The 288,358-nt window shown below is 39.2% G+C and overlaps 5 protein-coding genes, 1 long non-coding RNA gene, 1 other non-coding gene and 1 pseudogene across 15 annotated transcripts; 5 read left to right on the top strand and 3 right to left on the bottom strand.

Moving 5' to 3' along the window:
• Positions 1 to 2,624: 2,624 nt before the first annotated feature.
• LOC101281749 (cell division control protein 42 homolog) lies at positions 2,625 to 5,737 on the top strand (annotated as a pseudogene).
• A 7,407-nt stretch (positions 5,738 to 13,144) lies between these two features.
• On the top strand, positions 13,145 to 18,204 carry LOC101282408 (kelch repeat and BTB domain-containing protein 6). Its single transcript, XM_004274549.4, has one exon. It carries the CDS (start codon positions 13,637 to 13,639, stop codon positions 15,725 to 15,727), a length of 2,091 nt encoding a protein of 696 aa, XP_004274597.1. The 5' UTR covers positions 13,145 to 13,636; the 3' UTR covers positions 15,728 to 18,204.
• A 30,775-nt stretch (positions 18,205 to 48,979) lies between these two features.
• WBP4 (WW domain binding protein 4) lies at positions 48,980 to 82,510 on the bottom strand. 2 transcript variants are annotated; one of them, XM_033436704.2, is made up of 11 exons: positions 82,376 to 82,510; positions 81,314 to 81,386; positions 78,849 to 78,911; positions 78,636 to 78,759; positions 74,542 to 74,709; positions 73,422 to 73,468; positions 72,871 to 72,946; positions 70,710 to 70,915; positions 66,924 to 67,087; positions 51,673 to 51,869; positions 48,980 to 51,312 (listed from the first exon to the last, which is right to left on the bottom strand). In XM_033436704.2, coding segments are annotated over exons 1-11 (1,215 nt in total). In that variant the 5' UTR covers positions 82,378 to 82,510; the 3' UTR covers positions 48,980 to 51,217. The 2 variants fall into 2 exon arrangements, with proteins under 2 accessions (XP_033292595.1, XP_004274596.1); XM_004274548.4 differs by having other exon boundaries at positions 48,980 to 51,869.
• Positions 82,511 to 83,048: 538 nt separating this feature from the next.
• ELF1 (E74 like ETS transcription factor 1) lies at positions 83,049 to 188,105 on the top strand. 6 transcript variants are annotated; one of them, XM_033436700.2, is made up of 10 exons: positions 111,311 to 111,388; positions 117,290 to 117,405; positions 133,845 to 134,143; positions 155,574 to 155,754; positions 168,499 to 168,606; positions 170,137 to 170,304; positions 176,001 to 176,084; positions 177,034 to 177,226; positions 178,182 to 178,625; positions 186,094 to 188,105. In XM_033436700.2, exons 3-10 carry the CDS (start codon positions 134,072 to 134,074, stop codon positions 186,686 to 186,688), a joined length of 1,845 nt encoding a protein of 614 aa, XP_033292591.2. In that variant the 5' UTR covers positions 111,311 to 111,388; positions 117,290 to 117,405; positions 133,845 to 134,071; the 3' UTR covers positions 186,689 to 188,105. The 6 variants fall into 6 exon arrangements, with proteins under 6 accessions (XP_033292592.2, XP_004274595.2, XP_004274594.2 ...); XM_033436701.2 differs by lacking the exons at positions 111,311 to 111,388; positions 117,290 to 117,405 and adding an exon at positions 83,049 to 83,188; XM_004274547.4 differs by lacking the exon at positions 117,290 to 117,405 and having other exon boundaries at positions 111,235 to 111,388; positions 170,209 to 170,304.
• Positions 83,219 to 83,290, top strand: TRNAE-UUC (transfer RNA glutamic acid (anticodon UUC)). Its single transcript has one exon. It is a non-coding gene; the product is annotated as a tRNA-Glu (tRNA).
• LOC125961918 (uncharacterized) lies at positions 186,977 to 197,697 on the bottom strand. The gene is made up of 2 exons (XR_007473029.1): positions 196,809 to 197,697; positions 186,977 to 191,301 (listed from the first exon to the last, which is right to left on the bottom strand). It is a non-coding gene; the product is annotated as an uncharacterized LOC125961918 (long non-coding RNA).
• Positions 197,698 to 197,798: 101 nt separating this feature from the next.
• SUGT1 (SGT1 homolog, MIS12 kinetochore complex assembly cochaperone) lies at positions 197,799 to 240,615 on the top strand. Its single transcript, XM_033436699.2, has 13 exons — positions 197,799 to 197,965; positions 198,059 to 198,116; positions 204,544 to 204,634; positions 205,307 to 205,376; positions 206,063 to 206,133; positions 207,227 to 207,280; positions 207,662 to 207,678; positions 209,022 to 209,056; positions 210,695 to 210,791; positions 211,588 to 211,695; positions 227,254 to 227,344; positions 231,267 to 231,448; positions 240,495 to 240,615. Exons 1-13 carry the CDS (start codon positions 197,928 to 197,930, stop codon positions 240,594 to 240,596), a joined length of 1,014 nt encoding a protein of 337 aa, XP_033292590.2. The 5' UTR covers positions 197,799 to 197,927; the 3' UTR covers positions 240,597 to 240,615.
• Positions 240,616 to 255,428: 14,813 nt separating this feature from the next.
• On the bottom strand, positions 255,429 to 283,971 carry CNMD (chondromodulin). 3 transcript variants are annotated; one of them, XM_004274543.4, is made up of 7 exons: positions 283,773 to 283,971; positions 283,213 to 283,353; positions 277,503 to 277,643; positions 269,826 to 269,939; positions 264,338 to 264,491; positions 260,070 to 260,239; positions 255,429 to 255,968 (listed from the first exon to the last, which is right to left on the bottom strand). In XM_004274543.4, the coding sequence occupies exons 1-7, from the start codon at positions 283,842 to 283,844 to the stop codon at positions 255,753 to 255,755; spliced, it is 1,008 nt and encodes a 335-aa protein (XP_004274591.1). In that variant the 5' UTR covers positions 283,845 to 283,971; the 3' UTR covers positions 255,429 to 255,752. The 3 variants fall into 3 exon arrangements, with proteins under 3 accessions (XP_004274591.1, XP_012390201.1, XP_049556997.1); XM_012534747.3 differs by having other exon boundaries at positions 255,429 to 255,965; positions 283,773 to 283,953; XM_049701040.1 differs by lacking the exon at positions 283,213 to 283,353 and having other exon boundaries at positions 283,773 to 283,914.
• Between the last annotated feature and the right edge of the window lie 4,387 nt (positions 283,972 to 288,358).

Raw genomic sequence — 288,358 nt, 5'->3', positions numbered from 1 at the left:
GTTCAACATCACTAATCATCAGGGAAATGCAAATCAAAATCACAATTAGCTATCACCTCACACTTGTTGGAATGTCATTAAGAAAATGAGAGATAACAAGTGTTGAGGACGATGTGGAGAAAAAGAGAACCCTTGAGCACTGTTGTTTGGAATTTAAATTGGTAGGGCTAATATGTAAAATTGTATGGAGGTTCCTCTAAAAGTTAAAAATAGAGCTACCATGTGATCCAGAAATCCCACTTCTGGGTACAGATCCAAAGGAAATCAAGTCAGTATTTTGAAGAGGTACCTGCACTCCTATGTTCACGGCAGCATTAGTCACAATAGCTAAGAAGCAGAAATAACCTAAATGTCCATCGATGGATGAAAAGATAAAATAAATGTGGCATATAGAGAGAGAATGAAATATTAGCCACAAAAAGAAGGAAATCCTGCCATCTGCAACAACATGGATGAACCTGGAGGACATTCTGCTAAGTGAAATAAGCCAGACACAGAAAGACAAATACTGTGTGATCTCACTTACATATGGGATGTAAAAATCTCAAACTCATAAAACCAGAGAGTAGTATAATGGTGGTTGCCAGTGGCTGAGGGTGGAGAAAATAGGGAGGGATTGGTGAAATGGTACAAAATTTCAGTCGTAAGATGAATAAGCTCTGGGGATCTAATGTACAGCATGGTGACTGTGGTTAATAATAATGTACTGTATACTTGAAATCTGCTAAGAATAGATCTTAAGTGTCCTCACCATAAAAAATGTATAAAGGTAACTATGTGAAGTGTTAGATGTATTAACTCACTTGATTGTGGTAATCATTACACAAAATATATTAAATCATCATGTTATACACCTTAAAAATCATGTTGTATGACCTTAGCATATATATAATTTTTATTTGTCAATCATACCTCAACAAAGGTGGAGGTGGGGGAGAAGTGTGTTGTTTAATCTTCAAGCATTTTGAGATTTTCCAGTTATTTTTCTGTTATTGATTTCTAGTAATTCCACTGTGGTGTGAGAGCATATTTTATATGATTTCTTTTTTTTTTTTTTCCCGTCACGCTTCGCGTCTTGCAGGATCTTAGTTCCCTGACCAGGGATGGAACGCGGACCCCCAGCAGTGGTGTCTGACGTTAAGTTGGAGAAATTCTAGGTCATTATTGTTTCACTTTTTTAAAAATTTCTTTCTCTCTCCTTTCCTTCTAGTATTCCCCCTGTGTGTATGTGACACCTTTTGTAGTTGTCCCACAGTCCTTGGAGATTCTGTTCCAGTTTTTTTTTTTCCTAGTCTTTGTTCTCTTTGCTTTTTATTTTTATTTATTTATTTATTAATAGATTTATTTATTTTTATTTACTTATTTTTGGCTGCGTTGGGTCTTTGTTGCTGCTTGCGGGCTTTCTCTAGTTGTGGCGAGCGGGGGCTACTCTTCGTCGTGGTGCGCGGGCTTCTCATTGCGCTGGCTTCTCTTGTTGTGGAGCATGTGCTCTAGGCACGTGGGCTCCAGTAGTTGTGGAATGCAGGCTCAGTAGTTGTGGCTTGAGGGCTCTAGAGCACAGGCTCAGTAGTTGTAGCGCACGGGCTTAGTTGCTCCACGGCATGTGGGATCTTCCCAGACCAAGGATCGAACCCCTGTCCCCTGCATTGGCAGGCGGATTCTTAACCACTGCACCACCACGGAAGTCCCTCTTTGCTTTTTAGTTTTTGGTTTTGCTTGATATATCTTCAAGCTCAGTGATTCTTTCCTCAGCTGTGTCCAGTCTACTAACAAGCCCATAAAGGCCTTCTGCATTTCTCTTATGGTGTTTTTGACCTCTATCATTTCTTAACTTTTCTATGCTTCATTAAGGTTTTTTTCTTGAGGTTTTATCTTGTTCTTTTGTTTGGAACACATTCCTCTGTTTCTTCATTTTGCTTGACGCTCTGTGTTGGTTTCTACGCACTGGATGAAACAGTTACCTCTCCCAGTCTTGCAGCGTTGGCCTTGTGTAGGAGATGAGCTTTATTGTTCTAGCTGTCCTAGCTCTTCATTGTCTCAAACCTTTGTGAGCCAAGCAGTTTATTTTACCTTTAACAGCTCCCCGTCACTGAGGCTGTACCAAGGCCAGTCACTGCCAAAGGAGAGGAGTCAGGCTGATTAGAAGCCAGACCCTCAGGCAGCAGCTCTTACAGAATGCAAACATACACAGTCCCTTGTCGGCAAGCATAAGCTACCAGAGCCAGGGAACCTGGAGGCGTCCTCGGGGTAGCAGTCACAAAAATCAGGGCTCCAGACAGTGCATTAGTTCCTTTCTAGGAGATACCTGTGAGCTGTGGTGAGGCAGAGGGACAGGATAAGATGGCGTCCCCTGGCTTTCATTCCTTGAGCCCCTCCATAGCCTCTAGATGTATGCCAGTTGTAAAGCCTGCTCCTAGGCCAAAGCTCCAGGACAAACGTAGGCCTCTTTCACAGAAAGCCCGGGGGTGTGTTTCAGTCAGCTGTTTGGGCAGTGCCCTGGCGTGGTAGCCTGCCAAGAACTGTCTATGGGATTGTTACAGTCCTGCGCACGTGCAGGAGTGCAAGCCGCCCGGCCACCAGAGCCAAGGAATCAAGCTGCCAAAACCAGGGCACCAGATGTAAACATGGGCACCAGATACGTAGAAGAGCTCCTCTCCGAGAGATGCTGGCACACTGGAGCAGGGCAGAGGTAAAGTATGAAGATAGCATGTCCTCGAGGTCTCAGGGAAGGTCTAAGGTCAGCCTTAGATGTGTCATTAATCAGAAGCCTGCCCCTCAGGCTGTGGCTATAATGATAAGGCGATAGGCTTCTCCGACTTGCTGTGGGAAAGACAGACCTCCTGGGTCTGTTGCCTCCTGCCGTGCCCCAGGGGTGGTAGGAGTTTATAAACTCTTTCTCCTTGGTTCCAGTTGTAGGACTCCTGGAGCATAAACACCACTGGCCAGCAGAACCAGGTGATATAGAGGTGTCTCCTGGCAGCAGCCACAAAAGTCAGGGCACCTGACAAGGGTATAAGCTCTTTATGGGAAGATACCAGTGAGCTGGAGCAAGACAGAGGGAGAAAGCAAAGATTGCATCCATGGGCCTCCATTCCCTGAGAGCACCTCCATAGGCCCACATAAGTGAGCCAAAGCAGAAGCCTGTCCCTTAGGGCAAAGATCCTGATGAAGGAAACAGGGGGACTTCCCTGCTGGAGCAGTAGTTAAGAATCTGCCTGCCAAGGCAGGGCACACAGGTTTGATCCCTGATCCGGGAAGATCTCACATGCCGCAGAGCAACTAAGCCTGTGTGCCACAACTGCTGAGCCTGCGCTCTAGAGGCCGCGAACCACAACTACTGAGCCTGCGTGCCACAATTACAGAAGCCCACGCACCTAGAGCCCATGCTCCGCAACAAGAGAAGCCACCACAGTGAGAAACCCGTGCACCGCAACAAAGAGTAGACCCCGTTTGCCACAACTGGAGAAAGCCCGCATGAAGCAATGAAGACCCAACGCAGCCAAAAATAAATAAATAAATAAATAAATACAAGTAAGGAAACAGGCCTCTTTCTCAGAAAACCTGGGGAAGCGTTTCAACCTGCTATCTGTGCAGCGCCCTGGGGTGATACCCCGCCAAGAACTGTCTCCCTGTGGGACCCAGGAGCGCAAGCCCCTCTGGCTTCCAGAGCCAGGTTATCAAGGGGCATCCCTTGGGTGGCAGCTGCAGACACCAGGTCACCAGACGTACAAACTGGGGCACTGGACATATATAGAAGTTCTTCCCCTTTGGGAGATGTTGGTGCTCTGGAGAGCAGCAGAGAGGGTGGTGATACACCCACTGGCTGGAGCAAGGTGGGGCGGGGGGGGGGGTGGGTAGTGCAAAGATGGTACCCACCAAAAAGAGAAAAAAGGGGAAAAAAAGCAAAAAAAGAAAGGAAGGAAAGAAGGAAGGAGGGGAGAAAGAGAAAGAAAGAAAAGAAAGAAAAAAAAGTTAAAAAAAAGAAGGAGAGCCAGAATATTGCACCCGCCAGCCTCCATCTCCAGAGAGTTTCCCAGCAGGCCCCTACCCCTCAGACCAACACTGTCAAAAGTAGCAAGTGAGTCCTTTTTCACAGAAAGCCTGGGCACTTTTCAAAGGGTTGCTTCTTTGCTGGGCCCTGGTACCCATGGGTCTGCGCACCAGCCCTCAGTTTGCTACAGCCCATGAGTCTCCCGTGTGCAGGCTCTGCTGGTCTTCTAAGCCAGATATTTGGGGGCTTGTCTCTTGGGTGTAGGTCTTAAAGGTTGGGGTGCCCAATATGGGGTATAGACCCTTCACTCCTCAGTGAGACAATTCGGGTTTTGAGTTCCCTTCTGTTGCAGATCCCTGCACTGGGGGTGGAGGATTTATGGTGAGATTCTGCCTCAGCCTTTCCCACCTGCTTCCATGTGGCTTCCCTCTCGTTTACCAGGTGTGAAGGGCTGCTCTGCCAGTTTTTAGCTTTCTTTCAGAGGAAACTGTTCCACATAAATTCGGTGTGTCCATGGGAGGAGGTGAGTTCAGGATTTTCCTATGTCACCATCTTGAACCGGAACCTCTATCATTTCTTTTTGGTTTTTTTCTTAGGATTTCCATCTCTCTGCTTACATTGCCCATCAGTTCCTGCATCCTGTCTATTTCATCCTTAGAACCCTTAGCATATTATTTATAGTTGTTTTCAATTCCTGGTCTGATAATTCCAACATTCCTGCCATGTCTGGTTCTGATGCTTGCTCTGTCTCTTCAAATTGTGGTTTTGTGGGCAGTGGAGCTGAGGTCAGCATCAAATTTGAAATATTTAAAGTGGATACAGAACTGTTTCAGCAACGCAGACAATTAAGTGTGTTGTCGGCGATGGTGCTGTTGGTAAAACATGTCTCCTGATATCCTACACAACAAACAAATTTCCATCTGAGTATGTACCAACTGTTTTTTTAAATTTTTTTTGCCACACCACACATAGTATGCAGGGATCTTAGTTCCCCAGCCAGGGATAGAACCCGTGGCCCCTGCAGTGGAAGCATGGAGTCTTAACTACTGGACCACCAGGGAAGTCCCTGTATGGACTGTTTTTGACAACTGTGCAGTCACAGTTATGATTGGTGGAGAGCCATATACTCTTGGACTTTTTTTGTGTGTGTGTGTGGTACGCGGGCCCCTCACCGCCGTGGCCTCTCCCGTTGCGGAGCGCGGGCTCAGCGGCCATGGCTCACGGGCCCAGCCGCTCCGCGGCACGTGGGATCCTCCCGAACCAGGGCACAAACCCGTGTCCCCTGCATCGGCAGGCGGACTCCCAACCACAGCCCCACCAGGGAAGCCCTACTCTTGGACTTTTTGATACTGCAGGGCAAGAGGATTATGACAGATAACCTCTGAGTTATCCACAAACAGATGTATTTCTAGTCTGTTTTTCAGTGGTCTCTCCATCCTCATTCAAAATGTGAAAGAAAAGGGGGTGCCTGAGATAACTTACCACTGTCCAAAGACTCCTTTCAGGCTTATTGGGACCCAGATTGATCTCAGAGATGACCACTCCACTATTGAGAAACTTGCCAAGAATAAACGGAATCCTGTCACTTCAGAGGCTGCTGAAAAACTGGCCAGTGGCCTGAAGGCTGTCAAATATGTGGAGTGTTCTGCACTCATACAGGAAGGCCTAAAGAGTGTATTTAACAAAGCAATATGGGCTGCCCTAGAGCCTCCAGAACTGAGGAGCTGCAGGTGTGTGCTGCTATGACCGTCTCTCCAGAGGCCTTTCTGCACAGTTGGTGTCGGCATCATACTAAAAGCAATGTTTAAATCAAACAATCTTAAAAATTAAGATTCGTTTTTGCAATAATGACAAATGCCCTGCACCTACCCACATTCACTCCCGTGAGATAAGGCCCATAGGTATGGCCCCCTTCCTCCTCTCAATACTAGTTAATTTTGAGTGATTGTGCATTGTCAGAAAAATGATCAGTACTAGTTTTTGTCTTGTCATTTCAAAAAAAATTTTTTGTTGTTGTTGTTTTTTTGTTTAAAAGCAAGGCATGCTTGTGATGACTCTGTAACAGACTAATTTGGGTTGTTGAAACAGTTCCCGGTTTCCACTCTGGAGAGCAATCTGGGATATCTAGCTTTTTAAATTTTCCTTTTTTGGGGGGTGGGGCAGGGAGGTGTGTGTGGGATTTGTTTTTATTTAGTCATGTTTTTTTTAATTCATTAACCATTGGACAGCCCTTAAGGGGAGGAGGACGGATTGATTTCACATTCTACTTCCTAGATCTAGTTTAGAAAACATGTTCCCCACCTGGTGCTCTCAGGAAGGAGTATAGTAAACGCCTCATTTAACAATATACTCCTTTTTGGGAATTCCCTGGCGGCCCAGTGTTTAGGACTCGGTGCTTTCACCGCCGTAGGCCTGGGTTCGATCCCTGGTCGGTGGAACTAAGATCCCGCAAGCCGCGCAGTCGGGCTAAAAAAGAAAAACTTTACATATATATATATATATATATATATATATATATATATATATATATACTCTTTTTGAAAGTTGCCTTTTCTCTTCACCCTTGAATAGGTCCAGTATTTGACGAAACTCATGAAAAGTGGTTGGAATCTGTCTTGCCCCTCCTCTGTTCTAGGATGCACTATATATGTGACCCTGACTCTCAAGGAAATTGGTTTGCCATTTGCCATTGATTTTTTTTAAGTTAATTTCTACCTTTTTTCACTGACAAATGAAGAAAAGTACTGCACCTTCTGAAATACACAAAATGGATTGAGTATGCAATTAAAAAACATTTTTTTCCCTATCAAAAAAAATTGTGGTTTTGCCTTTTAATTTTTTGTTGATATTGGGACCTGATGTGCTGGGTAAAGGGAACTGCAGCAAATAGGCCTGTAGTAATGCAGCCATGAGGAGTGGGGAGGGGAAGCCCTATTGTTCATGATTAGGTTTCAGCCTTTTAGGGAGCCTGTGCCTCTGAACTGTGAGCTTTAAGTGTGTTTTTTACTGTTTTCCTTCCCCTTAGGTGGGATAGAGTGGGCTGGAGTTGGGTATTTCCCTTCTCCCACCTGGAAGGCTATAGTTAAGTGGAGCTGGGTATTTCCCTTGTCGGGCTCTTATAAGACCCCAGCAGATTAGGCTCTGATTAACTAGTTTCTCCTGAGGGCAGGCCTGGTGCGAGAGTGCGTTGGGGTATTTAAAAACAGGTTGCTTCATTTCCCCTCTCCCTTCGGAAGCACGAGGGGATTTTTCTCCCATGTTTACCGTGAAAACTCTCAAGCTCCCAGAGTCGGAGGCCCCCCTTTGAATGGGTCCTCTGGAGCTTTTAACTTCAGAGTTGTCTGCCCTGAGCCTCTAGCAATTTGTCAGTTGTGTTTGGAGTCTTCCTACCTCAGCCCTGGTTCCTGCCCCTGCGTCTGCCCTCCCGGTAAGCCAGTACTCCCTGTTGTTGCGTCTCCAGTCTTGGGAACAGCCGTGTGCCCTGTGTCCTCCCCTCTCTTATGGATCCAAGAAGAGTTGTTGATTTTTCAACTCCATTCAGCTTTTTAATTGTTGTTAGGATAGAGTGGTGACTTCCACGCTCCTTACGTGAGAAACCGAAATTGTTTTGCTTCTTTTTTTTTTTTTTTTTTTTTGCGGATGGCATCTTTTTCTTTTTTGAAGTGGTCACCAGTTCTGAGTGCTCTACCAGGGACCAGAAGGGAGGGTTTGGGGGAACATCCTTCTCTCTTTTTTTAGTTGGAGGAAGTCAGCTGCCCTCCTCCCAGCCGCGCACGCGAACGGCAGCCGGGGCCCATGCAGGAATAATGCTGCTGCCTGCTCCGGGGGTGCCTGTTTTGCATTTTTTAATCGTGACACATAAAGTACATGTTGTACCCCTTGTAGTTTTGTGGCGGTATTGGTGGCTAGGACACAGTGTAAGATCCCTTCCACTGGGATTCAAGGTTGGTCTTTTGGTGGTATCTTTTCCAGAAGAGGGAATTTCCAATTTGAAGGTCATGTAGGGTGTGTGGTGGGAAAGGAAACCTGACCTGTTGATGATAAATATGAGTGTATTTAATAAAACTTTAACAATATTTAAGGATAGATATTATTTTTAAAAAATTTTATTGGAGTATAGTTGATTTATAATGTTGTGCTAGTTTCAGGTGTATAGCAAAGTGATTCAGTTATACGTGTGCATATATTCGTTCTTTTTCAGATACTTTTCCCACATAGGTTATTACAGAATATTGAGTAGAGTTCCCTGTGCTGTACAGTAGGTCCTTGTTAGTTATCTGTTTTATATATAGTAGTGTGTATGTTAGTCCCAAGCTCCTAATTTATCCCTCCCCCCACCTTTCCCCTTTGGTAATCATAAGTTTGTTTTTGAAATCTGTGAGTCTGTTTCTGTTTTGTAAATAAGTTCATTTATATCATTTAAAAAAACTAGAATCCACATATGAGTGATATCATATGATATTTGTCTTTCTCTGTCTGACTTACTTCACTGAGTATGATAATCTCCAGGTCCATGCATGTTGCTGCAAATGGCATTATTTCATCTTTTTTTATGGCTAATATTCCATTGTATAGATGTACCATATCTTCTTTAACCATTCCTCTGTTGATGGACATTTAGGTTGCTTCCATGTCTTGGCTATTGAAAATAGTGCTGCAGTGAACATTGGGGTCATGTATCTTTTCGAATTATGGTTTTCTCTGGATATTTGCCCAGGAGTGGGATTGCTGGATCATATGGTAATTCTATTTTTAGTTTTTCAAGGAACCTCCATACTGTTCTCCACAGTGGTTGTACCAATTTACATTCCCACCAGCAGTGCAAGAGGGTTCCCTTTTCTCCACACCCTTTCCAGCATTCATTGTTTGTAGACTTTTTGATGATGGCCGTTCGGACCAGTGTGACGTGATACAAGGATAGATATTAGATCAAATTAGGGTCACGTAAGGTCCAGAAGAGGTGAGAAATCTTCATTGGCCTGCCAGTATTATTTCATAATACATAATTATGCATAAGGGAATAATCAGTGTTGACTGGAGGGGGAGGATCTGAGGATCTCCAGGACCAAGTACAAGATTTGGGGCAGGTTGGGTGCCTCAGACAGTTTGGCTAGTTTGAATTTAAGAGCACTGTTGGCCTGCTTTATTTTTCCAGAGTATTGAGGGTGGCTAAGACAGTGAAATTTTTGTAGCAGTGCTGAATATCCTCAATAACCTTACTGTTGAAGTGGGTTCCTCTGTCACTAGAGAGGAACAAAGGGACCCCCACGTAGGGAAAATTCTTTCTGGTACCAGCTTAGCTACAGTTGTGGCAGTAGCCTGTTTGCAGGAAAAAAAGCTTCTAACCATCCCGCAAACAAGGATATACATGTCCTTCTTTTTTTGTGTATAAAGAGGGAAAAGGGTAACGAGTAATTGAGGGGTCTAAAGGTGGAAGAAGAGGATAGAGTTTTTCAGGTTTTGAAACACAGACATGGAAGGAGTCCCAGTTCGAGGGATCAGCGCTGTTTCCTTGGTCGTGGCATAGAGAGGCGAGGCGATTGTGAAAAAGCTAGGGATCCGGCTCGGCAATAGGCACCTAATCCCAGAAACCCTCAGGGTTGTCTTGGTCTCAGGCAAGGGGTCTTTTTTTTTTTTAATTTTTATTGGACTATAGCTGTTTTACAATGTTGTGTTAGTTTCTGCTGTGCAGCAAAGTGAATCAATTATACGTATACATATATCCACTCTTTTTTAGAATTCCTTCCCATTAAGGTCACTACAGAGCTATTAAACAATAGCTAGCAACAAAACCAAACCAAGAGGGCTTCCCTGGTGGCGCAGTGGTTGAGAGTGCGCCTGCCGATGCAGGGGACACGGGTTCGTGCCCGGGTCCGGGAGGATCCCACATGCCGCGGAGCGGCTGGGCCCGTGAGCCATGGCGGCTGAGCCTGCGCGTCCGGAGCCTGTGCTCCGCAACAGGAGAGGCCACAACAGTGAGAGGCCCGCGTACCGCAAAAAAAAACCAAAAAACAAAAAACACCAAAACCAAACCAAACCGAGAGATGGCCCCCAAAACCAAAATCAAATCCTTACCGTGCTACCACAGACAGTTTTCTGCAGCACATGGATCAGGGGCTGGACTCCAGCCTGAGATCCCTAAATCGCCCTTCAGGGAAGCGGCACAGGGGCTCAAAAAGCCTCAGAACCTGGGTGGAGAAGATGGGGGCCTAGAGGTGGGCTTCTAATTCCATTCCAGTAATGTAACCAAACTGTCAAAGACAAAAACCAAACAAGTAAGGAAACTGAGTTTATTCAGAATATTGCCATCGTGGAGAACAGTTCAAACTCACCCTAAGGCAGGGTGAGTTTGCCTTAGACTGTTATAGGGAGGGTTTGGACAAGTTATAGGTAGAGTAGTTTACAGTTAGAATTGCTTTTGTAACTAGGGGAAGTCTTGGTCGGCTGACTAGGAAATGTGTATTTTGGTGTCTAGCTAGTTTGGGCGCACTTCTTTTTTTTTTTTTTTTTTTTTTGCCTCACAGCGCATCTTGTGGGATCGTAGTTCCCTGGCCAGGGATCAAACCTGGGCTAGCAGTGAGAGCACCGGGTCCTAACCACTGGACCGCCAGGGAATTTCCATGGGTGCACTTCTAATCTCAGTTAATCATTCATGAGACAAAGGACTTGGAGTTAGAGACCCTGTGTCTGGCCTTGTTGGCAGGTTCAGGCAAAAATGGAAACGTCTGTGTTTAACCTTCTCACAGGTAAATAAGGGGCTCCTCTGTGAGCCCTATGGTAGTCATGAGAAAGAGTAGACAATGACTCTCATCTAAGTCACGCGGGAGAAGGTGGTTTGCCGCAGTTACCTATTTCCAATCACAAAAGGATAGGATCATCTCCAGGGAGAAAAAAAAAAAAAAGGTTGAAGAGATTTCTTAATCATCACTGTTTGTCCTGTGGCACAGGGATTAGGTAAAGTTCAATGCTGTCAGTTTCAAGGTTAATTTTTTTCCATTATGATCCAGTTGTTTTGGTAGATTTGTTGAAAAGATTTGTTGCTGCCAATGCTTTGTTTCTAAAATGAAAACTTCAGTCCTCAGTTGCATTAGCCACATTTCAAGTGTTTAAGAGCCACATGTGGCTAATGGCTACCATAATGGATAACCCAGACGTAGAACGTTTTCGTCATCACAGAAAATGAATGTTACTGAACAATACTGCTGTAGGCCTTACAGCACAGTGTCTAATAAATGTTTTGAATTTTGTGAAAAGCAGTCGAAAGCAAATTACACTGTTAGAGGCACATATGAAAAAGTTAAAACTCAATGACTGAGCACTATTTATTTTGAGGATTTTATAGTGAAACAATGTTGATAAATACAAATATAAAAACACTTTTGTAAAGCGTACATTAGACCAGACTAATTCAAGGGATGTTTGGGTATGTATGATGCTGAACTCTTAGGATCCCACACAGTACAGGGTCTCTTTGTTAAATATTTTTATTTAAAATTCTCCTTAATAACTAGAATTCCAGAATCTTCAGTTAATTTGGGGATGGTAGTGAAAGGAGCTATACTGGATTAGAAGAGAATTAATTATTTAATTAATGAAAATACTTCAGCACTACTTCTGGAACATGAAATATAGACTTTGTGAGACCACAAATTCTTGATTTAATGAATGAATGAATTAATTAATTATTTAAGAATTAAGAATTAATTATTTAATTAATGAAATATACTTCAGCACTACTTCTGGAACATGAAATATAGACTTTGTGAGACCACAAATTCTTGATTTGCGTATTTGAGAAAATTCATACATACTGCTGAGACCACAGTTGAACAGCCCTGCAGATATTGCTAGATGTTTAAAATATGATCAGATCCTTCAGAATTTTCTCCCAGAGAGGCAAGTTTAAAGGCTGTACAGTGTAAAATCCAAAATACTGACAATACCAAATGCTAGGGAGGGTGTGGAACAATAGGAACGCTCATTAATTGCTGGTGGGAATGCAAAACAGTACAGGCCACCACTTTGGGAAACATTTTGGCACTTCCTTACAAAGTTAAACATAGTATTACCATGTGATCCAGCAGTCACAGTCCTTGGCGTATACCAAAATGAGTTGAAAACTTATGTCCATGCAGTAACCAACACGAGTGTTTATAGCAGCTTTATTCATAATTGCAAAAATTCAAAGCAAACAAAATGTCATTTTGCAGGGAAATGGATAAGTAAACTGGTATACGTACACAATGGAATATTACTCAATGATAAAAAGAAATGACTATCAAGCCGTGAAAAGACATGGGAATCTTAACTGAATATTACCAAGTGAAAGAAGATATATTCCAACTGCAAGACACTCTGGAAAAGATAAAACTAGACAATAAAAAGATCAATGTTTCCCAGGGGCTGGGGGGCAAGGAAGAGGAGGCATAAGTAGATTGAACAGAGGATTTTTAGGACCGTGAAACGATTCTGTATATTACTGTAATGATGATAGGTACATGACATACATTTTTCAAAACCCATAGACCTGTACAACACAAAGAGTAAACCCTAACATTAAACTACACGCTTTAATTAATGATATATCAGTGTTAAGTTCATCACTTGTAACAACGGCACACACTAATGCAATATGTTGTAAACAGCGGAAACTGAGAAGGGGTGGAATATGTGGGAGCTTCCTGTAGCTTTCTGTTGGATTTTCCAGTAAACCTAAAACTGATCTTAAAATCTATTTATTAAAAAAACAAAACCCCCCAAACTTAAAGGTATCTCTGCAGAAACCTGCAGGGTTTTTCCCATTTTCCTACAGGCTCATGATTTCAAATGAGAGGTTGCTACATCTTTCATAAACGTTAGAAGAAAAGCTAAAACTTATTGAACCTTTATATTATGAGTACTACGTATGTTATTCTACTAATCAACAAATATTTATTCAGAGCAAGTATATCCAGCCTACGTTTAGAGGTATATCACCTACGCAATTTAGTTCAATCGTCACACGCTATGAAATACTATTGCTATTAACATTTTCAAAAACAAGAACTCTGAGAAGTCAAACAACTGATAAACACTAGAACGGGTATCTAAACTGAATTCCACACCCAAAGTTCGAAACCATCACACCGAATAGAAGAGAATTAGCGATTTCTAACTCCGTCATCCGAAACAATGAACAGCCGACAATCTCGCGATGTTGTTGCGGCTACTACTACTCCCAACATGCAAAGCGGCTACCGTGCCGCAGCCCGTGCCGCAGCTGGTGCCGCAGCCTATGCCGCAGAGTCCGGAGGGCCCCGTCGTGCCTCGAGGCGCGAAAGGTAACCTGGGAGCCGTAGTTCTCCTGGACGCCTACTGGTGTTGCCAGCGCGGCGGTGGCGGATCGCTCGGTTCCAGCCAGTAGGTCCTGTGAGGGCGAGCTGAGGCGGAGAAAGGGCGTGGAACTGGAAACGGGTGAGTCGGACGCGGTCTACGCGGTCGAGGGAGGCGGCACCGCGGCTTAGGGTTGACTTAAATAAATGGACCCGTGCTGCAGTCTCTCCGGAGACACCGCGGTCTTAGCGTCAGCGAGCAGAGGGTGAGGAGGCGCCAGAGCCCGGTCCTTGCACCCGTACTCGTCCTCAGTTCTCCGCCAGCATCTCCACCATGCAGTCCCGGGAAGAAGCTTCGCGCTCTCGCCGCCTTGCCAGTCCCCGCGGCGGGAAGCGGCCCAAAAGGGTTCACAAACCCACGGTTTCAGCTTTTTTCACGGGCCCGGAGGAGCTGAAGGACACGGCCCATTCCGCAGCCCTGCTGGCCCAGCTCAAGTCCTTCTACGACGCGCGGCTGCTCTGTGATGTGACCATCGAGGTGGTCACGCCTGGCAGCGGGCCTGGCACGGGCCGCCTCTTTCCCTGCAACCGTAACGTGCTGGCTGCCGCGTGTCCCTACTTCAAGAGCATGTTCACCGGCGGCATGTACGAAAGTCACCAGACGAACGTGACCATGCACGATGTGGATGCCGAGTCCTTCGAGGTGCTGGTCGATTACTGCTACACCGGTCGTGTGTCTCTGAGTGAATCCAACGTGGAGCGCCTGTACGCCGCCTCCGACATGCTGCAGCTCGAGTATGTGCGTGAAGCCTGTGCCTCCTTCCTAGCCCGCCGTCTTGACCTGGCCAACTGCACGGCCATCTTCAAGTTCGCCGACGCCTTTGGCCATCGCAAGCTGCGATCACAGGCTCAGTCGTTTATAGCCCACAACTTCAAGCAGCTCAGCCAGATGAGCTCGATTCGGGAGGAGTCTCTGGCAGATCTGACCCTGGCCCAACTTCTGACTGTCCTGCGCCTGGACAGCCTAAACATCGAGCATGAGCAGACCGTGTGCCACGTGGCAGTGCAGTGGTTGGAGGCGGCTCCCAAGGAGCGGGGTCCCAGCGCTGCAGAAGTCTTCAAGTGTGTCCGCTGGACACACTTCACCGATGAAGATCGGAATTACCTGGAGGGGCTGTTGACCAACACCATGGTGAAGAAGTACTGTCTGGACCTTGTTGAAGGGGCCCGGCAGATGCGATATGGTGACACGTTGTGCAAGTCTCTGGTGCCAAAGCCAGAGAGCAGCAGCGGTGGCAGCAGCAGCAGCGGCGGCGGCGGCGTTAGCAGTGTCGTTAGCGGCGCTGGTGGCGGCGGCGGCAGCTGCAGCAGCAGCTCTGTTGTATCGGTGGCAGAAAATCCACCCCAGAGGCTGGGTGTGTATGCCAAGAAGATGGTGATCTTCTTTGGACATCCCAGAGATCCCTTTCTGTGCTGTGACCCATACTCGGGGGACATTTACAAAGTGCCATCACCTTTGACCTGCCTTGCTCACACTAGGACTGTGACCACCTTAGCTGTCTGTGTCTCTCCAGACCATGACATCTATCTGGCCGCCCAGCCCAGGAAAGACCTCTGGGTGTATAAACCAGCCCAGAATAGTTGGCAGCAACTTGCTGACCGCCTGCTCTGCCGTGAGGGCATGGATGTGGCATACCTCAATGGCTACATTTACATTTTGGGTGGGCGAGACCCTATTACCGGCATTAAACTGAAGGAGGTGGAGTGCTACAGTGTCCAGAGGAACCAGTGGGCACTGGTGGCTCCCCTGCCCCATTCTTTTATTTCCTTCGATCTGATGGTAATTCAAAACTATCTTTACGCTCTCAATAGTAAGCGCATGTTCTGCTTTGATCCCAGCCACAATATGTGGCTGAAGTGTGTTTCTCTGAAGCGCAATGATTTTCAGGAAGCCTGTGTCTTCAATGATGAGATCTATTGCATCTGCGACATCCCTGTCATGAAGGTCTACAATCCAGTCAGAGGAGAGTGGAGGCAGATTAATAACATTCCCTTGGTGTCAGAGACTAACAACTACCGGATTATCAATCATGGCCAAAAACTGTTGCTGATCACCTCACGCACCCCGCAGTGGAAAAAGAACCGGGTGACCGTGTATGAATATGATATTAGGGGTGACCAGTGGATTAATATAGGTACCACATTAGGCCTGTTCCAGTTTGATTCTAACTTTTTTTGCCTCTCAGCTCGCGTTTATCCTTCCTGCCTTGAACCTGGTCAGAGTTTTCTCACTGAGGAGGAAGAAGTGCCCAGTGAATCTAGCACTGAGTGGGATTTAGGTGGATTCAGTGAGCTGGACTCTGAGTCAGGAAGTTCAAGTTCTTTATCTGATGATGATTTGTGGGTTCAGGTAGCCCCTCAGTGAAATGCGCAGGGTCAGCAGAGTGTGTTATAGATGAGCTGAAACTCTAAGGTGTTTTTACTGCTTTGGAAGGTATCTTAAAGAGACCCTTTCGTTTTGCTGGAAAAAAAAAAGAAAAGTTGATTAATTTCAGGTTTGGTTTAGAAAGGGTATTGTTTGAAATACTAACGTAATTTAATGTTACAGAATTTAAACATTAAAAGAAATCAACCTATTTAATAATTTACTGTTCTAAAAGTCCAGTGTTGATTGTTTAGTATGTTTATGTTTGATGACAATATAAGTTAGTTGTAATCAATAGTCTTCTATTATTAAATCTTACATTCTGTCTTGTGCCACAAATACTTCAACTTGAATTTTAATTTCTACAATAGAAAAACTGATTGGTTAGGAATTATTAGAGAGGGTTGGAAAGCATATATTTTCCTTCAGAACAGTGTAGTAGATTTCCAAAACTTTAAACTAGGGGGTTTTTACAAAATGTGTTCTAACACATACAGTCTGCTAAGTTTTAGTTCAGTTTTCTCCTCTTTTGTGAAAAAAAAATACATACGTTTAATGTGACTGAATGGTGATTTCATTTGTGATAATATATAGAATGGTCATACGCTCACTGAAAGTAAAAACAAAAAAACAGGATTCTACTTTTTGAAAAGAAATTTCAGTTTTAAATCTGTAATATAACGTGTATTTGCAAATAGTGACCAATTTCCATCTAAAAAAATTCCATTCTAGTAGTGTCACCAATCATCTAAAAACCTTTTTTAAAAAAAACAAAAACCCAGTAACTTGCTTTTTAGGTTCATATTTTAAATCTATACTTGATACATGCTTCACTGAATCAGAGGAATAATCCTTTTTTCACTGGACATGATTGTGAAAATTTTTATCCACTGTCCTAAAAAGTTTATGTGATTCTTAAAATATTTTGGCTGTACAGTTTTGGTGTTTATCTTAGAAGATTTGTCAACAAGATGTGATTATTCTTTACTGTTTTGTGAGTAATATTGGTTTTGAAAGTATGTATTAGTTAAGAACAGTATTTTATTGAAATCAGTAGCTATTGTGTCTGTCAACTATAAGATCAAGTGCCAGCAAAGAATTTTCAAACTCTAAGTTGTGTATAGAACTGTTTTGTGTAGCATTGAAAAATTCTGTCAGTTTTGTAAGTCGCTAAATGTTATTATCAGCTTAAAGGTATTTTTCTATTAAAAGTTTACAGTTCAATAACATAAGTGGATGATAGCATTTGGGGCCAGTAGTGAAAGTATATTTCGTCTAAAATATTTCTCTATGCAGTGGTGTACAAGGCTATTTTATTATGGTATTTGTATCTGTTCTGTGTTTCTCTATGAACCATGCTCCAGTCTTTGTTTCTGTCAGCATATGTAAGGGAAAGAAAGTCCAGAAATAGAGAATAAATCACACAAGACTTACATTGTTAAATACATGAAAACATAAGTGCTTACCTCTTGAGGGTTTATTAGATATAGTTGTTATTGATACATATACATGATAAGTGACCAGATGTTTATGGTGTATACCTTTTTCTACACACAATCAGAATGATCTCCCTGAATCTTCATTCAGTGACATGATAATTCCTCTTCTGTGTTTATTCTCTAGTGACAGCGTGCTAACATTTCTTACACCCGGGCAGAGTACAGAGGAATGTGCTCTTTCTGGTAGGGAACTGGATTTTTTATTGAAATACCATAGGATGAAAACAGAGAGGAAGACGTAAAAGGTTGTTTTTTTTTTTAAAGATATTTCTTAGCCATTTTGATGGGCTGTTTGAAGATTCTACACGACATTCCTGTTCAACATTTTTAGTGAAATAAGATGCTTGCTTATCCTACCAGTATGTGTTCCTTCAGAAGGACAGACATGCTTTTAGTTGCCCGAGGCTCAATTTTGTTCCATTTGACATCAGGGTTGTTTTCGGCAGTGTCCTTAACACAAAGCTGTTTCTCAATAGGGTTATTTTTTTGGCCAACTTTTTCTTCACCAGGAACTTCTTGTTGATAGCTTTTTCCTTTGTCGGGTTGAAATAGAACAGTGATGATCTCAACCAGACTATCCTTCTGCAGAATTAAGGTGTGCAACTGATTGATAAAAGACAGATTCTCCAATTGTCATTTTCAACCTTTAAGTTAAAGCCTAAGCGAAATAGTAGTAATACCTTGGTTTACAAAGAGATTTTCTTGGGAAGAATTTGGTTTCGTGCTATATTTGTGAATTAGAGAATAGTTGTTAATCATTATTTTACGGATAAGTGATTTGTATGTGATTAGTTACAAATAAAACATACTAGAATCTAGACTTTCTGATTTTTTAATTCATTGTTTCTGTTAAATGTATAAAACCCTTGCTTGTACAGTGAATGACAACTAGCAGTGTTGAAATCCCTTCTTGACTGGAAAGTACCCTTGTCTCTGTTTTCCAATTAATCACATCTTTTAATAAATATGTTTGTAGGACTGCTATTTGTAAGATTTAGAATGATGTTAATTATCTTTCGTATCTGTCCCTGTAGTCTGAAAAGTTCAAAGGACCCCAGTTTTTAAAAATTCTTTTAAGTTCAAACCATAAGTGGTGTTAGGATTTCCAAAAGGGTAAAGTAGAAATATTTGTACCTGATCTTGTTGAGAATCTGGGGAACACTTTTGATCTACTCCCAAGAAAAAGGCCGGTGTCATAACATCCCTGAAATTATAAAAGTATGACTACTTCTGAAGCTCATCAGACTCAAGATAAGAGCACTTGTGACAGTCTCTCCTCCCCATACCTGCGTAAAACCTTTAACTCTTTCATCATTCTAACTAACTTTAAAGGAACATTTGTTAGAGCAAATATGATAAAGCAGGGAAGTATGAGGAAGCAACCTTACTTACAGAAAATGTGACTATCAGTAGAAACCTAAAAGAATCAGTGTCATTTTTAGAACCAACTAGAGGGTTCAATGTATACAAACCAATTGTTTTTTTTAATAATAATAAAAAGCAAAAGACACTGTTCACCGAAGTTGCCAAACCTCAGAGTACCATGGAGGCATAGGTTTGTGCAGAATAGGGGGAAGGGCCCCCCTCCTTTACTCTGCGCCCTTTGTCATTCTTATCTGTTTCATCAGACTTCCATTCCTCACATCTTTAACCTTGAGGACTCAACATGGTCCAAGGCACAGGGAGAGTAGGAAACAGATACTGTTGTATAACATTCCATCCATATCTGAGACATTTTGTCCTAAAACAGCCTAGTCTGTGGGGAGTCACCTGTCTGTATTGGAGTCACCATTTTTCATTCTCACCTCTAAAGCTAAAATTGCTGCTCAGACCCACTATGTCAATCAGGAATATTCTTTTGGGCAAACTATTCATTAATTGTAGGAAAACTAGTTTAAAAGGACTATGTAAATGTCAGGCAAAGTATTTCTTCCAAAACAGATATGTTTGTGCCTTGAAGAAAAAGAAGAGCCAGGACTCTCAGATAAATTAATATCACCTTAATTTAGATCATCTTAAGAAAATAGAATAGAATTTTGTTTTCGCATACTGTAACTGAAAAATTCAGCCGTGGCGCTCACTTCAGGTACAGCCTGATCCAGGGTCTCAGCGTCCTCAGGGCTTTCTTTGTACAGAGAAGATATGGGGCAATGTGTTCCCTCATTTTGTGCGTTGATTAGAATATAGGGGCGGTTGTATGTAATGGAGACCTGTAATTGTGTAAGTAAGTTTCTCATATGAAATTTCTCATGTGAAAGTCCAATCTGTTGTGTTATCCCTCATCTAGAAAGTTGACTGGCACCCAGGCTTTTCTGTTTTCTTGTTCTGCTACCCTTGGGGTGTTGTCCCGACCCACATGGTCCAAGCTGGTTCACCCTTGTGTCCACATTCCAGCCATTAAAAGGGGAGGAAGGGGGAGGGGAGGACACGACCCTTCCCTGTGAGGGAAGTCGTGAGCATTGCTTCAGTTGCGTGACACTGGCCAGATCTTAACTACATGGACATACCTAGCAGCAAGAGTGCCTAGGAGAGGTAGTCTTTGTTCTGGGTCAACATGTATCTAGTTAAACTTCAAGGGTTCCTTCTTACAGAATGAGGGAAAAGGCTATTAGGTTAAACAGCAGTCTCTATCACACCATCTGTCAGGCCAGGTTTTGTCACATGGTGGCCAGAGTGATAACACCATCCCAGCAGTTACTGCAGTCAAGGCAAGATGGCTAGGCCTCCGTCCTACCCCAGAAACACTCAGAGAGCTCCCTGGGCTCCTGCTGCCGCTCTGTACAGAAGAGACAAGGACACTTCATCTTGTTTTGATTAAATAAAGCCTTCTAGGCTCAGTGTGTACTAGTACCCTACATCATGAGCCAGTCTTATATTGGCATTATATCGTAGAATGTTCCAGCTTCCTAAAAGGAAGGAAAAGAGTACTGAAAAATGGCTCTGTGTAATCAATGGCAGTATTAATTATCTTAAACAGCAAACGTTGCTTCTAATTAAAATGTGAGATATCAATTATAGAGTAATGATGAAAACTGGACATTTCTTAGAGCAAAATAGGCTATTCAGCAGCATTGTAACATTTTCTGTGCCTGGATCATCTTTGCAGTGCTGTGTGAATATAAGCTACTCCTCTCCTCCTCTGTTGAAGCCCAGACCAATTAACCACAATAGTCTATTCAAAACTTAGTTTCTTGCTGAATTCTTTTTTTTTTTTTGAATTCTTATACTGACTTCAGGTTAATCATAGTTCGTGCAATATACACGTATAGTGTCACTTTTTGTGTTTGTGAAAACTTCAAAACAGCTGCCAGAGAACATTTTGAGTAATTGCTTCTGTCAAGTATATAACTTTTATCATCATAATTTTCATTACAGATAGCCATACAGATAGTCCGCCCGCAAGTGAAGAGTAAGTAATACTTGTGTTAGTAGTTGTATTTCTATTAGTACATGAATGAAGAATATGATTCCATTCTCTGTTTCATTTCTTGTCTAAAGACAAGATTTTTGATACATGCTGTGACTGGGTTCTTCTCCATATTCTGTACTAGATACTGCTTGTTTAGTATCCCACTCCCATTACTTTCCTGTACGGCCTCCTCACATGCTGGCATTATTCCATGTATTGATCTGTTTACTCTTTATGATATGTCTCCTGAACTAAACTGTGCACTCTTCACGGAGGAACCACGTCTGTCTTTTCCACAGCTCCTAACAGAGTGCCGGGCACATCATCCGTATTCCATAAATGTTTGTTGAACAAAGAAAGAAATGTATTTCGTGCTTGTTTGCATTTATATGAGAAACACTTGCATTCAGAGCTCTCATCTTTTTGTCAATTTTCCAGCTATGAGGGAGAGCTATTATTAAACTCTTTTGTCTGGTTGTCATAGCAACCCACTGGCCTCCAGAGCTACAGGTTATTTCTGATGGGCATATTCTCCTAGACAACCAAACACGCAGTGTTTTCAATTATGGAGTAATGATGCTATTATAAATCACATTTCTGACACTATATATTTCTCTATCTTTTATAAAGATGGCAGAGAATTAGAACAGAGACGAATCTGTTCAAATCAACAAAGGCTAGGGGAAATTAAGCAGTATGACTCACATCTCTCCTCTCAACCCTTTCATATTTCCTCCAAGTTCTCCACCTTTCCATAAGCACCTGTGAATTCACTTGGGTGTTCTGACCAAGTTGTTAAGGAAGTTTTGAAAGTTAATTGCTACAAGACAAACTCTAAAAAAGCTCTGTTACAGCTTAAATAGTTTCTTTTTCTCCTCCTTGTTTCTTCCTTCCTCTGTCCCTCCCTCCCTCCGTCCCTCCCTCCCTGATCTTAGTTCCCCACCAGGGATCGAACCTGTTTCCCCCTGCAGTGGAAGCACGAAGTTCTAACCACCGGACCACCAGGGAATTCCCAGTCCTTGCCTGTTTCTTAAATTTCATGTTAAGTTAGCAAATGATAATAGCCTTGCAAAAATTGAGATTTGCTCGGAAGAGTTTCAAATGAGGTCTTTTCCAACCTCATTCTTCCTTCCATTCATATTTTAGTGGCAAGAATTGAGAAGAGTTTTATTAAACTGGGTTAGTCAAAATAGAAAACTCATTATCAGTTCAATAAAACAGGGTTTTTCTGGCCCATTCAACAAGGCGTGATTGTAGTTTTTAAAACGCAGAGTCTTCTTTTTTTTTTTGGCTGCGTGGCTTGTGGGATCTTAGTTCCCTGACCAGAGAAGGAACCCAGGCCCTCAGCAGTGGAGAGCGCAGAGTCCTAAACACTGGACTGCCAGGGAATTCCCAGCAGAGTCTATTTTCTAATGATGGATACCTTAATGGGATTTTACATGTATGTTATGCTGTATTTTCTTTTCTGTAGGTTTTGGTCACATGCAGTATGGAGAGTCAGTTACCACCTAGTTCCAAGTAGATCCTATGAAAAATACTTCACTACACCCTTTCTCTGTGCAGTTCTAATGCTTTTGTCGTACATACAGTTGTGATACCCATCAGGAAACTGTCCCATAACTTTATTTAAAAGAAGTGATACTGCATTTAGCTTACCTACTGGGCTTTGACATTATAAAAGCAGTAACACTTTAGTACATGCAACGATCTTCAACAAATAATATACAATGGGGATACTGTCAGGAAGACAAAGAGAAAGATAAGGGGGGATGGCATCGTCTGTAATGTCAAGATTGCAGATTTGGGTACCTGAACACCTGGGGTATTTTGATTAACATATATATATATTTTTAATATCTTTATTGGAGTATAATTGCTTTACAATGATGTGTTAGTTTCTGCTTTATAACAAAGTGAATCAGTCTGATTAACATATTTTTAAGAACTTCATTTTAGTCTTCTAGAAATCTCCATGCACTGTTACTCTTTTAAATAAGCTCTGAATCCTACACATTAGCTGAGATGTCAAAACTTTGAGACAGCTAAACCTAGATATCTGCCTATTGTAAAAATTGAAAATGGCCCAGTGGAAGGGAAGGATTCTCCAGGGCAGGATGGAAGGGAAGGGTTCTCCAGGGCAGGATCAGACGTCCAGCCACACAGATCTTGCAACAATTCTTGACAAAATCACCAATTCCCAAGTCTAGTTCTCTCCTTTAGAAGTTAGGGTATTCAGTAATTACTGCACCTTGATTTGGTTGGATTTGGGTACTGAGTCAGATTAACCAAACTATCAAACAAATATACAAAATCCGTAATATTGATACATTAACTTACAAAAAGAAAATAGAGCTTTTGCATTCAGAAGGGAGCCCCCAGTGCCCAATTTTTCCCTCGGGAGTGAAGAGTTTGGACCGTGTATCAAGTGCCACAAATTCGAAGGGTGCCACCCAAGGGCCTGCATCCCAAATCACATAGCTTGGGGAGCCTTGGGGAACCAACCAGCCAACCTTGTCATTTGCAAGTCCTCCAGGACCACATTAAAAAAAGGAGTGATGTCAAATGGGTACTCAAGTACTTCCATGGGCTCAGCACAGAGGGGACAGGCAAAAACACCCCTCCTCTAGTTTCTCCCTGAAAGGAGCTTTACTGCATACTTTCCCAGCTACTGCCTGAAGGTCCAGCTTCTAATCAGCTTGTGTATGGATGTTGACTGGGATTCTCCCAGGAGACTGAAGGAGCCCTGGGCAGTCCCCCTGCTTGCTGTCTAAAGCTCGCTCCAACAATACAAACAAGTCTCCAGCTTCTCTCTGGAAGGAGCTTGTCCACACATCCAGCACCGCAACTTACCTGGCTGCCACCTGAAGGACTGGCTGCCAAGCCACCTTGCTCTGGAAGCCAACAGGGCCCAGCTTCCACAACGACCCTGGAGCCCCATTAAACCAAGGGGCAGTTTGATACAGAAATGTCAGCAGGCTCAACACACAGGGAACAGACAAAAATGCAAGGCTCTCAGTTTCTCCCTGGAAGGTATTTGCATAATTTTCCAGCTTCTGCCCAAGGTTTGGGCTTCGAATTAGCCCATACCTGAGAGCTGACAAGGCGTATAATTAGTCATCATGTGAGGGTCTGAACGGGCATGTGCATTCTCCTTCCTGTGCCTTCTCTCCGCCTAGCTCACCCCAGCCATAAAGCCAAGTCTCCGGATACGCTGTGAAAAGAGTTTGTCAACATATCTAGCACTCCACCTTCTATGGCTACAAGCTGAGGGACTGGTCCTAAATCTCCTAGCTCTGGATGATGATGGGGCTCAGCAGTTATGAGTCCCCTGAGACCACAGAGAACAAAGAGGCATTTGTATATGGGTGCACAAGTGTTCCCAGCAGTGATTCCCTCTGGCTCAGCACAGAGTGAATAGGCTCAAATACCCAGCTCCTGGTTTCCCTTTGATAGGGGCTGGACTGTAGAGCTAACATCCTGCCTTTCCCAGTTGCTGCCTGAAGGTCAGGCTTCCAATTAGCCTGCACTGGGGACCTGAAGGGACAAGCAATTAGTAGTCGTTTGGGAGCCTGAACGTGTGCGTGGGCACTTCCCATGCCTTTGGAACAATAATGGGTCTTGGCACACCCGAATCTGCTAGAAGCCACCAAGAATAAGGACTGTGATTTGGATAAGCACAGAAGTTTGAGAAACGGGACTTCCCTGGTGGCACAGTGGTTTAGAATCCTCCTGCCAATGCAGGGGACACAGGTTCGAGCCCTGGCCCGGGAAGATCCCACATGCCGCGGAGCAACTAAGCCCCTGCGCCACAACTACTGAACCTGTGCGTCCTAGAGCCCGTGCTCCGCAACAAGAGAAGCCACCACAATGAGAAGCCCATGCACCACAACGAAGACCCAAAGCAGCCAAAAATAAATAAATTAAAAAAAAAAAGTTTGAGAGGCAATCAGGAGCTCAAGCCATGCCGAATGGCAAGATTCATCTCTAACACAAGGCTACTCTTTCTAAACTGGGAGAGGGGGAATTCCCTAGCAGTCCAGTGGTTAGGACTCCGTGCTTCCACTGCTCGGGGTCCGGGTTCAATCCCTGGTCAGGGAACTAAGATCCCACAGGCTGAGCGACCAAAAAAAAACCAACCAAACAAACAAACAAAAAAAACAAAACTGGGAGAGGTGGCTGTTTTATCTGATGCACAGAAACCAACACAGAGAGTCAAAGAAAATTAAGAAACAGAGGAATATTTTCCAAACAAAAGAACCAGATACAACCCCAGAAAAAAGACCTTAATGAAATGAAGATAATGACTTACCTGATAAAGTGCTCAAAGTAATGGTAATAAAAATGCTTACAAGGTCAGGAGAACAATGCATGAACAAAGTGAGAATTTCAGCAAAGAGAAAACGTAAGATACTGTCTTATACTTAAAAATATTTTGATAACTATATTTTAATGTATGTAATCCTATGTATTTTAATAGTTTTATTGAGATATAATTCACATACTGTATAATTCTCCTACTTATAACATAATTTAATAGTTTTTGTATATTAAAAGTTGTACAACCATCATTACAATTAAAATTTTTTTTCCATCACTTTCAAAAGAAACCCTGTATTCATTAGCAGTCGTTTCCCATTTTCCCTCAACTTCACCCCCTTCTCCAAGACCTAGGCAACCAATAATCTACCTTCTGTCTCTATGAACATTTCATACCAATGAAATCATATCGTACAAAATGTGGTCTTTCGTGTCTGGCTTCTTTTACTTAGCATAGTGGTTTCAAGGTTCACCCATGCTGTGGCGTGTGTCAGTACTTCATTCCTTTTTATGGCCTGATGATATGCCATTATATATGCCATTCTTTGGACGTACCATATTTTACTATACGCTCTCAATAGATGGACATTAGGGCTTTTTCCACTTTTTGACTATTATGAATCATGCTGCTGTGAACATTCACCTACAAGTTTTTGTGTGGACATATACTTTCAGTTCTCTTGGGCGTATATGTTTACCTTTTTGAGGAAGCGCCAGACTTTTCCAAAGCTGCTGCCTCATGTTGCAATCCTTTCAGCAATGTAAGAAGGTTCCAATTTCTCCACGTTAACAATTGTTATTTTTCTGCCTTTTTTATTATAGCCATCCTAGTAGGTATGAAGTACATTCTCATTGTGGTTTTGATGTGCATTCGCCTGGTATCAAACGGCTGATGATGTTGAGCATTTTTCCATGTGCTTCTTGACCAAATGTATATCCTGTTTAGAGAAATGTCTTCTCAGACGTATTGCTCATTTTTCAATTGGGTTGTCTTTTTATTGAGTTGTAAGAGTTCTTAGTATATTATGGATACTACTGCCTTATCAGATATATGATTTGCACATATTTTATTGCATTCTATGTGTTATAGGCTGACTTCTGTTCTCCTCACAATTCATGTGTTGCAGCCCTAATCCCCCAGTACCTCATTTTGTGTCTGTATTTGAGGATAGGGCCTTTATGGAGGTAATTAAGTTAAAATGAGACCCACACCCAGGATGGACCCTAATCCAATCTGACTGGTGTCCTTATAAAAAGAGTTGATTAGGACACATACAAAAACACCAGGGATACGTGTGCACGGAGGAGAGTCCATGTGAGGATACATTACAATGGTGGCCATCTGCAAGCCAAGGGGAGAGGCCTCAGGAGAAACCAAACTTGCTGGCACTTGGACCTCTAGCCTCCAGAATTGTGAGAAAATACATTTCTGTTGTCTAGGCCATCCTTGCTGTGGTATTTTGTTATGGCAGCCTTCCAAACTAATATAGATTTTGATACTGGAACTGAGGTGCTGCTGTTTTAAATGCTTAAAAATGTAGAAGTGGCTTTGGAACTGGGTAATGGGTAGAGGCTGGAAGAATTTTGAGTGCATGTTAGAAAAAGCCTAGGTTGCCTCGAGGAAACTATTGGTAGAAATATGGCTGTTAAAGTTGCTTCTGGTGAGACTAATGCCGAAAACTCAGTCTCTGTACACCGGTGCCGAATTGACTCTTGGAGACAGAGTTTTGGGTGAAGTAGAAAAGAAGAGCTTTATTGCTTTGCCAGACAAAGGAGGACACAGCAGGCTTCTGCCCTTGAAAACTGTGTGTCCCCACCCAGGAAGATTTGGTGAGGAGTTTAATTTTTTAATTTATTTATTTTTAATTTTTGGCTGCGTTGTGTCTTTGTTGCTGTGTGCGGGCTTTTCTCTAGTTGCAGTGAGCGGGGACTACTCTTTGTTGCGGTGCACAGGCTTCTCACTGTGGTGGCTTCTCTTTGTTGCGGAGCACGGGCTCTAGGCACGCGGGCTTTAGTAGTTGTGGCTCGCAGGTTCAGTAATTGTGGCACGCGGGCTTTAGAGCGCAGGCTCAGTAGTTGTGGCGCACGGGTTTAGTCACTCCACGGCATGTGGGATCTTCCCAGACCAGGGATTGAACCCATGTCCCCTGCATTGGCAGGCGGATTCTTAACCACTGCGCCACCAGGGAAGTCCTGGTGAGGAGTTTTATAGAAATGATTCAAGGGTGGGGTTGATAAAACTAGGGTGTGTGCAGGGCCTGCACTCCAGTAATCTGGTCTCAGGTAATCTTTTTTTGTTTGTTTGTTTTTGCGGCACAGGCTCCGGAAGCGCAGGCTCAGCGGCCATGGCTCACAGGCCTAGCCGCTCCACAGCATGTGGGATCCTCCCGGACCGGGGCACGAACCCGTGTCCCCTGCATTGGCGGGTGGACTCTCAACCACTGCGCCACCAGGGAAGCCCTCAGTTAATCTTTTGATGAGCTTCTCTGGTTGCTTTAATCTGGCCTCAGGTGGTCTTCTCTGGAATGAAGAATGCTGACATCTTCCATTTGTTGGGGGTTTTAGTTCTATAAAGGGCTTAAAGATATTGTTATGTGTGTCCCTTGAGGTGGGAACCAGGACCCTGCCCCGAGGCTGCACTCTTGTTTCTTGACTGCTCCTTCCTTGTCTTTGCATCCCCTCCCTTCCCTGATTAGCAACTGTTTGAATCTGCCTTTTGGGACTCAGGGAAAGTCATGGAGGCTGGAGTCTGTTCCCTACAAACAAGAAACGGGGGACATGGAAAGGCTTCGCCAGTAGCCCCACAGGGTGCTGCTTGGTTTCAAGACCTCAGATGGAAATAAGGAACGTGTTATTGGGCATTGGAGGAAAGCTGATCTTTGTTATAAAGTGGCAAAGAACTTAGCTGAATCGTGTTCTAGTATTTTGTGGAAGGTAGAACTTTGAGTGATGAACTTGGATGTTCAGCTGAGGAGATTTCTAAGCAAAGGATTCAAGGTGTGACTTAGGTTTTCCTTGTTGCTTGTAGTAAAATGTGAGAGGAGAGAAACTGAAGAAGGAAATGTTAAGCAAAAAGAAACCAGAAAGTGAAGATTTGGAAAGTTCTCAGCCTATCCTTATTGCAAAAAATTGAGAAAGCATGTTCCAGAGAGAACATCAAGGGTATAGCAGAACAATCACTTGATAAAGAGATTATGGCTGTGAGTCCTGGATCTAATCAGCCATTTCAGCAGAGGCCAGGAAAGGGACAAAACGGAGGAAGGCTATTGAACTTCTGGGATTCAACAGAGGGGATGACAGAGCTGTTCTCTGTGAACATGCCTTATCTTTCAAGAAAAGGGAAGAATGACCCTGAGGGTGATTCTGAGACTGGGAGGGCTGCCACTCCCACAGGGTCCCTGAGTTTCAGCAGGACAGGCTGCCCAGGGCCTCAGGGCTGGAGCTGCTCCTGGGAGCCTGGGCAGGGGGAGTTGGGGGTAGGGCCACTACTTCAGTGGGCCTAAGGTCAGAGTATCAAGCCAGAGAATATTATTCTTGAGCTTTAAAATCAGGGAATTTTTCCTGCTAAGTTTTGGGCTTGCTTGGGACCCATGACCCCTTTCTTCTTTCCAATTTCTTCCTCTTGGACTAGGAATGTCCATTGTATGCCTGTCCCACCATTGTATTTTGGAAGCAGACAATTTCCTTTTCAGGTTCACAGCTTAAGAGGGATTTTTGCCTCAGAATGAATCAAACCTCAAGTCTCTCCCACACTTGATTTATTTATTAATATTTATTTATTTATTTATTTTTGGCTGCGTTAGGTCTTTGTTGCTGTGCGCGGGCTTTCTGTAGTTGCGGCGAGCGGGGGCTACTCTTCGTCGCGGTGTGCGGGCTTCTCATTGAGGTGGCTTCTCTTGTTGCGGAGCATGGGCTCTGGACGCGAGGGCTTCAGTAGTTGTGGTACTCAGGCTCAGTAGTTGCAGCGCACGGGCTTAGTTGCTCTGTGGCATGTGGGATCTTCCCGGAACAGGGCTCGAACCCACATCCCCTGCATTGGCAGGCAGATTCTTAACCCCTGCGCCACCAGGGAAGTCCTCCACACTTGATTTAGATTATACTTAGTTGAAACTTGGGACTTCACGCAGATGCCAGAATGGGTTAAGACTTTTGAGCTGTTGGGATGGGGATGAGTGTCTTTTGCATGTGGGACATACATGAATTTGGGGGTCCAGATGGTGAACTGTTATGGACTGAATAGTGTCCCTCTAAAATGTATATTTGAAAGCTTAATCCCCAGTACCTCAGAATGTGACTGTATTTGGAAATAGGGCCTTGAAAGAGGAAATTCAGTTAAAAAGATTGGATTAGGCCCTCCTAATCCAATCCGACTGGTGTCTTTATAATATAAGGAGATCAGGACACGCAAAGAAGCAGCAGGGATGCACATGCACAAGGAAAGACCAGGTGAGGATACAGAGAGAAGGCAGCCATCTGCAAGCCAAGGAGACAGGCCCCAGAGAAGACCAAACCTGCTGGCACCTCGATCCCAAACTGTGAGAAAGTTAATTTCTGGTTTTGAGGCCATCCTGGCTGGGGTGTTTTGTTATGGCAGCCCCAGAAAACTAGTACCTCATGGGTTATCTTTTCACTTTCTTCTTCTTCTTTTTCTTTTTTTCTTTTTTGGCCTCACAGTGTAGCATGCAGGATCCTAGTTCCCCGACCAGGGATCAAACCCACACCCTGCATTGGGAGTGCGGAGTCTTAACCACTGGACTGCCAGGGAAGTACCTCTCTTGATAGTGTCCCTTGAAGCACAAAAGGTTTTAATTTTTCTGAAGCTCAATCAATCTATTTTTTCTTTCTTGTGCTTTTGGCATTATGTCTAAGAAGGGAAAGCCCTATCCTTAGGTCATAAAGATTTATTCCTACATTTTCTTCTCCAAAAGTTTTATAGCTTTACATTTAGGTTTCTGATCCTTTTTTTTTTTTTTTTTTTTTGTGTGTGTGTGTGTGTGTGGTACGTGCGCCTCTCACTGTTGTGGCCTCTCCCGTTGCGGAGCACAGGCTCCGGACGCACAGGCCCAGCGGCCATGGCTCACGGGCCCAGCCGCTCCACGGCATGTGGGATCTTCCCGGACCGGGGCACGAACCCGTGTCCCCTGCATTGGCAGGCAGACTCTCAACCACTGTGCCACCAGGGAAGCCCTCTGATCCATTTTTAAAAATTTTATTTTATTGAAGTATAGGTGATTTACAATGTTGTGTTAATTTCTGCTGTACAGCAAAGTGATTGTTATAAATATATATATACATTCTTTTTCATATTCTTTCCCATTATGGTTTATCACAGGATACTGAATATAGTTCCCTGTGCTATGTAGTAGGACTTTGTTGTTTATCCATTCTATATATAATCGTTTGCATTTGCTAATCCCCAACTCCCAAGCCCTCCCTGCCCCTTCCCCCTCCCCCTTGGCAACAAGTCTGTTCTCTATGTCTGCGAGTCTGTTTCTGTTTCATAGATAAGTTCATTTGTGTCATATTTTAGATTCCACATGTAAATAATATATGGTATTTGTCTTTCTCTTTCTGACCTACTTCACTTAGTATGATAACCTCTAGGTCCATCCATGTAGCTGCAAATGGCATTATTTCATTCTTTTTTATGGCTGAGTAGTATTTCAGTGTTTGTGTGTGTGTATTCCACTGTGTGTGTATATTATATATATATATATATAAAATATTCCATTGTGTGTGTGTGTATATATACATACATACGTACCACATCTTCTTTATCCATTCCACTGTTGATGGACATTTAGGTTGTTTCCCTGTCTTGGCTATTGTGAATAGTGCTGCTCTGAAGATAGGGGCGCGTGTATCTTTTTGAATTACAGTTTTGTCTCAGCATATGCCCAGGAGTGGGGTTGCTGTATATGCTCCGTTTTGAATTAATTTTTGTGTATGGTATTATGAAGGGGTCTACTTCATTCTTTTTACATGGGGAGATTGAATGATTCCAGGACCACTTGTTGAAAAGACTATTCTTTCCCCCATTGAATGGGTTTGGCACCCTTGTTAAAATTCAAATGACCATAAAAGTAAAGGTTTATTTCTGGAGTCTCAATTCTGTTTCAGTAATTTATGTGTCTCCCTTTTACCAGCACCACACTTAGTCCTGATTTCTGTAGCTTTGTGGTAAGTTTGGAAATCAGGAAGTGAGTCCTCTAACTTTGTTCTTCTATTTCAAGTCTGTTTTGGCTATTTGTAATTCCTTGCATTTCCATATGCATTTTAGGATCAGCTAAGGATTTTGATAATGATTGTGTTGCATCTGGATCAATTTGTTGAATATTTCTATCTTAACACCATTAAGTTTTCCAATTCGTGAACATGGGCTATCCTTCACTTATTTAGATATTCTTCAGTTTCTTTCAGCAAAGATCTGTAGTTTTCAGAGTACATATTTTGCACTTATTTTCCTGAACTTATTCCTAAGTATTTTATTCTTTTTGATGTGGTTATGAATGGAATTATGTTAATTTCTTTTTTTTAGTGTAATCCTATGTATTTTATTTTTGGCATTTATTTATTTATTTATTTAGGCCATGCCACATGGCTTGCAGGGGTCTTAATTCCCCAGCGAGGGATTGAACCCGTGCCTCCTGCAGTGGAAACATGGAGTCCTAACCATTGGACCGCCAGGGAATTCCCTTTATTTCAGGCATTTAAACAGTTCTTCTGAGATGGGATCTATAGAGTTCACCAGACTATCAAATATGTTCAAAGGAAAAAAAAATAAAATAAAAAGCCCTACTCTGCGTTGTAGCCAATGATCTTTATAAAACACAAATCTGACCATGTCTCTTCACTGATTAAAACTTGTAACTGACTGCCCGTGGCCTCAGACGAAAGTCCAGTTTGCTTACCATAGCTTGTAAGTTCCTGTATGCATTGTCACTGCTTGCCTGCCTTTCTGGCCTGTCTCTGTACCTCTGCCTCATCCTCATACTTTGTGCTCTGATCTTAGTAAACTACTCTTAGATCCTTGAAAACACCCTTCTTCTTCTCCCTCGCCAAGACCTTTGCATGTGCTCGCCCCTCATCCTGTAACCCTTTTTTCTGCACCTCATGGCCTCACCAGTGCCGACTCACTCTTCAGTTCTCAGGTTAGACATACTTACTCCAGGAAGCCTTCCTTGACCCTGACATCTGGGCTGGGGCTTCTCCAATGAGCTCTCCCGGTCTCTAGTGCTTCCACTGACCATCTGTGTGTGTTAGTACTTGCCTGTCTGCTTATCTGTACCCTTACCGGATTGTAATCTTAATAAGAGCAGACATTCTGTCTTTTCCCTCTGTTTTCTCCTATACTCTGCTGGCAGGAACAGAACTTGTTCTGGAAAGTCATTTCTAACTCTGATGTGTTTTATTATCCTCAAGTTTTTGTAATTTCCTCATTTCTATATATAATACCAAGGTTTCCCCACATTCCAGTCTAAAAACATTGGGACTGTCTGTGATGTTTGTCTTTATTACTAAGTTACAGTTAGTGATCAAATGAAGTTGAATTTTTGTCTGTATTTTATCTCACATTATTGTTTGGTTCTATATTTCAACACTCAAAATGATAGATTTAGAAATTACCCTAAAAATCAACCAACCAGTTTTGCTTGTTTCAGTTCCACAGCATTCCTGGTAGATGATCATTCAGATTCTGCTTGAATACCACCAGTGAAAGAGAGTTCATTATTTTGAAGAAGGTTCTTTTTTTTTTTTTTTTTTTTTTGGCTGCACTGCACGGCTGTGGGATCTAAGTTCCCCCGACCAGGGATTGAACCTGTGCCCCCTGCAGTGGAAGCCTGGAGTCCTAACCACTGGACTGCCAGGGAATTCCCACAGAGTTCATTATTTCACTCTTCTAAATTTGTTTCTCCTTGCTTGGATTAAGAAAAGAAAAGGGGAGAAAACCCACAAGATTTTCTAAGTTGAAGAAGAAGATGGAGTCTAGGATTTGGGATACCACTAGACATACCACCAATCCACCTACCTTTTTATTATTTGTTTTACATGAGAAATACTGTCATGTCATCTGCTAAAAATTGTGCAGATATTAGCCACACCATCTACTGGAAAAATCAGGTCAGCAGAGATTTCATGAAATGACTGCATCTGATAATGCTTTTCAATTTCAAGACCTCCTGTGTCATTATTTTAAACAACCCAGTGATTATAAGCCATAATGTAAATAAGTACATCATAATACTTGTAGGCCACACGTGATAATTCAGCATTATGGTTAAATCCCCTGTGGAGCACAAGAGCCCATAGCAAAGTAAAATATTGTACTTCGCATTGAAACAAGTATTGTTGTATCAAAACAAATTAGAAAACTTGAGAGTATTGTATAATAATTTTAAATATATTTTTTTCATGCTATACTTGAGGAAAGATGGATTCAATTTCAGGAGAATGAAGAGGTCTTGTGGGGATTTTCTAGTTTTAGAAATAGACTATACATGAACTCTCTTCAGTACTCTGTAATGACCCACATGGGAATAGAATCTAAACAACAGTGGATATATGTATATGTGTAACTGACTCACTTTGCTGTACAGCAGAAACTAACACAACATTGTAAATCAGCTCTACTCCAATAAAAAAAATAAAATAAAAAAATAAAAAAGAAATAGATTATATAGATCCTTTTTGGAGTGACAAGTTATAATACAACTTATTTTGGGGGCAAAATTAGAATTCTTTTTATGTATATTAAGGAGCTCTTCAAAGACAATAAAATTTAACCTCTCAAAGCAAAATGTTCATACATTTTTTAGTCTATTCTTGATTGCTCACTTGCTCGCTGGATTTGAAGAACATTTTCCTTTTGACTCACAAATGTGTTTCGATGCTTAACCAAGGTCTTTGCTTCACCCTCATCTAATAAGGGGAACACTCAAGATTTTATAGATTTAGACTGACATGTTCCTTTCATGTTCCTTTCATGTTCCAGGTTGGATTATTTTCATTTTGGTACACTTCCTTCCAGTCTTTTATTGAAAGTGTTTTCTTACATAGACTTTATATATCATACTATAGATTTTATATGATTTTGCCATACTTTCTTATTTCACAAAAAGTTCTCCCAACATAATTGTACATGTGCGCAAATTAATATGGTAAAGAGGCTATATATATACAAGGATGCTTATTACCGTATTATTTATAATAGCAACATATTTAAAACGCCATTAATGTTCATCAGCAAATATTTGGATCCTAAACATATAAACAAAAATTCAGTAAACAAACATTTATACTACAGAATTATATGCAGCCATTAAAAAGAATGAGGTGGATCTGTGCGTTTTGATGTGGAAAGTTGTTGCCATTGAATTTGTTGTTATCTGGACTGTGTGACTTCTGAAACCCCTTCCTGTTTGGACAGCCTGAGACCGTTTCAAGTCTCCTAGGGACAGGGCTTTTCTACAAAAGCAAAAAAGTTTGCAGGTAGGTACTTTCCCAGACTCCTGGCAGAGAGCTTGTGGGCAAAATTTATGAGCGTGTATGTTCTTTTCTAGGACTTTGAATCTCAAGAAGTGACACAAAGAAACAGCGTATTTAGAATTCTTTCTGGTCATGGCAGCAGTAGTGGAAAGAACATCTATGTGCTGGGGCAGGAGAGTAACAGCATATAAATAAGACCCTTTAATGTGGCTTTTTACTTTCAAAATTTGTATTACACATTTGTGACAACATGGATGGACATTGAGGGGATTATGCTAAGTGAATATGTGAGAGAGAGAAAGACAAATACTACTTATATGTGGAATCTAAAACCAAAACAAATGAACAAACCAAACCAAACTCATAAATACAGAGAACAGATGGGTGGTGACCAGAGGGGAAGGGTGTTGTGAGGAAGAGTGAAATGGGTGAAGGGGGTCACTTGTATGGTGACAGATGGTAACTAGACTTATTGTGGTGATCGTGTATACAAATGTCAAATGTGTTATGTTGTACACATGAAACCAGTATGTTATATACCAATTTTACCTCAATTTTTAAAAAAAGAAAGAAAAAAATCAGTAAAAAAGAAAAAAAAGATATTATATACAGTTGGTTCAGAATTCAAAGAGTACAAAGGAAAGGTCCCCCCTCTTTTCTCCCATCCTTCTTATCCCTGTCCCGTAAACACCTGGTTTTATTTTCCAATGTTCTTAATTTTGTGTGTGTATCCTTCCAGAAATATTTTATGGACATACACAACAGTATGTGAATCTTTCTCTTCCCCCAACCTTTTTTTTTTTTTTTTTTTTTTACTAAAATGGCGTCATACTATATAAGCTACTTCTGATCTTGAAGCGTATTCTGTATCCTAAGTCAGGAACCTGTTCATTTTTGTTTTATAGCTACAGAGTAGACACTACATACATACATACAAAGGTATTATAATTCAGTCAGTTTGTATTGGTGGATACTTGGGTGATGTACAATCTTTTGCTCTTACAAACAATGCTGTTGTGAATACCCTTGTACTTGTGATCTTTCATGCCTCTGCCAAAATATCTGTAGGATAAATTTCTCAAAGGATATGTACATTTGGAATTTTGATGAGGTATTACAAAATCCCCCCCCCCTCAGAAAGTTTACGCCAATTTATGCTTCCACCAGCAATGTGTAATGGTGCCGTTTCCCCGAAATGTTTTATTAGACTTACTGATTTTGCTCTGACTTGATTTTGACTTTAGTTCTAGCTGCCTGAGAAATCTTGGTTTTCCTGCACATTTTCTGAGCTGGTTCTTTGCCTTTCCAACAAATTCCTTTTTCTTTCTTTCTTTCTTTTTTTTTTAAATTAACCAGAGGAAGTTTCTGTTGTTTGCAACCAAGAATCTAGACTGGTATGATGTCTATGATACATTGTTCAGAGCAAAATCAAGTTGAGGAATAACACGCTTACGGTGATTCCCATTTTTTTTTTTTTTTTTGGCCGCTCTGACTGGCTAGCGGGATCTTAGTTCTCCGACCAGGGATGGAACCTGGGCCCACTGCAGTGGAAGTGTGGAGTCCTAACCACTGGACTGCCAGGGAATTCCCTGGTGATTCTCATTTTTTTTTTTTTTTCTTTTTTTGCGGTTTGCGGGCCTCTCACTGCCGTGGCCTCCCCCGTTGCGGAGCACAGGCTCCGGACGCGCAGGCTCAGCGGCCATGGCTCACGGGCCCAGCCGCTCCGCGGCATGTGGGATCTTCCCAGACCGGGTCACGAACCCATGTCCCCTGCATTGGCAGGCGGACTCTCAACCACTGCGCCACCAGGGAAGCCCTCTCATTTTTATAAAAACAAAAATCAAAACAAAATCACATGCATGTAGGTGTCCAAAAGAAATATCTGGAAGGATACATTCTAGACAGTGGCTGGTTACCTCTGGATGCAGGAGTTGTCAGAGGAGGTTAGGGAAACACCTTAACTTTCTCCCTCATACACTTGATTATTATTGGAATTTTTTACTATGAGCATATATTACATTTACCTAGAGCCCACACTCCTCAACAAGAGAAGCCACCGCAATGAGAAACCCGTGCACTGCAATGAAGAGCAGGCCCTGCCCGCCGCAAACAGAGCAAGCCCGCGCGCAGCAATGAAGACCCAACAGAGCCAAAAGCAAACAAATTTATTTTAAAAAGACATATTTCTAAAAAAATATATCGTATTTGTACTATTCTGTACTTGCTTTTTTCACTGCTCATTATGCTTTTGAGACATATCCGTAATAGTCCATGCAACTCTGAATCATACATCCCAACTGCTACTATTTCTTTTTTTTCTTTTTTTTTTTTTTTTTTTGCGGTACGCGGGCCTCTCACTGTTGTGGCCTCTCCCGTTGCGGAGCACAGGCTCCGGACGCGCAGGCTCAGCGGCCACGGCTCACGGGCCCAGCCGCTCCGCGGCATGTGGAATCTTCCCGGACCGGGGCATGAGCCCACGTCCCCTGCATCGGCAGGCGGACTCTCAACCACTGCGCCACCAGGGAAGCCCTACTATTTCTATCTTTAAAAAAGAAGAACTTTCATTGACTTTGCCAGCCACTTACTTCCCTGTTTTTTTGCTCTCTTCACCCTTTTGGCAATAAAATTACCTGAAAGTGTTGTCTACACTCGCTGACTCTAAGTTTTCTCTCAAACTTTCTAAACCCACTGCATTCAGGCCCCCTCGATTCCACTAGCAAAAGACCTGGGTGTGACAGCTAAAAATCCTTCTTCTCTAGAGTGGCTGTATTGCTTCATGAACGGCCAACGAGAAGCCTTACGTCTCAGCTCCTGGCAGTGGCTTCCGTGGTGGCCCCACGGCTTTAGAGAACCTTCTTCAGCTTCTCTGGATCTTTAGGCTCTGGGGCCAAGCACCCTCGCAGACCGGCTCAGCTCAAGAGGTGATGGTAGTTCTGTTGCCTCTGCCGCTGTGTGATAGTCTTTGGAACACGGCACACGTGAAGATGCTGAATCTAGAAGTCCTTTCTGACAGCATGGGATGATTGAGTAGGCAGGCTGTTTCTTCCAAGCTGTTCTGGTCTTGCTAGGTCACTTGGAAGAACTTCCAGGGACACCAGATCAATGCTGCTTTTGCTTGCCACCTGTGTTTTTCATTGTCCCTGAAGCCATCAGAAGTCTCCTTCAGTCCCTCTGCTGCCACCAAACTTCACTCTGTATGACAGACTCTAGGTCCATCCACGCCTCTACAAATGACCCAGTTTTGTTCCTTTTTATGGCTGAGTAATATTCCACTGTACATATGTACCACATCTTCTTTATCCATTTGTCTGTCGATGGGCATTTATGTTGCTTCCATGACCTGGCTATTGTAAACAGGGCTGCAATGAAGATTGGGGTGCATGTGTCTCTTTGAATTATGGTTTTCTCTGGGTATATGCCCAGTAGTGGGATTGCTGGGTCATATGGTAATTCTATTTTTAGTTTTTTAAGGAACCTCCATACTGTTCTCTACAGTGGCTGTATCAGTTTACATTCCCACCAACAGTGCAAGAGGGTTCCCTTTTCTCCACACCCTCTCCAGCATTTGTTGTTTGTAGATTTTCTGATAATGCCCATTCTAACTGGTGTGAGGTGATACCTCACTGTAGTTCTGATCTACATTTCTCTAATAATTAGTGATGCTGAGCAGCTTTCATGTGCCTCTTGGCCTTCTGCATGTCCTCCCTGGAAAAATGTCTATTTAGGTCTTCTGCCCATTTTCTGATTGGGTTGTCTGTTTTATTAATATTGAGCTGCATGAGCTGTCTATATATTCTGGAGATTAATCCTTTGTCCAGTGATTCGTTTGCAAATATTTTCTCCCATTCTGAGGGTTGTCCTTTCGTCTTGTTTATAGTTTCCTTTGATGTGCAAAAGCTTCTGTTTCATTAGGTCCCATTTGTTCTTATGTCCATTACCCTAGGAGGTGGGTCAAAAAAGATCTTGGTGTGATTTATGTCGAAGAGTGTTCTTCCTATGTTTTCCTCCAAGAGTTCCAAAGTGTCCGGTCTTACATTTAGGTCTCCAATCAACCCTGAGTTTATTTTTGTGTATGGTGTTAGAGAGTGTTCCAATTTCATTCTTCTACATGTAGCTGTAGAGTTTTCCCAGCACCACTCACTGAAGAGACTGTCCTTTCTCCATTGTATATCCCCACCTCCCCTGTCATAGACCAGTTGACCATAGGTGCATGGGTTTATCTCTGTGCTTTCTATCCTGTTCCATTGATCTATGTTTCTGTTTTTATGCCAGTGCCATATTGTCTTGATTACTGTAGCTTTGTAGTATAGTCTGAAGTCAGGGCGTCTCATTGCTCCAGCTCCATGTTTTTCCATCAAGACTGCTTTGGCTATTCAGGGTCTTTTGTGTCTCCATACACATTTTAAGATTTTTTGTTCTAGTTCTATAAAAAATTCCATTGGTAATTTGATAGGGATTGCATTGAATCCATAGATTGCTTTGGGTAGTATAGTCATACTCACAATATTGATTCTTCCAATCCAAGAACATGGTATAGCTCTCCATCTGTTTATGTCATCTTTGATTTCTTTCATCAGTGTCTTATAGTTTTCTGAGTACAGGTCGTTTACCTTCTTAGGTAGGTTTATTCCTAGGTATTTTATTCTTTTTGTTGCAGTGGTGAATGGGATTGTTGCCTTAATTTCTCTTTCTGATCTTTCATTGTTAGTGTACAGCAATGCAAGAGATTTCTGTGTATTAATTTTGTATCCTACAACTTAACCAAATTCATTGATTAGGTCTAGTAGTTTTCTGGTGTCATCTTTAGGATTCTCTATGTATAGTATCATGTCATCTGCAAACAGTGACAGTTTTATTTCTTCTTTTCCTATTTGTATTCCTTTTATTTCTTTTTTTTCTCTGGCTGCTGTGTTTAGAACTTCCAAAACTATGTTGAATAGTAGTGGCGAGAGTGGACATCCTTGTCTTCTTCCTGATCTTAGAGGAAATGCTTTCAGTTTTTCACCATTGAGAATGATGTTTGCTGTGTGTTTGTCATATATGGCCTTTATTATGTTGAGGTAGGTTCACTCTATGCCTACTTTCTGGAGAGTTTTTTTTAATCATAAATGGGTGTTGAATTTTGTGAAAAGCTTTTTCTGCATCAGTTGAAATGATCATATGGTTTTTATTTTTAGTTTGTTAATATGGTGTATCACATTGATTGATTTACGTATATTGAAGAATCCTTGCATCCCTGGGATGAATCTCACTTGATCATGGTGTATGATCCTTTTAATGTGTTGTTGGATTCTGTTTGCTAGTATTTTGTTGAGGATTTTTGCATCTATATTCATCAGTGATATTGGTCTGTAATTTTCCTTTTTTGTAGAATCTTTGGTTTTGGTATCAGGGTGATGGTGGCCTCATAGAATGAGTTTGGGAGTGTTCTTTCCTCTGCAACTTTTTGGAAGAGTTTGAGAAGGATGGCTGTTAATTCTTCTCTAAATGTTTGATAGAATTCACCTGTGAAGCCATCTGGTCCTGGACTTTTGTTTGTTGGAAGATTTTTAAAAAAATTTTTTTAAACATCTTTATTGGAGTATAATTGCTTTACAATGGTGTGTTAGTTTCTGCTTCACAAGAAAATGAATCAGTTATATATATACATATGTTCCCATATCTCTTCCCGCTTGCGTCTCCCTCTCTCCCACCCTCCCTATCCCACCCCTCCAGGCGGTCACAAAGCACCGAGCTGATCTCCCTGTGCTATGCGGCTGCTTCCCACTAGCTATCTGCCTTACGTTTGGTAGTGTATATATGTCCATGCCTCTCTCTCGCTTTGTCACAGCTTAACATTCCCCCTCCCCGTATCCTCAAGTCCATTCTGTAGTAGGTCTGTGTTGGAAGATTTTTAATCACAGTTTCAATTTCATTACTTGTGATTGGTCTGTTTATATTTTCTGTTTCTTCCTGGTTCAGTCTTGGAAGGTTATACCTTTCTAAGAATTTGTCCATTTCTTCCAGGTTGTCCGTTTTATTGGCATAGAGTTGCTTGTAGTAGTCTCTTAGGATGCTTTGTATTTCTGCGGTGTCCATTGTAACTTCTCCTTTTTCGTTTCTAATTTTATTGATTTGAGTCCTCTCCCTCTTTTTCTTGATGAGTCTGGCTAAAGGTTTCTCAATTTTATTTTTCGTCTCAAAGACCATCTTTTAGTTTTATTTATCTTTGCTATTGTTTTCTTTGTTTCTATTTCGTTTATTTCTGCTCTGATTTTTATGATTTCTTTCCTTATACTAACTACGGGTTTTGTTTGTTCTTCTTTCTCTGGTTCCTTTAGGTGTAAAGTTAGATTGTTAATTTGAGATTTTTCTTGTTTCTTGAGGTAGGATAGTATTGCTATAAACTTCCCTCTTAGAACTGCTTTTGCTGCCTCCCATAGGTTTTGGTTGGTCGTGTTTTCGTTGTAATTTGTCTCTAGGTATTTTTTGATTTCCTCTTCGATTTCTTCAGTGATGTCTTGGTTAGTTAGTAACGTATTGTTTAGCCTCCATGTGTTTGTGGTTTTTACGTTTTTTTCCCTGTAATTGATTTCTAATCTCATAGTGTGGTGGTGGGAAAAGATGGTTGATATGATTTCAATTTTCTTAAATTTACCGAGGCTTGGTTTGTGACCCAGGATGTGATCTATCCTGGAGAATTTTCCATGTGCACTTGAGAAGAAAGTGTGATCTGCTGTTCTCGAATGGACTGTCCTATAAATATCAATTAAATCTATCTGGTCTATGGTGTCGTTTAAAGCTTGTGTTTCCTTATTAATTTTCTGTCTGGATGATCTGTCTAATGGTGTAAGTGAGGTGTTAAAAGTCCCCCACTATTATTGTGTTACTGTCAATTTCCTCTTTTATAGCTGTTAGCATTTGCCTTATGTATTGAACTGCTCCTATGTTGGGTGCATATATGTGCATAATTGTTACATCTTCTTCTTGGATTGATCCCTTCATCATTATATAGTGCCTTTCTTAGCTCTTGTAACATTCTTTATTTTAAAGTCTATTTTATCTGAAATGAGTATTGCTACTCCAGCTTTCTTTTGATTTCCATTTGAATGGAATATCTTTTTCCATCCCCTCACTTTCAGTCTGTATGTGTCCCTAGGTCTGAAGTGGGTCTCTTGTAGACAACATATATGTGGGTCTTGTTTGTGTATCCATTCAGCAAGTCTGTGTCTTTTGGCTGGAGGATTTAATCCATTTACATTTAAGGTAATATCGATATGTATGTTCCTGTTACCATTTTCTTAATTATTTTGGGTTTGTTTTTGTAGGTCCTTTTCTTCTCTTGTGTTTCCCACTTCGAGAAGTTCCTTTAGCGTCTGTTGTATAGCTGGTTTGGTGGTGCTGAATTCTCTTAGCTTTTCCTTGTCTGTAAAGCTTTTGATTTCTCTGTTGAATCTGAATGAGATCCTTGCTTGGTAGAGTAATCTTGGTTGTAGGTTTTTGCCTTTCATCACTTTAAATATATCGTGCCATTCCCTTCTGGCTTGTAGAGTTTCTGCTGAGAAATCAGCTGTTAACCTCGTGGGAGCTCCCTTGTACGTTGTCGTTTTTCCCTTGTTGCTTTTAATAATTTTTCTTGGTCTTTAATTCTTGTCAGTTTGATTCCTATGTGTCTTGGCATGTTTCTCCTTGGATTTATCCTGCCTGGGACTCTCTGTGCTTCATCGACTTGGGTGCTATTTCCTTTTCCACGTTAGGGAAGTTTTCAACTATAATGTCTTCAAATATTTTCTAGGGTCCTTTCTCTCTTCTCCTTGACCCCTATAATGCGAACGTTGTTTCGTTTAATGTTGTCCCAGAGATCTCTTAGTGTGTCTTCATTTCTTTTCATTCTTTTTTCTTTATTCTGTTCCATGGCAGTGAATTCCACCATTCTGTCTTCCAGGTCACTTATCTGTTCTTCTGCCTCAGTTATTCTGCTATTGATTCCTTCTAGTGTATTTTTCATTTCAGTTATTGTATTGTTCATCTCTGTTTGTTCTTTAGTTCTTCTAGGTCTGTGTTAAACATTTCTTGCATCTTCTCGATCTTTGCCACCATTCTTTTTCCGAGGTCCTGGATCATCTTCACTATCTTTATTCTGAATTCTTTTTCTGGAAGGTTTCCTATCTCCACTTCATTTAGTTGTTTTTCTGGGGTTTTATTTTGTTCCTTCATCTGGTACATAGTCCTCTGCCTTTTCATGTTGTCTATCTTTCTGTGAATGTGGTTTTCATTCCACAGGCTGCAGGATTATAGTTCTTCCTGCTTCTGCTGTCTGTCCTCTGGTGGATGAGGCTGTCTAAGAGGCTTGTGCAAGCTTCCTGATGTGAGGGACTGATGGTGGGTAGAACTGGGCATTGCTCTGGTGGGCAGAGCTCAGTAAAACTTTAAACCACTTGTGTGCTGATGGGTGGAGCTGGGTTCCCTCCCTGTTGGATGTTTGGCCTGAGGCAACCCAGCACTGGAGCCTACCGGGCTCTTTAGTGGGGCTAATGGCGGACTCTGGGAGGGCTCACACCTAGGAGTACTTCCCAGAACTTCTGCTGCCAGTGTCCTTGTCCCAACGGTGAGCCACAGCCACCCCCTGCCTCTGCCGGAGATGCTGCAGTAGTAGCAGGTAGGTCTGGTTCATTCTCCTATGGGTCACTGCTCCTTCCCCCTGGGTCCTGGTGTGCACACTACTTTGTGTGTGCCCTCCAAGAGTGGAGTCTCTGTTTCCCCCAGTCCTGTTGAAGTTCTGCAATCAAATCCCAGTAGCCTTCAAAGTCTGATTCTCTGGGAATTCTTCCTCCTGTTGCCGGACCCCCAGGTTGGGAAGCCTGATGTGGGACTCAGAACCTTCACTCCAGTGGGTGGACTTCTGTGGTATAATTGTTTTCCAGTTTGTGAGTCGCCCACCTAGTGATTATGGGATTTAATTTTATTGTGATTGCACCCCTCCTACCATCTCACTGTGGCTTCTCCTTTGTCTTTGGATGTGGGATATCTTTTTTGGTGAGTTCCAGTGTCGTCCTGTTGATGATTGTTCCGTAGTTAGTTGTGATTCCGGTGCTCTCGGAAGAGGGAGTGAGTGCATGTCCTTCTACTCTGCCATCTGGAACAAATCTTGAAGTTTTAAATAAAAAAATTAGGACCTTAAAAACTCTGTCCCAAATGTCTCAAATCTACAGTGTTGTATTAATTTGCTAGGGCTGCCATAACTAAATACCATACACCGAGTGGCTTTGATAGCAGGAATTTATTTCCTAGCAGCTCTGGAGGCTAGAATTCTGAGATCAAGGTGCCAGCAGAGTTGGTTTCTCCTGAGGCACCTCTCAGCTTGCAGATGGCCGCCTTCTTGGTATGTCCTGGCATGGTCTTTTCTGTGTGGGTGTGCATACCTGGTGTCTCTCTCTGTATATCCTAATGTCTTCTTTTTACAAGAACAATAATCATATTGGATTATGGCCCATGCTAATTGCCTCATTTTAACTTAATTAACTTAAAGGTTCTATTTCCAAATTCAGTCATATTCTGAGGTACTGGGGAGTTAAGGCTTCAACATATTACTTTGGAAAAACACGATTCTATTCATAACAAGTGCCATTTAAAATTGGTAGAGCCATAGCTTTAACATGTAAAGAGCTTATAGTCATCACTCCAGCCCTCACAAGAAGAAATAAGTTGAACAAACTTAAAAATCAAGAACTTTTCTTAGATCAGTCAGAGGACTGAGGTCACAGGACAATCCACCATTCCCCCAAATTGGAGAGACAGATAAATACAGAGAACAAAAGTCAGCTTACCTGAAGTAGAGGCACTGGACCCAGGACTGATAGAAATATTCAAAAGGTAATTGACGAATTGCTGGAGGCTGAGTGTGGACTAGTTTAGAGTTAACTCCTGGGAGCCCAGTCTTTAATTTTACTCTCCGGGAGCATTGTCTGTTCTCCTAGTGAAGACCTGAGAAGAGTTCCCTCTTGTTTGGTCTGGGAAAATTAATCCTTTTGAAATATGCCCAGGGGAAGAAGCATTTTGAAATATCCCCAAGAGCATCATTTTTCATATTAAGGCCTGCTATCAGGGGAAACCGCTTTACCAGAGCCATAGCTAATGTGAGCAGGGAAGAAGGGAAATATCCAACTCCAGGACCCTCCAGTCTTCCTGTATCACCTACGTGGGGGAGAGGGGAAGCTGAGAAGCATTTGTGAAGGTCGCAACCCAGGGAAACAGGCTCACCAAAAGACTGAGACTTAATCATCAGATTATAGACTGCTTCCCTTGCGCTAAACTTTACCACCACATTGATACGGTTCCAGTATCGTAACAAAGGATTTCAGCTGAAAGAACTGCAAAGGCTCAGATCCTATTCAAGAAGGAATTTCTAGAGGAATTATCTGAACAGGAATTTAAAATAACTATGATTGATGTGCTAATGGCTCTAATGGAGAAAGTGGGCAACATGTGGGAACAGGGAGATGGAAATTCAAAGATTCCAAAGGAAATGCTAGAAATAAAAAGCACTGTAAAAATGAAGAATGCCTTTGATGAGCTCTTCAGTAGTCTGGGCATGGTCAAGTTAGCAGCCAGCTTGAAGGTATGTCCATAGAAACCTCCCAAAGTGAAATGCAAAGAAATAAAATGAAAACAAACAAAAAACAACCACAGCCACAACACTGGAACAGAATATCTGAGAACTGTACACACCAAGAGTAAATGCTAATGTAAGCTATGGACTTAGGGTGATTATGATGTGTCAGTATAGGTTCATCAGTTGTAAACAGTGTACCACTTGGGTGAAGGATATTGATATTGGTGGAGGCTGTGCATGTGTGCAGACAAGGGGTATATAGGAACTCTCTGTACCTTCCTTTCAATTTTGCTGTGAACTTAAAACTGTTCTAAAAATTCCCTTTTACCTAAGAAAATTGAGCCATAGAGAGATTAAATAACTTGCCTAAGTCTTAACCAAGGTCTATTAGGTACAGAATAGGAATCGGCAATGAGTCAGTCTGGCACTAGAACTTTTGTCTTCAACCAGTGCACTTTTCTTCCTTTTTTGAATCTTTCTGCTTCTTTTACCTAACAATGTATCTTGCAGATCAATCCAAAAAGCGCAGGGAGGGCCTTTGCAATTTAACCAGTTTTTTTTGTTTGTTTGTTTTTTTATTGGCTGCGCTGCGTGGCATGTGGGATCTTAGTTCCCCAACCAGGGATTGAACCTGTGCCCCCCGGCAGTGGAAGTGTGGAGTCTTAACCACTGGACCACCAGGGAAGTCCCTAACCAGTTTTTTATATATATATATATATATATATATATAAAAAAATATATGTATATATGTATATATGTATATATAAAAGGTGTCATTTACATCCCTGCAGTCCTTGTGAATATTAAGTGCCTCAAAGCACTGGTTTTAAACTTGCTGTTATGGGAACGGCTATAAGGTGGCAGGATTTCTTCATACCCAACTCTAGTCACTTGGGCAACCAGAGCCTTAGAGGAAGTCGTGTTCCTGGGTTGAAATTAGAGTGGAATATGCCAGAACAAACACCCAAAACCTTGGGTCTCGTTACTACTTTTTTTTTTTAATTTAATTTTTATCAGAATAAAGTTGATTTACAATGTTGTGTTTTTTCTAGGTGTACAGCATCTTGTTCAGTTACACATATACATATATCTATTCATCTTCGGATTCTCTTCCCATATAGGTTATTAGAGAGTGTTGAGTAGAGTTCCTTGTGCTATACAGTAGGTCCTTGTTATCTATTTTATATGTATTAGAGTGTATATGTTAATCCCAACCTCCTAATTTATCCCTTCCCCCCAACTTTCCCCTTTGGTAACCATGAATTTGTTTTCTGAGTCTGTGAGTCTGTTTCTCTTTTGTAAATTAGTTCATTGATATCAATTTTCAGATTCCATCTATAAGTGATATCATATGATGTTTGTCTTTCTCTGACTTACTTCACTTAGTATGATCATCTCCAGGTCCATCCATGTACCTGCAAATGGCATTACTTCATTCTCTTTTATTGCTGAGTAATATTCCATTGTATATGTAATGTGTATATATATATATATATATATATATATATATATATACACACACACACACACACACACACACATCTTCTTTATCCGTTCCTCTGTTGATGGACATTTAGGTTGTTTCCCTGTCTTGGCTATTGTGAATAGTGCTGCTATAAACACAGGGGTACATGCATCTTATTTTTTCTGGTTATATGCCCAGGAGTGGGATTGCTGGATCGTATGGAAATTCTATTTTTAGTTTTTTGAGGAACCTCCATACTGTTCTCCACAGTGGCTGCACCAATTTACATTCCTGCCAACAGTGGGTTCCCTTTTCTCCACACCCTCTTCAGCATTTGTTATTTTTAATGATGGCCGTTCTGACTTGGTGTGAGGTGAGATACCTCATTGTAGTTTTGATTTGCATTACTCTAATAATAAGTGATGTTGAGCATCTTTTCATGTGTCTGTTGACCATCTGTATGTCTTCTTTGGAGAAATGTCTATTTAGGTCTTCTGCCCATTTTTTGATTGGGATGTTTGGGTTTTTTTTGTTGTTGTTATTAAGTTGTATGAGCTGTTTGTATATTTTGGAAATTAAGCCCTTGTCGGTTGCATCATTCGCAAATATTTTCTCCCAGTCCATAGGTTGCCTTTTCATCTTATTTATGGTTTCCTTTGCTGTGCAAAAGCTTATGTTTGATGAGGTCCCATTTGGGTTTTTTTTGCTTTTATTTCTCTTGCCTTGGGAGACTGACCTAAGAAAACCCTGGTACGACTTATATCAGAAAATGTTTTGCCTGTGTTCTCTTCTAGGAGGTTTATGGTGTCATGCTTTATATTTAAGTCTTTAAGCCATTTTATTTTTGTGGATGGTGTGAGGGTGTGTTCTAACTTCATTGATTACATGCAGTTGTCAGGCTTTCTCAACACCAGTTGCTGAAGAGACTCTTTTCCCTATTGTATATTATTGCCTCCTTTGTCAAAGATTAATTGACTGAAGGTGTGTGGGTTTATTTCTGGCCTCTGTTCTGTTCCATTGGTCCACGTCTGTTTTTGTGCCGATACTACACTGTTTTGATTACTGTAGCTTCGTAGTAATTGTACAATTACCGTGGTATTGTCTGAAGTCTGGAAGGGTTATGCCTCCTGCTTTGTTTTTTTCCCTCAGGATTGCTTTGGCAATTCTGGGTCTGTTATGGTTCCATATAAATTTTAGGATTATTTGTTCTAGTTCTGTAAAAAACATCATGGGTAATTTGATAGGGATAAGATTAAATCTGTAGATTGCTTTGGGTAGTATGTCCATTTTAACAATATTAATTCTTCCCATTCAAGATCATGGGATATTTTTCCATTTCTTAAATCACCTTCAATTTCTTTTATTAATGTTTTATAGTTCTCAGCTTGTAAGTCTTTCACCTCCTTGGTCAGGTTTATTCCTAAGTATTTTCCTTTTTTTGGATGTGATTTTAAAAGGGATTTTTTTTTACTTTCCCTTTCTGAATTTCACTGTTAGTATAAAGAAATGCAACCGATTTAACAGTTTTATATTGATAGACCCTAAGGTTTTTTCAAATTGCTTATTTAGAAATAAGATTAGCCTTATGCCTGTCATTTCTAACATGTGTGAGAATACCTATAATAAATTTCTGGAAGCGGAATTACCCAGTTAATAGATACGTGCTTTTAAATTTTGGTATTTTGTTTTGTTTTGTTTGTTATTTTGCGGTACGTGGGCCTCTCACTGTTGTGGCCTCTCCCGTTGTGGAGCACAGGCTCCGGACGCGCAGGCTCATTGGCCATGGCTCACGGGCCCAGCCGCTCCGCGGCCTGTGGGATCTTCCCGGACCGGGGCACGAACCCACGTCCCCTGCATCGGCAGGCGGACCCTCAACCACTGTGCCACCAGGGAAGCCCAAATTTTGGTATTTTGAAAACTTTCTCTATTAGAAGTTGTATCCATGTGTACTGTTCTACAAATGTGCATGTTGGATATGGAATGGTAAAAGTAGGTGTGGCCACAAGAGACGAGAATGAGGCTTGGGAGGAGGAAGTTTATTATACTCACAGATCTCAGAGAGGAGGTGATCATGTGCCACTCAGGGCTACAGGGGAAACACCAGATTTGGCAGAAGATGGGGAGCAAGGGGAAAGTCTAGGCCAATGTCTTCAACAGAGTTTGTTTGGAAGAGGCGACGTAGGGCAGAGTAAAGTTTAGGATTGGCTCGTTTGAACAATTCAAGTGGTCTCTGGGCTATAGAAGTGGCCTCTAGTTGCCTGGTATCTGGCCCTGGGATGATTTTAGAGCAGAGGGAATATTTTATTGGTGTGTGAGAATTAGATAAGGAGGTGGTTGGGGCCACAGACTTGGAATTGGCTGGTTTGTATGTGAAAGATGTGCTCCTGGTCAAGCCCTTTGTTCTAAGAAGGGCTAACCTTGGGAGAAGCAGTCTCTCAGCCTGCAAACTTTTTGAGATGTAAAAACATAATAAAATACAGAAAAATTTAAAAGATTAATGCATATACTTTAATAGTGTACAAGATCACCTATTTTCTCACAACTTCACCAACATTAACAAATTGATGTTTGGTAATCTGGTGAAAAATGACATCCAGTTGTAGTTTTGAGTCATCTGTATTTCTTTTTTTTGCTCTTTTTCTTCTATTTTCTCATTCATTCACTAAAAAATATTAACTGCTTACAGTATGCCATGTACTTACGATGTGGGCGCCCTCAGAAAGCTTACATTTTAAGAAACGAATAGGGCCCATTAGAGAGAAAACTACACAACTTTAGAGAGACCTAAGAAAACTGACTAACTGAAAGGACAATGTTGATAGATGAGAAGAATCAATGTGAAAAACAATTATGCCATTATTACCAACTCAGTAGGTGTGGTATGGGATCACAGAGTTTTGGGGGGAAGGCAGAGGTGGCAACTTGAAATAATGAATAGATATGAACATTTTTAAACCGAAAGGTACTATGAGGGTATCTGCTTCACCAGATGTTAAAACATACTATGAAAACACGATAATGAAACCAGTGTGGTGCTGGTACAATAACAGACAACCAGAAACAAACTCTACTTTATGTATGATGTGTGAGCAAGTACCATACTATTTTAATTATTACAGTTTTTCAATACTTAAAAATCTGGTTGTTTCCCCCAGTACAGTTTTCAGAAGTTATAAAAATTGCATTAAAAAACAAAAACTGCTTTTGACTGTTTGGATTATGCTTCTTTGAATACGATTTCATCCAGAAACCAGACCTCATACATCCAGGTGTCATAAGGGTTATCCACATATACCCACAATATTAACATGCTTAGCAAAAAAAAAAACACAAAACAAAACAAAACAAAACCCCACAGTGGCCATGGGGGAGGGGTCAGAGATTACTGGGACTTTTTTTTAAACACTTATTTCTCTATTGTTTAGAATTTTTATATATAATAAAAATACATTGACTTTATAATCTCCTAACCATACAAAAATATAGGCAAAACAATATAATAGAAAGGTGTAATGGTAGACATGATATCAAATATTTAACTTCTGCAAAAACCCAGTAATTGAAGCTGGTATATTCTCTACTTATTCTTTCAAAGCAAATAGAAAAGTATTATTTTTCATGATTTGATTTACTAAAATTTTTGTGTTTGTCAAGTCTTTTCTGAGCAATCCTTAAAACCAGTTTCAGTTTAAGGTGAACTGCCTTTAAACTTCTGAGAATACTGTCTTGTTACAAAGGTAAAGGAGATAATTTAAAGAATGCATCAAAGAGAAACACTTCACATAATGAGGTGTGGTTTTAAAAATGTCCTCAGATTGTTTATTTTGTATGAGCTAAATATGTGGGTAAAATATAGCAGTACTCCATTTATATCTTATTATCTTTTCCAGTTGAGGAGAGTCAAGCACCGAAGTGCACTGCTTATTAGCTAGATGACAAATGGGCTTGGAGAATGTAAAATACTTCTCTGTGACACTATACATTCGTGAAATAGCCAAGTGAGTATACTGAACAAATATAAAGACAAGTCTCCAAATACGATCTGTCTCACCAATGCTAAGTTGACACTGATCAGTATTAGAAGAAAAAAAATATATTTAATTTACTTTCATAAAGTTTTTAATAAGCTATAATTTTCTTACATGTACACTAGTAACCTTAAAAAGACAAATACTACCAAATGTTAACTACTGTACAATTTATAAAAAATATAATTTTAAGAATTTGGAATAATAAAGGGAAGGTACCTACTTCAAATGGATTAAATAAGAAAATGCCACTTTTTAAGAAATTTCACCAGGAAATGGAAAATTTCCAATTTGTCTAAAGGAACACTAAAACCTTTTACTGAAGTCAGAGACCTTGCTGTTTTTGTTCAAGACTTCATCTACACAGTTTCAAATAAACCCTAAAAAATATTATCCAGTACATATAAGGCCGCTACACAGAGTACATGATGGGAAAAAAGGACTCCGTCAGAATGAGAAGTCGTGAAGAACAGAGATATGTCTTGCTCACCTTTACATCTCCAGTTCCTAGCACAGTGCCTGGCTCAAGGCGAAAATGCTTAAGCAATGGTTGTTGCTTTGCATTGAACCAGGCAGATACACCCTTCTACCTTTGGTTCGATTTTCATTCCATATTAAGCACGACCTAAGCTTCAGTCCTGGTTCTTGGCCCTTGATGTTAAACTGAATAAAGCAAGCCAATATGCATACACTTTCTACATCAGTTCTTCTGACAGGATCCTCAGGACTGACTCATCATGGGCTGTGAATCTTCTCTTATGTGGTCTAATTCTTATTTCTTGGATAATATCTGCATGCAAAAGTAATGCATTTTCAGTGCAGTACAAGTATGTTCATATGAGTAAGAATGGAATAAAGGCCTTTCTTTTCCATGTTTTAAATAACAGATACATAGCATCTTATGACATAATTAGCAATTTTTAGACACTGAACATAATACACTGTATTACAATGCAATGTGGTAGGCTTCCATTTTAGGAACAAAAATCAATTTCACATGAAAAAAGATTTATTTTACATTTAGAATAAGTCTAAATTTTTAGCATTTAAGTACTGTAAAATAAACAGAGAGGAGCTTTTAAGATGTATTGTCTCCATTCTGTCCAAAAAGCCCGTACAAAAAGCTTTTTTTACAGTTATTGATCATCACCTCGTTGCCTTAAATTTCTAGATTTTCCATTTTCAATTCTTCTCTTTTTGAAGACTGGGGCCACTCCATCTGCCACGACTCCAAGAGAAGTCACTGTTTTTTCTTTAAAAACCACTTTGGGTTCCCCACCAACATCAGCCTCTGAAGTTGATACATATTCATTTTCAGTGCTTGGAAGTTCCAAATCTACCTTCTCACTGGAAAAGAAAGTAAAAATAGAACCATTATTTGACAGAGTAAGATAAACTTTCACCTAATGTGTGAGCCCACCAAAGCCTCAAGGTCTTCTTTCTAATGATAATAACAGAAGTTAGAAGCTGGTCGTTTGGGAGTAGGAAACTATTTTAAAACACTGATTTTATAATATTATTTAAGATACTGAGCACCTGTTTATGTGGACACATGAGGAAAAGTCCCATCTATTCTTTTGTTCCTGTTGGGTGTATCACTGACGGAAATGCTTGTACTTATGATTAGCAGTATAAGTTACACAGGTGGATAAATGAGAAGTATCTTTGGAAACGGATTTTGCTGTGGACTGACAAGGACTCTGAAGGCTTACACAGCACAAGACGAAAACCATGGAATCCCAATGTTCTGGTGTAGCGGACTCCGTGAGACTGTTTGCCTAGCATCTCTTTTCTAGGACTAGCCCTTCAACTATCCACTTGGTTAGTATGAATAATCAGACGACTAGTACAGAGCTCAGTACCTAATTAATATGAACCTATCATAGTACCCTACCGTCTACATAGTCAACTGGTTTGTGAAAGAGTAAGTAAGTCACACCATACCCATCAGTCCCGCCCATGAGCTTTTTGAACATGGACCAGAAAGACCATTATGTTTAATACTCTAGTGGCTAAGAATGTAAAACCTGTTGGGAACCATATATCCTATTTAGAGAAAGGAGTTCTGCAGAGATAGAGAGTAAGGCTGGCATACAAAGAAAAGTAGGATGGGAGATGGAGAATCCTGCCAGTGTTTCAGGCCTGGTTCCAATAATTCGTGAGGCCCAATTCCTACCCCTCCTACAACTTGTAGGTAGAACCTTTCTGGGAATCTTTGAACTAATAACCTCTTTTTTCAATTTAAGGTAACTCAAGTTTCTATCACTTGAAACCAAAAGATTACCTGGTCAGCATGAAAGGAAGAGTGATGACAATAGAGAAAAGGGAATAAAAAGTAAAGGTATGATTTAAATGTTAGAAGTCCCAGATATTATATTTCCCAGTTGAGAAACCCCATCTAAGAAGAGTGAAGATTATACAGATCTACACTCCTCAATCTCAGAAGAACCCAGGTAATGTAGTCATTCATCTTGATTCTTGGAAATAAAGGGAGAAAAACCTTTCCTGGAGGCCAGGAGAAGTGTGAAAGGTTATGGTAGATCTACAGTAGTAGTTAACTCTAATAACAGCAGCTATATAGTGAATGTCTACTATAAACCAGACAATGCACTAGGCACCTGGAATAGAAATATTCTCTTTTTATTTGGGGTCTTCTAGTTAGTGTCTTTTTTAGCACTAGAACACCTTTTAACTTTTTTTCCCTTTTGGGAACCACCTCTTCTCCCTTCTGAGTTTTGAGCTTAATTTAGTTCAGGTCCAGTCAGAATTCACAGTGGTTAGCTCAGGAATAGGAACTGGGTATGTGATGATCAGGATCACTTTTGGAAGTCGCAAAGCAGCACCTCTTTTTTGCTGGGATCTCTAACTGTAAGTATGATATAAGCCTAAAGCTTTGCTATCAAGTGGGGAGAGCCTGTGAGAAAGGCAGTCAAGTCAGAGGAAAGCAGAGACAAAAGTCAGAGACATTCACAGTGATTTCTCATCAACTACGGCTCTTGACAACTGCAGTTTAGAGATAACATGATTTTTAGGTGTTTGCTTAGAATTTAATATATGCTATTCAGTTCAATTATCTTAAAAGTACATGATAACAAATTTGCTTCCCTCTCACACAGACCATGTAGAAAGGTCTGTGGCGGTAGAATTGAGAGATCTTTTTATGTTCCAACCTATATATACATGGGTTAAAAAACAGGTTTAAAAGAGGTCTCTAAGCATTGTAATAATTTTTAAAAATGTAACAATAGTTAGGAATTTGCTAGGATTGCAAAAAACAAAATAAAGAACATAAGTACAAAGGATATAAGAACAAGGAAAATTTCAAATCAGTAATGGATAGTTCAAAACTAGAAAAACCAAAACCAAAAACTATTCTATATAATATAAAACTTGAGGAAGAAGCTATCTAGTAGATCATGATGTTATATAACATTTCCTCAAAATCTGATGAGGGGATGCAAGAAATAGGAATTCTCACTGGAACAGGTCCTAAATTTGATTTGTTTTGAATAGAGACGCCTTCCAAACTTTATTGTATTAAAAATATATGTTAAATGCCATTTTTGTTTGCTTTTCCTACTTCCCTATCTTCCCTTAGATTGCCAACAATGGTGCTTTCCAAGAAGGCCAGCAGCCCCTAAAGTTGATGGGGTATTCATTCTTGGCTTTGTATTTTTATGTTTTTACAGGAGTGGAAACTGAGGCTTAGAGAGAAGTTAAATAACTTGGTCAACTCAACTGTTACGGTAGTAATATTACTTGGATTAAAACCCAGGCCTGTGTTGATCTAAAACCTATATTCTTCCCCCTAGACCACTCTGCTTCTGGGTGAAACTAAGAAATTCCATTAGCCAAGCAGAGAAAGATTTTGAGTAATGAAGAACAGTAGGGTTTGGTCGCTGGACAAATGAATCTCTGTCCAACAAAATCTATGAGAGACTCATTTAATTTCACAATCTTGGTGTTTTGTGTTGTATTTTGATAAAGTGATCAAGTCATAGTATTACTTCTTAAGTGGGATTACGGGAGAGAGAAAATAGAAAAAGAGTCCATTTTTGAAATCATGGTCCTAGGGAATTCCTAAGTGGAAGCTAACAGAAGTGGCAGTGAAGTAGGATATACACCTGTGTGACATAATCAGAGGAAAAGAAGTTTGTATTTGAAAGAAAAGAGTCTGCAAATAAAATATCTTACAGAGAATACACCTTCTTTTCAAATAACTTTAGAACAGTTACAAAAAATAATTACACAAACACTTCCTCAAAACCACGGTCATTTCCAAATTCAAAATGTAAAAATTGTAAAGGTTATAATACCTGAACACAATGTAATAAATGTGGGAAAAAAACCCCAAAACTTCCACCTATGTAGAGATTTAAAAATAAGTCCTTTTGGAAAACCACCAAGTCAAAAAAGAGTAAGCAAAAACACAATATTAAATTGTTCCAAAAACAATGAAATCAAGGAATCATCACCCAAAGTTTATGTGATATATGGACAGAATTATATTCAGAGACAATACAGCTTTGATTATTTTCATTAAGAAATAAGAACAGACCCCTTCCTTACCTCCTGTCAATAGTCTTAAGTGTTCATCTGAAGAAAGAACAAACACAAAGAAACTTAAGAAAAGTCAGGGGAAGAAAATTACAAAAGTAGAAATGAAGAAACAGAAAATCCATTAATAAATGGATATGTAATAAAATACACAGTTAAAAGTAAGAGCTGATTCATTAAGGAAAAACAAATTTAAAAAGCCTTTAGTGGAGACCCCAGTCTTCATTCCCACAAAATGATCAACAATTAGATAGCTACCCACGAAGAAAAACAGCTCTAGGAGAGCTCTGGAGTCCATTTAAGAAATTTAAGCAACACAGTGGAACAAAATACAATGAGAATAATTGCAAAAAAAGATAAGAAAGACAACTTCACTTTGCCTGCATCATCCCATCCCCCGAGCTGACACCGCTCAGAGACAAGAGGAAACCTCCCAGTTGGAAACAGTTCCCCTCAACATGAAAAGAAGAGTGGGTGGGTGACCAGCTGATGCAGCCTTTTGGGCCACTGCAGGAAAGTCCTGCTTAGGTTTCACTCCACCCACAATGGCGAAGGTGAGACCTATAGAGACTGCTAGGAACAAGGAAAAAAATCAGGGACGACCAAGAACAGCCATGCAGTGGGAGTGATTGCAGTTCACAGTGATCTGCTCTGCAGGCAAACAAAGCAGCTTTTGCCACTGAAGAAAGAACCAACGGACATCACAGCTGCTTCAGATGCCCTGCAGATTTCACCAGGTATTGTGCTGCACAGCTATTAGCTTTCACTTATGTCAGCTGCCTCAGTCCCTTTGCCCTTGCCACTGCCAGAGCCCAGGAACCACACTGCAGTCAGCTCAGGCCTCTGTGCAAGATGGCAGCCTAGACTCCCATGGCTGACCCCACTGCCATTTGCATGCTTGGGGCTAGCCCCACCAACTCTGCACTTGCATGGTGCTGCCCTGACACCCATCACCAGCCTCTACTGCAGTGCTTACCCTCACGGGAAGATTGTGCAGCCATGGGAAAGCACCCCGACAGCCAGGGTCCCTGAAGCTGTCAGTGAACGTGTAGTTGACTCTGGCCCTTTGCTGCCTGCCTGGCCCCTACTACTGTGTGTCTGCAACTGGCCCTGACCACTACATACACAGGCATCTATAGCTGGCCCCGCAGCCGAGTGCATTTCACCACCAGAGCCGGCCACCACCACTGCCTGTCCTGGTCTCTAGCTGCTGGACCTGGAAGTGCTGCTGAGGACCCCAACAGCCCTTGCAGCCACTGTGGAACCCTTGCAGTGTTTGCCAAGAACCACGCAGTTGTTGGATTCTAGTGACCTGAGCTAAAGTGATGACAACCCCCCAGCCCCACTGCTGCCACATGCCCCCTTGGTGGCCGGTACCACCAGACCTGCTCCAGTGTGCCCCACCTGCAGGTGGAAGTTTTCCCATAGTGACATTAGTCTATAAAGTCTACAAGAGGTTATTCCTTTTTCAAATGTGTAGACACCTACACGAGGCTGCTAGGTTCACCAAGAATCAGGGAAAAATGCCTCTACCAAAGGAATACAGTAAACTTCCAGTATCTAGCCCAAAGAAATTGAGACCAGGAACCATCCAACAAAGAATTCAAAAAAACTGTTCTACAGATGCACTGAGAACTATAAGAGAATACAGGCAAACAATTTAATGATATCAGGAAAACAACAGAAGAACAAAATGAGAAATTCAAGAGAGATAAAAAAACATAAAAAAGAACCAAACAAATCTTGGAGCTGAATAGTACAATGACTGAACTGTAGCATTCAATAGAGAGCTTCAACAGCAGACTCGACCAAGCAGAAGAATCAGTGAGTTTGAAGACAGATCATTTGAAATTCTGTAGTCAGAGGAGAAAAAAAAGAGTGAAAAGGATGAAGAAACCCTATGGGACTTTTGGGACACAATCAAGAGAACTAATGTATGCATCCTTGGAGTCTCAGAAGACGAAGAGATGGAAAAAGGGGCAGAAAGATTATTTAAAGAAATAATGGCTGAGGGAATTCCCTGGTGCATCAGTGGTTAGGACTCTGCTTTCACTACTGAGGGCGCAGGTTCAATACCTGATCGGGGAACTAAGATCCTGCAAGCCACATGGTGTGGCCAAAAAAGAAAAAAAGACAATGGATGAAAACTTGAAAAATGTGGGGAGAGATTTATGGGTCCAAGTTGAAGTTAGTAGGTCACCTCAAAATTTCAATCCAAAAAGATCTTTTCCAAGACACATTTTACTAAACCTGTCTAAAATCAAAGAATTTTAAAAGCAGCAAGAAAAAAGAATTTCTCTCATACAAGGGAATTTCATAAGGCTAACAGCAGATATTTCAGTGGAGACCAGGATGATATATTCAAAGTGCTGAAAGAAAGAAAAAAAAAAAAGCTAACCAAAAATACTTTACCAAACTAAACTGTCCTTCAGAAATGAAGGTGAGATAAAGACTTTCCCCCCAAAAATAAAAAAACCCGCTGAGGGTATTCATCATCACTAAAAGTGCCTTATGAGAAATGCTGAAAGGTTGCTAATTACCAACATGAAAACACACAAAACAATGGTAAAGGTAAGCACAGAGTCAGATACAAACCAGTTTAATAATATAATATGGTGTCCTGTTAACTACTTAACTCTAGTATAAAGGTTAGAAGACAAAGGTATTAAAAATAGCTATAGCTAAAACAATTTGTTAATGTATACACAATATATAAAGATGTAAATTGTGACATCAAAATAATACTGTAAATCAACTATGCTTCAATAAAACATTAATGGGGGGCAAGTGAAAAGGTACTTTTTGTATTCAACCAAAGTTGTTATTAGCATAAAACAGACTGTCATATATATATGATCTTTCATATAAGCAGCATGGTAATTACAAAGCAAAAACCTAAAATAGACTCACAAAAGATAAAGAGAAGGAAATAAAAGCACACCACTATGGAAACTCATCAATTCAAAAAGGAGAGAGAAAAAAAGGAAAAAGGGAACTACAAAACTGCCCCAAACCAATAAGATGACATTAGTTAAGTCCTTACGTATATTAATCTAAATGTAAACAGATTTAATTCTCCAATCAAAAGGTACAGAGTGGTGGATGGATAAAAACACAAGAACCAACTATATGCTGCCTACTAGAGACTCACTTCAGATTTAAAGACACACATAAGCTCAAAGTTAAGGAATGGAAAAGGATATTCCATGCAAACAGAAACCAAAAGAGGGCAGGGGTAACTATATTTATATCAGACAAAATAAACTTTAAGCCTAAAATGGTAACAAGAGACAAAGAAAGTCATTATATAATGATAAGGGGGTCAATTCATCAAGAAGATGTAACAACCTTAAATATATATGTGCCCAACACTGGAATATATTAAGCAAAAACTAACAGGTATGAAGGGAGAAATAGACAACAACACAGTAACAGCAGAAGCCTTAAATAAACCACTTTCAACAATGGATAGATCATCCAGAGAGAAAATCAACAAGGAAACATCGGACTTGAACAATACTTTAAACCAAATGGACCTTACAGACATATAGAGAACATTCCGTCCAACAGCAGCAGAATACACATTCTTTTCAAGCACACACAGAACATTCTCCAGGTCAGATCACCTAATAGGTCACAAAATAAATCTTGGCAAATTTAAGAAGACTGAAATCATACCAGGTATTTTTTCTGACCCAAATGGTAAAAAACCAGAAATCAATAACAGGAAGAAAGATGGAAAATTCACAAATATATGGAAGTTAACACACTCCTGAACAGTTAATGGGACAAAAAAGAAATCAAAGGAACTCAAAAAATATCTTCAAACAAATGAAAATGGAAACACAATATACCAAATCCTATAGGATGCTGCAAAAGCAATTCGAAGAGGAAAGTTTATACTTGATAAATGCCTAATTAAGAAAGAGATAGATCTAAAAAAAACAACCTAACTTTACACCTCGAGGAACTAGAAAAAGAACAAACTAAGCCCAAAGTAGCAGAAGGAGGGAAATAACAAAGATCAGAGCAGAAATAAATGAAATAGAGACCAGAAGAATAGGAAAGATAAGAAACCTAAAAGCTGGTTTATTGAAAAGAAAAACAAATTTGACAAACTTTTACCTAGACTAAGAAAAAAAGAGAAGACTCAAAATCAGAAAAGAAAGAGGAGACATTAAACTGATACCACAGAAATAAAAAGGATTGAAAGAGACTACTGTGAAGAATTATACACCAACAAATTGGATAACCTAGAAGAAATGGATACATTCCTAGAAACATACAACCTACCAAATGAATTGTGATAAACAGAAAATCTGAACAGATCAGTGACAAGGAAGGATACTGAACCAATACTTAAAAACCTCCCAACACAAAAAAGGCCAGGACCAGATGGTTTCATTGGAGAATTCTATAAAACATTTAAAGAATAATTAACGTCAATCCTCCTCAAACTCTTCCAAAAAACAGAAGAGAATATTCCCAAACTCATTACAGGAGGCTGGCATTACCCTGATACCCAAGCCAGATAAGGACACTACAAGGAGAGAAAACTATAGACCAATATCCTCGATAAATATAGATGCAAAAATTCTCAACAAAATATTAGCAAACTGAATTGAACAGCACATTAAAAGGATCATACACCATGATCAAGTGAGATTTATCCCTGAGATGTAAGGACAGATGGTTCAACATTTGCAAATCAATTGATATTGATTGAAGAAAGATAAAAATCTTATGATCATCTCAACAGATGCAGAAAACACATTTGACAAAATACAACATCATTTCATGATAAAAATACTCAACCACTTGGGAATAGAAGGAACATAACATCACAAAGACCATATATGACAAACCTACAGCCAATATCATACTCAATGGTGAAAGACTGAAAGCTTTCTCTCTGTGATCGCAAACAGGACAAGGCTGCCCATTCTTGCCACTCCTATTCAACATAGTACTAGAAGTCCTAGCCAGATCAATCAGGCAAGAAAAAATAAAGGCATCCAAACTGGAAAAGAAGTAAAATTATCTCTCTTTGTAGATAAGATGATCTTATATATAGAAAACCCTAAAGACTCCCCATGCCCCCCTCCCCCTCCAGCAAACTGTTGGAACTACTCAATAAATTCAGTAAATTTGCAGGATACAAAATCAAAATACAGGAAATTCCCTGGAAGTCCAGTGGTTAAGACTCTGCGCTTCCACTGCAGGTGGCGCGGGTTCGATCCCAGATCAGGGAATTAAGATCCTGCAAGCTGCACAGAGTGGCCAAAAACAAAACCAAAATCAAAATACAGAAAGCAGTTGCATTTGCATACACTAGCAACGAAACATTTGAAAAAGAAAAAAGAAAACAATCCCATTCACAATGCATCATAAATGATAAAACACTTAGTGATAAATTTAACTGAGGTGGTGAAAGGTCTGTATACTGATAACTACAAGACACTGAAGGAAATTGAAGACACAGACAAATAAAGATATCCTGTGTTTATGGATCAGATCAATTAATATTGTTGTAATGTCCATACTACTCAAAGCCATCTGTAGATTCAATGCAATCCTGATCAAAATTCCAATGGTATTTTTCACAGAAATAGAAAAACAATCCTATAATTTTTATAGGAACCACAAAAGACCCCAAACAGTCAAAGCAATCCTGAGAAAGAAGACCAAAGCTGGAGGCATCACACTTCCTGATTTCAAACTATACTACAAATCTTTAGTAATCAAAACAGTATGATACTCTCATAAAAACAGAAACATAGACCAATGGAAAAGAATTGAGAGCCCAGAAATAAACGCTCACATGTAGGGTCAACTAACATTTGACAAAGGAGCCAAGACTATTCAATAGGGAATATATATTCTCTTCAATGACTGGTGTTGGAAAAATTGGGTAACCACATGCAGAAGAATGACATTGGACCCCTATATCACATCACTCACAGAAATTAACCCAAAGTTTATTAAACACTTAAACATAAAAAATGAAACTGTAAAACTGCCAGAAGAAAACATTTAAAAAAAGCTCTACCTGACACTCGTCTTGGCAATGATTTTTTGGATATGACACCAAAAGCATGGTCAACAAAAACAAAAATCAACAAGTGGGACTACATCAAACTAAAAGCTCTGGGCAGCAGAAGAAATAATCAACAAAATGAAAAGGAAACGTACAGAATGGAAGAAAATATTTGCAAATCATATATTTGCTAAAGGGTTAACATTCAAAATATATGAAAAACTCATAACCCAATTACAAAATAACCCCAAAGAATCCAATTAAAAAATGGGCAGAGAAAATGAATAGACATTTTCTGAAGAAGACATACAAATGGCCAAAAGGTACATGAAAAGATGCTTGACATCACTAATTGACAGAGAAATGTGAATGAAAACTGCAATATCACCTCATACCTGTTAGAATGGCTAGTATTAAAAAGACAAGAGATAACAAGTGTTGGTAAGGATGTGGAGAAAAAGAGATACCTTCAGCACTGTTGGTAGAAATGTAAATTGGTACAGACACTATGGAAAACAGTATGGAGGTTCCTGATATTAAAAACAGGACTACCATATGATCCAAGATTCCCACCTCTGCATATACATCCAAAGGATACACAAACAGGATCTTGTAGAGATACCTGCACCCCCATGTTCACTACAGCATTATTCACAGTAGCCAAGATATGGATAAAGAAGATGTGGTAGATACATACAGTGGAATATTATTTAGCTATGAGAAAGAAGGAAATCTACCATCTGTGACAACATGGAGGGACCTTGACAGCACTGTGCTAAGTGAAATAAGACAGAGAAAGACAAATACTATATGATACCATTTATATGTGAAATTGAAGAAATCCAAACTTACAGAAACGAGTTACAGAAGTGGTTACCAGGTCTGAAGAATGGGGGAAATGGGGAGATTGAGCAAAAGGTACAAATTTCCAGTTGTAAGACTATTTGGGGGAATCTAATTTATAGGATGGTGATTATAGTAATCATACTGTGTTACATACCTCAAAACTGCTAAGAGACTAGATCTTAAATGTCCTCACCACAAAAAAACCAACCAACCAACCAAACAGAAACATGGTAATTAAGTGTGACATGGAGGTGTTAGCTAACACTATTGTGGTAGTCATTTTGCAACATGTCAATCAAATCAACACACTGCACACTTTACTTATTTATTTATTTTGGCTGCACCATGCGGCTTGTGGGATTTTAGTTCCCCAACCAGGGATTGGACCCAGGCCCTCGGCAATGAGGGTGTGGAGTCCTAACCACTGGACCACCAGGGAATTCCTATGCACACTTTAAACTTACACATGTTATATGTAAATCATAGTATCTTAACACAGCTGGAAAAAAATTCTTTAACAAATATCATCCCAAAAGAATAAAAAAGTTTACAATGTGAAAGGATTTAAAAATTGAAAAATTTCAACATACAGGAAGTTTAATGTATTACCATATGTTTTAAATTTTAAGCCCTTGATGAAACACAAGATTTTAGGGGAAAATATGAATTACAGAAACTGACTAGCTGAAGCTATTTCCTACCCCTGCCCCCCCTAACACCAGCTGCAGCATGTAACAGTGACTGAGTGCTTAGGTGTTCTAGGTATCAAGTATGAACACAGTGATAAATGTGTTAACTTGTTTTTTTCTAATTTATTCCTCACAATAAATTAGAAATTAGGCAGGAACTATTATTATCCCATTTTACAGATGAAGAAATTGAGGCTCATGTAGATTAGGCAACTTGCCTAATGTCACATAGATAGTATCCAAGAGACTAAAAAAGCTATCAAAACTTACCTCCCCCTAGAACTCCAGGACCAGAAGATTTTACTAGTGATTTTTTTAAAAAACTTTCTAATCCCAGGGAAACTATTAACCATTTTAGAACATTAAAGAAATGGAAAGCTACCTAATCCATTTTATTTAGCATAAGTCAAATACAAAAATCTCATAAAATTATCATACATTTAACAAACAAAAACAAAACTAAACCATAGACCACCATTTCCCAATCAGTTTTCCACATCAGCGCTATGGCTACTGAAATTCACCAAAATATATTTCTGATAATAATCCTTGAACAATCCAGAAATAAAGCACACTTCCTTAACATAATAAAGATTATCTATCTTAAGCCAATAGTCAATATAATCCTCAATATAAATTTTAGAGACATTTCTATTGATATCAGCAACAAAACAGATGTGTAGAAATGCCCACTCCCCTTATTATTATATAACATTGGGCTTAAAAATGTAACTAAAATAAATACGACATGAAATAAATAGGAAGTAGTATCAACAGAAAAAAATAAAAAATATTTGCAGACAAGTTTCTACATGGAAAACCCAAGACTCAAAAGAGTAAGTCTTAAAAATAATAAAATAATCAGCAACATAATTGGACACATAGGCTTTTTCACACCACAATTACTGGTTTACAAAATAATGGAAAAAATGGACTAAATCTGCAATTAAAAATAGCAAAATATATAAAAGCTTATTCAGGCACTTAATAAACATGTACTAAGCACCTATTATGTGCCAGTCACTGTTTTTAGTCCTGGGGTTACAGAAATGAATCAAGTAGACTAAGTGGCTACTTAGCTTACATTCAAGAAATGCAAGCATGAGACTTACACTACAAAATGACTTGAGTAAAAAGAGGCATGTACAACATTTTTTGATGAAACTATGAAATATTGAAAACATCAATTTTTGCCAAATTCAACAAGTATAATTTATTTGTAATATTTATATAAATATTGTTGAACACTTGCAAATGATTTAATTAACATGGAAAAAATGGGAAGAGACTACTTAAGAAAATTTGGAAAAAAAAAATACAGGGATACACCACCAGATATCAGAACATACCATATAAAAGGATATAGTTAAATCATAATAATTAAGGCTTTATGGTACTGTCACAAAGATAGATGGACCAATGGAACAGAATAGGTAGCCAGAAACAAACTGATAAATTTAAGAATTAAACACAAGATTAAAACAAAATGCCACTTTAAAATGGGGAAGAATGGTACTGGCAAAATCGGTTTGCCAGGTAAGATAAAAAATTATTTTACAATCTCATCTTGGGACTTCCCTGGTGGTCCAGTGGTTGAGAATCCGTCTTACAATGCACGGGACACCGGTTCGACCCCTAATCAGGGAACTAAGGTCCCACATGTTGAGGTGCAACTAAGCCCACTTGCCGCAACTGCTGAGCCTGTGTGCCACGACTACTGAGCCCACGTGCCACAACTAGGGAAAAGCCCACGCACTGCAATGAAGAGCCCGCGAGCCACAACTGAGACCCGATGCAGCCAAAGAATAAATAAATATTTTTAAAAAATCTCATCTCATACAATGTATCAAAATTATTAAAGATGGATTAAATAACTACATAAAAGATGGATTAAATAATTACATAAAAATGTGGGCTTCCCTGGTGACACAGTGGTTAAGAATCTGCCTGCCAATGCAAGGGACACGGGTCCGATCCCTGGTCAGGGAAGATCCCACATGCCGCGGAGCGGCTAGGCCCATGAGCCATGGCCACTGAGCCTGTGCATCCGGAGCCTGTGCTCCGCAACAGGAGAGGCCACAACAGTGAGAGGCCTGCATACCGCAAAAAAATTAAAAATAAATAAATAAATTTTAAAAATCTCATCTCATACAATGTATCAAAATTATTAAAGATGGATTAAATAACTACATAAAAGATGGATTAAATAATTACATAAAAATGTGGGCTTCCCTGGTGACACAGTGGTTAAGAATCCGCCTGCCAATGCAGGGGACACGGGTTCGATCCCTGGTCAGGGAAGATCCCACATGCTGTGGATGGAGCAACTAAGCCTCTGCGCCACAACTACTGAGCCTGTGCTCTAGAGCCTACAAGCCACAACTACTGAGCCCGAGCGCCACAACTACTGAAGCCTGTGTGCCTAGAGCCTGTGCTCCGCAGCAAGAGAAGCCACAGCAATGAGAAGCCTGTGTGCAGCAACGAAGACCCGACACAGCCAAAAATAAATAAATAAATTAAAAAAAAAATAATAATTACATTAAAAAGAAGTAAGATCACACAAACCAGGAGGAGATACAAGTATAAACTTGACTTTTGGATGAAAAAGGGTAGTATCAATAAAACAGATCACAAAGGAAAAGAAATCAGACTAAACATTAGAAAGTTCTACACATCTAAAACCATTATAAGCACAATTAAAAGTCAAACTACAAATGTGGAAAATCCACCATAACTACTACTAATAAATGGTTAGTGTCTGTACTACATAAGGATCTTATGCAAGTAAGGAAAGACTAATACTTCAATAGAAAAATATGCAAAGACTATGAACAGACAATTCACAGAAGAGTAAATACAAAACACTGATAAATACAGGTATATGAAAAAAATGTTTCAACCTCACCAGTAAATCTACTTAGGAAGTCAGACACAATCCATCACATATTAAATTGGCTGCTGTTAAGAATAATGGCTTTACAGTAAACTTATCACATGGAAAACAAAATACTCAAATTTTAAGAAATCTCAACTTTGAAGTACAGGAGATATTGGTATAGGAAGGCCATCCTCCTATTGTAAGTCACTTAGGAAATCACTTAGGGGCTGAAGTAATCAATGCAGTCTATTATTTCTGCAACTTCAACATATACAGTCAATATACTTACGGTCCCTGGCACTATGTAGCATTAAATACACATTTCCTAATATTTCATTAAGTAAAATAAGAGCTGAATATTTAATAAAAACATTTTAATAGTTCAAAGCTATATTATGGTACAATATCACTAATGAATCAATTCTTATTAGAACAGTATATAAAGCTGTCCAAAACTTGTATTACTCCGTCTTCTGAAAAAACATGACCTTTTCATTAAAGTACAGTTTTTTGGTTTGTTTTTTTTTGGCTGCCCGCACGGTACGCGGGATCTTAGTTCCTCGACCAGGGATCAAACCCAGGCCCCCAGCAGTGGAAGCAGAGTCCTAACCACTGAACCGCCAAGGAAGTCCCCTAAAGTACAGTTTTAACAATGAATAATTTCACTTTAGAAGTATGCATGGAACAGTTATATTACATTACCATTTCAAAGCATTAATGTTTGGAGAAAAACTGCTTAATTCATATAAATACTTTTTTCCCACCTGAAGATATTTTTTAAGCATTTAAGAAACACCAATGTGTGAAGGTGGGGGTGACATTTTCCTTTCATTGTGTAAATGATCCTAAGACAATAGCTGATATGAAAACATATCAGCTATTGATATGTATGTAAATGTAAACCAGGTATCATCTTTACCATGATCTTGTTTAGTTGATAAAACTGCCATTTTTTGAATAAAAACTTAAAAACTTAGGTAAGTGTCACAAGCCATTTTCAATACAGTAACAAAACAAGAGCTTTTTTCTTGCCTTTAGATAGATCCCATGAAGCATGTACTGAATATGCAGGTATTTGTTTCTCTGATAGAATAACGATGGTTGAGTGTGAGAATGCACATGTGTGTATGGTATGTTAGTGTGGGAGTGTGTGGTCAATAGAAAGGTCATGTCTTAGTAAGAATTAAAACAATCATTAGTTTACTTTAAAAAAATAAACCTTAGCTTACATTTTAAAATATTTAATTAGAAAAAACAAAACCATTCTAGAAGTAAAGGAAATGAGCTACACTTTTAATGAGCACCTTATTCCTGAAATTAGGTACTGCAATTTATGGAAGTAATGGGACGTAAAATACCTGTAATAACAGTGGCATTAAGTTTCAGGTACTTACTGGGACTCAACCTCTTGTTTAATTTCTTGCCATTCTCCATATGGGTTTGATTTTTTATGAGCTTTGGGTTTTTCTTCACTTGGACCTGATGAATTCTTCCCTTGGGTATTTTTTTCTTTCTGTGTTTCTGGTTCAGTTCCTTTATCACTATTTTTATTTTTTTCCTGAAATGTCAAAGTTAAGAAATAACAAACTTCAAGCAAAACTGCCAGGACCAAAAATTTCTTTAACGTAGTCTTGGTATTGATTTATAAATAATACATTAACTCAGCAGTTCAAATTTGCATGTAATACAACAAACGTACATAAAAGAACTCCTTTAATGCTTGATTAGGTTTTTCATTAAGTCTAAAATGCTAACACATCATGGCCAAGGCTGTTTTTTAAAATAATATAACACGATCCTATTAATGTTCTACCCCCCCTCAGAGACATACACTGGCCTTTTTATCCTCTCTTCTCCACTTTACTGCTTCTCTCCTTACTTACATGTCCAACAGTGACCTCCCTTTATACTGTGCCCCTTTTGAATTTAATGCCATGTCGCTGGACCCTTCTATACCCATTATCTATTTAAAGAACTCCCTCAACAAATTAGTGTTAACTGAAATCCATCTTCGTGTTGAGGACACTGCCAAAACCTCACTGGCCTGTACAACTGGTAATGATGTGAAATTGGAAAAAGACACACCCCTGAGGTAGAAATAGCTCCCAAGGAGCCCCTGGAGAGGGCTGGTGCTTTTATCATCTGGGATAACAAAGCCCCGTGGCCCGGTTTAGCATGTGGACCATGCATTAGATTTCAGCCTCTTCGTAAACTTGCACAACCATGGGTGGCAGTCCTGGAACACTGTTTCGTTTGCAATTCTTTGAATGGATGTTAACTCATTCCCTTATGCTGCTGATATCACAGAAGTAGGAGACAGCATCAGCTTTCTCTTAGCCAACCTGACTGCTTCCAGGCCATGACATTTTTAAAGTGAGGTCATGCAATACATGCCTCCCCCTCTGAGGCTCACACCACCTTCTATATAGTTCTCTTCCATTCTTCCTCTCATGATCTAATGACCTCTGGCCACTACTCCATATATATATTTTTTAATGTTCACACTTAATTGTATGTATGTTTTTTCCTTTATTTATTTACTTTTTGGCCATGTGGCATGTGGGATTTTAGTTCCCTAACCAGGGACTGAACCCACGCCCCTGCATTGGAAGCGCAGAGTCTTAACCACTGGACCGCCAGGGAAGTCCCCATTTCTCCATATCAAGTGATGACTCTGGCAACTCTGTATGTTCTCTCTGTTCAAATTCTTGTCCTCCACACTGTAAAGCAACTATACTCTAATAAAAACGAAACAAAACAAAAAACCAAAACTCTTGTCATCCCAGAGCTTAAAAATTCCCTACCCTCAGTTTTGTGACCCACAAAACCAATGACTTTGGCCTTCACTATATTTCAGCCGCCTAATAAGATATTCTCCTCATATGTAGTACCTGGTGCATAGGTAGTATTCAAATATTACATCCTCACACTTATGTTCCTTTTAATTTGAATGAGGTCATCACTCAAAAATGCCCCACTTACGAAATCATAAACTCCAAAAGCCCACCCTCTGACCACAATGTTATTCTTTTGGCTTTCTGGCTCGCCTTACTTCTACAATACCTCCTATCCAACATCATTACCATCTCTACTACCTTAATTTCCTGTGTTCTGAGTTTGTTAGTCTCATCTAGACTTTACATTCTTCGTTATCAGGCCCCAGCCCACAGAGAATCACGTTATAAACATTCTTTTGCTAGCACCCTTAAAATATCTTTGTCCCTATGCCTGTCTATTGCGTACGACCTAAAAATCTCCAACACAAATCTATCCAACCATTAGTTTGTCAAGTGTTACCAAAAAAAATCACACAACCATACAAACTGATGAGATTTCAGAATTTATGACATCCAATTTCAGCAGAGACTTTAACACTGCTTAGTAATGTGTCTCCAGTTATTTCTTCTCCTGGTCCCCTTAGTGATTATTCAAAATACATATTCAGCTCCACAGGGCTGAATTAATAATTTTATATTCATATCATGGAATACTATCCATCCATTATTTTAGTACATGAAGACTTAACGATGTCTTTGTGACAGATTAAATTGGAAAGTGATAATAAAACCTTATTATAGTATGACTCCATACCTTGTTTAAAGCAATGTACAAGTCTGAATAGAAAATTATAGACCAAAAACATCAAGGTATTATACTGATTTCTCTGGGAAACGGCAGGATTATAGTTTGTCCTTTTTTGTTTATCTGTGTTTTGTAATATTTTGTTTGCTTGAAGTTAAATATCTGTCCCACGTTGGATGCTGGGTTACCTGAATTTCACTATAAACATTGTAAGATATCTACTACACAAGAGCTTTCCTGCTGCTCTTCTATAAACTGGATACATTCCTCACCCTAAGTTCCACCAAGATTTATGGGGTAGGTTGAGAAGTTGCAGGCAATGACAAGACCCTAGGTAAGGCTGGAAGTGCCCTCTCTCCAGCATCCTGGATATTCCTTCACCTCTCAGGCCAGTACTCAACCATGGATCAATGCTATGTATCTTGTCTGCTTTGGCACCCAGGCTCCTTAGTGTTCCTGGAAAGGTCACAAAAGCAGGAGGACTAGCTATACTAGCTATACTATACTAGCTATACTATTAACATTACTAAAATGTCTGTTCTACTTTCCCACCATGGTTGGGTACTTAGCACCACCACCTGTCAATCCTCTTACTTACTTCATTTCTTCTCCCACCCTGGCTCAGTGATTATTTTAGTCTGTTAATGTTGTCAAGCTCCCCAAAGCTTCTCACTCTCAGCAAGCAATCTTGATTTCTTTATACATGAGTAAATTGAGGCTAAAAGGCAGGACTCTTCTTTCCTGGCAGCAAATCATCCATAGTCATACCTTACAGAAAATGAAAACCTTACCTTCTTACAGAAAATGAGTTTATTCCTTGTTCAAGACCAACCTATCCACTTACCCTTGTTGGTATTCCGTTTCTACCTCCTTTGGAGTCCCTCTTAAGGAAAACATCACCACCACAAATCTCTCACAATTAAAAGTCAGTATGTAGCCACCATCTTATCATCTAATTTCTACTTTTCATTACATATCCAAACCACATATACACTGTGAACCACTTTTCATCCTCCTGTAATCTGAGTTTTCCCACCTAAAACTCTGGTATAACTGCTAGAAGGATATCAAGGACTTCCTTACTGCAAAATTCAATGGACATTTTTCCTTTTCTAGACCTAGTTAATCCCTGATGTTCTCTACTCCTTTGGCTTCTGGGATACTGAATTCTTCTGCTTCTCAGCATACCTTCCTAATCATTCTTTCCTCATTCTGCCTTGTGGGCTCCTCTTTCTCTCCTGTACTTAAATGTTTAATATTCCCCAAGGTCATTTTCCTAGGTTACTTCACCCACTCTGAGACTTAAATTACTACCAGTATGTTGATGATACTCAAATTAACATTTCTAGCCTAGACATTCATACTTGCGTGTTCAGACAGCTCTCTGAATGTTACAGAGGCATTTCAAACTTAGGAGGTCTAAAAATGAATTTACTATATTGTTATCAAATAGATATCAATAAATGATACAACCATTTATCCGGGTGCCAAAATGCATCTCTTGGTTTTATTTCTATCTTCTACCAGAAAGCTGAAGAAAGTCTGTAGATCTTTTCATAAATTAACAAACTGTTGTAAAGAGTAAATCGAGAACTTACCTTAAACTTTATTTTTAGCTTTTGCGTTTCTGTAGAGACCTCTCCTTTTTTTCCTCCCTTTTCTGCTTCTTGTTCCCCATCAGAATCATTATGTGAATCTGATGATTTGGACTCTTCTAGGGTGCCAAGTGACTTTTCATTGACTTTACTAGAAAGCAGATCGCCAGAGTGTGGAATGAAATCATCAGGTTTTTCCCATCTGGATTCTATTCAACACATTTTAATAGTCATGTTATTTAGTTACCAATTCTGTTTAGAAGAATATTCCCAATATAATGTTTCCTGTCACTTACAGTATATTAAGTGACAACACTGCATCTGTTTCACACCATCACTTGATCAAGAAGATAATAAATAAGAGATCCCAAAGGTCTTGCTATTATCTTTCAGAAATTAAATTCAAGCAATCTGGATTCACTAGATGTATAAACTACAGCCCCAATGGAAAGAGACCTAAGAACTGGTAATACTTTCTGAGGACTCAAAATTTAACCAACACCAGTTTCAGAAAACATCGTAATGGGCACACATGAGATTTCCTGAAATTTATTTATCACAAAATTTCCCTGGGATCTTCATAAAGTGGAATAATATGGCGAAGATCTGAATGAATATAATTTGTCATTTTATAATAAGGGGAAAAAAAAAACTCAGTTGAACTCTACTGCCACCCAGTGGTTTGTTGGGCTTTTAGTAAAATGATAGCAGTTCTAATTATCTGCAGTTACTCTCTATTTATAGTTTAATAAAAGGGACAGGGATTCTAAAATTTATTGTTCAACTGGGAAAGTTTTAAGAGTAAAGGGGGCTCTATTAATAATCACATTGATCCAGATATAAACTGAAATTGTTGAGGGAAAATCAGTATGTATAGTCCCTCATTAATTACAGGGTTCTTTCCAGCACTAATGAAAAAAATTACTTTTTCCTTGTCTTTATTTCACACAAGTAATAAAAGAACTTACCAGAAATAATTGGTTAAGCATCTAATATGTACCAGGCACTGTTTGGGGAACTTTAGAGACACATGACCATCATGAACTCACAGCGTACAGGATCAGCTCTACTTAAGAGCAAATATAGGCTCAGTGACTTACCCACAATCATAGAGCTGGTAAGGGAAGCTGTGCGTTGAGCTCACTCAGATCTAACTCTATAGTTATATGTTATTTTATCTTTATAAGGATTCAGTACATCAAGTTTACTGAGGTAGAAGCATTGTCATCATTGGGCAAGCTGGGTATCTACTTGGAGGTCAAAAGGGCCTTTTCCTCCTAAAAGACTTAATGCTATGTAGCAGTCTTTGGATAGCAGGAATTAAAAAACAAACAAACAGGGCTTCCCTCGTGGCGCAGTGGTTGAGAGTCCGCCTGCCGATGTAGGGGACACGGGTTCGTGCCCTGGTCCAGGAAGATCCCACATGCCACGGAGCGGCTGGGCCCATGAGTCATGGCCGCTGAGCCTGTGCGTCCGGAGCCTGTGCTCCGCAACGGGAGAGGCCACAACAGTGAGAGGCCCCACGTACCGCAAAAAAAAAAAAAACAACAAACAAACAAAGCTCAAAGTTACACCAATACTATAGCTATTTTGGTATATTTAATTGCAGAAGAAACCAACTATAATTACTGGCAAGACTAGTTTTATGAAATTAGATAAAATCTTAATTTGAAAAACAGATAATAATTAGGTAACAATAATTCTGCATGTTTTATAAATATTTATATAACTGAAAATTATTAAATTAGTAAAAGTGAAAATTAGACAGTCTTATTAGCCACTGCTAAAATAGCTTCAGTTCTGCTTTTTAAAATAGGAGAAGGCAAGTTGAATGAGGTGATCTTCCAAGGTAATGATTATAGTTCTAAAATAATCCTGATAAAAACCAATGATGGTAGAGAAAGTAAAAATGATTTTCAAAGTAAAAAAATTTGTGAATGCAGTATCACCTGAGAAGAACAACACATGGCTCAGTATATTACAGAAATCTTTTTGCTTTTCCATTGTATTAATGTTTCTAAATTATAAAAAATACATACTTGCTACAGAAATATGTTTATCACTATACTAAAATTCTCAAGTTCAGACAATTCCTCAGCAGGCTAATAAGCAGTGTGAGGTACAATTTTAGACAGCTTAAGAGATAAACAAAGGTAATACTTACCCCCTGTTTCTGTATTATAATAATAGGTATAGCCATTTTCACTTAAACCTTCTACCCAAACGGTCTTCACTGCCGTCTAATGGGAGGAAAAAAACCAGCATAAACTGAAGATGTGGTTATATACTAGATAACTAAGGCAGACTCGGCCAGCCTTTCCTTTCCTCTTGACACCTGGCAATTAGGGGTGGTGGTACTGATCATGGCCAGGAAGCTTGATTTGTGTTAATCATGAGCCACCTTTCAGGGAGGGAGGGAATGCCTTGCCTCTGAAAGCCAGGAACAGTTCTTTGCAGACTGACAGGGACATGTAAATGGCAACTGACTGCAAACCAACTAATAATATTTGCCCTGCGTGGACTTTTAGGGTAGACATCACTTTTCCACCACCATGCACCCTTTTAACAAAAGGATTATAGAAAGAAAGAAACAAAGGGGGTTGGGGGGACAGGGAGGCTTATCTGGAAGTAAATTTGCTTAATCAACCCTACAAAAATCCCAGAAGCCAATCACTTAAAAGAATTTTAAAAAGACTATTAATGTGCTTCAGTTACCTTTTTTAAGTTTCCTTGAAATCCTTCAGGTTTCTCCCACTGAGATGCTTAAAACAAAATATACTGCATTTGTAAAATCTTCCCAAAAAAATTTAATTTGGCAAAAAATTATAAGATATTCAACATGAATGAAACACTACGTGTCTACAGTTTAAAACATAATTGAAAAATAAAAAGAAACAACATACATCCCAGTAGTACTGTGAAGAATACATGTGAATGCTATGTAACCAAGAAGGAAGGCCAGAATGAAGGATAAGAAGTTACTGGTACTTCACAAGAATTATTAGAGCTAGGTAGGGCTTCTCTTAAAGATTTCTTGGAATTCAGGCTTGATAAATTTTGACATCTTGGGGCAGGGGAGAGTGAGAGATGGAATGAATGACTCCAAAGAGGAATAAGATGAAGAATGCAGGAATTAAAAACAAATATTGCTGAGAGCAAGAGTATATAAAGTAGGATGGTGAACAAAGGCAGCAAGGAATAGGCACCAGAAGGGAGAAAAAATGTAATTAATAAATAATTTCTATGAAAATTTGAGAAAGACTTATAATCCCCAGCATACAATTATTTATGGTTCACTGCTGAACAACACGCACTTCACTTATGGCTCAGTGCAAACTCTCAGAGATTGTTACTATTTCTATGTCGTCAAAAACTGACTATGATTCTAGAGATCTTAATAATTCCCATAATACTGGTAGCCCAAAGTTTTCTTCGTGATTAACTCTCTAATCTCATTTCCTACCTTCCTGACCATTCTTACCTTTTCTTCTACCCATTCCTTTAATATATGTACCACCCACCCTTTCTACTTCTTGTTCTCTTCTTTCTCCTTGTGATCTCATACACTCCTAAAAGTTAAAATATTTACAAAGCTTTATTGAGAAAATATAAAGCTATAATTTATTTGTAAGGAACCCACTATTAAGTCTTTAATTATGACCTTGAGTCACTATGAGAAGGGTACCTTTTTAAAGGGCACATAATTTTTTTACCAGTGGCAAAAACGTAAAGTTAGTCTTTCATTGTTTAAACGTTCCAATATTAACTAAAAGTCCTAACACAAAACAAACTGTCAGTTATCATTCTCTACTATTTTTATGCCTAAATGACTTACCTCCTGTGATAAGATCATAATAGTAATGGTAACCCTCAGAGGTTACGCCTTCTACCCATCTGCCCTTTGAAGGGTCTTTTTTCTTTTTCTTCTTTTCTTTCTGCTGATTTGATGCAGAGGTGGGTGGCATAGTGCTGGTTACTGGTGACACGCTTGGATCTGAAATTTCTGAAGAAAGATGAGAGAAGGGTGAAGTAGCTGATGTAAATTTTTTTTCCTGTTATAAAACACTAATAATTTTATTCCAATTAAAAGCCTGACAAGATTCTTTTGGGAACTTGACACGTTATTACAAAGCCTATTTAGAAAGCTAAATATGCAAGAATATAAGAATATCCTGGAGAATTGTAAAAAAGAAGTGATGAAGGGAATCTAGTCCTACTAGATATTAAAACATTCTGAAACTCTGATTAAAAAACCAATAGTATAAAACTGATCCAGGAGTAGACAAACATATGACTGAAACACAATAGTACAGAAACAGTTCCAACTGCATATTTCTAGTATTTCTTATTAGAGAAAAAAAAATAATTTAACAAACGATGTTGGACTGACTGGTTAATTATTTGGAAAAAAGTAAATTTATTGTCCACTCCCTGCTCCTCCCATGTTTTTACATCAATATAAATTTCAGATCAAAGATATTTACAAAAAAACCAAAAAGTAAAATAATGTTAAATTTGAATGCATAGAAATTCAAATATTTGGTATGGCAAAAATAAAAACAACAAGAAAAACATAAGACAGACAAATGATAAATCTTTACAACAAATATGACAGAGGATTAATGTTCCTAACAAAGATCCTTTACAAATCTAACATTCTAACACAAAAATGGCCAAAAAGTACAAAGGTACTTTAACACTTAACTTCACTAATATCCAAAGAAATGCAAATACATACAATTTTTTTTGCATTAGATCAATAATACTGAAAAGAATGACCAATCCACAGTTAGTCAGTATGATCTATTGGATATTTACATGGGTATAAAAAATGGGTAGTTTTTATGGCTTTGCTTTTTTCCAAAGGAATAATTATTCCCAACATTAGTTAATAAAATAATTTTATTTCTAGAAAAAGTATAAATCAGCCCAACATTTGTGGAGACAGCTTGATTTCATTAGTCAATATACAAAATATATTTACACTTTAAATCTGCAATCTCACTGCTAGAAATTGAGCCTACAGAGATAAATGTGAAAACATGCCTACATAAGGGTGCTCACCGAAACATTCTTCCTAACAGTAAAAAACTCCAAGGAACCTAAATGTTAATCAGGAAGAGACTAGTTACATAAATTATGGCATTTTAATGGCATCCTATTATGGCATTTTATACCCTTTATTGAACACTTGTTACAAGTGGTCACAGTAATGAGCAATTCATACCATTATGTTACTTAATTTTAGTAAAAATCGAAAGTCGTATCACTAGCAAGAGGCTATTCTGGTTGACCCCAAAGCTTGTGTTTCTAAACACTCTGTAGCCACTAAAAATAATGTGTATCTTTAATTATTTAAAATAAAAGACGTATTTGACATATCATTTAGGGAATAAATAAAACCACCCCCAAACAGACCACAGCATAAAATGTACAGTATAACTTTATTAAAAAAATTCTAAAGATGTCTGGAGAAATCTTAAAAGCAGCTAGTTTTAAAAACTCTTTTCTTTGCCTATACTGTTTCACTTTTAAAGGAATACATATTCTATTTAGAAAACAAGGCTATTAAAAACATTTGATAGGAAAAACCCAATTAAATATAAAACACTAAGATTTATTTGCTCATAGGGCAGCATAATAGAATCTCCCGATCTACCTAATTGATGAGATGAATTTTCAACTACGTCTTTAATTCTGCAGGAATGCCTACAATCCTTTTACCCCTTAAAATGAACATAAAGCTTTAACCTTGTAGAAATACTACTACCCCCGCTTTTTAACTAATAATGTCAAGGATATTTTAAAAGTCTGGTCATGGACTTCCCCGGTGGTGCAGTGGTTAAGAATCCGCCTGCCAATGCAGGGGAGAGGGGTTTGATCCCTTGTCTGGGAAGATCCCACATGCCATGGAGCAACTAAGCCTGTGTGCCACAGCTACTGAGCCTACGCTCTCCAGCCCATGAGCCACAACTACTAAGCCCACATGCCACAACTACTGAAGCCCGTGAGCTCTAGGGCCCACGTGTCACAACTACTGAGCCTGCGTGCTGCAACTACTGAAGCCCATGCTCCGCAACAAGAGAAGCCACCACAATAAGAAGTCCTTGCATTGTAACGAAGAGTAGCCCCCACTCGCCACAACCAGAGAAAGCCTGTGTGCAGCAACGAAGACCCAACGCATCCAAAAAAAAAAAGTCTGGGCACAACTGTTCTTATGTGATGAGGGCAACGCCAATTAACTGTTACTCTGCTTAAAAAGTTAATCAAAAGCAGTTTTTGTTAGAAAGTAAAGAATACCGTTCCATGTTGACTACTGCAACCATTATGCAAGATCAACAACTGAGATCTGGTTTCAGGATGATGGATTTGTCATGGAAGAAATGCTTTATAGAAAATTACCAATTTAAAGTCTAAATTCAGTGACAAGATAGATATACTCCACTTAAATAATGCCTTTTATCTGGAAATGAGTTATCCTCACACCCTCAAATTATCTACCTTCTTGCTGGCGGGCATGTGGTAAAATGGGAGCCTTCATACACTGCTGGTGAGAATGTAAACTGGTTCAACCACAGAGGAAAACAGTATGGAGGTTCTTCAGAAAATTAAAAAATAGGTCTACTATACCATCCACTAATTCACATCTGGGTATATACCCAAAGGAAATGAGACTGGATTATGAAGAGATATATACTTATTGCAGCGTTATCACAGCTAGGTTATTCATAGCTAAGATAGGAAACGGCCTAAATGCCCATCAACAGATAAGTGGATAAAAAAAGATGTGGCGCGCACACACACACACACACACACACACACACACACACACACACACACTTCAGCCATGAGAAGGGAGGATACCGTGCCATTTGCGACAACATGGATGAACCCTGAGCACATTATGCTAAGTGAAATAAGCCAGATACGGAAAGACAAATACTGTATGGTATCACCTATATGTGGAATCTAAAAAAGTCAAACTTGTAAAAGAGCAAAATAGGGGATGGGGGAGTGGAGGGATAAGACTGATGTTGTTTAAGGGTACAAACTTGCAATGAATAGTAAGTAAGCCAGAAGTCTAATGAACAATATAATGAACATAGACAATGATATCATACTATAATTATGTAGTATGATAAATATTGCTATAATGGCAATCCCATTACAATAAATGTATCAAAGTAACACGCCATGTTACATACATATCCAATATATTCAATAAAAAAATTAAAAAGTAAAAAAAAAAACTACCTTCTAGTAGTAAAGTCACTTGATTTGTCCACACAAGGTTAATTCACTATAATTCAATTATATAAATAAACATGATTCATAGTTTTGACCATATAGATAAAGTGAACGGGGGTTATAATGCAACGCCAATTTTTTTTTTTTTTTTTTGCGGTACGCGGGCCTCTCACTGTTGTGGCCTCTCCCGTTGCGGAGCACAGGCTCCAGACGCGCAGGCTCAGCGGCCATGGCTCACAGGCCCAGCCGCTCCATGGCATGTGGGATCCTCCCGGACCAGGGCACGAACCCGCGTCCCCTGCATCGGCAGGCGGACTCTCAACCGCTGCGCCACCAGGGAAGCGCCAACGCCAATTTTTTAAATGAATAGATCCATTTAGCCAAATAATTAGAATACATAAAAATTCAAGTGTCTCGGAAATGAACCGCTGACGTACGATAGAGCGAGGACTAGGAAACCCCAAGAGTAACACAGTTGTTGTGAATGGAGGTACTGAAAGATGAAGATTTAAAAGCAAAACAAAAGTGCACAAGCAAAAGTCCCACAGTCTCAATAGGGCTGTGATGTACAGGCAAAGCACTAAGAGTATACCGAGTGTACAACCTCTCTATGGAAACAATAAGAGCTCACTGAGCATGACCTCTGATGTTACTTTTAAAACATGCTGGCTCCTTTTTTACCTGACTCTAAGCCAAGCCTTTTCAAATCCTCTTGGTATGCTTTCAGGGCAGCTGCCTCCATTGCAGCAAACTCCTTTGATGCCTTTTCTTCTTCCTTTGCCTTATCCAGGCTTTTCTGTTTAATCTGAGCAAGACACATACAAAAGTGAAAGCTAGATAAAGGGCTGATATTTACATAGAGAAATTGGCAAAGAAAGAAACAAACTAGATTACCTCACTGATCCTCCTTGCCACATTTTCCTTATGATTCTTTCCTCTTTCATGAAATTCAATGCTCTTGAAGATTAAAAAAAAAAAGAAGATACAAAGGAAAACTACACATAATGTTCACAGCAAAGTAACAGTAAATATATGGAACATAACAAAATTGAATTACAATTGGCAGAAAAGATAAAAATAATTCTAATGCAAATTGGTCCTTTTTATCAAATGATGCTAAGGAACTAAACCACATTATTTATTATTATGCCCTCTGACTACGTTTCCTTTGGTGCTTAAAATAAACTATGATGACCATATTAATAGAGAAATAGACAAGGTACCCCTGATGACTAATCTAGTGAATATGATTGTAAAGAGGACTCAAACAAGACATGAAGCCAAAGGAGGAGTGGAAAAAAAAATCTTAACTTCAAGAAACACCTCTCAACATAAAATGTCAAAACCGGCGAATCTCTAGAATTTGTACTGCTCTACTTGCCACATTAGGTAAAAGACAGAGAATAAGCAATGATTCTTAGAACCTTATTCTTCCAAATTGCGAGAAAAGTAGATGTTAAAAAACTCCTCCTAAATTGTAAACAAATACTATTACTATGTGGTAATGGTACAAAATGTAAAACTTCTATGCAGGGCAACTTGGCACTATCTGTCAAAATTAGGCTGCTGTAACAGAGAACAAAGAAACTCCTTATATACTGATGATGAAAGAGCTCCAGCATATGGTGTCCAGTTTAAAAAAAAACAACTGTGATGCACGGCAGTGTAAACAGCATGCTACCTTCTATGCGTGCCGGAATCAGAACCTGTATCTATGCCTATAGAAACAATGGAAAATTTAAAAAGTGGTAACCTATAAGGAACGATGGTAAATGGATGGATGGGGACAGAGTTGGTGAGTGAATGCTATTACCTATTTAACAGCCAGAATGCTCCCTAAATTACAAATGTGTTGTTGTATGCAGTAAGAAATTTCTGGTAACTTTTCAAAATACGTTTTGTCAGTCAATTCTTATCTAACACATTTCCTGATTATTCTAAAGTACTGCTGTGAATTCCTCTTTAAAGTGTGACTTCATAAAGCAAATATTCATCCTCTATTTTTCATATGTTCGTTTCCTAAAGTTGGTTATATTACACAAAGAATATTTAAGGCCTGTTCAAAAACAAATTAATTTTGTTTCTAAAGGTTAAATCAATGTATATTAGCAATTCAAGAAGATGAAGAAAGACTATCCTAGAAGGAATTATTTACTCTAGATTGGTGGTCCCCAAACTTTTTGGCACCAGGGACTGTGGAAGACATTTTTTCCCTGGGGTGGGGGGTGGGGGGTGTTGGTTCAGGCGGTAATGTGAGTGATGGGGAGCGGCTGTAAATACATATGAAGCTTCACTTGCTCGCCCACCACTCACCTCCTGCTGTGCAGCCCGGTTCCTAACAGGCCGTGGACCAGTACCACTAGAGGCCTGGGGGTGGGGGACCCCTGCTCTAGATCACTCAAAAACACTGAATTGCTTGGATACTTCCAGGGAAGAGACTATCAGTGATTTGTGTAGCTTTTAAAATTTGTGGCATTTTTTTTTTTTTTTAGGATGGCTAAGTCAAACAAAATAGTCAAGAACTTTAGCAACTATTCAAAAAGACAAAAAAAAAAGGCAAGACAAAACTGAACAGAAAAAATCCTTAAACTCTTTGCAGATAATAGTAATAAATGTCTATCAAAGAAACATAACACTGTTGAAGATGGGGCTACTGTTCTTCTGTGCATCCCACTCTACCAAATAATAAGGATATGAATATACATTTAAAAGATACCCTACCGTTTATGTACTATGTACATAGAGTATGACACGCATGAGATGGGGAAAAAACCAAAAATCAATGGTGCTTTTTGTTTCATGTCTTAAAAGCTGAATTTGGACCAAGACATACAGTAATAATGTGCTTAAAGGTTCCTATTTTCATATTCCATGACAAAGGTAACAATGTTCTTTCAAATTTAAGCATTTAGAGATATAAAGCTCTGCATCAAACATATTTAACTATCTCTAAAACAAAACATACAAGAAAAAGTACAATGTCGCTTCTTTCTACATATTAAGGGCTTTCTGCTTTTACTTTTCTTTGTATACGACAACATTACAAACAGCACCATCATAACGTAGGTGTTTCATAAACATTAATGCGATGACCCACGCAATGTCCAGTTCCTTAATGTGACTGAAGGGCCACAGAGAAATAATTTGGCTTAGTACATAATCAAATTTGGGCTGATGAAAAAGAAGGCGGCTCACAGCTTTCCTACAAGGAATGAAAAGACAACAAAAATTGTTCGATGTTTTGAAAAATCAAGAGCAATGTATATGAAACTGTTTTGTAAGCTCTGAGTTTAGATCAAAAAGGAACATTTCACATGAATACAATATTATGAGAATCTTTAATAGAGAAATTATCATACAGGCCTATTGTCCGCTATCCAGCACTTGCAGTAATCACAGAATTTCTTTGGTTGGGACTTCCAGTAGTCTGCCCTGGAAAAGGAAAAACAAGTTTAAGTTTATTTACAATTTAAAAAGGTAAATTTTTGCATGATTTACAACTTCTTAAAAAGGCCAAAATATAAGCCTCTGCTACTGAATCTTGACTTGTTACACACAGCACCCTGCTTTATTATTTAGCTGAATGAAATCAGTCAACTGAAATTCTGTTGCCAGTAGAGTGGAAAGTCTGCAACGGATTTAAAACGCCCTTAAACAAAATAGCTTTTTAAAAAATGCCTCATTTGTTACTGTCATCAATGTGAAGAAATAAGGAACATCTTGGAGAAGATTATCTATTCTTTCCATTCCTTTCTGGCATTTTTGGAGATTACTGTTAATTGAAACGTGAAGAAACTCATAAAGTTCACTTTAAATCAAGTTATTTTTACCCAAAGAACAAAACATAAGACACCTCTGGTGGGAGGCCGTGGTTCCTCTGAGACTATCAGTTAATACAGTTTGTTCTTGAGCCTCATGGCAAAAGAGAATTAGAAAAGCCAAAGGATCCCTCGGCCGGCAAGACCAAAAAATAAAAAATAAATTCATAGGCTAACCAAGGCTGGCCGCTTCTAGTAGGCGGAGGAGGCAGCGGTGGCCGCAGCCCAACCCTACAATTTCACAATACCCCACGGTTCAAGCGCTACAGAAACCAGAAGGATGCTCTCGGCCCCCAACCGTGTAGGTGGCGGGAGCGCTCCGTCGCTTTGCGGCGGCCGTCCAACCTCCAGGGGCCGCCAGCCTCCCTCCCAGAGCCCGTGCTCCAGGCCACCAGGGCGCTCTGCGGGGTAGCATCCCCACCCCGCCCAGAAAACAGGCCCCGCCTGTCCGCTGCAGACCCCGAGCGAGTTAAAGGAGCGTCCGTCACGCCCCCCGGCCGAGGGCGGGGGGAGAGGGGTGGTGGCGGAGCTAGAGACCCGGAGGGGGAAAGGGCCACCCGGAGAAACAAGACCTCGTTGTTTAGAGCCTGAGACCCGACTCACATGACAGGACCAGCCGCTCCGCGGGTCGCTCCGGGCCCGGCTGAGGCTCGCGTTCCCCACGCGGGACGAGTCGGAGCCCAGCTCACCGCGAGGCCCACCGCAGCCTCCGAGCCCGGACACCTCCCTTCTTCCCCCGGACCAGTGTTCCACGGTTCCCAACTACGGGTGCCCAGACGACTCAATCCGCGTTCGAAATTTCCTCTCCTTCCCCTCCCCCTCCAGGGGCGGTACTCCCGGCTCCGGAGAGGTGGGGTTGCTATAAACGGGTTGAGGTCACGGAGAAGGGGCGAAAGCGCGACGGGACCTGAGCTGAGAGACGGGAAGCTCAAGCCTCATGTCCCCGCGTCATCCCGCCTTCTCTTTTTTTCCCTGAGATCCAGAACCTCCACCCTTTTTCTAGGCTCGCTGGCTCGTGGCCGAGGAGCTCGCGCGCCGCCTCCGCCCCGAACGCAAACAGCTGTTCCCAGAGACGTCGCCGCCCTCAACTTTGCCAACTAGTCCGCACGCACTTTGACCAGCAGAGCAGCCCGGACCTGTAGGCTGGGGGCCGTTGGCGGAGTTAAAAAAAAAAGAGGTGAAACAGCTGGTTTCGGAGCCGAGAGTCGCTTGGCTCGGCCTTGCCTCAGAACTTTCCTGAGGCGGCGGAGCGACCCAGCCCCGCCCCCCGGACGCCCGCGCGCTCGGGTCGGGCGCGTTCCCTGGCTCGCGAGCGCGTGGGCAGCGGCGGTAGCGACTCGGGTGGCGCAGAGGCGGCGGCGGCTGGAGTGGCGGTGGGCGGTGGAGCTGGGGAGCGGCGGCGTTTGCGCTTGTCAGGTGAGTCACCGCAGCTTTCTCAGCAGCACTTCCCATATGGTCTAGCGGTTAGGATTCCTGGTTTTCACCCAGGCGGCCCGGGTTCGACTCCCGGTATGGGAACGGTGTATCTCTTTTTAGAAGTGGACAGGGGGGACTAACTCATTTTTATTTCCAGTGGCTCTGGCTCTTTTTTCCTGCCCCCTACCCCAGGTGATTTCGTGGAAAACGCGCGTTCGAGTAGTTGTTAGTGACGCCGTGAACTGGGCTGCGGCTTTGGGAGATACGAGTGCCGCGCCGGGCGGGCTGGAGGAGCGAGTGTACTCAGGGTTCCTCTCCTCCTGCCGGAGGCTGGCGGGGCTGAGCTGCCGGGAAGGAGTTTCACTTTCCCCGGGGCCGCCCTCCCGCCCCTCCGGCCCCCGGCCGTCCCTTTCCAAGCGCTCGGGAGGTGATGATTAACTCTGGCTTCTCCTTATCTGTCCCCAGTGCCCCCCTCGGGCCCACACCCTCCTCCTCGGCCGGCCCCTTCTGACGGTCCCAAGCGAAGCGGGTCGTGTTGCCCCCTGCCCTCGGCGCCCGGGAGCCCGCGCCCGGCTTGGAGCCCCGTTGTCTCGGCCGGGTGTTGACTAGAAACACCCCCGACACAAAGCAGCCCCCTGGCGTGGGGGGGGGGGCGCGGGGAGGCGCCGAGGGCTGTCCGGAGATCCTCGGTGCCCGCGGGTGCGCTCTCCTGACCGCGCAGCTGCCCGCGGCAGCCGGATTGGCCGCGTGTCCACCCCGGGCTCCCGCGGCGCCCGAGCCCCGCCCCGAGGCCGGCCTGCGAGGTCATCCCAACTTGACATCGGGGGCGCCGGCCGTAGTTCTCAGAAAGTACCCCAGACTCCGGAGCCACAGACTTGAGTGTTTCTGCTCGGGAAGGCCTCTGGGGAAGGGCGTCCGTCCCGTTCTCCGCCCACGTCCCCCCCCCCCCAAAAAAAAACACACACACACGCTGTGGAGAAGAAAAATACCACTAGGATGAGATGTCTTTAAAGAAGAAATGTGACTTTCCAAAAGGGTCTAACGTTTTGAGCGCCGCGGATAGAAAATCCTGGGGTGGAGGTGGGGCTTGGAAGAGAGAAAATTGGCCGGAGACTGGGGAGGGGATGTTATAACAAAGTTTCACTGTATTTTTAAATATAGAAGCCCTGTGTTTATTACAAAGAAGGGGCAGCTGTGTCAGCAGCATGTGAGCTGTAAATGAAACAAAAGCGTTATCTTAAATGCAAGCTGAAATTAGAAAATGGGGTGAGCTCTGATGTTTAGTCTATTCGGCCTCCGGGAACAAATGAAGAAGGAAAAAGTGGCTCTTGTGGACGAGTCTCTGGTCAGTGCCATTACGCAGAGCAGAAGGATTAGTTGTTAGTATGTGCCTTCCCAAACTGTGTTTGGTAGTTTTAACTGCACAGTGAATTTTGAAATAATCTGTTAATGTGGACAGTATGATTAAGGATGAATTACTTTCACATTGTAAATAAACTTCCACAACTAAAAATGTTTTAGATCATCTTCATTAGTTCAAATATTTGAACGTTTTCTCTACACCAAGCATCATCAGATAGTCTTGGAAGTTAACTGATGTTCAGGTTCTTCATGTTAGGAGGTTTTGGAGAGAATCCTGAATGGAGTCATATTTTGGCCCTTTTGATTAGCTGTATGACCTCGTGGTAGATCTTTCACCTTCTCTGTGCTCTGGGTTTAGAGCCATAAATTCTTGATGATACATACCACTCACAAACTTGAGAGTTAAAAGAATTGTTGAGCAATTCTTGTGTCGGTAATAAGAGTGGAAAAGTTTCATTTAAATAGAGGATTGTGTCATTGTTCAGAAACCATTTACTAAAGAATTAGGCCTGAGCGTGGAAGGAAGGAAAGATCCTTCTGCCTTAATTGCCTCCAGAAGAGCTTCAATCTTGACCTCGTATTTTGTGACGACTTGGTATCAAATTGTGCTAAAATGGATGTGATTTTCAACTGAGCACCCGGTATAATTGCAAATAGCTTTATATATATTTGAGGGTATGCTGAGAGGAGTAGTTTGGTGACAATATATCTGTCCGAGACATAGACTTATATATTGTTGTGTACCAGGCACAGTTGGCTAGGGCAGCATCTGAGTTGCAGAATTCCTTCAAGAGCACATAGGTGAGAAGTCACTTCTACTCAGGGAAGAGGACTAGAGACCAGACAAGGAAGGGAGAGTGTTTGCCCTGGACCTTGAAGAACAGGTTGGATTTCTCCTGGTGGGGAATGTGTATCAGAAAGCGGAGGTTGGGGCAACAAGTGTGAGGCTGGCTAGTAGCCTAGCTGGGTAGGAGCACACAGTGCCTGGAGGGAGAGCCATGGGGGTCAAGTTGGGATGGTAAAAAGGGAATTTTAACTGGATAAATTTTGACTAGGTAACAAGTTGTTTTATGGCATTTATGTCACTAGACTTTTTAAAACATTTTGCGTCTCTTTGAAGAAACTAAATATAGCATAATATGTGAAAAATTCTTTTTTTTATGAGTCAAACAATATAGAAACATGTAGAATATTTTGTGCCCATGGGTTTTATGTTTAGCAATTAGATATTAATTTTTAACCAATGGAGTGGAGAAAATTAACATTTAAAAGAATGAAATCTAGGTTTAGATTATGAGAATGATCTGCAACTATATTCTTACTGGAAATAGTCTAAGACAGAGCTGCTAGTTACTGTCGGTGAAGCATACACCTTAAATTGGTCAGGACTAGGTGATAACTTTGTAAGGTTTCATTCATACGCTTGTGCCTTGCTTCCAAAACACCATTGGTAGTCATGTTTTACATGTTCTCTCTTGAGCCACAAAATAAAGTGATACTAAATGAGTGGTGTGGATTACCCAAATAGTCTCTTTACTATTTGTTACTATTAGGTGCAGCTAGAAGATGTACGACAGTTCAGTAAACGTTTGCATAGATGAACACCTGTACGTAAAGAAATATAAGGGTTGGGAAAATGACGATGGCATTTTAAAATCCAAAGACTTTACCCTGGTCTCTGAGCCTAACATTGTCTAGCCTCTACTTGGGTCCTCAATGCCACCTCCTCCCTCCTCTCCCTTTTCATTGTACTTTAGCTGCACTGGCTTCTTGCTTTTTGTTCCTTGAATGTGCCATACTTGTTCTTTTCTCAGTCTTATGTCTTGCTGTTTCCACTGCCTGCAGTATTCCCCCTCCAGCTCTGCACATCTCACTCCTGTCAGCGTTACCTTATCAGAGAGGCCTTTCTGTTTACCCTCACTAGAGACTCCCTTTTCTGGTTACTGTCTGGTTACTTTATGCTGCTTTATTTTCTTCTTTTGCGTATCTGAAATAAACATGTTTGTTCCTGTTTATTTCTTGTCTTATTCTACTAGAATATAAGTTCCATGAGAGTAAGGATACTGTGTAGTGAGATCACTCTTGTTCTGTAAGAGTCAAACAGTAATGAAGAAGTTGGTACCGTCATAGGTTGCTGGGGGAAATGTAAAATGGTGCAGCCACTTTGGGAAACTGTTTGGCAGTTCTCTCAAAATGTTAAACATAGAGTTGCCATGTGACCCAGCAGTTCCACTCCTAGGTGTATACCCAAGACAGATTAAAACATGTCCATGCAAGAACTTGTACACAATTGTTTATAGCAGCATTCATAAGCAGAAAGTGACAGATAACCCTAATGTCTGTCAACTAAGGAATGAATGAATAGAATGCAGTGTACCCATACAATCAAATATTTTTTGGCAATAAAAAGGGATGAAGTAGTGATATATACCACAGCATGGATCAATCTCAAGAACATTATGCTAAACAAAAGAAGCCAGGTCCAAAAGACCACATTTTGTATGAGTCCATTTATATGAAATGCCCAGAATAGACAAATCTGTAGAGAAAGAGGATGGATTATGGTTGCCTAGGATTGGCCGGGGTAGGGGAGGATGACACGGGGGATGGGAAGTGATTGCTAATGTAGGTCCAAGGTTTCTTTTTAGGGTGATTACAGTGTCCTAAAATTACATTATGATGATTGTTGCACAACTCTGTAAATATACTAAAAAACATTGAGTTCTACTCTTTGTGTGGGTGAACTTCATGGTATGTAAATTATATCTCAGCAAAACTGTTAAAAAAAGATTGAGGCAATCAAAAATATAGAATATTTTGTCTACATTTTACGTTTATCATTTGGATATTAAATATTTAAAAATAATAATGGAATGATTTAACACTGCAACTCTAGCTCCTAGATAGTCCAGGAATGTAGCAAGAGCTCAGTAAATAACAGACAAAGGAGGTTGAAGTATACAGATAATTACGATACAGTGCATAGTGTGATAAATGCTTAGAGGAGACTAAGCCAAGGGTTACAGGGGTTTGAAGGTCTCTAAAATGTCACATCTGGGTTTGTGTGAAGAGAATGGGGAAAGGCCTCTAGGAGGCAGCATTTGAGATTGGCTTGGAAGGCTGCTTATGCTTTGCGGGTGGAGATGATTGAGCGGGAGACAAGGCTATAAGAAGGAAGCAGGCAGGAACAGAGGTCCCTAAACAGTTGCTAGCACATTTTGTAGTATAGTGTAAGAGTGCAAGAATAGGCTACGGTCTGTAGCAGACAATGTCAGTGCTGGCAGATCTCCTCTGATGTCTTTTTATCATCCCTCCCAACCCCTAGTGTGCTTCTGATGGCTCATACTTGGGAAGAGTTGTATCCCTTGCTGGCAGAGAGCTGGAAGTACCTGGGGGTTTATCCCCCTTCCCCTAATAGCTCTCAACCCGAGACTGTCCTGTCAGGAGAATATCTTTGGAGCAGGGACTTTGACTTTTCCCCCCGTTCTGTATCATCAGCACTTGGGGCAGTGCTTGGCACTTGTTGAGCATTCAGAAAATATTTGAATGAATGAATGAATGAATGAAAACCAGGAAGTTGCAAGGTATATTCAAAGTGAAGTTTATTTCCTAAATCCCCTTGACTCTTGCAGAGCACTTAGGAGATATTGGAAGGTTCTGCTTGTGAAGGTCCTTGAATTTTGGAGTAAGGAGTTTACTTAGCTAAAAGAAGGAATTTCTGGTAATATGATACGTGTTTTAATGAAATTAATTTGGCAGTAGTGTGCAGGATGAACTGGGGGATGGAAGGGTTGTGTCTGTGGTGTCCACACTGATCAAGGTTGGGGGGTCTTCTGCAGTACAGTAATAATCTAACAACTCTCCTTGCCTCTAGTGTCTCCCTAAATAGGGTGGTGGCAAAAGAATATAAAGGATTAAATGGAAGAGGTGCATTGAAGGAAAAATTTAAGATGTCAGGAGTATAAATACTCCTCAAAGAAATAGGGAAGTTAGGAAGCATAGATTTTTTTTGGAAAGGACAGACAATTTTTGCGATTGTTGGCCAGACAGTAAATTATTATTGCCCACCAGTGTGTGTGTGTGTGTGTGTGTGTGTGTGTGTCTTTTTGATCACTGAAATTGTACCTTGAATTCAGAGACAAAATTAAGACTGTGAGACTGCCACCCTGTGGACAATATAACTTAGAACTGAAATCCTCAAAAATTATAATAAAATTTGATCCATTTGAAATTAACTATTATAGAACTGATTATGGTTCTTCCATATTGGTATATGTGGTTATGCTCATTAAATAGAAAGTTGAAATTAGTTTTTTTTCTGAACTTTTTCTGGGGCTTTTAAATAAACGGAATTTAAATGAAATCAGTAGCTTTAAAATGTTGCAAAAAAATTCAGAAATGCCTTTTAGATGGCATACTTCTTTCTCTAGAAATTTCATATCAAAGAGTGTGGTTTTTAAAACATGGTGGCATGTATACCTGTTGTAAGGAGGTACTTTTTTCTTGTATATTTTATCCTATTTTATACATATGTCCTTGAGAGTTATATTTCTTGAAAAATATGTGAGGACTTCCCTGGTGGCACAGTGGTTAATAATCGCCAGCCAATGCAGGAGACATGGGTTCGATCCCTGGTCCTGGAAGATCCCACGTGCTGTGGAGCAACTAAGCCCGTGTACCACAACTACTGAGCCTGTGCTCTAGAGCCCGCGAACCACAACTGCTGAGCCCGCATGGCGCAACTACTGAAGCCCACGGCCCTAGAGCCTGCGCTCCGCAACAAGAGAAGCCACCACAATGAGAAGCCCATGCACCGCAACAAAGAGTAGCTCCCACTCACCGTAACTAGAGAAAGCCCGCGCGCAGCAACGAAGATGCAACGCAGCCAAAAAAAATAATATAAACACTTGTTTTGAAGAAAATAAATATTTAAAAAAGAGAAAAATATGTGAAAGTGTACCCCATCATTTTTTTCCTCTTAAGTGAAAGTGGCTTTCCCTTCCCATTTTTATAGAGTAGGATTCTATTGTTAGAAATTCGCCATGCTTTGAAGAATTGCCTTCATTGTATTTTTGTAAATAACTTGGCTTTTATTACAGGTTATTTATTTAGAAGGGCAGTCTGCTCACAAATTAAACTGGTAAACTAGCTTGAATCAAAATGAAATTGTGGGTGTGAAAAAATTGTTTGCTCTCTGCAACTCAGGAAATGGTTTTGTCTAGAACTCTGCAGACTAAAACTTTCCCAGCAGATGAGCTGCTTACAGCCTAATGTTGTAAATGGCTTACACGCTTGTTTTCCCTGAGGAGTCTGGAGGGGTGGGGTCGCCATTTAGCGCTGGAAGTTTGTGTTAGCGGTAAAGCAGAAGTGGGCTGAAGCCCCATTCTGAGATCACAGTCATGCATCCTTTCTGAATGTGATATCCAGGATGAGGAAGAGAACGAATGGCGCATCTACTGAACCCCTACCCCCTTCATTTTAGGGACCTTATGTTTTGGTCACGGAGAGATTTTCAAATGTAATGTTAATGGTTTAAAATATTCAAATATTTCTGAGTTATTTTTCTCAAAAGTGTAGCATGACAAACATGATAATAGACTTTCAATATTAGGTTTTGTTTAACCTTTTCAAAGTAAATAGATGAGATTGTGACTTTTCTGAACTATTTTTTCCTACATTTATATCTTATATTCCACAGTTGATGTATATGGTGTGATTTGAAGTAGACTATTAATGGTGAAAATGCAAATGCTTATCTAGGTCTGCAAGGTACATTGCCATATAAAAAACAGTATTATTTAGGTACTGTTTAAGGAAAGTAACTTTCAAAATACTTCATGGTCTATTTGCTCCTTTCCTAAGTATTGGGACAAAGAGCCAGTAAAATTAGAGGTATATTTCTGTTTTCTAACCTTCTTTAATGGTTTAATTATCATATCATTTTTAAAACTATGGAATTGAACTTATATAAAGACATTTTTAGCTTAATATTTAGCCTGCACTTAAACTTTGTTATCACGTGGTATCTGCCTTTTTAATGCTAGAATGGTGATTCTTTTAGGATTAATGGTAGTTAGTGTTCCCTTTTACTTTCCAAGCATGGGTTCGTTTTCATAACTAAGTATAAAACATTTTGTTCTTTGAAAAATAATTCCAGCATAGATGACTTGAATTTTGATAACAATAACAACTGTCTCATGAGTTTTGTGTGTCTGTTGGGTGTGTGTTTACAAATCTTAATAGGTCTTTTATTTTAGAATGCAGACTATTCACTATTAAATAAATGCCTTTGATTTGAACCTTTTTTTTTTTTTTTGCTTTATTTTAGATGTCTAGGGAGGTACTTAGCCTAGTGACTTCTAGATCCAGAGGGTCTTCTAGATAGTCTTAAATATTGTAGTTTAATCTTTTAATTTAAAGTTTCTTTTGGGTTCAAAATCCCAAGATCAGGATACATTTCTGATTTAGGATGTGTTGATATATTGCTTTGTGTGAAGCTTTTTATCTGTTTCCAGATTTAATTAAACACTTAATTCAAGTTTTCAAGGTTGTAATGGGATTTGTTTTGCCCCATCTGTGCTTATCACTGATACCTTCCTATGCCAAGGGACCCAGTGACCCTATTACCTGGGAAAGATGGGGCCCTGCCACTGAGTCATCCCCTGAGTAGGGCAGGCACTGACCCAGTCACAGAGCTGAAGTGGAAAGGAAGAGTATGATGGGAAGGGTCTGTCCCAGAAAACAGGTGGCAGGTAGGGGGAGGGGAAGCATCCTGATGGAAGGCCGAACATAGGCTTAAGGAATTCAAAACTTCTTGCAGGCAGTTGGCATCAGGAAATTTCAGATATGAGAGGGAATGCCTTTGCATTATTTATTCTCCCTGTTTTTTTTGCCCTTTCACATGAACCACAATTGTTTTTTAATTAACTGATTTATTTTTTTGGCTGCATTAGGTCTTCGTTGCTGTGCGTGGGCTTTCTCTAGTTGCGGTGAGCGGGGGCTACTCTTTGTTGCGGTGCACGGGCTTCTCATTGCAGTGGCTTCTCTTGTTGCGGAGTGCGGGCTCTAGACATGCAGGCTTCAGTAGTTGCAGCACGCGAGCTCAGTAGTTGTGGCTCACGGGCTCTAGAGCGCAGGCTCAGTAGTTGTGGCGCACAGGCTTAGTTGCTCCACGGCATGTGGGATCTTCCCGGACGAGGGATCGAACCCATGTCCCCTGCATTGACAGGTGGATTCTTAACCACTGCACCACCAGGGAAGTCCCCTGAACCACAATTTTATTGTCCCTTAAATCCTGCTTTGAAAGACTGTTTCTTCTTTTCTATTTTCAATACCTTCTAGAATTGTCTTTTGCTAGTTCATGGAACATATTTTAAGAGGGCTTTTTACAAGTTTGTAGGAAAAAGAAAGCACATAAAGTTTATATAAAAGTAAATCTGCCACCTCACACTCATTAGGATAGCTACTATCAAAAAAACCCAAAAAACCAAATAACAAGAGTTGGTGAGGATTTGAGGAAATTAGAGCCCTTGTGTTCTGTTCATAGGAATGTAAAATGGTACAACCACTACGGAAAACAGTTTGGTGGTTCTTCAGAAAATTAGAAATAGAATTACCAAATGATCCAGCAATTCTGTTTCTAGCTATATACCCCAAAGAATTAAAAGCAGTCTCAAAGAGATGCTGTACTCCCATGTTCTTAGTAGCATTATTTACAGTAGCGAAAAGGTGGAAGTAACCTAAGTGTCCATAAGTGGATAAATGGATGAACAAAATGTGGCATACACTTACATGGGAATGTTTTTCAGCCTTAAAGAGGAGGGAAATTCCGACACGTGCTACAACATGAATGAACTTGGAGAACATTATGCTAAGTGAAATAAACCAGTCACAAAAAGACAAATACTGCCATGATTCCCCTTACATGTGGTAACTAGAATAGTCAGAATCATAGAGACAGCAGTAGAATGTTGATTGCCAGGGGCTGGGGAGAGGAGGAATAGGGAGTCATTTAATGGATACAGAGTTTCAGTTTTGCAAGATAAAATGAATTATGGAGATTGGTTGCAAAACAATATGAATGTACTTGTTACTACTAAACTGTACACTTCAATGGTTAATTTTACCATAATTTTTTAAAAAGGAAAATTTGTATTTGGATATGCAAATTGTAAGAGAGTAAAAAGCATCTGTAAGGAGATTGAAGTTACTTGATTTGGTCAATATTTAGATGCTTGGGATGTAACAACGAAAAAATCAGACAAGATCCTCATGAAGCCTACCTCTTAGTGGGAAAGATAGACATTGATTGAACAAGTAAAAAGTGTGTTTGAGTGTTACATGCAGAACAGGGAGACAACTAACGAGTAGGTGGAAAGGCGGCTGCAGTGAAAAGGCTTCCCTAAGGAAATGACATTGAAGTGGGATTTGAAGGATGGGTAAGCACTGGCTAGGAGAAAGAGAGGGATGGAAAGTGATGGGAGGCTGAGGGAGTAGCATTATGGAAATGCTCCAGAGCAGGAAAGAAAGGGTATTATGCTTTGGAAAATGGAAGAAGGTGCTGAGGGCTTAATGTGACATGTGATGGGAGATGAGGATGGCAAGTATCAGACCATATAAGGCATTGTAGGTCATGTTAAGGATTTTGAGTTTTACCTTAAACAGAGTGGTTAGACATTGCTGTGTTTCAAGCCAGGGAGTATGGAGGTGAAATGGAGTGGAAGTAAGAAAAAAAAATGTGTCTTTTTATACAGTGTACCCTTTAAATGTAAATTACCTCCTTAATCTGGTGCTTGAATGTCAGAAGGAAAAGTGTTTCAGTTATGTTTATTCAGATGATATATTGGTTGCCAGTGTGGCCTGTTAATGTGGTAAGATGTACTTAAAGGGTGAATTTAAGGGAATTGTCATGGGTAATTGAGTAGAGGCGATTTTTACGTTTATATTCTGACTTGTTAGTTGAAACCGTAGAAATGGATGAGTTTGCCAAAGGGAGAGTCTGGAGTGAAAAGAGGCTTTTCAACGGAACCTTTAGGACATCCAGTGTTCAGTCATGAGATAGAGGAAGTGGGGCAGAGAAAGCTGAGGAAGAGTAGTGCAGCATTGGGGGAAAACCAGGAATGAGACTTACGAGTCTAACAAAACAAGCTCTGAAAGTGTTAATTGGGTTTAGCCCAGTGTGGTCATTGACCTTAGTTAGAAGAGATTTAGTGACATAGTACAGGCAGGATTAGATTTGATAGACGAGAATGAGTCAAAGAATGTGTGGGAAATGAAGAAATGGAGTATAGACAAATCTTTGAGGAAGGTTGGCTGTGAAGGGAGTGAGAAAGGATGGTAGAAGGGATTGAGGTGTATGTGACAGTTGGGGTGTCAAATAACGGAAGCTTTTTTTTTTTAAAGAAAAGCTTGAATTAAAATAAAAATCTTCTTTAGATCTGTGAAGTATTTGAAAAATGTATTACACACGTTGCTGATTCCCTAAATAGGATCTACTGAATACAGATGTGAACCCATTGACTTAATCTAGATATGGTATTGTGGGACTGTGTACACACAGGTGCAATCAGACCTGCCTGGTGAGGTACAAAGGTCTGTTTGTCACTATACTAATTTCTGGTCATCTGGGCAGTAAATATTGCAGAATCCTGGGTTCACTTAAGACCAACTAATTTGAGTCTTTGGTGTAGGACTCAGAAGTGTGTGTGTGTGTGTGTGTGTGTGTGTGTCTTTAGATGATTCTTATGCATCTGTTTTGTGGACTGTCTTTGGAGAATCATCCCAAGAATGTTTTACTTTGAAGTCTTCTGAATCCTTTTTTTTTAAAAAAAAACATTTATTTATTTGTTTGTTTATTTTGACTGCACCGGGTCTTAGTTGAGGCATGCAGGATCTTAGTTGCGGCATGCCTGTGGGATCTAGCTCCCTGACCAGGGATCGAACCGGGTCCCCTGCATTGGGAAGGCGAAGTCTTACCCACTGGACCACCAGGGAAGTCCCTGAATGCTTTTTAATAGCTCTATCATGAGGATTAAATGAGGTATGTATGTCAAGCACTTAGCAAGGAAAGATTTTCATAACTTTGTCTGCCTGTATGATTGGAGTAGTGGTAGTGTTTTTGTTTTTTAGCATGAACCTAGCTTGATCTTTTTTCCTGACTGTAAGGGTAATACACATGTCCCCCCCGCACCCCCCCCCCCACCGTAAGTCCTTCTTTAGCCACTTTTCATACTTCTTCCCTCCTCCCTGCTCTCTAAGGGCCATGGTGCTTCCTCCTATTGCCTTGCCTTTGTTCACTCCTACAACTTCCTCTGCTGATAGTACTCTGCCCCAGCCTTTTACATGACTGCCACCTTATCATTCAGGTCTCAAAGCAGCTGTCATGTTTTCTGAGAGGCCTTCCCTTATCTAAAGTAAGTTTTCTTGGTCACCCTTTGTCACTTTGTTGATTTCCTTCATATGTGGGCAGGGACTATGTTCGAATTGTTTACTTGAGTCCTCAGGTAAACTGACTATATCCTGAGTCTACAGAAGAGTGCCAGGCACATAGAAGCTACTTAAATACCAAATATCACAGACGAATAATACAAATCGTAAAAATTTTACTAACCGGCACAAGTACTGTTAGCTTTCAGTTGATCATTACTTCAGATACTGAAATGTGGACCATATATGTATAAATGTCAATTGTGCAGTGATACATACTGTTTTCTGACTTGCATATTTCATGTAAATATATTGTGGAGATTTTTTTTTGGTACTCTGTTTTATATAGATAATCATTCTTAACAGCTGAATAATATGGTACGCTCCATATAATGAGATATGGTTTCTGTAACACCTAATTTATTTAACAGTTTGTTTTCAATTTTTTACTGTTTTGAACGATGGTACTGAATTTCTCTCTGTATCTTTGTATATGTTATTTGTTTTGTTAGAATAAATTACTGAGACTGAAAAGGTACATAAAGACCTTTTGGGGACTTCCCTGGTAGTCCAGTAGTTAAGAATCCACCTTCCAGTGCATGGGATGAAGGTTTGAGCCTTGGTCATGGAACTAAGATCCCACATGCCGCAGGGCAACTAAGCCCTCACGCCATAGCTAGTGAGCCTGAGTGCTGCAACTACAAACCCCGTGCTCTCTGGAGCCTGTGTGCCACAACTAGAGAGAAGCCCGAGTGCTGCATTGAAGAGCCCACGCACCGTAACAAAAGATCCCGCGTGCCGCAACTAAGACTGGACACAGCCAATAAATAAATAAATCTTTAAAAAATATAAATTAAATGGATTAAAAAAAAGACCTTTTGGTTGTGAAATTGCCTCTGGAATGCTATTCTTATACTCTCAAAAATAGAGTATGAGACCATTTATTTCCCCATACCCTCTCTAATCATTTTACTTTTTGCTAATAGGTGAAAAATGGTATTGTTTCTCTGCTCTGAGGTTGTGAGAATGAACATCTCTTGTATTTGGCCACATTTTGTGAAGTGCCTCTTCATGCCCAATGCCCATTTTTCTAATAAGAGTGTTTTTTTTTTTCCCCCCCAGGAAAAATCATTTAATATTCATTTGCCAAGCACAGGGTATATTCAGTTTGTGGGTTAACACTTAAAAAATACAGACAAAAGGCAGAAAATATTGATTTTAAAAGAAGAAAAGGGGGAGGACATTTAAAAATCCATTTAAAATTAAAACTTTTCACAGAATCTCTAAAGTGGATCTAATAAATCCTGTGTCTCAGTATAAGAAACAGGCTTAATAAGAGTGTTTGATTCAATTAATAATAGTGTTTTCTTTCCTCCACATTTTATTATGAAAGTTTTTAAACATGCAGCAAAGCTGAAGTTTTATAATGAACACTCATACACCCACTATCTAGATTTTATCATTAACGTTTTATAATATTTGCTTTACCATACTTTTATCCTTCTATCTAAAGTAAATTGCAGGGACATCCCTGGTGGTCCAGTGGGTAAGACTCTGTGCTCCCAGTGCAGGGGGCCTGGGTTCGATACCTGGTCGGGGAACTAGATCCTGTATGCATGCTGCAACTGAGAGTCTGCAGGCTGCAACTAAGGCCAGGCGCAACCAAAATTAATTAATTAATTAAAAAAAAAAAGTAAATTGCAGGCATTAGCACATTTCCATCTAAATACTTTAGCATGCTTATCACTAACTATAGTTTCAATATCTGTTTACTTTTTTCCTTTTGAGGTACAATTTTTGTAAAATTAAATCCATGAATCTTTTTAGTTTAAACATTTTACTTCAATTTAAAACAATTGGATGTTCATTGGTCAACCTTTGAAGAGGACAAGGCTGTTTTCTTTGAGAATGAGCTCACTGTTGCATTTCCATATTGTATTGCCTTTCTTATATATTGCCTTTCTTATGTATTGCCTTTCTTATTGGCTAAGATTTCTAGTTGGTTTTTTAAATGGAGCAAGAACTTTAGTTTTTGTAAAGCATTTGTTGAGTTTCAACAAATGTTTTTGCCTGGGTAAGCCAAACCTAAGACTAGGTTTTGTTTCTTTTTTCTTTTTTTTTTTTTTTTCAAATTTGTCATATGTTCCCCCTAGTTTATCCTTTGCCTTACCTTTGGTTATGGTGCTTTTAGATTTTTATGTAGTCAAATGTCATTCTTTTCCATATCTTTTTTTTTTTGCTGTTTGTGTCATACATGGAAAGACATTTCTTACCAAATAGTATATAAATGCTTATATTTTCTGCTGGTCCTTTTTTTTTTTTTTTTTACATTTAAATCTAATTGGAATAATGTGATATAGGTTTTGTTTTTTTTTAATGATTAGCAGTGGTTTGAAATTGTTAGTTAGCTAATACTGTCTAATGAGCCCTCTTCCATTCTGTGGGGGTTTTTTTTCCCCAGACAAAATAGGATTTAATGTTTTTGTTGATGCTGTTTTTATTATAACCTAAGTTTGTATAGTATCAGATTTCTTTCTTTGGTAGTATCAGATCTCTTTTTTAAAAAAATTATTAAAGTATAGTTGATTTACAGTGTTGTGTTAACTTCTGCTCTACAGTGAAGTGACTCAGTGATACACATACATTCTTTTTTATAGTATTTTCCATTATGGTTTATCCCAGGATATTGAATATAGTTCCCTATGCTATCCAGTAGGACCTTGTTACTTATCCATTCTATAATAATAGTTTGCATTTTTTTTTAAAAGAATTCCTCACTTTTCTTATTTTCTTTCAGATGAACTTTAGCAGAGTCTTGAAGGATGGGGTGAAAGGATGGTGGGGAAGCAACAGCAAGAGCCAAGGCAGAGAGATCAGTAAATCCTGGGGACTTGTTTCTCTAATTTGTAATTGTCTGAATTCTTAATCTGTGTAACAGATGACACATGCTTATTTTAGTATCCTTAAATTTGGGAGATGTCTCTAGGGTGGTTCAAACTAAATTCTAAAGTTCAAAATGTTTATGAGGTTTTAAAAGTTTGGGATGTTATAGAAAGGGCATAGGATTCTAGGGTGAGAATGATTTTAAATCCCTGCTTTAAATGAGCAGGTCATAATTTTTGAGCAACTATATGCATCACCTATGCTGTTATTTTTCATGATTCTGTGGGTGGACTGGCTGCTTCTTCAGAGCTGACTCAGCTAGGGCTGGATGCATAATGTAGGGTGGTTTCACTTACATGGCTGGGACCTCTCTGTGTGGCTCTCATACTCTGTGGTGGCAGAAGGGATCCTAGCAGCATGAGAGGGTAAGCCTCTGTGTGCCTCAGCTTTTCAAGCCTCTGCTTGTGTTTTATTTATTATTAATCCATTGGCCAAAGGAAATCACTTGCCCAATTCTTCATTTAAGGGATGGAGAAGTAGACTCCGCCTCTTAATGGGAGAAGAGGCAAAGTCAGTCATGTTTCACATAGGGAATTTGAAACAAATTAGTAGCTATTACTGCAGCAATTTAGCACAGGAGGTAAAGGCCTTAGCTACCGGGATATCTAACATAAAAGGCAGTGAGAACAGGCTGTGCAAGACCTGGGGGGAGGAATGCTTGATGTGTTCATGGGATAGCAGGGAGATATCAGTGTGACTAGAAGAGGGGGAGCAAGCGGGAAGTAGGAAGAGATACAATCACAGAGGCTGGGGCAGGGTACGATCTTGCAGTCCTGAACAGTTACGAAGACTTTGTGTGTGTGTGAAAAGAGGCACTACGGGAGGGTTTTGAAGCTGGAGAGTGATATGATCTGACATATCTTTTTAAATGGATTACTTCTGATTGCTGCTTTGAGAGTAGACTGTAGAGAGAGAAGCAGCAATCAGAAGTAATCCATTTAAAAACATAGGTCAGGCTGCTTGGACTGCCTCAGTGATTGATGCAGGTAAGAGATATCAGTAACAATGAAGTTGAGTGTTAGGGTTTTATATATATTTTGAACATTGAACCAACAGGATTTCCTGACAGATTGGATGTAGGTATATGACAGTCAAGAAAGCCAAGGTTTCTGGTCTGAGCAGCTAGAAGTATTGAATAGCCACCAAGATGACTGGAGAAAACTGTGGGTGGTAGGGTACTTTTTGAAGGGAACATCAGGAATTCAGGTTTGGATATGTTAAGTTTGCCAATCAGACATTGGAATGGAGTTGTCAAGTTTGATAGAGGAGTCTGTGGTACAGGAGCAAGACCTAGAGATAGAAAGTTGAGAACATTAAAATACTTAGAGCATCATATATGTCCAAGAAGTATTTCATAAAATAAATAAATCTAAATTACTTAAAAAATTTCAAGTTTTATCTGTATAAGTGGTATGGTTTCAAGTATGGGAGAAGAGCAGCAGAGCAGTTTGGCTGTAGCTAAAATGTGTCCTTTGTGATGAGAGTAAATTATGAGTTCAAAAAGTCATTAATTGGGCTTCACTGGTGGCGCAGTGGTTGAGAGTCCACCTGCTGATGCAGGGGACACGGGTCCCTGTCCAGGAAGATCCCACATGCCATGGAGCGGCTGGCCCGTGAGCCATGGCCGCTGAGCCTGCGCGTCCGGAGCCTGTGCTCCGCAACGGGAGAGGCCACAACAGTGAGAGGCCCGCGTACCACAAAAAAAAAAAGTCATTAATTGTCTGAATGGTGTTGTGAAACATGAATAAATAAAGCCTGTAGTCTAAATATTTTATTTGAATATTCCTCTTTACTGAAACGTTTACCAACTTGTTTCTAATTTGAGAAGTTTATTGACAGGATGCCATATAAGTAAAAGCCTGAAAAGGACAGAAGACGAAAGTTGAAAGAAAGGGCCACTGATTAGGATAATCAGTCCTAATCTATTGGGGAGTCTCCTTCTTTGTTCTGTCTCTAATTTTATTTGTAGACTTAACATAATGCGATGTTCAGGTGTAAGCACTGGGACTAATCCAGAAGCTGTTCTCCTTTAACAAATGCAGAGCTTTGCTGCTGTGGGCTTGACCATTAAACAGGGCTGCCAGACCCAGCCTAACCAACCTATTCATCGGAATTGGACTGTTCAGGAAAGTGAGAAAGGGGCCTCGCTTTTTGTGTAATTTAGACTTTCAGAAATGACCTGGGAATGGCATGGACCGTGTGGAAGAGAAAAAAGCAGATTTATGATTGAGACAGTATTTAGTTGAACCTCCAAATGTTTTCATTCAGCAAATATTTATTAAACACTGTTGTGGGTCAGGAATGCTATCCGGCTGAAATAAATGACCAATGAGACATGTAAATAAATGATGAAAAAACAAAAAAGAGTGTCTTCACCAGATATTCCAGCAGAGTAAGCAAGAGGAATTATAAAGGAAATCAGTTCACCTTTAGGTCCCCGAAAGCTAGAGTGCTTTGCATATTTTAGCAGTGTATATATGTATGTATGAATGGATAAACAATGTGATTCGTTTATCTATTAGATCACTTACAAAATACTGTGGGAGCACAAAGGAGGAAGTGACCAGTTCTTCCCTCTAATGGTGAAAGAGAGATTCCCCAGGTGGGGAAGGCCAGCAAATGTGGAGTGAGAAAGCGTGACATGCTCTCAATAAGTTCAGCAAAGCTGGATTATAGGGTGAATGTTGGGAGGTGGCATGGTCACAGGTGAGGCTGTAACATGGTAGACCAAAGTCAAGATGCAAAAATGTATTGGAATTTACTCTGTGGGTGCTGGTAGGCCATTGAAGTTTTTTGGTTTTTTTTAATAAGAATATTAGGAGGTAGAATTTATGAGAAATTCCTTTAGGAGGACTTCATTCTTTTTTTTTTTGGCCGTGCTACATGGCTTATGGGATCTTAGTTACCCTGACCAGGGATTGAAGCTGGGGCCCCAGCAGTAAGAGCACTGAGTCTTAACCACTGGACCACCAGGGAATTCCCGGAAAGACTTCACTCTTGAATTGGAAAATCAAATGTTGATAGAATTTTTAAAGTTATAAACATATACACTGAAAGTGAGCACAGTTAATAAGTCATATAATTTATGGTAGAATCTGTTTTATCCCTTTCAGATAATATATATGATCTTAGTGCAGGTAAGACCTACACTAGGTAATCAAACTACACCAGGGTGATCAAAATATGCAGGATGGCATTGGTTTGTTCTTGAAAGAGAAAGAAATGTATTTTTGCTTTATGAAATTATTGCGAACCTTTTTCTTAAAGATTCTGGCATTTAACTTACTTTGAAATGATTTTAGGCTCATGGAAGAATTGCATTAATAGTACAGAGAGTTCCTGTATATTTTTCATTCATCTTCCACTCATGTTAACATCTTATATAGTCACAGTACAATGATGAAAACTAAGAAATTAACATTGGTGTAATACCATTAGTTAAACTGTAGTAGGATTTTTTTTTTTTTTTCGCGGTACGCGGGCCTCTCACTGTTGTGGCCTCCCCCGTTGCGGAGCACAGGCTCCGGACGCGCAGGCTCAGCGGCCATGGCTCACGGGCCCAGCTGCTCTGCGGCATGTGGGATCTTCCCGGACCGGGGCACGAACCCGTGTCCCCTGCATCAACAGGCACACTCTCAACCACTGCGCCACCAGGGAAGCCCTGTAGTAGGATTTTTATAGTTTTTCCACTAATGCCCTTTTTCTGTTCCAAGATCCACCAAGGATACACAAATTGCACTTAGTTGTCATATATCCATTCAAATCTGTGGTGGTTCCTTGTCCTTTTTGACCTTGACACTTGGAAGAGTACTGGTCAGGTATTGTGTAGAATGTGCCTCAATTTGATTTTGTCTGATATTTTCTAATGATTATGGACTGGAGTAATGAGTTTTTGGGCTACTGGACTTAAAAACAATTTTTGTTTTATTTTTTAACTTAATCATAAAGTAGAATTGATTCCCTTATTTGCTGTACAATTCTATGAACTTTAATACAAGTTTAAATTTGTGTAGCCACCAGCAAAATCAGGATATAGAACAATTCCATCACCTTCATGCTCTGTCCCTATAGTCAGTCCCACCGTCCCCCCAATCCATCCCCTACAACCACTGATCTGTTCATCATTACGGTTTTGTCTCTTTGAGAATGTCATGTAAATGGAATCGTATAGTATGTAACCTTTTGACGCTGGCTGCTTCTTTCACTCAACGTAATGCTTTTAAGAGTCATCCAAGTTGTATTTATCAATAGTTAATTTCATTTTATTGCTGAGTATGGATGTAGTATTAGTATGTTTGTTTATTCCCCCTTTTTGGATAGGTACTTCAGAACACATTATGTGTCCTGGCACTATAATAAGCAATTTAAGTCAATTTTTTGTGGATTTTCAGGGCTAGTTGCTAACGTTAGTTTCTTCATTTCTCTGTTTTTACCAGCAATGTAATTAAGAGAAATTGAAGTTCTTGTTTCTTTAACATATCCTAAAATTCCCCTACTTTTCTGTTTATATTTGGTTCTTTTTATTAAAGAGCAAAAGTAATAGCAAGGTGAATTTTTTTCATGTTGCTTGGTTTTAATCTTCGGGGCTGAGCCTTCTGTGATTCAGGCCTACAGCAAAAACTCAAGCCAAGTAAGTCATCGGTCCACAAGGAATGATGAATTTATATTGAGTGCATTTATTTATAAGAAAGCCATAATACTTAGCTTTTTTATTAGTCTCCTTGTAAGTAGGGCCTTTAATTTGTTTTATAGATAAATAAGAAATATCAAATAAAAATAGACATAGTCTAAATCAGGGTAGTGTAAAATAAGAGGCTTGACCTCTATCATATTGTCTTAAATTTTACTAATGGCAAAAGGTAGTTGTCTTTTGTTTTTAAGAGCATGGAGTTTTGGTGTATTTTAAGATGAACTTTTTGGGACTTGTGTTAAAAGTCTATTTGCTTAAATATCCTACTGCCATAAGATAAAAAAATGTTTCTAGAATATTAGTATAGGTTTTCTTTTTCTTAAAACCTTTTATTAGTAAAGTGTAATAAGTGTAATTGAATTTTTGGAGGACTTTATAAAGTTTCCAGGTTGTTCTGAATATCTGGTAATTTTACATACTACTTTCAATAAATTATATAAAAATTTGAGGAGGAGACTTCTCTTTTAAATGTAGCCTTAATGTGATTTTTGTTTTCAGTTCCTCAAACACTATTCAGAGGCCTCAGAGAGGCTATGGAGTAATAAAATGTCAGAACTAAAATGGATTTTCAGAATTACCAGATCTCTAGACTCTCTCAATATTTTACAAAAAAATGAAACTGAAATCCCATAGTGGTGTGAAGTAACTTGTTCACAGTCACAGTTGGTTGTAGAAGCTGCGTGATACAGTTCCTCCCCTCAAGTGGGTAACTGGTTTATGAATGTAGACACAGAGTTGTACAAAATTAACTGCAATACAAAATGGAATGTTCTGGGCAATAAGAAAGGCACTGCTTTTCTTAAACAACAGTCTCTCCATCACCCCAAAAATCTTTTCTTAACCCCTTCACAACAAAATCACTTTCTGTCTTTAGTTTCTCACCCCTCATTCTCCCCTAAACTCTATCTGATCAGATGTTTTGCTTGTTTCTTTTTCACCTTTACCACACCATGAAAATTCTTCTTTCAAAATCAGCAGTGATGTCCATGCTGCTAAATCAACTGTCGTTTTCCTCTCAGACCTCATCTCATTTGATCTGTTGTCAGCATTTGGCACAGTTGCTCATTCCTTCCTCCTGGAAGTACTTCTACTTAAATTTCAGGTTAATGCCACATTTGCCTTATTTTCCTGCTGCATTTCTGGGTACTCCTTTTCAGCCTTCTTTGCTAGTTCTACCTCATCTCCCCTACCTCTAAATAGTAGAGTGTCCCCAAGCTTCTGTCATTGTTACCTTTTGTATCTGTAGCTTTAATATCAAATAGATGTTAATGACTCCCAAATTATATATACCTAGCCCAGACCTCTACCCTGGGCTTCAAGACTGTGTATTCAGCTCCAGGACAATACCATTTTGACATCTTTACTTGGATAGCTAATGAGCATCTCAAACTTAGTGTGTTCAGTAACTCCTGATCTCCCCCTACCCCAAACCATCACCATCTATGTTCACCTTAATGTGTTCAGTAACTCCCGATATCCCCTTACCCCAAATCTATCACGGTTTTGGCATCTGCCGTCTTCCAGTGGCCAGAAACTGAGTTTTGAAGCCTTATTTCCCCCACAACCCACTTGTTGTCCATTCAGAAATCTCGTTGGATATTCCTTAAAAACATACCCATAATTTACTCATATCTTCTTCTTCTGCCTCCTTTGTCTAAGCCATTATCATCTTTTCTGAGTTATTGCATAAGCTTCTCCTTTCTTCCATCCCTGGCCCACTGCAGGTTTTTTTGCAACACAGCAGTCAAATCTTATGACTCAGCTACTCCAAACTCCCCTGCTAAAGTCTCTAAACAGTGAGGCTCTCCCTTAGTTTCTAGTGCTCTTCCTCCTTCTGTTACTCTCTTCCTTATTTTCTCTACATGAACCACACTGGCCTCCTTGCTTTCCTTGAACATATCAGGCAAGCTCCCTGTTAGAGTCTTTGCATGGGCTTTTTTCTGCCTGAAATGTTCTTCCTTAGATGTGTCTTCATGGCTAGAGGTCTTTACTCAAAAGTGACCTGGCAAAAGGAAGTCTTCCCTAGCTAGTTTGTGTAAATTGTCATATTCTTCTCATTGCTGTTTTATTTTTTCTTATTCGTCCTTATCACTAACATACTACACATTTTATTGTGTCTTTTATTTATAATCAACATACTATATATTTAGTTCATAACATTTCTCTCTTCCTGGCTAGAATGTAAGCATCATGTGAGTAGGGGTCGTTTATCAACAATGTGTCGTCTTCTTCACTGCTGTATAACAAGGGCCTAGAGAAGTACCTGGCACATGGTAGGTGCTCATTGAATATTTGCTAAATGAATGAGTGCCTAAGAGTACCTCAGATCTGTTACTAACTTGACATTGGTCAAGTCACCTCTCTGTAGACCTCCTTTTCCTATTGTTAAATGAGACTAGATTGTATCAGTGTTTTAGGTTTTCTTAAAACACTGAAGACTTAAATGAATGTAGTATCAAGTTTCCTTGAAGGTTTTTATAAGAATTCAGTTACTTAACAGAAAAGTTTAAAAACCACTGGACTGAATAGAGGATCTCTAAGTTTCCTTTCAGCCTTGTGGTCAGTTCTTGTAATAATAGTTATAAGTGGGGCAACAGAGGGAAGCCTTCATGTAGAGAAGGCATTTGAACTGAGATTATGAAGGATGGATGAGTAGGCAGAGATAAGGGAAAGGGTAGGAAATAAGGTAAGTGCTTTCCAAGCCCAGAGAAGGCAAACAAATAGGAATGGAGCAATCCAGGTTTCAGTAAGGCTGGAGAGAGAGAGAGAGAGAGAGAGAGAGAGAGAGAGAGTGTGTGTGTGTGTGTGTGTGTGTGTGTGTGTGTGTGTGTGTGTGTGTGTGTGTGTAGGGGTGGGGAGGGAGGGAGGGAGAGAGAGAAAAACAGACCCGAGATAGACAGTGGGGAAGAGGTGGAGAGTGGGGAAGATAGGACTGGAAACAGGTAAAGTGAGGTCGGATTGTGAAAACTTTGAACACCATGATAAGTAGTCCAGCTTTTTGCCTCTAGGGAATCAAAGTTTGTTTTTCAGCCATGAGTGATCATCACATCACTCACAGAGTTGTTCTTTAGGAAGATTCTCTGAGAGTGGTGAAACATGAATTGAAAGTACGCAGTTGGTGGTAGAGAAAGGGACAGTTAAGATGTTGTTGAGATATTATTTTTCTCTGATATGTTGCTTTTACCTGAAGAATAGCAAAGGAGGAGCTGAAGTTTCACTCTCATCTCAATATAAAAACAGAAGATTTCCTCTCTACAACATTTGGAGGTTGCTGAATCGTAAGGTGACAAGAGTCTTTCTGAGCAGCTGCTGTGTGAAGAGCACTAACTACATTAGGTTCTAGGGCTCTGTAGCAGCAGAGCAGTGGTTCTCATAAGCCTGGGCTCTATCCACACCACTGAATCTGTTTCTAGGAGTAGGCATGTATCTTCAGAAGTTTCTTTCGGTAATTCGGAGGTGCATCCCTGGTTACAATCCACTGAAGTAAAAAATATATTGTCTTCAATATTGAATTTTAAATTGCAAGAGATAATTTCATGGTGATATAAAACTTGAGATTGCACTTAGCATATTACCTGGTAGCATTATAAAGAATATAATTGTACAGTCAAGTCTTGGTTATTTTTGACAAGAAAGGAAAGTCTAACACCCAAAATTACACATACAATAGAATCTTGTAACATAGTTACATGAATTCAGCTGTATCAAATCATGGGTCAAATCAAACAACCTAAGTGTCCATTGATGTATGAAGGGATAAAGTAGATGTGTATATATGTATACACACACATACATACAATGGGGTACTACTCAGCCATAAAAAAGAATGGAATCTTGCCGTTCATGACAACACGGATGGACCTTGAGGGTATTACGCTGAGTGAAATTAGTCAGACAGACAAATACCATATGATTTCACTTATATGTGGAATCTAAAAAACAAAACAAATGAACAAACAACACCAAACCAAACTCATAGATACAGAGAACAAATTGGTGGTTGCCAGAGGGGAAGGGGGTTAGAGGGTAAATTAAATGAGTGAAGGAGGTCTAGTTATAAAATAATTAAGTCATGATGATGTGATGTACAGCATGATAACTATAATCACTAACACTGTATTGCCTTTTTAAAAGTTGCTCAGAGAGTCTTAAAAGTTCTCATCACAAGGAAAAAATTCTATGGTGACAGATGGTAACTAGACTTACTGTGATCATTATGCAGTGTGTACAATATTGAATCATTACATTGTACACCTGAAACTAATATAAAGTTTTATGTCAATTATAACTTCAGTTTGAAAAAAAATCATGGGTGAAATCATGTCTGTTAAAAGTATTTTCAGTGTACAGGTAAAATCCTGATATGCTAAAATTTCCCTTCAATGAACTGTTTGAGAAAAGTTATTCATTCATGTCTGAGTTTCTGCTATGTGTTGGACCCTGTCTTAGTGGTAGGAATACAGTAATGAACAAAGCCAGGCAAAGCTGTGGCCCCTTTTGCCTTTGGTTTGCCTCTGAAAACACACAGACACTTGACCAGGAGGACGTTCTTATGGATGAGTCTTATAATCTGAAGGGGGAAGGGGAAGGGGGTCTTGGTTTAACAAATCTAGTGATAGATAATAGAGAATTACAATTAAGCTCACATTTGGAAATGCTGCACGTTGCTCAGAACCTGGGATTACGCTTTGGAGGTTTTAACATCAACAAAATTAATGCTGTCCTGCTGAAAGATTTATAACACTGAATCTTGGTCTTTAAATTTTTATTTTTATATTTAAATAGTAGGGAAGAGTGATTTTGGTCATTTATCATTTTAATGGTTTGATCTTTTCTTCTTCCATCTCTGGATGGAAACATGTTAGCTGCAGATCCAGAAAGATTCAAACCATGCCTTTTTCTTAGCCCAGGGTTCCTAGATATGAAACTTAGACTGTTCTGTATTTTCACGTACTAGAAGTTCTCAAATTTGAGTTCAAGGAGAAGAGGTAAAAATAAAAGGGAAGAAGAGAGTGCTTGCTTACACAGTAAATTCTTTTCATAAGTTCTATTTTTAAACAAAGAAATGAACAGTGTCTTAACTTCAGTTGGCATTTAATAAATTCATTCAGTTGACATCTTTCTCAGCTAATAGTTCAAATATAAATGTTGGCAATTCCCCCAGGTGTGACAGCTCTATATTAAGATATATACTGACTTTGATATATATCTAATTTTAGAAATAAACATACCCACAGTATATACAGGTGCATTATATTTCCATCACAAGTCTAAGATGCCACATTTTATTTACAAATTTAGAGACCTAAAGTTTGTCATCCTGAAGTATTTGATACTGGTTGCTTCTGCTATGAAGCATAATAATAACAGCTAATGTTTATGAAGTGTTTATTAAGCGCCTAGTACTGTATTGTACATGAACTGGATTTCTTTTTCAAGTCACATTTGTTGAGGTATAGTTTATATACAGCACAATTTGCCCTATTTAGTTATACAGTTTTGCAATTTTTGACATGTACAGGTATTATAACCAATACCACAGTCACCATACAGGATATTTCCATCACCCCAAACAGTTCCCTTGTTCTCCTTTGTAGTCAACCCGTTCCCCTCATTCCCATCCCCTGACAACCACTGATATAATTTCTGTCTTTTTTGTTTTGCCTTTTCTAGAATGTCATATAAATGGAATCATACAGTACGTATTTTGAGTTTGGCTTATTTCATTTAGCCTTATGCTTTTAGATTCATCCATGTGGTATCATCTGTCAGAAGTGTAGAAGTTAATACCTTTTTATTGCTGATAGTATTCCATCGTATGGATATACCACAGCGCGTTCATCTGTTCACCAGTTGGTGGACATTTGCGTTTCCAGTATTTGGTGATAATGAATGAAACTGCTATAAATATTTATGTAGTTTTTTTTTTAATAGACACATATTTTCATTTCTCTTAGGTAAATATCTAGGAGTAGGACAGCTGGATTGTAGGATAAGTGTATGTTTAACTTTATAAAGAATTGCTAAACTGCTTTCCGAATAGGCATTCCCACCAACAGTGTGTGAGAGTTGTAGTTGTTCCATATCCTCACCAGCCCTTGGTATTGTTAGTGTTGTTGTTGTTGTTTTTAATCTACTGTAATGGTGTGTAGTGGTATTCTGACTTTAATTTGCTTTTCTCTAGTGAGTAATGATGCTGAGATCTTTTCTCTGCTTATTTACCATCTGTATCTCTTCTTCGGTGAAGTATCTGTTCAAATAGTTTGACCATTTAAAAAATTGGCTTGTTTTCTTATTTTTGAGTTGTGAAAGTTCTTTCTATATTCCAAATAGTAGTATATGAACTGACTTTAATTCTCACAATAATTCTTTGAGTTGGAGGTGGATACTGTTAGAAGTAATTTCCCAGGATTACACAGCTAATTGGTAGCAGAGCTAGGATTTGAACTCAACCTGTGCTGAACTGTTTGCCAGGGTTTTTTTTTTTGTTGGTTTGTCTTTTTTTTGGGTGGAGATTGATTTTTGGGAGCTGTGAATAGAACCAGGATCCAATTCCTGTAGGTGGTAGGATAACGCTTATAGAGACACCCCTGAGCAAAGGGGCAATATATTACAGTAGCAGCTCTGGATTGCCTCTTTGGGAACAACTCAGATGTTTGTTTCTGTTGAAGAGGGGTGATTATTTTTACTTTACATCTTTTACTTCACTTCTACATACCGGTGGCCAAAAGTACTTTTAAATTACAGTCTGAATATCTGCCATTATCAAGTAATAAGGTACTTGATACAAAAGGATTTTCTCAATAGCAGAAGCAAACCCTTTTATATATCTATACTTCATAAAAAATTTCACACATTTGATGTTAGTCATTTGTTTTTTAAAAACCTTTATCATAATAATGCTGACTTCTAGGCACTTACTATTTGGTGATATCCTCAGGGAATATGTAGAACTTACTGACCTTTCAGAGTGGCTTTGGACCCCAGTACTTCTAAAGTTATAGTCATAGTCTTAGATGTTTTTTAAAAATCTTTCATTATCCACTCTGTCACTTGTTGGTTCGACATCATCCTTTCACTAGTCCCTCTTTCACTACTTATAACTTCTAATTCTGATTAGGTAAAAGATAATCAGATCGTTAGCCTTATTTGTGGATATTATCTAAGATAAATTTTAACTCTGGGAAACGACTTGGGGAATTTTCCAGTGAAAATTTCCTGTGACTGCTCAGAGGATCTTTTTCCTTGGTGTTTGGGTTCCAAGTAGTCATTCTGGATAAATGAGCTCTAAAGCAAGTTAAATATAACATTTGTCAGTAGAAAATGTGATGTATTTTTCTTTTTAGCATAATTTTTATTAATAATTTGTTAAATCGTGGAGATTATTTTAGTAAAAATATTAGTCAAGCAGTGTTCAGTGGCATGGATAAACAGGCACTTAATGGACAGAAAGTTAGTTTACAATCATTATGTTTTGTAGCAGTTTGTAAAGTTCCTGTCAGTGACAGCTTGTCCTCTCAGCTGTGCCTCTAGTAAGGCAGAATAATTACTTCCAAGTAATTAACTAAAGGAAGAAAACCTTGCTAAATCTTATTTACTTTTTGTAAAAGATAGGATGAAGCCTAGCTAGTGAGTTGCGCTTCTTCATTTCAAGTACTTTTGGAAGTACTTAATGCTTTTAAGCCATTCTGATCAATTTAAGCTCTTAGAGTAAATTAATAAATACTCACCCAGAGGACAGGGTAAGTAGCTGTAATAATTACCGTTTCCACTGCTTGGGCACATTGTCAGATGTACGATGACTTGGAGAGCAAACTGCACTGGCCATATGTTTTGTTGACACCCTGGGGCTCACCAGAGCTGTAACAGGGTGCTTTGCGCACGGTTGGCTTCTATGTGTGGACAGTTTTGTTTGGAAGGTAAAGAAAACTGTGGCTATCACTTGGCAGTAGTAGAGTTATGAACAGTGATTGCATTGATAATTTGTTTCAAATAGAGTTTTGTGAAGCTTGCAATTCTATTTAAAATCATTTTGCTATATTGAACTTTAGTTCCTTTCTAATCCCAAGTTTGCTTTTTTATTCTGAAAACCAGATTAGTAATTCACACTTACTTTTCCATTGAACTTTGAATTTTCTAGTGGATTTTATCTGTTTAGCGAATGTATAAATCTGCATGTGGTATTACAGTGTGCTAGCTTTTCCAGATTACATAGCAATATACCCCTTTTATATAAGAGTTAATGAGTTGCCAGGTTAGACTCAGCAGGCCATTGTTACATTAAAAGCCAGAAAGTTTGCTGTCTCTCTTCCATTCCCTTCCCTACTTTTTTTTCTTTCATAGTTTTATTTAGTTGCTATATGAAAATAACTTCTAAAAATTGAGATTTTTATTTTTTAAAACAACATAGAGGTTTTTCATTGTGCTTCCTTACAGGTTCTATCTCATTGTTAATTTTAAATTATGGTAATTAATCTGAGCTGAGTAATGGTTTAATCAAGGTAGACCTTGCTCCTTGGCTGTGCCTCTCTCCTTTTTCTACCCCTCTCCCCGTTTTCACCTGTGGATTCGCATGTCTGACCTAGCAGAGTAATTGGGTCCACGGCAACATGGGCGTGCCTCCCTTAGAAACACTCAGTCTCACATATGACTCATAAGCTGAAGCACAGACACCACTTCCCCAATCTACAGGAGCCATTTTAACAGCACAAAACTTGCCGGATTGCTTTTTACTTTCAAGCCCAAAGGACAGTATCTAAAGAGAACGAGAATATTTGAAGGTAACTTGTTAAGATCTTGCGTGTTTGCTTCTGGCTGTTTCCTGAGCCTGATAAACGGAGGGTGGTTCTTACCTGTAGAAGGACAGGGCTGAATGTGTTCTTTAACTCTCTGGAAAAAATGTGTGTAGTCAGTCACATGCCTGATTGAACTTCACTACTAGGGGGAAACAAAGCTTTCAAGTTCTGGAAAGTTTTAGATCTTCTTGGTAAAGCATTTTTTATATTTTGTGTGATTTTTTTCCCCCCATATGACTTGAGAATAAAGGAGATTTTTCTTACTTTCTTTTTCATACTACAAAGCAAACTAGGTCAAATTCCAATTTTTAAAAATGTAATTGTATTTGTGAGGGTACCCTGTAATTTACAATTAAGTAAACTATATTATTCACCTGTGATTTGGGTGTTAAGAAAGAAGTTCAAGAGCGAAGATTTTGTTTTGGCGTTTTAGTTAAGGGGAACTTTGGGACACCTCAGTCATAGGTGTTGCTCATGGACTGTAATGCCCTTTGTAATATCCTTTTTTCTTTAAAGTTAATGAAATTATACTAAACACTTAATTTTGAAAACTATATAAGTTTGAGTAAAATGAATGGTCATTTAGATAACAAGTTGAAGTGATTATTAAATAAAGAGGAAGAAAGGCTAGAATGATTCATTTACTATTAGAAAAAAGTAATAAAGTTTTATAATTCACACTGGAAACTTATTCTGTGTAACAGCCTTAGAAGCATAGCTAGTTTCTGAGGAAACGTAGTATTTTGATTTGTGTAAAAAGAAAAAGTAAAGAGTATTAACCTTCTGTCTATACAACTATTCTTAAAATTTGCTTGTTTGGAGTAAAAAAAAAAATACCTAGAAAAGGTTGCTTAGTTTTTTCCTGAAATATTTCTCATTATTGAAATTAGGAGATTCTGGTGTGCCTTGAAGTTCTAGGTGCTCTGAGAAGCTGGATGCAGCAGTATATTGCTTACGAAAGTTATTTGTGAAACTAAAATTTGAATGAAAGTAAAATTTGAATATGCAGTGATTCCAAATACAGTTTTTAGAAATAAAATTTGCCAAGTCATTTATTATTGAATGTAATGATATTTAGCTAGTTCTTTGGGAATTCGCTGCTAATAAATTTCTGACTGCTTGAAGGCCTGTCAGATGAAAGTGAAGATTTCTAGGCCGTCAATTACTATTTCTTACTCTTTGAAAGGATTGTTCATATTATCAGATCTCAGTTTATGGTCTTATAAGACAGGCACAAGCAGACATTTTACCAGTTCAGCTCTGAGCCATTTGCTGTCATCTTTGTTTGCGTATTGCTGGTTTAGTCAGCTGTTGAGTAAGCAGAGGTTGTATTTACTTCTAGTGTGCTCTGTGTGAAAAATCTAATGAAACTTTTTTGCCTTTCTTTCTCTCTTTTTTTCCTCCCTTCCTTCCTCCCTCCCTCCCTTCCTTTTCTTTCTTTCTTTTATTTTTTTTTGAGTTTTTAAAGGCCAGCGACCCACAGAGAAAAATCAAGGGGCACACAAAGAAGCAAATAATTAAGATTTTATTTATTAAAGAGAAGTAGAAGAATTTAGTTTCTTAAAATGAAGACATTGGTGCAATTCAAATAAAAATAAATACCAGTCATATATTTCAGTTTCTTATTATGTGGAGAAGACTGAGGTGGGGCTTCAGGGAGAAGGGAGGAAAAAAAAAGCATAGAAGCAAAGGAAGGCCAGTACGACTTATTAGGCAGTCCCCTTCCCATCCCACCCCTTTCCTTTTATAAGGTTGAATATGAGTTTAAAGTGAGTCATCAGAATTAAACTTAGAATTACCAATTTGAAGAACTTAGCGTTAAAAAAGACTGAAGATCATCCAACTGCCTCACTTTTATAGTTGAAGAAACAGTGGCTCAAAGAGGTCTTGTGACTTGCTCAGGGTTATGTAGTGCTTGATGGCAGGCCTTCCAGCCTGGAGCTGCTCCTGCTAGCCCACACCAACAAGTGATGCTTTGTTTGAAATGGTCTGTATTTCCTCAAGAGTAAATAAAGCCTTAATTAAGTTGCTTGGTGATCATTTTGGTGATAAGGTATGACCAAATGAATTAACTAATGATTTTGAAAATGTGTTCAAACTAAGTTTCCTTTTTCCTCAGAGAGAGGATGAGCCATTTGTTTAATTTCTACAACAGCTTTTTTTCACTACTATTAGAATTTTTTCATAGTTGAAGCATTGTGACATTGCATGTTTAAGATGGGCCTCAGGGAGATGGAAATACAAGGACTTGGGAATTTACATTGAACTTCCAGATAGAAAGACAGGTTTATTTCCACTTTAATTTTACCTCATATTGTTTTGGGAGGGCATATACTGTTTAGTATGATACCTTGTTCTATTAAAGTGTGTGTGTTAAACTTTGCATATGTTTACAAAAATCTAGAGGTCTCTAAACTCTAACGTAAGTACAATCTTGACTTTAACCTTCCCGTAATTAATAATCTCATTCCATTTGTTGTACCCTACTCCTCTTCTTTGAAAGTTTACTTTACATACCGGGCACTTGAGTCTTAGAATCTGGGGAATACAAAATCTTTGTCTATTCACTTTTTGATGTGTTTTTATTATGGTGGTTGAAATTTACTTCAGATCTGCCTTTCTTTAGATTTTTTTAAATGCTTTGCATATGACTGTTGAATCTTTTAAATTTCCAAGTCCCCTAACCTAATTCAGCGTCAGATCCTCCACAGTGTGGCCATCATTGTTCTAAGCAACGAACAGGGCACAGAAGGCTAGAAAACCTGGGCTCTCGTCTCACAAACTTAGATTCTTACTGGGAAAACGTAGGTGAAATAAGTAAAGAATGGAACCAAACCACTGAGTTGTTAAATTTCGGTTCAGACTGTTTGCCTAGAGGTGAAAGGTGACTGAGACTTAAAATAGGCAGAAAAGTCTATGAGTCTTTAGGAATTATGAGTATTGAAGAATGAATAGCATTTGTGTAGGTTAAGGAGAGTGTCTTCAATAAGAATAAGAATATAAGCTCTTAGAGAGCAGAGATGTTTTATTCTATTTCTTCACCTTTTTCAACCTTTGACAGAGTATCAAGCACAAGTGTATAGGCCGGTGTTACTTGCTGCATTAAACCCTTGGCTGCTCAGTTGGGCAGGTCCTGTTAAAGTTAGTGGTAGCAAATCTTTAAAGGGCATGTGGCCTTCAACTTAATCTCTGATGCCTGCACATTGCAACCAAAGAAGTAATTAACACCTGCCTGGTAGTATACTACCTTTAAAGTAGTAATTTTTGACCTTTGGTGTAACAGAGAATCACCTGGCTTCAACTTAGAGATTTTGGTTCCTTAGGCCCTGGGGTTTGACTTATCCATCTGCAATTTTAATAAGTACTCTAGATGACTGTGATGCACAGGCTGCCACACTTTCTTGGAGAGTTTGCAGGCTTAAGAGCTGTGAAGAGTGATTAATCAGTTACTTAACATTTTAATATCTGAATTTTTAAGGAACAGTGGTATTTTGAAGCCCACGGCCTGTAGTAAGTAAGAAAAGTCACTAGAACTTATTTAGCCTCGTCTCCCTACCCTAGTTATCCCTTTGTCTGTTCCAGTTTTTTGCTGTGGTATATTTTTCAACTTTGTGGCTCTCCCTGTTTCCTTTTCTCTAATTCTACATTTTCTCCTCCGGCTCCCCATTCACTACCGGCTTGACCACAATATATAATTAAACTAATTATTTTTGTTTTTCAGGTATAATTAGCCTCTTCTTTATCTCTCAGCGAGCCATCACACTCTCTCCAATGTTAGTTTTTTTTTTTAGTTCCCTTTGGTGCTTCATGGTATCTCTCCATTCTGTTTTCCTTGGGTTAGAGCCAAAACAGCCCCTTCCTGATTTAGGGTAGCATTATAGTCTTTGAAAACCCTTCTCTCCTGGGAAATACACTATTAGTGTTTGTAATTGTTTGAGTCTGGCAGGGAGTAACTTTTTTTTACCGTTTGAGTTTCTTTGGACATTTAACTGCATAGTTGATTGCATATTTGTAGGCTTTGCATTACATTACGTCTCATCTAATGGGATATAGGTGTTCACAGACTCTCATAGAAATGGGAAGAAGAGTCCCATCAGTTGAATGGTCTGAATATAATTTTGCTACCATCAGTTGGCCAGAATATTTTGCTCCTTTGCTTAGGAGCTGCCTCATAGAAATGGTAGGAATTAAATTAGTAATATCATTGAGTCAACCTAGATGATTAGGGCAGTTTTCAACTGTCTGAGCAATCTTTCTCCCATTAGTAGAAGAGGAACTCCTAAAGAGCAAGTTATTTGTCACCTCTATCTTTGTGTCTTGTCAGACGATCTGTATACTAGAGTAAAAGTGGCTATTGAGCTATACTACAAATGTGTAGGCACCCCACCCTTTTTGAAAAAAATAACTCCTGGGCTGTTTGCTTTGTTGGTAGAGGTAAACTTCTCTTTTCACTTTCATTCTCTTACCCCTGTAGGAATTCAGAGCTCTTCTTTCATTTGTCTTTTAATGCTGAGTAGCAGGATATCAGCTCTTTTTTATCTCCATATTTTGTAGCTTGAGATTGGTTGCCAGCATCAAAACAAACCAAAAAAAAAAGCACAACAGTAAACAATATGAATGCCTTCTGGAGTTTTAATGAAGATTGATTTAATAATTTTTATATTAAAAAGCTATCAAAATGATGCACATTGTTAAAAATCTAATAAAAAGCCTTTAGTGAAAAGCAGCCTCTCTACCCCTTCCCACTCTCAGTCCTGCTGCCTAAAGGCAACCACTTATACAAGTTTTTGGTTTTTTGATTTTTCAAACTTGAATTTTCTTGAATCTATCCTTTTCCAGTCTTCTACCCCATGGAATAGAAGTTCTTCAAGGTAGCAGGAACCAGTGTGACTTCACATGATATAAAGTCACGTAAAGTTCATTTTCTATGTGATAGATGCTCAGTAATACAGTGGTCATTGTATTTGTGCAGAGTTGTATGGTACAGTTTTACAAATCTAAATTAAAGAAAATTGGTTATTTTCTGTGTTTTAGAAAACAGTCCTGTAAACAGTGAAACTAGAAAATTTTACAATTAAAACTATAAAAATGAGGTGTTGATTTAATAACTGTTAGTTTATATGCATCTTATTTTTTATACCAAAATACTAAATGGAAGCTGAGTATTGTAATGGAGCAATTCATTATCCTTTTTTCTTTAAACCTGAAATGTGCATGTGGGGGAATGTATAAAACATATACAGTTTAAATGTAATTACATAGTGTTTACCCATGTCACAACAGAAATAGAGCCTGTTTATTAAGATAGAAATCCCCCAGCGGGACTTTCCTGGTGGTCCAGTGGCTAAGACTCCCTGCTCCCAACGCAGCTGGCCCAGGTTTGATCCCTGGTCGGGGAACTAGATCCCTCAGGCCTCAACTAAAGATCCCACATGCGGCAATGAAGATCCCAAGTGCCACAACTAAGACCCAGCACAGCCAAATAAATAAACAAATATTTAAAAAGAAATCCCCCACTCTGCCCATGTCTGTTTCTCCTTAAAAATAACTATTATCCTGATTTTTGTGATAAGCTTTTCTTTATAGTTTTACCCCTTCGAACTTTATTTAAATGGATCACACCATATATATTCTATAGTGACTTGCTTCTTTCATTTAACTGTATTAGCTTTATCTTACTTAATTTTAATTGCAGAGTAGTATTACATTGTCTGTATCGGAATGTATTTATTCCTTCTTGTTGATGGCAGTAGATTATTTCCAGTTTGGGAACACTCTTGCACATAATTCTTGGAGCATACATGCAAGCATATGTGAAGAGTTTACAAAGAGTATGGAGAGAATGAATATTTAAGATACTTCAGAGTTTTTCATTATCTTTCCTAGGAACAGATGCCTGCTATTGATGCCTTCCTACCCATTCAGCATCTTACTATGGTGTTTTGCCCTGGGGACTAAAATCTTCCAGGACCCTAAACAAATGGGCAGTTGATGCCTTTAGAGTAAGTTGCAAACATTAGTATATTTGACCACTAAACACTAAGCAGTTTAGCATGCCTGTCATTTATTAACTAGAGTTTAATTAGTTCAAACATAATTTTGAATAAAAAACAAATTTTGATAAAACATTATAATCCCTATTATATACATAAAAACAATATTATTATTGATATGTATGAAGTAAAGGTATAAAAATATAGACAGTTGGGGCAACATCAATTTTAGAATAGTCGGAGGAGATTGGTGAGGGATATACAGAAGGCTCTAACTATATTTGACTTTTTTATTCTTAAGAATCTGAAACAAATTATGGAAGAGTGTTAATGTAATGTGAAGCTGGGTGATGGGTATGTCAATGTATTCTTTCTTTGGTTGAACTATTTCACAGTAAATTGTGCTGTATAAGGGGTAGTTTATTTTTGCCCCACATTTACATATAACTGAGAAATAATGTTTAATTTGTTGAGGAGTAGAAGTTGATTTTTTAAAAAAGTGAATAAACTCTACATCAGTTAAAAAAAAATCACCATTTCAGTGAAGGAGATTAGGTAGATTCAGAATTAAGTTATAATAGGACCGTGTATCTGTCCCACATAAGTAACAAGATGGCTCTGGGCATACTTCTTTTTTTAATAAATTTATTTTATTTATTTTTATTTTTGGCTGCGTTGGCTCTTCATTGCTGCGCGCGGGCTTTTTCTAGTTATGGCGAGCGGGGGCTACTCTTCTCTGCGCAGACTTCTCATTGCGGTGGCTTGTCTCGTGGTGGAGCACGGGCTCTAGGCGCGCAGGCTCAGTAGTTGTGGCGCACAGGCTTAGTTGCTCCGCCGCATGTGGGATCTTCCCGGACCAGGGCTCAAGCCCATGTCCCCTGAATTGGCAGGCAGATTCTTAACCACTGTGCCACCAGGGAAGTCCTCTAGGCATACTTCTGATGAGTAAATGATAATTTCCAGTTGAGATCCATTGGAGCTATAGTTTGCTAGAAATAATTTAGTCTTTAGAATCATCACACATTCAAATATTTTTCAAAAACACATTTTAGAACAAAGATTCATAAAACATAATTGATATAGTATTAACTGACACTGATAAACTTTTAAGTAGCTAATACCCCAAATCAGACTTTTACATCTAACCAGATTTATTACCATAATTAGTGTTTCATCTTGCTTCCTGATATGGGTGTCATCTTGTTTCCTTAAAATTCTTACTATAATGATAGTAATTCTTGCATCTTTAGTGACTTTTTTTGTTATAAACTTGATATGGAATCTTTATATAAGATTTCCAAAATTTAATAATGTAAATGTGGGAGTTGTTATAAAAAGGGAAACATAGATCTTAATCCAGTGTTTTGCTTTTGCAGTCATCTCTTGGCTCTCTTTTTTGAGCTCTTTTTCACAGTGTCCATATAAGTAGTGGCAGGGACAAAGAGGAACAAATGAAAGTAGAAGTCATAGGATTTTATAGTTGGAAGGGTTCTTAAAAGTCATGCAATTCAGGGGGCTCCTGGATTTGTTATTATTATGTTCCTTTTCATCCTATATAATTCATTGATTTCATTCAACAATTATTTATTGTCTGTTAGGGAGAATTCTTGATGCTGGGGAGTACAGCAGACAGAGATTTTCTTATGGCAATTTAGAACATATCCATGCTGATGGAACCAATGCCGTATTTTGTGTTTTTGGCCGCACTGTGTGGCATGTGGAATCTTGGTTTCCGGATCAGGGATTGAACCCGTGGCCCCTGCGTTTGACGTGCAGAGTCTTAACCACTGGACTGCCAGGGAAGCCCCCAGTGCTGTGTTGGTGGCGGTGTGTAGCCTGTACCTTTTAGGCAAGATAGAAAAGGTTAGACCCCCAAGCTTCTTGTTAAGATCTCTACACATGGCATTCCTAAGGTGGGCTATAGCCTTTGTTCTGCAGAAGGTCAGAGCACTTTGTGAGAGGCATCACTGAAGATGGGCTGCTTTTTGCATCTTAGATATTTCTGTTTGTTATAATTGAAGCCTAATAATCATGATTTATCTTTCTTTGGTAATAATATTTTTCTAAGCACTGAGTCCTAGCGAATGTTTAAAATTCCTTTCCAGGTAATCTTTGTGTTTATTTAGAATTTTATGTCTTAAAGAAGCTTGTTAAAGTATGCTGGAAGAATATATACAGTATTATACTATTTATATAAGGTTAAATATATACCACACAAAGCACACGTATATTAAAGCGTAAAGAAAAAGAATGTGAAGATTTTAGATTTAAATTAGAATAATCTGAATTAACGTTATATGTGTTTTAGTTTGAGAGACAGTTCATATTTAGAAACAGAAATTTGTGTTATTTGTTTATTCAGAACGTTTTATGGCCTGAACTGTTAAGCTGGGTGTTATATATTTGATCCTTTCGTCTTTGGATCAGAGACAAATATGTGGGCTGTTATAGGATCATTTATAACCTGTTAGTCTTCTGAATAAACTGAAAGGAAGGTGTACTGCTTGTCTGCACTTGGAAGAATAGAACAGCTGCTCACCATTGTTCGCATATTTGATTGTTGAGAAGTGGTAGACGCCAGGTTCTCTGCAGATGTCCTGAGACTTTTCTGACCATTTTCGGGTGGTTCGACCCAAGCATCAGAGCCAGAGGCTGTGGGAAGGGAGCTAATGTGTAAGGAAATGGACAATTCCCTTAGGGTTCAGGGAGCATTTATTCCCTAGATACTGGGGACAGTTGAGGGTAATACATTTACAAGTAAGAGCAGAAATATACTAAAGATATGCTAGGAAGGCACTAGTAGCTCTTAACACTGTTGAAAAGAATGAACTAGATATTTTCATTGAAAAATACTGAATAAAAATGAAATTGTTTTCCAAGATACTCATTTAAGAAATGTTACTTGCTTTAGGAACATGGTGCCATGTTTAAAGCTGATTATTACATGTATATTAAATTCTCTTTAGGAAAGAAAGACCATAAAATGAGCTTACTTGCCGTAAAATATTGAGTCATTGTGGGCATTGACCTAGAGACAAATAGCACTATAGCCTGGTGAAATTGTAGTTGTGGTAACTTATAGCTTAGGTAAGAATTGACCAATGGAGAAGATGGCTGTATTGTGCCCAAGTTTTTATGGAATATGATGCATATGAGTGATGAATTGAGGTGATTCTTAGGAATTATTAGTTGGGGTGGCAGCTAGGCATGATGAAAAGTGAGCATCTCTGTTTTAGTTGTAATTAATTGCAAGCTTGCTTAAAATGACTTAAAACAGTAATAAGTATTCACCTATTGGGAATGGAGTTCTATTTGCTTTGCGTATAGTTGGAGAACATATGTGAATAGATAATGTGAGCCATGTTTTGGATATACTGAGAAGAGAGCAAGGGAGTGGAGGTAGTTTGATTGGGGGGGAACACAAATTGTAATCAGGGAGAAGTGCTCACAAGAAGCCATGGTAAAAATGACCAGAGATCAAAGAGGCAAGGTGTCTGTCCTGCTGTTTTGAGTCAGTTGTTCAAAGTGGTTTTTTGTTTTTTGTTTTGTTTTTGGTGGTAGTTATCTTTTTTGAGAGGTAAAGGCAGGGTGGGGAGAGCGTCTTCTGTCTAGGTGGTCACATGTTATTTACCTAACCAGTTGGGTAAAATAGTTTGGGGGCTGTCCTGTTGTTCAGAGACTTGATTTTTTTACTCACTCATTGTGGTTTTCAAGTCTTAATTTGTAAGGTACTTACTCCTAAGAATACTTCTTAAGAAATCTATTAATAACGAGTCTTCATGTTTGTAATGAACTTAGATCCCAACCTCAGAATACCTTTTTAATTGTTCTGTTTTCATAAACACTCTTTACCAATTCTATCTTATACTTCTGACACCAAGCTTTGATACCTTTTCACATAAACTATTGGACTATTTATAAAACAAGACATAAAGATGTAGCAGAGAAGGCAGGAAATACTTGACGTTTGTATGCCATATCTTGTTCTCTGCTTCCTGTCAGTTAAACCACGATGAGAGGAACAGAGACACAGATGTACAATTGCTGCTCTAATTTCCCATTCGGGAGACCAGTTAGGTATAAAGCTTGTTTCATTAAACTTTTGTCACTTGTTGATTCTAGGCATGTTGTAGTCTTGTTTTGTGTTATATGGGTTGTATGGATCACAATTAGATGTTTGATATAGAAAATATAAAATGTGTTTACTTTTGTGAAATTTTTATAGGTCATAAAAGACTGGCATTCAAATTTGTATCTATGGTATACATGCAATATGAAATGATAAGCTAGTATGTTGGTCTCAAAATTTTGACAAGCATTAATTTATATTTGTATTTTGGTTTATCAGTATTTTTTAAAACTTTTAGAGCACTTTATGGTTTACAAAGGAAAATCTTACTAGGTACAACTTTAAGATGATGAAAGGAAGGCCACAGAGGTTGACCTATCCAAGAAAATAAAGTTAGTAAATGGCAGGACTAGGATTTGGATGCAGGTCTTCTGATGCTAAATCTTGTGTCCTTTTAGGAAAAGGTTTGTTTTCATTAAATTACTATTTTACCTATTATTCAGTGATTTAACCTTTTAGGTTTTCCTTAGCTTCTTCTATCTGCAATGTCCCCCCAGCAAATAATTACTGAATATTATGGGAGAATAAGCTTTGTAGCCACTTCTGCTACATCTTTTGTCTTAGCTGATAGACTGATTGCCCGTAGTGTCATAGTGTTTCTTTCCTGTCCTTCTCCCTTACCCACTGGTGTCTGGCAGATAGGTCCCTAATGAGCATTTGTGAAATAAATAAAAGAGTGTAGATAGTACTGATATGATTTCTGAAGGCCACCTAGTATATAGGAAAAGATAATACAGAGGGAATTTTCTCTTCTTCCTTGAAGTGTTTATATTTGTGAAGGGAATGCTTTAAAAAAATTCCAACAAACTTTTTTGGTGGTTGTTAAATTTCAATTAACTCAAAGTCAAATTAAAAATTAAAGTGAAATAGAGGCCCTGAGGTTTGCCTGGAAGAAGTCAGCCATTGGATTTAGCTGTATCTATTTTCACCTCAAATTTTCCCTTCGCCTCTCCTTATGTGCCTACAGATGGTCTGAAAGGTAAGAAATTCTCCCACAACTCTTACTGTCCACTTCGAGTGGGAGAGGTTACATTTTCTGTGTCTAGTTGCCAGGGATCGAGAGGTACCTGGAAGTTAGACATGGGAGGAGAGGGGCAGAGTTTCTTCTGTTCATGGGTTGTAAGATAACTGTATTGCGTGATAGTCTCACATTTTTAAAGGAGAATATTTTGAGGGGGAACATCAAGATCACCAGATTAGAAGCCCTTCAAAGGCAGAAGTTTTGGTCTGTTTTGTTCTGTGCTGTATTCCTGCCACCTAGAATAGAGTCTAACATGTTGTAGGTACTCAGTGGAGTGTATGAATAGATGAATGAGCAGGAGCTGAAGTCAGACGTGCTCAAACTCTCTCTGAGCATCTTGAGTATTCCTTTGACAAATAGTTACCATGGGCCGTCTGTGTAAGCTGTGGGAGTATGGTGGTGACCATGACAAAGTCGTTTTGCCCTTATTTGGTTGGCTTTGTCAATGCATGGTTATTACTGATATGAAGATTAAATGACAGATATAGCAACATACTGTAGCATAAGGCCTGGCACATGTAAATAGTAGCTAGCTATTATTTTCTTCTTATTTATTTCTAATTTGTTATCATCTCTTTCTTAAATTCCTTGAGGATAAGTATCATGGTTTTTTCGTATCTGTGCAAAAACATCAGTGGTTGTAGAGATGTTTAAGAATTACGTAAAGTAGTATATATGTCTTGCTTTACAAATTGTAAAAGCACTTATTAGACACTAAGATATTACCAACAAGTGATCACGTAAATGGACCTTATTGTGCTGTTGTACAATTTCTGGATGTGTCTTCATGCTAAAGTATTTTTAAAAATCTAATAAGTGCCTGTTATATCTACTAAAGCAACTTTGAATTCTTGAACTTCCAAAGAGTAAGGCAAAGCCATAAAGCAGAAAATACTTCTAACAAAGAGCAAGTTTAATGCAGCTAGACATTCTTACAGGAGTATCTCTCTTTTAAACATCACCCTGGAAGGAAGTAGATTCCTTGAAAGTTGGTGATAGAAGTCTCTATTAAGTGACTAAGAAACTTTCATCTGTCATGGGTATCATATCCTTCTTCACTAACTGAATCAGCATCATCTTTTCAAAATACTTAATACTAAATGGCAATATACAATCATCCATAGATGCAGTGAGTTCATAGATTTCAAAGTTTCACTGGTATCCAAATGGATGTAGGACAATTTTGATGTTCAATTGAATAACTTGTAAGAAAGGTTATATCGTAATAAGTCATATCTTTTTGAAAATTTTATTTTCCTATTTCTCCCTTCTTCCAGTCCTTAGGCAGAGAACAAAAAGTTGAAGTAAACTAGTGATTTTTGTTTGTTTTGAATAACTTCCCCACACCCTGGGTAGTTTAAAAATCATTGTTGAGAATCTCTATTACAAGTAATTAATGAAGAATTTAAGGAGGACAGTATACACATCAGTGGCTAGAAGTTATCAGTGTAGCAGTCTAGCTATGGAATGTTTGTTTAAACTGTCCTCATCATTTTTAGATGGTAGTTACCAGATCCCACTTGCACTGGGCTTTGTAATCTTGGGACCACACTCTGTTGTTGCAACCGGATATGAAAACCTCCAGGAACTTTGTACTTCTTCTTTCCAAATCAAGCCTAAATTCCACTGCCTGACTTTCAAGACCCTCCATAATTGGTTTTGCTTTGCTTATTTAACCACATTTTCTACTATTTCCCATTGTCAACTCTTAGCTCTGGTCAGGCTGTTAACTATCTCCAAACTTACTTTGGTAGGTTTTGATTCTCTTTATTCTTCTGTGTCTCAGCCTTCTCTCTGTCTCTGTCTCTGTCTCTGTCTCTCTCTCTCTCTCTCTCACACACACACACACACACACATGCATGCACATATGTACACATGTATGCACATATAAGCAAACATGCACATACACACACTTTCCCTTTCCCTGTGGTCTCTCCACATCCTATGTCACTTTAAGGTTGAGTTTAAGTCCTTTATTGTCTAAAGTGTTCCCTTGATCCATTTGACCGTCCCCTTTTCTGAAATGCTACAGTATTGATCAGCTTTATTAGCATTTAATTAAATGCTAACTTTTGGTGTTCAGTTGTTTTCTCTCTTGGTCTTGTTTCCTGAACTAGATTGTGAGCTTCACAGGAACAAGCCCATGCAGTATCTCTTTGTCTTTCCCACAGTGCTGAGCTAAGGGGAAGTTCACTAAATATTCACCAATTTTTTTTTTTACCACCAAGTCAATCAGTAGACCATGGTTTCTTCTGAAAATGGATGTTGTGGAAGGCCTAAAAATTGAACTGTTCTGTATTATAAATCTTTTTTTTTTTTTTTTGCCACACCATGCGGCCTGTGGGATCTTAGTTCCCCGACCAGGGATCAAACCCGTGCCCTCGGCAGTGAAAGCGTGGAGTCCTAACCACTGGACTGCCAGGGAATTCCCTGTATTATAAATCTTTATATTACTTGTGAATGATATTTAAAGTTTGCTTCAACTTAAGATATGTACAATAGGAAGATACGAAGTTACATGTGTAATTTATACTAAGCCCATGCCCCTCCACTTTCTCATCTCTCATCTTGTGGTTTTACTGCTTCTAGTTTTTTTGGTGTCATTGAGTTTAGCATCTTAGGTGAGAGCCAGGTACTTAACGAGGATGATTGTAGGAAGAATCCCATTTTAAGGATCTTGACATGGAGCGTCAGAATCTTTTGATTATATCCAAACTTATTTAAACTAGATTTCTATTATCTAGAGAAGAAAAGGGGTATGCTATGAAATTGGGGATATTCTCGCACATAGTGAGCAGGAAGTTTTGTGCACAAGGATCTTTGAGTCCATCAAACTTGTTGGTGACTTGGGAAAAGGTGAAAATGCTTTGCATCTCTAGAGTTTATATCCTTAAGTCTGGTCCCACTGTGACTTGGAAGAGGCCGCTAAAATGCCACAGGTATAAAAGGTTATGATCACCCAAGAAGATGTGGAGAGATCTGGATTGAGCCTATCATTCAGCACAGATGAAGCCTGGGAAAGGGTAGTACGTACAGGGTGCTGGGGGGAATTGGGGCAGGGCCGACTTGGGCTTCTTTAATTCGGGGGTGGGGTCAGGGGGCCATGAGAGACTATAAAATGCGGAAATGCTGGTATACCTATTTTTGAGATGGGAGTGAAGAGAAGTAAAAAAATTGTGACAGAGGTGTCCTTTTTAAACTTGGTCCGTGAACATTCCCAGTCAGTCTTCTGGTGCAGGTGATCAGATACCCCGTTTTTACAAATCTGACTGGCTGCATTTTTCTCATACCTTTTGGGACATCATGAAGAGCCACTTCAGCCCTGTTAATGAATTTGAAGTTTTTCTTATAGGCAGTGGAAGCCACTGCTTAGTTTTTTTTAATTAATTAATTAATTAATTATTTTTGGCAGCGTTGTGTCTTTGTTGCTGCACGCGGGCTTTCTCTAGTTGTGGTACATGGGGGCTACTCTTCGTTGCAGTGCGTGGGCTTCTTATTGTGGTGGCTTCTCTTGTTGCGGAGCATGGGCTCTAGGCGCGCGGGCTTCAGTAGTTGTGGCACGTGGGCTCAGTAGTTGTGGCTTGCGGGCTCTAGAGCACAGGCTCCATAGTTGTGGCACACGGCTTAGTTGCTCCGCAGCATGTGGGATCTTCCCGGACCAGGGCTTGAGCCCGTGTCCCCTGCATTAGCAGGCGGATTCTTAACCACTGCGTCACCAGGGAAGTCCCTTTTTTTTTTTTTTAAATTGAAGTATACTTGATTTACAGTGTTGCGTTGATTAGTTTCAAGTAGAGAAGTAAGTTGATCATATTTTCATTTTTGGTTAATTACTCCTATTGCAGGGTGAAGAACCACAAGGGGAGCTAGAGTAAAGGTAGTAATGACCCATCAATTGAACACAGAGCTCCTATCACCTAAAAATACAATCTGTGGCCGTTAAGCTTTTCATGTAACCTTTGATTTTGTTTTCACCTGATGGTGTGTCTCTTCCTAAGAGTGAAACTTCTCATGACAGAGTAACAGTCTCTTCTAGAAGAGTATTGTGCAGTGTGGGAGTTAGAGATGGCAGGAGCTGTGTCCTGTAGCAAAATCTCCTGTGGGACTTCACAGCAACATCCCTGGCTTTTCCCCTTCACTTTGGGCCAGAAGGAAACACTGTTATTGATGGGAATCTGCCATATTCTCAGGTGAGGGAACCATTGGACTAGAGCGTATCTTTTCTCTGATGATAATATTAAACAGGGGAATAAACAACCACAGAAATGAAACAGTTTTCTTGTGAGCTGATTCTTGTTTGTTACAGAAAGAAAAATGTTAACTGCCTGATCAGGTCTTGCTGATAAGCACATTTCAGCATATTTGTGTTCCCGAGCTAGATGTGTTTTGTCGGAGTTTAGATTTTGCTTGCTGGAGGAAAGAAAGTTCCTTCAGTCAGTTTATTTGCATAATAAAAACACCAATAAATGACATTTTTGACAATTATCACTTTCAGCCACTTGGGGAAAGTAAATTTTTTTTTTTCATGACCAAGGTTAAAAGACTATCTGATTACTGTTGGGTATTTCTTTTTGGTTTTAAATTCTCTTGTTTTCAGAACATGCTCAGAAAAAGGGTTAATCTTGAGACCACAGGTAAGAACAGGTCTAGGTATGTGATATGGTTTTGCAAGGTGCTACAAATGCTGCCTGAGTGTAATGTGACACCAGGTAGGCCCAAGTGGCCAATGATGGGAAGTGGAGAACAATGTGAAAGAACCGGCCTTTCAGGTCTGGGGAGTGAGTAATTGCAGCCTGTCCTCTGAGTACTGGAACTGTTCTGGGGTGTCAGCAAAAAGGCCAAGCATAGAGAAGTCAGCCTGTTCCCTTGATCATATTGACTTTGTGGGGTTTTTGTTGTTGTTGTTTCACTTTAACATGGTTGAAGCTAAGGTGAGCTTATTCAGGTTTCCAAGGCCTGCTTTGGCTTTGCATATATCACCAGAATACAAAAAACATCAATTTGTGTTTCATTCACATGGAAATAAAAATATACTTTTGAAAAAGATCTAAGTACTTCACTTCCCCTGCCCTCCCCCTCAGTTTCAATGAAAGATGCCTAAAGCAGCGGAGCTACTTAAAAGATACAGATGGTTATATATATGGTACTTATATGATTCCAAGAACATATTTTTAAACTTTTTCTACATTTTCTTGAATTCCTTGAATATTTGAAATGAGTTAAAGGTGGTAGTATAGAAACATTTTCTTTTTGAATTAAGAGAACCCTGAAAGCAGTAGGGAATGATTTGCTCCTCTGTGACATTTACTTGTATTTTTTCCTCTTCTATTTTGTGTATAGAGTACATGATTTAGAGAGTGCTATGCAGTGAGATTTATTTTACAATTAGTGTCTTTTTTTGTTTGTTTGTTTCCTTATTCAGTAGAAACTGAGGGTCTACCCTTGTTGGGGGAGGTTAAAGTCTGGTTACTTAACTGTAACTACATTTTGATGTGTTTATTATGTTTTTTTCTTATCTACAAGTTTTTAGTGCGATAGCAATAGTGTATTCAAAGAACTAGCAAGAAAAATGTCAATAAAATTTATTTTAAAGTATTTTAATGAGTTATTGTGGTAGCTTTATAAAAAGGCTTACTGATGTTTCCTTTTCACTTTTTTAGGCTGAGTGAAAGGTAAAGCAAGATAGTGTGATATGATAGAACTTGGAAACGAACAACAATAGTAAAATTTTAAGATTTAAAGCAATAATAGAAAAATCTAGAAACTCCTCTTTTTCAGTTATTCCACATAAAAATGTGGAAAATGATTTACCAGGTAGCAAATGTGTGTAAGGGATTTCTTATTTGTCCAGATATTCTACTAATGAAAAATACTAATGAAGTTCTATTAATGTAGAGAATTGGGCTGGGAATTGGGGAAAAATAGAGAATTGTTGCTTTCTTTGTCATTAACTGTCTGTGTGACCTTGGACAAGTCAGACTGGGCTAGGCCCAAATTCTCTAACTGTTCAACAAATGCATTGTCCTAGGTAATCCTTACATCTTTTTTAGTTCTAAAAGTGTATAATTCCACACTTTTCAGATTGAGAATGGGCAGACCCTTGGAAGATTGTATAGAATTTATCTTGTTACCACTGATTTATTATTTTCATTTCTGCTGGGAGCTAATATAAAGCATTCTACCATACTAGAAAACAACTGGAAAGGCCTAACTATGGTCTGTTACGGAAGAATTCCATTCATTACAGTTTATGGATTTATTGCTTGCTTCTCATTTCTAACTTGAATAGCTTCTCTTCTCTCACGTTTCGTGCTCTATTTTCTTTAGTTTTTATTGTATTTCTTCTAGTTTCATGGTTTTTCCAATATACTTCCTGTTCTTACGATGGGTGTATCTGTATGCTGAAAAGGGTGGTTTATCAGGTTACCACTTCATATAAAAATACTTTCCGTTCAGGTACTTGGCATCTGGGGTTGCTACCTAGTTCCAGTTCTTTAGATGCTCCCCACCTTAGAAATACACAAACACACACACACATACACACACACACAGTCTGAATACTTTATTAGAGATAGTCATTCAAATTAAAGGTAGTCATTCAACCACCCAATTGCTCTAAGTTGGTGTATTTTACCTTCTTTGGGCCAGAACTGTCTAATCTAAAAACTTGTTCCTCTTTTATTTGATTGGTTCCCTTTGTCAGTTTTCATATTGAGCGTAATGAGTTGGTAGCCTAATAACTTCCAAAGGTTGGCAGTGATTATTTAAAAGTATCATTATGAATTAATGGGTTTATAGACCCTTGTGTTTAAAGCCCTTTTGAAGGGAACTTAAATTTGCACTCAATTAGGGATTAGAAGGCAAGTGTGAAAAGTATTAAAAACTGATTTTGACTATCATATGTTTATAATACCTGAAATCTTTTATAATAAGTTATATAACAATTAACCATTGAGTTGGTTGTAGTAGCCAGTAATGTGGCTAAGGGTTTTGTATTTACAATCAGTAAATTCATTTTGTTTGGATTAGGGACATAATGGAACTCTGTGTTAAGGGAGCCTTGCCAGACAGGGTGTGGTCCTAACCTTGAAGCAACTGGATTTATCAAACAGGTGCCAAATTTTTAGGCACTGGAGTAGAATTATACTTTTGTTGATAATGGGGCTATAGTGTTCTTTGTTGGAGTCTAGCAAATAGCTGTGGTAAAGGAGACTCCTAGGGAGTATGGAAATGAGACTTAAGGAATAATTTGTTATCTGGCAAGCATGTGTTATATATCTCTTGCACTGTACATAGATTATAATGAAGCTAATGTTTATTGAGTAAAATTTATATGCCAAGCATTCTGCACATACATTCGCATCTCATCTTCACAGAAACTCTAGATGTTGGTGTTGTTAGGCCCATTTTACAGAATGAGAAAACTGTGGCTTATACCTATTTTGCAGAAAGAAGAGATTGACACTAAGTAAGTAACTTGTCCAAAGTCACAGTGCAGAAGATTCAAACCCAAGTGGTCTGATTCCAGAGCCTGTGCTCCTAACCATTTTGCTTGAGCTACTACTTTACCTTAAATTTGAAGCTTAGTTTGGCAATAAGCGGTGAGGACCTCATTGATGAGACATTCCTTTGGCATGTCTCCTTGAAGAATAAGAATACGGTCCTTACCGAGTTGAAAGATATGACAGCCAGCTTGGGGAGTTTTTATTATTTGGTGGATTCCCAACTGGATGACTGCACAAAACTGTGAAGTAAGTTAACTGTCTGTGTCTTTGTGTTGAATTAATAGTTTTCACTTTTTACTTGTTATTTTATAAAGACTAAGTGACACTTTGAAAATGAAATATGTTTGGGAACTATTAATACAGCAAAGTGTTCCTGAATATAATACATATAGCTAATGGTTAGTAATTCAACCAATTTTTAAATTTCCTGAAGACCTTATAATTTTGTTAGAGTAGAAAAAAGGCCTCTACTTTACGCTGAGTACCCATGTTTTTTCCACACTAGAGCAGATTTGAGGAGTAAAATGATAAGTTTAGTTTTGGACATGTTGTAGACACGTTGACTGTGAGGAGCACTGACACGGACTTATCCAGTAGACAGTTTAGTGAGTGGATTTGGACATCGGGAGCTGAACTAGAGAAGGAAGTTTGTTTTTTCTAATTTGATATATGTATTTACTTAGAAACCTGTGTTCTAGGGAATTCCCTAGCATGGCAGTTCAGTGGTTAAGACTCCGTGCTTCCACTGCAGGGGACACGATTTCCATCCCTGGCCGGGGAACTAAGATCCCGCAAGCTGCACGGTGCGGCCTAAATAAATAAATAATAAGAAAAAAACCTTAAAAAGAAAAAGAAACCTGTGTTCTGAACTATTACAGCATAAAGGATTTGGGTAGATTTAGAGGCTGTGTATTGTAGTCATGGACAGAGTCCTGATTGAGGAGATGAAGATTCTAGTTATAATTCTGTTAATGCTTTCAGATTGTGAGACCCTGGACACAGAACTCAGTTTACTCATGAAAAATTGAATCATTGATCTAGGTGTCCAGTCTCATCTCTTGCTGAAAAAATTTTAATACACTGAGGCTGTGTTACTTAAGTACCTCTAATATGTATGGGTGGTACCTCTGGATCAGGAATTAGAAAAATTCTTCCCAAGAACCACCTTGGTGCCGTAGGCTGTATAACTACTCAGAGAAGAGGAAGAGCAGTGGAATAGAGTGAAAGAAGACAGAGGGTCAGAGGACTAATGAAGCCAATAAAATAATGGAGGAGCTTTCCTTTACTTACACATTTTCAGTTTATGAACTTCTATATAGAAATGAACAGAGTGAAGGTATCTCTTCCTATCCTAACAAAGGCTTAGTGATCATGGGCTGTCATTTCAGTTTCGGTTGATTACTGTTGGTTCCTAGTGTGTACTGTAAGATGTAGGTATGTTGATTGCTTGTCCTTATTTTTGAGACTAAAAAAAAACATTTATTAAAGAACAGTAGCACTGTGGAAGTGCTAGTAAGAAAAGGTTTGTGACTGCAATGGAAAAGAAAGTGAAACTTTACACAGATGTGTTCACACTGGTCATTGGGACAGTGTCACCTTTGTATTTATGAATAAATGGATTTTGGAATAGTCTTTTGGAATCTAACCTTTTACAGAGAAATTTTCCTATCAGGAAACATCCCTTGATTCTGGTTATACTTTCTTACTGTGGTTCTTTAAGTTTAGAATAATGATTTCCGTCTTATCAAAAGTACTACAGTAATTCTTTCAAAGAACATACATAGAGCGTAAATATCTGTGATAGATTTTCAAAACAATATCTGTCAATATTATCCTTTTTATTATTAGTATTATATTATTATCATTAATATAATCCTTTTTATTATTATTACCAAACCGCAGAGGTTTGGTAGGTACAGAAGAAACTTTAGACAATGGTTATTTACCCAGAGAAATTTTGCTGTAATTATTTTGGTGCCTGGTACATAGCTTTGCAAATAATAGATACTGAAACATGTACTCAGTTGAATTAGGGGGACATAATTTTCAAGTGTGAGACAGTGTACAGTTAGTGCTAATTTGGTGGTAGGGGCAATAAGTACTGTATTTTTGAAGGCCCATGTATGTCAAGGCATAGAGGTTGGGAGGCTCTGTGAAAGAAATGGGACTTGAGCATTGAAAGATAGAGAAGATGGGAATGGGTACTGAGAAGTGGGAGGGGAATTCCAGGAATGGGGAATAGTAGAAGTTGAAAATGGAGGTAAGAATGAATGTAGTTTGTGTGGAGGACCTAAGAAGGAAAGCCTAGTACAGAAGAATTGGGTGAGAGTTTAAAGGAAAATATTGTATGTATGTTTTATGTTTCTATGTCTGTCTGATGAATTTTGGTCAAAGTACTTTCCCCCGCACCAGACATGGTACAGTACTCAAAAACTACCTAAATAGTAGTGCTAAAAATACTTTCCCAGTGTTGGAGTTGAAGTCTTTATTAAAAGAGATGGAGTGGGTGTGGGAAACTGCTGGGTTAGAATTTAGTGAGTAGAAATATTGAATTGAATTGAATTCTTAACTTTTTTTTTTGATTTCCTGTTAGGGAAACCACAGTCATCCATGATGACCCCTTAGAGTCTGCAATATATACGAAATTGGCTTTACTGAAATTAGGAAAATGAGTATGTGATTTAGCTAGCACATACTGGCTGGATTTAAGTTTTCAGGGAAACTGATTTCACGAGATCAGCTTCATTCCTGAACTTGTCTCTTTAAAATTAAAATTGTAAATGCTGTTTCAAAGAACTAGATGTTATTTAATGTGCTTATTTTTATGTCTTTGTCTTTTCATGTCATATTTATGGCCATAACCGTATGAAGCAATATTTAATAAAATTGTGATAAACTTTTAATTTCCCTTTACTTTTGTTAGTAGTGGTAACTTTAAAAAAATATATTGTTAAATATGCAAACATCTTTGGCAGGCACTCTTTAAAGTTTTTCTCCCTCTGCTGCGAAATTGTTTTCACTCTTAAGTTGCGTTTCTGTTTTTCTATTGTAAAGTGCACTTCTTTGCATGTTCTAATTTGCCATGACGTGGTCAAGTGCTGTTTCCTTCCTGTTGCTTGCAAGCCTGTGCTAGAGATAAGGATACATTTCAGTGCATTAAAAAAGAAGCCACCGAAGACAGGCTTAAGCATGGTAAAGCATTCTACTTATCAGAAACCTTTTTAAAGAACAGAAAGAGTGAGCTTTATTTCTGCTTATTTTTAAAAGCTTTTAAAATAGTACTATTAAACTTTAAATGTATTAGACAGATTTTAAATCCTTATATATATTAGGCCTAACAAGGATACTGTCTGAATGTTTCTATTAAGGCAAAAATATATGTTATGAAATTACTCATGGAGTAGGAATTCCTATGTGTGTGGTTTGCTAGGTTAGTAGAAAGAAGGAAATTGTTTATATATGCTTTATTGCAATTACAAAAACCTAGTTATGGCTGGGTAGATTTTTTTTTTTTTTTAATAAATAGTACTTTGTAGTTTAATGGGGGTTCGGGTGGGGGGAGAATGGCTTCAATTTTCAGTATTGAGAGGTGATCTTATCTTAGCAGGAATGAAATCTTAAAAGAAAATATATGTCTAGTTTTTTTTTAAAAAAACAACAACCCTGTATTCACTAGTCATGTTGGTTTTGTTTAAAAACATTAACAAAAAAATGCTCTGGAGACATTGCTGTCTGTATTAACTGTTATATTCAAAATAGTATGATTGCTTTCTCATAACTAACTTATGTTTTTCAGGTCAAGAAGTTCTAGAGAAGAAGAATTTCAGAAAAATTGCCTCAATTTAAGTAAAATCCCAGTGAACCAAGAAAATTTGAAGCACCTTCCTTAAAGAAAACCTGGTATACAGTAACTTCACAGACTTAGCTTGGGTTATTTACACAAATTGGTCACTGGACTCTGCTGCCTGGTACTTGAACCTGTTTGGAATTTTTCTCATGTGGATCTAAGGGGAATGCTTTATTATGGCTGCTGTTGTCCAACAGAACGACCTAGTATTTGAATTTGCTAGTAACGTCATGGAGGATGAACAACAGGTATGAATGAGACTTAGAGAAAATCGGATTTTAATAAATTTATTATTTTACTTTTTCTATTTGTCTCAAAATTATTTCCTTTAAAAGACAGTAGGAGAAACTTTATTAATGTAAAAATTTAGATATTAAAAATGTGGAGGTAATGTGATTTTATGTGTTAAGTACTAGTTAATTCATTAAGAAAGAATCTTATCCTTAGCTTTGATGTGGTAACAAGGATATAATACTTTTGGGGTTAGCTTGTTTTTCTGTAAAATGAGACTTAACAGGAAATACCTTAAGTAATTATTTCAGAGTACTTTGAAAAGTTCTAGATGACATACTGACAAGACATGTAAATTTTTCTTAGGACTGGTGATTGTAATAGTTGCTTGCAATTACACAGTTTTAATATATGTGGTTAATTAAGATGTATAATCCTGGACTATTCCTTCAAGGGGATGGAAAGATGTTAGCAGTCTCATTATCAGACATCATTTCAGTCCAAAGCATGTGACTCTGAGGAAGTTATTTAACTTCTCTAGATCCTGATTTCATCATCTGCTGAATGAAGGGATTGAACTGAAGAATTTCTAAATTGGCTTTCTTTTATTGAATTTATACAAGATGTGTAAATTACTATTTCTAGAGTGTAAGAAAGATCCAAGAGATAATGAGAAAAGGACTGACTTAATTCTGGTCTCCTCCCTCCCCACTAGAGGTTCTTGGGACTTGATAATTTACTTCATTTTGAACAGGTTATTTGGGAATGTAAGACGTGATGTGAGAGAAATCATGTGTTAGAAAGATCCATTGTACTGGGAAAAATATTTTGAGGGCTAGTAGACTTAAAATAATGTCTAATAAAGTTGATTTGAATATTGAAGTAAGCCTAATCCTAAATATCTAACTTTAATAGGCCAATTATAATGTATCATGCTTTTATTCTAGGTGATTCTTACTTTTGGCAGGGTATTGTAATTTCTTAGTTCTTTGTATTGTACTGTTGAGTGAAGAGACAGAATAAAACATTTATAAATAAACCTACAAACGGTGAGAATTTCGATTAAGGTGCTGTAAAATCAAGGTGCGCTTTGGCTAGGGAGGAAAAAAGTGTGAGGGAGAAGATTGCATCCCAATTAAAAATAGTTTATGGATTTAATCTAGGGACAATAGAAAAGACATTTTAGAAGGAGAAAGTGTTTTGAATTTGTTTTAAAACAGTATGTTTCTGTATACGTTAAGGTTTGAAAACTGTGTGTTTACTGTGCAGCCCTCGAAGATGAAAGATGTGGTGAGGTTTGTTCTTGGGATGTGGCCACAGGGGACAGAGCTCTAAGCCGCTCACTGGTATATGCTTCCAGTGCACTGGCTTTGACACTCTTTAACCATAAGAAATACGTTTTACATCATGGTGCAGCATTCATACATGTATCTATATAGGCTTAGAATAAGTTTTCCAAGACAGTACCTACCCTTACCATCTGTGATGTACTTAGTTTAACTTGGAGAGGTTATTAATGACTTTGGATAGGGAGATGCATTAACATCACAATGCACGTATATATTTTTTCTTATTTATTTATCTATCTATTTATTTATTTATAAAAAGTTATTTATCTTTTATCTAACAAAATGAATATGTATTAGTTTTTTCAGATATTATTATAAGGACTTAACAAATGTGAAACATAGGGCAAATACTATCATCCCTATTTTACAATGAGGAAATTGAGAGAATAGATAGGTTGCGTGACTTACCCGAAGTCATACATACAGTTGGTAAATATTGGAGCTACAGCTTGAACCCAAGCAGTTTGACTCTCACTAATGATGTTGAATACTCTTGCCATGATGTATGCTGATTGTACTATATTATAATCAGTTGGCCAGGTTTAGGGTTTTTCCATCTGTGGCCATGAGCACAGCAAACTTAACTTGATGCTTGCAGGGGTAGATCCAGTAGTGTCAGATTTATTAGCATCTTATCTATTAAGTAGATGTAGCTCTACTTTGTTGTTTTTTGTTTCCTTAAATTTGTTTTTGGTATAAAAGTCATAGCATGCCAATTATAAAACAAGTCATCTAATAGAAAAAGAAAGTAAATCGTGAGAGTCTCTTTTCACTTACTGTCCCTAATCCTGTTCTCCCCAGAAGATACCAGTATTGACTATTTGATGTGTAATTTTTTGGACCAAGGCCTAAACAAAAGAACAATATACATACGTACCAACCTATATACACAGGTTGTTTTTAAGATACAAATGAAAGAATGTAATATCTTTTTTGTGACTTATTTTCACTTAATGTATTATAAATATTTGTGTGTTTGTATGCCGGCTCTGCATCATTTATTTTTCTACATGGTGGATGGATTATAATTTATTTTACCAGTATTTGATCATGGGCAATTGGCTATTCCCACTAGTTTGCTAATATATTATAAATGAATATCCTTGTTTGGGAGGCAATAGACCTATAATGGTTAAGAGCTCAGATATTGGAGTCAGAGCACCTGGATTTGAATCTTTGCTCCACTACTTATTATCTCTGTGACCTTGGGCAAGTTACTTAACCTCCCTGTGTCTTAGTTTCCTTACCTGCAAAACAGGGATCATAATAACAGACTTGATATTGTAGTTAGGGTTGTGACAATTAAATGTGTTGATGTATATAAAGTTCTTAGAACTGTGCCTGGCACATAGTAATATTTACTGAGCACTGTCATTTTATAACTTCACGTGCACGCGCATGAAGTTTGTAGTGTATCTTTGTACACTTGTATGACTATTTCTGTAGTAAATTTTTAAAAGTAGAATTACTGAGTTTACTAAAAGTATATTCAAAAAACTGTATCAGTTTCTACTACCACTAACAGTATATTTCTCAAACCGTCACTAACAGAAATCCTTTTTTTGTTCAGTCTTTTGGGTGAAAAAAATTACATTAAAAAAAATTACATTTTACCATTTAATTTGCATTTTCTTGACTACTAGTATTGAGGTTGTGGGATTGTTCCATTAGCTTTATTTATTGTTGATTTGAATTTTCTTTGAATTAATAATATCCTTTTGCCTGGTAGTTCTTTATATATTATAAATTTACATCAGTGTCATTGTCTTCTAATTCACTGTACAGTTAATGGTTAACTCTCTTTTTATGACATGTGATGCAGATATTTTGTCCCAATCTGGTACTGTCTTTTAACAATATGATATCTTGTGCCCTATAGAAATTTTAAATATTTATGTCATAAAATTTACCAGTTTTTTTGGTGATTTTCGTTTAGGAAAGCTTTTCTTACCCCTAAAACTATTAAATATTCTCCTATATTTTCTTCTAGTATATTTTATAGGTTTAACTCCTTAGTCCATATGAAATCTACTTTTTTTTAAATAAAATTAATTTATTTTATTTATTTTTGGTTGTGTTGGGTCTTCGTTGCTGTGCGTGGGCTTTCTCTAGTTGTGGCGAGCGGGGGCTCCTCTTGGTTGTGGTGTGTGGGCTTCTCACTGTGGTGGCTTTTCTTGTTGCAGAGCACAGGCTCTAGGCTAGTGGGCTTCAGTAGTTGTGGCTCACGGGCTCTAGAGCGCGGGCTCTAGAGCGCAGGCTCAGTAATTGTAGAGTATGGGCTTAGTTGCTCCGCGGCATGTAGGATCTTCCCGGACCAGGGCTCGAACCTGTGTCCCCTGCATTGGCAGGTGGATTCTTAACCACTGCACCACCAGGGAAGCCCTGAAATCTACTTTTGTAGGATGTGAGGTATAGGGATCTGATGACTCTCCTCTCCCACAAATGGGGATATTGGCCCTTCACCATTTATTGAGTGTTTTATGATTTCCACATTTAGGCTGCTGCCTCTGTTGTATACTAAATAACCATATGTATAGACTTTAGTTTTGAACTTGCCCTAGTGTATTTTATTCCATTTACCTGTTTTGTATTGTGCCAATCTCACATTGCTTTCATTAGTATCACTTCATAGATTTGATATCTGATAAAGATATTCTTCCCCCCTCCAAAATTGGGATAGAGTTTTGAATGAATTTTAGAACTGACTTGTTAAGTTACATAACTCTGTTGGGATTTTGACTTTTCAAAGTTAAGAAGTATTTGTATCTTTAAAATAATTTGTTCTGTTTTATGATCCTATATTGGTTTAATTGGTTGGTCTTTATAAAATCACTGTTTGAAGGTATCAGATTAGAATGTATTTCCTGTTTTTAGTTATGGTCTGTGGTTATTAATGTAGTTGTCTAAAGAAACTGACACCATTAATGTGTGGTTTCCACCACCTTGATCATTTTCCCTTATATCAATTCGTACTCTTTTCAGAATTGCTTGGAAGAACTTTAGGCAGGAATGAGGAAAGGGGTGTTGGAAAAGAAATATCAATATTGTTATTTCTGACAAGCCATTTAGAAGTCTGTTCTTGCTATCCATTCCAAACTGGGCCTATTTGTAGGTGAGAGCGAGGTACTTCTGTGGGAGAGCAACACTGTCGGTATTGAATTACAGTATACTTTTTTTTGAAAGTGCCTTGGTTTGACCTTATTGAACAGGTATGTTTGTCTGGTGAATGTATGAGATAAAAAGAAAGCTGAAGGTTGTGGACCTAAGTATCTAAAGAGAAGGAAACTTGACTATATGCTCAAATATTCCAGAAGTTAATTGAGTGAAAAACAGCTGTTAGTTTACTGCTTTTTATAATTTTGGTATATCATTACACTATATGTTTTTTCAGTTGTTGGTTCTAAAAGTAGAACTTAGCAAATCATAGTTATTTGTGCTTAACGGACTTAGCTCACTAGGGAGAACCTTGGTGACATGCTAGGGAAAGTAAAAAAAATATTTTTATAGAATCCCGTCCCAATGTAAGGAGGTGGTCTTATGACTTTCGTTCTTAGGGTGTAAATTGGCTCACTCTGCTGATTCCTAGAAGCTAAAGTGTAAACTGCTGTCTTTTCACCAAGCTGCCCGTTAATTCTCATTCAGTGTTTGGCAATCACTACCCAGTGTAACAGAGGTCAGCACAGAGTGCTGTGGATACAGAGAAAGGAGCCTTTGACGGCACTGCAACTTTGGGAAAGCTTCACCATGGAAATTACATTTGAACTGGACCTTGAAGGAAGATCCAGTTTATCTGACAGATGAAGAAGAGGAAGTGTTTCAGAACAGTGGACTGTACCAGAAGTTTTGATGTATTTCTCCTGACTGTATAATCAAACTAAACACCTTAACTTACGGTTAGAAGCTTTTCATAGTGTGACTGTTTCATGCTCTTTTCTTTCTTGTACTACATTAGTTTTGCCAGCCTACTGTATGATTTTCCCAAATGCTTTTCTGCTTCCCCACTGTTTGATCTTCCACATTCATACCTGTTACCTGTTTAAGTTCTAATCATCTTTCAAGATTTTAGGACAAAACCTACTTATTCCAGGAACTTATCCTAAAATCATCCCTTCAGGAATTAACAACTTTATCCTGTTATTCCTACATGACTTAATGTCATTATATACATTTGCCCGTTAAATTTTTATATATACATTATTAATTTCCCAGATAAATGCTGAACTACTTGAAGAAAGGGTTGCCTCCCCCCCTTAATATTCCCCATGCCTTTAACATAATTTATCATATATTTATTGGTTGAATCCTCTTAAAGTTTCTTCTTCCTTCTCTTAATCTTGCTGGTAAAATGGTGTGGGATCTATATCTGTTCAGTTATGGCCCTTACTACATCAGAAGGCCTTTCTTTTGGTTTGTTTGTTTTGCTTTTGTTTTGTTAACATCTTTATTGGAGTATAATTGCTTTACAAAGGTGTGTTAGTTTCTGCTTTATAACAAAGTGAAACAGCTATACATATACATATATCCCCATATCTCTTCCCTCTTTCGTCTCCCTCCCTCCCACCCTCCCTATCCCACCCCTCCAGGTGGTCACAAAGCACTGAGCTGATCTCCTGTGCTATGCGGCTGCTTCTCACTAGCTATCGATTTTACTTTTGGTAGTGTGTATATGTACATGCCACTCTCTCACTTTGTCCCAGTTTACCCTTCCCCCTCCCCGTGTCCTCAAGTCCATTCTCTAGTAGGTCTGCGTCTTTATTCCTGTCTTGCCCCTAGGTTCTTCATGACCACTTTTTTTTTTTTTCCCCATATAGGTCCATCCACCTCACTAAAAATAACTCAGTTTGTTCCCTTTTATGGCTGAGTAGTATTCCATTGTATATATGTGCCACATCTTCTTTATCCATTCATCTGTCGACAGACACTTAGGTTGCTTCCATGTCCTGGCTGTTGTAAATAGAGCTGCAGTGAACATTGTGGTACATGACTCTTTTTGAATTATGGTTTTCTCAGGGTATATGCCCAGTAGTGGGATTGCTGGGTCATATGGTAGTTCTATTTTTAGTTTTTTAAGGAACCTCCATACTGTTCTCCATAGTGGCTGTATCAATTTACATTCCCACCAACAGTGTAAGAGGGTTCCCTTTTCTCCACACGCTCTCCAGCATTTATTGTTTGTAGATTTTTTGATGATGCCCATTCTGACTGGTGTGAGGTGATACCACATTGTAGTTTTGATTTGCATTTCTCTAACGATTAATGACGTTGAGCATTCTTTCATGTGTTTGTTGGCAATCTGTATACCTTCTTTGATGAAATGTCTATTTAGGTCTTCTGCCCATTTTTGGATTGGGTTGTTTGGTTTTTTTGATATTGAGCTGCATGAGCTGCTTGTAAATTTTGGAGATTAATCCTTTGTCAGTTGCTTCATTTGCCAATATTTTCTCCCATTCCATCAGAAGGCCTTTGAATGAGAGGTGATATCCTGCCCCACAACTCTCTTGACTACAGTACTTTTTTTTTCTGGGACCTGTGTGTCCACATTCTCACTTAGTGCATGGGCAGTATGGCATGTCACCGCAATTCCAAGGCCAGAAACAAATATTCATGGAGTTTTTTTCTTGAAAATGTATTTAGAACTATTGTGTTAAATGTGTTTAGTGAAAACTACCTCAAATAACTTAAGATTTGTTATTGAAATTATCAGTAAGTAAATATCCATTTAGAGTTTTCATGTTTCTTGGGAGACTCGTTCAAGTTGTAGAGAGGAAGTTTTTGACATGGTTGTATCTTGAGAACGAGGTTGTATTTTGTAGACTGAGAAAATATAGATCACATCAACCTACCATTTTTTAGCTGAAATGGTAAAATTCTGTTAGGCCAGGGAGTTAGTGTACCTTAGAGTAGAAGGAATGTGTTGACAGTATTCTGTGTGTAACAGCACCAGTGTTGTGGAGACAGGAAGTTGGAATGATGCTACTAACCTGTGCGTGGACATGGTAGAGCCTCTGTTATTTACATACAGTTCCAGATTATATTGACCAGTCTATCTGTTCCTGTTGTCCTCATTCTTAATCTTGCCAGGTCAGATTTATCAGACCCATTAAAAGTTTGACCATCTGTGAAACTAACATACAGAGATTGCTTGTTTCTTTTCTGTACATTTGGAAAAGCCTTCATGAAAGGAGTTATGCTATAGAGCCCCCATTACAAGCCTTATTATCTTTGGGAAAAGTCTGACTTTGCATAAGGCCTAAGGCCCTCTTCAGGTTATATGAAGGGCCAACCCTGCCTGTGGCCTAGAGTTTGGCCTGGCTTATCTCCCTGCCGACTACCGGCAGCAAGGAAGCTGATGGTTGTTAAGGAAGAAGAGTTGGTGAGGGGAGCAGGAACTTACTATCACTCTCTTTTGCAGAGTCGTCCTCTAAGTGTCCCCCAGCCATCACACAGAGGCTCCATGACAACGTCTTAAAAATGAATATGAATGAGATCATTGCATAGGGTAGGACATGGACTGGTCTGGCACCAGAAACATTCAGTGCTGAATTTTAGTAACTGACGTTTACTTAGCATTTTGTTCTGCGTACTTTGTGCTTTACAGGGATTGTCCTAGTTAATTCTTACAACAACCTGATGAAATAGGTATTCTAATTCTCAATTTACAGAAGAGTAAAGTGAGGTTCCGAGAAGGGGAGCAACTTGCCTGTAAATGCTAAAGCTGGGAATTGCAACCAGCTTGTGCCTTAAACAACTATATTTGGATAATTCCAGCCACTAATACGTGTAAGTGGTAAAAAAGTAGTTTGAAATGTGGAAGAATTATTATACTTGCATTTGTTATGTTAGCAAAAAGAAAATGTTATTCATTGTAGTTAATTTGTTAGTGTAGTTACAGGTTGACAGTCTTCGTGCCTGATAAACCTGTGTATTTCTTTTTTAAAACAACAGTTTGTTTTGTTTTGTTTTTGCTTCTTATTTTTTATTTGTTTTGGCCGCACTGCACTCGGAATCTTAGTTCCCCGACCAGGGATTGAACCTGGGCTCTCAGCAGTGAAAACACCAAGTCCTAACCACAGGACCGCCAGGGAATTTCCTAAATAACAGTTTTATTGAGATATAATTTATATGCCATATAATTCACCTATTTAAAATGTGTAATTCATTACACATCTAGTATATAAATGGCATCCATCACCATAATCAGCTTTCAAACATCTTAATTATCCCAAAAAGAAACCTCTACTCGTTAGCGGTCGTGCCCTGTTCTTTCCCCCACTCCTAGCCATTAGCAACCACTAATCTACTTTTTGCCTCTATGGATTTGCCTATTCTGGACATTCCTTACAAGTGGCATACAATATGTTATCTCCTATGACTGACTTCTTTCACTTAGTAGAGGGTTTTCAGGGTTGTAGCATGAACAAGTACCTCCTTTTTGTTATTGAATAATGTTCCATTGTATGGATAATACCACATTGTATTTATCCACTCTGTATACCTTTCTGGAGAAGCTATTTTTTCAGTGAGGTTTGTGTTGGTCAGTTTTTTTTGAGGATAGACTTAGCAGTCTCTGTTCTCCCAGATAGTACTCCATCTCCTAGAGCACCCTTGCTAAGTAAGGAAATTAGTACCTCTTTGATGTATCTCAGTTTAGCTATGTAATCTTGACATTTTTTTGCCCTCATTCTGTTTCACTTAACACATAACACGTAAAGGATAAGCCACTATATATACAGGTGGTGTTACTGTGTTACTGGCCTTTCCTGTTTTAAAAGCCATGGTCACCTTCAGTACTATTTAGAGAATACTGATGACGATAATGTCCTTTGATTTAGTGAAATAAAAAGAAAACTGATAAATTAAAAGAAAAAAACTGTTAATGGTTTGTTAAAGTGTGAATTTAACAAAGTGATACCCTTAATAATGTTCATAAATCTAATATGCCTAATATTAAATAAGTTAAGACTACAGGCAGAATTTTTTTTTAACACAGTTATAACCAAAATTCTCAATATTAGGCAATTCTTTTCTTGGAAAGAAGAATTGTAATGACTTGGTGATACGTTTGTGAGCTTATCTGTTTCATGTGTTCCCACCTCTTGTCAATTAAGAGTCTTTGTGATGTAGCATCAAGTGTATCAGCTTGGGGATGAGGCTCCATAGCTTACTAGCTGTATGATTTCAGACAAGATTTTAAATTTCACTGAGCTTTGATTTCCTCCACCAAAAGTGAAAGTTACTTCCCAAGGTTATGAGCAGTCAATGTTTATGTAAAACATTTAGCAAGAGCATAGGGCAAAGGAAGTAGTCAATAAATGTGGCAGTTGCTGTATTAATGACCTGAGGTAAATCACGAAAAGGCGTTAAGGTTTGTAGTGTTGCACTGTGTACTCTGCATCACTCAGTTGTTTTGGATAAGTGAGGTAATGAAGGCAATTTTTATGACTTGGATACCAGATAGACAAATACATTCACGCTTTTTTTTCCTTAAAGTTTTCCTATTTTTTCTTTGATACTTGAGAATGACTGACTTGTTTCTAGAATAAGCCAAAACTTTTCATTCAGGATTTTAAAAATCTGGGAGATTCATTCTGTAGGGGAGCACTCTCCTTTAACATTGTAGCATGTTAAGTTTATTTTGATGTAGTTTGATCTAGAGTTCAATTTTTTACAGTGACTCTAATTTCTGTCATTGTCTGTGATCATCTAGTGTGACTTTTGATTCTGGAAAAGGCTTTGTTGTAGCTAAACTGCCTATATTCACGAATGCCCTGGCTCATTTTATTCTACGAGTTGTGCATATATAAGATTCTTGTCAAAGTTCATCTTTTAGAAGTAGGAATTACCTCTTTAATTATGATTTTACTTAAATTCTTTGAGTTATACAGAATCTGCATGTTTAAAACATTTATCAGTCTGGTACTGACTGTTGTGATGTTGCCTAGTTAGTTTGCAAGTAAACATTTGAACCTGGTTAAAATTTACTACACCTCCTAAAATTTACCTTTTTTTTTTAACCTCGTAATTGATTCTGTTCATACTTAGCTAGCCACACACACACACACACACACACACACACGCACACAGATACACACACACACACACACACACACACACACCCCAATATATTAAGCTTTTAAAGTGGGCACTCTAGTAAAAAAAACTAAGATTGTTTTCAGTGATTATTTTACTTTTTTGAGATGCATGGCCAAGTTGTAATTTATCCTGACTGAAAAAAGAAAACTCTGGGCAAAGACTAAAGAAGGCCAATTGTCATGAAAGACCTAAAATGAGATTAGACTTAGCTAAATCAACTCCACAGGGGTTTACAGTGGAATTTCAGACATTATCTTGGGGAAGTCTGGAGAAAAGACCATTTTACTTAGACCTTTCTGTTTTTCATGGTGCTGTGCAAGAGAAAAGGCTTCTTCAGAAACACTCATCTCTACTGGAGTCAACAGAAATAAAACAAAAATTTTCAGCTGTAGCTCTAACACAGTGTACATTAAGAAAAAACAAAAACAAACAAACAAAAAATATATATATATATTTTTAAACCCACACTTTAGCTGAGATGAAACTTTTATTATGACTATAATTTATCTGTAGGATCCTGTACTTGTGGACTCTGGAGTCAGATTGCCTGGGTTCAGATTTCAGCTCTGCCTCTGGCTGACCAGTGGCAACAAAACAACAGCACAGTGTTGTGGGTTAACTGGCATAAGCCATGTGAAGTGCTTAACATAGTAACTGCTTTCATCATCACCACCACCACCATCGCCACCACATTAAGAATATCGTTTTATTTTTACTTTATTTTATTGTTTAGTGAGGAGCTCTCAAAAATAGAGACTGGAGGATACAACATTGTAATGAGTTCCTTTTTAATCAGATTAAGGAAGGACTTTGACTATGTTAATTACCAGGAATTTGAATCATTTTTCCCTTATACCAAGCCCCTGGCTGTAACATAATATTTATCTACATCATGGTATAAAAGGTACGTAACCCATGAAAACGTAGGATATTGGAGAACTGAGGGGACTGACAGAAGCATGTATTAAAATTTTGTGCCTTGATGCTGCTTTGGATGTTTACCTGTGTGCCAAGAAAACATTACCTGCTGTATTGTTGAGTAAAGTGTAAAAATAACACTGCCTAACATTTTGTAGAGCCGTTTATAGTTTACAGAGTCTTCTCCACGTACTCTTTGATTCTCACAAATCAACCTGCAATACAGTATTCTTTCTATTTCCTGTAGTAAACTATTATCTTGAATTTATTACTGGATAACAGAAGCACTATATTAGAATCCTGTAATAGATTCCTAGGGCAGGGTTACAAAGGTACCCAGAGTATTGTTCAAAATAACCTGGCTTATTTACTAAAGGTATCTAGATTCCTATTCTTTTTAAAAAAAAAAAATTATTTATTTATTTTTGGCTGCGTTGGGTCTTTGTTTCTGCGAGGGGGCTTTCTCTAGTTTGCGGCGAGAGGGGGCTACTCTTTGTTGCGGTGCACGGGCTTCTCATTGTGGTGGCTTCTCTTGTGGAGCATGAGCTCTAGGGGTGCGGGCTTCAGTAGTTGTGGCGCACGGGATTAGTTGCTCCGCGGCATGTGGGATCTTCCCGGACCAGGGCTCGAACCCATGTCCCCTGCATTGGCAGGCAGGTTCTTAACCGCTGCGCCAGCAGGGAAGTCCCATCCTATTTTAATAACATTCTTTTAGAATATCAGTTAGTAGATGGTTTGTCTTATTATCTGTTTATTTCCTCATTAATTTTTTTGACAGAACTTGATTTGTTTATATTTCTATTAAGAGATGATGCAGAACTGTGTAGGGATTTTATATACTGCTTTAGCTAGTGCATTGAAGTATTTTTAAGTTTTCGGAATGTTAGTAATCAATGTTTGGTGTTCTGTTTAAAATGAAAATGTACTAGTAACAACAACAACAAAACCTGGGGAAATTGCCAGGGAACAGTCTCCATAAGCATAAAACTGGTAGGCCCAAAGACTTCCGTGGGTGAGTTATCTTAAACTTTAGTGAATCATTTAAACAGTTTCAGTTCAGAGAGAGAAGTTCCCTAATTCATTTTTACAGAGCCAATATAACACTGATGCCAAAAACTGGCACAGTATATGCATACACACATGAACAATAGGCTAATTTCAAGATGGATATTTTAACTATATGAGGTAATATTTATTGTCTCTTAGCTTTACCAAGTCCTGTAGGTGATCTGCATTCTCTCGATCCTCATAATAAACCCTGGTACAGTGTGGCAACTGTTTTCCCCATTTTATGAATAAGGGAAGTCTTTGTAAAGAGGAATCTCGAGAGGTTTGAATGAAGGAATGAGTATTGCCCAGAAACACAACTGTAAAGTGGCAGCGCCTGCATTGGAGTTGAGTCTTTGACTTGAGAAAGTCCAAAATCTTAACCATTATGCTAGGAGAGATATAAGAGATAAAAGGAACTTTGAATGAAAGAGAGAATCTGGAAGAATATTAAGTAAATAGCCTTTTATAGGGATTAAAATTGTGATAAATACAATAGGATTTTTATTTTCTCCCTAATACATTTACATATTAAAAAATTTTTAAATTAGATTCATGTACTACACTTTCAGTCAGGAAAACTGTTTATAAGTGAGACCAGTGTGTTGGGTAATGTGCACTGCAGCTCCTTAAGACTTTTCTGCCTGATTGCTAAAACTGCTTTTCATTTTCTTTTAAAATAAGACTAGAAGGGATAAGCTCCTATAAAGAGAACTTGAGTCAATCAACAGAAGTATTCTCATTTGCAGATAATGAAGCTGTTTTAATGACAGATTTTCAAAGTATGCCAGGAATCTGGCTGTGAAGAATCCTTCACAAGAGCTTAGTGCTGAGTCCCAGAGACCAGCTATACAATCCTGGCTTGTTTTATGTAATACATTAATTCCTGAAATCATTTAAAATGCACTTTGGAAATTGGTAACAGTGGTAGCTATTGGGGATGGGGAACTATATAGAAAGGGGGACAGTAATGTTTTACACTTTTGGAATATAAATATGTTCATATATAAATCTATTCCCCAAAATAATTTTTAAAAAATGTACCATGGGAACTTGTATGAAGGATTTTAATTTTGACTCATTTCGTTCACCAGTCACCCTAATTTTGTGCGTGTATATCCACATAGATGTGCTGTGTCTAGAGATTTTCTTTAATATTATTATGGTTCGTAGGAGGGGATGAAGGGAGACCATCCTAGTGTTTGATCTGGTCCCAGTCTCCTCCCCCTAACTGCTCTGCTTTCACTTCTGCCTGAGAATAGTGCTCAGAGCTGAGAGAACTAGAGTACAGTGAGTTGAAGGTATTTTCAGGTTCTTTTTCTCCCATCATATGGACCTCTGCTTTTTAAGCTTTTTATTGAAGTATAGCATAAACACAAAGATGCACAAATCATAAGTGTACAGTTTGATAAATTTTCACAAAGTGAACACATATGTATCCAGCTTTTGCTTTTAGTTGGAGCTAAATGGTTGTTGCTGGGAGTAGATGGTTTATATTTCATGCAGCAGTTTTCTAAAAGGACTCTTCTTACTAAAAACAAAACAAAAGGGACTTCCCTTGCGGTCCAGTGGGTAAGACTCCGTGCTTCCAACGCGGAGGGCATGGGTTCGATCCCTGGTCAGGGAAGTAAGATCCCACATGCCAAGTGGTGAAGCCAAATTGAAAAACAACGCAAAACAAAAAAACATGCCTGTCAATGTACGATTGTAGTAAGCCAAGTCCTGCCCCCCCAGCTTTATTACATATAACATTGTTTAAGGTGTGTACAATGTGATAATTTGATTTGTGTGTTTGTATATATGTGTATATAGTAAGTCAAGTTTTAAGAGTGTTTATTTTTATCTAAGTCAAATATTGAAGGATTTTGATCATCAAAAAATTCATTGAATGCTTGCTATATGCCACGCAGTATAAGTGATGTATTTACATGTTATTGAATTTTTACAACAACTCTAGAAGATACTATTATTCGTATTTTAGATGGACACAAAAACTAAATCCTAGAGAGACTGAATCATTTGCCTGAGTTCAAGCACCCAGGGCATGGTGTGCAGTCTGGCCTTAAATAGGGTCATTCTGACTCTAGGGCCTGAGTAGTTACTGTTATATCCTGTTTTCACCATGTGTATTTCTGGTGCATTTGCTGCATGGTAGATATTGTCAGATTGTGTCCTGATAGAGTAAGGGGTGGGGTTTTTGTTTTTTACATCAAAGGTGGAGGAAGTAATTTCAAAGCAGTGTCTTCATAGGATGAGGCTTCGGGACAGCATTCTGATCGGAAGAGAGGGCACAAGATAAGTTTTTACAAGTGCGCTCTGCTTAGTTAGTTTGCATGTTTTTTGGAATGGGAGATACTGAAGGTATCTCCCATACCCCACTCCTGGTATCGCCTTGACCGGAGGCAGAGAGATGGTATAAACTACTGGAAAGGTGCTCATTTAGCATCGTATCTTTAAAGAGGATTATCTCCATTGGGGAATTTTTCTTTTCTTTTTCCTTTTAGCCGCGCCTGCTGCAGGGCATGCGGGATTTTAGTTCCCCAACCAGGAGACCAGGAATCGAACCCGGCCCCCTGCAGTGGAAGCACGGAGTCTTAACCACTGGACCACCAGGGAAGTCCCTCCATTGGGGAAATTTTTAAAGACTGTTTTTAACCAGCTTTTTGTTTAGGAAAACATTTGATAGATACTTCATTTTAAGCAGTTTCGTAGGCGATCGGCAGGACATTTCACAACAGCGCGGACCAGATTGAGCTCTGCTATTGGAGAAGCTTGGCAAACAAGTTATTTGAAAGTTCTTTTGCTTTTTTATATCTGAAAACTTGTTGAATAAACTTACTTAATAGAGTTGGAATAATGATCCATAGTTTCTTAAGTATCTGCCTAGGGCTTTGGATCATGGTCTACTGAGGAAACAAGCAAGCCTACTCAGGGTAGTAACATATTGTACTGCTTACAGATAGGTCACTTTCCTCCTCTTAACTTGATGGTGTTTCCACATATATCATCAGCCACAAATGGCAACTACATAGTGGACAATGTTGAAATTTGGGGAATTGTTTCTCTTTCCTGCTAACACTTGGTTTGATTTTTATTACTGCTGCTAAAAAAAATTGTTAATTTTGCTTTCATCACATGTCATAAATTTACCTGAAATTAATAAAAAGGGAAACCGGTATACGTATTTTTCTGTCCAGACCTGTTAACACCTTCACTAAAGTTACAAAACAGTCAAAAGTCAGTTTTTCACTACAGTTTAATTTGCTGTGGAAGTAGAGGCTTTAATAACTCTGATCTTTAAAACAGATTTTAATTCTAAAAAGCGTTCCCTCTCTCTTCTCACCCATCATTTGTGATTTATTTTAGTTCTATTCCAAAAGCAAATGGGAAAATAATCTGCAAGTGCCAAATAGCAGAAGATCTCGTAACATAATAATACAACTGTTTGTCTCTTTGGATTACTAGTATCTCAGACATTGGCATAAACAATCAGAGTTGACTCAATTTAGGGAATGCAGTTTAGAATCTTGTAATTCTTTAGAGCAGTGGTTCTGACCCCTACATACTCATTGGAATCACCTGAGGAGCTTCAATAACATGCTCTGGTTACATCCTTAGATATTCTGATTTGTTTGATCCCGTATAGGGTCAGGTACTGATATTTTTAGATGTTTCCCAGTATATAGTCAGGGTTGATAACCACTGGTAGTTTACTGAGATTCCCTGGTTCAAATAAAAGGTACTGAAGAGGCGATGCTTATTTAATCTAATTATTTAAATGAGGAGAGGGTTTAGAGCTGATTTAGAAGATTTGGAGAAAAAAAATTTTTTGAGTAGCCAACCAAATGAAATGTAATATTTTTGTTTGGGCATCAATGAAGTGTTGACTCCCTCATTTCTTAAAAGGAGGTAACAGATCTTATTGCTAACTATTAGAAATGTGGCCATTTTATGACTAGCTCTGACCTTCCTGAAACTCCCTTTTTAAATAAATCTTGGGAAGGAGTCTGGTCAAAATGATATAGAAAAACTAGGTGGATAAAGTTTGATGGTCTTCAGCAAAGAAACTTGAAGAATAATGTCTAACCTTAATTTATGAATAGTAACAAGAATATATATATATCTATCTTTACTGCCATAAGCTGCCATAGGGTAAAGGGAGCTGGTTGTCATATGAGAGATTTAAGCTAAATAAAATGGAGTCCTGTTATGGGCTGAATTGCCCTCCACCCCCCAAATATATATGTTGCAGTCCTAACCCCTGATATCTCAGAGTGTGACCTTGTTTGGAAATAGGGTCATTGTGGATGTAATTAGTTAACATGAGATTATACTGGAATAGGGTAGGCTGCTAATCCAGTATGGTTAGTGTCTATAAGAAGAGAAAACTTGGACACACACATATACAGGGAGAACACCATGTGAACATGATGAGGGTCATTTACAAGCCAGGGAGAGAGGCCTGGAGCAGATCCTTCCCTCAAAGCCCTCAGAAGGAACCAACCCTGCTGACACCTTGATTTCAGACATGTAGCCTCTAGAATTGACAGACAATACGTGTCTGTTGTTTTAGCCACCTAGCCTATAGTGCTTTGTTACAGCAGCTCTAGCAAACTAATACAAGTCCCAATATTTTATTTATTAAAAAAATTTAAAATCTAGGAAAATTCAGCATTTGGAATTTGGCAATTTTTTCATTTAAGAGGCTAGTGTCCATTTCTTTATATGGAATATTAGAATGTGTAGTTATGAAGTTTTTAGGTTCCTGATGATTCAGTTACTAGTCAGTCAGTTTAGTCAATCAGTTTATAAGGCAGGAGTTTACCATGAGCCCAGATCGGCGGCTGGAGTGTCTGGAGCGTGTGTTTTCCTTCTGTTTATGGTAATAGAGGGAGAGATTCTTTCCAGTCACCTGAGAGGGGTTTCCTAGATCTATTTTGTATATACAGATTCAGGCTTGTTACCTAAGATTCAGAGTTGGTCTGTTTATTGTATGTGAATTAATAGCACCCTGGAGAAATTAGGATGAACAACTTTGAATATATATCTCAGTGGACTAGAAAAGAGTGGCCTATGTTTTTCATGAGAGGAGCAAGTATCTAGAAGGAGAAGACAGTATGGCTAAATTGGGAGTGATCCTGGGAAGTCCCTGGGGACCAAGAGGGACTGGCTGTGCCTTCAAGATAGTTTATAATAGATTTGGATCAGAGAAGCCCCGAAAAAAGATAATATTGAAAGTCATACTGCAAACACAGCTCCTTGCCTATTCTGTTTTTCTAAACAGAGCTAAGTAAATATGCCAAAAAAACAAAAACAAAAACCAATCCCAAAACAAAATGGCACCACGTTTAAGGCTGGTTATAGTAGGGAATAGGTAAAGAACATGGACTCTGGAGTCAATTTAACAGTCTTCCGGGGACTTCCCTGGTGGTGCAGTGGTTAGGACTCCGAGCTCCCAATGCAGGGGGCCTCAGTTCGATCCCTGGTCCAGGAACTAGATCCCACACGCATGCTGCAACTAAGAGTTCACATGCCACAACTAAGGAGCCAGCAAGCTGCAACTGAGGAGCCCACATGCCACAACTAAGGAGCCTGCCTGCTGCAACTAAGACCCAACGCAACCAAATAAATAATAAATAAATACTAAAAAAAAGTCTTCCACTTACAGTAAATTATTTCCTTTCTCCTTGAGACTTCATTTTCCCATGTATAAAACAGATAATCTTATGTGTCTCCTTAATTGGATTTTGTGATGATGAAATAAGGTGGTAATCCATGTGAAGCAATGAGCAAAATGCCTGGTGCTAATAATATTAGCTAACAGCAGTAGCAAAGCCAGAAGGTTTGTGACCACTTGTGCATGCGACTCCCTCCCCCAGTTTAGTCCATAAGAATGAGTAATCTCTTCTACTGTAATGTTATCAACAGGCAGTTTTCAAATCCATACCTTTAAAATACATCTTAAAAGCCGGAAGTGCCCTTGGGATCAACTGGTGCTCTTCTTTCATTTAAAGTGAGGAAGATAAGATCATGATAGTAGGATTGGAGAAGGCCTTGGGTCTCCTGGTTCACAGTCTTTCTTCTTTACTACAGGTTGCCACTCTCTAAATCACACAGCCATATGTCCCTTTTCATTCTTAAGTAACCTTTTACTTCCGTGGAAACTAATTTTTTCTCTCTACTTTTTGTGTGTTTGAAATTTGTCTTAAACAGTTTTAAAATTATTTTAAAATTTGAACTGAAATTAAAAATGATTGTTTAACGCAAATTAGAATATGCTTGATTATCCACAGACTGCCTCTGTTAGGGAGCAAAGAAATTGGCAAGAGTGGTTGCTTCTGGAGAGGGGCACTGAAGTAGATGTAGCATTGATTATAGTGGTATATGACAGGGTGTTCTAACACCTGTACATCTGGAGACTAGAGTCATCAGCTCCAATCCAGTTACAGAGTAAGAGAATAGGACAAGGCAGAAAGTAGTAACACGTATCTGTAGTCCTTTGAAACTTGGGAACTTTATAGGTTCAGAAAAAATTTTGGAGATATCCCTCGTAATAGCCACACTCTAAACACTCACTACCCAAACTTAAGGAGCCAAATAGATGTGGGTAGGGAGAAATACTTCGCTTTCATTTGAGGGCTTCTGTGAATTGCATCGACCTGCCTCTGTCTCTGACTTAGTGGTGATCTTGGGTAAATTTTTTAACCTAATTCTTTATCTGCCAGTGGATAGAAATGATAAGCCCTGTCCTTACCTGGTACATAGAGTTGTTGCGGCTTAAAATGAAATCATGAGAATTAACTCAACTCTGGGCTCAGCCTTGTCAGAAGACGAGGAGCTTAAGTCTAGCTCTTAGGAGAGAAGAGGAGAAGTGCTGTCAACAAGCATGTGCTCATGCTAAGTTGGGTTGCATGTGCAGCATTCACTCTCAAAAAAGAGAAGGGCAAGGCAATGACTATACTTTGGCTACTCTATATGATACTCTCTCTAGTGCCTCCCTGTGTGTGTTTTACATTGTAATGTTTGAGCCTCTTTCTGTTTTAAAACTTATGATTTGGAGAGCCAGTTCCTTCTGACTAACTTTCCTCTTTTCTGAAATAGGAAGAAACATTTTAAAATAAAGCAATCCAAATATGTTTTAGTATTAATGTTATCTATAAATTTCAGAACATAACATTCTTGAAGGCACAGATAGTATCTGTTTAGTACCTATGATACCATATATTTAATTTAGGTAATTAAATTCTTATATAAGAAGTAATATTTAACTTCTATGCACTGCTACAAACATTAATTTTAAAAGATTGAGGCTGCTTAGTTATAATGAAATCATAAATAATATTTTCAATATATATATATTTTAAGAAACAGGATATTTACATGAGCTATCTTCCCATAAGATACTTATTAATTATGAAAGGAAAAATAGTAACTTTATGGTAGAGAAGCCTGGTAGACCCCACCCTAACTGAATGATCAAAGTTAATATCACTAGTAATGGGACAAAAAGGTATTTTTTGACCTCCTGATAAGATGTATTTGAAAGGACACAAGATTACTTTTTTTTATTCTAGCCAAAAATGCAGACTGAATCTAATGATGAGTTAATACCACAAAAACCCAAATTGGGGGACATTTTATGAAACAAATGGCCTGTATTCTTCCAAAGTGTCAAGATCATGAAAGACAAAGAAAAACTGAAGAACTGCTCCAGATTAAAGGAGAAGAAATTGTTCTAGATTAAAGGAGTTGTCATGAAGAAACATGATATTTACTAAATGAAACTTAGGATCCTGATCTCAATTTTTTTTCCCATTTTTTGAAAAAAAGACATTAATGAGATGGAGAAATTTGAATAAGGTCTATAGATTAAATAATAGTACTGTATCAGTGTTACTTTCCTGGTTTTGATAATTGTGCTATCTTTGTATAAGATAATGGTCATATATTTAGAAAATATATACTTAAGTATTTAGGGTTAAAGGAGCAGTATGTCTACCACTTTCAAATAAGTCAGAAAAACTATAGATATAGAAATGATAATATAGAAAGAGGATGATAGACATGATTAAGTGTTAACATTTGGGGAATGTGGATGAAGGTTGTAGGAGAATTCTTGGTACTACTTTTACAACTTTTTAAAGTCTGAAGTTTTTTAATTTTTAAAGTAAAAGAGAAATGTAATGACATCTTAATCGTTCTTTTTTCATCAATAGACGGTTTAGTGTATATTAGTGGTTTAGGGGATGATGATTTGCAGAGAAATGTTACTATGAAAGTGTAACAAATGAACAGAACCCTTACCATATGACAAGTAGAGCAATATAAAACAAGTTAATAAATGTCAGCATTTTTACTGTATTTAAAAAGTAATTCTTTTATAGATAGCCCTTATTATATAGTATTATGATTCATGTATACTTAGGTACATTCAAAACATTTTTTTATTTGGCTTTCACTTTTAACATTGAATTTTTTCATGACTAATTAACTGATTTTTGAGTAGGCTGTTAAAAATCCTCTCGGCCTCAGTTTCCTCATCTGTAAAATGAGATGGCTAGACTAGAGTTCTTCCAGTTCTCGACTTCCCTGATCTTATAACCAGATAGAAAGTGAAAGTTAATTTTCCCATTTGAACCAAAAGCAGTTAGTTGTTAAACACGGCCTGTGTGCCAAGTGACAGTGTAATATTTATTAAGCTCATAGATTTTTTTCTGTCAAAGAAACTTTTGCTGAGATTTTAGTTGTACATTTCATTTGTATGCCACTTCTTATGCATTAATGATACTAGTTTTTTTAATTTAGTGAGCTTTAAAAACATACTTTTATGGGACTTCCCAATGAAAACTTGGCTGTTAAGACCCAAAATTGGTAATGAAAGTTTTATTTGGTCTTAGTAGATATATATTCTCTGTATCATAGAAAGCTTGTCAATATACAAGTAGCTGATGATGTGAAAACTGAATTGTGTAAAATAATTTGGGTTGTATTTAACAAAAGCAAAACTTTGTTAATCCTTTTTTTCCTTCACCCCTCCCAGCTTGGCGATCCAGCTATTTTTCCTGCCGTCATTGTGGAACACGTTCCTGGTGCTGATATTCTCAATAGCTATGCGGGTCTAGCCTGTGTGGAGGAGCCCAATGACATGATCACTGAGAGCTCTTTGGATGTCGCCGAAGAGGAAATCATCGATGAGGATGACGACGACATCACCCTTACAGGTGTGTGTGCCTCTGACAGCACCTTCCTTCAGCATAGTTTTAGTCAGTGGGTTAGCCCTGTGATTTGGGGGGATATAAAAAGTTCTTGACTCGGTTTTGAGTAACTCCGTTACCGGCGGAAGCTAGAGCCCTGTGGGAAGAAGGAAATGACGTTTTCTTTCTCATCTGCCTGTGCTTCATGGTGCTCGCTTATCTCCTCCTCCTTCTTTCCTAAATAGAGATGAACGTGATGAAATAGAAGGTGTGTAAGAGGAACCAAACCAGCTCGGTTCACCAAGTTTTCACTGAGCACTGTTTGTGTGCCTAGCTCTGTACTCCTGATAACAGTGAAAGGTTGTTTGCAGGGCAAAAGATAGGAATATTCTTTTGTTACTGCTGCTGCAGGAAGCAAAATAGGAAGCCGTGACCCAAATGTAGGATAAGGTGCCAAGGTTTAAAGATTTGTTCAGTCAGAACTAGTAGGATATTTCACACTGAATGTAAGTGTTGAGGTGGTGCTTTGTTCCATCAGTTTTAGAACCTGGTGCATGCATTTGTAATTTTATACATTGACATTCATATATCTTGGCCAGAGATGTTGGAGGTGTTTGAGAAAGTTAATTACTTAGAAACAAAGATTATTTGAATATTCTTTTTTTTTTTTTTTAAGTTTTATTTATTTATGGCTGCATTGGGTCTTTGTTGCTGCATGCGGCCTTTCTCGCGAGTAGGGGCTACTCTTCGTTGTGGTGCGTGGGCTTCTCTTGTTGCAGAGCACAGGCTCTAGGTGCGCAGGCTTCAGTAGTTGTGGCACGCAGCCTCAGTAGTTGTGGCGTACAGGCTTAGTTGCTACACCTCATGTGGGATCTTCCCAGACCAGGGCTCGAACCCATGTCCCCTGCATTGGCAGGCAGATTCTTAACCACTGCGTCACCAGGGAAGCTCTGAATATTTATTCTTAAATTAAAAACCAGAAATTAACATTAGTCACAGTATTATCAACTAAACCTGGACTTTATTCCACGCATTTCACACTAACATCCTTTTTCTATTCCAGGATCCTATCTTGAATCTCACATTGCAATTAGTTGGTAATTTTTCCTAGTCACTTGCAGTCTATGACAGTTCCTCTGTCTTTCCTTGTCTCTCATAACCTTGATGCTTTTGAGGAGTACTGGTCAGACACTGTACAATGCTCCTCAGTTTTATTTCTGTTATATTTTCTCATGATTGGAATGAGATAATCCATTTTGGGCAAAAATACCTCCCAAATGGCATTGTCTTCTTATCATTGTATCATATTAACATAGTAGATTATTTAAAAAGTACAGATTTAATTCTCACAGCAGAAAAAGAAAACTGAAATTAGAGAAGTTAAATGACTTGCTTATGTCATGCACCCAGTGACTGAGTCATTGATAACGTTGATGAACAACACTTAGTTTTTGTACTGTCCTCTTATTTTTTTACAAAGCATGTTCTCATATATTCACATTTTTGTTCAGAGCAACCCAATGAAAGTTTTTGATAAATCTATATTTGTTTCTCGCTTATCAATAAGACAGTTGGATTAATCATATTAGAGGTTTCAACTCATCACTGACTGTGTACTTCGTGTTTTGTATAACAGAATGACCACCACTATGCATGTATGTGTTGTGTAGCTAATGGGGTTTTCGCCACAGTGTGTTCTGACCTACTTTCTTGATGCCTTAGGGTAAGGCTACACTCTTTGTGGATTGGGAACCAGGGTCTCCCCTGAAGGGGTGTTTATTCCTGGTTTTAGTCACTAAGGAAGATACTGGCCCTCAAAGAAGAAGTGGAGACTAGGAAAGCAGATCTTGGATCTTTAGGGGAAGGAATTATTTCTTCCTTCCAGTTGTTCACTCTCTTGGGCTTAGACCTGAAGATAGCTGATGACGAGATGCAGACAAGCTCCTTCCTTCCTGGAAAACAGAACTGGTATGGAATGGATCCAGAAAATAAGCCACATCTTGAAAATCAGATTTGCTATTTGCATGTTTCTTCTCTCTTGCCTTTCTTAACTTCCAACCCAAGCCTTTGTTTAACTCTTCTGTACTTGTTCGAGTCATGTCATAAGAAATGAAAGGATCTTATAGCCGTCCTTAGTCCAGAGTGGGAGAGGGGAGAGTACTGCGCTTTTGAGAAACTACAGGGAAGATGATGATGGGGATAGGACAGTTTATAAACTAATTATGAGACCTAGGTAGCACTTCAGATGATAAGGAATATTGTTAACATTTTTAGGCATGATAATAGCATTGTGTTAGATTCTTCATCTTTTAGATACATATGCTCAAATACTTAGAGATAAAATACAGTGTCATGGATTCCTTCAGAGTAATCCTGGGGGTCAGGGTGTGTGTGAGGGGACCTTGAGCAGTAAGTGGAGTATGGATGAAAGATCGACTATGTTCTGATAATGATTGATGCTGAGAATGGATATGTGAGAATTCATTATACTATGTCCCATAATTTTGATTCTGTTTTGAAATTTTCAATAAAAAGGTCAAACTATTTTTATGGACTTGAGGGTTATATTAGATGGCAGCTGTCATTGATAACCTCTGATTTCAAATTTTCATGTTCATCAGAACACTTTTTTTTTTGTTTGTTTGGTACGCGGGCCTCTCACTGTTGTGGCCTCTCCCGTTGCGGAGCACAGGCTCCGGACGTGCAGGCCCAGTGGCCATGGCTCACGGGCCCAGCCACTCCGCGGCATGTGGGATCCTCCCGGACTGGGGCACGAACCCATGTCCCCTGCATCGGCAGGTGGACTCTCAACCACTGCGCCACCACCCAAACGCTTTCATTTTTATCATTTATTTATCTCATATCAAATTTGATACAAATTTTAACCTTTAAAATGTATAATGATAAAATACTACTTTTATCTGTTTATATGTTGGGGTTTTATATAACATTTCCTTTGAAACAAGGCTGTGCTATAAAAAATTTATGAAAAGCATTTGACTATGAGCTTTATCTATGTGGAGATCCTTCCATTACCAGTCTTGAGTCTAAAATTGAAATTATTAAAGAAGATGGACCCCTTTGGACCCCTCAGCCAGCTATCTGGGATCCAGCCCCACTCACAGGTGGGCCAACAGCAGCTTTTGGACACCCTTGACCCCACGGCCAGCCGTATAAGGACCTGGCCCTGCCCACCAGCAGGCTGACACTAGATCTTGGGATCCCAAGCCCCACAACTACCCACTCTAGAACCTGGCTGTGCCCACTTGTCAGCCAACACTAGCCCTGGGACCACCTGGGGTCCCTGGCAGCCTCCACGCAAGGCAGGACCTGGCAAACAACTGGAGCACAGGCCAGCCACACCTACCAGACCATCCACAATAGTTAGCCTATCACAAGAGAAGGACCCACGCAGTCCACTAGGGAGCACCCCAGAACACATAGCTCTGGTGACCAGAGGGGAGACCACTGCTGGGATGCATAAGACGGCACCTACAGAAGGCCACTTCTCCAAGGTCGGGAAATGTAACCAACCTACCAAATACATAGAAATAAAAAGAGCAAGTTAGGTAAAATGAAGCGACAGAGGAATATCTTCCAAATGAAGGAACAAGATAAAACCCCAGAAGAACTAAGTGAAGTGGAGATAGGCAGCCTTCCCTGTAAAGAGTTCAAGATGATGATCGTAAACACGTTCAAGGAACTATGGAGAAGAATGGGTGCACAGAGCAAGAAGTTAGAAGTTTTTAACAAAGAGTTAGAAAATGTAAAGAACAGCCAAACAGATGAAGAGTACAGTAACCGAAATGAAAAATACAGTGGAAGGAATTAACAGTAGACTAAATGACACAGAGGAACAGATCAGTGAGCTGGGAGACAAGAGTCGTGGAAATCACTGAAGTTGAACAGGAAAAGGAAAAAAGTATAGAAAGAAATGAGACAGTTTAAGAGACCTCTCAACAACATCAAGCGTACTAGTATTTGCATTATAGGGGTTCCAGAGGAGAAGAGAGAGAGAAAGGGGCAGAGAACATGTTTGAATACATAATAGCTGAAAACTTTCCTGACCTGGGAAAGGACACAGACATCCATGTCCAGGAAGCACAGAGTCCCAAACAGGATCAACCCAAAGAGGAACACATCAAGACACATTGTAATTAAAGTGGCAAAAATTAAAGAGAGAATTTTAAAAGCAGCAAGGGAAAAGCAACAAGTTACATACAAAGGAACTTGCATAAGGCTGTGAGCTGGCTTTTTAGCAGAAACCCTGCAGGCCAGAAGGGAGTGGCTCAATATATTTAAAGTGGTGAAAGGGGAAAACCTACAACCAGGAATACTCTACCCAGCAAGGCTTTCATTCAGGTTTGATGGAGAGATCAAGTTTTACAGACAAACAAAAGTTAAAAGAGTTGAGCACTAACAAACCAGCTTTACAAGAAATGTTAAAGGGATTTCTCTAACCAAAAAAGGTCACAACAAGAAATATGAAAATTATGAAAGGAAAAATTATGAAAGGAAAAACCTCATTGGTAAAGGCAAATATACAGTAAAGGTAGTAAATCAGCCATGTATAAAGCTAGTAGGAAGGTTAAAAGACAAACATCGTAAAACCATCTGTATTCACAATGAGTAGTTAAGGGATACACAGAACAGAAAGACGTAAAACATGATGTCAGAAATAGTAAACGTGGAGTTGGGGAATAAAAATGCAGGGTTAAAATGCGTTTGAAATTAAGTGATCAACAACTTAATAGGTATATTGCTATATACAGTGTGGAGAATACAGTAAATAACTAGATAATATGTTTGTATGATGATGTGTCTTAACTAGACATATTGTGATCATTTTGATATGTATAGCAATAGCACATCACTATGTTGAGGAACTAACAGTGTTGTAGGTCAGGTGTACTTCGAAAACAAATAAACAAACTCATAGAAAATGAGATCAAATTTGTGGTTACCAGAGGCAGGGGTGGGGGGAATGGGAATTGGACCAAGGTGGTCAAAAGGTACAAACATCCAGTTAGAAGATAAAAAAGTACTAGGGATATAATGTACAATATGATAAATATAATTAACACTGCTGTATGTTATATATAAAAGTTGTTAAAAGAGTAATTCCTCAGTTCTTATCACAAGAAAATTTTTTTTGTGTTTCTTTAACTTTGTATCTGTATGAGATGATGGGTGTTCACTAAACTTATTGTGCTAATCATTTCATGATGTATGTAAATCAGATCATGCTGTACACCTTAAACATACACAGTGCTGTATGTCAATTATAACCTCAATAAAATTGGAAGGAAAAAAAGGCTTGTGGGTTTTATTGTTGCTTACAAGAAATTTTTGTAATCCATTTAATGAAGGGCAAACATTTTCTCTATATTTTTAAAAGCTTAGTTGTACTTTTTTTTTGGTTTTCATTCCTGTTTCATGTAGCAGCCACCAATTTATTTTGTATTTCCTGACCTAAGCACTGAAGCGAAGTGGAATAAACAAAGTTTTACAAATTAGATTACTGATATTAACGACATTAAACTTGCCTTACGTTTTTGAAATTCAGAAGGTAGTATGATTTCTATAGATAGTTGTGGAATGATTTCTATATATAGTTGTGGAATGATTTCTAGTGTATATGAAGTTTAAAAAGCAAGGGTCAGTACAGCACGAATGGTTACCTATTATTTAGGATAGGGGAAAGAATATAAATGATATGTATGTGTTTGCTTACATTTAAAAATAGAAAGATATGGGCTTCCCTGGTGGCGCAGTGGTTAAGAATCCGCCTGCCAATGCAGGGGACACGGGTTCGAGCGCTGGTCCGGGAAGATCCCACATGCTGCGGAGCAACTAAGCCCGTGTGCCACAACTACTGAGCCTGTGCTCTAGAGCCTGTGAGCCACAACTACTGAGCCCGCGTGCCGCAACTACTGAAACCCACATGCCTAGAGCCCGTGCTCCACAGCAAGAGAAGCCACAGCAATGAGAAGCCCGCACACCGCAGCAAAGAGTAGCCCCTGCTCTCCACAACTAGAGAAAGCCTGCGCCCAGCAATAAAGACCCAACACAGCCAAAAATAAATAAATTTTAAAATAGATAAAACCAAAAGCTAATAAAAATATTTTAAACTTAGTGGTCACTTTTTTTTTCTTAAACACTTATTTATTTATTTGGTTGCGCCGGGTCTTAGTTGTGGTATGAGGAATCTTTTAGTTGTAGCATGCGGGATCTTTAGTTGTGGCACGCGGGCTCTTAGTTGGGGCATGCGGGATCTAGTTTCCCAACCAGGGCAGGGGTCGAACCTCGGCCCCTGCATTGGGAGCATAGAGTTTTAACCACTGGACTACCAGGGAAGTCCCAGTGGTCACTTTTGAAAGATCCCATTTATTATTCTGAAAATCAGTAAATAACGGAAAAAGAACCAAGCGTTTAATTTGCCTTTATTTATGAACCGTAGCTCAGGGTAACCAGATAGTTTATGACAAAGTTCTTCCTTATAGAGAATTCTAGCTAATAAATGCTAAAGGAATGATAAGATTAGAATTATCACCATTTTGAAATCCCTAATGAAATAGTGCATCTAGGTAACTATCATCAGTAACTTCTAAAGCCATTAGGTAAAAGGCTGATGGAGAATTTTATGCTGGATAGATCAGGTTGGCAACACCTGAACCTGCTTCTCAATCCTCGAAGTACTGAAGGAAGACCTGCCTACTTTCAAAAGGCCCATTGAATCACACAGCATCACCTTTGAAGTATTCTTGCCAAAGAATTGAATGCGAATCAAATCAATCTTCTAGATGTAACTACCAGTTTACAGGAAATACACGGGGGGGAGGGATATGGTAAGTGACACCACAGATATATAATCAGCAAAATTTAGAATGTGGGAAACTACAAACAGATGACCCTGTTTCTCCTAAGATAAACAACAAAAATGGAAAAAAGCCAAATACTAAGGAAGGTACGTGCCACCAAATGTAATGCGTGAACTTTGTTTGAAATCTGGTTAACAGACCAACTTTTTCAGATTAAAAAAAATCTGAGACAGAAATTTCAATATTAAGTGGATATCTGATTTAAAGAGTGATTTTTAAAAGATGTGATCATGGTATTTTCTATATACTGTAATATTTACGATTGAATGATAGGCTCTCTGGGGTTCACTTTGAAATAATCCCATGTCTGTGTTGGGCCAGGGAGTATAGATTAAGGAAGATTGACTGTTAAGTATTGAAGCTGGGCCCTTGATACATTCAGTTCATTATAAATATGATTTCCTATATGTTTGTATATGTTTGAAATTTTTCATTTTAAAAAGCTTGATAAAGAAGTGATTTGAAATTCTCATTGTATTTTCTTAACTGATAGGCAACTGAATAGTTATACATACTAATTTTGTCATTTTTATCGACCCAGTAGACTTTAAAATATTTATAAAACTTACATAAATGAACATTTAGAGTTATATAAATGTTTAGAAGATGGTAATTAATTATGGAGCTACCTGTGCCTTACTTGCCTGATTTTTTCAAAAATTTAGTTTTAGGAGGATATTTTCTTCGATTCATAGAATTTCAAAGCCTTGACAGAGGAGCAATATGCTTTTCTTCTTTTTTTTTTTTAAATAAATTTATATATTTATTTATTTTTGGCTGCATTGGGTCTTCGTCGTTGGGTCTTCGTTGCTGTGCACGGGCTTTCTCTAGTTGCAGTGAGTGGGGGCTACTCTTCATTGCCATGCGCGGACTTCTCATTGCGTTGGCTTCTCTTGTGGCAGAGCTTGGGCTCTAGGCGCGCAGGCTTCAGTAGTTGTGGTACGCGGGCTCAGTAGTTGTGGCTCGCGGGCTGTAGAGCACAGGCTCAGTAGTTGTGGCGCACAGGCTTAGTTGCTCCGGGGCATGTGAGCTCTTCCTGGACCAGGGCTCAAACCCGTGTGTCCTGCATTGGCAGGCAGATTCTCAACCACTGCGCCACCAGGGACGTCCCGCAATATTCTTTTCTACTATGCCTTAAATCTACAAGATTTTAAATAGGAGGCTTAAGTTTTTAAGAGCAAGTGTTACAATGCCTTATTTTAATCATTTTGCTAGACTTTTTGAAGTATTTATCTTTTCTGGTTTTAACTATTATGGAGGAATTGGACTTCTAAGCACTTTTTAAAAAAAATTCTTTTAACGTTTTTCTTGGAGTATAATTGCTTTACAATGGTGTGTTAGTTTCTGCTTTATAAAAAAGTGAATCAGTTATACATATATATATATCCCTGTATCTCACCTCTTGCGTCTCCCTCCCTCCCACCCTTCTAGGTGGTCACAAAGCACTGAGCTGATCTCCTTGTGCTCTGCGACTGCTTCCCACTAGCTATTTTACGTTTGGTAGTGTATATATGTCTATATATACACTACCACTCTCTCACTTTGTCCCAGCTTAGCCTTCCTCCTCCCCTTGTCCTCAAGTCCATTCTCTAGTAGGTCTGCGTCTTTATTCCCGTCTTGCCCCTAGGTTCTTCACGACCTTTTTTTTTTTTTTTTTTAGATTCCCTATATATGTGTTAGCATACGGTATTTGTTTTTCTCTTTCTGACTTACTTCACTCTGTATGACAGACTCTAGGTCCATCCACCTCACTACAAATAACTCAATTTCGTTTCTTTTTATGACTGAGTAATATTCCATTGTATATATGTGCCACATCTTCTTTATCCATTCATCTGTCGATGGACACTTAGGTTGCTTCCATGTCCTGGCTATTGTAAATAGAGCTGCAGTGAACATTGTGGTACATGACTCTTTTTTTTTTAATTTTTTAAATTAAATTAAATTTATTTTTTTATGCAGCAGGTTCTTATTAGTCATCCATTTTATACACATCAGTGTTTACATGTCAATCCCAATCCCCCAATTCATCACACCACCACCACCACCACCACCCTGCTGCTTTCCCCGCTTGGTGTCCATAGTTTGTTCTCTACATCTGTGTCTCAATATCTGCCCTGCAAACCGGTTCATCTGTACCATTTTTCTAGGTTCCACATATATGCGTTAATATACGATATTTGTTTTTCTCTTTCTGACTGACTTTACTCTGTATGACAGTCTCCAGATCCATCCACGTCTCTACAAATGACCCAATTTTGTTCCTTTTTATGGCTAATATTCCATTGTATATATGTACCACATCTTTATCCGTTCGCCATGACTCTTTTTGAATTATGGTTTTCTCGGGGTATATGCCCAGTAGTGGGATTGCTGGGTCGTATGGTAGTACTATTTTTAGTTTTTTAAGGAACCTCCATACTGTTCTCCATTGTGGCTGTATCAATTTACATTCCCACCAACATTGCAAGAGGGTTCCGTTTTCTCCACAACCTCTCCAGCATTTATTGTTTGTAGATTTTTTTTTTTTTTTTTTTTTTTTTGCGGTAAGTGGGCCTGTCACTGTGTGGCCTCTCCCGTTGCGGAGCACGGGCTCCAGACGCGCAGGCTCAGCGGCCATGGCTCACGGGGCTAGCCGCTCCGCTGCATGTGGGATCTTCCCGGACCGGGGCACGAACCCCTGTCCCCTGCATCGGCAGGCAGACTCAACCACTGCGCCACCAGGGAAGCCCTGTTTGTAGATTTTTTTGATAATGGCTATTCTGACCAGTGTGATATGATATCGCATTGTAGTTTTGATTTGCATTTCTCTAATGATTAATGATGTTGAGCATTCTTTCATGTGTTTGTTGGCAATCTGTATATCTTCTTTGGAGAAATGTCTATTTAGGTCTTCTGCCCATTTTTGGATTGGGTTTTTTTTTGTTTTTGGTTTTTTATTTTGCAGTACGCGGGCCTCTCACTGTTGAGGCCTCTCCCGTTGCGGAGCACAGTCTCCGGATGCGCAGGCTCAGCGGCCATGGCTCACGGGCCCAGCCACTCTGCAGCATGTGGGATCTTCCCGGACAGGGGCACGAACTCGTGTCCCCCGCATCGGCAGGCAGACTCTCAACCACTGCGCCACCAGGGAAGCCCTGTTTGTTTTTTTGATATTGAGCTGCATGAGCTGCTTGTAAATTTTGGAGATTAATCCTTTGTCAGTTAAGCACTTGTTTTTGATAGACTATATAATTAAAATTTAATTGATTTATTTTTCATTATAATTACGGGAATTAGTTTCGTAACAAAGACTGTGAATCTCCTAATGAAGTTTTGTGTATCTTGGTATGAAAATGAAAAGGACACCTACTTTTAGAATTAAAAAACTAGTCAAAAGTATATTCAGGTGCTCTAGAGTGCTTTTTGTAGTAACTCAGAAATGTGAGCACTGGCCTTAAGAGGAAAAGCTTAAAGCCTTTAAAAGAGGAAGACTCTATAAGGGTTAAGTTGCTGTTAGAGAAATCCAGGCTAGATTAAAATCCTTGCCTCTTTTTATGTTGGCTGTCTTCTTGTTCCTTGTCCTCCCTGTGACCTATAGATATTTGGGTTCAGAGATATTAGCTGAGGGAATGGAGCCCAGAAGGTTGGAATTCTGCAGATACATCTTTCATATCTGGAAGAAGGAGGTTCTCTTCTGGCTTGGCAGGTTGTGGGGACTCCCAGTGTTAGCCAGTATTTTATGAGAGAAAATGTGCTTTGTTGGGAGTTTTTCCTAATTGAGAGGAGCTGACTAGTATATAATCCAAGATCCAGAACTTCTTTGAAAGCATCATTCAGGAATTGTCTCTGGTCTCTGCTGCTTCAGCAGACCATGCCTTCCATTCCTATTGTGAGATTCCTCCCTTGGGGAGGCAGTCAGCCACATTAGTCAATTTGTAAAGCAAATTACTTAATATGCTGTTATTATAATAATCTTTAGCTGTTACACATTTTGCTTTCTAATGGTATAGACTAATTATCTCATTTCCTTTAAATGCATAACACTTCTTCTCATGCCCTTGCTTCTACTATTATTCTTGCTTTAATTTCTCTCTCTTCCTCTCAAAGTATTTAAATCCTAGCTATCTTAAATGACTCAGCCTAAACCCATCTCTTCAGGAAGTCTTCCTAACTTATAATGATATACAGTGCCTGTAGTCAGTCTGCTCTATACTGTAGAACTGATCACTTTGTTATTTTCTTAGACAGTATCTAAGTATCTGTTACCAATAGATAAGGAAAAAGGTCATGTCCTATACTATTGTATCTTCCACATTTCCTTGTACAGTTACTTAAGAGTGATAGTCATTCAATATTTTTGCCAGCTGGGGATTTGGAATCAACGAAGAATTTTGTAGATTCTTGGAAATCTTCAGTCTAAAAGAGAGTGTGAACTGTTTAGGAAATATTTAGGATAATAAATGTTATAATATTCTAATGGAAAGTTACGGTAAATTTCAAAGAACTACAGATTTCTTGGAAGTCTGGTTATAATCTTAATAATGAAGAGGAAAATGATTTTGTTGCTTCTCTGGATTGAATAGGAATAGGGAGAGGACAGTGTATAAATGATCACTTTCATTCATTTGATTGAGAAAAAGAACTTTTGCTTTAAGTACTACGTTTATATTTACTTTCTAATGTTTTGTAAAATTAAAAGGCTTATATTCATTGAGTTATAAACTATCAGTCCAACCCTGAATCTGAAAATCATGATTTTATTTATATATATATTTTTTCAAACTTTAAAAAATAACATGTATAATTTTGTCAGTATTGAGGGGAAAATATAGCAAGTAAGTACAAGGGATTATGGATGATAAATACCACATTCAGGAAACTTGAGTTTATCCATGCAAAGAGAGCATTGGTAGCTCTATTTAGTTTCTTGGTGCTGATCCTAGAACTGAGGGGCTAAAAGCCATTCAAGGAATTCGCTGTGCAGCTATTTTGGACACCTCTCTGGGATGCAGAGAAGTGTCTAGTGTCTAGCATGTATTTGGATTAATTTTCATTTGTATTTTAATATTTTTAAAGAACATAAAAAAAAAACTTGGACTAGGCACAGGTCACAGTAGGGAAATTAGTGTTCTATGTTACACATTAGAGAAGAAAGGTACCAGAATACTATAATTATCAAAGAGTGTTTAGATTCTAATCATGTGACTAGGACTAAAACTTTTGGTGATGATGGCAATTCACTAATTATAGAAGAATGGAAGAAGATTCAGAAATTAACAGAGACTCATATTCATTCCTGTGAGTGAATTAAGAGTATTGCAATCAGTTTTAGAGCTGAAAGGGACCTAAAACTATCAACCCAGTCATTTTAAAGTATGGAGTCAACAGAAACAGCACGACCTGCCCAGTGACATCTTAGTTTACTATTCATGTAAATACAAGAATTATCAGAAATGACTGGTGTTTTCCTCCTAGAGTATGAGTTCTATTTTGCTTACTTTATCTCCCAGTGTCTTGCAGAGGTTTTTGGTTGTTGTTGTTGTTATTTTTAATAAAACCCCCGCATCTTGCAAAGTTTTAAATGAGAAATAATAGTGATTTTCAGTATAGATTTTATATGTTGAGACAAACTATTGTTATCAACCAGAGTACTAAGTGATGTATCCTGGTTCAAGAGATGAGAATCTATGCTTTTTAATTCATTAATTTATTTATGTATGTATTTATTTACTTAGGCCATGCCACACGGCTTATGGGGTCTTAGGTCCCCGGCCAGATATTGAACCTGGGCCCCTGGCAGTGAAAGTGCTGAGTCCCAGCCACTGGACCACCAGGGAATTCCCGAATCTGTGCTTTTTAGAAGAACAAATGTCTTGTAGCTAATTCTGTTTTCTCTTTAAATGTATTGTAGTTGAAGCTTCCTGTCATAATGGGGATGAAACAATTGAAACTATCGAGGCTGCTGAAGCACTCCTCAATATGGATTCTCCTGGCCCTATGCTGGATGAAAAGCGCATCAGTGAGTGTTGTGTTATGACTGTTCATGTTTATATGCTTTTTTTTTGAAGTATAGTTGATTTACAATATTGTGTTAATTTCTGCTGTACAGCAAAGTGATTCCGTAATACATATGTATACATTCTTTTTTGTATTCTTTTCCATTATGGTTTATCATAAGATATTGAATATAGCTCCCTGTGCTATAGTAGGACCATGTTTATATGCTTTGAAAAGCTCTTCTTCCACCTCTCTCTCAGATGATAAATATCAAGAGACGAGAGACCATGTTTTATCTTTTTTTGGTCCCAAGTGCATCTTAAGGTACAGTACTAGTTGAGGCACCTTTGCTAAAGTGTTCAGTTAAACAAGATTTTTTTTTTTTAATTTCAGGAGTGAGGACATTAAGGATAAAAAAGTAATTTAGTTGTCAAATAGCAGATTATGCAGAATTTCTTCTTAACCTCATTGGTGAAGTATTTAGGGCCCAAACTATTTTAATTTAGTGATCTTTAGTCAATATTGATCTTTATTGATCAATAAAAATTGATCTTTAGTCAGTATTCATCAGTGAATAGGCAAAAATCCATTGCAATGTTTTCTTAGACTTGATGGCATAAAATTCACTGCCACATTTATTGATCTGCTTTTAAATCCATGTTCTCCTTTGGATGTAGTCAAACTCATAAACTTAATTATTATTAAATCAATTTAAGATGTTTATTGAATATTTTCTATATGCACAGCAATGTATCAGGCAATAACATGTTATGGAAATGAACAGATCTTGTTTCTTTCCTCAAGCTGACAGTTTTCTTTTGAAGATAGTTGTTTATGTAAATAACTGTAAAAGCCAAAAATAAAGGCCATGAGAGGGATAGCAGAGTGTTCTGGAAGGAGAGATTTCTCTAGCTGAAAACACCTGAGACAGGCTTTATGGAGGCAGTGTTTTGACCTGGGCGATTAGTAACAAATAAGCTTTTCATAGGTGGAGGAGACAGGAAGGGGCATTCAACATAGGCAGAGGCAGACACAGACCTGTAAAAAAAAAAACAATAAAATGTTTGAGATTCAAAATGCTTTGGTATAGCTGAAGTATAAGCTTCATAATGGTTTGTAGATTGTGGAAGCTCAGAATGGCATGCTATGGAGTTTGGGTTGTTCCTATCTTTTTTCCCCTGTAAACTATGGGAAGATATGTTAATTTTATTTTTCTTTCTAATCTTCAGGGTGTAAAGTTTTTATAGAGAAGAATAATATGGTCAGGCCAGACTTAGGTTTTAAAGAAAAACTTTAGTGGCAATGTGAAGAATGGAGAAGACAGACAAGATAGACTGGGGATAGGAAGTCAGGTAAGGGAGGCGTTGAATAGTCCCATCAAGCCTGGACTGCCTCAGGGTACTTGACTTAGGGCAGAGGAAATAAAAAGCAGGGACTAGATTTCAAAATCTTACTTCTATTTTAATCTTCAAAGAAACAGGAAATATTTTATGAAATTATTTTGATTTATAATACAAAGTTGATTACAATTAGTTGATTTTATTTCCATTAGATAATAATATATTTAGTTCATCTGAAGATGACATTGTTGTTGCCCCAATCACCCATGTATCCGTCACATTAGATGGGATTCCTGAAGTGATGGAAACTCAGCACGTTCAAGAGACATATGCACACTCACCAGGACGCTCATCACCAGAACAACCTAAGAGAAAGAAAGGTGGGTGGTTAATTTGTTAAGGGAAAACAGTCAACTCTTGATGTGGAATCTAAATATAACTTTTATTCAAGGATATTTCTACCTGAATTAAAACTTACGTGAGAAAAAATTGAATGTACAAAACAGAGTTATTTCTTCGTATTAGATGAATTTAAAGAATTATTTTATACTTTTTTATACATTTAAAATACTTGGTCTACCTCACAGAAAAGGGATTTTCCAACTTTCTAAAGCCTCAATCTTTTATCTAAACTCTTTTATCCAAGCTCAGAAAGAGCTCAGGGGTAAGGGCTGAGGTCAGTTTCCTTCCGCAGAACATAGTTTGAAAACCACCAGCATAGATTCCAGTATAAGATTCCAGTGGGAAGAATACAAGTTGGGAATCAGCAGGTAAGTAATTGAAGAGGGAAATGTTAGAATGTGTTAGAGGGAATTTTAAAGTTTTCACAAATTAGGACCATACTTACATTCTAACACTGACACTCTTCCCACTTCATTGCCTTTTGATTCTACTCCAGCTTGTTTGATATTTTGAGTTTAATATCTTGGTTGATGGCATCACCAGCCACCACATAACCTAACTTCACATGAAAGTAAGGGAAATTCCAAGAGCCAAAAATGCAGAGGAAAATAAGAGTGACCTGACACTGCAACAGCTCTGAGGGCTGAGAAGGACATGTCAGTCTGGATGTCCAAGGGGCTTGGTTTTATTGCCCACATAGAGGCAGATGCTTAAGTCTTGGTCCAGTGCAAGATGGGCTATTAGACAGAGACCTCAGCATATAATTGGGATCCCTTAGCTATACCCTAAGGGGAAAAACAGTCCACCCTTTGGCACAGACAGATGTTAAGAAGCTTGTATTTCTTAGCTGGGTGGAAAAAATTTTTCCTTTGAGAATTCATAATCCTAGGTTTGTCTTAACTTAGGTTTATGATTAGATTTTAAACTGTTACTGACGTTAGGAATTTCCAGCCAAGTAATTAACATAACAATGGCCCCAGGCTGGCAGTAACTTCGGGCACCAGGCGAAGCTCTTGTAAAATTGCTTTGGCACGTCATATGTTTAATCCAGGCTGCACAGTATTTCTTCAAATAAAACCCTGTTGAAGGTGAACTCACATTTCAGTATCACAGAATGCATAAGAAAGATACTTCCTGAATGAGAAGCAGCAGACATAGAAAACCCTAAGGTTAGTTTGCTAAGAACCTCAGATAATAGGATTATCAAATAGAAACTTTCAATGAATATGATTGTAATTATTAATGCAAGGGAATAAAAAGCATTGTCAAAGAATGAGACTATTAAAAAAATACCAGGTGAAACTTCCTCTTCTAGTCCAGATGGAGTAACAGAACCTGACTTGGCAACAATTTTTTGGATATGTCACCAAAAGCACAAGCAACAGAAGCAAAAACTAATAAGTGGGACTACAATAAACGAAAAGACTCTGCACAGCAAAAGAAACAATCAACAACATGAAAATGCAACTTACAGAATGGGAGAAAATATTTGTAAATAATATATCGGATGAGGGGTTAATATCCAAAATACATAAACAATTCGTATAACTCAATAGCGAAAAAAAATCCAATTAAAGAATGTGCGGAGGACCGGAATAGACGTTTTTCTAAAGGAGACATACAAACAGCTAGCAGGTACATGAAAAGATGCTCAGTATCAGTAATCATCAGGGCAGTGTAATCAAAACCACAGTAAGATACCACCTCACACCTATAGAATGGCTAGAAAAAGTGATAGAAAAGACAAGAGATAGAGTGTTGGTAAAGATATGGAGAAAAGGGAATCTTTCTGCACTGTTGGTGGAAATTTAAATTGGTACAGCCACTGTAGAAAACAGTATGGAGGTTCCGCAAAGAGTTAAAACTAGAAATACCGTATGATTCAGCAATCCCACTTCTTAGGTGTATATCCAAAGGAAGTGAAAACAGGATGTTAAAGAGATACTTGCACTCCCGTATTCTCTGCGGCATTATTCACAGTAGCCAAGATTTGGAAACAACTAAGTCTTCATCCACAGATGAATGGATAAAGAAGATGTGATATATAAATACACAGAATGGAATATAATTCAGCTCTGAGAAGGAGGGAAATCCTGCCATTTGTGACAGCATGGACAGACCTTGAGGACTTTCTGCTAAGTGAAATAAGTCAGAAAGACAAATACTGTTTGCTCTCTTTTTTTTTTTTTTTTGCGGTACTAGGGCCTCTCACTGCTGTGGCCTCTCCCGTTGCGGAGCACAGGCTCCAGACGCGCAGGCTCAGCGGCCATGGCTCACGGGCCCAGCCGCTCCGCGGCATGTGGGATCTTCCCGGACCGGGGCACGATCCTGTGTCCCCTGCATCGGCAGGTGGACTCTCAACCACTGCGCCACGAGGGAAGCCCTATGCTATCATTTTATGTGGAGTCTGAAAGAGCCGCACTCATGGAAACAGAGAGAAGAATGGTGTTTGTTGCGGGGTGGAGGAAATGGGGAGATGTCAGTCAAAGGGTACAAACTTCCATTTATATGATGAGTAAGTTCTGGGGACTAATGTACAAGCATGGTGACTATGGAAATTTCTAAGAGAATAGATCTTAAGTGTTCTCAGAAAGGAAGTGATTATTATGTGAAGTGATGGGTATGTTAACTAACCCTACTGTGGTAATCATTTTACAATATATAAATATATCGAATCATCATGTTGTACCCTTTAAACTTACACAATATGTCAATTATATATCAATAAAGCTGGAAAAAAAAACCCAACAAAAACAGAACCTGGATTTACCCTCCTGTTTGAAACAGCTAAAACCACAGATAAAATATATGAAGCAATGGTACTAAAGAAAGTGGTGGACATCTGTCAACAAAAGTGAGTGATCCCTGGGAAACAGGAAACCAATGAGGTGAGCCCTATGATTACCCCACCTTCCTGCATGGAGGAAATATTTTTGGAAAACGGTTTGAAAATTCCTTAAAGAACTTAATGTATACTTAACATGTGACCCAGCCATTCTACTACTCAGTATTTACCCAAAAGAAATGAAGCCATACATTTAACAGAAAAACTTATGCATGAATGAAGGTTCTTAGCAGCTGTATTTGCAGTAGTCCCAAACTGGAAACGACCCAAACATCCATCACCTGCTGATTGGATAAACAAATTTGTGGTATATCCATACAATGGAAGACCACTCAGCAATGAAATGAAATGTACCATTGATACATAAAACAAAAACGGATGAATTTCAACATAATTATGCTAAGGGAAAGAAGGCAGACTCCCTCCCCCTCTGCCAAAAACAAGAAGAGTATAGTTCTGTTTATATAAAATTGTACAAACTGTAAATTAATCTATAATGACAGAAAATATATGAGTGGATTGGGCAGGGTGGGGAAAGGTGAGATGTGAGGATTACAAAAGGGCACAAAGCACTTTTGGGGGCGAAGAATATGTTTATTATCTTTGAGTGTAGTGATGGTTTCACAGGTGTATACATATGTCAAAACTTATCAAATTGTAAATTTAAACATAAGCAGTTTATTGTATATCAGTTATACCTCAATAAAGCTGTTTTTAGAAAGTGAAAGACTAACATCCTATTTAATGGTGAAAGGCTGATATGATAAGGAACCAAATAGAACACATAATATATGGGTTAAACAGCAAATGAGTCACTGCTTAAGGGAGAATTTAGTGAGCTCCAGTACAGAGCTGATGTAGAATAAAAAGTATGAAAGAGTTAGAGATGTGAGGATTGCGTGAAAAGGTCTACATGTTTAATCAAAGCTCTAGGAGGAGAGAATGTGTAGAGTGAGGAAGAGGCAGTGTTCAAAGATAATGACTGAGGAATTTTCAAGAATGATGTTAATCCCAGCATGGTGGATCCTGAGTAGCATAACTAAAATAGATCCAAGCCTAAATATATTATGGTAAAAATGTGGAACATCAAAGACTCCCCTCCACCCCCCGTCAAAAAAAGAAAAGAAAAGAAAAAAAAAAGGAAGAAGAAGCAAACCAACCAGGGAGGATCTGCATTACCTGAAGAGGATTGATTATTGGATTGGCAGCTTACAAGCTCCCAGTAAAGGCTGGAAGGGCTGGATATGTTCAAAGCACTGAGAAGAAATAACTGTTACCAGAATTTCTGTACCCAACTAATCTGTAATTCATGTGGAGCTGTGTACATTGCCACCGTGAACAGTAAGGAAGATGATGGAGAGGATGGATATTGGGTAGGCTACTGACAGTATCTGCCATGACTAAAACAAGTGGAGGAAAACTGGGGAATAAAGAAAATATTATCAGAGCAAGTCAATAAATAGCATAAAGTAAGATGGGAGGAAGGATAGGAGCTAACTGAAGTCTGGCTTCTCTCAGTCCTTACTGTCATGAACACAGTTAGCTAGAAGTCTCTATGTCATGCAGAGGTTCTCTGCAGATGTCTGCAGTGATGGAAGTTGAGACACCAGGCTCCTACAGTCTACATTTGTACATCTGGTAGTTTCAAGAGGAACCTGGCCTTAAGAGTGACTTTTTTGACCCTCTTTTCCTTGACTCTTACCTTAACTTCAGAAATGTTTTCCTGGGAATTCCCCAGCAGTCCAGTGGTTAGGACTCCATGCTTTCACTGCCCAGGGCCTGGGTTCAACCCCTGGTTGGGGAACTACAATCCCGCAAGCCACGCGGCATGGGCAAAAAAAAAAAAAAGAAAAGAAATGTTTTCCTATTCAGTTTGTCTTGGGATGTGTTGTCACTGACCTTGTGACTTTAGCTAGGATTCTGCTTTCCTAAATTACTGCCTATATTATATTACCCCAGCATTCACCCTTATGATCTAAGATCAGAGAGTCAGCTTCAAGAATGTAGGGGTAAATGGTACTAACTAAAGTATCTATTTATGCTTAATCTTCATTGTCTCTCATATACAGGGTGGTAGTCTGTTCAGACAGCATCATCAGCTTAACCTAAATCATAGGCAGTGTTGCTGCCGAGTTGTGGTTCTAGATAAGTGGCAAAAACAGATCACAAACACAGTTTTAGAATAGTTGGTTGACCCAGACTAAGGCTGCACAAAATATAGTTTAACTCTGTTGCATTGGACTTGTTTAGGACTGGATGATGGATAATCATAAAGTAAATTTGTTTGCTGTAAATTGAAAGAAATATAGAAGAATGAGATGTTTAAAAATACACAAGAAAATAAAAAATGGACTATGTGGTTCACAAAAATTTAGCCTCACTTATTTTTTATATCTCTGGAAGTTTTGGGTAGTTTCCAGTATTTGAGAACTAACCAAGAGGCAGACAAACTGTGTGGCTTATTTTTTGAGCCCAAGTTTTATCAGCATCAAGAATATTCCCCCAGATTTTAAGAAAGCACTGTCAGTATTGTCACCTTAAAGACAAAATGTAAAGTTTAAACTTAACCTCATTTTTACAAATGAGCCAAAGTATCGTTTTCTACATAAAAGTGTTTGTGATCTAACCTAAGTTAATGTCAAATTTTTACTGAAGTTATTTTCCTTTTAATAAATAGCACTTAGGAGACCAATATATGTGTTCCATGTATAAAATATTTGGCACTTGAAATTTAGGATAAATGACAAAACAGCATTTATAAACAGCTAAATTGTCCATTCCCTCTCTCTTTTGAGGGCAAATATTTATGTAGAGCCATTGTGATTTCAGGGAGAAAAACTAAACCACCACGACCAGATTCCCCAGCCACTACACCAAACATATCTGTGAGGAAGAAAAACAAAGACGGGAAGGGTAAGTACTACTACTGTAACTTCCCTATAATACTTATGGGTCAAGTAACATTCAGATTGCTTTAAAATGTCTGCATATTTTAAGTAGAAACCACCAACTTTTATTGAAATGGATCTTATTGCTGCCACATGCTTATAAGGTATGGTTACCACCTTCTGTAGAAAGACTGGTAATAATGTAGTCCCAAGAAATCCATCTAGGAGATTTTCACTTACCTGTCAAAATAATCCATCCTTTCATTTTTTTTTTTTTTCTGGTACGCGGGCCCCTCACTGTTGTGGCCTCTCCCGTTGCGGAGCACAGGCTCCAGACGCGCAGGCTCAGCGGCCATGGCTCACGGGCCCAGCCGCTCCGCGGCATGTGGGATCTTCCCGGACAGGGGCACAAACCCACGTCCCCTGCATCGGCAGGCGGACTCTCAACCACTGCACCACCAGGGAAGCCCATCCTTTCGTTTAATAAAGAGCTTCTTGGAAGAATTCAGCCACGTTAGGTTTTCAGTTCATAGACACTTTATTATATTGTCTTGGAGTTTTAGTATTTTCATAACTGCTGCCTAAATTTGAAGAAAATTTTTAAGGCTAATCTGCTGGCTCTTTATATAAAAAGAACAACTATTGAAAGGTTTTGTACAACTCTTTCTCAGTTTCTTAGGCGTAATAATGGTTCTTAAAGAGGCTGAAAAAAAAATTTGTCTCAAAGTGCTTTCTCCCTAAGTCATTACACATCTAATTGGCAGGATTGCTCTGTTCAGACATCTTATACGGGACTAATAAAAAGATTTATGTTAGACCCTAAAATTTATGACCATTATATCACCAGTACTAACTGAACTGTGTAGTATGTTTGTATAATTATAGATGGAACTTAAGAAGACCTTTAGTTGTGTTTTATTGTGTTCTTTCAAATGAAATTTTGGGCAGTTAAAAAGAAATTGCTTTTGTTTCAGGAAACACAATTTATCTTTGGGAGTTTTTACTGGCACTGCTCCAGGACAAAGCTACTTGTCCTAAATATATCAAGTGGACCCAGCGAGAAAAAGGCATTTTTAAATTGGTAGATTCTAAAGCAGTGTCCCGGTTGTGGGGGAAGCACAAAAACAAGCCTGACATGAATTATGAGACCATGGGAAGAGCCCTCAGGTACGTGAGGCTTCTGTAGTTCACTGTGTGACCAGTAGCGGTTCCTAAATACTGAAAAGTAGGTGACTTCTAAAAAGTGCGTTGGTTAAAGAAATGGTGAATTTTATTGTTGAAGGGCTAAAACCTCACTGCTTGTAGAAATGAGTGTGTATTTAAGTTGAAATCTTATTTCAGTCTGGGAAAACGTTCTCCTTCCTCCCCCTAAATCTTCATGCAAACGAGATATTTTATTTATGAAGGGATCAGAAAATGTTAAGCTGTCATCAGAAATTGTAAATTGACCATAAGGCTCACGTTTTGAGTCATTAAACTTAAGTTCAGCACAAAGTAACAACTAGTGGTAATGCAGGCACTGAATAAGAGGGTGCATTTTTAAACATGAATCTCAGGTATGATGTGTAATATATTGTGTTGGAATAAATTAATGCTTCGAGCATAATATTAGCCATTGTGAAAATGTTGAACAAAAGTATCACTTAAACCCACTTTTAGTTTATTTTTCTTGTGATCATGTCATTTAGTCTTCAGGATCTGGGTATATTTGAGAAAGATTTATTAGAAATATCAGTGATCTGAGAACTCAGTAAACTTTTAAAACCAGAACTATGTAGTTACAGTTGGCATTTTATTTTTTAACTCACACTTTTTAAGTTCTTGATTTAATTAAAATAACTGACAGAATTTGAATCACTTCTATTTGTACATCATTAAGTTTTATACAGAAAATTGTTTCAGATTAACTGAAGCAAATTTAAACAGGTTAGGGACATTATAATTATAGTAAGCTATGGAAGAGAAATAAAATAACTACCCTTCATTTAGAAAGTCTTTTCTCACCTGTTTGTTTCTAGCTTTAAACTTTTGTTTATGATTAGGAAATTTTTATTGTGTTGAAGATTATTTTAGTTTATGTATAACTGAATACAATATTGATGGAATTGTCTGCTTTGAATAGGTACTATTACCAAAGGGGTATTCTGGCAAAAGTAGAAGGTCAGCGCTTGGTGTATCAGTTTAAGGATATGCCGAAAGACCTTATTTATATAGATGATGAGGATCCAAGTTCCAGCATAGAGTCTTCAGATCCATCACTGTCTTCAACAACCACCTCGAGTAGGAACCAGGCAAGTCGATCGAGAGTATCTTCAGGTCCAGGGATAAAAGGAGGAGCCACTACAGTTCTAAAACCAGGGAATTCTAAAGCTGCAAAACCCAAAGATCCTGTGGAACCTGCACAGCCATCAGAGGTTCTTAGGACAATGCAGTCCACACAGACTCCATATCCTACCCAGCTCTTCCGGACTATTCATGTAGTACAGCCAGTACAAGCTGTTCCAGAAGGAGAAGCAACCAGTAGCATGCAGGACGAAACATTAAATTCTTCCGTTCAGAGTATTAGGTGAGAAAATTAAACTTACTGGTGCAGATAATTGTACGATGTTTCTGACCAGAGTCGTCGTTAAACGTGTCAGGATTCAGAAGTGAAAATAAAACTTATATACATGTCAAGCTAGAACTCTTGGTCAACAGATTGTTTCAGCAGCGTTGCATCAGTCCTGTGATTGTATCAATGATTCCTTATTTTTATTTATTTATTATTTTTTTTAAAGCACTCTTTTTTTTTTTTTTATAAATTTATTTACTTTATTTCTCTTTGGCCGCGTTGGGTCTTCGTTGCTACGCGTGGGCTTTTTCTAGTTGCGGTGAGCGGGGGCTACTCTTCGTTGTGGTGCGCGGGCTTCCCACTGCGGTGGCTTCTCTTGTTGCCGAGCATGGGCTCTGGGTGTGTGGCCTCAGTAGTTGTGGCGCATGGGCTTAGTTGCTCTGTGGCATGTGGGATCTTCCCGGACCAGGGTTCGAACCCATGTCCCCTGCATTGGCAGGCGGATTCTTAACCACTGCATCACCAGGGAAGACCCTATACCTTACTTTTAAACTGTGACATTACTTGATGTTATTCAGTCAATTTGAATCAGTTCTCTATAGCTTTGTGTAACTGAATTGATCCATATAAGAAGGGATCCACATATAAGAAAATCCAGAGAATAGTTTCAGATCTTTTTTCAAACAAAGTTAGAAGCTGTAAAAATTTAACATAAATTTACATATCATGACCCTTTGGAATGCATTGAGTTCTAAGAAATCCACATTAGTCTTTGGGAAGATACTATCTTCTCAGATAGTATCCAGAATAGTTCTAAAGTTCAAACAGGTTGGAGGCCAAGAATCGAAGGTCCTCTTTTTCGGGCTTTTAAGGGGCAGAGTTGGAAGAATAGTTTTGTGGTTTAATCAAATCTGCCTCATAACCCCAGAAAAGACATGAAACAACAGATTAGACTGCTCTATTGCAGACACTTGGGACTGGTCTTGACTGATTTAGAATGGGGAAAAGGGAGGAAGGCAGAAAATTAGATGGACATTTTCAGGTTCTGTTTTTCCATTTCTACTGCCATGAATTTCCAGAACATGAATTATAATAAAATATAGGAGCCCCTCCAAATCCAGTAAAAATGATTCTTTGATTATTTTCATTAGCTGACTTCAATCTTACAGTTGTATATTCTAGAATATAAATGCTGGGTTTTTGTTCAATTGATCTTGAAGTATACATTACCTAGAATCAAAACAGACTTATAGACGATTCAGTCTTCCTTGTATGGTCCATTTAAACTTTCGACAAGTTTGATTTAAGAGAATTAAATTCTCTTAAATCGTTGACTTGTAAGGAGTATAAAGATCACATTTTTTCCATCTTAATTAAAGAAGTACTTATTTAACTGTGTATTTTCCCTTTAATGTTTTATTTTCCTCTAAGTTCTGTTGGTTACTTATGATGACTGAATATCTGATGGAAATTATGTGGTTCCTTGCGTTGATTTCTGTGCTCTTTGTCATCTTATCATTGTATGTATTTGTGTTGATATGAAACATACAATGGCCACAGCTGATCACTGGGACTCCCTTCTTGGACTGATTCAGTTGTTTTTTAGCATCTCTAATCAAAGTTTCCTTTTTAGACCTAGAGAATAAAAACAAACCAGAAGAAAAACAACAAGAGCAACAAAAACACATACCTTTAGCTCTGAAAGATAGTAAATTGTGTATTATATTGGATAGTTTATTACTCTGAATGTCAATTTCTGAGTAAGACTCACTGCCAGATATTAAAACATTGTAATTACACTCCCTACCTCTGATTTTCAAACTGTCTTTGGTGTACCTTTCAGAATCTTCATTTCCACAGTCTCAGAGTTCTGAGGACTCTCTGCCTGCTTCCTGTTTCTCCTATTTTTTTCTCTGGCAACCTACATGTTACCGATGCATATCATTATGTGATGTTTCTGACCAGAGCCATTCTTTGTTTAATGGCTCAAGAGTCAGCATTCGTGATAGTGCCTTCTTGCAGCTTTTGTTAGATCTAATTTGCACACAGAGTGCAGTCCAATTTCTGTAGCCTCCACTGCCAGCTCTCACTCTACTCATAATTCCTTCCTTGCTCTCCAGCTAAAGCTTACTTCTTGCCTGTACCACATTCTGGTACATAAACCAGGTGTTTCCGGTGACTTTAATGCCTGTCTCCTGCTATACATTTAAATCTGTAGGAGCTAGATTCTATTCATTGTCCTTTTCCTAACACCTAACATAGTCTGACATATAACACCCCTTCGTATTTATAGAATTTATTTTGAAGTAGTGTATATGATCATTCTTTTTTTTTTTTTTTTTTTTTGCGGTACGCAGGCCCCTCACTGCTGTGGCCTCTCCCGCTGCGGAGCACAGGCTCCGGACGCGCAGGCCCAGCGGCCATGGCCCACGGGCCCAGCCGCTCGGCGGCATGTGGGATCTTCCCGGACCGGGGCACGAACCCGCGTCCCCTGCATCGGCAGGCGGACTCCCAACCACTGCGCCACCAGGGAAGCCCCGTGAAGTAGTGTATATGATCATTCTTTATCTCCTTTTAGAATAATGAGTTCTCTAAGTGGACTACTTATAAAATGAAGCAATATAAAATTTAACTTTCCAAACTTAAAGACAGTTTTTTTCTTTTCTTTTCTTTTCTTTTTTTGACCATGCTGTGCGGCTTGTGGGAGGGATCTTAGTTCCCTGACCAGGGATTGAACCCAGGCCCATGGCAGTGAAAGCGCTGAGAACTAACCACTGGACCGGTGGGGAATTCCCAAAACACAATTTCTTCTTGTAGAAATTATTATGTATTTATATGAATGTATGTATGTATCCACATACATTGTTTTTTTTTAATATAAATTTATTTAATTTATTTATTTTTGGCTGCGTTGGGTCTTCGCTGTTGCACATGGGCCTTCTCCAGTTGCAGCAAGCGGGGGCTACTCTTCCTTGTGGTACATAGGCCTCTCGTCGCAGTGGCACCCCCCATTGCAGAGCACGGGCTCCAGGTGCGAGGGCCTCAGTAGTTGTGGCTCGCAGGCTCTAGAGTGAATGCAGGCTCAGCAGCTGTGGCGCACAGGCCCAGTTGCTCCACAGCATGTGGGATCCTCCCGGACCAGGGCTCGAAACCCGTGTCCCCTGCATTGACAGGAGGATTCCTAACCACTATGCCACTGTGGAAGCCCCACATACATTCTTAATCATTCATTTGACTTTAAAAAAAATTATTTTCTCATTTGGTTATATTTTATTTTCCTCCCCCAAATCCTACTTATTTTCACTGTAAGTATCCCAACTTTTAACTATGAGAAATTTCAAAATATGGGAAGGCTGAAATAGTACACTGAACAACTATACCATCCACCTGGATTCACAGTTGATAGCATTTTGCCTTATTTGTTTCCTCTCTATATTTATTTATACCCTTTTTTTTCCTCTTTGGCTATTTGTCAAGTCAGTTGACATCACCATGACATTTCACCTCTAAATACTTCAGTGTACACTCTTTAAGAATAGAGACATCCTAAATAATCATATTATCACTCCTAAGAAAAGTAACAGAAATTTGGCTATATCTTTCTTGACTACTTTTTAATAAAATCAAAGACCTTTGAAATATTTTTTCTATAGTTGAGGGAAGGTCAAATGATTATGACTTAAATTTAGATTATTAAATTAATATACAGCAAGAGATGATACTTTCAAAGAACTCTCTATATTCATACACTTTACATATATTAATGTATAGAAAATCCTTATTGCTCAGTGAGGTGTAGGTAATATTCCTGTTTTACAGTTGAGGAAACAGAGTCAAGGAGAGGCCACGGAGCCTGGTCACCTTTAGTAAGTGGTGGAGATAGTGTTTTAATGCAAGCAGTTTAGTCTAAAGCAGTGAACTTAATGAGTTGCCATACTGTCAGTTAATTCACATAATCACATGAAATATCACTTACCTACAATGAAGTAGCAACATATTTTTTCTCAAGTTTTTCCTTTGCTCTTTTCTTTGTATCTCACATAATTGCACATAGAGTTATCCCTCAGTATCCTCAGGGGATTGGTTCCAGAACCCCCTTTGGAGTCCAAAACCTGAGGATGCTCAAGCCCCTTATGTAAAATGGCATAGTATATGCGTATAAGCTCCATACACCCTCCCATATACTTTAAATCATCTCTAGATTACTTATAATACCTAAAACAGTGTAAGTGCTATGTAAATAGTTGCCAGCATGTGGCAAATTCAAGTTTTGTGGTTTGGAACTTTCTGGAAATTTTTTTTGGGGGGGCGTGGATATTTTCCACCAGAGAGGTTGGCGGAATCTGTGGATGTGGAGACCGTGGATATGGAAGGCCAGCTGTATCTATATTGAAATTGATTAAATTTCCTTAATTGATTTAGGGTATATATGCTCAGTTTTACAAATTTTAACTTTGGCTTCACAAAAATAAACCTCTGGTAAAATATTTTCCTAAAATTGTTCCTTGGTAAATCTGCAAGTCCATATACCAACCCAGTATAACTTATTTCTCAATAATGTTTATCCAAGTACTAATAGTTTGTCTTAGGGTCTTTTAAATAATTAGCCTCTAAAAATGTATAATGTATACATTATACATTTTAAAGCAGTGTAATGGAGTAGAAAGAATGTGGGCATAACCTTCTCGCCCTCCAGCCTTGTCAATTATTAGATGTGACGCTGGATCACATTAACTAACTATTCTGAGTCTGTTTCCTCCTCTATAAAATGAAGATGATATTATTTAAGCTTACAGGTGGTTGTAACAATTAAATGACACTTTCTGACATCTGATATTCAACAAAAGCCAAATATTATATTGTATATGTTTCTTAGCTTCAGAAAGTTTGAGGAATTTTAAATTACCAATACTGTACCAGTTGGTTACAAGCAGCTTACGTTTTTTAAAAGTAGTTAACTGTAATATAACCTTTGGTATATAATATAATGAGACACAACTGACAGTTTAATCATTAACTAAGAAAAAAAATAATTTAAAATTCCTGTGTTTAGGAAAAGGCTGTGTAGTATTTAATCCTTTAATCTCTGAATTTTTTAGTGAAAATTTATTGTTTTAGAATTTGTTCAAATAAGCTAATATATTTACATTGCAGATATATATATATATATATGTGTGTGTGTGTGTGTGTCTCAGTATATATATTTTCTGGCAGATGGCAGTCAGGTGTTCAGGAAAGGGACATCTTTTTATGACTTGAATAAAAGCATTGAAAGTCTAGTGGTAGCCCTGATGAGCAATAGGGAAATTTTCCAAGTACATTATTGCTCATGCCACATCTGAGAGAAGGAAAGGGGAAGGGGGAGGGGTATGTATTAAAGGTTGTTAACTCCCCACAGTTTAAAGATCTAATAGAAAGTATTCATCTTTGGCTGAAGTTATTCAGGACTTAAGAAGTGACAGTATGTTGTAATGGTTAAGCACATAGGCTCTGCAGTTGAATGACCCCTTTTCTTATCTAACTGCTCACCTTATGCAAGCTGTTCAACTACTTTGTGCATTAATTTTTTCATATGGAAAATTGGGATAATACTTATAGGGTGGCAAGGCTATACATATTTATAGATACAATCTGTGTGCTTCCTATATGCCAAGTTCTATTTTATCTATACATACATGTACATGAACTCTTGGCATGGGAAGCCCTTGGGTCTTTTTTATTTAAAAAATGGTATCTGTCAGCTACTATTTGCAGGCTTAGATTCCACCCAAGATATCCTGATTCAGGCGGGCAGGGAAGAAGGGAGGCACAGTGTATTTTGGAAAAGTGCCCTAGTTCCCGAAGTTATTCTGTATCCTTCCTACTCATCCCTTCCTGCCCAATAGTATTAGTACATCTGGCCATACCCTGCCAGCCTATTAAATCTTCATTACCTGACTCATATTCTCTTCTAGCAGTGTCCTTCAAGAGAGCTGCCGATCTCCTGCTGTAGACTACTCCTAACAGTGGTGACTATGGTGGCAAACTGAACTTGGGAATCAGTATCCTACATGTATGGGTGGGCTGCAGTTATCGTGTGTCTTTCTGCTTCCTTTGAACTTCTTCTGAGTTGTGCTGAGTCATCTTTCCATCTAGCCCATTTGTCTTCTCCTCCGGAATTTCATTTCTCACATGTGACAGGCCACATAATTGTAACTTGCTAAAATTTACCTGTGATAGTCTCCTGGCAATAATTAACATTTGGTTTACGGGGACTAATCCAGCTCCTAGCCATTTGGAGTAGCAATCATCTCCCTTTTGTAAAATAGCTTTATAGAATTCAGAGGAAACACAGTTGAGATCCAGATGCTGAGTTTTTTCAACAGCATTTGTTTTATATTAACAATGGCCATAACTGTAAACTACACAGCTGTGAACTTTTAAAATTAGATCGACTTATAATATCATTTATGTACCACTTTTCTTCAATAAATGGAATTAAAACCTTACATAAACTGGATTTTATGTTAAAGGATTTTTAAAAATTTTAAAATTTTTATTGCGGTACGCGGGCCTCTCACTGTTGCGGCCTCACCCGTTGCGGAGCACGGGCTCCGGACGCGCAGGCCCAGCGGACATGGCTCACGGGCCCAGCCGCTCCGCGGCATGTGGGATCTTCCCGGACCGGGGCACGAACCTGCGTCCCCTGCATCGGCAGGCAGACTCTCAACCACTGCGCCACCAGGGAAGCCCACGTTAAAAGATTTTATGTTAAAATTGTATCTTTATGACTAAAATTTGTGAAAATTACTTGAGCTGAGAAAACTGCTAAAACACGCCTCTATTTTTGCCAAGGGTTGGCCTTATTTTTTGTTCTATCTGCCAGCCTAAAGAACCCTCATGAGTTAATTATATTCATGACTTGTTTTATGTAATATGAACCGTGAACTATTAAAATTCTTCTAATAATTCTGTCTCATACATTTAAGATTGTTTTTTATTTTAGTTAATTGAGCGTTTTCTCTATATATAGAAAAACAGGTTGAAAACAATTATAATCATGTGAAGTTTGGTAATTTGGTTGGGTATATTGATGACATTACCCCTCAAATATTAAAATGATAGTGAGTCCAATATGTTTATTTAAAAGTCCCTAATTTTCTTTCAGGCAGCTTATACATAACTTCCTTGGGAAACATTTTGATATCCTCCTCCCCCAACAAAATTGCTTCCCCATTTGTGTTAATATAGCACTTAGGATAGACTTTTTTTTTTCCCCACCAGATGGTATCGTAGTTAATGGACTGAGAGTTTTGTGTTGGGCATTTCTGTATGTAGAGTGTATAATGCAGGGTCTGGCGCAATGTTTATGTTGTGTTGAAAATATGGGAAGGAGCATTTGAAATGAATAGCTCATGTTTTGTCTAAGTGAGTTGTCAAATGTTAAGTTTTAAACAATGTAGAATATGCTAATTTCCTCACTTTTATTTCATAATCTCAATAGGACTATACAGGCTCCAGCCCAAGTTCCTGTGGTCGTATCTCCTGGGAATCAGCATTTGCACACAGTAACACTTCAGACAGTGCCAATCACAACAGTTATAGCCAGCACAGATCCATCATCAGGTGCTGGATCTCAGAAATTTATCTTACAAGCCATTCCATCATCACAGCCCATGACAGTACTGAAAGAAAATGTTGTGCTCCAGTCGCAGAAGCCGGGCTCTCCTCCTTCCATTGTCCTGAGTCCTGCCCACGTACAGCAGGTTCTTACCAGCAATGTTCAGTCCATTTGCAATGGAACCGTCAGCGTGGCTTCATCTCCGTCCTTCAGTGCTACCACACCTGTGGTGACCTTTTCTCCTCGCAATTCACAACTGGTTACTCACCCACCTGGCACTGTAATCACTTCAGTTATCAAAGCTCAAGAAACAAAAACTCATATACAGGAAGTAGAGGAAAAGGAGGTTGAAGATAATTTGAAAGAAGGCACTGGGGAAACTGAGCAGCAGTCACAGCCTTATGTGATGGTGGTATCCAATGGATTTACCTCTCAGGTAGCTATAAAAAATGAACTGCTGGAACCCAACTCTTTCTAAGTAATATACCAAAGGAATTACAGATGGTGGTTTTTTAATTGAACATTTTCAGTTGTATGCAAACTATTGATTGATTCTAAGGTAAATTCTCCAAATGTTCCTAATTTTATAGTTACTTGTTAAAAATAATAACTTAGAGTTAATTTTGACTTTGTTAGATGAGGGGAGGAAAACCCAAGTGTTTCCTTTTGTTCTTCAAATGTTTCAGAATTCAATTGTGAAGGAACAGGCGTTTTATACTATGAAGACATTCTTTTGAGATTTTTTCCAGTGGCTATATCATAAGCATTTTTAAAGTTTCTTTTTAAATTTTACATTGTATTAGCTTTTCTGATTCTTCTGTAAATACAGTACTTAAATATGACATCAGGAAATTTATATAGGAGCTATTTTCATTCCACTTGTATAGGTTAAGTCTTGACTCTTTCAAATGCAAGACACCTATTTTATGCCTTGTTAAAATTATGATTTCACTTAGATCGACTTTAGTTTGTTGCACTGTATATTGAACTATGACTGTGTAAATTATAACATTAAAAATCGAAATGTGCCCATGATATGGCTGAACCTGTTTCAGAAGCAGGATAATATAAAAGTATCAGCCTAAGAGTGGCTCTCCTACTAACTAGTTGTATAACCTTGGGCAAGCTACTTGACCTTTCTGGGCATCATAAGAGGAGAGATGTATTGGATGATGATTAGATGTATTAGATGATCTCCAATTTCCTATCTAGTTCTAAATTTTATGATTCTAAGCCCTATGTTTTAAGCTTATCTCCTACTGTAAATATAGCTAAAATATTGCAGAAAAATTAATGACCCTACAAAATTCATTTTGCTGTTACCTGTTAAGATTTGCTCTGAACCTGAATTCCTCCTAAATACTTTGTTCATTAACTCTTTAGGCCACTGTGCACTGTGGTCCACTAGTAAAAAACTTATGTTGCTGAGTGCTAAATGATATACTGCTATTCTGAAAGAGTCAGGGCTCTTTAAGGCCCCAGAAAGCAACCAAGCCTTGGGCTAATCTGGCTGAGTAGTCAGTTGCTATAAAAGCATAATTGCTTTATATTTTGGATCATTTTTTTTATTGAGAGTGGGGGGAGGGGGAATTGCATACAAAGATATACATTATATATCCCAGTTTCTGAAATGCAATAGTTTTTAGATTACTTTTTCAACTGTAAATAATGTACATTTAATTTCACAAGAAAAATTGTTTTCTGCAAATTTTCTAGTATAGCAAAAAGAAATTTTTGTAGTTGAAAGAATCATTATGTTTAGAGGTCTAATGTTATGTGTTTTCATGTTACAGAGTGAATTTGTATTTAAACAAAAATTTAAATTTTGGAATCCTCTAAACGTTTTTGTATCTTTAATTGGTTTATTATTAAATAAATCATGTAAAAATCCTGTGTTTTTGTTTTCAAGAAAATGTTCCTTAAGAACAAGTATACAGACAATGTTGCTAGTATTACAGTGTTATTAAACGTTTATATAACAGCCTCCATTAGTCAGATTAGAATTGCAGAATGTCATCCTCTCAGTTTTCCTTTCTACCATGCCAAATGGCAGTTTCCGGACATGACACAATGGATTACAAAGCTCCAAAAATTAGAAAATAAAATGTTCCCAGCGATAATATTAAACACACTCTAAAAAACAAGTTTTCTAATTAGAAATTAGATCAGTTAATTGTTAAACTTGGAAAACACAGAAACAGAAAAATGTAACAAAATTAAAATCTCAATACAATACGCCTATACCCAGTAGTAACTTCCACTTATTCATTTCCTCATGTCAGTTAATATTCTTCCCAAATATGATTTTTTTTTTTTTTTTTTTTTTTTTTTTTGCAATACGCGGGCCTCTTACCGTTGTGGCCTCTCCTGTTGCGGAGCACGGGCTCCAGACGTGTAGGCTCAGTGGCCATGGCTCACGGGCCCAGCCGCTCCGCGGCATGTGGGATCTTCCCAGACCAGGGCACGAACCCGCGTCCCCTGCATCGGCAGGCGGACTCTCAACCACTGCGCCACCAGGGAAGACCCCAAATATGATTTTTAAAGGAGCATTCTTATCTCTGAAGATGGAGGGAAACAGAGAAGAATCTGAAGGAACAGACCTTGCTAGTTTTCTCCAGTTTACTACCCTTAGCTCATACCCTTCTGTTCCATTGTTTTTCTATGACTTTCCATTCTTCATCAAACCTAGTATAAAAATGTTCAGGCTTAACCATTTCTTTGAGTCTTCATTTCCTTATGGAGGCTCCCACGTTACAGAAAACTTAATATGCTTTTCTTCTTTAATGTCTTTGTCAGTTTGAGCTTTAGGCCCAGGCAGGGACCCTAAGAGGATCAAGGAAGAGTTTTCCTCCCTTAGAACTCTAGCCATGCATCCCCTAATATAATCTCCCAGTACTGAACTCCTGAATAGGGACATAACTCTTACTCAGTACGTGGCCTTTCTACATCAAGTCATTGATTCAACATGTATTAAGGAAGTACCTGCAATGTTACTGTCACTGTCCTTAACTTATAAACCTGCTACTTTCCTCACTTTCCATTCATTCTTTTTCTTAAAAATTTCATTGAAGTATAGTTGATTTACAGTGTTAATTTCTTTTATACCGCAAAGTGACTCAGTTATACATTTACATATTCCTTCTTTTTTTGGCCACTTGGCATGTGGGATCATGGTTCCCTGACCAGGAGCCAGACCCGCGCCCCCTGCAGTGGAAGTGTGGAGTCTTAACCACTGGACCACCAAGGAAGTCCCTATATCTTTTTCATATTCTTTTCCACTGTGGTGTGCCGCAGAGTATTGAAAATAGTTCCCTGTGCTATACAGTATGACCTTGTTGTTTAAACATGCTATATGTAATAGTTTGCCTCTGCTAATCCCAAACTCCCATTCCTTCCCGCCCCTAGCCCACCCACCCACCCCGCTCCTTGGCAACCACAAGTCTGTTCTCTGTATCTGAGTCTGTTTTTATTTCATAGATATGTTGATTTGTACCATATTTTAGATGCCACATATAAGTGATATCATATGGTATTTCTCTTTCTGATTTACTTCGCTTAGTATGATAATCTATAGGTCCATCCATGTTGCTGCAAATGACATTATCTCATTCTTTTTGATGGCTGAGTAATATTCCATTGTATATATGTACCACATCTTCTTTATCCATTCGTCTGTCAGTGGTTCTTTAACCCACCGTAGTAGTACATTTGCCCTATTACCCTGAAATTACTGTTGCAAAAGTCACTAAAAAGGAATCAATTTCCATATTGCCAGATTCCCCCCTTCTTCTCTTTATTGACCTCTCCAATATTTGATAACCTTTTATAACTCACTGTTCCTTTAAACTCTATTGCCTTTACTTTTGTGCCCAACTCTCTCCTGTCCTCTTCCTGCCTTTATAATAATTTCTTAATGTTCCTCTTGGGTTGCTCCAGGGACTTTTTCAAAGGTTAGAGTTCTCCCAAGTTTTATCTAAAGATCACTGTTCTTCTCTGTTGTCTTCACCTTGTCCCCCTTCAATGTGTTCTTCCCCAGTGCAACAGGGGTGCACTTAATTGTACCAAGCCATTCAGTGGTTTCTTACTATCCTCAGCTGGATTTGAGGCCCTGCATGGTTTCACAAAACTCCTTGATCCCACCAGCCTTATCTTCAAATTTTACTCTCCAAATCATACTGTCAGATAGGATTTGGATGCTTTCAATTGCAAGGAACCAAAAACCCTATTCAAAATTATTAAATAGTACAAAATTAGAAGTCTAAAGTTCGGAGGTTTCCAGGTTTCTTAATTCAGGAGCACAGTAGTGATACTGAGCAACCAGATTTCTTCCATCTTTCTGCTTTTCTCAGTATTTTGGTTTAGTTTCCAGGATGGCTTCTGCTGTGGTGCAAGATAGCTGCAGTAGTTCTTCTATGTTTCTGTTTATCAGTAAGGAGACCTTTCCCAGAGCACCCTGAGCAGCCATCTCTTCAGAGCTCATTGGCTAGACTGGTCATATATACCCCTTCCTAAACCAAGTGCTGGCCAAGGAAGCAGGATTACCATAGATGACTTAGTCATGTGTTGGGGAGATGGACAGTCAAACAAAATTGGACTCCATAGCAAGGAAGAAGGGAGGAATGATGTAGTCTACTGTCATCTATACACAGCCTTCTTTCCACACATATACTTCCAAAAATGCTCACACCTACAGGAAGCATGATTTCTCTCCTAAAGAGAGATCAGCTGAAGTGTCATCCAGCTACTTGATCCAGTTTCATGACTAGGGTCTTCAAGGTGATTCGCAGTCCTCTGTTTCAGATCACCTGTGGCCCCTGCTTTCTTGTCCTCCACTGCCACACCAGCATGAGCACTGGGAATAAATCTCTTTCCAAGGCTTCTCAGCTTTAGAATACATTTCTTGATGGTGTGAGTTTGATGTCCTGTCTCAGGGTCACCATTTTCCCAGTCTGGAGTAGTTGTCTTCAGTGCCTTGCATCCTTTCTTTTCCATCTGGCGGGTGATACATACTAGAGTCTGTTTTGTAGCATTCCACTTCCAAATACCAAACTGTCAGTTTGGGTTCTTGGTTGTTAGCAACAGAGATGGATTCTGGTTTTCAGCATAAAAGAAATTTTATTAGAAGAATATCATGCAGTTTACAGAATAGACAAAAAGACTAGAGAATCGGGGTCAGTCTGAGTCACACAGTTAAACAAATCGCAAAACCATATTGCACAACCGGTCCACTTATAGCCACTGTTGCCAAGCACCTAAACACCGAGCTTTGTACCACTGTCTCTACTGCTTCCGAAATTTGAGAGAATATAATTTGCATCTAGAGAGAATAACCAAGGTCCTTCCTTGACTCCTTACGTTAACTAGCTACCAATTTATGTGACTGGGTGCCTAAAAGAATGACCGATGTCCTCTATCGGGGCAAATCTAGATTTTTATGGGGTACACAGTTTGGTGGTTGGATGGGTGAGGGGAATTTACTTAGGAAAAACAGAAAAGTAGAATACCAACTTAGAGGGTTTGAAGGGGCTTATGCAAATGAACAGCCCTAAACACTGTACTTGCCAACTCTTTGAGCTCCCTTTACTTTCCAGACCTCTGCACTTGCTGTCACTCTGCTTGGCACAGTTGCTCTCATTCTATTTGGCTAAATTCTATCTTCTACCTTCAGGCCTCAGCTTAGACATTACTTCCTCTGAGAGCTTTCTCTGAGTTCTTAAAAGTTCCCCACTACTGTCATAGAGCCTTTTAGTTTCTCATTTGGGCACAGATGACACTATAATAATTGCTGGTATGTGTGATTCCAACACCATATTATAAAGAGCCAAGACTAGTCATTTTAGTACCCTCAGTCCCTACTGTAATATCTCCACATAGTAGGTACAGTACTCCATAGTTATTAAATATGTGACTAAGCTACATACATGTTCTCCTTACCTGTTTTTATGTTCGTGTTCTTATGTTGCTAACCACCATCTGTGTGCCAATGACTATCAATTCTTACCTACAGCTCCGAGCTTGTTTTACAAATAGCTTTATAGAGCTATAATTGACATACAATAAGTGGCACATATTTAAATAGAGTATAAAATGAAATCATCGCCATAATCAAGTAGTGAACCTACTCATGTTTGGTGAACATTAGCCTAAAAGTTTCCTTGTGCCCCTTTGTAACCACTCCCTTCCTGCTGATCTGCTTTCTGTCTACATAGATTATATTAGTTTGCATTTTCTAGTATTTTATGTAAATGGAGTCATATAACATGCGCTATTTTTTTTGGTCTGGCTCCTTGCACGTAGCGTTAACTTTTTTGAGATTCATCCATGTTGTAGTCTGTATCAGCATATTTTTCCTTTTATTACTGAAAAAATTCCCTTGTTTTCTTATAATATTCTATTACATGGATATACTAGTTTATCCATCCACCTGTTAATGGACATTTGGGTTGTTTCTAGTCTTCAGCTATTATCATTAAAGCTGTTAGGAATATTCCTGTACAAATCTTTATATTGGACATGTATTTTCATATCTGTTGAACAAATACCTAGGAGTGGTCTGGCTAGGTCATACGATGGTTGTACCATCTTACATTCCCACCAGCAGTGTATGAGGCTTTCAGTTGCTCTACATCCTCTTCAACATGCTCTTTTATATTCAATATTTTTGCCATTTTAATGGGTGTGTAGTAGTATCGCATTGTGGTTTTAATTTCCCTAACGACTAATGATTTTGAGCAATTTTCATGAGCTTACTTGACATCCATGTATCTTCTTTGATGAAGTGATTGTTCAGGTTTTTTTGCCCATTTAAAAATTCCCTTGTTTTCTTATTACTGAGTTTTGAGAACTCTATATATTCTGAATACTAGCTCTTCATCAGATATATGATTCACAAATAACTTCAAAGTGCAGAAACTTCTAAATTTTCATAAAGTTTATCAACTTCTTTTATGGATCATGCTTTTGGTGTCATATCTAAGAAATCTTTGTCTAACCCAAGGACACAACAATCTTTTTTCTAGAAGTTTTATAGTTTTAACATTTAGGTCCATGATCCATTTTGAGTTAGATTTTGTAGATGGTGCAAGGTATATATTGAAGTTCACTTTTTTGCTTTTGTATATCCAATTTGTTGAAAAGACTATCCTTTTCAATTGAAAAGTCTGAAAGGACTATCTTTTTCAACTGTCCTTTCTGCCCTGAATTACCTTTGGACCTTTGCTTAAAATCAGTTGTTCATACACATACGAATCTCTGGACTCTCTTTTCTGTGCTATTGATTTGTCTATCTTTGTACCAATACACAAGATTGATGTGTTGAAATCAGGTAGTGTTAGTTCTCCAACTCTGTTATTTTTCAAAGTTGATTTGGCTATTCTGAGTCTTTTGCATTTCTATTTAAATTTCAGAATCAGTTTGTCAACTTATAAAATGGAAAAAGTCTTTGGGATTTTGATTGGGATTGGGTTGAATCAATAGATCAGTTTGGGAAGAACTGACATCTTAAGTCTGAATCATGAGCATAGAATATCTCTCCATTTGTTTAAGTGTCTTTAATTTCTCTCAGCAACATTTTGTAATTCTCAATGTATATGTTTTGCACATCTTTCGTCAGATTTAATTTTCAGTATTTAATATTTACTGCTATTGTAAATATCATTTAAAAAAATTTCAGATTCTGTTTTTCATTGCTGACTTTGTTTTAATCTTTCCCCCTACTGAAGCATAAAGTGCGCAAATCTTAAGTGTATAAGTTGAAAAAATTTGATATGTGACATTACTGTAATTGTCACCTAGTCAAGATATATAACATTTCCCACATCAGGAAGTCTTCCTCATGGCCCTTCCCAGCCAGATCACTCTCTGACGTCGCTCACAATGTTTTTTATTTTCATATAAATGGAATCAACCAGGATGTAATCTGTCTGGCTTCTTTAGCTCAACATTATGTATGTGAGGTTCATCCATATTGTTGTGTGTACTGGTAGTTCATTCTTAGTCTTTGATCTCTAGTATTTTTCTTCTGTGAAAGGACATTTAGGTTATTTCCAGTTTTTGCTACTGTGACTAATGCTGCAATCAATATTCTTGTACACAAACTTAAGTATTCTTTTCTCTTGGGCATATGCCTAGTGGTAGAATTACTGGGCAATAGGGTTCATGTATGACTAGCTTTAGTAGATAGTGTCAAAGTTTTCTAAAGTAGCTATACCAATTTATACTCTCCCTAGCAATACGTGAAAGTTACAGGTGTTCCATATCCTTGTCAATGCTTGGCACTGGAATTCTTTTTAATTTTAGCCATTTTGGTGGGAGTGTTTAGTACCAAATTATGATTTTACTGTCCCTGATATAGCTATTGATGTAGAACTTCTTTTCGTATGCATATTGGCCATTTAGAGAACATCTGAAAATCAACCAAAGTAATTAACATTAACTTATTAAAGAAAAAATAAACATGGACATTTCAATAAAGGCAGAAAAAGCATTTCATATTGAATGCTTTCTCCCTAATGTTACAATCAAGATAGGAAGTCCATCATCACTACTTTTACTCAACAATAGTAGACATCCTAGCCAGTGACAACCAGCAAGAAAAATAAAAGGTATAATGATTGCACAGGAAGATGTCAAACCATCTATCACAGATCACAAGACACGGTGATGACTGAAATTCTAAAAGAGTCTACAAAGTATTAGAAATAGTAAGGGAACTTAGCAAGATGGTTGAATATAAGGTCAATATGTAAAAACCAGCAGTGTTTCTATACACTAGCAACAAATATTAAAAATTTAGAATGCCATTTAAAAAGCATAAAAACCCTCAAATACCCAAGAATAAATTTAATGAAAGATATGTAAGACTTCTACACTGTAACCTACAAAACACTGCTGAGAAAAATTAAAGACCACTTAAATAAATGGAAGGGTGTATTATATTCATGGATTGCAGGAATCAACATAAAGATGTCAGAAAAAAAAGAAATGGAGGCAACCTAAATGTCCATCAACAGATGAATGGATAAAGATGTGGTATACAAAAAAAAAAAAAAAAAAGATGTGGTATACAGATATACGATGGAATACTACTCAGCCATAAAAAAGAATGAAATAATGCCATTTGCAGCAACATGGATTGGTACAGAGATTACCATACTGAGGTAAGTCAGACAAAGGCAAATATCATATGATATCACTTAATATGTGGAATCTAAAATATGATACAAATGAACTTATTTACAAAACAGAAACTGACTCACAGACATAGAAAACAAACTTACGGTTACCAAAGGGGGAAGATATGGGGAGGGAAAAATTAGGAGTTGGGGTTAGCAGATACAAGCTACTATATATAAAACAGATAAACTACTGCATAGGATAGGGAACTATATTCAATATCTTGTAATAAACTACAATGGAAATGAAAAAGAATATCCATCTATCTGTATCTGAATCAGTCTGTGTACACCAAAAAGTAACACAACGTTGTAAATTAACTATACTTCAATTAAAAAAAAATTAGGATCAGTTTTCCCCAAATAGATTGATCTATAGATTCAATGCAAGCCCAGTTAAAATCCTAGCAGGATTTTTTGTCCTGGGGGGGGGGTTCTTTTTTTTTTTTTGAAATTAACAGGTTCTTTCTAAAATTTATAAATAAATGGAAATAAGTTCTATAAAATGTATAAAATGTAAATACAGAGGCCTTTGACTAGCCAAGGCAATCTTTAAGAAAAAGTTATAGGGCTTCAAGACTTATAAAGCTACATTAAGATAGTGTGGGACAAGGTTAGACAGACCAATGTAATAAGAACCTGGAAACAGACCCTCATATATGTGGTCATCTACTTTACAACAAAGGTGCCATAATCATTTAGTGGGGGAAATGGCAAATGACAGCCTTTTCAGCAAGTAGGGCTGGGTCAATCGGCTATCCATAAGGGGGGAAAAGGAAACTTGATCCCAACCTCCTACCTTTCATAAAAATGAATAAACCTGTCTGTGAAAGGTAAAATACTCAAGCAACTAGAAGAAAACACAGGTGACTATCCTCATGGCTTTGGAGCAGACAAGGCCTTACATATGATACAAAAAGCATTGATCACAAAAGGAGAGATCAGCAAACCCAGACAGTTTTACCTCAATTATTTCTGTAATTCTTACGATCCCCTACAATCACTAACCTATTTAAGAGTCACTTGGCCTGTAATACAGCAGTTGTCTCCCAACAACTGTTCTTTTCCCTTTAATCATTCTTCCATAGTACAGACAGAATAACATAAAAATGCAAATTTAACTGTTACTGCCTTTTTTGAGTAAAAATCCTATAACGGGTTAACATCTTTAAGAGAATTACATCCAAACTTCTCAGCAGATTACAACTAGCCCTTTATGATCTGGCAGTTACCTGCCTCTCCACCACCCAGTCAGTCTGCTTCTAGCTTGAATTTTGGCTCTACCAATTTCAGAGTTCACATTATCACTTTCTAACATTCGGCCTATTCTGCCTGAATTGCCTTTTCCATTTCCTTCACTAATTCGAATTCATCTTTCCAGACTGAGGTTCCGGTACAACATATTTGAGGATTCCATCCGTATACCTTATATTCGGCTGCGTCCCTTGTTGCTATCACATCACTGACTATTGCCCTTCTTTGGTTTTAGCACTTTGAACAAAACTGGCTTAAGTTTCTGGAAGGCATTAACATCATTGAATCCCAGGACTTAGTTTAGATTCTGGATGTGGCAGACACTCGAGTTCAGTTACTTGTTTACCTCTACTGAGAGCCGCTCACTCCCACTCCTTCCTGCTCCCCCCCCCCCGCCCCATCCCCGTCCCGTGGAACTTGCTGGAAGCTTCTTCTATCTGAATTGCACGGGTCAAAGGGCGGTGACGGAAGGCCTGACCAAAAAGGTGTAAAGTAAAGCAGCACTGAGACAAATTCAGGCCACCTTTCTCCCTTCAGTGCCTTCGGATGGTACACGTTTTTCTTCTGTCTGGGAAGCCAAGTAGGAAGAAAGCCTGGGCCTGTGTCGTTCTGGGGAAAGGAACAGTTCACCCGCACCGGAACCAAAAGGTTTCCTCCAGTCCAGCCTCTGCAAGGGCGGAGCGACTTCCGGCGAGTCCGAGGCCTTTAGGGTTCCCAGCGCCAAGATCCCGGCATCGACGCGCCATCCGGAACTCGCTCCCGGAAAAGAACACGTAGCCGAGAACGTCACGGGTCACGAAAAGCTTGGCTGCCTCCGGGAGCCATGATGAGAGCTGCAGAGAAAAGGGAGCTCGATGTGCCTTGTGTTATTATTATTAACAGACATACAAACGACCCCAAACGCCACACGTTCCTGAGCGATAACAGTACGACACAAAAGTCCTTTCGACCTACCACCCACTGAGGCTCTGCGGCTGTGTGGGTGCGCGCTGGGACTGGTTTACGCCGCGGCCTGCGTAACCATGGCTGCAGGGGGCGGGGCCTGACAGGCTGCTCGCCGGCCGGGCGTGGGGGCGGGGTGGGCCAGGAGAGTCGGTCCTCCAAGGTCCCAGCCCAACCCGCGCCCGCGCTTCACCTCCCCTCCCCTCGCGGCACGCTACGTGGCTGCTCATTGGCTACGTAGGACGGAAGCTCGGTTGGTGTTTCTCCAGAAGTTCCCCCTTGGGCGGCGGCGGAGCTGGTAACCTCGGTTAGGAGCAGCACCAGCAGCGGTAACAGTAACTGTTAGAGATGGCGGCGGCTGCTGCGGCACCTGCAGCAGCCCAGAGGTGCGTGTTTTTCCTTCTCTTTGCTATTATTTGTATCCCCCTTCGTCTTTCATTAGTTAGAGAGCCCTGCTGAAGTCGTTGTTTTCCTGGCAGGTTTTTCCGGAGCTTCTCTGATGCTCTGATCGACGAGGACCCCCAGGCGGCGTTGGAGGTGAGAGAGCCGGTTCACTGTGCTCTAGGGAACGCAGCCGCGTTGGGTTCCGGCCCACCCCGCCTCTTCCCAGCACTGTCTTCCTGGGGTCGGGGCTGCTGCTTTTCCTGTCTCAGCCCCGATGTTGACAGACTCCGCCTTTCCCTTCTGTGTCCCGCAGCGGCCCGGTTACGCTTCCCATCCCTAGTCCGTTCCTGTATCCTTGGAGCTGCTTAGTAAAACGTCTCCATTTTGGGGGTAGAGGTAACATTCATAGTTGGTCTGAAAGGGTTTGTTTGTTTTTTAAATGGCATTTGTGACTGAGAGCAAAAAGTGAAATCTAAGGCTTGATGTTTATTCATTCGGTTTTTCGTTTGACAATCATCCTTGCCATTTCTGTGTACCAGGTTTGTGCTGAGTGCGTGTATGAACTCACACTATTGGAACAGAAACCTTTTCCCGTGTGTGCCCGAAAATTTCCAGATGTCCAGTCACTGTTCATTACCCACTCATTTGTTTATTCCTCAAAACAATTTCTTGGGGGCAGCTGTGTGGAAGGCACTGTCTGCTCTGGATTAAAGTCTTACTTATGTATTTACTGACTTGGAAGGCACTTTGTGTTTGTGTTAAGTGAAAAACTATAACGCTGTGAAGGAAAGCAAAAGAGCAAGAGTTAAATAATAATTTGAAGTAATAAAGAGAGCCCAGACTAAGAATACATGATGTAGTGGGTCACAAAATCTAGCCAGGGGTTTCTTGCTTTGAAGCATAAAAAAGAGGAAACTTTGTTTTGCTCTTATGGCTTAACATATGTAAGGTTAGGAATTTGAGGCAAGAGAACCTTTTTCCTAGCTATGACTTCTAAAAGAAATTTGTTCCGTGGTTAGTGGAGGAGGTGACATTTGAGAAGAGGCATGAGGGAGTGAGCTTGGAAGCTCTGGGGAAAGATTATTTCAGGCAGGAAGAGGAGTCAGTGTCAGGATGCTGAGGTAGGAATGAAGTCAGCTGTGCAAGGAGCAGCAAGAAGGCCCATTTGGTTAGAGTGGAATGAAAGTGGAGTAAGAAATGAGGTGGGGAGGAAACCAGGGCGTGGGGCCTTTGGGGCCTTTTAGGTTGGATTATGCTTTTGGGGCTGGGATACGAACACCTTCAAATAAAGTGGTTGATTACTCGGTAGTGTTGTGATGTTTCCTAGTGATGCTTTTGGGATCACTATTAGAGTAATGTTACCAGAGGCACTGAGAATTTTTCTCCATAATTCCTTATGTCAGCTAAATAGCTGTTAATTTTCAGAATCTACCTTTGTTATGATCCTCTTAGGCCCCATGCCTCCTTTGGAAATCTAGTTTATATAATAGTTGCTATTAAAGGATATTAATGTAATGAATTCTTTGTCACATTACATCTCAGTTACTTTTAAAATTATTTATTGAAGTGGGATATCTAACACAAATCTTAAGTCTGTGCTAATGAACTTGAAGTTTTACATGTATGTATACCACCCAGATCAAGATATAGAATACTTCCATTCTCAAGGCTTTCTCATGTTTTTCCCCAGCCAATAGTTCCTCTTACCTACCTGTTCTGTACTCTGTCACCATCAGTTAGTCTTTCTTGGACTTCATATAAAAAGTATCATACACTAGGTATTCCGTTGAGTGTAGATACTCTGTCTTGCTTTAAACATTATGGGAGATACATCCATAAGTTGTTTGCTTTTCACTGCTGTGTAGTATTCCACTGTATTAATATAGCACAGTTTATTCTAACAGTGAACATTTGGGGTATTTCCAGTTGTTAGCTAGTATGAATAAAACCACTGTGAATTTTCTTGTACATGTATTTTGGTGAACACATGCAGTCCTTTCTTTTGGGAGTGCATTTGTTTTTTTCTTTCTAGGAGTGAAATTGGATAGTGTAGGTGTGTGATTAGCTTTAGTACATTTGTCCGTAAAGTGTGGCTCTTGGACCAGTAGCATCAGCATCACTTAGGAACTCAGAGAAATGCAAATTCTTGGACCCCACCCCAGATTTTGTTTTTTATTTTTTTTGGCTGCGCTGCAGGCATGTGGGATCTTAGTTCCCCAAACAGGGATCAAACCCGTGTCCCCGGCAGTGGAAGCACGGACTGCCAGGGAATTCTCCACCCCAGATTTTCTGAAAGTACTTATGACTCCGGTAGGCCAGTACTCCTTACCCGTCCATTTTACAGAAGAAAACAGACCCAAAGAAGTCCAAGTGATCTGTCGTAGAGATGTATGCGGCCAGTTAGAGGCAGAATAGGGGCCTCAGGACACATGTTTCCTGATTCTTAGTCTAGTGCTGTAGAATAGCGGCTTTCAAAAGCATGATCCCCAGACCTTCTGCAGAAGAATCACCTGGGAATTTGTTAGAAATGCAGATTCTCAGGACCTACCACAGGACCTACCACCTGAATCAAAAACTGGGAGTGGGGAGAATGATCATGATAAGAACCAGCTTGTGTTAAGAGGAAATGTTCTTTTTAAAACTTAAGATGACCTTCTCACAGAGATAAACAGGCAAATGTTAATTACTAAGTAATTGGTAATAATGAGTAGGGCCGGAACCTTGATGAGAAGTGAGAGTCTGTTTCCCTCTACATTTTCCCAAGGGTTGGTTTAACAGTAGCTATTTTAAAATTAAGGTCGCTTGATATTACATCAGTTAAAATGTCACATTTTTATATAAGACCATCAATTAAGAATAAAGAGAAAGTGTATCAAGCTGATTACATTTTTCATTCATTAAACAAACAACATTAGTGGCAAATGCTGTACTGGGAGCCAGCGAGCTAAAGATGAAACTACTGTAGTGAGGGAGTTTGTAGTCTAGTGGAGAGAGACAGGCAAGTCAACAGATCATTAAAATATAAGTACTCCAGTGGAGTGGTGTATCAGGTACAGTAAAGAGCATAGCAGAGGCTAACTGGGGAAGTAAAAAAAACTTTGCAGAGGAAGTCTTAATTCAGTAGAGGGAGGAAACATATATGTGGATTATGAGAATCTTTTGAGGCCCAGTGTGAGTAGTGCTTAAGAGCATGGGCTCTGGAATCAGACTGCTTGGGTCCATAGCCTGGTTTCAAGAAAGTTCCTGCTATCACTTTTCTGGATCAGGTTTCCTGTCTGTAAAATGGGATTAACTAGGACCACTTGAAAGGGTGATTATGAGGATAAGTAATGTAAGGTACAAGGGTGAGGCCCTTGAGGTAGACATCTTATAGATTCTTCTCTAGGTTCTAGCCACGCTGGCTTGCTTTCTGCTACTCAAATGTGTCGAGCTCAGTCCTGGTGCAGGGCCTTTGGACTTGGCAGTTCTTTTGCCTAGAACGTACTCTCTATTGACTACCTCTTGTTTTGCTTGGAAATGCTCATCACTCTAGATTTCTCTGAAATGTCACCTTCTCAAGGAAGCTGTTTTCTCTGATGACCTTATCTGAATTGGGCCCCAATGTAAGCTTCAAGAGTGCAGGGGTTTTGTGTATCTGTTTACCACTGTGTTCTCAGCGTAGTGCCTGGGATGTAGTAGGCACTCAGGTGTGTTAAATGACTCCTACCACAATTCTTGGAACAACTGTGAGGTGCATTTACAAGGACGCTGAGGCTAAAGAGATTAACTTGCTCAAGGTTATCGAGTTTAGAAGTGACAAGTCGCAGGTTCAAGGCATCAAGGTCATCCTCTGGAGGAGTAGGTAGGATTGGGGTGTATGATATAATTGTTTGGGAGCTGACTTTGAAGTAGTTGACCGCAGATAGCTTTGTTGAGGGCATAGCTGGTTAGCATAAAGTATACCAGTTCTACATGGTTATGTGATTTTTCTCCAGGGGTGCTTGCTAGTTTAGGAATGGAGAAGGCTTGATACTCTTGTTTATCCATGATTGGGGTTTAGCTGTGACTAGAAGAAAATGGCAAGTGGAGTCAGGCTGAGATATCCAGAGCTAAAGGCCTTTAAATGTTAGGTCAGTCTGAGCAGTCTGCTTTTGCTTTTAATCTTAACAACAAGTAACCTTTTTGGATAGCATTTAAAGAGAGCCAAAGATTTGGAAATTAATTTTCTAAGATCCAAGTCTTAAACAATTTTAATGCCTTAAAAAGGAATTTTCCCCCTCTCGTTCTGTGTTATCAGGGTACTTCCTTTATCATTATCTTGTTAAAGATTTCAGTGTAATTATATTTTACACTTCATGGGTTTCTTTACTTTTGTGAACTATAACACAACCCATTTTCTGTGAGAAGTACTATATCTTTGGATACGTTTTGTGTAAGTCTGATTAAATAGCCCTTTGCTGCTGTGATTCAAATGTTGGCACTGAAGTCCTTGCCTTTTGAGATACCTCTCTTTAGTCCCTTTGTATTCTAGCAGCCAGCAGCTGTTGTCACAGAAACAGTAGAACACTGAAAACACTGCCACAAGTCAGATGTAGTTAAGACAACCACAAGTAATTATTTTAACGTCACTTTTTCTGGTATATTCCTTATTCAAAATAAATTTATTATTGTGTTTTATTCATGACTTACAAGTTGATGTGTTATAATGTTCAGTTTGTGTTGAGTGGTTTTTTGGTAACTTTTTTTATTGATAGCTTAATAAGTCAGTTGCTTAGTTTATTTAACTGAATGACCATAACTGGTTCTCCTTAACCAACAATTGGTTTGTGTTTTTAAAGGTCACTTGCAAGTTGGTTCAAAATTCAGAAGTTTATACCTGACTCCTAAAGAAAAGGAATATTTTATTCATCTTTGAACCTCCAGTGTCTGGCCTATGTTTATTCCGTAATATGTGTTTAAAAATACTTTTTGAAAAACAAACAGAAAAACCTGACTACTGAAAAAAATAAAAATACTTTTTGAATTGATGATCCAGATATTATAATCTGTAACAGCCTTTTTGACCTATAATATACATTTTCTTGGTGAGGAGAGGCTGGAAATGTGGTTTTATGATATATTTGAGTAGATATGTAAGAAGCCATCAGCTGTTTTCAAAATTGTTTGAAAGCTTAGTGGAAGATGGTGTTTTTAGCTTAAGAATTTCAAAGTATTAGAAAATCTTGTATTAATACAAATGTTAGATGGTGTGTGAAAGAAACTTGGAGTAAAATTTTACCATGAGGCAATGTTTAGTGGTTAAAATTTGATTTGGAGTCAGACAGACCTGGATTTGAATCCTATCTCTGGCGCAGTCACTGACTAGGAAGTGAGGGAATGGATTTTCTGCGCACATCTGGGGGAAGAGCATTCTAGTGAGAGGGAGCAGCAGGTGCAGGGTCCTGAGATGTTTGAAGAACAGCAAGGAGGCCATTGTGGCTAGAATGGTGGCGCAAGGAGAAGAGTTTTAAGAGGTGAGATGAGAGGGAGAGCAGAAGGTTATATCGAGGAGGGCCTTGCAGATCATTGGAAGGACTTGGGCTTTTGCTGTGAGTCAGCTGGAAAGATGTTGGAAAGTTTTGAGCAGAAACATAGTAACAAGATCTGATTTTCATTACTGCTTGGATCAGGGTGATAGGGGTTAAGATAGTAAAAAGTGGTTTAGGTCTTAGGTATGTTGGGTTTTAGGTTTACGATTACCAAGTATAGTATACATTGCTTTGTGAGACTCACACTGCGAGGTTCAAGCAAAGCCACGTGTGTGGCTATTGAAGTAATTTTGCCTGTTAAGAAAACTACCAAGTCCCTAGGGTGTGTGGGCAATGGGTAGAGAATCAAAGCCTTCCTGTTTGCCTGCATTTGTCCTTGGCTTCACTGATCATGTTCTCTCTTCTTGCATCAGTATTGTTCCAGCTACCACTTATGAACTGTGACTGCCCAGACTGGCAGAGTTTTAATCGCTCTGTTAATTCTTGATCAACTGATAGTAGCTATCTATGAGATATTGTATCTGGGCTTTTGACAGAATGCTGTAATTTCTTAGGCCATTGATAAGAGGATAGGAGAGGGCCAGGTAAACTTGATTATGTATTTATTGGTTCCATTAACCTCTCTGAGCTCTAGGTTTAACTTCCATTTTTAAAATTTTTTTTATTTTTGTTTTTATTGGACAGCTTCACATTTTCTAGGCATCTCAAACTGTACATGATCTTTGAATCTTCTCCAAATTAGAAGGAGAAAATCAGTGGTGGTCAATGTATATGAACTAAACTCTCCAGAATAAATGAGGTGATAATAATTACCATTTATTGAGTTCTGCTGTAGGCCAGGAACTGCTAAGTGCTTTAGGTAGATGTTACATTCAGTTGTGGTCTTTTGAGGGGAGAAGGGAGGAGAAGGGGATATTGATCCTCTTGGAAAGAAAAGCTCCAAGCTTGTTTCCCTGTTATCTTTCCTCCAAATACTTTATGATAATAGGTTATTTGATTAAAAATCATGTTTAATTAGAATTCGATGGCTTTTAAAAAACATTTACTGACACTCAACGTGTTTGTATTTGTAGGAGCTGACTAAGGCTCTGGAGCAGAAACCAGATGATGCACAGTATTACTGTCAAAGAGCTTATTGTCACATTCTTCTTGGGAATTACCGTGGTAACTTTTCTTACAAAGTATATTGACTCTATAAGTTACTTACAAATTTTGCCCAAGATACAATGAATCAAATAAAATAAAGGTTATCTTCCAGGATTTTTAACTTGGTCTTTCATACAAGGTAAAGTAGCTGAAATATGACAAACATGTTAAGCATCACCCATTTAAATTTTATGGTTGTCCGTTCTTTCTTCAGTGGGTGTAGAATTTGTACAGATTTCATTCATGGTTACTGGATATGCTAACAAAGAATAACATCAAATTTACTATTTTACAAAGTATTTAAATGAATTCCCTTGTTTTGTTTTTTATAAAAAGAATGTATTTCTATATTCTGTAATTTTAATTATCTGGATAGATCATCTGAGTAGGGAGAAATTAAATACCTTGAGTCAGATTACATAAATGATGTTAATGAGAAAATTAGATGAACTTTGTGATACAGAGCTTTATTCATTGCCTGAAGCGCTTTAAGAAGGAAGTTCAATATTAGGTCATTAGGAAGGTATGAGGGTAATTTTATTTTGGATTAACTTTTCCTAATTTAAAATCATTTGTCCATTCCACCAGCTTGAAAACTTAAAAATCAGAGGCTAATTCAAATTTTGTGTGTAGTATTTGTTAGGATCCATAAGTAACTGACTAAAAAACCCATTTTTTTTTCATATGCAGACGCTGTTGCTGATGCAAAGAAATCTCTTGAACTTAATCCAAATAGTTCCATTGCTCTGCTGAGAAAGGGGTATGCAGTAACTACTCTTCTTGCTGGGGCTGGACTATAGTTTCTTGAATGAATTAATTGTAAGCTTTATATAAATAGTAAATTCTGTATTTATACATTTTATAGCTGAGATAGGATTCAATTTTAGGTATATTTTATACTTTTATTGTAGTATAGTTAGTATATATATATATATAGTTAAAATAGTGATGGTTGAAGCCAAAGTCTAGATGAAACTCTTGGATTTCAGATCCCTTTTTTGCTTCATCATTTGGAATTTACTGTATTTAATTGACTAGAGAACATCTGTTCCTCACCCAAGCTGGACAGGCTACATTTAATGAGGACTCTGTTATCTGTGTACTTTATATCCCAGTTTGTTTCTGTTGATAAGTGTGACTTTATTCTTTAAGAATCAGAAACGTCTTTAATTCCTTAATATAACTATATTTTGGAATAAGCAAGTATATACAATTAAAATCAAGAAATTCCTTCTGAAATGAGTTCCAAAATTGGATTCTAATGGGAATTATACTAGATATTATAGTAGAGTATTTTAGGAAATCTCTTGGCTGGCTTATTAACATATACTTAAATTCTTTCTTTTAATAGTAGGGAAAATAGTTTCCTTTTTTTTTATTATTTAGAAAGAAGGCTGTTTTTCATGATCTCATGTGTGTGTATTTGTTTTTAATATTCTCATGCAGGATATGTGAATACCATGAAAAAAACTATGCTGCTGCTCTAGAAGCTTTTACAGAAGGACAGAAATTAGATAGTAAGTATTAGAACTATATGTTAGTACACTAATCCATTATACCTATGTGTCTTAAATACCATAGCTGAATTTTGTTAGTGTAATCTCAAGTTAATTATAGAAACCCAGCTTTTTTCTCTTCTTGATGACATTTCATGTTGATTGCAGAATTTGAATTTACTTAAAAATTGATTAAATTGGCCTTTCTTTAGCACTTAAATCACAGATTAAACTATCATCAGAAGCAGAAAACTACATAAACACTTAGTGTGCTCCCAAGTACTTAGTCTGGCTTTATTTTTTTTCTAATGGATAAGTGAAAGTATAATTTGCTCTCACATTGAGAAGTCTATTTAAGTTATTATCCAGATGGCTGAGATAATGAAATCTTAAAATGAAAATTTTTATTGAGAAATGAAGTGTTAAGTTTGGGGTAAAGTATGATAGGGTATTGAAGAAACATGGAGGTTTGAGAGTATTGTGAGTTTCTAATATCACCTTTTTGAGAGAAATAGATGAAAATTATCACAGCAGTATAGATATCTGTGCATAATATATAGACATTGTAAAAGCCAAGTATCAAAAACTCTGCAGAGTACAAAAAGGTTGTAAGTAATCTCATAGTTACAGTACATAATCCTAATTGTGTACTATCATTTTATCTTCATCTTATGATAGAGTGTTATCACAATTCTCCAAAGCAGTAGCTCCTAACTGGGAATGGTTTTGCCCCATAGGGGACATGGAGCAGGCTTCAGTAGTTGTGGCTCGCGGGCTCTAGAGCACAGGCTCAGTAGTTGTGGTGCACGGGCTTAGTTGCTCCGTGGCATGTGGGATCTTCCTGGACCAGGGATCGAACCCGTGTCCCCTGCATTGGCAGGCAGATAAAATTGATTTTTTAAACATCAGAATTCTTCAGGATGAACAAGTAACTAACAGGTTTAATATTAGGATAGCTATAAACTCTGTTAGGACAGATATTTTTGTCTAATTCACTGTTGCATCCACAGTGCCTAGAATAGTGTTTGGAACATAGGTATTCAGTAATTATTTGTTGAATGAATATGTGAGGTTGTGCGGATGAGTGATGTTACAGTCAGTTTGTTCTTTCTAGGTACAGATGCTGATTTCATTGACTGGATTAAAAGGTGTCAAGAAGCTCAGAATGGTAAGTATGCAGGTTTCCCGTGGTCTTTCCGTTTAAAAAGAAGTAAATTTGACATTTGTTTGTTTTGAACTTTATAACTTATAATTTAAGTAGTGGATGTTCTCTTAGGTTGGGCTTTCCCAAGGTATTTTGATTTTTTACCTCATTCGATATGTTGAAAGGGAAATTTGGATGGATTTGTTTTGCAGTGGTATTACTGGTAAGAAATTACTGAGGAGTCTCAAGTGACTCCAGGATGCAGTTAAACCCCTTTCCCTTATTAGGTATGCATGGAGAATTGGTTTGCTTAATCACTATGTTTGTGCCATAGAAATCATGTATGTAATTTTGCCTATACACGTACTGTTACCTGAAAATGTTTCCTTTTTATGTTTTTAATAGGATCACAGCCTGAGGTGGTAAGTCCAAAGGTTTTATCCTTTGTGTGTGTGTGTGTGTGTGTGTGTGTGTGTGTGTGTGTGTGTTTAATTTTTTTTTAATTTTTGGCTGTGTTGGGTCTTCGTTTCTGTGCGAGGGCTTTCTCCAGTTGCGGCGAGCGGGGGCCACTTCATCGCGGTGCACAGGCCTCTCACTGTCGCGGCCTCTCCCATTGTGGAGCACAGGCTTCAGACGCGCAGGCTGAGTAGTTGTGGCTCACGGGCCCAGCCGCTCCGCGGCATGTGGGATCTTCCTAGACCGGGGCACGAACCCGTGTCCCCTGCATTTGCAGGCGGACTCTCAACCACTGCGCCACCAGGGAAGCCCCTATCCTTTGTGTTTTTACTTAATTATATTATTACTAAGTATATTTGAGGCTGGACTCGGAATGAGCTTTCTGTCAGTTACATATCTCTCTAGGGCAGTTTTACTAATTTTCTTCCTCCAAACGCTGTCTCTTCCCTTCTTACTTAGGGACAACTTGGAGGCCACCATTGACCCAGGACAAGTTCTTTAGATTTACAGTCTGAACTGGCACACATAGTTTAGAAAAGTTTGGATTGGTTAAGAGTCACTTTGTTTCTCAGTGGTCAGTGATGTTTGTTGCAGAGAGGCCAGCCATAAATGGTGTAAGACAATATCAGGAAGGCACCATGGAAATAGTGCTTCATATGTTTTTCCAGAGCAATTTGATGCCATTGTTAAGCCTGAAGGTTATACTATAGTCTTAAAAATGTTTTTTTAAATGTTATTGTTATTTTCAGCTTAGAGAGTTACTGAATCTTGAAATTGGACATTTTATATGTAACCTTTTCCAAACATATCTTCAGAAATTTTTCTGTTTTTTATCCTTCTTTTAATTTAGAAGAAAAACGGTTTTTTGAAATTGAAACTCGTAAAATTTTAAAAATGCTGAGTAACAGGGAGATCAGCTCGGTGCTTTGTGACCACCTAGAGTGGTGGGATAGGGAGGGTGGGAGGGAGGGAGACGCAAGAGGGAAGAGATATGGGGACATATGTATAACTGATTCACTTTGTTATAAAGCAGAAGCTAACATCATTGTAAACCAATTATACTCCAATAAAGATGTTAAAAAAAATAAAATTAAAAAACAACAACTGAGTATTCTAATTCCTGTGAAGATGAGTATTATTTAACAATTATGGATACCATGCTCTGTAAGAAGTTTTCATGTAGTTATTCCATATCAAAGTATTCCATATCAAACTATAACACTGGGTAAATTAATAATACATGCATTTTTAATATGCAGTTACTAAACTAACTTGTAAAAATCTTTCTCTTTGAACTTGTCCAAATCAGTCTGCATCCCAGAGGACTTATCAGTCAAAAATCAAGTAAGTGTTTGTTTTTCATGATGCGTGATAAATACGCCTAAAGGGAGAAAACCCTGTTGTTTAATAGTAAGCAAGTCCTTACCTGTGATTTAAGTATTTCTTAGTTTATAAAAGAAATCATGTTAAAGCCTTGAAAAACTAATTGTAAGACTGTTAACTGATTTGAATTAGTGTTTATATTAAGGTTAAAATCAAATCAATTGCCAATTAAAACTTACTTCACCTGATTCCAGATTATGTCACCTTTCCATGTATTAAAGAGAGTCTCTTGCATTTAAGTTATTGCTGTTACCTAGGTAAATAAGTTAGTAGACTTGATAGAATTGTAACTCTACCTGCCTTTTATATGTGGAGTAAATTTTTCATAGAATAATTCTGCATGAGTTGAAAGTCACTTGCTGAGGGCAGCAGTTACAATCATGAATAAGTATTTAGCAAGGATTTGAGTTATTTTTAGTTGTTCATTAGCTGTGTGTACAGCTTGTATTCTTAGTGTAACAGAAAGAAACACAAGGCATTAATCTCGAGCTTTGCATCCTAACTGAATGTCAAAGGAAAACTGAGTCTTTTAAAGATCCAGTGCTTTTGACGTAAAATGGCTTGAAAATCTTAAAACAATTTACTCGTGTTCTTTCTGGGGAGATACAGGATGACTTTCCAAGTACCTAGTAAACAAGGAACTTTAGTGACAGGAGCAGGGGTAGGGTACATAAACTTAATAATTGGAGCGTTTGGAGTATAAAATAATCCCACATTGATGTAATAAATATACCATGTATCAGGGTACTGTGCTTAGTCCTGGGAATGTGATAGTGGCAGGATAGATAAATAGCTCTGCTCTCATGGAGTTTATAATCCACTCTAATTTGAAAGTGATGATATATTTTTAGAGCTTTCAGTGGGAAAGATACACATAATTAGAATCTCTAGGCACACTAATCTTTCCACATACTTTGAGATTGAAGGAAGGTACTATGTTTAATATTGTGCCTGGCAGAATGAGTTAAATTATTTTAATTTTAGCTCATTTGCTTCTGTTCCCTGTGCTCAGGGCTGTTTGCCCTCAGCTTCAGTAAAGAGATCCCGGAGTACGGGGTCAGGTTGACCTGTCCAGTGTAACACCTGCTACTGATGTGCCAGTTGCCTCACCCTTCTGAGCTTACTTTTTTTTTCATTTGTAAAATAGGGATGGAAGTGTTTACTTCTTAGTATTAGGTTGAAATGAGAGGATAAAACTGTTGGTGTATTAGAATTGTTACCTGTTAGAATAAATTTTATCTTTAAAACTAGCTGTGCATGTGGCCTCATGCTGTGTGGTGTGGCCAAAAAAAACCAATTAGCTTAAGCACAACAGTATTAGAGATATGTTAGAACCAGAAAATTATGTAAGTGTTTATTAAATCCACTGGAGGGGTTTTGGACATCATCAACCTTACTTTTCTCTTCCCTTAGTACAGGTCATATGAAATTAGTTACATAAAATTGTTTCTGTGAATCAACAGCTGCTTTGCTATTTTGTTCCTCAAGGTGGAGCTCTTGTTGTTCATCAGATTATATACAGTTTTTATCTTGACAAAACAAGCAACAACTTTAAGAAAATTTAAGTTCTGTTTTAAGTTTCCTTTTTCTTTTTTATAGGTATGACTGGTATCAAACAGAATCTCAAGTAATCATTACACTTATGATCAAGAATGTTCAGAAGAATGATGTAAATGTGGAATTTTCAGAAAAAGAGGTTATTATAGTTTTTGAATTATTTTTGGTTGAGGTTAAATACGTTTATTTGTAAATATAAATATATATTGCAGAATAATCTATAGCAGTCTATTAGATATATATCATTTTTTCCTGAGATAATGTGGAAAATGCTGATGAAAATCTGAAGCATTGCTTTTCCATTTGAATCATTTTAAGTTTTGAGATGAGTATGTATACTGTAGGTTATAGCTAGGTGTGCATTGTTTTCTCTTTCTTTAGATTTGGAATTCAAAGCAGAATTTGGTTGACAAATATAAAAGACATTAGTAAGATACATGCTTTGGTTACACATATGTGTGGTATACTTCATGAAAAAGATCCACTTAATTTTTGTGACTTATATATCTTAGAATTTACTAACCATATTAAATGAGTATAACTTTCAATAACTTGGTTTCTTAGCATTTAGTAGAAAACCTTGTGATAGATATTTAAGAGAGTTCATGGTAGAACTAGATGTTTTGCACATGAATATTTCTTTGTTACGTACTGTAGTATTTTGTTCTTGTAGATTGAGTTTCCTTGAGATTTAAATGTTCAGTATGTGTTATGAAACATACTCTGTTCTGCTACTTAATTATGTATATGAGAATTCATGCGAAGGATACCAGATTTTTAAAAGATTATTTTGAGATTCTTAAGTCTGATATTCCATAGAAAGTTTTGAAAATAATCTGCAGCAGTACTGAAGTTCTGTAATTGTAGTCAGTTTAAGTACTTTACCCTTCTTTAAATAAATTTATAAAATGTGCTACTAATTTTGTGATCATTAGTTGTCCGCATTGGTGAAACTTCCTTCTGGAGAGGATTATAATTTGAAGCTGAGACTTCTTCATCCTATAATACCAGAACAGAGCACATTTAAAGTACTTTCAACAAAGGTAAGATAATTGAAAAGGGTTGTCAGTGGTAATCTGTGATTGTGAGCTTATAGATCCTTCCAGCCACATATCTTTAAATTAAATACAAACAATAATTTTTGAATAGTTTTTCCACCTTCCCAAATTCTAGGAAAATGGATTGTAAAAATCTAACCTCAAAAGTGTCTATATGCTTATTAAGATAGGTAGAATACTTCTCAATAAAGAGGTTTTCATAAAAGATACAGTGATCAGCATTTTTTTAAGATTTGATACTGACAGTGTCTCATGTCTTGAACTTGTCATTTTGGTCTGTTGTGATATACAAATACTTCTCTCACACTTTCTTATGCAATTAAAAATACAGACTACTATAAAGATGAATCTGCTTTCTTGTTTTTTAGTTAAGCTGACTTTTAGGTTACTTTGTTATGAAGGATTAATGAATAATTTAAATTGCTGTTTGAGTAACCATAATTTTTAGATTCCTTTATATTTTCAAAAAGAAGTAAAAATATGCAATAGAATTAAAATTCATGGTATATATCAGCTACCAGTCAAAAGATGTAGTACGAGTATGTAGAAGTATAATTTAGCAGGAAAAATACTAATACTAAGCTGAAAATCAAAAAATCTGACTGGTTCTTTGCTTGCCCTGTTAATTTAGAGTAGTCACACATAGGACAAGATTTTCAGCATCTATAAAAATGAGAGGGATATGGACTGTGAACTCTGAAATCCTTTCATCTGTAAGATTGTATGAAGGTATATGATGAGTTAATGAGTAAGAATGATATAAATTCCATTACTACACCTTTTTTATACATATGTCCTGCAACACAGTGTGTTATTTAACTTTTGAGTTTAGTTGTGTGAATTTTCCTATCATAGAATAGAATCAGGGTTGGCCTGTGTCATGAAGAATGGTAACTGGGCCTGCAGGAAGAAGGGGACACCTGAAGAGGGTTGGAGCAGGAAGTAAAGAAGTAAAGAAGCAGTAGTTTTTGCATCTAGTTAAAAATGATCTGCTCACTTATCTATTTGAAATGTACAAAGTACAAAGCTGTTTACTTAAGAGGCAGAGATAGGAAACAGTTGCTTGGACAATAGAAAGTGAGAAAAAGGGTGACATACTGTGAAGATTTTCATCTTACTGGCCCCATGCACATTGGGTAGAATTTAATAAGATATATTGGGTACAATAAGCACAAAACTATAACTAGATTTGAGAGGGAGATAGGTCAGAAAATTAGGAGTTTGGCATTTTTGTACATCTTTCTATTGAGAGGTGTTAATGCATGTTTTTTTGAAGTAATTTAAATGTAAATTGATTTGTGTGATAGATGGCAAATAAAAAACCTGTGTTACTCAGCCACCTTGTATAATGGAATAGTGTGGTTGGTGAATACACAAGTATGTGTGGCTACAATTGAGGATTTAACTAAGCAGTGTCCTGTCTTATTCTTTATTTTCCTTTGAATCTTGTGAGTGCTTATTGATTCTAACCATTCCCCAGCCCCTCTTACTGTGTTCCCAGTTTACTTTTTTTGCCCCTTGCTCCTTTCTTTAAATGCTACATAACTACTTTCCTTTCCTGTATACTAGTTTGTTTATATGTATACATTTATTTCCCTTACTCTTTTTTTTTTTTTTTTTTGCGGTACGTGAGCCTCTCACTGTTGTGGCCCCTCCTGTTGTGGAGCGCAGGCTCAGCGGCCATGGCTCACGGGCCCAGCCGTTGCGTGGCATGTGGGATCTTCCTGGACCGGGGCACTGGCAGGCGGACTCTCAACCACTGCGCCACCAGGGAAGCCCTATTTCCCTTACTCTTAGTAAGTCTTCTGAAGATAAGAAGGTGTCATATTTGTGTCTATGTATGTGCTTCATGTAGGGTTACCAGATACAGTGTAGGATGCCCAGTTAACTTTCTGTTTTTATTTTTCTGAATTTTATTTTATTTATTATTTATACAGCAGGTTCTTATTATCTGTTTTATACACATCACTGTGTATGTGTCAATCCCAATCTCCCAGTTCATCCCACCACCACTCTACCCCCGCTTTCCCCCCTTGGTGTCCGCTTTCCCCCCTTGGTGTCCATACGTTTGCTCTCTACATCTGTGTCTCAATTTCTGCCTTGCAAACCAGTTCATCTGTACCATTTTTCTAGATTCCACACATATGCGTTAATATACAATATTTGTTTTTCTCTTTCTGACTTCACTCTGTATGACAGTTTCTAGGTCCATCCACATCTCTACAAATGACCCAATTTCGTTCCTTTTTATGGCTAGTATTCCATCGTATATGTGTACCACATCTTCTTTATCCATTCATCTGTCGGTGAGCATTTAGGTTGCTTCCATGACCTGGCTGTTGTAAATAGTGCTGCAGTGAACATTGGGGTGCATGTGTCTTTTCATTTTCGACGTACCACAGTTTATTTATTTATTTTTTTAAATTTATTTATTTTTTAACATCTTTATTGGAGTATAATTGCTTTATAATGTTGTGTTAGTTTCTGCTGTATAACAAAGTGAATCAGCTATAAGTATACATATATCCCCATATCCCCTCCCTCTTGCGTCTCCCTCCCACCCTCTCTATCCCCCCCCATAGGCGGTCACAAAGCACCAAGCTGATCTCACTGTGCTATGTGGCTGCTTCCCACTAGCTGTTTTACATTTGGTAGTGTATATATGTCAATGCCACTCTCTCACTTCATCCCAGCTTACCCTTACCCCTCCCCGTATCCTCAAGTTCATTCTCTATGTCTGTGTCTTTATTGCTGTCCTGCCCCTAGGTTCTTCAGAACCTTTTTTTTTTTAAGATTCCATATGTATGTGTTAGCCTACAGTATTTGTTTTTCTCTTTCTGACTTCACTGCGTATGACAGACTCTAGGTCCATCCATCTCACTACAAATAACTCAATTTCATTTCTTTTTATGGCTGAGTAATATTCCATTGTACATATGTGCCACATCTTTTTTATCCATTCATTTGTTGATGGACACTTAGGTTGCTTCCATGTCCTGGCTATTGTAAATAGTGCTGCAGTGAACATTGTGGTACATGTGTCTTTTTGAATTATGGTTTTCTCAGGGTATATGCCCAGTAGTGGGATTGCTGGCTCGTATGGTAGTTCTGTTTTTAGTTTCTTAAGGAAACTCCATAGTGGCTGTATCAATTTATATTCCCACCAGCAGTGCAAGAGGGTTCCCTTTTCTCCACACCCTCTCTAGCGTTTGTTGTTTGTAGATTTTCTGATGATGCCCATTCATTCTGACCAGCGTGAAGTGATACTTCATTGTAGTTTCGATTTGCATTTCTCTATTGATGTTGATGCATCTTTTCATGTGCCTCTTGGCCATCTGTATGTCTTCTTTGGAGAAATGTCTATTTAGGTCTTCTGCCCTTTTTTTTAATATATAAATTTAATTTATTTATTTTTGGCTGCATTGGGTCTTTGTTGCTGCGTGCAGGCTTTTTCTGGTTGTGGCGAGGGGGGGCTACTTTTCGTTGCAGTGCGTGCACTTCTCGTTGTGGTGGCTTCTCTTGTTGCGGAGCACGGGCTCTAGGTGCACAGGCTTCAGTAGTTGTGCGGCACGTAGGCTTAGTTGCTCTGTGGCACGTGGGATCTTCCCGGACCAGGGCTCGAACCCACGTCCCCTGCATTGGCAGGCGGATTCTTAATCACTGCACCAGCAGAGTAGCCCTTCCGCCCATTTTTTGAGTGGGTTTGTTTTTTTAATATTGAGCTCATGAGCTGTTTATATATTGTAGAGATTAATCCTTTGTCCGTTGATTTGTTTGCAAATATTTTCTCTCATTCTGAGGGTTGTCTTTTGGTCTTATTTATGGTTTCATTTGCTGTGCAAAAGCTTTGAAGTTTCGTTAGGTCCCATTTGTTTATTTTGTTTTTATTTCCATTACTCCAGGATGTGGGTCAAAAAAGATCTTGCTGTGATTTATGTGAAAGAGTGTTTTTCCTATGTTTTCCTCTAAGAGTTTTATAGTATCTGGTCTTACATTTAGGTCTTTAATCCATTTTGAGTTTATTTTTGTTCATGGTGTTAGGGAATGTTCTAATTTCATTCTTGTACATGTAGCTGTCCAGTTTTCCCAGCACCACTTATTGAAGAGACTGTCTTTTCTCCATTGTATATCCTTGCCTCCTTTGTCATAGATGAGTTGACCATAGGTGTGTGGGTTTATCTCTGGGCTTTCTTTCCTGTTCCATTGATCTATATTTCTGTTTCTGTGCCACTACCATATTGTCTTGATTACTGTAGCTTTGTAGTATAGTCTGAAGTCAGGAAGCCTGATTACTCCAGCTCTTTTTTTTCCATCAAGATTGCTTTGGCTATTTGGGGTCTTTTGTGTCTCCATACAAATTTTAAGATTTTTTGCTCTAGTTCTGTAAAAACTGCCATTGGTAATTTGATAGAGATTGCATTGAATCTGTCGATTGCTTTGGGTAGTATAGTCATTTTCACAATATTGATTCTTCCAATCCAAGAACATGGTGTATCTCTCGATCTGTTTTTGTCATCTTTGATTCCTTTCATCAGTGTCTTATAGTTTTCTCAGTATGGTCTTTTACCTCCTTAGGTAGGTTTATTCCTAGGTATTTTACTCTATTTTGTGGCAATGGTGAATGGGATTGTTTCCTTAATTTCTTTCTGATCTTTCGTTGTTAGTGTATAGGAATGCAAGAGATTTCTGTGCATTAATTTTGTATCCTGCTGCTTTACCAAATTCATTGATTAGCTCTAGTAGTTTTCTGGTGTCATCTTTAGGCTTCTCTATGTATAGTATCGTGTAATTTGCAAACACTGACAGTTTTACTTTTTCTTTTCTGATTTGTATTCCTTTTATTTCTTTTTCTTCTCTGATTGCCGTGGCTAGGACTTCCAAAACTATGTTGAGTAATAGTGGCAAGAGGGAACATCCTTGTCTTGTTCCTGATCTTAGAGGAAATGCTTTCACCATTGAGAATGATGTTTGCTGTGTGTTTGTCATATATGGCCTTTATTATGTTGAGGTAGGTTCCCACTATGCCCACTTTCTGGAGAGTTTTTATCATAAATGGGTGTTGAATTTTGTCAGAAGCTTTTTCTGCATCTATTGAGATGATCGTGTGGTTTTCATTCTTCAGTTTGTTAATATGGTGTATTAATTTGCCTATACTGAAGAACCCTTGCATCCATGGGTAAGTCCCACTTGATCATGGTCTATGATCCTTTGAATGTGTTGTTAGATTCTGTTTGCTAGTATTTTGTTGAGGATTTTTGCATCTATATTTATCACTGGTACTGGTCTGAAATTTTCTTGTTTTGTAGTATCTCTGTCTGGTTTTGGTATCAGGGTGATGGTGGCCTCAAAGAATGAGTTTGGGAGTGTTCCTTCCTCTGCAACTTTTTGGAAGAGTGTGAGGATGGGTGTTAGCTCTTCTCTAAATGTTTGATAGAATTCACCTGTGAAGCCATCTGGTCCTGGACTTCTGTTTATTGGAAGATTTTTAATCACAGTTTCAATTTCATTACTTGTGATTGGTGTGTTCATATTTTCTATTTCTTCCTGGTTCAGTCTTGGAAAGTTATACCTTTCTAAGAATTTGTCCATTTCTTCCAAGTTGTCTACTTTATTGACATAGAGTTGCTTGTAGTAGTCTCTTATGATGCTTTGTATTTCTGTGGTGTCCATTGTAACTTCTTTTTCAATTCTAATTTTTATTGATTTGAGTCCTCTCCCTCTTTTTCTTGATGAGTCTGGCTAAAGGTTTCTCAATTTTGTTTATCTCCTCAAAGAACCAGCTTTCAGTATTATTGATCTTTACTGTTGTTTTCTTTGTTTCTATTTCATTTATTTCTGCTCTGATCTTTTGCTTCTACTAACTTTGGGTTTTGTTTGTTCTTCTTTCTCTAGTTCCTTTAGGTGTAAGTTTAGATTGTTTATTTGAGATTTTTCTTGTTTCTGGAGGTAGGATTGTACTGCTATAAACGTCCCTCTTAGAATTGCTTTTGCCACATCCCATGTATTTGTGTTTTTTACCTTTTTTTCCCTGTAATTGATTTCTAATCTCATAGCATTGTGGTCAGAAAAGATGCTTGATATGATTTCAGTTTTCTTAAATTTACCGAGGCTTGATTTGTGACCCAGGATGTGGTCTGTCCTGGAGAATGTTCCATGCACACTTGAGAAGAAAGTGTAATATTCTGTTCTCGGATACAGTGTCCTATAAACATCAATTAAATCTGTCTGGTCTGTTGTGTCACTTAAAGCTTTTGTTTCCTTATTAATTTTCTGTGTGGATTATCTGTCCATTGGTGTAAGTGAGGTGTTAAGTTCCCCCACTATTATTGTCTTACTGTCAATTTTCTGTTTTATAGCTGTTAGCATTTGTCTTATGTATTGAGTTGCTCCTTTGTTGGGTACATATATATTTGTAATTGTTATATCTTCTTTTTGGATTAATCCCTTAATCATTAGGTAGTGTCCTTTCTCGTCTCTTGTAACATTCTTTATTTTAAAGTCTATTTTATCTGATATGAGTATTGCTGCTCCAGCTTCCTTTTGATTTCCATTTGCATGGAATATCTATTTCCATCCTTTCACTTTCAGTCTGTATGTGTCCCTAGGTCTGAAGTGGATCTCTTTTAGACAGCATGTATGTGGGTCTTGTGTTTGTATCCTTTCAGCAAGCCTCTGTCTTTTGGTTGGAGAATTTAATCCATTCACGTTGAAGGTAATTATTGATATGTATGTTCCTGTTAACATGTTTTTAATTGTTTTCAGTTTGTTTTTGAGAAGTTCCTTTAGCATTTGTTGTAGAGCTGGTTTGGTGGTGCTGGATTCTCTTAGCTTCTTGTCTGTAAAGCTTTTGATTTCTCTGTCAAATCTGAATGAGATCCTTTCTGGGTAGAGTAATCTTGGTTGTAGGTTCTTCCCTTTCATCACTTTAAATATATTGTTCCACTTCCTTCTGGCTTGTAGATTTTCTGCTGAGAAATCAGGTGTTAACATTATGGGAGCTCCCTTGTATTGGTCGTTTTTCCCTTGTTGCTTTTAATAATTTTTCTTTGTCTTTAATTTTTGTCATTTTGACTACTATATGTCTCAGCCTGTTTCTCCTTGGGTTTATCCTGCCTGGGACTCTCTGAGCTTCCTGGACTTGGGTGGCTATTTCCTTTCCTATGTTAGGGAAGTTTTCAACTATAATCTCTTCAAATATTTTCTTGGGTCCTTTCTCTCTCTCTTCTCCTTCTGAGACCCCTATAATGTCAATGTTGGTGCATTTAATGTTGTCCCAGAGGTCTCTTAGGCTGTCTTCATTTCTTTTCATTCTTTTTTCTTTATTCTGTTCAGCGGCAGTGAATTCCACCATTCTGTCTTCCAGGTCACTTATCCGTTCTTCTGCCTCAGTTATTCTGCTATTGGTTCCTTCTAGTGTATTTTTCATTTCAGTTATTGTATTGTTCGTCTCTGTTTGTGTGTTCTTTAATTCTTCTAGGTGTTTGTTCTTTAACTCTTTGGGGTCTTCGTTAAACACTTCTTGCATCTTCTCAATTTTTGCCTCCATTCTTTTTCCGAGGTCCTGGATCATCTTCACTATCATTATTCTGAATTCTTTTTCTGGAAGGTTGCCTATCTCCACTCCATTTGTTTTTCTGGGGTTTTATTTTGTTCCTTCATTTGGTACATAGTCCTCTGCCTTTTTATTTTGTCTGTCTTTCTGTGATTATGGTTTTCATTCCACAGGCTGCAGGATTGTAGTTCTTTTTGCTTCTGCTGTCTGCCCTGTGGTGGATGAGGCTATCTAAGAGGCTTGTGCAAGCTTCCTGATGGGAGGGACTGGTGGTGGGTAGAGCTGGGTGTTACTTTGGTGGGCAGAGCTCAGTAAAACTTTAATCCACTTGTCTGCTGATGGGTGGAGCTGGGTTCCTCCCTGTTGGTTGTTTGACCTGAGGTGACCCAGCACTGGAGCCTACCGGGCTCTTTGGTGGGGCTAATGGCAGACTCCAGGAGGGTTCACCAAGGAGTACTTCCCAGAACTTCTGCTGCGAGTGTCCTTGTCCCTGTGGTAGCCACGTCTGCCCCCTGCTTCTGCTGGAGTCCCTGCAATACTAACAGGTAGGTCTGGTTCAGTCTCCTGTGGGGTCACTGATCCTTCCACCTGGGTCTTGGTGGGCACACTACTTTGTGTGTGCCCTCCAAGAGTGGAGTCTGTGTTTCCCCCAGTCCTGTCAAAGTCCTGCAATCAATTCCCACTAACCTTCAAAGTCTGATTCTCTAGGAATTCCTCCTCCCGTTGCTGGACCTCCAGGTTGGGAAGCCTGACATGGGGCTTAGAACCCTCACTCCAGTGGGTGGACTTCTGTGGTATAAGTGTTCTCCAGTTTGTGAGTCACCCACCCAGTGGTTATGGGATTTGATTTTATTATGATTGTGCCCCTGCTACCATCTCATTGTGGCTTCTCCTTTGTCTTTGGATGTGGGCTATCTTTTTTGGTTAGTTCCAGTGTCTTCCTGTCGATGATTGTTCAGCAGTTAGTTGTGATTATGGTGTTCTTGCAAGAGGAATTCGCAAGACACAGTTCTTGCCTTTTTTTTTCTTTTCCTTTGTGCTTCCTCTAGTTTCACTTGTTCACAGGGTGCTTCATGCACAGGCCTCACACCTGGCACTTCACATCAGTGACTATTGAGAAATGGCTGATCTGACATCTCAGCTTGGCGGGCTGGCAAACAGTGAATAATTTTTAAATATAAGTATGTTTCATTTGCTAAATTTGGCATCCTTAGCCATATGCACTGTGTGGAGTGAGTGAGTGGTCAGTAATTGTTCAGAGAATGAATTTATATTGGATTCTGATGTTGGCCTTATGAAGTTGGCAGGGTGTAGTAAGTATTTTCCTTCTTAGTTTTACAGGTGAAAAGAAATTGAGGTTCATGGACTTAAAATGCCTTCCCCAAGTTCACAAGTTACTAAATTGTTCAGTGTGGCCCAGGAAAAATACTTATCCTTCTGTAAAGCAGTTGCTTCTTTTCATAGGTTTTTCTGTCTGGACTAAAGAATTTATATTTGTAGGATATATTCGGGAGGATGATTATTTTTATTGTCCTAACCCGAAGTAATATATATTACTTTGTTAAACTTCCAGTTTTTAAGCTGTGTTTTATGGGAAACAAATGGAAAGAATTGTACTTAATTATATCTTAATGTAAATGATGAAATTTTTGAATCTTTTTTATACAGCAGAGGGAGACAATGTTAAAATACTGAAAATCTTTCTCTGGGTTACTGAGTCTTGTTTAGTGATGACACTAAAAGGGAAAAATAGTAATTTGCTTTTCATAAGTTTGCAGGCGTCTTGAATCATTTATGTGGTTGGATAAAAGGGTGCATTTTGCTTGGGAAAATATTCCTGAAATTAGAGATTCTGTAAAATCTGTGGTTTAAAAGGGCTATTTCTTTGCCTTTTGAGAATCCTGTTTTCTTTCTCACCTTCAAATATGCATGTTGCGGGCTTCCCTGGTGGTGCAGTGGTTGAGAGTCCGCCTGCCGATGCAGGGGACGCAGGTTCGTGCCCCGGTCCGGGAGGATCCCACATGCCGCTGAGTGGCTGGGCCCGTGAGCCATGGCCGCTGGGCCTGCGCGTCCAGAGCCTTGCTCCGCAACGGGAGAGGCCACAACAGTGAGAGAGACCTGTGTACCGCAAAAAAAAAAAAAAAAAAGAAAGAAAAAAAAATGCATGTTGTATATTTATGTATAACCATTGGTTAAGTGTTATTAATTCAAACTAAATCTAATTTGCAATGAAAAGAGGAAGAGGTAGTATCCTTAAAATACTGAAATAGCATTTCTTAACTAAATTTTTTCTTTTTTCGGGGGGGGTGGTGCCGCACTGCTCAGCTTGCAGGATCTTAATTCCCTGACAGGGATTGAACCTGGGCCCTGGCAGTGAAAGTGCTGAGTCCTAACCACTGGACTGCCGGGGAATTCGCTCAATTAAATGTTTTACAGTGTAATATGTAATATGTTTTTCTTAGTCAGAATTCATGTATTTTAGTACCTTTGGTAGTTATTTCTACGTTCTACTGAATACCAGCTTACATATCTGCCTATTAATCCATTTTTTTATTAAGAAGCTGTAATGGTTCTTTTACTTCATTTTGTTAATATCGTGACAATATTCTCTTATCACAATCATAGGATTATAACTTCAGTAACAGCTATGCTGTGAAATATTCATTTTAAAGATTAATATTCACTCCCTGTAAGAAAAAATGAGAATCCTCAGAATCCTTTGGAGTAAATTTGCCCTTGTGGAAATGTTCTTGTGTTCCTATTTTTAGTCAAAGTAATTTTTTGTATTATATCAATACAAAATATGAAGGCTTTTAACTGAAATTGTGGGAAATAAAAATGTGTGTCTTAGAGACAAAGAGCCCCCTTCTGCCTTCTTAACCCACTGACATTTGAGAAGTTTTAAAATTCCTTTACTTGATATTCATAGAAGAATCTTAATTATGATATAATGGGGTTGGAGGTGTCCCGGCAGGATACTACTGCTTTTTGAAACACACAGATGTGTGTGGGGTTTTGGATTATTGTTTTGTTATGCCTTTTTGATATGGTCGTGGTAATAGGGTTTTTTTGGTTGTTGTAGTTGTTTGTTTTTTTAAATAACTTTAGTTGCTGATATCCACAAATTGTAGAGCTGCCTTTTCTATTAATGTGTATACATTTATTTTCAAAAGAAAAGGATTTTACTGTCCATACTGTCTGTAGCTGTCTTGTTAAACTTATTCATTATGGGTTTTTTTTTTATGCCCTTAGATGTTTTACAGCAAAGTATTTCATGATAGGCATTTACTGTAGCTTATTTAGCCAATGCCATGTTGTTTGACCTTTGGAGAATTACAGTAGGTAACTGTTTTGATTGCTGTGTATTATCCCATGTAATCCTCACAGTTACTGAATGGTGTAGGTATTGTTATTACCTTTTTACAGGTATGGAAACTGAACCTGGAGATATAAAATAATTTGCCCAGATTTTCAGCTAATTGTAACAATGATGAAGATATTCATAATAGCATTCAGCTGTTACTTGCCAGACACAATGCTATATTGTTTTCATACGTGGTTTTATTTAAGCCTCAAAAGAATCCTAAGTGAGGTAGACCCTATTAATCCCATTTTACAAGCGAAACTGAGGCTCAGTGTGATTAGTCATACATCCAGCAAGTAGCACCTATTTGTGACTCTTTTGGAATTACACAACTGTTTTTGACTTGTCCTCAACCTCTGCTTATTTCTGAGGAAATAAAATAAGTAAAACTTCTAGCAGAAAAAGACACTTCCAGCAGGTTACTCTATTTATTGGCTCTCTCATCTCTAAAATATAGGTGGTTTTCTCTTCTCACTTTCTGTTAAGTGAGATGATATATATGAAGCACTTAGTACATGGGGTATGTAATAAGTGCTCAATAAATATTACTGCTATTATTTAATACTGATGATTTAGTTTTTATTCAGGTTGTAAAAGCAATAAATGCATATCATAGAAAATTTGGAAAAATATAAGTGAGCTGAGAATGTAATCAGTCTCATTACTGATGACATTTTGGCATACTTCCTTCCAGATAATTAGATATTTCCCAAAACTTAGGTCTGTCACTACAGATGATGGATGCTGGAATTTTTTGTTTATGGGAATGTGTCTTCTGATTGATTTCTTCAAGAAGAATAGAGGTGGTGGTCTTATGCACCAGCATAGTGCCTGGCTCACAGTAGGTACTCAATAAATACTTGAACTGAGCTTCTAGAACTTCGGAGAAGTTTATTCAGTTCCTCTTCATTCATTACCATCTTTTGCATTAAAAACAATTATAGGGCTTCCCTGGTGGCGCAGTGGTTGAGAGTCCGCCTGCCGATGCAGGGGACACGGGTTCGTGCCCCGGTCCGGGAAGATCCCACATGCCGCGGAGCGGCTAGGCCCGTGAGCCATGGCCACTGAGCCTGCGTGTCTGGAGCCTGTGCTCCGCAACGGGAGAGCCCACAGCAGTGAGAGGCCCGCGTACCACCAAAAAAAACCCAAAAAACAATTATAAAATGATTTGAGTGTAAAAATAAAGACAGTAGATGTGCAGTCTGGCCTCAGGGAAGACCGAGCTATTCTAATATTGGACAGAGGGTTTTGGTACAGCAATTAAATGTGCAAAGAGCTGACTGAGAGAATACTGGAAGAGCTGCATTCTAGAGATCAGGAAACATTTATTGACTGCAGACTTGAAACAGATGGTTCTCAAAAGTTTGCCAGAAAAAAATGTTTACCAGTAAACTGCACAGCCCTCTAGTCTCTGGGAAAGATTCCTTCACCATCAATTTGTAGTAGTAAGTGGGAGGTCACTTACCTCTTTTTAAGAAGGTAGTGTCTGGAAGAGCCTTGACCCTTTAGAAGTATGACTTTTCTTTAAACCTGAAGTTCCATTCATTGGAAGAAATTAAACTCTCTGCTGTGCAAAGGAGACCTTAGAAGTGGGTGGTAGTACACATAATATTGAAAACTGACAACCCAACAGAGGAGGGATTCTTATTAGTATTTTGTGAATGCTGCTTTGGGATATTACGACACATTGAAAGCCTTCCCTGTGCATATGAGAGCAACATTCAAGCAAACTACCAAAGGTTTGTTTGTTTGTTTGTTTTTTAATTGGAGTACAGTTGCTTTACAAAGCTGTGTTCGTTTCTACTGTACAGCAAAGTGAATCAGCTATACATATTCATATATCCCTTCGTTTTTGGATTTCCTTCCCATTTAGGTCACCACAGAGCACTGAGTAGAGTTCTCTGTGCTATACAGTAGGTTATAAACTACCAAAGTTTTAAGTTAACTTTTAAATTATTTTTGACTTAAATAAAAATAGAATGGCTGATTAATGGTCCCAATAAAAATATCTGAAATTGTACTGGTGGTAATTTGAGAAGTATCTGTCAGAATCATTTTTAAAAGCATATACAAGCATTAAAAGTGAAGTAGGTGTAAAAAGGAATTCATAGAATATTAGTCTCTCCCCCCTTTTACCTTTTAAAAAAGCTGTTTTAAATGGTTTATTATGTGCACCTCTTTTAATGAATGGATTAAGTATAATTTCAAGTTCAGGTCAGCATGTCTCAGTTGAAACAGGTTGTGACTTAGGGCTTTGGCTTTATAAAGCCCTCTTTGTTCATAGTGCACCATTATTTAGGTTATAGAGGCTTTCAGAGATGTGAGTGCTCTTCATGTGAAACAAGGGACTTTTTATAGATGGTGCTTAGCTCAGGAACACGTGTGAATATAGGGTGCCCCGTGGCTGAGGTTAGTTAAGGATAGTTTTGATGTACACACTGTTTGTGAGGTCTTCATTTCTGGATGAGTTGAAAATTAAAGGAGCAAGATGCAGTTTTAAATTTTAGTATAATATTAATAGTCCTTTTCAGTAACTATTTCTATGTCATTGCAGCTGTTGGATTTCTGACCCTTTTTGATAAATATCCCAGCAGTGACAGCTTAAAATAATCAGAGTACTTTCACTTAATACTGTGTATGAGAAAATATTGATAGTATTTTACTTTATAAAAGTTAATCATAGTTCATTTTAGGGAATTCTGGAGATCCTTTTAAATGTTTGGTTTTATTTATGTAGAATTTAAACATGTAAATTACATTAAAAATGCTAATTGTTTTGCCCCTTTTCTAGTGAGATTTGTTTCCTGCTTTTCTCATGAAAACATTTTTTGCTACATTTCTATGCGCCTTAAGAAAATACCCTTCCATTCCATCACTTCATATCTGACTGAAAATATTGGCAGATTTCTTTTAGTGTTTTGTTAAAGTATTTTAAAATGCACATTTTAAGGATTCTCCCCCTAAATGCTGTTGGTAGAAAGATTACCAGTAATTGTTAATTTAAATGATTCATCTTCCCCAAAGGGGTCAAAGAACCAAAGTGTGACACAGTAGGCTTTTCTTTTTGTAAAGTCTGTCTTCTGGGTGTTTTTCTACTTACAAAAGTAGTAATTCTTTTCTTAGAAAAAGCATTAGAATATAAAATTCTAATTTGATTCGTAAACCATTTGCGTAATAATTATAACTGTGTTTATCATCACTGTAAATGCTTATTTTTGCTAGGCTAAAAATGAGGGCGAGAGCATTATTTGAATAAGGAAAGCATAAGGTAAGTGCTATGCCAGTGTATGTTACGGTTAAGGGTAGATTCTAAGGGAGCAGCCTTGATTAGAGAGTTAAAGATGCTTTTAACATTTCATTGTAGTAAATGGCCTTAGTTTAAGCCTTCCGAAGCTCCTCATGGTCTGTAAAAAATATGTAAAAATGTTAGCATAACTTGTGTTACCAAACCAGGTCCATTTACCCAGTGCACAGCAAGCCAAACACTGGGACACCGGGGTTTGCAAAAGGGAAAGGGTTTGTTCGTGAGGCAGCCGAATGAGGAGATGGGAGAACAAATCTTGTATCTGCCTCACCAGAGGTGAGGGGCTTGGGATATTTATGGGATAAAGAAGCAAGGTGGTCTGAGGTGTGGGAAACGATGATGAAGTGAGGTCATTGGTGTTCTGTGTAGGCATATCTGAGTTACATGCTGCTTCATGGGATGCATGTTCAGAAAATGGCGTTAGCATGATTTGGGGGGTGAAGATTTTTGCCCTCTGATGTCAAAAGGTCATCCATGAGATACTCGAGACGGCCCAGTTGAATGGTCAGTGGTCTTGACCGGTTTGAACTGGGCAAGAGTAGCTCCATGTTCCTGGAAAACAGTTACCATTACTATAATGCCCCATATATCAGAGGTGTTTTATATAGGGGATAGTTAAAGGAGTCTTGTGATATGTTGTTCAGGTTACATGAAACTTGGAGGGTATGCAGTTTGCAAGAACAATTAAAGTGAGCTTAATCAGTGAAGGCAGGTTACAGGATGTTATTTATCAAGCAAGTTATAGTTTAAGGGATCTACCTGATGACTGCCCTCAGTTTCACTTGTATCATTTTTATACAATGGAATGAATTTCTCTACTCTAAAACAGGTTAATGTACATGGAAATATAGTAATTCCTTTAGAACATGGTTTCTCAGTGGTGGGCACTGTTAACATTTGGGGCTGGATAATTCTTTGTCATGGGAATTGCCCTGCATGTTGTAGGATGTTTAGTAGTACCCCTAGTCACTCCTCACTCCCACCTCAGTTGTGATGACCCAACAGTGTATCCAGACATTGCCAGATTTCCCCGGGGGACAAAATTACCCCTGGTTGACAACACTGCTTTAGAAGAAAAGCATGTGGATTTCAAGACTCTTAATTGTAGTTTATAGTGTGTATGTATATTGTTTTTGAAGGGTGGCTTTTAAGTAGAAACAAAATAAATGTTTCAAGTTTTTCGAATTTAACTTGGTATAGTTTAAGGAAACTGTTTGAGGACACTGTTCTTATAAAACATTGATAAGTTAAAGAAATTGCATTTTTTTCACTGTTTTGTGTATTTTACATTGAATAATAGATTTTATTTGGTGTTTCCTCTAGATTGAAATTAAAATGAAAAAGCCAGAGGCTGTGAGATGGGAAAAGCTAGAGGGGCAAGGAGAGGTGCCTAACCCCAGACGGTTCATAACAGGTTTGTTTTCTGGCCTTGATGAGCTTTAAATTCATACTGTGTTATATAGTTGAAATTAAATAGTAATGAGTATTCTATTTTCATTATTTATGTTCCCAAGATAAGATACATTGAATATAAGGAGGTTGCTCTGTAATGAAAACAGAGTATTTCTTATGATGGTTCTAACTTCTTAAACTCCATAAGAATACAGATAAATGGCAGCAAAAGCCCAGAGGGAATTGGGATTTATTGTTTATCATGTCAGTTTGTGATGTCAGTTGGGGGTTGTTTGCTTTTGTGTGTTGGCCTTTCCTATTTTTTCTTTCTGTGTTTTACGTGAATTAGTAGTTTACTCTGCTGATGTATTTCCTCCTCTTCCCTTCTCCCCTCTTATTTATTCCTTTCTGTTTCTTCTAATTATGTCAACTCTAATTTCCTGGAATTTCAAGGCTTCACAGTGAAAAGTATCTAGCCCATTTCTCCCTCTCTCTCTCTGTCTATGTCTGTATGTCTGTGTCTCTCTGTCTGTCTCTCATGTTTTGGCTGTGCTAGGTCTTCGTTGTGGTGTGCGGGCTTCTCTAGTTGTGTGGTTCAGTAGTTTTAGCACACAGACTTAGTTGTGCCATGTGGGATCTTGGTTCCCCGACCAGGGATCAAACAGGCCCCCAGCATTGGGAGCGCCGAATCTTAACTGCTGGACCATCAGAGAAGTTCCCCATTTCAGTATATTTCTCTCTTTTTTTTTTTTTTTATAAATTTATTTATTTATTTTTGGCTGCGTTGGGTCTTCATTGCTACATGCAGACTTTCTCCAGTTGTGGCGAGCAGGGGCACTCTTCATTGTGGTGCACGGGCTTCTCGTTGCGGGGTCTTCTCTTGTTGTGGAGCACAGGCTTCAGTAGTTGTGGCTCATGGGCTCTAGAGCGCAGGCTCAGTAGTTGTGGCTCACGGGCTTAGTTGCTCCACAGCATTTGGGATCTTCCCAGACTGGAGATCGAACCCGTGTCCCCTGCATTGGCAGGCAGATTCTTAACCATTGCACCACCAGGGAAGTCCCTCAGTATATTTCTAAGAGGTGGAGGCAAACAGCTAATGAAGGCCTAAGGCAGGCTTAGGGGTAGAATAAGGTTGATTGCTTAACCCTTTAAGGGACAGACTATGTTGTGGTCAGTTCTGAGCATAGGCAATAGGCACATAGGTATTTTTCTAATGGAATGATTAATCTGTAGGACACACTTAGAACTACAGTCTAAGACTATTTTATAGCAATGGCCTCATTAATGAATGGAGAGAAATTTCCTGTGATTAGAGATAATGTTCTGATTTGATGACTGAAAAGAGGTAACTCTGAGTTTCAGCTACTTTTAGATTTTTCACTGCTTTCTTCTATAACAGAAAATATAATTTCCTTGTGGCACTTTGTAGAAAACACTAAGTTAGCCAACAGATCATTTTAAAATTTTATTTTGAAATGATTTTAGATTCTAATAGAAGTTGCAGAAATAATAGAGTTCCCATGTACCCTTCACCCAGTTTCCCTGCATGATAATATCGTAACTAACCTATAGCATGATTAACAAAGCCAGGGAATTGACACCAATAGATAATTTTTAAGAATTGAAATACTTCAAGTTGGTATATAAGCTGTTTATTAAGCTTCTGCTTCCCACTTTATGTGAAAGGTATAGTAAAGATATTATGCACTCTTCTTGGGGCTGACTCCCAGATACTTTTGGATTGAGGTTTATATATAGCTTAAAGCATTTTTTAAAAGAAATATCAACACTTTTAATATAGTATTTCACCTAAGTCTAACAGCAGCCCTGATATTAGGTAGCCTAGTATTGTTCTTCCTATTTTACAGGCTCAGAAAGATTAAGCAACTTGCCTAAGATTACCTAGCAGTTTTCATTGTCTGGGACTAAATCCAGCCATTTAGAGTCTGGCCCTGGTTCTTCTACCCCATGTGTGATACTGCTTGTTGCTGCATTTTTAACAATGGGAAGTCTCTGCTGACATGAGTATCTTTGCAGTTATTTGATATCAATATTATAGTGAATAAGCAAGGAAGTTAGGTTACCTGTCTCTCAGTAGTTCATCTACCATCTCTACAGGTGTTAACGTTTTTCTGAGATTAAAGATTTTTTGGTGTTATAGTTACAAACTCTCTAAACTCAGTGCCTTGGAGATTCAAGATGCTATTCCTCCTGACCTGTTATATTTTTGTAAGGAGTTAATATGCTTGTCAGAGTTTTGACAAGCTGGAGACTGCAGATAAAGGCAAGTTGATTAACCTATCTGGGTCAGCTTTCTTATCTGTGAAATGGAGATTAGAACTGTGCTCCCATCTGGCGAATCAGCGTTAGGATTAATTAAACCCATGTTTCCTAGGTTCTTAATTTACCATGGCACGCATGTTTTTGTTTTCCTGGCTAGTAGTGAAAATGTACAGAAGATAGAGGAGATTACTTGTAGAGGAAGGATAGATAAAATTTGGAAAACAGTATGCTTGCCCTGAATAAAATTGTGGTGTGCTGTGGTTTTGTTTTGTTGTGGGGTGGGGGTGAGATGAGCAGGGAGGGAGTTGGTTTACAGGTGAAGAGAAAGGATGGAAAAGCAGAATGAACAATTAGTAGTTTCTCAACTATTTTGAGAAAGGGCATATATAGAGCTCTAGGCAGCAGTGCAAGAGGGACGTTTAGACGAGCATTCGTGTGTCCTAATATACTCATAGGGAAGTTTTGAATCCGTTTTTTTTTAAAGCTCTATAGCTGTACTGTCCAGGGTAGTAGCTGTGGCTACTGTACCTGTTGACTACTTGGAATATGACTAGTCTGGATTGAGATGTGCTCTAAATGTAAAATACCTACCAGATTTTGAAGACTTAGTATGAAAAAAAGAATATAAAATATCTTAATATTTTTATATTGATTTCATGTTGACCTGATATTATTTTGCATGTATTAGGCTAAATAAAACATATAATTAGGATACATTTCACCTGATTCTTTTTAGTAATGTGGCTACTAGAAATTTTTAAATTATGTATGTGAGTCGCATTTGTGGCTTACATTATATTTCCATTGAATAGTGGACAGAACTGCTCTTACAGCTCTTAGGTAACTGTTTAGTTACTTTTTAATTATTTGTGTGTGAAGATCTTGATTCCCTTGGTCTTTGGGGCAGTGTTGGCAGTGCCTGAGTCCCTGGGTTCGTTGCCTCTCTGGCTGCAAGCAGCCTCTCTTTATCCCAATGTGCCCTACAAATATTATCATTTTCTATGTGTGCATGATGTGGGCGCTGAACTCTAGATCATCACGTGTAGTATTTTTCAACATTCAGGAATTCTTTATTGTTTTCTCCTGCTGAAGTAATCTAATATTTTTAATGTGGGGAGAGGATCGAGTCTTAACTCACTGGCAGATGGCCTGGCAGTTCAATACTTTCAGCTTATTTCTACACTGAAAGATATAAGTACCTCAGGAAAAGCCACATTTTTAACATTTATTAAAACTGTTTAGAGAAATTTGTTAATGAAGCATCTTTTTAAAAAATTACTATTTTTAGAATTGTTTGTACTATCTTTGCACCTGTTTTGTAAACATAAAAGTTCCTGTATGCTTCTCACCCAGTTTCTCGTATTATTAACATGAAGGATCTGTTTTTTAATCTAATTTTGCATAATGTACCAAAAGTTTACACTTTGAGTTATTTTGCTCAAAAGAAATTCCCAGATTTTACATTATGCTAACTGATTCAGTTTTTAGAAGTGTAAATGTTAATTATTGATTTATATATCAGAAAGACATTTATTACAAACATGAAATTCAGTGACTTAAAACTATTTGCTAAGATGTTGTATACATCATGGTCAGAAAGTTACATATGCTTGACATAATCACATGTTGATTAATCACTTTTGTCTTTTTTTACTCCATAGATATAAAGAACCTGTATCCATCATCATCTCATTATACAAGAAATTGGGATAAATTAGTTGGTGAGATCAAAGAAGAAGAAAAGAATGAGAAATTGGAGGGAGATGCAGCTTTAAACAAATTATTTCAGCAGATCTATTCAGATGGTTCTGATGAAGTGAAACGTGCCATGAACAAATCATTTGTAAGAATATAAACTTTAAGAAAATCTATTGTAGTAGTAAATTTCACAAATTAAAAAAAATAAGTATGTAATTTGAGATCAGATTGCATGTACTGTAGTTGGGAGACCATTTTGAATGGACTTTGTCTGAACATTTGTTCTTGCTCTAAACTTAGAGTAATTACTGAGGAAGTTGGGAACTTGTGGAGGAGGTAAGAAACAAATGGTATCTTCCAAATAAATTTTTTCATCAGGGAGTTAGAACTTGGAAGTCTTAAGAAATACCAAGGTTATAGTGAGTGGATGATATGGAGTTATTCCAGTTGGATTTATCACAATAGCTGAGTGAGCTTCCGGTGTTTACCTTCTGGTATCATGTATAATCTCAGTGTCAGATGAAGAATATAGAAGGGAAACTTCCAGAACAGTGTTTGCCAAGTAGAAGGTGCACATTAATTATTCATTGGTTTGTTAATAATTCTGTATTGATTAAGAAAATTCAGGCTTTTTGCCAGGGCATGAATACCACCTGAATTAGGCATCAAGTTCTGAGATTTTAATGACTAGTCATCACTATAGAACCATGTAGATTTTGCTTGAAGCTGTAATCATTTGACTTTTACCCGTAGCTCTGGAAATGTCACTGTCTTCTTTTAAGGTGTTGATATTTACAGTAGAAAGTTAAAGTTAATATTTAATAATTAAAATTAACATATAGGTAATAAGTGTGTTTGTGGCTCAGATATTCCATGTAAGTTACCAAGTGGTAACTGATCATGATTATGCTTTTCACTATTGCCTTAAAAAATTGTTTTTAATTAAACTTTTTATTTTGAGATAATTGTAGACTCACATGCAGTTGGAAGAAGTAATAGAGATCCCTTATATCCTTTACAGTTTTCCCCAGTAGAAGCGTCTTGCAGAATTATAATATTACAACCATGATATTGACAGTTAAGATAGAGAACATTTCTTTTTTATTTATTTGTTTATTTATTTTTTTTGGCTGCATTGGCTCTTCATTGCTGCGCGTGGGCTTTCTCTAGTTGCGGCTAGCGGGGGTTTCTCTTCATTGAGGTGCGCAGGCTTCTCATTGCAGTGGCTTCTCTTGTTGTGGAGCATGGGCTCTAGGTGCGTGGGCTTCAGTAGTTGTGTGTTTTACTAGATATACCTAAGTATTGGGTTCTTTTTTTTGAGTGATTATAAATGGTATTATATGTTTAATTTTGGCATCCATGTGTTTGTTGTTAGTATCTAGAAATACAGGGGGTTTTTTGTTTTGTTTTTAATGTTTATCTTGTATTTATCTTGTATTTACCTCGTTGAACTCACTTACTGGTTCTAGGAGATTTTTTTTGGTAGATTCTTTGTGATTCCTTGTGATTTTCTATGTAGACAATCGTATCTTCAAATAGGGACAGTTTAATCTCTTGCAATTCCTATACACTAACAACAAAAGATCAGAAAGAGAAATTATAGAAACAATTCCATTCACCATTGCAACAAAAAGAATAAAATACCTAGGAATAAACCTACCTAAGGAGGTATTTCAGATAGGGACAGTTTAATTTCTTCCTTTCCAATATGTGTGCCCTTTATTTCCTTTTATTGGCTAGAACTTCCAGCACTATGTTGAATAAGATTGGTGAGAGTAGACACCGATGCCTTGTTCTCCATCTTAAGAGAAAAACCATTCAGTCTTTCACCATTAAGTATAATGTTAGCTGTAGGTTTTTGTAGATGCTTATCAAATTAAGAAAGTTTTGCTCTATTTCTTTTTTTCTGAGATTTTTATCATGAATGGCTGTTGACTTGTCAAATACTTTTTCTGCAATATTTCTGCATGTGGTCAATATGATTAGGTGATTTTTTTTCTTTAATTTGTCAAAGTGGTGATTTTATGTGATTAATATGATTGATTTCTGCTGTTCTACTGTTGAACCAGCTTTGCATCCCTGGGATAAACCCCAGTTGGTCATAGTGTATAATTCTTTTTATATATTACTCAATTCTATTTTTAAATACTTTAAGCATTTTTGTGTCTATATTTATGAGGCATGTTGGTCTACAGTATTCTTTTTTGGTGCTTTTTCTGGTTTTGGTATCAGGGTAATACGTCATAGAATGGATTGGGAAGTGCTCCATCCTCTTCTTTTTTGGGGGGAGGGTATTTGTAGAATTAGTGTTGTCTTTAAAGATTATTTAAACCAATGAAGCCATCTAGGCCTTGATACTTCTTTATTTGGGAGATTTTAAATTATGAATTTCATTATCCCAGTAGCTTGTAGGACTCTTCAGGTTGTCTATTTCATATTGAGTGACTTGTGGTAGTTTGTTTTTGAGGAATTGGTCCGTTGAAGTTGTTAGTGTTGGTAGGGTTCCCTTCAACTTTGAAGGGAACTGCAGGGTCTTTTGATGACTGCAGGGTCTGTAGTGATAACCCATTTCATTCCTATAATGGTAATTTGTGTCTTTTTTTTTTTCCTTTGTCTTGCTAGGGTTTGTCAATTTTATTTACTTTTTTTCCCCCAAAGAATCAGCTTTTTGTTGATCTTAAATTTTTCCTCCTATTTTTTTTGTTCTAAATTTCATTTATTTCTGCTTTTAATTATTTTCTTCCTTATGCTTACTTTGGGTTTATTTTGTTATTCTTTTTTTAATAGGTTCTGTGGATATGAACTTAGATTATTGATTTGACCCTTTTTCTTTTTTCTGTTATATGTGTTTATGCTATAAATTTCCCTCTCAGAAGAATTCAGCTGTCTTCCACAAATTTTGATGTTACTTTTTCATTTTTATTCAGTTCAGTATATATTTTGATTTCACTTGAGACTTCTTATCCTAAGTATATATTCCACTTGAAAAGCATGTATATTCTGCTCTTGTTGAATGGAGTGTTCTATAAACGTCACTTAGATCCTGTTGATTGATACTCTTGTTGATTTTCTGTCTTACTGTTCTACTGATTGAGAGAGGGTCTTCAGCTATAATTGTGGATTTATTGATTTCACCTTTAAGTTCTGTCAATTTTTGCTTCACATATTTTGCAGCTCTGTTGTTTGGTTCATATGCATTTAGGATTGCTGTATTTTCATGGTGGATTGACCTTTTTATCATTATATAATGTCATTCTCTAGCTCTGGTAATTTTCTTTGCTTTGATGTTAATATAGCTGATTCTTATGTCTTTTGGTTAATTTTTGCATGATATATCTTGTTGCGTCCTTTTACTTTCAACCTGCCTAAGTCGTTTTTTAAACATTTTTAATTTTATTTTAACAATTTTATTGGAGTATAGTTGATTTACAGTGTTGTGTTAGTTTCAGGTGTACAGCAAAGTGATTCACTTATATATATTCATTCTTTTTCAGATTTCTAAGTCATATTTAAAGTGAATTTCTTTTAGACAGCATGTTGGGTCATGTTTTTTTTAATTTATTCTGCCAGTCTCTTTTAATTGATGCATTTGGACCACTTAACTTTTAATGTAATTATTGGTACATTAGGACTTACTTATGTCTACCATGTAAGTTTTCTGTTCTGTATTTGTTTTTCCTGCCTTCCTATGGGTACTTGAACAGTTTTTAGAATTTCATCTTGATTTATCTATAGTGTTTTGTAGTGTATCTTTGGTTGCTCTAAATTTTATATTAGCTATATTATACTTAGTTTATCATAGTCTACTGGTGTTATTTTTTTTGACACTGAATGACGTATAGAAACCTTACCTCCCTTTATGTCCTTTTACTTTTTCTCATTTATAATTTTCTTAAAGAATTCTTCTATATATGTTTAGAAACCACATCATACAGTGTAATAATTTAGAAAATGTAGAGGAAAAGCAAACTCTATTGCATTTATCTATATTGTGACCTTTTTCTTTCTTCCTTTCTGACTTTCAGGTTTCCATTGTTTGTTTCTTTTTTTTTTCTTTTTAAACTCCTGAACACATTGTCTCCTCTCATTTTTTAAAAAAATATTTATTTATTCATTTTATTTTTGGCTGCATCAGGTCTTAGTTGCAGCATGCAGGATCCTCCACTGTGGCTTTTGAGCTCCTCATTGCGGCATGTGGGCTTCTCTCTAGTTGTGGTGCTCAGGCTCAGTAGTTGTGGCACGTGGGCTCTGTAGTTGAGGCATGCTGGCTCTCTAGTTGTGCCCCACATGCTCAGTAGTTGGCCGCACACAGGCTTAGTTCCCTGACCAGGGATTGAACCCGTGTTCCCCGCACTGGAAGGCGGATTCTTAACCACTGGACCACCAGGGAAGTCCCTCCTTCTGTTTGGAGAACTTCCTTTGGGCATTCTTTCAGAGTAGATCTGTCCATAACAGATTCTTTCTATTGACAAGGATTTCTTTGGGTTTATACTGGTTGGGATTTACTCAGTTTCTTGTATCTATAGGTTTATGTCTTTTGCCAAATTTGGGATCTTTTCATTCATTATACCATTGAGTACTTTTTCAGACCTTCCTTCTTTGTTTTCTTCTTCCTGGAACCCAATGACACAGGTATTGGATATTTTGTTACAGTACTATACATTCCTGAGAACCGTTCATTTTATCTCTGTTTTGTCTCTGTCATTCAGATTGGGTGATTTATATTGTTCTGTTTTCTGGTTCACTGATTCTTTGCTCTATTCTCTCTATTCTGCTCTTGAGCCCATTCACTGACGTTTTTATTTCAAGTGTATTTTTCAATTATAAAACTTTCATTTGGTTCTTCTTTATGTCTTCTGTTTCTTTACTGAGGTTTTCTATTTTTTTCATTTGTTTCAAGCTAGTTCATAATTCTTGTTGAAGCATTTTTACCCTGACTGCTTTAAAAATGTGTCAGATAATTTTAACATCTCTTTCATCTCTGTGTTAGCATCTATTGATTGTCTTCTCTTTTTAAACATATAATCTGAAATCTTCCTGGTTCTTGGTGTTTTTCACCAGTGCCAAGTGATATTCAGTTGAAATCTGGACATTTTCATGTTACAAGACTCTGGATCTTATTTAAACCATCTGTCTTAGATGGCTTTCTCTGACAACCCCTCTGGCAAAGGAAGGGAAGTCACTACCTCACTATTGCCAGGTGGAGGTAGAAATCCAGGTACCCCACTCTACCTCCGTTGACACCCCAGGACATCTCCTTGTTACTGCTGGGAATAGGTAGGAATTCTAGCTCCCCACGTGGTTTCCACTGACACCACAGGCAACAGAGGAGGCCGGTTTGTGATAGCATAGCATGGGTGGAAGTTTAGGCTCTTCATTCAGCCTTCACTGGCCTGGGTGGGGATGGGACCACGGTTTTTTACTGTGGTGTTTAGCTAGAGTGATTATTGTCTAAAAGTTTTCTCTCTTTCTGTTTGTCTTTGTCCATTGGCTAGAGAAATAAGGCTTTTGTTGGGGCTTTTTTTGTTTGCACCCTTTGGCATTTCCAGCCTCTTCAGTTCCAGCTCTTGGAAAACATAAGGCAAAAAGAAAACCCAAAGAACTCACCACCGTGTTGTTCCTTGGGTCCCAAGGTCCCTAGCTGATTTGTCTTCTTTTCACCTTTTAGAGTTGTCTTATATTTGTTATTTATATAACATACAAGGTTTTTAGTTGTACTTAGTGGGAAGACTAGGAAAAAGTACACTCACTTAATGCCTCCAAAAGGAGAAATCAGGGTTTTGTTAGTTTGTTTTGCCACGCTGTGCAGCTTGCAGGCTCTTAGTTCCCCCACCAGGGATTGAATGTGTGCCCCCTGCAGTGGGTACGTGGAGTCCTAACCACTGGACCGCCAGGGAATTCCCTGAAATCAGTTTCAGTGTTGACTTTTAAGAACTTCTGGACAAAATAGTGTGTGAGATTTCAAAGTTATATTAGAGAATCTGTGTCCATTTTCATACAGAAACTTTGCTAAGTGTAACTGAACCATACGTATGCATAAAATAAGCCATCTGTTTGGCAGCATTGACCTGGAACATGCCAAGGGCTTGCTTCTGTCTTTGTGGGGGAATACAGGCATACCTTGGAGAACTGTGGGTTCAGTTCTAGACCACCATCATAAAGCAAATTTTGCAATAAAGTGAGTCACACTTTTTTGGTTTCTCAGTACATATGAAAGTTATGTTTACACTATGCTGTAGTCTACTGAGTGTGTAATAACATTATGTCTAAAAAATAATGCATGTACCTTAATTTAAAAATTCTTTATTGCTAAAATATGCTAGCTTTATCATCTCAGTCTTCAGCAAGTCATAGTTTTTTGCAGTAGTAACATCAAAGATCACTGATCACACATCCCCATAACAAAGATAATAACAGTGAAAAAGTTTGAGATACAAGAGAGTTATCAAAATGTGACAGACATGAAGTGAGCACATGCTGTTGGAAGAATGATGTCAATAGATTCACTTTATGCAGGGTTGCCACAAATCTTCAGTTTGTAAAAAATGCAGTATCTGCAAAGTGCAGTAAAGTGAAGCACAATAAAACGAGGTCTGCCTGTACAAAGAAACAGACTCTATCTTATCTCTGATCTCTCTGTCTAATTGGGCAAAAAGATCAACATATACAGAATAATCATGGAAGTGCTCCGTTGCACTGCAGTCCATAAGAAGAAAGGGGAAAATAAATGTCATCAGCAAATATGATCAGATTATAAATTAAATCTGCTTCGTTTAGTTCTCTTAGGAGTAGTTATTATATAAACTTGTCCCATTTTTTTCAGTATTTTATTCGCAGCCTACTGTGTGCCAGGCTACTGCACTTAGATCTAGGATATAAGTATTGGTAAAATATGTTTCTTTCCTTTTAGAAACTCTCAGCTTTAGTTTGGAGCCACGGGTGGGAAGCAGGTATGAGAAGGCAGATTCGTAAAATTTTATCAGTGCAGTGTCATAGACAAGTCCTACAAGAGTAGCTAGAGTCCTGACTAGGGTCAAAGAAGGCCACAGAGAGATGGTGACATGTCATGTTTGGAGGATAACTAAAGACATAAAAAGAACCGGGACAGAGGAGAGCATCCCGTACAAAGGAACCCATGGAAAGGAGCTTGGTAGAGAGTGTGGGGCATTGGGATTATTTTGAGGCTCCAGTGTAATGGTAGCATATGTAACTTTATACATTCACCAGTAACATAGCTGATTATTTTCAAATGTTTAGATTTTAACAATTTTCTGTTCTTTGCTGTGATCCAAATCAATGAATTTTTATTGCATTAACAGTTACAGCTTTATTTTTTAAATGTATTTATGAATATGCTAGGTTTGTTAGTAGGTGTTATATTCAGTGGGTAGTAAATAGATGACCAGTGCTTTACTGAGACACTAACTTTATGTGTCTGTGTATGTATGTACCTTGATTTAAAAATAATTCCAGCATACACTTGTGTACATTTGACAGAGAGAGAACATTAAGAAGGGGCTCTTAAAGTTCTCTCCAACTAGAAAGAGTTTACTTCGCAAAGTCTTCACTGTGCTCAGCAAAAGAGATTACATTAGCGTTTTCTTTGGGAGCCAATTTCATTGGGTTGGCCAAAAAGTTCGTTAGGTTTCCCCAGTAAGATGGCTCTAGTAGTGCTTAGTTGTCTTTAGCTTCATTCGAAACAATTTTGTTAGATTGTATTGTGACAGCTGTCATATCAGGGTGCATTTTTTTAAAACTTATCAAAATTAGTGAATTTTTTGTAGCTATTTTAATATTGAAGATGGAAGGAAAAAAGCAACATTTTCTGCATATTATGCTTTATTATTTCAAGAAAGGTAAAAACGCAACTGAAACACAAAAACAGATTTGTGCAGTGTATGGAGAAGGTGCTGTGACTGATCAAAAGTGGTTTGTGAAGTTTCGTACTGGAGATTTCTCACTGGACGATGCTCCATGGTTGGGTAGACCAGTTGAAGTTGATAGCGGTCAAATCGAGACATTAATTGAGAACAGTCAATGTTATACCATGCGGGAGATACCCGACATACTCAAAATATCTAAATCAAGCGTTGAAAATCATTTGCACCAGCTTGGTTATGTTAATCGCTTTGATGTTTGGGTTCCACATAAGTTAAGTGAAAAAAACCTTGACTGTATTTGCGCATGTGATTCTCTACTTAAACGTAATGAAAACGTTCCATTTTTGAAACAAATTGTGATGGGCAATGAAAAGTGGATGCTGTACAATATTGTGGAACAATATTTCGCTTGTGGGGCAAGCAAAATGAACCACCACCAACCACACCAAAGGCCAGTCTTCATCCAGAGAAGGTGATGTTGTGTATATGGTGAGATTGGAAGGGAGTCCTCTATTATGAGCTACTTTTGGAAAAGCAAACAATTGATTTCAACAAGTACTGCTCCCAGTTAGATGATCTGAAAGCAGCACTTAATGAAAAGCGTTCAGAATTAGTCAACAGAAAATGCATAATCTTCCATCAGGATAACACGAGACGACATGTTTCTTTGATGACCAGGCAAAAACTGTTACAGCTTGGCTGAGAAGTTCCCATTCATCCACTGTATTCACCAGATTATTGTACCCTTGGATTTCCATGTATTTCGGTCTTTACAAAATTCTCTTAATGGAAAAATTTCAATTCCCTGGAAGACTGCAAAAGGCACCTGGAACAATTCTTTGCTCAAAAAGATAAGTTTTGAGAAGATGGAATTATGAGGTTGCCTGAAAAATGGCAGAAAGTAGGGGAACAAAATGGTGAATACGTTGTTCAATAAAGTTCTTGGTGAAAATGAAAAATGTGTCTTTTATTTTTACTTTAAAACTGAAGGGACTTTTTGGCCAACCCAATATTTTCATCTGAAGGTGGTTTTTCCACATATACCTCTGTGCTGATTAGCAGGGAGACATGTGCTTTATATGGCAGTGTGTGTGGACATGGTCCTCCTACCTAACTAGAGTTTCCTTTTCAGATTTTTACATGATATGGTAACTTATCTGGAAAGCCTAAGGTTAAAACAGAATATTGTCTTGTGTATATTGAGCCAAACATAGCTTATATTGGGGACTCTGTGCTTGGACTGTTTTTAGAAAAATATTCTGTTTTGATTACATGGGCCAATAATTAATCTATTTTTATTTTTTATTGCAGATGGAGTCTGGTGGTACAGTTTTGAGTACCAACTGGTCTGATGTAGGTAAAAGGAAAGTTGAAATCAATCCTCCTGATGATATGGAATGGAAAAAGTACTAAATAAATTAATTTGCTGTCACTGTATTGCGTATGTTCAGCTAACGCCCATTGTGTATTAATACTGCATTCTTGAATTTTGAACACTGAGTACATCTTTTTAAAGGATTATACCTCTTTACCTCTTTGTGCTTTAGAAATTATTTTCCTTCAAGTGTTCTAAGAGTCTAATGAAGAATGAAGATCATGTTTTATCACTTTTGCCCTTAAGGACTTCAGATATGCTGAAACGGAATGAAATATCATTTGCTACTAGATAGATTAATTCTTCCTAGTTGTGGGAGTGGAGAAATTGTTAATGGGATATCTTGGGTTATTGCCTTATTTTTGATGCAGTATTCTGTTAATAATTTATGAGATGTGGCAACTTTGGGTGAGCATAGATTTCTCAATTTCAGTGTTAAATTGTTTGCTTTTAAAAACTGCTTTTGAATGGAGTTGTAAATACAATTTTTCTATGAAGAAGTTTGGTTTATTTACCTTTTTCTTAAGTTTTTAATGAAAACTTTGAGAAATTATTTATCACAGGGGATTCCCATTTGATTATTTTTATGGGAAGTATTTGTAATTGCACTGAGAATTTTGGTCCTTACCCTTCAAATTCCTGTATAAAACATTGACACCTGAGTTTATCATGCTGCAAATTTAACTGTACTGAAGGCTAATCTGTGAAGCGGGGTCAAACAGTAATTTAGGAGAGCCCAGCTCCACTTCTTGCTGCTTCTGCCACAGCAGGATTCCTGAAATTACAAGACTGGTGGTTTGGTTTGGGTTTTTTTCTTCTTTTTTTCTTTATTAGAAAATCTCTCTTCTTATAGCCCCATGCTTTTGGTGGTTTAGGGCAGCTACTGAGAGAGTAATATGTATACATTTAGTATCTATTCTGTTCATAGAATAAATAGATAACCATGGGAATACAAAAACTAAAAGACATGATCGTTGGCTTCAAAGACTTTATAATCTAGCAGAGAGAGAAAATTAACATTCAGGAAGGACTTATGAATGTTGAATGGTGAACTTACTACAAATACAGTTTTGAGATAGAAAAAATATCTATCTGTGATTAAATGTTCTGTGATTAAAACTATTGACAGTCTAAGCTGTTATAAAGCAAAGGCCATGGATGACCTGTAGGTGTGATTCCTTATTGTAATTTCGGAACCATAGAGGGTGGTGTCTATTAGGTCTCACTAACATTTTGTGGCAAGGAAGTACTCTATACCCTCATAGCTGAGGATAGGGTAAATGGGGCGCAAATTAGCCGCCGTCTCCAAAAAGACTGGGAATTCAGCCTCTTCCTTCTAGGCATTTGACATGTGTAGGGGAGTTCATAAGGAAAAAGTGGTGGGGTGATACCAGATCACGCCCAGACTTGCTGTTACTGCTTGTTTATGCATGTAGGGGTTTTCACTTGTCCTTCTGCCCACTTAGAGTTACAGGCTACTTTTTTTGATCTTGAACACTGAAGGAAAAGGCAAAATTAAGTTCTTGCATGTATGAATTTCTAAAATTTTCTCCTTAGGAAACAAGATAGTGATTATGTTAAGTTTTCTCAGTACCGTTAGTCCCCAGGGGTAGGGAGGCTCTTCTACAGAGATGGTAAGTCAGGGGCATACCCCAGAGACGAGACTCCTGGCTCTAGCAAGTCTCTGCCACCCACTAGCTTTAAAATCTTTAACAGGTTTGCAGCCTTCCTATGTTTTATTAGTTCCTTTATCTGCAAATCCATAGGGTCTTAAAGTTTAATTAAAAGTCCATGATTCTAAATAAGGAAGCATTTTTGCCTCTTAAAAGCAACTTTTTTCTTTCTTAGGAATGACACTATTATAATAGAAGTTGGGTTTTTTTAAAAAGGTTCTAGTACTAGTTTTGCTTTTATTTTAAAGGATACACTGTCTAAAGTGTGTTTATCTGTTGTCTAGATTTGCTTAAGGATGTCTGATTCAGGATTTTGCTGAGCCAAATGGAGTTCCTAATATACATGACTATGTTATATTACAATGTTACCTTGTCTAAATACAATAGGTTTATGGGTAAAGAAGGGAATTTTGAGAAGTAGATTAGACTGCTTGCCCTAAAGGACCACTCTAAAGTACTGCTTCTCTTTCACCATTCTAGACAATGAAAAATTGTGAGTCCAGAAAGTTAAAAAACTTCATTTTGAGCCTTTATCTTTATTCTCTGCTATCTCAGCTTGGCTATTAATTGGTTCCACTTTCTTTCTAGACTCCCATTTCCTTCCTCCCTCCTTCCCTGCCCCCTTCCCCCCTTCCTCCCTTCCCCCCTTCTCCCACATGGCTTTCAGGATCTCAGTTCCCCCACCAGGGATTGAACCCGGGTCATGGCAGTGAAAGCCCAGAATCCTAACCACTAGGCTACCAGGGAACTCCCCTAGACTCCCATTTTCAGTTCTCAAATCTTGGTTCTCTTTGTGCTCTAGTTACCCTTTTGTTTCTTTAGAATGTACATTTTTCTCTTAGTATTTATTTTCCTTTTTGAGGTTCAGTCTTGGAATACATTTTTTTCTATCTTTATATGGAATGGAAGAAAAGGATGGTTTGCACTAATAACTACAGTTCTCCCGCACTCCATCCCCAGCCCCAAAATTTCCATTCCTTTGATTTGAGATATTCACTAACTGCAGAACATTGAATTGTTATTGTCTCCTTGAGTCTGGAAAAACTTTTATTTTCTTAGCAGGCTAACTATATAGGACAGGGAGAAAATAATTGACCTGTCCTAGATAAATTTTTTAGATAAATTTCAAATAAACATTTAAAATGAAGCTATGGGCTTCCCTCGTGGCACAGTGGTTAAGAATCCACCTGCCATTGCAGGGGACACGGGTTCGAGCCCTGGTCCGGGAAGATCCCACTTGCCGCAGAGCAACTAAGCCCTTGCACCACAACTACTGAGCCTGTGCTCTAGAGCCCACGAGCCACAACTGCTGAGGCGCGCACACCTAGAGCCCATGCTCTGCAACAAGAGAAGCCACCACAGTGAGAAGCCTGCGCAGTCCAATGAAGAGTAGCCCCTGCTCACCACAAATAGAGAAAGCCTGCACGCAGCAACAAAGACCCAGCACAGCCATAAATAAATAAATAAATAAATAAATAAAAATAAAATGAAGCTATGTCACTATGCTATTATGAATAGTTTAGATAGACATTTTAATTTAGTTCACTACTGAAATGTGTTTTGGCTATCCTTTCCCATTTTACCTTTTCTCCTTCCCCAATTATCTACATATCAGATTAGGTCGTTGATCTGAGAAATACATCACTGGCCCAGAGCAGTATTGCCTATTAATTGACCATCTGATCTGCTTAGTGCACTTCAATTTTATTGGGATCTTCCTTGTCCAGGTTAGTGTGCATGTCTCTGACTTGTAGCTATTACTGATATTTCCAAAAATAGGTAGAACTTTTCTGGGTGTTACGTGGTGTTTGTTACTAGAGCCACTTTTTTTTTTTTTTTGTAACCAGCTAGCTGTAAAGAAGTTTACCTTGACACTCTTACCTGCTATTTTAGCCCCATATTTTAGCATCCATAACAGCATATGGATATCTGTTATCTCTGCCTTGGAGGAACCAGGGAGAGGAAATAATAAAAGCTAAAAGGACAAAGTAATGGTTTCTGTGCCAGGAAGAGTCATGTATAGTTTTAAATAAGGGGGATCTTCAACATTGATCTGGTTTATTTTGTCTCCAACTACGCATATTCTCTTGTAAGACCATTTTACACGTATCAAGAGATTTTATTTTGGAAACATTGGGTACTGGTGGGTAAGTTGGAGATACTGCTTTACTCAAAAGTGTTACTATTTGGTGCCACATTTGTGATTTACTTCTGAAATTAATTTAACTCTTAGCCTCTCTTCCTACCTCAGTAAACTTATCCCCCAAATCAGCTAAAATCATACACATTGCTAGCCCATGCAGGCAATAACAGTGATAGCTATTCTGTACTAGTGCTTTTTATGGGCCAGGTGTGCTTTATATGTACTACCTCGTTTATAACAGCCTTGTGAGGTAATGATAGCATCCTGTCATTTCAGATAAAAAATGAGGCCCAAGTTAAGTTCTTTGCCTAGTTCAGTCCACTGATAAGTGATGGACCTGGGATTTGAACCGAGGCCTGTCAGAATTCAGTTCCCATGCTTTTAACAACTGAATGAATTGGGTGGACGAGTGATTTTTATTAATTAATCAGCTGTCTCACAATGAAGCAGAGGATGTGCAAGTTGAATTTTTTAATTCTTGTACATGAGCTGGGAAGTACATTTCTTAAAGATCAGAATGTTATCATCAGTTTCATAAGTAGGAAAGCTTATTAGGAGTCCAGATCTCTGGCCTCTTGTAAAGGTAATACAAGCAAGTAGTCTTGACTTGCGTTGAAGGTTTTGTTTTTCTCAAATGCAGATAATTACAGAGAAACAAGATACGCTTAGAACTGTTACAGGTGAAAGAAGACTGGCACATCATCCTGGTCAAATTCTTGTTCTTTAAACTTGGGAGCTCTCACACTAGTTTTCCTTGTTCAAATACTAAAATTGTTTCAAGGTTTTTTTTTTTTCCTATCTAGATACATGTATTAGGATCAGGGTATCACTGATTTCTTCAATAAAATTGGAACGATTCAGGTTTAGTCCCTTTGTTCCAATCATGTGAACATTTTATGTATATTCTGAATTTTGCCTTGTCTGGAGTCTTCTAAATGTTACCTTTGCTGTGCCTTCAAATTTGATTTTTTAATTCTTATTTTTGCATTGAGACTTCTCATACATAGCTCGTTGACTTTATTTTCTCTTATAGGATTCAGTTATACAAAAGATGTTTCAAAAACAGTACTCTTGGCCCAAAAGCAATTTTTACCTATCAAAAAGGAGTAAGGAAGATAATCTTCAGTGCTTGTGTATGGGCTTTTAAAAACCATGCTCTACAGTGCAACTGCAAAAGCTCTAAGTAATAGTAAACTGTTATACATACTGTGTGCTTGATGCTCTGTTAAGTGCATTAAAAGGCAATATTGCATAGTAGTTAAATGCTGGACTCAGAAGACAGCCTGCTTGAGATCAATCCTGGCTACACCGCTTACTAGCTGTGTGACAGTGGGCAGGTAGTTAATGTCTCTGTGCCTCAGTTTTCCTATCTAAATTGGGCTAATATACCCACCTCATGGACGTATGTGAGTTGAATGTGTTAATACAGTTCTACAATTATTTATCCTCATCCAGAGGGCTCTAAAAACTAGATTTGTGTGTGTGTGACTCAGTGGTTAAAAAAAACAAAAACCTGTCCTAAACTTGCAGTTTGAATAGTCATATTTTCCTGCAGAAGTATTAATTTGTTTAATAACAGTGCTACCACAGATCCTGCTGAGGTTATTAAAAAATCAATAGTATATCTATACTAAATTCTAAAATTCAAAATCCTGAATTCAGAAACACATCTGGCTCCAAAGTTTTTGAATAGAGTTACATGTACCTGTATATGTAAAGTGCAGAGAGCAGTGCTTAATGTATATGCATTTAGGCTGCGAGTTTTAAATACTGTAGAAAGCCTTTTTGTTCGAAGTTCAGTCCTTCAAGATTCAGGATTCTGTCTGAGGAAAGTATATCAGCTGCTTAAAAATCATTAGTATAATTTAAAAAATTACAGTGAGAGCATAAAAGTTCGCAGAAAAGCTTTTATTTTGAATGAGTAGTTATTTTAATTTACCTAAGCAGAGCTTAAATATGCAAGTATTGTCAGCAGTACTTTAAAAAGAATCATAAAGTAGGAACTTCCGTGGTGGCACTGTGGTTGAGAATCCACCTGCCCATGCAGGGGACACGGGTTCGAGCCCTGGTCTGGGAAGATCCCACATGCCACGGAGCAACTGAGCCCGTGCGCCACAACTACCGAGCCTGTGCTCTAGAGCCTGTGTGCCACAACTACTGAAGCCCGTGCACAGCATCGAAGAGTAGCCCCCACTCGCTGCAGCTAGAAAAAGCCCGCAAGCAGCAACAAAGGCCTAACGCAGGCATAAAATAAGTTAATTAATTTTAAAAAAAGGAATCATAAAGTATAGTGGTGCCAGAACACACAAACTATATGTAGAATGTTAAGGGACTTCCTTTCAGAAGTTCTTTGATTTTAATTCCATTTTAACTTAAATTCAAGACAGTAAAACTATTAGGGCTTATAAAAACAAGTCGCAAAATCATGCTACTTGTAAACCACAGATTCTGTCCTGTTACTTCCATCAGTGTAGAGAAACTGATAGTTTATTTACAAGAGTTCATCAGTCTATTCCCTCTCTACCCTGCTTCCTGCCCCTCAAACAGTGGAGAGCAAAAAATATGTGCAGTCCTTTGTATATAGACACTAGTACTATACATTCAAGTTTGGGGGTCTTCTCTCCCAACTACCGCTTTTTGTCACTCATTTGTACTCGAACATTGACCTTTTCTGTGACCTAATTGGCTACAAATGAACACTTTCCTAAGTTAGCTAGCTTAACTTAGTGCCTGTGAAATATGCTAAGAAATTGAGTATTTCCTTGGAATTACTACTATTTTGCTACTTATTAGTTGCAAAATGATCAATTTATTTCGACTACCACAGAGGTAATGGTCTCATAGCAGAAAGGACACTAACACGTGAATTTGGAATCTTAAAATCCCAGTTTTGATATGTTAATAATGGTGTGTTTTGAGGACAAGTGACTTAACCCTTCTGAATTATTTTTCTCATCTCTAACACTAGATGATAATTACCTGTCAGGACTGTGAGGACTTAACTAAGTCCTGGCTCAAAAGTATGTGACCAATAATTGTCACTTAGTGTAAGTCCTTGATTTTTTTTCCCAGTGCTGTCGAGTAGTAGAATTCCTAAAAGGAAGGTAACAAATCTGACTTAGCTGCTCTTCAAGGGCAGCCTCAGCCGTGTTTTTAGCTGTATCTGTCACTGGTTCACGGTGTACCTAAGCTCCAGGCACACAGGATAGTCTGTTTAGGGGTTTGCATACTTTCCATGTAAAGGGCCGTATAGTGAATATTTTAGCCTTTGTGTGGCACATAAAGACTCTATCGCATGTTCTTCTTTTTAGTTTGCAGGCCTCTGCTCTGTCTGAACATCCCATGTATTTTTATTCCTTCTTCCATCCGACCTGGAAAGCTTCAGTTTCCTATTGATGTGTCAAAACTAAGTTCATATGCCACCTCCAGGAAAGCTGTTGAATCTTGTGCTACTCTGTCAATGACTGGCTTTGTAGCAGTTGGATTGGGTTATTTGCTTATGGTTGAGGCACCCATTAGATCCTTTGATAGAATCAGACCAAAACCACAGTGTCCTGTGAGCGTGTTTGAGAGTTTGTTCATTATCAAGTCACTACAGTTGACTCATTTCTTCCCTCGTGACTGAGCTGCTTTGGGGAGGGTCGAGGGGGCTGGCTTTGAACTTTGTACCTGCAGTACCTGGTGCATAGAGAAGCTTTCAGAATTTGGTAGGTGGTCTTAACGCTGCACAGAGGAATGCCCTTATTTTCTTCTCTTCATTCTTTTAAGTGTCCTCAGTTAGAATACTCTTGTTAAATCCCCCCTTCCATCCCCTCCGCAGGAATTCACTGCCACTCCAGCTGTGTTGTGGTGGAGGTGCCTTGTTGATGCATCTGTTAAGGCACCGCTCAGAGTTTCAACCAATTTTAGGGTTAGTTGCATGGTGTCTGTTTTACCCTGTGTGTCCTACTTCATTACATTGTTATTTACTTATTTTTGGATCTTTGATGCCGAGCACAGTGCCTTTCACATGGTAGACATTCAAGTATTGAAACTCTTGTTGCACACTAAAGAATTAGTTTTAAAAACTGTACTTTGTTTATAATATGTGCCCTTGAAATTATTTATTCATCAATATAGATAGAATAGTAATTTAAAAATAGATATTTAACCCTGGTCATGAGAGCTAAATCTAATTTGTTATTCAGTTATCTACATCACTAGAGGGAATAGCAATTATATAACTAATCAAAAGCCATGTAAAACATATTTTTTTGTGTTGCCATTTAATTTTCAGATTGCTTTTATTCCCTGCTGATTGTTTTAAAACCAAAATATATGTGTTTCCTTAAAGAAAGGACTGAAATTTACTTTCTAATTAGGTTAGTCATCCTTTGAGAAGAAATTTTGAGCCCAAGGAACTTGGGTAAAGGAGGCCAGAGTTTTACAAACCCCGGAATTGGTTTGGGCATATGCACAGGCCTGGAAACTAAGAGTGAGTCGAGCAGTTTCATTTATAAGCATACCAACTTCTGGAGGCAAAAATTTGGACTGCTTACTAGTACATATTTTTTTTTCTGGAAAACCCCCAAAGAGATTTTGAGCTACTGAATACTACATGAACCTCTTCGGTGAGGGTTACGTACTTTATTTTTTTAACAATACCTTTGCCGTCTTTCAAAAGCCATATACTTTTTTTTTTGGATTGGGTTTTCACTTTAATATTGGTAATAGAATAATATATAGAATAATATAGATAAGTGACAAATACATGTTCATGGTATGATACCCATTCATTCATTCATCAGCGTTGAGTGCAAGGTATGTGCCAGACACTGCTCTGGACACTAGGGATACACTGGTGAACAGATGCCCTGCGTTTATGAAGCCTAACTTACGGGGGAGATGAGCAGAATGTATGTTAGATGATGTTAAGTGCTAAGGGAGGAAACTGCACGTGCGAAGAGGCCCGTAGGTGGTTGAAATTTGAGATAGGAGACCAATTGAGAACTCAGGGAGCCGACTGGAACTCAGTACAGACTCGAAGGAAGCAGAGGGAGCGGTGGAGATTCCTGAGACCGAGCACCGCCAGCAGGAGGAGCAGCAGATGTGCAGGCCTCGGTGTGCGTGGGCGCTAGGAAGGCCGTGGGGCTGGGGCCGACTTGGTGAGGGTCGGGATTGAGTGAGTGGAGGCAGTGGGGGCCTCAGTCACGTGGGGCCTTGCAGGTGGTAGAGATGACGTGGTGGTAGCCAGTGCCAGGGCTCGCCCCAGCTTAATGTGGAGTCCTGTTGTCCTCAGTGCTGTCAAAATTTTACTGGTTATCGTCCTTTTTAAAAATGTTCTGATTTTTATCAAGTGTATATACGGTCGAATCAAATTTAGTTTATAGATCTAGCAGGGATTGCAGTGGAGTTTTGCTCTGAACACCTGATGGTATCGATGTGAATGAATTTGAGTCGTGGTATATGATTTAGTGGGTATAGGCGAAGGCCTCAGGTTCAGTACTTCATTGAAATATTTATTTCTGTTCTTTTAACACATTAAATTACAGATAATGTCACATTTAGGTGTAATCTGTGTTTAGCAAAGCTGTTTCCTGTTCTGGAATATAAGTATGGTTATAGCATACTAGATGCTGAGACAAAATTGGATTAATTAGCATGATTGGTTGTGGACAGGGACTTAATGAGTGTGGCATAGGATTTTATGTTTAATAGAATTGTCAAAATCAGATCAGCAGGCATGTTTTTATGGGCCGTCTGCCAAGACTAGAAGTCGCTTTGGTACCTGTACTCCCTTACACATGTGTTCGCATTCCATTCCTTGTCAACGTGAGACAAAACAAAGAAAAATAAAATCAGAATTTTAGAGCTGGAATGAATCTTAAGTACTGTCTGGTTTTACAAATGCATTTTTTTCCAGAGCACTCTCATACACTTTTTTCTTCATAAGAGTTCTTCAGCTCACACAGATAGTTAGTTGGTGATAGAATCAGAATTTAACTTGGATAAAACTTATTTACCCCAGTCTTGTACTGATCTTCTGACAGTTGTCTCAAATATCAGGCAACTAAAAATGCCAGCATTGGGAAGATATTCTGTATAAGATAGTGGTTCTCAAGCTTGAGGGTGAGTGACCCTCACCTGGGAAGCTTGTTTTTTTAAAATGTAGGCTTTCTCTGTTTCCTTCCTGAGATTTTGAATCAGTAGGTTTGTGATAGGGCCCAGTAAATCTGTGTTTATCATGACCTGGTGACTTTGAAGTATGTGACCTGGGACCTTGCCCTTAAAAAAATGATTTCGCAGAGTAAAGGTGAGAGAAAAAGTGAGGTTATTAGCACTAATCATCTCTGATGTCTTATTTCTGAAAAATTTTAGAAAAAAGTAAAAAGCTACTTGAGATCTTGTTCTTTTGAAGAATTTGTTGCCCTCTCACATAGATGTAAAGGCAGAGGAGAGATGCTTAATGATTATTTTTGTTCCTCTGTCATCAGAACCTTAGGGTCATTATGATACAAGTCACTGAATCCATATAACCACAGTGGTACACCACGTGATGAAGGGAAATCTTTTTCAATGAAAGTGAAACAGATTGAGACTATTTGGACAAGATGCTAGTTTATCATTGCTGAGATATTACTAAAACTGAGCAGAGAATATTAGAAGAGTCAATATTCATGGAGTATATATGGAATATGATAGTACTGATTGATGATAAGGCACTATTTCTTTAGCGACTGGAATATTCTCAGATGTTGCCTGATTACACCTAGGTGCTAAGTGAATTAAAAATGATGGTGGTGCTGGTGGATTAAGTCGAGTAGAACATGTTGGGGAGATCTTTCTGGAGTGGAGATCTTTTTCACTATGTAGTTGTATAGTTACCTTAGTAACTAATAGGCAGGAATATGGTTTTAGTTGAAAAGAAACCACTTGCCTTTAAAAGCATAATGTCCTAGATGAATGGATAAAGAAGATCTGGCACATATATACAATGGAATATTACTCAGCCATAAAAAGAAACGAAATTGAGTTATTTGTAGTGAGGTGGATGGACCAAGAGTCTGTCTTACAGAGTGAAGTAAGTCAGAAAGAGAAAAATACTGTATGCTAACACATATATATGGAATCTAAAAAAACAAAAGGTTCTGAAAAACCTAGGGGGCAGGACAGGAATAAAGATGCAGACATAGAAAATGGACTTGAGGACGTGGGGAGGGGGAAGGGTAAGCTGGGATGAAATGGGAGAGTGGCGTGGACATATAAACACTACCAAATGTAAAATAGACAGCTAGTGTCCTGCAGCTAATGTCCTGCTAAGAGAAGATTTATGCTTGGTAAGTTTATTCCAGGTCTTTGACTATGTCAGTATAAAGTAAATTCATTATAGAAAGACGGATAATAGTCTAGGTTAATGGAATATAGGTAGTTGAAAATTTTTAGTAATTAAGTAATCCACACCTTTGAAAGGCTGAAGAACAGGAAGCTAAAGAAATCATGTTTTGAAAAAAAATGTATTGCAAGTAAGTTTGCAAATACAATGCTAGTTTTAAGAAAAAGTGTATAGAGGTTATTTCTTCCAAACTATCTCATTGCTATTAAAATTTTTGTAGCCATGTTACAGATGAGAAAAAGATTGATTCAATTACAGAAATTTGATATGAAGAGAATATTTGTAAAGGAAGAGGCACAAAGAGAACAGGAATATGACATATCTGTAAAGTTATTAGTAAGCTCATTTGTTTAAAGGAACTTAAAATGGTTTTTAATAATTTGGTGTTTTAACCTAGTGATTTATTTATAGCTTTGTAGGTATACTGTTTCCAGTACCATTACTTATCTTTATCACTCTATGGTGATAACATAGACCCTAATAAAGACTGACGCCTGTGTATTTGATTTAAAAAATATTAAGACATGGTAAAGGTTCAGTAAACCAAACACCTTAGCAAATATTTGCTAGGTCAGGTTATACACGCATAAATGTATATATAGATGTACTTACCTTTTACACAGTAAGTACCCAAAAATTGTATGTAAATTGATTACTTTTGAGTGTAGGCAGTTTAAATAAAACCTGTGGTTGAGTCCCTTTATTGTTAAAGGTCAGTCAACACTAACTTAGTCTTGTAAATTTGATTCTAACATACTGGGCTTTTCAAAGTGAAACCTGTATATGCATATAAAATATGATCATGCATATATGTACCAAAGCCCTTAAAAGGAATTCAGCTTTCTTTTATAAACACCAAAACTCACTCTGCCTGTAAACTGTTTTTGCTAAAGTTTGCATCACTGACTCTCAAATTTGCACCTTTCTGTCTGCATACGCTACTAGGACTATCCTGTGCATGTAGATTTTTGTCAGCTCCCTCCTTTCCCCTCAGTAAATCCGTTAACTTAAAAAAAATGTGACACTTCTATAGAATAAATGTTCATAAAGCAAATTAGCATATTCAGCTTATACAGAAATACAAATTATTCCACTCACACAAGGAATTTCTACTTTGTAAAAATGTAGCTTGTATTTTGGAGTGTAATAAAATCTGGTGTAAGAACAACTGTTGAGTGGGTTAAGTGATTATTCTGAATATATTTACTTTTTTAGTGTCAACAGTTATTTGAGGTGATGGTGGGAAGGAGGTATGAGGATGAAGTTAAACAAGTTTTTAACATTGCAGTGGAAGTTTGTTCCATGGGATATGTTCATGTAACATAGAACACTTACTGAAGCCCAGCAGTACCATTTCTTCATTTTCTCTCTGTGCTGACACAGCAACATCTGTCACATTCAAGACTACTGAGTCAAACTAGGACCTTAGGACCTTGAAAACGAACCTGTGATGTCCATTAGGATTGGTTTATGTCACCACTGAGAATTAATTAAACGACAAGTCAAGATTCAGCACAGCAAACTGGGCAGCATTTGCAGCTTTTGGACTGGCCTGGTTAGAGGTTATTTAGGGATTGGCACCAGTTTGCAAAAAGTTTGTATTCAGCAGTGTCCTCTCTTCTGTAAAGTACATTTCTTCCTTTGTACGCTTGATTCTTCTCTTTCAAAGTAGACCTTCAGTTTTCTTCATTGAACACAATTTGAGTCTCTTTTGTCATTCCTATGATTAATCCAACCTTGAGTTTCCCCTCTGCCCTTAAAACATCCATTTCCTTTCATGTTAAGTTGACTTCCTTGGGTATTGAGTGACTTTTCATAACACAGCATAATTCCATTCTCTGTTAAGTAAATTAAGTAAATACACCTCCTGTATTTCATTTAATTGTGGTGCTTTGAAAAGGAAACACCTTTTCAAGAGGCAGCCTTCCTTCCCTATGACATGCTCTCCTCCTCGCTAAGTCTGGCATCTCTTCAGTTCTCACATGGAAAGCTACCAAGGGGATCCAGCTAAAATGGAAACCAGCCTCCTCCTTGCTGGAAACCTTTCATTGGTTTCCTATTCCTTATCCCCAAATAAATTCAATTAACATGCAATATGAGTAAGATACAGCTCCTGCCTACATTTCCTTTTTTTTTTGGGGGGGGGGGCCACACCTTGTGGTATGTGGGATCTTCCCAACCAGGAATCGAACCTATGCCCCCTGCAGTGGAAGCAAGGATTCTTAGCCACTGGACCACCAGGGAAGTCCTACATTTCCATCTTGATATTGCCTACCTCAGCCTGAATGCTCTGTTTCCCTGCTCGAACCATACAACCTCACCTCTACCTGACCTATTCCCTCTGCCTGGAATGCCCTTCCTTTCACCACCCGGCGCTCTCCTGCTCATCCTTGAGTACCCATTGAAGGCATTCTTTCTCCAAGAAGTCCAATGATCCCATCTTCATCAAGGCGTTTGGTGTACCGAATCCCAATTATCTGTTCTCTCATTAGACCACAGGCTCTTGTGGGGTGGGATCACTGGCTCAATCTTTTTTTTTTTCCTTTTATTTCCAGAACCAAGTACATACAGTTTGCTGGGTGGTGAGGTGGGAGATGGTGTGCCGAACCATTGGCACTTATTTGCTTAGTTAGTAGAGTGACAACCATTTTGAAAACTCAACGTGTAAAATTTGTAGCTGTAGGAAGTTGCTGCTGCCTGAACAGTGTGATCATTACATATAATTCAGTGTGTATCTTTCCTTCATCCCTTTTTTCTCCAAAGACTAGCTTGCTGTACACTCCATTAAATGCAGGTATATGAGTGTTCATCTGATAACCAAGTTTTAAAAATTCCGTATGACTTTACAGATGTAAATTGGCAGCACTAGATATACAGTAGTATGGTGTATATAGACTATGGGACTGTCATGGTATCAAGACCTTTCATCTCTGAATCTTTGTGTTGTTTTGGAAAATTTTATTTTCCTTAAGAAAGTTCTTAATCTCTTAAACTATGAGAGTCAAAACTAAAATGTCAAAAACATGAAATACCTGCTCATCTTCCTGATCTAATATTTCAGTTTTTAAAGACAGTCCTTGTTCCTGAGATTCTTTATGTCATTATAGATACATAAGCCATTCCTCCTCAGCCGTGTCAGTCAAGCCACACTGCCAGCCCTGTTACTAGGAGAGTAACTTATTGGTAACTGGACTACATCAGCAGCCTGATTTGTACTGCAAAGGTAGAAATCATTATGCTGCTTCATGCCCAATGACCACTTTCTGAAAGCAGACTGAAAGGGTGTGAAGACCTGGTTTTCAGAATGTCAATGAAAGTCCTTTCCCCACAAGTCTGATTTACCTTCGCCTACATTTTTCCTCTGTATCCTAACGCTTGCTAATTCTCTTTTCTTGGGGGTGACTGTTAACAGGGCAGCCACCTCTTAATCACATGCCAACACATAGTATAGATAAAGAACTTCCTATGAGCTGCCTTATGTTCACTCTCAGATGCCATTATATGTCTTGTTTTCCCTTTTCTGTCTATGTTTTTATCTAGGAACTCTGGGGGCACATTTGCAAGACTGGGAAAGAACAATAAAGGTTAAGAACAACTGAGGAATTATGTACAAATAACAACAGAAGACAATTGTTTTAGTGACGATTTAAAAGGAACTCAAGTGTACAGTTGAGATCTTTGACAAATTGTAAATAATTTTTCATGATTATTTCAAAATAGCTTGGTAAGGAAGTCTTAAAAGCAGGCCTTACTGGCAAAGAAAAGCAAAAAAGAGCAAGTAATAAAAGGATTATGATGATATTTTAGACTTAAACTACCCTTTCAGTACATTTGCAATTCTGGATAAAGTTCTGTAAAGCAGTTCAAAAATATTCTGTTAAGTGTCTCGAATAACATTGCTCAGATGGAATATAAAATACTTTGTGGTCCCTTCAGCATCAAGATGCCTCAAACTTTGGTTGTTTCTGGAGTTAATTCTTTACAGCACCTGGTATATGAAGTGATTTCACACAATGCCCAAGATGCGGGCCACCCACCAGCTACATGGCATGACAACTCTACAGACTGAACGGCAACCCTGGTAATTATAAGGCCATGGATAATAGCCCCCCAGTGGTTCACAGATCTTCTGGCAGTGGGTGTAGCTCCGCCTGCATTCTATACAGCAGATTCCTTCATGATCCAATCTAGGGTCGAATGTCATGCCTTCTCCTTCCTGCTGCTGTGAAATAAAAGAGAATTATTTATGTCTCCTTCATAATGAGAAGTTTATAGCATCCACGTTATTTTAAAATAAGGTCCTGAATGTCTCACTGCTACCAGAAATCAGCATTATTTTCTGTAAGGAGTTTTCAATCTTTAAACCTTATAATTCAGAAATCCTTCTAACATCAGGGAACTTCCATCCTAGCTAATCTCTCACTGGCAGGAAGGTTTGGTTTTTTTTGTTTTTTGAATGTTATGGTGAAGTTTCTCCATGCCTTAAATGAGCCATGGTTACCACTCACTAGTGACTCAATTTGTTTTAAATAGGAAAACAGGGAGCGTGATTCAAAAGTGTCGTTTCTGCCACTGCTGCGGCACCCTGGTGCCTTCTTGTAGTAATGGCTTCCAGGGCTCTGGGGAGCACATTTTAAAACTCATTGATCCAGGCTAACAACAGATTGCTATTCCACTTGAACTGGCTGAGAACACTGCCAGGTCACTTAGCTTCTGCCTTCGTGTCAACATAAGGATCTGTAACACTCAGAAGAAGACACCATACGGTGTAAAACTTCAAGACCTTAAACTTTATCTTCTAGTTTCTATGTGCCATCATTATAGTTACATAAATACAAACTCGTATCGAAGTAAAAGTCACCTACAGAACCCTATTTTCACTGCAAGAGAGATCACAGAACTGGAAGAAACGTGCCCCTGCCAAGTTATGTAATATCTGGTTTTCCTTTTCATGGATTTCTAGGGGTAAAGAGTCTATATCCTCTTTAATATGGCATTGAATTACACTGGCAAAAAGCCCTTATCATTCATGTAAATTCTTTGTTCAATTTAAGCCTCCTTCCTGGAAGAATAACTTGGGGAGATGCAGCACCAACATAGGTTAGGCTTGAGCTAAGTGAACTTAAGCAACCCTATCACCTTTCTGGTATACTTTTTAAAAAGTCTTTATTCAACTTTTTTTGCTGTGTGTGTGTGTGAGGGGGTGCTTTCTATTATGAGAAATTTCCAACGTATTGGAAAGTGGAGAAAACTGTGTGCCAAACATCTAGATTTGACAATTGCCAACCTTTTGTCAAATTTGATTTTTTTTAAGTATTTTAAATTCTGAAGTAAATTTAAAGAGACTTGAGGGCATTGTGACATTTCACCCATAAATACATTAGAATGTCTTGCCAAAATAAGATAGCATTTTCCTGCACCACACTGCCATTATCACACCTCACAAAACTAACAATTCATTAACACCATCTGACACAGCCTATGATCAGATTTTGTCATCAAAGTATTTGTCTTACTCTCTTAACACCATTTTTTAAAAAATTCTTTAGACTCTCCCCTTTAGACATTTTTTCCCCCTCGTCTCTTGAAATAGGTTCATCTGGGACAGCAAAATTAAAAACTGCCTCATTAATTAATTGTCGCTGACTCTTCCAGGGCAGTAGTCAAAAAGCCTGTTGGTTGAGGCATTTCCTCACCTGAGGGTTCAGCAAAAGTTTGTTAGGATTAAAAAGTTGGCAGAAATCTCAGGTTCTTGCCCTGAGATATTTCCTTAAAGGGATATGTGAAGGACGGAGATCACGGGGAAGGTGTTCCTGCTTAAAGCTCAGCATGTAATAAAGGAAAAAACTTATCGGTGAAATTTTTTCAAGAATATGGATCACTTAAGCCTGAAAGCAGGGCAGTCACATCCTGCCCTTCTGTGGAGGGGCTGATGCCCTCATCCCTAGAACCAGATGCAGCTAGGCCAGCTACCTAGGAATAAACTATATTAAATTCTCTGTTTGCCTATTCAGTTTTTTTGTTTTTGTTTTTTGTCTGCGTTGGGTCTCCGTTGTTGCACACGGGCTTTCTCTAGTTGGGGTGGGCGGGGGCCCCTCTTCGTTGCGGTGCGCGGGCTTCTCATTGCAGTGGCTTCTCTTGTTGCGGAGCACGGGCTCTAGGCACACGGGCCTCAGTAGTTGCAGCACACGGGCTCAGTAGTTGTGGCTTGAGGGCTCTAGAGTGCAGGCTCAGTAGTTGTGACACACAGGCTTAATTGCTGCACGGCATGTGGGATTTTCCTGGACCAGGGATGGATTACCCGTGCCCCCTGCATTGGCAGCGGGATTCTTAACCACTGCGCCACCAAGGAAGTCCCAGATTTTATTTCTTTATTATTCTTTGAGCTTTAGGGAATGAAGTACTGTGGTGTCCTGAGTTTTCTGGTAAGCCTTGGGTTACTTGAAAAAAAATACTTTTTTGCTCTAAATCTTTCTAAAATATATTAGTCTAAAATGGTAAACTAGAAAATATATTTGCAACACATGAAACAAGAGGAAAGAAAATGTACAAATGACTTCTCTGTGTATGAAAAGATGCTCAATCTTACACATAATTAAAGACTGGCAAGATAAAGATAACCAGGAGATACAGTTTTACACCCAAGACTTTTTAAAAGTTTGATAATAAATTAGGCCTTTCATTACCATTTGAAGACATGTAGCTGCTGTAATTCCCCGGAAGACAATTTAGTGTCCTCCATTAAAATGTAAAATTCTTTGACCCAGCAGACCCATGTTTCAGTATTAGTGCTAAAGATACACTCCTACAGTGTACAAGAGGTATAGACTAATAGCTAACATGGAGTAAGGTAGTGCTTACTATGCGCCCAGCACTGTGCTAAGAGCTTCACCTGCATGACCTCATTTACTCCTTCCCATACCCTATGAAGAACGTACAAGGTGTATCTTATTAACATTATTTGAGGAGGGACTTCTCTGGTGGCGCATTGGTTAAGAATCCGCCTGCCAATGCAGGGGACATGGGTTCGAGCCCTGGTGTGGGAAAATCCCACATGCCACGGAGCCACTAAGCCCGTGCGCCACAACTACTGAGCCTGCGTGCCACAGCTACTGAAGCCTGCACACCTAGAGCCCATGCTCCGCAACAAGAGAAGCCACCGCAGTGAGAAGCCCGTGCACCCCAACAAAGAGTAGCCACTGCTCACCACAACTAGAGAAAGCCGCCATGCAGCAATGAAGACCCAACGCAGAGAAATAAATAAATAAATAAAATTAAAAGTTAAAACAAAAACCGGTATTCGAGGAAAATACATGTCCACCAAAGCAGAACTAGTTCAATTTCTGTACATTTATCCACACAATGGAATATAATGGTGCCATTAAAATGAATGAGGTGGATCCATATAAGAGATACAAAAAACCTTCCAAAATACTGTATTGGAACTGAAAAGGCAGCAAAGTGGAAGTTGTGTATGATTTTTGTGTTAAAAATGTGTGTGTGTGTGTACACTTATACAAAGGAACTGGGCAAATAGCCATTGTTAACAGGTTGCTCAGCGGAGCGTGTCTGTGGTAGAAGGGAAACTCACTTTTCATTGTATACATTTTTATACTGTAAAAAAAACACATGCATGTATTATTTTTTCAATTAAAACACTAGTTACACATAAGTACTTATTTTTCTATTTTCACTCCCTGCAAAGTATAGTAATGGTAAAACTACATTTCATTGAAGATTTGAGAAGTTTTTAGCATGTTGGTGTCATCCTTACAAACACCAGTTCTCGAGGTTTCTGTCTAAAGTGTTTGATCCCCATATGTGAGTCTGTCTCCCGAATGGACTGAGTGACCTCAAGGGCAGAAGTTACTCCTGTCTGTGTGCACAGGGCCTGGAAAAGAGCAGGTTCTCAACGAATGTCTGTTGAATGGACGAATAAAGTGGATATAAAGGGGGAAAGAGAATACTTTCATCCTGTGTGTTGCCTGCAGGGCACACTCTCGGAAATATTTTTAAATCATCAAATTCCTGATATGAATTTGTCTGTATAAATTCGCCTGTGACTCAAAAAAGGAGAGCACAGAAAACAACTTTGAACAAGGAGTACAACCAATCAGGATTTTACACTACAGAAGCAATGCTGGAGTTGTTACCCTCATTTATAAACCCTGCAACAAACGAAAGATGTATTTTTTTAAATAATTGGGTAAAAGTCTCAGTTGAATACTAGATGCTTATTTGAAATCTCAAGCAGAAATATCACTGCTTCAGTGCTGGGTTTAGTGCAGTCATCTGAACCTGTCATACAAACACCAGTACGCACGTGGTAAGGGTTGTCTGGATTGAAGGGCTCTGAATCCTCTTGAACACTGGGTCTGGTTTCGTTATTTGGTCTTCCAGGCCCTGGGTTGCCCCATGGGCCACTGCGTAATCTTCTTGTGGTCATTGTTGTAACAACTTTTCTTACCAGTTCTCTTCTTTCTCTCTGGATTTCTGCCCAAAAAAACCCCAAAACTTGCTGTAAGTTAATTCCTTTATTTGAATAATTAAGGACATTCTGTGTTTATCAGGGTGAAAAACATAAGAAAAGGATATTAAAACACATACGACCAGATCCTATTTAAATTTGTATTAATGATTTTCATAAGAGTAAAGCATGTTTCACAGTCTTGGGTTAGTAGTTAAACATCAGATAATCAGAATTTGGTTTATCATACTAACTGAGGCAGGTGTTGTAAGATAACTGACAAAATCCATTCTCAGTTCCCTTTTTCTTTGCCTGCCTCTACTTAGGGGCTGAGAAAGTAAAACAGCACTTATTTCGCTAGCCTCCCTTGCAATTAGGAATGGCCAGATGACACGTAAGCAGACTATGCTAGTGCAGTTTCTGGGAAAGCTTTTGCTTTCTAAAAGGGGACAGATACAGCTTCCTCCATCTCGTCCGTCTTCCTCGAATGTAGATGTGACATCTGGGTTATGTGACCAGAAGTGATAGGCACAAGGATGACAAGCCAGCATGCCACAGATAGCCGATGGTGAGCTAGAGAGAGAGTTGACGATAGTGCCAAAAACCTACCTCCAGACTTCTGGCTGTATGAAATAAGTCAACCCGTATTTGTTGAAACCACTGTTGGTCTGCTATTCTGTTACTTGCCGCCCTACACATTCCTCATGAATTTACTATATAGGTATAAAGCTTTACAGTTTTCAGGGGATTTACTATTATCTTGGTTGATTCTTTTAAAAATCATTTGGGATAGAATAAGCAGATAACTTTTACACAAAAGGGCAACAAGGCTCGGAAAGACCAAGTGACTTGGCCGAGATCACAGAAGGTGGCAGAGAAGAGGGTCGAACATGAACTTCTGTGGCTTCCAGCCCACTGCCCTCATTCTCCACAATGCCTCATGGGTCCTGCAGCAGGACTGATGGCTGCCGAGTAACAAGAATGGAGAGAGGACCACACAGGGTGGCTTTGGCATCTGAGTCTCAGTTTCTTCTTCAGTAAAACGGGGATAATAATAGTATCTAATTCAGAGGATAGTAATAGAGTTCAGGAGAATTTGTTTCTAAGGGTTTTAGCATAGTGTTTGGCATCTCATAAGCCCTCAAACATCAGGTGATGATGATGATATGATGCTATGTTATCTGTGAGGGCATGCATGTGCGTCCAGCCGTGGATACCTTCCCCAGATAGCTTCTTGGTTTCTGTGGCAGGGCTGGAGAGGCATCAGGGAAACCTGGATTCAAACCTCAACTTCACTCCTTTTTTTTTTTTTTTAGCAACTCCACTTGTTTTAACTAACAATGACCTCAGGAGAGTGATTCAATCTCTGAACCTTAGTTTATTCATCTATAAAGTGGGAATATTACTAGTTAGCTGGACAGTTGTTGGCAAAGATTAAATGAGGACAAGATGTAAAGCTCTAGCACAGTACGGTGCCTGGTACACAGCCCGAGCTCAGCAGACTTCAGCTCCCACCCCCCTCCCCGCTTTCCTCTGACCTTGTACAGCGTCATTCCCAGGGTCTCTGATGATATAGTTACATGACACTGATAACCTGCCAGCATAAAGATCCAAGGGCAGGGGTTGCTGGACCCTGGAGCTGGGAGGCTTTTATTAGAATTAGGTGGCGGGGAGCCAGGCATCCTCAGGGAGGGTTTCATTTTGTTGACTTTATTGTAAAATATGACTGCATTTATGAGACTGGAAAAAAATTCCCTCACTTTTAATGTCTATGATATTCCATCCTATGACTACACCAACACTTATTTAATCCTTTTCAAATCTGGGGCCATTTAGGTGGTTTCTACTTTTCTGGTGTTGTATGTAATGCGTGTAATTCTTGGATGGATGGTGTGATGACTGAATACTTACGATGTGTAATTAATACTTAATGATACATAATTGAATACTTAAGATGTGCTCATGGGATTTCCCTGGCAGTCCAAGTAGTTAAGAGTCTGTGCTCCCAATGCAGGGGGCACAGGTTCGATCCCTGGTTGGAGAACTAAGATCCCGCATGCTGCACAGTGCGGCAAAAAAAAAAAAAAAAAAAAAGATTTTGTCATGCTGTTAGCTGTGAGGGGCCAAGTCACATCTTGGATGTAGGAAACAAGCTCCTTCCCAGAGGGTGACGGTTCTCATTTTATCAGTCATCCCAGCACTGCCAAGAGCGCTGCCTTCCCAACCCCACCCCCAGACCCCTTGCCCTGCTCTTTTTCCATAGAACCTTGGATCATCCCATACGATTTCCTTATTTTAGTTTAGTGTTTATGTACTGTCTCCCTTTAGCTACAACGTAAAACTCCTGGGGGGCATGGATTCTTGTCTCTTCTGTTCATCAGCGCACTCCAGGTGCCTAGAACAAATAAATGGCACATAATAAACGTGTCAATAAATGTTTGTTGAATGAATGAATGGATACATGAATGAACTCTCTGGGTAAGAAGCATGTCCTCAAACAGAAAGTGATCAGAGAGAGGGCTACGTGTAGCAGAGTTGGAAACTTTTGTCCTTGACTGGAAAAGGTGACAAGGTATTGGAGAAGGAGTTCCTGGGTAGTGGAAGGCAAGAAGGCCCATTCCACGTGGAGGCAAGTGGGGAACTGAAAGCCAGAACTTGTAAATGGCCAGAGAATTGAGTTGCGACCACCCGCTGGGGCAAGACCTAGGATGGCAAAAGCGATGGTCCATTTGGCAGCCCCTAGAGTTGTGGCAGACACGGCTCAGAGGATTCCTTCTCACTGAGCATGCGTGTAGCTTTGGAATTCTCAACCCACTCTTCCAGTCAGCCACTTCCAGCAGCTTATAAATTGCATCCTATTTGCTTTGCCTGGACTAAAAAGTAACCGTCTTATCCAAGCTTTGGAACTGAATAAGACTTGTGAACTGTAGGAATAAGTTAGCCATGGCAGAATCAGAAGCCTGGAGTGTGTGTGTGTGTGTGTGTGTGTGTGTGTGTGTGTGTGTGTGTGTTTTAAATTTTTGGCCGCACCGTGCGTGGCATGTGGGATCTCAGTTCCCCGACCAGGGATCAAACCCATGCTCCCTGAATTGGAAACGCAGAGTCTTAAACACTGGACGGCTAGGGAAGTCCCTGTTTATTCCAATTGTGGTAAAATATATATAAAACTTACCATTCTAACCATTTTTAGGTGTACAGTTAAGTGGCATTAAGTACAGGCACATGGCTCTGCAAATGTCATCACCATCTATCTCCCGAACAGTTTTCATCTTACAGAACTGAAACCTGCACCCGTTAAATAGTAACTGCTCGTTCCCCTCTCCTAAGTCTGGTGGTTTTAATTCCTGTGTTTTCTTTATTTCCATGCTGCTCTCTCTCTGAGTTCAACATAATCTTTCTGAGAACATAGCCTATCTAGGCTGTGCTAGGAGAGGGGCCTTTTCCCCCCGCTTGAGCCAGAGCTACAAAGTAGGACTTTGGGAGGCCAGTGGGGTGACTGGGATGGGAACCAAGAGAGCAGCCCTGGAGACAGACAAAATCCGGGAAAAGAGCCTGGCCTGCAGAGCTCATCAGCTGCCCTTCTCCACCCGGAAACAGCCCACAGGGTGCTCCAACCTAGCTCTGAACCCCAGGGGCCCTTCACTTATTTTCCCCGGACTTGGAAGTGGACCTTGAACTTAAGGAATCTCAGCCTATGCCCACAGCTGCTTTTGGCTGCCCCAGAATTCAAGATTTGACCGTAATAAGGATTTGGTGGTGTAACAGCTTCTTAGACCCCTGATTCTCTGCTTTAGGAACAAAAAAATGTAAAATTGCAAAGTGCAAACAACAGAGATTAGGGGCAGAGCGGAAGCAGTGGGAGAGTCATAAATAAAATCCGCAGGTAAGGCAGAGGTGTTCCGGGCCCACCTGCTTTCTGTCACCCCGCTGCTCTGGCCCTGCCCTGCGACATTCACGGCTGTCCTTTCCCTTCCCTTTGATGTCTCATGCCAATTACTGTGACACTGTGATGTGCACCCGGATTCATCTTCCTTGTCACATGCTTGGGCCTGTGCAGGGGCTCACAGGAACCTCACCAGGGCAGGGAGAATTCCAAGCAGCGTCTTAAGAATTAAAAATGTTACCTTTGGGGTAGGTTGGTTTAAGCCAGAAAATAGGAAGGTCGCCACAGAGTTCTAAGATTTTAGAACTCAAGAAGCTGTCGTCCTTCACGGGCTGGTCTACAGCCACCCAGATGAGAGAATTTTCTTCATATTTAACAGGCATGATCTTGCCTTCCTGTAAGTAAGTGAAAATGAAATGCACTGAACAAAGTGGGCATGGAACATGCTACCTATTAAGATTCATGTGTTGGTAAAAGATTATCTCGCCCTATAAAAACTTAATGAGTTTGGGATTAGCAGGTGCAAACTAGTATACATAGGATGGATAAACAACAGGGTCCTACTGTATAGCACAGGGAACTATATTCAATACACTGTGATAAACCAGAATGGAAAAGAATATGAAAAAGAATATATATCTGTTCAACTAAGTCACTTTGCTGTAAGCAGAAGTTAACAAAACATTGTAAATCAACTATACTTCAATAAAATTTAAAAGAAAACTTAATGAGAATTCTCTGTGTATATGTGCGCGCATTCGCGTTCGCACACGTGCGCACACACCCATACACACACACACTCTGAAGTTCTAATCTCTTCTCTCTGTAGCTTTTCTCACAATATTCCACACCCCTCATGCCATCCTGCCTTTGGAGAACTCGAATGTGTGAATATGAGCGTCCTGAGTGGAAGTGAAAATTACTTGATGTCAACTTTGAGATTTAGGTTAACCTGATGTTTTTGATCAAAGATGTTTTAGAGGAAAAGCAACTGAACGGACTCTGGAATCTGATAAAGGATAGAGGAGCCCTTCGTGTGAAGTGAAAGTCCTTTGGGGGCTTGTTCTGCCACTGCCAAACCACGATGGAAAAAGCCGGCAATTGGTTCTTTAATGTCTTCAGTTCAAAGTAGTATTTAACATAAACCATTTCTACATTTCCCAGCTATAACAAAACGCATTTCAGATGTTCTCTGCATCAAGCACACCACTGAGATTTCAAAGCTAAATGCTGAGTTTTCTTCTACAGCGAGATGCTGAGAATAGTTTGATAACCTAGGAGACAAATTTATTTTGCCAGGTTGCTCCTTTCATGCATTTATTAGTTTGCAATAGGTTGTAGGCTGGAGAAATTAAAATGTTTTCTTATTTTTTAGCTAATAGCAGCACTTCAGTTATGCTTTCTCCCTCAGGCTTCTGGCTGCCTTAAAACAAGTTAAAGTTATTGGAGGTAGCTAACACTCAGGTAATCCAGTTATTTACCTTAAGTTAAATGGCTCCATCCAGGAAATGAATGTTCTTTGGGTATAGGAGCTTTTAAAAGTTATACAAAACTGGGCTTCCCTGGTGGCGCAGTCGTTAAGAATCCGCCTGCCAATGCAGGGGACGCGGGTTCGAGCCCTGGTCCGGGAAGATCCTACATGCTGCAGAGCAGCTAAGCCCGTGCGCCACAACTACTGAGCCTGCTCTCTACAGCCCGTGAGCCACAGCTCCTGAGCCCACGCGCCTAGAGCCTGTGCTCCGCAACAGGAGAAGCCACCGCAATGAGAAGCCCGTGCACCGCCATGAATAGTAGCCCCTGCTCGCCGCAACTAGAGAAAGCCCGAGCGCAGCAATGAAGACCCAAATAAACGTAGCCTAAAATAAATTTTTTAAAAAATAAATAAAATAAAAGTTATACAAAACTGATGAAAAATGTATGAGAGCTAGTGGTCCATAAATCTGCCCCATCACAACCTAAAGTGTGTGGGCACAGAATGGGGCGATAGGAAGAATGCACGTGCGCGCAACCTACAAGCTACGGGTGTTAAATAAAAAGTGTATGATGTTGGGCTTCCCTGGTGGCGCAGTGGTTGAGAGTCCGCCTGCCGATGCAGGGAATACGGGTTTGTGTCCTGGTCCGGGAGGATCCCACATGCCGCGGAGCGGCTGGGCCCGTGAGCCCTGGCCGCTGAGCCTGCGCGTCCAGAGCCTGTGCTCCGCAACGGGAGAGGCTACAACAGTGAGAGGCCCGCGTACCGCAAAAAAAAAAAAAAAAAAAAAAAAAAAAAAATGTATGATGTTAAATAAAAAGCGTACGGCACATACTTTCAGCTGCCGACCCATCTCCTTCCTCCCTCCCTCCCTTTCCTGCAACACAATCCTGCTTTTGTTGGTGGCAGCAATCTGCTGGCCCCAGGGGAGACACCTGCTTTCTCAGACTCCCCGGCAGCTAGGGGTGCCCGTGTGACCAGCTCTAGACAATGCGATCCACGCTAAAGTGCGTTGCAGGGCTGAGAAGGCATCCAGCTTTTCCCGAGTTAAGGGAAACCATGGTTGACGCTACTCAGCGTCTTCCTGCCTTCCTTACTTGACTGCGTGGTTGATGTTTAGAGCTGGAAGGAAAGGACGAAAAAATCAGAGATGCTGGCCACGGTGCCAATGTCTGGGGCTGCCTACCTCCACATTACTTATTGTGGAGAAAAATCCTTATTTGTCTAAGTCACTCTAAGTGTAATGTGCTGCTACTGACAGCCAAGCACATTCCTAATTCCCACAAACACGTTGCCTGAATTTGGTTTTGTCCACCAGAGAAGCCACCACACACCCTATGAACAACCAAAACACAAGAAAAAGCATTCACCTCTATGGCCTAAGAAAAGAATCAGAGGCAAAGATTTAAAATACAAAACTATTCACCACCGTGAATTATATCTGTATTCAAAAAATTTTTTGAATTATTATTATTATTTGAAAAATGGAAAATTGAAGATACCTGTATTCAAGAACAAAAGACTTTTAAAATTATAATCATATGATGACATACAATACATCCATTATAATCTACATTTTAGAAGACCTAAAGTTAAGTGAAAATAATAAGAATGTACACCAGTATAACTTCAATTATGAAAAGAATATCACATACATTTGCACATGGAGAAAATCCACCAAAACATTAACATTAGCTATCTGTGGATTATGCAATTGTGGGTGATTTTCTTCTCTATTCTTTTATGTATTTCCCAAATTTCTACAATGACAAAGTATTGTTTTTAAAAATCAGGAAAAGGGACTTCCCTGGTGGCAAAATGGTTAAGAATCCGCCTGCCAATGCAGGGGACGAGGGTTCGGTCCCTGGTCTGGAAAGATCCCACGTGCCATGGAGCAACTAAGCCCGTGCGCCACAACTACTGAGCACATGCGCACAACTGCTGAAGCCTGCACTCCTAGAACCCATGCTCCGCAACAAGAGAAGCCACCGCAATGAGAAGCCCGTGCACCGCAACGAAGAGTAGCCCCTGCTCGCCGCAACTAGAGAAAGCCCGCACGCAGCGACGAAGACCCAACGCAGCCAAAAAAAAAAAAAAAAAAACCAGAATAAAAACCCCACCTTGTTTTTAAAAAAATCAGAAAATGAACTGCAAACTTATGATAAGATCTCGGTCGGCTATGGTTGAGGAGTTGGTTCTTTATATCCACTCATGGGGGAAATGTCAAGAGTTATTAGTTCACTAAAGGCTTCATAACAGAGACTGAGTGATAGGACTGTTAAAAAAAAGGTAATGCAATAAGGGATGTTCAAGGTCAGAACACAGGCGGTCTCCGTCTCATTTTTAGACTCTGTACCAGTGGGTCCACACTTGTGTTCTGAAGGGCGCAGCTCGTGGGGAACAAACCAGATCATGATCAGAGGAGAATCACGAGAGGGATGAAGGGCTGGAACCCATCTCACAGGATGAATGGTGGGGAAACTGGGAGTAGAGGAGATACTGCGGACATGAGAGCCAACTTTTAAAACTCACGGGTTGGTTTTAGCTCTTGTTTTGAGACACCTGGGGCTGCTCCTAGGAGAGCAAACAATTGGACAGTTTCCAGGCACTTTTGCTTATTCTTATTTTTCCTCAGCTGCCCTGAGGGAGCTGATGCCTGATATATCTCCCTCTCGGGGATACTGGAAAGATCAAAGGTGATCATAATAAAATTAAGAATTAAAGCAGCAGCCGTCTATTCATTATCTATCGAGCTCAGGGCCGTGGGGACAGGGCGCACACTGTAGTTTGTAGGTGGCAAATCTGAGGCTCAAAGAGTTGAAGTCACATCCATAGCAATGGTCAGAGCTGGGATTTGAACCCACTTTTTCCAAAGTCCATTTTTTTCCACCCTATCCTGCCACAACTCAAGTGGAAGATGAGAACGAGTGCGGTTACTTTGTAAGCCCTAAAGCACCGAATAAGTGTAAGGTATTATTGTTACATGTGTCTTTATAACTCTGTGTGCAGTTCTTAACATAAATTTTTATAAAACCAAGCTCAAAGGCAAGCTATTAATAATAAATGGATGAACAATGTTTGAAGCACCTCACAAGCCTGACACACAGGAAAGGAACTCGATATATGTTGAGTAGCCTCCTTGGGCTGAACTTGAACCAGTGGGAAGAAATTGCAGAGGGAGTCACTCAGCTCAACGTAGGGCAGAGCAATTAGAACTACCTCCCATGAAGGTGCCTGATACGCAGGCAAGGAGCGCCCTGTTGCTGCTTTCCAGCAGAGGCTAAGGGATCAGCTATGGTGAATTTTCAGGAGGAAATCCCCCTGCTGAGTGGCGCTGAGGCTGGAGTGAGGCTTGAGGCTCCTGAGGCTCCTTTAATGAAAAGATCCTAACACGTGAAGTCCTTTATTATTTTTTTTAAAATGTATTTATTTTTGCCTGCATTGGGTCTTCGTTGCTGTGCGTGGGCTTTCTCTAGTTGCGGTGAGCAGGGGCTACTCTTTGTTGCGGTGTGCGGGCTTCTCATTGCAGTGGCTTCTCTTGTTGGGGAGCACGGGCTCTTGGCGCGCGGGCCTCAGCAGTTGCGGCACGTGGGCTCAGTAGTTGTGGCTCGCGGGCTCCAGAGCGCAGGCTCAGCAGCTGTGGCTCACGGACTTAGTTGCTCCGCGGCAGGTGGGATCCTCCCTGACCCGGGTTCGAACCCGTGTCCCCTGCATTGGCAGTCGGATTCCCAACCACTGAGCCACCAGGGAAGCCCATGATGTCCTTTAAGTTGTCATTTTTTTAAAAAGTTCTTTTGGTTGCACTGGGTCTTAGTTGCAGCAGGTGGGCTGCTTAGTTGTGGCATGCAAACTCTTAGTTGCGGCATGCGTGATCTAGTTCCCTGACCAGGGATCAAACCTGAGTCCTCTGCATTGGAAGGCAGATTCTAAACCACCGCACCACCAGGGAAGTCCCCTTTAGGTTGTCGTAATCACTGATCAGATAGTTCCCTAACATCAGGCAAATAAGGGCCATGTCATGACCAATCCCCTTTATGTACTTTAAAATCTGGTTTTCCAAAACCTCCAATTATACTACATCATGTAAGAATGATCACTTAGGACCAATGAGTAGGACCAAAATAATTAAGTTCCTTTGGCAGAGAAGAAAGAGAACTTATGTTCTGGTCATGAACCTATCCAGGAACTAGAGACAGAAAGGGTTGTACCTTCAATGTCTGCCCAAAGCCCTTGCTGTGTGGTGCAGGCTGGTACCCACCAGTTCAGAGGAGATGCTCTGCTTGGTCACGGTGCCCACCTCAGGAACTCGAGCCTTCACCTGTGCTTTGATGTAGCACTTCTCCCCTCCAGCAAAACGGATTCCTGTGATGCCCTAGGAAACAAAATTTATCCATCCGTCTATCCATCCATTCATTTATTCAGTGTATTGAGTGTCTACTGTGAGCTAGGCACCATTCCAGGTCCTGGGTACAGGGATGAACAAAACAGATGGAGTTTCTGCCCCCACGGAGCTTATCTTTTAGTGTTATTTACCAAAAATAAAAAAACAGAGATAAAGTCAGGTGGCGTTAAGTGCTACGGAGAAAAATAAAGCAGAGTGCAGAGATAGGAGTGACAGGGGATGGTGCTTTAGACCGTGTGATGGGGAGGCCCCTGCCAGGGGCTGCCTCCAAGCTGAGACAGAGCTGTTCATTGAGCCATCCATCCCGCCAAGCTCAGATGAAATGCCATCTTTCCTATGCAGCTTTCTCTGGCCATCCCAGGCTAAGTGGGTTTCCCGCTCTCTAACTCCCTGAAAGCCCTCCCATCTTCATCCCTCATTTGGCACTTAGGTCTCAGGGCCCTTGCTCCTTGTGAATGTCACCTCCCTACTCAGCTCTAAGCTTGAGATCGATCGGAATGTTTTCTTTTTTGTTTTTGTTTGTTTGGTGCTCCCACAAAAGTTCTCAAAAGATGTTGGTCCAATTAATTAATTCCATCAGTTCGGATTTTTCCTAAGTCGCTGAGCCCAGAGTGAATAGTAGCTTTCTATAACACTGGGAACTGAATTTTGCTCCTAGACCTTATCCAAGGACTTGGACGTTTTGTTTTCGTCCCCTGTGAGATATAAACAGTGTCTCCTCCTCTGCCTAGGGAACAGCCTCAAGGGAAACCTCAGCCGCAAGGCTCCAGTCTTGGCTGACAGCTGGGCACTGACTCCGCCCGCGGAGCGCATCAGGCATAACGGTATGTTCTGACCCAAGAGTGTTTACTTTCCCTCTGCTGGTTAATTTCATGACTAGTGAGTGGCCAAAAGCGGTATTAAAGACCTACAAATTTTATGCCATCATAATGTAGATACCAACACAAATCTGAACATCTCAACTGATCAATCTTCTGTTGAACTGAGACAAATGTCAGGAAGATACAGAACTTGTTCTAACGTCAACACCAAGGAGCGGGAAGAAGAAAAGCCTTTATCAACCTAGGGGCCTGGCTCAGGAGTCAGCCCTCTTAAATGAAGAACGAAGTCAAACGTCATTCCTGCTTGAGGATATTCATGGACGGTTACACCATATGGAATCTCAGAGCCAGGAGCCCTGCAAAACGGTTGGGTGACAGACTGGAGAGGAGAAGGAAAGGCTCCTTCTTCCTGAAGCTTCTCGTTATCCGCCTTGCAGCCTGATTGGCCACATACACATGTAACACGTTTCACTTATTCCTCCCAGTGTCACCTCTCACCCAGAGAGAGGTGGCGGCATGACCCCCCCCCCGACCCCCCTTTACAGAGGATGGACTCCAGGCTTATTGCAGAGGGTCTCGACTCTGCACCAAAATCACCTGGAAAGATTTTAAAAACACAGAGGCCTGGGCCTCTCCTCAGAGATTCCCATTTAATTGGCCTGGGGCCGTGCCCAGACACTGGCATGCTTAAAAGCTCCCCACGTGTTTATAACGTACAGCTGGAGCTGAGGACCACCAGTTTAGGGAGAAAGAAACTTGTTCAGGGTAACAAAGTTTTAAAAGAACTGAAACAGCCTGCTATGCACTGAATGTCTGTGTCCCCCCACATTCCTACGTTGAAACCTAACCCCCCATGTGATGGTACCCAGAAGTGGGCCTTTGGGAAGTGATGAGGTCATGAGGGTGGAGCCCTCATGAATGGGATTAGTGCCCTTTTCCCAGAGAGCTCCTTCCCCCTTCTGCCATGTGAGGACACAGTGAGAAGACAGCTGTCTGTGAGCCAGAAAGCAAGACCCTCACTAGACACACAACCTGCTGGCACCTTAAGCTTGGACTTTCCAGCCTCCAGAACTATGAGAAACAAATTTCTGTTGTTTAAGAGTCACTCAGTCTATGGCAATTTGTTATAGCAGCCTCAAGGGACTAAGACACAGCCTCTGGACCCAAGTTTCTTCTGTACTAGTGGCTCACAAACTTTCCCTTGTATTCCAATCACCTGGAGGACTTGTTAAATAAAATACTGTGTTGGTCCCCTCCCCGAGAGTTTCTGATTCAGGAGGTCTGGAGTGGGGGCTAAACTGTATACTTCTAACAAGCACTCAGGTGCTGCTGCTGCTGGTGGCCTAATGAACACACTTGGTGAACCACTGCTCTCTACCATGCTATCTCTGGAAGGTCTGCTGTTCTTATTCTACTTGTAAATCTAGGGCGCATGGTTTGAAAAACAGAAGGCAGGGGAGGGGGATTACTGCCCCTCTATGTGATATGTTCTTTTAACTTCAAACTCTCATAGCCTCTGAATCTGAGATGTCAGGGAGGAAACACCATAGAGCTATTACCATATCCCCAGGGAGAGAACTGACGCTCTGGAAGGATTCACAGCCCTGAATGTGAGTGTAGTATGTATTGAGTTAGTTCTGACAGTCTACAGGCTGCATAGAAAACCGAAACCCCATAGGGATGGGCCCTGTGGGAAGGAGTTCACACTTATTAACCACCCTGTCTAGCTACAAATCCATATCAAACAGCCAGACATGTTAAGAGATTAAACAGAGGGAAGGGAAAGTCAAGAAAATATCCTGTTTTTGCAAACAAACAAAACCTTAGAAGCTGGTGATAATGAAGAAATTTGCTAAAAAGGTAATGAGTGAGGATCCCAGTGATCTAACATCCTTTTATCGAGTCGGCTAATCTCATGCTAGCTGCACAATTTTTTTCTTTCTAGGGGATCTCATTTATTTCTGTGGCTTAAACCAGAAGTTTCCAAGGAGGGCAAGGGGTCCTTTCCCCAGGGGGCCATTTAGAAACTTTTGAGGGAGTTTTTTATTGTCACAAAAACTGGGGGCTCTCTGGGCTTTTGTTGGGTGGGGCCCAGGGGTGTCAGATCCCAACCAGCTCAGGGGGGCCCTGAAGAACAAACCACCTAGAGCCCTGGGTGAAAAACCTGATGGTAAGCATCTGTGCCTAGAACATAACACCGCTTTACATATAAAAGAGTGATGTTTGGTATAGTCTTAATGTACAACCAATTTCCTAGGACTGGAATTACTGTGCAAATGGAGAAAAAATGGTACTTTCGTTTACTGTTTGAGAAAATTACCTGGTATCTAATTTGTCAACACACACTTAGGTCAATCTGCATTTTAGGCTGTGGCACAGACAGTGACCCAAGCATATGACTTTTATGATGTTTTCTAGTACATCAGCTCAAGTCCAAATTTTATTATAAATTACTTTCAATTTATTTTTTCTTTATGTTATAGTTGGGGGCCATACTGATTCTTGAAACCAATAACCTACTTACCTACCAGGTAGGTTGTGTTATCCTTTCCCACCCCCCCACTTTTTTCCCTTTTCCCAGCTTTTTAAATTAAAAATTTCAAATATACACAAAGTCAAAAGCGTTGTATAGTGAAAATCTGTATATATCAGTTTATTCTATCTTAATTTCTAACCAGGATTTTTGTTATATAAATGGGTCATTAGGTCTGAGAGGGTTGGCTTAGACCAACATCACTCATGCTATTGAGGGTGTAACTTTCTAGAAATTAACTCATATATTATCAACAAACTTAGCTTCTGTGTTCCACAGGGTATTGACAAAGACTCTCCTGACCTAACTCTAGTCAGGCTCCTCTGGGTCCTCTGTTTACTAGGCCCCAACCTTGGGCTCTGTCTTGGCCCGTTTATTCCAGTTTTAGCAAGAATCCTGCTGAGTCAGCCTTGGTCTGATCAACCTGGATATCTGATCTCCTTGACCTGCCTGCAGCAAAAATCCTGTTAGGTCAGTTTAGCAAAGAACCTCTTAGTAATTTTCCATCCACCAACACCTCCACCCTGTTCTTTGGCTATAAATCCCCACTTTTCCTTATTGTATTCGGGGCTGAGCCCACTCTCTCTCTCCTACTACAAAACCCCACGGTAGTAGCCTGCCTTGAATGAAGTCTGCCTCACCTTCTTTAACAAGTGTCCTGAACAACCTTTTCTCTAACAGTGTAGAACCTGGAGCCCTTTGTTCAGTGCTAATTCCCTCTCAGGGGGCTTTTTTTAATCCATCGGCTCTACTACAGTCTTGGTGGGGTTAGTGGGGAAGGCTGTTCACTTACAATTCAGAAACTTTCCTACTCTGGCCCCTCCTGCAACTCCATTTTCTCATCTTTGCCACCTCCCGGGCTACTTAGAACTTGGGAGCAGACCTGAGCACGGGTATTGCATAGTCTTCCCTGGGCCTGGAAAGCCCTGCCCCAGCTTCTCTGCCGGCCAAAATTCTTCTTCCATTCTTCCAGACCTGATTCAACTGTTGCTGATAATGACAGGTCTCTGTGGGGCTCCTGGGCACAAAAGCCTTTCTGTGTCCCCTATTTCTTTGGTTACAGGAAATAGGCATCACAGCCTTCAGGATCTTCCCTGAGTTCCAATGGGCAGGTTCAAACAGTTGCTAATTAAGGAAGGGAAGGGATGCAGAGACCAGGGAGGCACAGTCAAGAAACAATAGCGCAGCCTTGGGGCAGGGTCCTGGTTCCCCATCAAGGGATACAAACAACAATATCTTTGATCTGTTTTGCAGATACTGAAACCCCTTCCAGGTGGGAGAAGTTAACTGTGTGCTGCCCACAAGCCTGTAGACCCCAGACCAGTCGGAACCGGAAAGTTGATGATGCTGACTCCTCACCACCAACCCATCAGAAGAATGTCCACGAGCTGATCACACCCTTTTTGAACCATTACTGTAAACTCCTCACCCCCCCCTCCAGGTCGGGACACACAGTTCTGAGGGCATTAGCCCGCTGTGGCTCCCTTTGCCTGGCAAAGCAATAAAGCTATTCTTTTCTACTTCACCCAAAACTCTGTCTCCAAAAATTAATTCGGGGCTGGGATTTCAGAGACTGGATTCGGCTTCCTCGCCACCTCTGTAAAACCTGCTCCATCCCCCAACTGACAGCGATGGCCTCCTCCTCTCGATGGCTCCACGTTTCTGTTCATAGCTCCATGGCAGCGTGTTTCCTGGCCTGACCTGAAGCCACTTCTGTGTGGATGTCCGCCTCCTGGACACGGACTGTAAGGTCCTTGAGGGAGGGAACAAGTGTCAGTCATCTTTGCATCCTCCATGCTTCACACCATCCCTTGCACACAGTGGGCTCCAATAACACTTCCTGAATTTGACTGACAGTTTGGAATACAGGAGAAAGTAATACTGCAGGTACCATAGTGGCTGATTCATGGGTTTTCAAAAGTCCGGGCTTATTTAAACCCATAACAGGTTCTATCCATCAAAAAAATGTTCTACTCACCAGTTCTGACTTAGAGAAATGTGGAAGCTTTCAAAGAGGATTGATCAGTTTATAAAATATGTGTGGCCCCATTGGCCTCTGAGAACAAAACACAATCAATACCATTATTAGAACCAAAGGATTATAAAACAGAAATATAGGTTTGGGATTAAATTTTTTTTTAGTAAATTTATTTTTGGCTGCATTGTGTCTTCCTCGCTGCGCGCGGGCTTTCTCTAGTTGCGGCAATCAGGGGCTACTCTTCGTTGCGGTGCGCAGGCTTCTCATTGCGGCGACTTGATGCGGAGCATGGGCTCCATGTGTGCGGGCTTCAGTAGTTGTGGCACGTGGGCTCAGTAGTTGTGGCTCTCAGGCTTAGCCGCTCCGTGGCATGTGGGATCTTCTCAGACCAGGGCTCGAACCCATGTCCCCTGCATTGGCAGGCGGATTCTTAACCACTGCGTCACCAGGGAAGCCCAGGATTAACTATTTTAAAAGGATATTCCTGATACATGCACATCTTGAGAGAGATGGATCTTTTCTTATTTAACTGCATAGCCACCTTTGCATATCTTGATATTGTGGCACATCCTGGGTATTCAATTTTGTTCTGGGTTGGATTTATAAAGCATGTGTGGGAGTCACATTTTATAATTTTATATTGAGCAGTGCAAAGAAAAACATGCCTTTTACCTTGTCCTCGGTCTTGCAGTAAAAGCCTTTAATAGGTCCAGAGAAATTATCCCTGTGCCTTGACCAGAACCATCTGCAAAACTATGACTAAGCGAAATGCAGCCACGCACACATGGGGCTGCAGAGCTTGTTCCCGGGGCAGAGCCCACGCTGAACACAGCCAGCCCTTGTCATCATCAAATAATGTGCAACATCAGCCGGGCTCTGAGGTTAGCATCTGTTTGTTATTCAAAAGGGCTCGTGAAGTGTGTTTGGGTATCAACAAGGGGAGTTCTTTCATTCGAATGAAAAGCATCTCTAGTTTTTCTCATCAGTCAGAGGAAGACAGGTCGATGAGATGTTTGCAGGCCAATAAACTATCAGGAGAGACATTATTTTCAAGAGCCTTTTTTCATGAAGTCTCACCGACTCCATCTACAGATTTAACAGGAGAGCACAAACAGTGATGCCTCTTTCTCATCTCAGAACATGAAAGAGAGGAAGATATTTATGGTGGCCATCCAGAGAGGAGGCCTGCAGTGACACTTCGGTTCACAGATGTCCACTGAAGCATCAATGCGTGGCTTAATGTCTCCAACTGCCTGTAAATTGAATTTTTGAAAGCAAACATGTGTGCCCTTTTCAAAGGAGACTCGAAGGTTTCATCTGTAATAGGCCATAGTCAGAAAGCAGATGATACACAAGGGGAATTTCTCCACGCTCACTTCCTGGATTAAACGGGAAATCTGAAGAATTGAGAAACATGTATAAATAGATCCCACCTGTTGTTGATGAGATTATTAGGTCATTAAAGTTTCCCTCCTCTTGACAAGTGCCACTTTCAGACCTTGAAATGTTCTAGAGGAGCTTGAGCATTTTATTCGCTGTGTTAAGAAAGCTGCTTGGAAAGAAATAGCTCTCGCAAGTCTTTCTGCCAAAACTTTTTTTTTAAGTTTTTAAAAAAATTAATTAATTAATTAATTTTTGGCCATGTTGGGTCTTCGTTGCTGCTCGTGGGCTTTCTCTAGTTGCGGCGAGCAGGGGCTACTTTTTGTTGTGGTGCGTGGGCTTCTCATTGCGGTGGCTTCTCTTGTTGCGGAGCATGGGCTCTAGGTGTGCAGGCTCAGTAGCTATGGCTCGCGGGCTCTAGAGCGCAGGCTCAGTAGTTGTGGCGCACAGGCTTAGTTGCTCCGTGGCATGTGGGATCTTCCCAGACCAGGGCTCGAACCCGTGTCCCCTGCATTGGCAGGCGGATTCTTAACCACTGCGCCACCAGGGAAGTCCCTCTGCCAAGACTTTGTATAGTTCTAAGAACTTGTTTTTTTTCAATGCTAAGGTGTTGCTTTTTCATTTTGAAAATGTAAAGGACACAGAGTGGTCCTCTCTCAGAGAGAATACGCTGCACGGTGCAGGTGGGTTAGTGGTACCATGGCTGCCAAAAAGAACAGTTCCTTCCCATTTGGATGTGTGTGAGGGGCGCTCCTTCTCCCTGAATGAGAAGTCTCCCAGGCTTCCCTGGTTAAACTCCTAAATGCATGAAATATACTTACATTCTGGAAATCATTAACTTCAATCGCTTCTTCAGCTCCACTTCCCATTTTAAAGGTCTCCAAGTTGTTCCCAGCATCTATTTCCATTGACCCATCTTGTAATTTCCCATTGATACTCATGGTATAATGGACATTGTAAATCTGGAAGAGAACATCAGAGTTAGTGATGCCTCCCTTTTAGAGTAATTCAGGGCTTATCTTTAGATCTGCAGTATATAAAGTAGCCTTCCTATTTCTCAGAGATACACTGAATCATTCTTAATAGTAAGGATGATTATCTTAGTTATCTGTGAGGACTTTATTCATAGACCTATCACTTAATACATGATTTCTTAAAAAATATCTTAAAAGTAAAGCTTTTGATAGTCTCTGATACTAAATCAAATAGCTCAGTGATTTGCAATCCTGGCTACATGTAGAAGCATCTTAGTAGAATCTCCAGCTACCAGGCTTAGGTTCCCCCCACTGGACTGATCAAATCAGAGCCTTTGGGGATGGGGTGTGAGCACAGATCTTTCTTTTTCTGAAGGTTAGTTCTACTCTGCAGCCAGAGTTAAGACCCGTTGATGGATAAATGGAAATTGAGGAGGCAGAGGGTTAACCGGGCTGTTATCTGAACAAATCTGCAGTGGCACGTCACTTTGAAGGTATTTTTTTAAGTCCTTCAGTCAAGATTTGGCGTGGAGTGTGGTATACAGTAAGAACTGCAGACAGGACTAGGATATGCCTGAGATAGAGTAGCATTTACAGAGAGCAAGATCAATGTGCACATCTGTTTCAGCTCAAAATAAGAGGTTCTCATTTTAGTGACTCTATGGGACAGACATGGCGTCATAAGGCATTATGTTATGAGACGTGTGGGGAGAAGAGAGGGAGGCTTGGCATTGTCCAAGAGCACTGGCCCAGGAATCAGCAAAACAGGTGGCCACACCCCTTATCCCTGGGTCTTGGGAGTTGCCTTGAGTGTAAAACAGTGAAGTGGGACCTCAGAAGTGATTTTTTTTTTTTTTATGTTGGGGGTAGGAGTTTATTACTTCATTTATTTATTTTGCTGTGTTGGGTCTTCGTTTCTGTGCGAGGGCTTTCTCTAGTTGTGGCAAGTGGGGGCCACTCTTCATCGCGGTACGCGGGCCTCTCACTGTCGCGGCCTCTCTTGTTGTGGAGCACAGGCTCCAGACGCGCAGGCTCAGTAGTTGTGGCTCACGGGCCCAGTTGCTCCGTGGCATGTGGGATCCTTCCAGACCAGGGCTCGAACCCGCGTCCCCTGCATTAGCAGGCAGACTCTCATCCACTGCACCACCAGGTAAGCCCCCTCAGAGGTGATTTTCATTTATGTCCTTAGAGTTCTGGGGCTTCATGGAGGTGGTCCAGAGGTGAGGGGAGCAGAGCAGGTGGGACTGTGAGGTTCCTTTATCCACCCCAAGCCCCAGCCCCGTGCCGTTTAACCAGAGCAGCTCTGCTTCTGATCTCTTTTATGTGTTGGATTTCTGAGTAATATCTTGTTTCAAATTCCACCATTAGAAATTTTTTTTACAGTGTACCACTAAATTAGATGATCCAAAGGGCTCTCTTAGTTTAGACATCTGGTAAGGACAATAGTTTAAAAAGTAATTCACACACTGCTCCTGTTCAGTATGCCGCTGCTCTAGAACATTCTCTGTGTCATGGGGTAGTAGGTGGGTTCCTTTTCTTATCTTTTCTTCCTTTTTCTTCAAGATATATATATGTATATATCTATATCTTATATATGATATATAATATATCTCTTATATGATATATAAGCTATAAAATCTTTAAAGGGGAAGGAATGGGAACTGATGAAAGACACTTGCTACTTAGTGTCAGGTCAGTAGGTCAGAACCGCAAAGAGCTCAGATTCAATTCAAGTCTGATTTTCTCCCTCATTATGACGAATGGCTGACCACAGCATGGACAAACCCTGGGAAAAGTATCTGTTGTTATTGGATCATTACTTGTAGAAAACTCATTATTGCAAGACCCACAGGGTGCTATTTTAGTTTATCAGCAGAGACGTAGAAACGGCTTTGCTAGCATGTACCCTTTTAGGTAACAGCCCTCTGTCAGTTGAAGAGAAAATGCCGGCGTGCAGTTCAGCCTCATTCTCAGTGACCCTCCTTCCCTCGTTCTGATGAACTACGATTCCTGCAGGACACTGTCTTCACAGCTCACCCGATCATAAGAACGACGTCTAGGGGCTTCCCTGGTGGCGCAGTGGTTGAGGGTCCGCCTGCCGATGCAGGGATCACGGGTTCGTGTCCCGGTCCGGGAAGATCCCACATGCCGCGGAGCGGCTGGGCCCATGAGCCATGCCGCTGAGCCTGCGCGTCCGGAGTCTGTGCTCCGCAACGGGAGAGGCCACAACAGTGAGAGGTCCGCGTACCGCAAAAAAGATTAAAAAAGAACCACTTCTAGGGGTTCTGCTTTAGGGGAAGCGGGAGCAGAGCCCAGCAATCTGTTTTCACTTTGCACCTCAGGCGTCCTCACCATCGGCCAGTTTGGGGAAACCTGTTTTCTTTGGCTGAGCCAGGGCTTTCTGCAGGTAAAGCTCAGAAAGCAGGCTCTGTTCTGCCCCTGTGCTCTCTGAGCAGCCACTATTCACTTGAACTAATTTTGGCTGTCCAAGGGCACATGGCAGACAACGCGCATGTGAGTTTCTGCTGGCACGAGTGTCCTTCCTTCACTCATGAGACAAGAGGCTCTTTTTTTTTTTTTTTTTTAAGCATTGCACATAAGCTTTTTACTACTCAAGCAATCCTAAATTTAAGTAACTGTTTGCAAATTCTGAGCGGGTCTTAAGGAGACAAGATCGCAACACTAGAACTGTGGCTTTTATCCTAATTTCACTTTCCTCTACCACCCTTCCTCCACCTCCCCGCCAGCAAAAGGTCCCTAACGAGGCGTCCTTTGTAATGTAGCTGCAGCCCGGCTTTCATAAGCAGTACACTGTCTGCATGGGGCAGCAATGGAGGTTTGTGCCCTCCTGAAGTGCCTTGGGTTGGGGGGTGGTAAAAAGTCGGAAGTTATTTCCGAAGTACTGGGCCCTGAGCTCAGAAAGTGGCTCGGTTGGTGGAGCAGTAATCACATTATCTGCTCCAAACTGATGGAGCTGTTAGCACCTAAGGCTATTTCTGTCCAAGCACAAAGAAAGTTTATTATGTGCCAATAGTCTGCTCAATATGGTACCTTTTACAGCCAAGGAGGTTTGCTAATGAGTTTCTAATAAAGCCTGGGTTCATAAGATAATTACATCATGTTTGGGACAATGTCTTGAAAAATCAGGCTGAGAATAAAGTCCCCGAGCAATGATGTCTTCGCCTCATCCCACGGGGTAGGGTTGTCAGTTATGTCATATTGGTGGGCGTTTCCCATATTTCAATGCCTTGTTCCATTTACAATAACGTGGATGAAGCATGGCCTCAATATTTGAGCCCAGTCGCTTGTCCCCTGATTATTAGCACTCCAATGCTTCAGAATTCTCTAGCTGCTTTCCAGTAAACCTGTCCTAAGGGGATTTACCCATATGAAAGGCATAGGAGGTAAATTACTGCTGGCTCTCCTCTATAAACCAATATAGAGCAGCAGAGGCATAGATAATCCCCAAAGAGTGGGTAGTTCATTTGGTTGGGGATGTCTTTCTGTTTGACAGAGACTTGATTATGCTTTGTTTGGGCCATTTACATTTGTATTCAGGGAAAGCAGACCTGTGCCTGTGCTATGCATAGACGGTGCCAAATTTACTCTATTTAGTATTTTGTGATTAGTTTTTCAGACTTAAGTAATGGATCAGCATGGAATATTTTGGGAGTTAAAAAAAAAAACAAACCTACCACGATTTTCTTCATTTTCCTGCCTCTATAAGAGACAGGGATAACTTTGATTGTTGGCAATAAAATGTGATAAACTATTCCTCTGTATTTTTAGAATTTAATACTGCTCTCTTGAACCAGACAACCAACCATCTTGCAGTAAAGTACAAGTTATGATAAAAGGAGGCCCTGCTCTTTCAGGGCGATCTTTCAATCTCTCTTTCTAGAAGCTTGTCAGTTAGCTGTGTTTGCCTTGAATAATTAAATGCCAAATGGTGTTCATTTTCATACATACCAGGACCAAAATCTTTACCCGCTCCCTCCTAAAAAGCAAAGCTATTTTTGTACCCAAAGGACCTATACCATTGAAGTTTTGTCATCTAAAAGATAGCATTTACATTCGAAGATGGTACAGTTTCCCAAGGGATGACAATCTAAACCCTGCTGTTAATGGAGGTGGAGATACTGACATCGTTCTCATGTTCAGATATGCTGCTTTCAAATGTGAGCATCTGGCCCAGCTTCTATATTTAAAATATACAAATAGATTACGGCACTTTTCAAATATACACAAAATACTGTGCAATTCTGATCTTCCAAATCGAAGCTTGTAAATTTGATATAGTCTCTAAAACAGACTCTGCTAAATGGCGTGCTTATCTACGTTAGGCATTTGAGTTAAAAATACAAATTATGCCGTGACTGCAGAAGATGTGATGTGTAAAATGGCTGAATTGCTTTCAGCACCATTTTCTCTAAGTACTGGGATTCATTCATGCTTTGAATTTCATGGTGGGAGAGAAACGGGAAACAGCAGTCACAGATCCTCTGAGGGTAGTGATTAAGAAACAGCCCTTTGTGTGCACCCTGGAGATGGAATTCTTTTCCATTAATTGAAATACTTATACCAAGCCTGGCAATGGTCATCGAGATAAAATGCCTCCCTTTACGTAGGTGAACAAAATTCAGAGTATTTAACAAAAACACGGGTATTTTGCTTAGTTGGGTCAGAAACACTTTTTATATTCCTTGAGAGCCAACTGAGCTCTAAAATAAATAGTTGCATACAAAGGAAGTAGGACAGCAGTTAGTAAAACATTTACCATCAAATCACATGTGACCAAGCCAGAAGTGATTTTTAAAGACATTTGCCATCTTTAAGAAAGTTAGATCTTTTTTTTTTTTCCCCTTACTGCATGAGAGAAGGGGGCATGAAAAGATGGGGAGAGAGAGAGGGAGAGAGAGAGGGAGGGAGAGAGAGGGGGAGAGAGAGAGAGACAGACAGACAGAGAAAGAGAGAAGACAGAAGGGAGAGGGAGGAAGGGAGGGAGGGAGGGAGAGAGAGAGACAGCGCTACTGAGAGGTCAAATTCGTCCCCTTATTGGGTCTGAATGTCCCTCCACTGTCTTTGTCTTAAATTCACAGCCTTTCTCAGCTGGGAGAGGGCTTAGTTCCATTTCTTTCCTAAGGATGAGTAAAGCGAGGCCAGAGGGGATGTGCCTTACCCATGGTCACTCAACTGCTTAGCGGAGACGCCAGGCTGGGATGGGCCAAAAAGAACTTTCTTGGAACCGTCCCCTGCTTTTCCCCGCTACTCTGTCTTTAACATATTCCCATAAAGCCCTGACTGGCTTTTCTGCAAAGTTGCCCGTGAGTGGGAAGCCGCATCGTGGAGTTGGTTGGAAGAAGGGGGAAGGTACCCGGGAGGCCCCGAGGGGAAAGCATCAGCTGGGGCAAGGGGGCCGCTCTGGCGCCACCTAGGAGGGGACACGCGAGTGACAGAGAGGACCCCGCCATCCCGCGCGCCCCCAGGCCCCGCGCCCCTCCCGGCCTCGCGCACCCTGACTCGTGCCCGCAAGCCGGCAGCCGCCCTCCGGACTTACGTGATTGTCGCTCCCTTTCCAGAAGTAGAAGGCCCCGATGGCCCCGAAGAGCAGCAGCGTCGCCCCCGAAATGAGGACCACGGCTCCGACCTGGAGCAACCGCGCGGGGCTGGTGGGCTTCACGGTCACCGTGGCGTACGCCTGCGGGACGGCGGGAGAGGGACTGTCATGTCCGCGCGCAGCGACCCGGCGCATCGGGGGTGTCGGACAGTTCGCCCCGGGCTCCTCCGGGCGCCCCCTTTCGCCGCGCTTGCGTCCATGGGTCCCTGGTGCTCGGGAGTGGATGTGCGCTGAACAAACTTCGCGGTGCAGGGCCATCGCCCCGCGGGTCTCTCTCCGCCTGCCACCCAACGCCCCCTCTTTCCTCCCTATCCACCCTCCCCTTCACACCAGACTGTGGATGCCAGGCCCCTTGCACACGTACACGCGTGGGGCGCCACCCCAAGCCCACATTTGGGCGCCCACATTTGTTCCCAGCTCCCCAATTCTGTGACACAAATCGCTGACCCGGGACAGGGGATACGGGCCCCGCGTGTCTGGGGCTCCCAGGCGGTACTCACCGGGGGGCTACAAAACTCAACCTCGTCGGGTCCCACCAGGGCGATGGGCACTTTGTCCGAGTTCTCCGTCATGGCTGCGGTCACAGGAGCGGGACACTGGGCGGCTCCGCGCGCGCCCTGGGCTCTGTCCTGCTGCCCCGACGTGCCGGGCACTACAACGCGGCGCACGCGCGCGCTTGCACCGTGCCCCGTCCCTCCTGGGCCAGCCCAGCGCTCCCCACCCCTCCCGGCGCCTCACCTTTCTCCTCCCTTCCTTCTCCCGCCTGGAGCAGCAGTGAGCTCATCCTGCCTTCCAGATGCCCCTCTTCTCGCTCTCTCCCGTCTACTGCCCCCACCACTCCATCCCCGCACCCCCTGCCCCAAACATCCTGGTAAACCTGAGTGTGTCATGGTGGGTGGTGCTGAGTGAGTAGACTAGGGATGCTGACCCCAAGAAATGCTAAATCGCCGGCACTCCTTCCACCATCCAAGGATCTCTTAGGATGTCAGAGGGCTCTGCCGCGACGCCTGGCTGGAGGCCCATTTCCTGCAGTGTCCTTGGATGTGTGTGTTGGGCGGTGGTGCTGGTGGAACAGGACGCAGAGGAGAGCAGGGCCGTGAAGGTGGAACTGGGGACACTGGCCAACGTTTGCCAGGGTTTATGCTGGCCTGGCACTGCTGGATGGCCCTGGGACGGGAGCGTGGATCAGGGTCTTAGAGATGGGCCCTTGTCACTGGTTTCTCTAGGAGACTTAGCAGGAGGGTACAGCTGCAGCAAAACTGAAAGCCAAGCAAAGGGGCTGGAGGGAAAGAGCTGGCGAGACCAGACTAAGAGTACATTCTTGACTAAGTTAAACAGAGACAAAAACAACAATGGCAACACGCATACACCAAAACAACACCAAAACAATACACCAAAAACACCGATATGTCCAAAGGAATAGCTAAGTATATATGTACATATATAGTATGTATTTTATACTATATATACGGAGAGATAGATCGATATAGTATATAGTATGTATTTTTAAAGCAGAACAGGAGAGAGTTTTTTCACTTTGGGAAATGCCATCTGCCAGTACTAGGACTACGTGGTACCTCGTTTGGATCCAGGTTTCATTAATTGGGTTCTAGCTTGGTGCAGAGTCCTTTGCTGGGGAGTAAGCAGGGTACGGGACGGTGCAGGGGAGGACCTGCGGTTTCCTGAGCAGCGGGAGGTTGGGTGGACAGTACTTTGGTAGGAGGAAGTGTTGGATTTTGAGGGGATGCTGATGAGAGGGGGCACGTGGTGACAAGTATGATGACAGCGGAACTGGGAAGGAGCAGAGGAATGGAAGAGACTTGCACAGAAGAGTCTGTAGGTCTCTGCCGGTGCTGGGCTGGGGAGACTGAGGCTTCAGGCCGAGGGAGGCTGGCAGAGTGGTGGGAGCCGAAGGGAAATGAGGAGTGGTGAGGAGCAGTTGGGAGAGAGCGGATATGGTAAGACTAATTTCAGACTTGTTGAGCTTGCTGTGGGGAATGGAAAAGAAGAGCCCGGGAACGTCCCAAACCTGCCTTGGATTCAGACAAGGCACCACTGGCTGCACCTCCCACTAGACGTAAGGGGCTGAAAAACCCCCTTACACTCTGCAGAGGCTCAGCCCCAGGGCACTGCTGCAGAGTTCAAGACCTCCTCTCCCAAGGGCACTTGTAATGGGAATTTCAGAAGCATTAAGAGTAGCCACAGTCAGAAAATTGGGAGAAGATCCAGGATAAAGTAGTGATGCAGGAAGAAAAGGAGAGTTCGGGAAGGATGGGTCCGCAGAGTCGGATGCTGAAATCACGGAAGCACGAAGGAATACACGGAAAGGCCATTGGATTTCCCAGTTAGGAGGGCGCGGGAACCAAAGAGACAGCAGTTCCAGTTGTCTTATTTATTGGGCAGAAGACATGCCTCAAAGCATCATAGAGTGACTAAAGATATTTGCAACTCATACCACAGACAAGGAGCTCGTTTTCTTAAATAGAGAAGTCCTCGGAATCATAAAAAGACCACCAAGAGATAAAAGGATAGGAACAGAGACTCCACAGAAGGGGAAATTCAAATGGCTCTTCAACAAAAGAAAAATACTTGACTGCATTTATAAAAAGGCATGCAAATGAAAAGTATTCTTTTTCACCTATCAGACTGGCAAAAATAAAAACCCTTGTTAAAACAATCTGTTAGAGAGTATGAGGGGGAACGAGGTCTTGTTGCTGTGGGTGGGTGAATTGGTACAACTTTTATGGAGAAAATTTAATTCCAAAATGCAAAGCATAATTTCATTTCTGTGGATTTATCCCACAGATGCGCTCACAAGGCTGGAAAAGTCCTCTACACGCAAAGATACTCCTTGTAGCATGTTTGTTAGAACAAAGGACTAGAAACGTTTTCAGTGTCCAAAGCAGAGAATTTATGGTACGGCCTCACAGAGGGATCTTGGCAGGCATTTCAAAGTATGAAGAAGCTTTGAATATACTGATCTAAGAACATCACCTAAGATACTTTAAGTGGAAAAAGGAAAGGGTAGAAAATGTTCATAAATGCCTCCATTTGTATAAAAGATACAAACAAGGGAATTCCCTGGCTGTCCAGTGGTTAGGACTCTGCGCTTTCACTGCCGAGGGCCCGGGTTCGATCCCTGGTCAGGGAACTAAGATCTCACTTGCTGTGCAGTGCGACCAAAAAAAAAAAAAATACAAACAAGAATATGTATATGCATATGCTCTCTGGAAAGACACACAGCAGGGTTTGCCTCTGAGGAGAACCATGGGGCTTGGGGACACCAATGGGAGGAAGGTGCTTCACTGTGTACCTTTTGGAACGTTCTGAATTCTGTCTGTGCACATGTATTAACTATTCAAAAAAATGAGTGAATAAAACAATAAATAGGGCTTCCCTGGTGGCGCAGTGGTTGAGAGTCCGCCTGCCGATGCAGGGGACATGGGTTTGTGCCCCGGTCCGGGAAGATCCCACATGCCGCGGAGCGGCTGGGCCCGTGAGCCATGGCTGCTGAGCCTGCGCGTTCAGCGCCTGTGCTCCACAACGGGAGAGGCCACAACAGTGAGAGGCCCGCGTACCGCAAAAAAACCAAAAAAAAAAACCAAAAAAACAATAAAGAGCAGTCAATGGGTGGGGAGGAAGTGAATGCTGCAAATGGAGGCGATTCTTTCGAGAACTTTGGCTTTCAGGGGAGAAGAAAGTAAGGAGGACAGACCAAGGGAGTTGGAGGATCAAGGAAGTTCTCCCCAACCCACCCAGGTTGGAAAGATGTTTGAAGGCTGAAGGGGGATGGGAAAGGAGGGGGTGGAGCCAAAGCAAGCGAGAAGATTAACTCTGAGAAGGAGAGAGGGTCTGGGGGAGTAAGTGACGATAGGGATGCTTTGGGGTTATGGTTGCTGAGCAGAGGGTGAGGAGTGGGGCTGGGGATGCAGGACTCTGCCGCATTCATACAGCCAATGATGCCTGTTTCAGGTACGACACAGAAAGTAGCTGACTGGGGCTCGAGGGATGGCGGTGAAGGTTGGGCAGGGAGACCACTTACATCCTCTGAGCACATTCTCCCCAAGTGGTACATTTTCAACAATTTTAAGGTTATACGTTTATACAATGATCGTTAAGAGTGATGAAAAGATAGTAGAGGCAAGAGCACGGCGGGAGGTCCGGGGTGAAGGGGATGAAGGGATCCCCACTTCACAGGCTTGCTCCCCTCTGCTCATCCCCCTGCTGTACCTAATCCATGGGCTCATTTCCTGGGGGTTGGGACCCGACTCTGCCCTTGTGCCAGGCACTGTGCCAGGTTTGGGGACACAGCAATGAGCCAATGAGACATGGTCCCTGCTCTTGAGTTGCCTATAGTGGAGTGGGAAAGACAGTCATTGGCCAGGTAATTGCAAAATAAAGGTGTCCTTGCCTTTGTGATAATAAGAGGGAAAAGTACAGGTACCCCAAGATAACATAACATCTACTCTACATTGGGCAGGGGAGGAAGGAGCCCCTGAGGAAGTGACATTTAAGCTGAGGACTGAAAGAAGAGTAAGAATTTTCCAGGTGGAGATGGGCATAGGGGCGTGGGAAGTGTGGAGAGACAGTGGGTTCAAAGATCTTGAGGTGGTAAAGAATTTGGCATTTGAAGAAAAGAGAGGCTGGGTTGTAGAGAATGAGAGAAAGGAGATGAGGCTACAGAGAGAGGCAGTTATCTCATCAGACAAAGCTATGTTAAGAGTTTTGAATTTTTTTCTCTTGGGATTGGGAGGTCATAAGGGGTTTGAAACAGTGGAATGGCACGATCAGGTTTGCATTTTAAAGACATCATTTTTATTACAACCCACACAAACTCATGATAAATTTTTTACCTGAATATTTTCTATTATAATGATTTTATATTTTTTCAGACACCTTTTCCCGGTAGCCTAGATCTTTGGCTATATATAGGGAAATACTTTACCAGACTATAGAACAGTGCTACACTTGGAGTTGAAAACCCTCTTTTCTTTCCTAAACTTGTCATATACTTGCTGTGTGACCTTGGGTAAGGTTTTTCACTTCTTTGGTGCTCTTTTTTCTCATCTTTAAGATGAAAGAAAAG

This window comes from Orcinus orca, chromosome 18 (assembly GCF_937001465.1).
Source record: "Orcinus orca chromosome 18, mOrcOrc1.1, whole genome shotgun sequence".
NCBI classification, from domain to species: domain Eukaryota; kingdom Metazoa; phylum Chordata; class Mammalia; order Artiodactyla; family Delphinidae; genus Orcinus; species Orcinus orca.
The sequence above is the reverse complement of the archived record's forward strand: the minus strand, read 5'-3'. Positions and strand labels throughout refer to the sequence as shown.

Excerpts from the sequence above, each read along its gene's own strand:
- SUGT1 (XM_033436699.2), top strand. The coding sequence starts at position 197,928 with ATGGCGGCGGCTGCTGCGGCACCTGCAGCAGCCCAGAG. Across the intron at positions 198,117-204,543 it reads ACCCCCAGGCGGCGTTGGAG|GAGCTGACTAAGGCTCTGGA; the intron begins GTGAGAGAGCCG and ends TTGTATTTGTAG. Across the intron at positions 204,635-205,306 it reads TCTTCTTGGGAATTACCGTG|ACGCTGTTGCTGATGCAAAG; the intron begins GTAACTTTTCTT and ends TTTCATATGCAG.
- WBP4 (XM_033436704.2), bottom strand. Across the intron at positions 78,912-81,313 it reads GGATAGCGGACAATAGGCCT|AGCATTGAATTTCATGAAAG; the intron begins GTATGATAATTT and ends TTAATCTTCAAG. Across the intron at positions 51,313-51,672 it reads TAGAAATTTAAGGCAACGAG|ATATTATCCAAGAAATAAGA; the intron begins GTGATGATCAAT and ends TTTTGCATGCAG.
- ELF1 (XM_033436701.2), top strand. The coding sequence starts at position 134,072 with ATGGCTGCTGTTGTCCAACAGAACGACCTAGTATTTGAATTTGCTAGT. Across the intron at positions 168,607-170,136 it reads GCTGGATGAAAAGCGCATCA|ATAATAATATATTTAGTTCA; the intron begins GTGAGTGTTGTG and ends TATTTCCATTAG. Across the intron at positions 178,626-186,093 it reads TCTTCCGTTCAGAGTATTAG|GACTATACAGGCTCCAGCCC; the intron begins GTGAGAAAATTA and ends TAATCTCAATAG.
- CNMD (XM_004274543.4), bottom strand. The coding sequence starts at position 283,844 with ATGACGGAGAACTCGGACAAAGTGCCCATCGCCCTGGTGGGACCCGAC. Across the intron at positions 283,354-283,772 it reads TTGAGTTTTGTAGCCCCCCG|GCGTACGCCACGGTGACCGT; the intron begins GTGAGTACCGCC and ends GCCGTCCCGCAG. Across the intron at positions 277,644-283,212 it reads GGAAAGGGAGCGACAATCAC|ATTTACAATGTCCATTATAC; the intron begins GTAAGTCCGGAG and ends GTTCTCTTCCAG.
- LOC101282408 (XM_004274549.4), top strand. The coding sequence starts at position 13,637 with ATGCAGTCCCGGGAAGAAGCTTCGCGCTCTCGCCGCCTTGCCAGTCCC.